Source organism: Buteo buteo, chromosome 12, assembly GCF_964188355.1.
Source record: "Buteo buteo chromosome 12, bButBut1.hap1.1, whole genome shotgun sequence".
Lineage (NCBI taxonomy): Eukaryota > Metazoa > Chordata > Aves > Accipitriformes > Accipitridae > Buteo > Buteo buteo.
In genome coordinates this window covers 34,982,205-35,263,360 of record NC_134182.1, presented here as the reverse complement: position 1 = coordinate 35,263,360, position 281,156 = coordinate 34,982,205, and the positions used below count along the sequence as shown (strand labels likewise).

The 281,156-nt window shown below is 41.9% G+C and overlaps 8 protein-coding genes across 26 annotated transcripts; 4 read left to right on the top strand and 4 right to left on the bottom strand.

Moving 5' to 3' along the window:
• Positions 1–11,667: 11,667 nt before the first annotated feature.
• TRIM67 (tripartite motif containing 67) lies at positions 11,668–44,823 on the bottom strand. Of its 11 annotated transcripts, none has more exons than XM_075042074.1 (12): positions 44,695–44,823; positions 44,088–44,595; positions 43,858–44,018; positions 37,755–37,850; positions 33,667–33,789; positions 32,259–32,369; positions 29,814–29,967; positions 23,081–23,238; positions 20,021–20,159; positions 18,654–18,957; positions 13,261–13,423; positions 11,668–11,765 (listed from the first exon to the last, which is right to left on the bottom strand). In XM_075042074.1, the coding sequence occupies exons 1-12, from the start codon at positions 44,821–44,823 to the stop codon at positions 11,700–11,702; spliced, it is 2,112 nt and encodes a 703-aa protein (XP_074898175.1). In that variant the 3' UTR covers positions 11,668–11,699. The 11 variants fall into 11 exon arrangements, with proteins under 11 accessions (XP_074898175.1, XP_074898178.1, XP_074898177.1 ...); XM_075042077.1 differs by having other exon boundaries at positions 18,708–18,957; XM_075042076.1 differs by having other exon boundaries at positions 23,081–23,226.
• A 25,693-nt stretch (positions 44,824–70,516) lies between these two features.
• Positions 70,517–76,795, top strand: FAM89A (family with sequence similarity 89 member A). Its single transcript, XM_075042069.1, has 2 exons — positions 70,517–70,833; positions 74,751–76,795. Exons 1-2 carry the CDS (start codon positions 70,582–70,584, stop codon positions 74,907–74,909), a joined length of 411 nt encoding a protein of 136 aa, XP_074898170.1. The 5' UTR covers positions 70,517–70,581; the 3' UTR covers positions 74,910–76,795.
• A 3,070-nt stretch (positions 76,796–79,865) lies between these two features.
• Positions 79,866–103,760, bottom strand: ARV1 (ARV1 fatty acid homeostasis modulator). Of its 4 annotated transcripts, XM_075043318.1 has the most exons (7): positions 103,612–103,760; positions 93,921–94,040; positions 92,060–92,213; positions 90,589–90,813; positions 88,890–90,103; positions 88,718–88,790; positions 79,866–82,944 (listed from the first exon to the last, which is right to left on the bottom strand). In XM_075043318.1, the coding sequence occupies exons 1-5, from the start codon at positions 103,708–103,710 to the stop codon at positions 89,997–89,999; spliced, it is 705 nt and encodes a 234-aa protein (XP_074899419.1). In that variant the 5' UTR covers positions 103,711–103,760; the 3' UTR covers positions 79,866–82,944; positions 88,718–88,790; positions 88,890–89,996. The 4 variants fall into 4 exon arrangements, with proteins under 4 accessions (XP_074899419.1, XP_074899417.1, XP_074899418.1 ...); XM_075043316.1 differs by having other exon boundaries at positions 79,866–82,018; positions 82,977–90,103; XM_075043317.1 differs by having other exon boundaries at positions 88,718–90,103.
• Positions 103,761–103,944: 184 nt separating this feature from the next.
• On the top strand, positions 103,945–146,673 carry TTC13 (tetratricopeptide repeat domain 13). Of its 2 annotated transcripts, none has more exons than XM_075043314.1 (23): positions 103,945–104,172; positions 107,618–107,712; positions 110,663–110,738; positions 113,594–113,664; positions 115,954–116,019; positions 117,534–117,626; positions 118,750–118,866; positions 119,728–119,838; positions 121,892–121,974; positions 125,275–125,416; positions 126,745–126,919; positions 127,330–127,486; positions 128,609–128,739; positions 129,082–129,214; positions 129,695–129,787; positions 134,005–134,088; positions 135,554–135,638; positions 137,973–138,079; positions 139,491–139,626; positions 140,349–140,428; positions 141,584–141,662; positions 143,674–143,753; positions 146,523–146,673. In XM_075043314.1, the coding sequence occupies exons 1-23, from the start codon at positions 103,953–103,955 to the stop codon at positions 146,644–146,646; spliced, it is 2,538 nt and encodes an 845-aa protein (XP_074899415.1). In that variant the 5' UTR covers positions 103,945–103,952; the 3' UTR covers positions 146,647–146,673. The 2 variants fall into 2 exon arrangements, with proteins under 2 accessions (XP_074899415.1, XP_074899414.1); XM_075043313.1 differs by having other exon boundaries at positions 137,970–138,079.
• Positions 146,674–151,772: 5,099 nt separating this feature from the next.
• On the top strand, positions 151,773–175,214 carry C12H1orf198 (chromosome 12 C1orf198 homolog). The gene is made up of 4 exons (XM_075043312.1): positions 151,773–152,215; positions 160,851–160,901; positions 170,242–170,793; positions 172,736–175,214. The coding sequence occupies exons 1-4, from the start codon at positions 151,868–151,870 to the stop codon at positions 172,790–172,792; spliced, it is 1,008 nt and encodes a 335-aa protein (XP_074899413.1). The 5' UTR covers positions 151,773–151,867; the 3' UTR covers positions 172,793–175,214.
• A 17,350-nt stretch (positions 175,215–192,564) lies between these two features.
• On the bottom strand, positions 192,565–220,926 carry CAPN9 (calpain 9). 4 transcript variants are annotated; one of them, XM_075042068.1, is made up of 21 exons: positions 220,913–220,926; positions 219,834–220,059; positions 214,985–215,054; positions 214,405–214,523; positions 213,662–213,795; positions 212,886–213,054; positions 211,317–211,400; positions 210,979–211,064; positions 209,101–209,178; positions 204,593–204,753; positions 203,747–203,904; positions 202,871–203,079; positions 202,210–202,246; positions 200,721–200,801; positions 200,166–200,223; positions 199,516–199,580; positions 197,081–197,149; positions 195,610–195,688; positions 194,815–194,931; positions 193,723–193,781; positions 192,565–192,896 (listed from the first exon to the last, which is right to left on the bottom strand). In XM_075042068.1, exons 2-21 carry the CDS (start codon positions 220,044–220,046, stop codon positions 192,870–192,872), a joined length of 2,073 nt encoding a protein of 690 aa, XP_074898169.1. In that variant the 5' UTR covers positions 220,047–220,059; positions 220,913–220,926; the 3' UTR covers positions 192,565–192,869. The 4 variants fall into 4 exon arrangements, with proteins under 4 accessions (XP_074898169.1, XP_074898166.1, XP_074898167.1 ...); XM_075042065.1 differs by lacking the exon at positions 220,913–220,926 and having other exon boundaries at positions 219,834–220,046; XM_075042066.1 differs by lacking the exons at positions 209,101–209,178; positions 220,913–220,926 and having other exon boundaries at positions 219,834–220,046.
• Positions 220,927–233,948: 13,022 nt separating this feature from the next.
• Positions 233,949–241,792, top strand: AGT (angiotensinogen). Its single transcript, XM_075042064.1, has 5 exons — positions 233,949–234,049; positions 236,400–237,219; positions 238,352–238,616; positions 239,100–239,244; positions 240,091–241,792. The coding sequence occupies exons 2-5, from the start codon at positions 236,427–236,429 to the stop codon at positions 240,280–240,282; spliced, it is 1,395 nt and encodes a 464-aa protein (XP_074898165.1). The 5' UTR covers positions 233,949–234,049; positions 236,400–236,426; the 3' UTR covers positions 240,283–241,792.
• Positions 241,793–245,513: 3,721 nt separating this feature from the next.
• On the bottom strand, positions 245,514–277,424 carry COG2 (component of oligomeric golgi complex 2). Of its 2 annotated transcripts, none has more exons than XM_075043310.1 (18): positions 277,258–277,424; positions 276,312–276,473; positions 275,450–275,515; positions 274,443–274,523; positions 273,713–273,816; positions 272,296–272,404; positions 270,569–270,748; positions 267,379–267,503; positions 265,951–266,077; positions 261,974–262,113; positions 258,657–258,718; positions 257,224–257,375; positions 255,585–255,785; positions 254,692–254,764; positions 253,311–253,453; positions 250,889–251,028; positions 247,540–247,720; positions 245,514–245,954 (listed from the first exon to the last, which is right to left on the bottom strand). In XM_075043310.1, exons 1-18 carry the CDS (start codon positions 277,312–277,314, stop codon positions 245,853–245,855), a joined length of 2,205 nt encoding a protein of 734 aa, XP_074899411.1. In that variant the 5' UTR covers positions 277,315–277,424; the 3' UTR covers positions 245,514–245,852. The 2 variants fall into 2 exon arrangements, with proteins under 2 accessions (XP_074899411.1, XP_074899412.1); XM_075043311.1 differs by having other exon boundaries at positions 276,312–276,442; positions 277,258–277,324.
• Between the last annotated feature and the right edge of the window lie 3,732 nt (positions 277,425–281,156).

The following is a 281,156-nucleotide window of genomic DNA, read 5'->3' as shown; positions in this document are numbered from 1 at the left end:
ATGTGGAAACCTTGTAGGACTGATACAGAGCATAAACCTCTTTCTCTACTGTCTCCACCAAGAAAGATACGGTTTCTATGTGTGTACCTTACATCCCTTAAGTCCCTTCCTCTCACCAAAAAGGAAATAAATGATTTCTAATGTTTCACCACCACCACCTGAAAAATATTGTCCATGCAAGTGTGTGAATATTTTTTGAACCTATTTGAAAATTTCATCAGTGATATCCCTCCCAATCTTTATTGCAGCCCCCCAAAAAGGAACACGTGAACTACAAGACTTACCAAGAGAAAATGAAGGAGAAAAAAAGGGCAAAGGATGATGATAAGGGAAAGGTTTGTGTGAAATTTTCTGTATAAAAAGGCCTCATGTAAGAGCTAGCCTGAGAGCCTGACAGATAATGCCTTGGGCGCAGGAGGAGTGCCTGAGCTTGACACATGCTGCTCCCCATGGAGTGGGTTCCTGGCTCCAGCAGCACTGATCTCATTGCAAAAGCTGGTTGTGTGCAGTACAAAAGGCACAGGGTTAGGCTTGTGTTGTAGGTTTCCCTGCCTCATCCCTTGAGGTTGATAGATTGATGACGCAAAAACAACAGGTTTGTTGGTTTGTGGTTTTTTTTTTTTCCTGGCCTCTTCAGGGAAAAAAAATGGCCTTCAATTAAAGTTTGTTGCATGTGGTCTAACCACAGAGAGCCGGATCTTCAGCTGGTTTCATATCAGCGCAATTCCATCTAGGATCTGCCTCGTTATTTAACGCAAGGGTGAGGTTTCTGTTGCATCCATCCTCTAGCACAGCCCGTCCTGTCTGGCTCTGAGCCTGCTCCCTGTCTCCCCATGGAGTCTTCTCACGTAGGTGGGAGCAGGCTGCAGGGCAGGTAATCGCTCTATCAGCCTCTTTCCCACCACCCTCTTTCCCAAGGGACCTACTTCTGCTCTCTCGTGTGGCTCAAAGTGCATGACCAGACACAGCTGAACCCTGTTATTTTGCCACTTAAGCTCAGTCAGGCGATGAGGCACGCCTGCCTGGTAGCAAGTCCATCTTTTGACCCAAGGATCTGTCCCACGCCCAAGAAGCTAAGCCTCTCTCCTCGTGCTGCTGGATTTGTGCCTTTTCATGTGGCAGGGGCAGCATGTTGGTCGTGAGAGGGCTGTACGTTCCGTAAGGTGACAGGAAGGGCTCTGGGCACTCCTAGCAGCGCCTCTGTAACGCTTTGTATCACTTGGACTCTGCAAAGGTCTCCCAACCTGCTTGAAATGCCTGCTGCTCTGTGAAGCAAAGGCTACCGCGTGTTTTGTGTGCAGATGGTTGTTCAGCCAAGATGCTCTGTTCCTTTTCTGTTAAAATACGTATCTTTAAAAACAGGAACATAAAGGCGATTCTCTTAAGAAGAAGAAGAAGAAAGAACAGGAGAGGTGAGCCGGTTTTAACGTGGTTAAAATTAACTTGCTTTTGTATAGCCTCCCCAGTGTATTTCCCCTATCTAACTATGCACAGTCTTGTATCAGAAGTCATGCAGATCACAGTGGAAGGAACTTCCCCAGCTGGAGAAGAACTGTCACAAAATGGTGATGTTGCTCTGTGTCTAGCAGTTTCAGAGGCTTTAGTTGCTCAGGTTAACTGAAAATATGTCAGTTCTGCCCCAACATGTCTAACACTGCAGCTGGAGGTGAGATGGATGGAAGTCCCTGTGTGCGGACCTAAGATATGCCACTTACTCAGAGCATTGGCCCTGACACATAATTTCTGCAAAACATAAGCTGCAGTATACAGAGGCTTGAAAGGTGAAGTGGCATTCTTAATCATAGTGTAGCTGGTTCACTGAAATGTACTCTTTATCTTTTTTCCCTATCCAGAAGTCTTTGTGTTTCTGAACTTTTTAAAATTTAAATCATTCTCTAATGTGCTGCAAATTTTGAATGGCTATGCAGGTAATAAATGTTCCTGGGTCATTACCTGCTATGATTTGATATTCCATAATACCAAACACTGATTGCATAAATAGGTGACATTTTTCACCATATTAAGCATTTTCTTGACTTTCTGTTGCTTCTTAATTCTTTTTTTCTCTCTTCCTATTTCAGGAAGGCCAAAAGGAAGAAATCAGTGCCTAGCATTTGGCATGCAGGACAAGTTGGAAAATTCAGAGACGGGACCTTGATTCTGCAAAGCTATGACATAAAGAAAATTAAATCATCTAAAGTTATCAAATGATCTTATGATACAGAGTGAAATGGACAATGCACATAAGATAGAATTCACGTTGCTACCAACGCAGACTTACGGAACCTCTTGCCTTCTAGCCGTATCCTAATTTTTTTTACCCTATTTGTTGTTGCAGGATTTCCTATATTCCATTCTGCCTTGGGAAGAATCTGAGAATTTACCATTTCATAAATAAAAATAAGACTTTTTGTTAAGAATGTTACACAGGCTATTTTTATTAGTCAATACGTGCTAAAGGAAGCATTGCACTTTCCAGAATCAGCTTATTGGCTGTAAGTGAAATATTCAGTTAATCCATTAATTAATGGATTAAAATATATAGCTCTTCACTTTCATCTGGAAGGAATATGGAAAAAGCAATAACTTACTTGCTCTGAACCTGAAGTAGGTATTATTCTCAGTACATCTGTTTCTGTGTCCTTATGAATTGTTAGTGGATAGTGGAACTGCACAACAGTTTTGCTGTCCAGCAAAACCTTTTAAGGTTTCAAAATTACCTGCTTTGTAATGAAAATAAGATTTTCTGAAGTTTTGTCCCAGGTAAGAGTTACAGATTCAGCTTGTATATATATCTCTGCAGAGACCTCCAAATAAGCGCTGTTTCAAATGGTGGCTTGGTTGGTTTGTTTTTAAAAACATGAGAAATAGACACTCAATAGCTACTGGTTGTTCATGGTTAACTCGGTGTGGCCATGCCTTATAAGGCTTTTCTATGAAATCTTTGTCAAAACTGAAGTTTTAGTGCTATTTGGATTTCAGCAATTTGATGTTTCTGAAAGAACAGTTTGGTCCTCTGTAGCTAAATATTTTTTTGGTTTTAAGGTTGTGTTTCCATTAGAAATGGTAGTGGTTAGTAATATTCCAAAATGTCCTCTCCATTCTACCTTAAGCTTAAGACACTTGAATATTTTAGGGGCAGGCAAAAAAAAAAAATTAACTGTTAAGTGACAGAGGAAAAAGTTCATGTTGTGCTGCTTATGTGTAAGGTTATCTTTATCTGGAGCTTGTTTGAACAGCTCTGGCAGTGAAGCAGCTATATACGAGAAGGAAGACAGCCCTTGCTGGAGAAACTTCTTCCAGGTGTATTGGTGAAATTCAGTGTACCCCTGCGGGCTGGGGAAGCGAAGCACGCTTCTCGGCTGCCACCTGGGAGCCTGAGTAAGGCGATCTCTAACCCTGAGCTTGCAGCTAGCAAGGAGAACAGCAGCACAGTCCTGTCTGCAAACAGCAGCGTCGGAGGCTGTCCCCTTCCCAGGACAGGGAAATATTCCAGGGCAGGGAGAGCTGTGCTACAGAAAGGGATGCTTTCTGATGCGCTCCTTCCCCCACGCCTGCTACCTTACTTTCAGGTCCTGGAGAAGTGCCCTGCCAGCACGGAGGGGTCTAAGAGGAGGGAGAGAGCCCGGAGGGAACAAGAGCCAGCTAAAAAGTGGAAGGGATTGTTTCTGGAACCATGTGGGAAGAGGAGGGGTGTGCAGGGTTGGTTTGCTCAATACCATTATCGCATTTCGTAATTGCGTAATTCGATTTCTTCTTATTCAGTATTGGTTGCAGATTGAAACCGGAATTAATTAATAATCCTATCTGGTTGCAGGCTTAGAGAAATGTCGAATCATGATTGCGTGTGAAGGTGTGCTTGCTAAGCAGAATTGAGTACAGAGCATCAAGACTTGTTGAGGCAGGAGATGGCCTTTGGATGTTATGGGATAACCTGTGTTTTTTAATTCCTGGTTAATCCTTGAGCTTGGTTTTTCACTGCTCACTTCTAGATAAGGTTTTGTTCAGCTGGCTTTGGATATAGCATGTGGTGGGAGTTTACATCCTCAGTCAACTTTGGCAATTTAAATGGCTCACTTTCCAGCTCCACAGGTCCCAAAAGTTATGTACGAGTGAAACTTGGTCAGAACGGAGTGTCTAATTTTTGCAGTCCTGGTCTCAAGTTTGCAAGCTCTGTTAAAGAAGAGCTGAAAAACTCGGTTCTTAAAATAAAAAGTTGAAAACTGAAATGCCAAGCTGACAGTGGAACATGAAAGCTTTGGGGGGGGGGGGGACGACAAGAATAAAATCTTATTCAAAATTTTGCATTTTCTCACTCATTTAACACTGTTGTGTGTGCATTATGAAGGATTTCTGTTATACGGTGATAGGTTGCTTTTTTATATCAAATCCCCAAGCTGATTTGAGCTGGCCATGCTACATCCTTGTAGGATACTGTTCTCAGGTAAATATGGTGCCTTCAGCCCTATTTTGTTACTAGATGCATTAACAAAAATGGTAACAACTGACATTTGGCAAACAAAACTGTTGAGAACCTGTTATGCAGCGAGTGTTTCTCTGGGCTGGCATGTGTTATTAATTAAGAGACTAATTAACAGAGTATGTAAGTGTATGTTCAGGCAGCAAGCTGTGTTTGTTGCTTTTGGAGCATGTACTGAGACATGAAAGCCAGTGCTGACTGAATAACTGATTGATTATGGGCAAGGGAGAGCATGGACCATCTCATTTTGCCCTCTATCTGCAGTCAAGTAGGGGAATGAGGGATAAAGGAAGAATGCAAGGATTTCTCCTTATCTGCTCTCTTTCGCATGCCTTTTCCTGTGACAGTTAGCTTTATTCCCATTTTCCCGTATGCTTATCTTTCCTCCCAGTCAAACCCTTTGCCACCAAGGAGTTGACACCAAGTTGTTGTCTCTTGCAGGAGAAAAACCAAGGCGATGATGGATGGTGTCTCCACACTCTTGTCTGTATTTACTCCTGATTGTTTTGGCCAGATTTCTCTTTCTTACCTTGGCACTGCTGTTCGTGTGTCAGTATGCTTTATTCTGCTTAATAACAGACGTTTATGAAGGTTGCATGGCTTCAATGAGTGCCTTTGTGCAGGTGCTGAGTGTGCTGCCTCCGTAGCATTGCTCAGTCCCTCACAAGGCATCTGCTTGATAGAGGTGTGCAGCTCCAAGATGATAATGTCATTTTAAACCATCTCACAAAGTTTTGTCTTTCCTGCCCTGACAAGCTTTCTGCCCAGTCTGACTCGCATGCTTACCCAAAGGCCTTTCCAATCGGATCCTACTGGTGTCACAGTTATTTCCAGGCTCTGCTTACTCCAGCGTCAGAAATTTCTGGAGACTGGGAAGTCACCCAAAGTGTCTAAGGTGGGTTGGAGCTAAATAAGACATCCACGGGTACCCTATAACCAATGTGAGCCAGAGCTGACAGAGTGCTGCAGAGAAAGAGAGCTGTTCCATGCCACCGAATCTGGGCTATGTCTGAAGTTGAGGCACGGATGGTTGCTCTGAGGGAAGACTCTTGGCTTTCTCCAGCTACCAGATTATTCTTGACTGTGGTAACAAAGCAGGTATCAACAGCTGGAGTTAGGCATGCATCCTGCATGAGTGCCTCATCTGCATTATGTCATAATATTTTTTTTAATAATAATTTGTAATAATAAATAGGGTATTGATGCTGAATTTGTTGGCAATGTTTTAAGAATTTATTTAGAAACTGTAAACCAGCATAAACTCATATGTCAGGTTTTCCAAAAGGGTAATAATAATAATATTACACAAAGTTTTAGTCAGACCAAAAGACAAAAAGCAGTTTGTTTCCAATTCAAAAAATACAAACGTTTGCTACAGGTACAAAATTATAAAAAGTTTGTATTTTCCTCTTGATCTGGTGACAGACACATACAGCAGAGATGTATATTTCACCAGCTCCAAATTCATATAAGCTATGGGAAATGACCATAAAGAAAAAAAATGTTGTGATTAAGAAGAAAACAGAGAAACAACTTCTCATCTTTCGTTTAACCAGAAGTGAACACCATTATCTTATTCCTTTGCACTTTTTTGGTTGCCAACATTTAAATTAGTGTTATTCATGCTTCATATAACAATCAAATAACAGCAGGTTTACCTCATGCATTTATTTTTAATATTCATCACGTAATGTCTTCTCACCATGCTACCTAGAAAGGTTAGTGTTTTTATTGACAACATTTAAGGGAGGTGGAGGATGAAGGAATGCAGTCGGGATCCAGGAATATTTCTATCTACTGCTTCACAAGAAAATGTTAGAAATCCTCCAATTAGCATAAAAAATAATTTTATAATTAATTCTGCTTGGATGTTTGCAATAACAAACGTAACAAAAACGTCACTTAACAAGGGGAAAATGCTGCCGAGTGCCTCTGTCAGTAAAACGCACGTCTGTCTCCTGTATTGTGCAAAAATGCAGGAGCCCCACACATCTAGTCTCTGTGACTTGCATATGGGCTTCTGCGTGTAAGAAGACCAGGTGCGTCTTACTTGGGATGGATTTGTGCTTCAGGCTGCCGCTCCAGCCGGTTGTGTATGTGCAGCGTTCAGTAGTGCTGGGCAGAGGAATCGCCAGAAATGTTGTCAGTAAAAACTAGAAGCAGCTCACTTTTTTTTTAAAAAAAAAAAAAAAAAAAAAAAAAAAAAAAAGACTCTCCATCTTTGTTTGGTAATTTTCAGTGGCAAGTGCCCTTTACATTTGCAATGTGGTTGATTTGTTACCGTAACCTGTTGAAGGGCTTGAAACTGTAATCTCCCTTCCAAAGTTGATCTAGCCAAGATGCTTGGGGTTTTCATCTTACCTTGCCTGGTTCAAAGTTGAATTCTTGACTTTGCTATTTAAGCAGAATGCTGCAAAGCTGGTAGGGCCTGAGATTAGGTCTAACAACTCTCTTTCCTCGTCTTTTTGTTTGTGAGCAAAGGATGTACGAGATGGCACCAGAAAGCTGCCATTACCAGGTTGTTGGTACTTTGCATCCCTTCTCACAGGAACAGGTAATCTGAATTGTGGTCCAAAAATGCACCACCTCTTGCTGGCAGTCGTAAGCACAGTGGTTTTCATACGGTGGTAGTGGCAGCTTAGCCTTGGATCTCATCTCTCTCTTTCCTCATTTAAGAAATATTATGTAAGAAAGAAGGAAAAAAAAAAGCTGCATCTCACATTTCTTCTTGCTCTAGAACAACTTGGAAACCAGAGTATTGGGTGCTCTCTGCCATCTTTACTAACTACGCTTTGGAAAAAAACCCCAACAAAATAAAAAGAAAAGCTTACGCAGCACTACGACAGAACTCTTATCACCAGCCAAGAACAAACTACGGCAATACACTATCATGGCATTATTTACAACACGATGGAACGTTATGAATATAATAAATTACATTTAATACTTTTCCTCTTAAACTCTGATATAGGTAAGCTCATGCTTTTTAGATTTTATTTAATTTATTCAGTCCAATATATTTTCCTCTATGTATCTTAACTGAATAGGCAAGGATAGGAGATGGCAATGGTGTTTGCCTATCTTTTCTATGTTTTTAGAAGCCAGATTGCTTTCCAAATTCACGATACATCACAGTATGCTCCTGTCCTCACTGACGTTTATTTTATAGTGCATACCTTTCCACAGCAGTAGTAGTAAGGGATTGTCAGCTAGGCCTGTGCTCATATTGACGTTAACTCTTAGTAAGAGATCTTCTTGTGAGCTCTTTTTGAGTTGATGAGGGAAAAGAAGGGTGTGGAAATTGTGTAGCATTGCACACCTTGGGAAGTCTGACAGTGCTCCTGATGGCACACTTCTTCTGTTTGTTCCCACTAAACTTAACAGGGAAGTTTGCAGAGGAAAGAGCCAGGAAGAAGGTTCACAAAGGCTAAGGTTGGGGTTCACAGGGGGAGATGAAAACTAGGAGTCCCTTGGTGCTCTGCGGGACAGAAAGTTTGCCTGCTGTGTTTATTTAGCAGCTGTGCAGAGGTTCCAAATTGGTATATATTCAGAAGTCAAGCTTTGTCATGTTTATTAGAGGAGGGCTTGCTTGGTTGGTTTTTTTTTTTTAAACATTAAGTTTAAATGTACAGCTATCTTGTAGGGGCCTCTGTACCATAGCAGATGGGATGCAAAAGGCTCTGCTCTCCTCCTTGTAAGGAGCAGCCTGGCCTCTACGAGCAGAAGAGTCCCAGGAAAGGCAGCTCTGTGCGGGTCCAAGTGCCGGAGGAGCTTGGAGTCCCAGGGAGCTGCGCAAATACCCCAAGAAATCAAAAGGAAGCAAGAGCATCCAAAGTGGTCCCCCTGGGTACCTGTGCTACCCTTCAGCCCCCCGCATTCTCCCCGGACAGTCAGCAATGCAGTTTCTGCAGGGACCGTAGTACTAAAGCCTGACTCCCTCCTAAAGAAAGGATTTGGAGGAAACAAAAACTGGCATAAGAGATGCTGTAGATGAAGAACCTGCGGACTGCTGGGTTATAACGAGACAGCCCTCGGGGGAGTTACCTGCAGAGAAGCAAGCTACTTCCAGCCTAAGCAGAGAGGTGGAAGTGCCCCACTTCTCCCCACCCAATGCTTTTCTGCAAAGGCAAAATTCTGCTCCTCCTATGTTCAGATGGCCACTGCCATCTGGATGCTCTGCATAAATATTCAAATGTGGAGTAATTAGTTTCCTAGCATAATTCTAACTACTTAAGCGTTATTTCTGTTAATCAAACTACCAAAATGTATCCAGCTGAAGTCATGAGACTACATGCTATTGGGGTAATTGGTTTATTGCTATGAGCCGTGCCAAACCCAAGTCCTTGAATGTGTGCACAATCAACACATACAACCACTTTGTTTAGGTTTTGACCCAGGCAAAATTAGTCTTACTAATGCAGGTTACCTACTTGTAACTGTATTCTTTTTATTTTATTTGTGTTTCCGCTAGGTTAAAAGGAGACTGTAATGGTAGCTAATCTGTACCCTACTTAAGTGAATGTTAGAATGTGTAGAGGATAACAAACGAGCTCCTCTACAGCTCTGAAGCATGTCCCTACCTACTGTCCATATTTCCATTAGAAATTAGTAACCTGTATCACTCACTGTGTTCTCCCCAAGGTATAACACACCAGGAACCGATACCAAAGCAACTATGAAAACCAAAACCGAGTACTGCAAACACTTCTAAAACCCATTCAGAATTAATTTTAAACATCTGGCAATGGTTGAAGATTGGAAAGATGTAAATTCATTTGAGTTCCCTTCACAGAAGTTGGGAGTAAAGACAAAGGTTCAGTCCCAAAACAAACAATGCTCTTTTGTTTTTAATACAAGGGAAAGTGGAGTGCCTTCTGTATTAAAATTATGACGGGATGTTTCCCAATATAAAAAACTATGTGCAACTTATGTACAGTATTCCCATACACTGCTCTGACTGGCAACACTCAAAGCCAATGCTATGCAACTGTTAGGTTCATAGAAGAGCACACTGAAGAGGAAATTTGGGGTCCGGTAGCATTCTAGCTGAGGTAGGTTAAAACAGACCCACTAATTAGAAAATCCTGCACGAGTTCATATGGTATTAAACGAAACTGAAAATTGTAACACAGTTGGTCTCGGCTATTCTTTAAGAAACCAAGATGAGCATAGCACAGTTATTCCAATGTCTACAACTCTACTAACACAATCCATTCCAGACTTTGAAGAAAGTACCGTTGCTTTCCTACTTAAAAGCTTATGTCATTTTTTCCCGTTGTTGCTTTTCTTTCCTATTTCAGTCTTGACATCACTGAAGGTGCACTGCTGTTCTGCAGGAGAGGTGGGCGACAGGACGCTTGGTTAGTTACAGGCAGACTGCTTTTTGTCTGTGCAATAGCCTGGGTCTGTTTCGTTCCCCACAACGGCTGCAAGGTGGGACGAACCCCGGGAAGATGCTGGCCGCCCTGCTGCCGGGAAGCCTTGCCATCACTCAGCATGACCTGCGTGATGTGCTGCAGCCAGAGAGCAGAAGCGGACCCGCAGCAGGATGCTTGGGGGCTGGCAGGCTGCCCAAAAGCAGGCCTGGGCTGTTTGTCCTGTGGCTGTGGTGTAATGCAAGGCGGTAAGCTGGATTTCAGTTAGAATATTTCTTTTCAGGTTTAGTAATTACATGTCTGATAACAATATGCGTGTGCGTATACGTATGCTTGGAGAGAAAAATTTGTATAAGCGGCAGGATTTAAAAAAAGGAAGTAGTGCATCGATGGGATTTAAGAGTTTCTGCTTTTCTTGTTTGATAGCACCACACTTAACGTAGGATCAGAGTGACAAAGTCCGAGGTGTCATGGGCTCACGCAGTCTGCTGCATCTTGTCCCGACACAGTGCCGCTATACACACATACGGTTGCATATGTTAACTGGGTTCAAAGGAAAAGCAGCACACGCACAAATCAATGTGTTTTCTGACAACAGCAAGCCGGTGACAGTGCCATGGCTGTGGGAGAAGTTCCCTGTCAGTCAGACTCCTGCTGTCATGGGCAGCTCCTGAAACGGCTGCTTGTTTTCATGGGAGATGCTAGAAACAGGTAAGCCTTGCAAAAGATTTGTGTCCCAACCCAGAAAAATTCTTAGGGACGAATTTCACACAAATGCTATGAAATCTCTCTCGCTCAAGTGCTTCGTTAGGATCAAGACATTAATTGGCTCAAACTAGTCTCATAGAAAATTAAGGCTTCTGATCTCAAAGCTACATTGGAACTACAGTGGCCCCGGGCTTATCAGGATGAAGGCTAGAAAGCAGCATTTCTCTACAGGGGATACTTTGCATGTGCCATATTTAAATAAATCTCTTATCAATTCAGTTCAAAGGGATCTCCCCTGCACTATTTTTCAAGAGTTGTGCTGATAACCACAATCAGATCTGTATGTGATAGTCTCCACAATCACACCTACATAACAAACACTAAAATGTATCAAGGATATTTTTCTCTCTACTTTTCAAATCTGAATTCTGCGTATATCATGGTGTTAGGTAAAATGAGTGCAACTACTACATGGCAGTGTTTGGAAACCAATCTTATTCTCGTTGAAGACAACGAGGTAAGTTCTGCCACTGAATTCTAGGGGAACGTTATCCCATAGCTTACTGCAGTCTAAAGCCAGAAAGAATAATTAATGGTCATTTGAGCCCCTGCATGTAATGGACAACCAGGAATTCTTAAGCACACAGCCTCCACTTCAGCTGTCAAAACATATGCTTTCTTGATATAAGGACTTCACGGGAATCCAGTTCACCTACTGGTAAATTACTCCAACAGCCGTTGTCCCTCAGTCTTAGTCTTACCCATTTTTTCCAGCATCCCTAATATCTTATAAGTGCAAATCCAGCCATCCAGCCAAAATACGCTCATTTAACCTTTTGCTTTATAAATGTACGTGTATGTGCACGTGCGCATATGTGTACATATGTATGCAAAGCAGTGTAGATATGTTCAGGTACCCATCTGTAATTGAGTGCCAGTTCAGTGGGTATGCTTGCTATGGCTGTTAAATTAAAAATGGAGTGTGCTAGCTGTAACCAGCAGATTATTCGGTGAGCAACATGCTGTACCATGTTTTAAGTCAGGGAAGAGAATGCTTTTTTACTGACTTACTGAAAAGTGCCAAATCACACTGAGAAAGCTTACAGAATCCAGCACAGGGTCGGGCAGGGGCTTCCTTAGTTGTTGGGCAACTTGGGCTGTTTTACACATTGTGGCACCTCCAGTCCCGTGTGCAAGGTCACCTGCACAAAGAAGAAATAACACGTAGATTCAAAACCGAGATGTCCTCAGCAGAAAGCAGTTGTGAAGGCCAAGAACAAGTGAATTACAGGGGAAGGGCTGTGGGACTTCGGGTCCAGGTTTAAGTCATCAACAATGTTAATGGAGATGATATTGAGCCCCTGCAATACACAAGTCTCCTTCCCCCTTCCCTCCTGAACACCTCGGGGTCTAGAAGCCAAGTGTCCATACCTCTTCCGTAATCCAGCCACCAGCTGTAGGTCTCCAGCAGCGCTGCTTGCTAGACACAAGATGGATGGCATCTTTGTGTGAGGGACCCCAAGTACTTCAGGACTGGGATCACACAGTGGTGCCCGTATACCAAATATAAGAAAATCCTTTTATCTTTGCTGTCCTGGCAGGACAGAGCACAGGACATTTTGGTGCTCCTTCTATATCCTGACATCTCTACAAGGTCAGGGTTCCCACACAGATGTACCAGAGCACCATTCCACAGCAAACACAAGCTTAGTCTCAGAGTTTTCCCTTGTCGGCCATGCTCTGCCTTAACTCAGCTGCCCTAAGAAATGTAAGCCAGGTACTTAAAGGATGTAGGTAGCTAAAACTGAAGGTAGGTTGCGAGTAAAAATCCGAGTTGAATAGAGCAGTGAGGTGCCTAGAGAAGTGCTTATGTCTTCCACTTTGGTGCATCAAATACAATCAAGCTATGAAACCTCCTTGAAAGACTTGGATGCCACAAATGCTAAATGTTCATGCACTAATAAGGCCATGCGAGGTTTCTGGTTTAAAATGATGAGAGTTCCACCCTGGCTGCATTGGTCCTGTCTGACCTAAGCTGACCTCCTTCAGCCCTCAGGCTCCTGGATGTTTCCATAGGTTCTCCCCTACACTACACCCTCTTTCTAGCCATATGCAGTGGTCTTGAAGTAAAAATGCATTATATTTAAAGAAGGTTCCTCCAACAGGAGATCCTCTTGAGAACAGAGAGCAACCTCCAAAATTCAGAAAGAGCACGAACCAACGTGCTGCCTGGCTCTTCTCTGTTGCACTAATTCTCTAACCTACATTGATTTTGCTCTCCTTAACACTGTGCTGCTCACATTTCTGGCTCTTGCCAATGTTAATAACCTCCAAATGTAAGATCTAAGAGGAATTAGGATACTCATGTTTTTTTAGTCAAACTGGCAGAGGAAGCAAACCTCAGCAGCACTGCTTTCCAAGTGGAGCATTGCAGCAAAATAAGCATAGGAATTAGTGCATGCAGGTACTTTTACTTGATTTTACAGCATTAGTCCTCACATCTGCGAGGCAAGGCAGAAGGTCAAATGCAGTTTTCCAAAAAGTGTTAGTAGCCTAGGTGTCAGTCTGAGAAGGAAAGAGCCCCTGTCCATACCGACTACCTACAGATGTCGTTAGCAGCCCCAGCAGCAATGGCCAGTAGCATACAATTGCCTTCAGGTGAGAAGGGTAAGCTGGACCGAACTGCAGCAGACTTACCTGGACGTTTCGATTGAGGCTCAACGCAGGCATGAAGACACCCTCGACGTTTTCAAACGCTGGAGGCCCTTGCTGCTGCCCATTTATGTAAAAGGTCAGGTTGTGCTTGTTCAGATCCAGGAGAACACCAACAGTGGCACCTTTGGAAACTCCTCCTTCAGTCCTAAGGTACAAAGAGACCACACTGGTGGTGAAGGTAGCATGCTACACCATGGCTGCTCTTTCAGGGACAAGGGCAATGGGAGAGCAGAGCAGCACGGTGAAATGATTATCCCTGCGGCACTTGGCAGTGACTGATCCACACCTTTATCTGAAGCATATGTACCACGTGTGGGAGCTTAGTGGGGGGATCCTAAAGAGAAATCAGGTCCATCTCTCCTCTGACTGCGATCTAAGAGCTGAAAACAGGGTCCAGAGCTAACAGGTCCCCTCAGCTGCTGAGAGACGGGCAGGTGAGCAAGTCAGGTCAGTACGGAGCGTGCGGGACAGGAGTCCTGGAGACACGGCTCCTCAGAGCATCCCTGCTATAGTGAAGTGATGCACAGCAGGGAATGAAAAAGCAGGAAGCTGGTTTCCTAGGTGTTCATTTCTAATCATTATGCCTGCTACAGCTTGAGACTCAGAATTCCAGTTCGAGTACTCACCTTAGCATTCCCCTAAGGGGACCCAGCTTTCCAGAGACATGGGAGCCAGCACAGGTACAGCAGACAGTGGTTTTGGGGGAGGAAGGGGAGTTGGGGCTGGTTAGGGATAAGCGTAGCTCTCTGACAGACAAGGTGCTCAGCTATAGGACTGGGAGCTGTTTCAAGTGTGCAGGCACGGTTATTAATATCAGTGATAATTGGTTGTGTCAGGAGCAGCTGCTGAGAGCTACCATGGTATCAGAGCTTGCCAGGACAGACTCAGCCAGCCATTACACGCTTGAGCAGTTTGACATTAATGCACTTTGATTTGGGGGTTAGTCAAACCCAGTATTACTTTAAAGAGCACCCAGCAAAAAAATCTACTAGATATGCAGATTGGCCACAGGCACTGCTACTCTGCTAATATTATGGGGGCTCTGTGATGGATTTACAGCCTGACACAATTTATTCAGGGTAAATCAGATTTCAAATAATTTGCAATAGGAAAGGAAGCAGCTGTCTTTTGTCCCACGTGCTCCCCTCAGGCACACAACATTCACAGGATTAATGCGATTCTAACATAAAATTTATCGCAATAGGTAGGCAAAATATAAAAAAAAAAGGCGCAGCGGGATGGTCAAAATATGATTAGGAAGAATATAGTGCAGAGTGAGAAATTTTCGTCTTGTCCACTAGGTGTCATAAACAGGTTTCCTTTAGATTAAATGTGGCACACGGCATTTCCTCTGAAGGTAAAGGGAGTTTCATCTGTGGCATAATTATAGAATACTATTCTGTCTTCTTCATTTAAAGATCTTCAAACAATAATAGTATAGCTGAGAATCACGAATTGACTCTGAGATGTGTTAGATTTCAAACTTTACCATTGTCAGGTTCCTTTTATTTGCTTTCTGGTCCTATGAGTATTAATAGGTTTCTCTTTGAGCTCTTCTCCAAAACCATAAAGTAAATTATTTTCCCACAAAACTTAAGATGCTTACCTCTCCTCAGTATCTCAGTATCTAGACTGTTTTTATTAAGAGCACTCAATCATAAAACCTGTGATGAGATTGTGGGAAGCACCAGTACTATGATCTAGAGCTATTTACAAACAGATTAGACTTTTTTTTTTCCTTCTCTCTTTAGGAACAGCTTTGATTGTAGGGCACCATGTTTTATATCCTGCAGTGTTTTAAAATAGATTTTATGACATCCTTTTAAAGGACATTGATTCTCTTATGGCAACAGAAACTGCAACTTTGCCTTTTTGAGATTATTATGCTCTTTCCTATATGATAAGCTAATTTGCTTCTTGTGGGCTAATTAGCTGTGTGCTGCACAGTGACATTGAGTGACTCCTCTGCAGCCCCCGGGGACAGCCCTGCTGAAGAGGAGATAGATGCTGCCTGCGAGACGAGTGCTAGACCCAGCTGATACCCCTCCAGGGGTATGGGGCCAGAGCAGAGGGATGGGGACCCTCTCCCTTCCTTGCTGCCACAAGGCTGGCAGGACTTCAGCAGGTAGATTGTTCCGTTCCTCGGCCACCACCTCCCCACAGGGAGCATCCAGCTCTGGCAGGACGAAGGCAGGGCAAAGGCACTTTGCCGTGCTGCTTCTTCTGAGACTGAACAGCTGCTCTTCCCCAGCATCCCATGATTTCTTTGGGAACAGTACTTTGAGGACTCCAGTGCTTTTTGGACTATTGTCACGGTCTCTTCCTTTAGGAGGAGACGTGGGAGAGTCAAAGTTTCATGAGCAAACTTATGCAAGGCATTTTTTCACTCTTCTGTACATCATTTTGACAGTATTACAGGATAATTTTTCTAATAAATGCCTTAGCTGCAATAAAAGAAGCTGGCTAGCTCAAGAGACTCCAACTGATGTTGATGTCTTTCCTGGTACACTTCTGTCACAGCATGTAAAAAAGCTGCTACTTTACTGTAATGCATTTTTTTAAACTACTTAATGACAGTTACACCATAGGCCCCTAGTAATCTGCAGGCCATGTAAAAGGAAAATACAACTGTTTGTTACAATACTTCTTCAATAAATACTTAGCATTCACTAAATGGTAATTTAGTTTTGAAGTTATGCACCACTCTTTCATTATTTCAAGTAAATCCCACTTCTCACACCTCTTTTCTCACAGTCATGCACATTTTTATTTCTGTGTGCAATGATTAAGTCCTGAGTGTGGAAGTGCTGGGTGGAAGCCTGGAAGGTCAGAGTACAGATGGGGGAATTTGGCTACCGTGACAAATGCCTTTGCCTGTGGTGGTGGAGGCTGTTATTCTAAGATGCTTTCAGCAGCAGCTTGGACAATGTGCAGAATAGGACTGCATGGATTGGCTTGAGCAATTAAAGATATTATTATTATTGAAAAATAAAGTTTAACAATTTATGAAGTCTTTAATAAACTGAAGAATTAGTTTAACTCTCTGTTAACAGTATTTTAATCATGAGCTTTACAGTAACTTTAGAACTTCATCACACCTATTGTCGAGAACAGTATTTTTCAGTCAATTATAACATTTTTTGTGTGATGAAAAACTTGTCTTGAGGTCTCTGAAATCAGTGAAGAGACTCTCCTGATCACAGGGGGCTTTAAGACTGCACTCCAAATTCTCTACATTTTGACTTCCCATTGTCTTTCAGTATCAAACATCTCAGTGCAATTTCAGTCTCTTTCTTTACATAACCATGTAGTGGCTAGAGTATCGCCTATAGCACCAGGTACTCCTGCTCTTGGGAACTTTGCCAAGGAATGGATCTATTGCAATGAATGCCAGTGCCTCTTAGCAACAGGCATGCATCATCTCTGGTGTGAACTGATTATTTCCAGGAACAACAAGGCTGAAAGGCACCTCATAAAGCTATATGCCTGCCCTAAAATGTTTTCTTAAACAGTTTGCTCAACCTATTCTCAAAGGTTCCCTCTGGTTTTGATAGCATTAGAGTCTTCTGTTCATGCCTCTTCTTCCAGCATTACAGAAGGCATGCTAGTTTTTAAGGATGTAGACAGGTCCAATTTTGTATGCTGTGAGTGAAAGGAACAAGAAAGTACTCTAAACGTGACAGGTCCCATGAATAGGTCTTTCAAGCTCCACCTCAGCTTATCCTCAAAGCTAGTCCTTTATTTATTGCCCTAATTTATTCTCATCAAGATTAGGAAACATGAAATGATTACTAAGATGTAACTTCCATCACAATAACATCCGAGAGGCCAAAAGCTGACAATAATTTTCCTTTGGACTGTGTTACTGTGCTGTCGTGCACTTGTGTCCAATGGGGAAAAACAACTAGGCAGCAATAACTGTTTCCACAAGACTGTTACAGCTAATGAGTTAAAAAACTGACCTACTTGACTGTCATGGTTAAAAATATAATGCCTAGACCTAATTTCATTGAAGCGCATGTGATTTCATAAGACTACATGCCCTTTACAAGTGTACTTCACTTGAACAGATATTCCACGGGTCTATCTATGCCTTGGATGTGCCTGCAAAGCCTTTGTGTTTTATCTAGTAAAAACCGGGAGACTACCATCAACAGAAAGCACTTAGTTCTCCTGTTTAAGCAGGATGATTGGAAATCCAAAGTGTTTCCACCGTTTGAGCTTCCCAGAAAAAAAGTGCTTGCTTAGCTCGTGTGGAGCATGCTGAGGACCAAATCCATAAAATAGGTTTCTGGGACAGTAGTACACAGAATCATTGCCAGCTTTTTTCCAGAAAACATAAGCTGTTTCACAGAGCGTTAAAATTAATACAGCTTAACATTACTGCCACACTAAATCGAATCAAGATGTTAAAGGGAGAGAGACCCTTTTGATGATACATTTATTACACTGATGTCATTTTACTCTACATTGTCTTAGGACATGATCTAAGGTCTTTGGAGCCATGGAAAATTTTCCAATTGACTTCAGATAGCTTTTGATCCAGCTGTAAGGTTCTTCCACCTGTCTGTAAGGAACTGCAAAATCAAACTATGCTTCAAACAAAAATTCCCAGCAATTGCAGTATACTTACTTAAAATACAAGTATGCTTTAGAGTATAAATGACTATTCAACAGGAGACATTACAACCAGCTTTAGGATCCAGGGCATGTTGGCATGAACTTATCTCTTTAAGGAGATAATACCTGCACTTGAGCATTTTAAAAATCACTGCAAGCCTTTCTTTTAATCATCTGGTATAACAGAAACTCTTCAGTGCAATGGCTCAGTTGGATGGAAGCTGTCACTTAGCCCTTACTGCCAAACAGTCCCCTGTGTCCTGATCACCCTAGGTGTGACCTAAGGCATTACCTTTAATCAGCTTTCAGGACTGGCAATAAACACCTGTATTTTGGACAGGTGCCCACCAGTGCTTTGCCTAATTATTGTGCAACCCTGCAGCCAAGAATCCTCCGAAGGAAGAGACTCAACCACCTTTCCCCGCCATGCTCCTCCAGCAATGAGAGAGAAATCCTGCATCGCAGTGCGCTGCGCTCCTGTCTGCTGATACCATGGGTGGGATGTGCAATAATGGGCTTAAATCACTCCAGGGGAGATTTAGGCTAGATCTTAGGAAAAAAACTGCTAACAATGAGGATAAAAAATACCAGCACAGATTGCTGAGATGCAATCGCTATCACTAGTGATTTTTAAGAAGGAATAAAATAACTACATTTAGCAGGGAGATGGACTAGATGGCTTGCTGAGACCCCTTCCTCTGATGCAAAGCAGAAAAAACTATCAGTAATCAGAAAAGCATGCAAGTGTCACTTACCGATTGGTGTGAGAATTGCAATGCATGAACCAGCTGCGGTTGTTGTCAACGTACATGGCCCATGCCTTGTCATCCTTGCCTAGCATCATGTCCTTGACGACATTAATCCTGGCAATACCAAAGGCTGGATCCGGATGGTTGTCATACCGGTCCACATGCAGTTCCCAGTAATGCACGCCCTTGGAGAAGGCTGCTGTGCCAAGAACAACCCGGTCATCGTAGCTGTTGCAGGTAGCAGTCTGGTTGTCATTTGACAGCACTATGTCTCTGTGAGCTGAGGAGGGGTCGAAGGTGAACCACGCCACTGTGGAAGGGGAAAAGGAAAGGCAGGATTATGGCAGAACGGGCTGTGTTCAAGTGTCGTCTGCTTTACTTCCATCAGGAGAATGAGATTCTGCCTTCCTAAAGACCCCGCTGCACTTCCAGGTAATAAAGACACCCTTTCCTTGTTACTGTAAGCAGCTACACAACATCATTGCTTTGAGCTGGTACCCTGCTCTTTTCCAGCTCAGAAGTGCCTTATATTATCTGTGCTTGTTCCTCTGAACGTAAGCTGCCAAGGGCACTGACTTTCTGTTCTCACACAGTAACAAGAAAGTCACTGAAGAGACAAAGGTTTCTCCGTGATATGGAAACTGCTCACATGGGTGAATTAGTTCAGGACCACCTTTAATGGAAATGGAGTTCCACTGTGTCCATGCTGACTTCAGTGTTTAGGACTGACTTCACTAGTTTATCAAAGGAAGAAAAAAAGGAAAAAAAACCCCACCAAACAGGAAAAGCTCTTAAAGTATAAATATTTTACACTGGCCTATTTTGGCAACACAGCATAAAAGTGGAAGTGATAATAGCATGCACTTCTTGATTCATTACAATATCATTAATGAAGATGAACTTCTTGTAAGGCCCGTATGGATGTCAAATATAATTACAGAGGAACGAGCATGAATTCCCATCTCTGTATTATCAAACCTTGCTGTGAAATTGAAACAGTAGTGAAGAAAAAGGCAAATTCCAAAGATATATGGAGAAGTGGAGACAGAATGGCACAAAAATATCCTGTGTGTTGCATAACTGCTTCTGTACACCAAAGCAAATAAGAATCTTAGCTAGACCCTAAACTTCTACAGCCAAATAAAATTGCATGATGTGAAACCTGAAGTGTCACTGATAATGGAAAATCCCCAAGAGTGCTAGGAGGAAAGCTCAGTCCCTGTGCACACGCACTTCCCGGCTTCACCACCGAGATGATCCAAAATCTCCATGCCGGTAGCTGCCAAAGGTATTAGTGGGTATAAAGGGATGCAAGTGTCCTGCCACTGAGACCTGCAGCTTTTCACTTAGAAACTAGCAAAAACCCAACTCACCATCTGATGTCTGTAAAATAACTGTCTTGCTGTAAGGACCAACTCCCGATGAGTTGAAAGCTTTGACTCTTGCGTTATAGGTACTGTTGAAATGAAGGCCATCGATGGTGCAGAGAGTCTCCTTGCCAACATATACTTCCTAAAGATTCCGGAAAAAAAAAGGAGAGAGAGAAAGAGGGACATAGTTTACCTGTTTCTCTGTGCCTTGTGCTCATATGTTAAAGACTTCTAAATATAAGCCACAAGTGAACAGCTTCTCACTGCTTCCCAGGATGTCGAAGTTATGCTGTTATAACACGGTCAGCCGCAGCAGTGGAGACATCAAGAATGGTTAGCAGTGGAGACACTAAGGTGAAGATGAAGCTGGAAGGCTACAGCAATAAAGGGCAACACAGAAAGACCTTAATTTTTATCCTCTTTTCCTAAACATCTCCTCCAAAACACTATTTTGGATAGTAGTCCCAGTGCCTGACCCACTGTGGCCATTCTTATATTTACGTAGGACCAAAAAAGGGGGGCATGGAAAAATAAAAAAATCAAGTAAGCTCAGTTTTATTCTGTTGGAAAGGTTGCTTTGTGCCTGTGTTAAAATACAATTTTGAAACCTGCAAACACAGAGCCAGAAGAAACTGATCTCCTAAAGATTAGGCTCACATGATGAAACAGCAACTACACAACAGAGACATCATAAAAGTCTGCAAAGATTTGTTGACCAGCAAGCACTTGTGTAATGTGAAATATTTCAGGAGGAGAAACATCTAGGCAGGCTAATGAAGAGGATCAGTCAGATTATACAGTCTATGATGAACTGAAAGAAGCCTGGAAACTTCGTGTTTGTTGGAAAACTGAACAGAAAATGACAGAAAAGGAAAAAATCCTTTCTTGGCAGTGGGTTGAAAGCCACAATTCCTTTCCACCTCCGATTTCTCCAATTCTGTGAAATCCATAGGTTTATGGTAGCAAAGGCCCTAAAGAGCTTAAGGCTGTGACTAAGCAGACCACTCAGGCCCCAGTTCAGTTAAGACACTTACATATATGCCTAAGAGCAGTCCTGTTGATTAAGGCTCTTTGATATGAACCTAAAGTGAATTAAGTATGTGATGAATAAGAAAGGGATTACCTAAGTTTACAGCAGGTCATGTGTTTGTCCGCTTTGCTACCATGGTGGCTGCTACAAATAACGAAATCTCTTGGGTTCTGAGTTAGCTGACGATCTTCCATGGAGAGAAAGAAGAGTTTTAATAGAATAGCTTAATTTATCTCCATGTCATAACATACGCTGTCTGTGCAAAAAGTTGTATTTGTAAGACAGCTCTCACATTTTCTAATCCACTTCATATTTTTATCACTGTTCACTGCTTGTGCTTATTCAGATTGATGTTCTCTGCTATGATGGGAGACAAAACCTGTTCTTTAAATCCACCCATTGAATACTGGTAAAGTGCAGTCAGTGTCATTGCTTTCAGATACATAATCCTTCATGAAAAGGGTCAGCAAACTCTTACTGAAATGGCATTGCTGAGAAGCCTGCAGTTTATCTTTCAACGGGTAAAACTGAGGGTGTTACTACCACAGCAAGAAAAGCATTCCCCTGAGAAGCTGTCAACCTAGATTTTTAAGGATTGAGATGGTTTTGTATCTTTTTCAGTCCAAAATCTTGACATGGCAGCACTGGCAGCCCTAAAACCTTTGCCAGTTACAAAACCCCACCCCCAAATGGGCTTGGATCCGCACCAGCCTGAAATCTTGTTTATTCACAAGTATTTATTTAGATCTGAATAGCACCTGAAAAGTGCTTATGCAAGACACTGGAATTCATTACACCTTGTTCCTAACTCTTCATTCATCATGCACTGATAACACTCTTACCTACTAACAGTAATCCTACCGGCAGTTCCCAGCAGCCGTTCACAAAGGTACATTTTCCCCCATTCAGTACTGGAGACCAGCCTCTTCAAACCCATGTGAAACAAGGCTTGGACCAAGGAACTGAGGAGAAACACAGTGCCCTCTTCAAAATACCCTGTCAGTATTGCTGTCTCTTCTAATGAGGGGCATCCAAATCAGGTGCCTTCGCTGGCTATGGGGGCAGCCCTTTGGCACAGGGAGGCAGTTCCTTAGATGGACCCATGCCAGGCCATTTTCAGTTTGAGAAATCTTTAGGTTTCCAGTGAGAAGGCAGTTTGCAGCTCCTGATGAAATGCCATCACATGTTTTTGGCAAAATTTCCCATTTGTGAAGAGAGCAGCTGTACTCCACAATGACCTCCAGAAGCTTTCAAGGCACTAGTCCCTAAGGAATGCACGGGGCCAGCCTGGTTCTGCAGCAACAGGAGCATGAAGCCTGCCTGAGAAAGAAGGGTCACAGCTTCCAGCAGGACTGTGGCTGGCAGAAAGCTGATTTAATTATTTCCATAGTTTGTTTATTGGGATGTGGTGAGAAAGGACAGGAGCCTTTAAGTACCCTGTACCTGCAGCGAGGAGCAAGCAGTTGTGGCATCCCCCGAGGGTCTGGAAGGACAGCACTCGGGATGCCTTCCCATACTTACCAACCCCATCACAGTGTGTCTGTGGAAAGCTTTCACCAGCCTTGTCTCATCCACTCCCAGAGAAAAGATTTAGAAATCCCGTATTTTTGTGCAGGAGCCCATTTTTACTCAGAAAAACAGGAAAAACTGAGTTGCATTTCTGGACCAAGAATCTCAGCTGTTGAAATGGGGTGCTATGGACAGGTGAGAGTAGGGCCTTCAAAGAGACCTCTGTTTTGTGGAATGAACTACCTTCAGCTCCTGTAGGCTAGTAGGGGATTTTCTGCTCAGGGACCTCAAGGCCCTCTTTGTCAGAGCCCTGAGAATAACCTCAACCGAACTTCCTACTCAAGGGGGTCCTTTTAATAAGCAGCATCTGCACTGCTTTCCACATCCACTCAAGGGAAGCAGGGATGTTTTGACAACCTGTATCTTCCCCACTCCCTCTCCCCACCCTCAGACAAACCCAAATCCATATCCTGAGGAAAGTCACATACAAAAAACCACAAATAAATGCTGAATGAAATTCTTACTCGGAATTGGCCACCGTCTCCATCATCAAGTTCCAAGATATAACCCTCCACCGGGTTGTGGCTCAAAGGCGGCATCCTCCAGGCCAACGTCACACTGTTGTTTCTGGTGCAGCACTTCTCCAGCTGCAGTAATGGGACAGGTGGCACTGTAAAAGGAACTGGGTACAGATTAGTGTCACTCTGCCCTACCCCATCGGTCTGTGCCACGAGCAGCACGGTGACCGCTCACCTCCCTCCCCTCGCAGGGGGGTCAAGATGCCTTAGGAAGAGGATCTGTTCCCTTCCTTGAAATGAAAGGCAGCAAAAATGATATAATAAAATGTCATTACTCGGTTAGACAAATCATTCAGCTGAAATACGTGAACAGCAACATATCTGGACATGCTTCTGGTGCCTCATAAGAACTACGGTCTGGGGACTTCACATCTGGTTTCTTTCCCAGGGGTCAATGGCTGGAAGAGTTTTTTCTCATGCTAGAGCACTTGGCCCCCGCTGTCCCCAAAAGGAGAGAGGGAGCAGGGGTGGCAGGGGGTGTCTTGGACCACGGGGTGGCACAGGAGATGATGCAGTGCTGCCAGGAAACCCAGCTCATGAATGAAGAATTGGGTTATTAACCGGCAGAGCAGCCACTCATCTCAGCACGGTGGCGAGATAGAGCCTGAGCTCCATCGACAGCAGAAAAATAATTCTTTACAATAGTTGGTTGTTTTTTTTTTTAAATCTAATGTAACACCCCATCCCAGTTTTTCATCAAAACCACCTTAGATATGTTATCTTTATGGCAGCCATACTTAAAAGAAACTGTTGAAGAAAATTGTTCCATTTGCAAGTTTTATCTAAATCCTTTGGTTCAGGTAACAAAAGGAACTTCTGCACCACAGGAGACTGCTTGTGGCTCTCTCCTCTTGGAAATTAAGGGTGCAAAGTTATCTACCAACATGCCTTTTTAGTGACTCACTCAGGAGAAACATCAAGAGACTGTTGACCAGACCAGCATCTTAAAAATAAAAATAAACAGAGTAAAACATTCAGCCATGCCTCTGTGGGAAAGAGGCCTCCACCACACCTTCTCTGCTAAACAAAACTAAACTCTCACTGTTCACTCTTTGCTGGAAATTATAAAGTGAAAATTCAGTCTTCTGGAGAGATCTGGCATGTATCTTAGGCACTGTTGAAATCGCACAGGTTAAGTGGGGTGTAAGTGATGCATATACCCTGCCTGGTCCTCTGCCCCAGGCTGAATTTCACCGTTCAGGATAATTTCTGCAGAGGTCGACTGTGTCTTACAAGGAGCTGAGTTCTCTGAGCGTTCATTGACTTAGCTCTTAACAATGTCAGTTTGCTCTTCTTTTATCTACTCTGCTTTGAGCCTCTAGTTTATTTTCCTCCGTCTGCATGAAAGCTAAGCCCTTGAGCTGTTCCTTTCGTCCTATTTTACCTCACCAGATAAAAGAGGACTGTTTGCGTTTTGTGTGCCAAGCAGTCTGTGGGAAAATGGATGCTACCGTGTGATGCGGCTAAGGCTTCACCCCCACTTTGGAAGTGACACAAAAGTCAACATCACACTTGTGATAAACAGTGCAGAAGGTACTGCGGCTTTCCGCTGGCATTATCCATCACTGCAGTGAACGCAGATGGTTGGTAGCCCGGAAGAATGACTGTGGTCTGAAACAAAAGAGCTTTATAAATTAGCTCTTGAAGGTTTTTCTGCAAAAAGAGCCTTGTTCCTTTTCCCTGATATTTAAGGATGATTCAGAGGGTGTCATAAATAAAAACCTACTTGTTTTTTCACATGGAAAGTTCAGACTTTTCACTAGGAGAAACTGTGTCTAGAGAAGTAACAGAAATGTGACATTACAAGAGTAAAAAACCTGAAAATGAGGAATTCAGAGGTAATGGGATTTTTTAAGTGAACCATTTTAAGTTCAGGGTTTTGTCTGCGTTTGTTAGCCTGTGTATTTCCAGTGATTGATGAGCCCAGGAGAAGACAGGGCTGTATCAGCCATCCACACTCCTATCACTTTAGCAAACTGGTTAACCATCTCAGGAGGCATTTGCTGGGACCTCCCCACTTCTGAGACTCCTCCTGGCAAAACTGGATGAAAACCCAATTCCTGAAGTTTACCAAGTGGAAAATAGACAACACCCCCTCACCTCTGAATAAACTGCTAATGTCTCCAACCCCCCGCAAAAATCTCCTAAGAACACTGACAGGAGGCTTTCAGGGACGGTTCAAGTAATGCACAATGCTATTAAAAAAAGAGCAGAATTTTGGGGCGAGAGTAAGTGTTTTATGAGTCCCTTTTAATTATGGAAACAGGAATGCCATCTAGGATTAGAATATGTTTTCATACGGTAAAGTTCTGTTGTTCCCACTTCCTGTGTGAATTTTGGTCCTACATGTGAGAGTCACACATACTATGGGGAACTGTCTGGGCTTCTTTACTGTGTCACTGGAAAAAAACTGAAGTTTTTCTGAGTAACCCTTATCAGCCTCCCTACTCCCTTTGAGCCAGCCTGTGTCCTGAACTGCACAACCTTCAGTAGCTGAAGGAGAGGTAAGAAGCTCCCACCAAGCAGCTGAGCAGCTTTGCTGGAGGATGCTCGCTGCGCCTGCCCTCCTACCTCCTGCCCTGGACGCGGATGGGCAGAGATTTGCCTTGATCTCAGATTCCCTCTGGGAGGAGAAAAGGTGAATGCTTGTTTAAAAGTCATAGGAAAGTGCGAAGCGAGTTGAATAATCCGGACGCTGGGATATACTTCATTATGAAGAGCAATGAGCCAGGACCAAGAAAAGAAAAATATAGACTAAGTGTCAGAAAGAAGACTCAGATGTTAAATTACAGTGCTGTCCCACTTCTTGTTCAGCTTGAAGTCCTCTAGAGAGTTTTTGAAGGAAAAGATTAAAAATATAAAGGGAGAAATGATACTGCATTGGCACAGCAAGACCTATTAATGAGTCTGAACGATGTCCTGCTATTTTAAAAGCACTTCACGCAGGTCACACTTAGCTAAAAAATGTGATACTGATGCCTCATGTCAACTCAGCAGTTTCAAAACCACATTGCTCAACATATCTCACAGCTGATCTCCTCTCAGGGTAGAGTAGGGCTGCTCTAAGATGTTGTCTGTCATTTGTCCTCTTGACAAGCAAGTTGTGCAGTGATGCCCTCCACCTTCCTGGATTAATTTTTAAAGGACTAAATGCAGTGAAGGAATGGGACCCTCAGAAACATGAAACTTTGACCTCTTCCAAAACTGCAGCACGGCCCAATAATAGCCTGAGTCGCTGCTGTAGCAAGTGTCCTACAAACAGTGTTATCGAGAGAGAAGGAAAGAGCCCAGGCAAAGACGCGGGCCCATGATGCAGAGCAGAGAGAACCAGGGATAAAGCCTACGATGAAATGGTTACTCTTTCATTATCAGGGCCGTGCAGCTCACAGCTGGAGAAGCAGAGAAGACTTGTGGCAGGAGATGTGTCTGGGGAATCTTCACGGACTGGTTTGCAGAAGAAGGAAGGAGTCATTCCTGACAAGAAGGGGCATATGCATGAGTATTCAGAGGTGGTACAGAAAAGTAAAGAGTAGCTGTATTTTTTCCTATTTTGTACCTAATCTCCGTTTTACAACAAATGAAGATTACATGACAGTTCCAGCTGTTTGAATAAAACAAGCCTGGAACACATATTTGCCTGTGCCCGTGGCATTTGAACTGAGGAAATGTGATGTACACATTAAGCCAGTCATCAAAAAGGACAGGAATTTTGTGCCAAGGCACTCAGAAAAAGCAATAGAGAGAAGAAAACATGGACAGAGGAAAGGGATCTGGGAAAGCTCAAAATGCCAGCAATTACTAGAGCTGTGCACGTGTCTCAGCAGGTCAGCTAGCCTGGAGAGTGTAGGACTCTTGCCAAAGGGCTATCAATGAGACCCTTTGGTCAACATGACTGCTTAGCATTACTTCTGCACCTATCACATTTCTGCACATGTAATTTGTTACCAAATTGCTTTTTCTTTCTGTAAAAAGAAAAAGCACCCCATGATCTTTATTTATTGAGACGAGCTTTAGATATGGGCTTATAGAAAGTCCACCAGTAAGGTATATGAACAAGTCATCTAAGCAAATGTAATGTGATTTGTTCTCGTTTTCATTCTTCTTTGTCTAACAGAGTGAATCAATGTTTACTTACAAGCATGCTTTCACTCTAAATGACCCATGCAAGCTCACTGAGGTTGAATGAGGCCAGAGTTTGAAAAAAAAAAATAGAAATTCAGTCATGCACTAAGCATCGATAACAACAGTACAGGCCTTAAATTGCAAAGCTTTTGGAACAAAAAACCTGGCAGTTGGAAAAGCCACATTGGTCCTATTCTTCTAGGTTTCCCCAAAACTCCCTTTACAGATCGTCTCTGATGTCTTTAACGCATCTACTCTTGTCAGATCAAGCAGTATAATGACTTAGCAACACTCCCCTCAACACCAACATTTGGCAAAGATTGATTACTTGCTGGTGCGCTGGGGCAGGTAGGATTGGAGAAAGAGGAGCAGATGTGAAGAGACACATAGATTTTTCTTTGTGAAATTGGAGGCTTAGAAATACACAAGTCCTGATGGTGATAAAGAGCAAAACATCACCCTGCAACACCAGCTTCTCCTCACAGTCAGCAAAGTGATGTTCCCAGTAAATCTGGGTGCTCGCTGCTGAAATGCCGAGTTGCTTACTCTGTGGTACCTGTATTTCTAGATGCAAGACCACTATGCATGAAAAGATAATGCAGAACTGGTTGAAGTCATAGAAGTAAAATTTCAGAAAAAAAAGCCAAAGTGTCAGACTGAGCAGTTTAAATGCAAATAGATTCGCTGTCATAAACTGAAAAACATAAATACACCTCTGTGTACTAAACAATCCTCAATACCTATGAATGTTAGCTTGGGAGCAGTTGGTAGCTTGTTCTGCTTGGGCACACAGGGGTGCGAGGGGGAATAATGCCATCCCTTATGCACCTTCAGGAATGCTGGCCAGGTTAATGCCATTTCCACGACTCCTTGCATGGTGTGTACATGGTCATGCCAGTTGTGCTGACCAACCTGATGGGACGTGCAACAGGTAGTCCCTGGTCAACGCCGAGGCAGCTGAAGGAAAAGCCCCTCCTGAGGACTGACTGTTGAGGTGCCTCTGGGGAGCAAAGCCCCAGGGTGTTTGTAAGCTCTATGCAGGTTTGTGCAGAAGCAGTCCTGTCTTCTCTGCTCCTCAGACTGTGTCTAGCTCAGTACCAGAGCTTCACTGTGATCGTATGATAAATGAGAGCGTAGCAGACAGCACTATCTTTCGTAAAGCTCCAGTGAATCTGGCTCAATTAAAGTCTCCTAAGTCTTCAAGCTTAAAGCCAGATGAATGTCCAAAAGCCAAATACCTAAGCTGCTCTCACCTCAAGTGACCTGTGGTTAATTAGCAGTCTAAGTGGATAGTTTAACTAAAATTTTGGAAATGGTTTGGGAAGGAGAGTGGTGGAACATTAGTATTAAATATATTTAACAACAAATATGGCCAGCATCAAACATAAACTGATTTAAAAAGACAAGTGCAGACAGTATTTGGAGAAGTTTTATCAGTGATACTCTTTCTCCTTGACTCTGCTTTTCTGGCTGTCAATATTTCAAAGGAGCAGTTCACAGGTGGTTTTTGAGTAACTTTAACACAGTCCCAAGATGCAAACCACTCTTGGTGAGCAGACTTTGGCCTTTAACTGTTTATCCATTGTTTGTCCACATATTTACCCGCCAAATTATCCACCCTAATTACTTCATCTTGGGTCTCTTAGGTTCAGAATTAGGCCCAGAGAGAACCAATAAACTGAACAGAAATCTTTATGCTTGCTTGGAGTCAAAAAAAAGCACATCTGACATTACAACACAATTATCCTTAACTTGTTCATTGACTTCTGGCAGCCTCTACCCTGTCACCTACATGTATAATTAAGGATTGAATCACCACTGAGGGAAGCTGATAGCATCCATCATTCCCAGGGACCACAGTGGCCTTCAGATCTAGCCCGTCTATGGAACTATCTAATTCTGATGCAGTTCTCATCCTGCTCCATATAAACCAAGCGCATGATGTTAATAATTTTTTTGCCAATGGCATCCACTGTTCATCAGCTTCTGCTTTTAAATACTTTTTTAACCCCCTTTCCCTTTAGTGTGTCCCTTGGAATCATTCAGATACCTGGAATCAAGGAAGGGTATAGCCATGGAGCTCCTTTCCCCTTGTGAATCTCTGCCTCGCAATTTTTTTTTTAAGCTGGGCACTGTTCACAGCACAGTGCAGATATAAGTCAGAGGGTTTGGGGTTTTTTTCCCTATTCAAGCATGTGTGTGTGTGTGTGTGTGTGTGTGTGTGTGAATATTTATTTACTACTTCAGCAGATCCTGACAAGACAGGGGTAATTGGTATTTTTAGTTGATAGATAGCCCTACTCTGAAGAATTTATCTTTTCAAATCTTTAACTGTACCGGGTATCTCTGTCTGAGCTTGTTCAGGTCACTGCATGTGAAGTGAGCACACCTTTCTAGGAAACACCCAGTAATCTGAATTTGCTTGAAAATCTTTTAAAACTATCCAGCAATTTCAAGTCATTTCTCTTTCGTCCTTCCATGCCCCTGTCCCTCCCAGCACTGTTTCAACACATGCATGAAAAACAGAAAAAAGAAAATCATAAAAGCTCACCCCTACATTTCATCTGAATAAAATCCAGCTGGTGAATCGACTGCAGTAAAGGTTCGCTATCCAGAGTCAAGTCAAACTCAGCAGACACTTTTGGCTCCAAGGCTCCTTTGACCCACTGTTCCTGAGATACCTGAACACGCTTGATTAAAGCATCCGAAATCTGAAAGAGAGTATCAGGCTTATAACAAAATGGCAGATGCAGACATTAAAAGTGACAGAACGCCTGTGAGATACAGTACAAAGAAAGCAGGAATATGACAGCACAACAGCTGAGATGGGGTCTGGTCATTTTGGGGTGAGGTCCATTTATGTTGCATCCTTTCATCTGTCTTTTCAAAACAAATCTCATCCTAGGGTAGGAAAGTAAAAATCTCGTTCATAAAGCCTGTTAATATGATGTTACATATCATGCCTCTGAACGCCACCTATACTTCTGCACTCTGTTCTCTGACCTGCACAGTTTTGCTCTCCTGTTTAAAAAGCAGTTGCACAAAGAGAAGTTTAAAAGTTAGAGCATCTCTCCATTCAGCAGAGATGATTCAGTGGATGAAAGCTGAAAGGAATAAAAAAATCAAATGGGAAGAAAGGTGTGTATTTCTCACAGTGAGGGTGCTAAGTTGTCAGATTTTTGAAGAATATGATGGATTATATCAGAACTGAATTTCATTTTTAATGTGTTACTCTAGCTCAGCCCACAGACAATTAGGCCAAAAGTCAGACTAAGATGATTGCAATGGACTCTTCTAAAAGTGAAATCCTGGCTCTGTGGATGGAAATCAATGAACTCAGCTGTCCCTGAGTTCAGTGAAGCTGCCATTTGGATATCTGGAGTCCCTCCCAGTGAGCTTCCTGGAAGTCACAGGAAGCAGAATTTTCTTCTGGATAGGTCAGAGAGAATTTTTCTTTACTGCAGGAGTTCAGATAGCTTTTCTCATTACTGTTACTGGAAGACACTCCTGTCTAAGTGCCTGCATCAACAGCTCCTAATCAGTCTGTGCAGTAAGTGGAGGAGCATCTCATAGCCTTCCTACAACCTTGGAGTCACTTACTGGGATACTGGATCCCTTGGCTGTGTTTCAGTGTCCTGGCTGCAGGAGTAGCTGCACTAAGTAATGCAGTGCCTCAGTGTTTGCTGGTTGCCTTGAAAGCATCATTAGATAAACCAGGGAAGGGTAAAAACAGAAGTATTTTTTTAATAAAAGGTGACTGCAAAGAATGAAGCCACAAAGGTTACAGGAACTAGATGATCTAGTTGGGGGCTGGAACTAGATGATCTTTAAGGTCCATTCCAACCCAAACCATTCTGTGATTGTACAAAAAGCAAGCTGAAATGAAAGTGAAGGATGTATCTAGCTAGCATGTAGATAAGACCTAAAGGTTTCATTTGTCCTGCAGTATCCAACCGACAGCCTGCTAAAACCTGTGTAGTCTTGAGATTAATATACACCACACATTCCCCACTCTCGCTTGAGACCAGACGTGACATTAACAATCAATCTGGAGTGCTAATAGATTTAAGTTGGCTAATTCTTATCCTGTTTTTTAGGGATGCTGTGACAGCCCCCTGATACTCATGCATTCATGTGCGCAGCGTGCCCTGTTCAGCTGACAGCCACATGCAGATCATTTTGTTTGATGTGCCTTTCTTCTTAATTAATAAGGCAACAAAACTAACAGGGCAACATAAAATAATTAATAAAAATAATAGAATTAATTAGGCAAAAGAATTAATTGGATAATAAAACTGTTATGTTTTACCTCATCAATAGACACTTTCACTGCTTGTACCTAAGAAACAATATACTGCAAATTAAGGCAATTGTTGGCTAGGCCATATTTTGCAAAGACAGGGTACCTGGATCCTCCAGCTACAAGTCTTGTAGCCCTGTAAGGTGCAACAACCCCAGTGATGCAAAGCTACACGCAAGCTCTTAAGGCTGGATTTCCTCACAGTGGAGATGCGGAAAGGACTCTTTCACATGGGAAAGAGTAATGCAAAGGGGAGAATCGAAGAGGGGCAGGAGTACTACTCTGTAGTACTCTGTGAGTCATAGACCTTTCCACATTGACCAGAGAGCTCTGTGAAGCCCTGTGTTGGTTTTCTCAGAGGAGAATAAAATAATATTCTGCAGAAAGTTATCATTAACTGTATAGCACCTCTCTTGCAGCCCAGAAGGAAGGGCTGGCAAGAGGAAAGATGTCAGCAGTCAGAGAAGTGGTGTGACTGCTAACTCCACACCTTGGTCAGAGTGCGGCTGTTCAAAGCCGTCCCTTCGCTGGGACATTCATGCAGTCACCGGACTATCATCTGAGCTTTTAGACAGTACTAACAGGAGGTAAGGTGAAACCTGCCTCGGAGGTGGGAGAGGCTAATTAGCAAAGCTACCCGTTTTTAGATTTAACTTTGACATCTTGTCTTTTTTTCCCCCAGAACATTGGAAGGAAAAATACCTGTAAAAACCCAGAGGGATCATTTTCTTTGATAACTTCTAGGCAGTACTCCATAAGCCCTGTTGACTGGCGTAGCTTCAGTGTACAGTGATTTATCTGGTCCCAAACAACCTGGAAAACAAGCATCAGTACAGTTCTGATGACTGCCTCAGCTTACAGTGAATTGTGTAAGATTATTTCAGAAGAGACAACAAATGGAAAAGTGTGTTAAAGCTATGCTTAATTTAGCTGCCATATGGCCATTGCCATATCTCCATCAGCTACACTCACTTGCTCTGTATTGTAAATACCGATAATTAGCTTGGCAAAATGTTGTGCACAGGGAATCTCAATTTTCAGAGCAGATTAATTGCTCAAAGATCAGACTTGCTTGGGGCAGAAAGAGCACAGAACATGTTTCTGCATTTGCCGTATTCACATTTACAATCACACTTTCACTAAAATCTGAGCTTTTAAAAAATCCTTCACTTCAAAAGGCAAATATTATAGAGGATAACTGCAGGAGTGGTTTCTTGCAGATTATACTCTACCATGCTCTTCACAACTCACCACTGATCCTGCTCTGCTTAAGAACGCATTGCTGGGATTAAGAAATAAAAAAGCTGCATCTCGTTTTTCCACATTTTGGACTTGATTCTGCTGCCACAAGGCTGTAGACTAGGCTGAATAGCACTGTGTTTGATAGCACAACTCCTGAGGTACAACAGCCTAACAGGAATAAACTGCAGGATTAGCTGTGCTGTTAGCAGTTATGTCCTATGTATTGGTTCTTGTTAAGCATGGAGGGGGGGTTAAATGCTGATCTCAGGTAGATTTTATTCATTGTTTGTCATAGGTATTTCACTTCAATTTTTCCTTCTGTCTTAGGTACTATTAATGTTACTGGCACTATAATATCTCAAAATCACATATGCAGTTCAACATTTCAAGAAATGTGTCTATTTAAATATTTCTTGACTGCCACTTTGTTGAACCATTTATAACTTTCTTCTCCCCACCTCCCTTTACTGCATTTCTTTAGTATCTTTTGAGTGGCACATGGATTTCTGGAGGTGGTTTGCCTGAATTTCAAAGGTTTGAAGAGACACCAAAATCCCAGCCTTTTACCTGGGCAGAAGGTCCCAGAATCGAAACCACACACAGGTTTCACTGATAAGCACCTCTCAAAAGACAGCCCAAAACCATCAGATAAAGGCTGGTGGCCTTATTCAACAAACTGCTGAAGTATATGCCTCATTTTAAGTGTATAAGCACAGTTCCACTAAACTGCTGAACTGGAAGCTGCGAAAGGACTTCAGGATTTGGTTACGAGGAATCTTCATGGTGTAAAGGGCTGGGGACTTGACAAAATGCACAGTAACACAGGTAGAAGCAGCAGCCATGCTCAGCTGATGAGAGCTGTGCTCACCTTCAGCTTGTGCTCACGTTCTTTGGTCACCTTTGTGAGCAGTTTTGCCTTCTGTCGTGTTAATGCATCAACCAAGGCATCACACTGAGCGACAAGGCAGGCTTCATAATCCAACCCATTCTCCTAGAAGAAGGTGAGAGTCATACTCATCAAAGAAAGCATACTTTACAGCTTAAGCTATTGCTCATTCTTACCTGTTTTTCTATTCAGAAAAGATTTCCTTTCAAGACCTCGGCATTTCTGTGCCTTTCTGATTTCATTATAGCTGTGCCAGTAATAGCTGCATGCTATAAAATGAAACAAAGATGCTGTGCCACAAATGGGCTTATTTAAAACCTTGATTTACTGGCACTTTCCGGACAACAGATGTAGTACAACATAATATAAAAGCTAAACCTAACATATGCAGTGCATACATATACATAAGAGCATTCAGCCCCATTCTGGTTTAATTATCCCACTGTAGCAACTTTGAAATCACTGGCTCTACACCATGGCAATTAGAACAGAATTATGGACCAGAATCTAGTCTACAGGTTTATTACAAGGAAATTAATCAGGTACAAAGCCCTGAGATTTGTGTATTGCGTCAAGTACTTTTTAAAAAATAGCTAGCACTTGGCAGTGGAGACATGTATTTGATTAGCTTTAAAAAAAAACAAAAAACATGGCAGTTTTTTATTTGCATTGTGGTAAAACTCTCTGCTAGGCAAAGGCCAGCATCTGAGGTATACAACACTGAGCCTTGCGTAGGGCCTGGCTATCACTTCGCATTACCTATGGGGTAGGACAAACCATGCTATCACAGAATCCCATGCAGCTGTAGAAACTTGGGCAGACGGTACTACAAGATCCTGGGGATGGCTTGCTCTGGCCATAGAACTGATGCTGTAGCACCCATTCAGAGGGAGGCTCTCCCTCACTTCCTCTTCTCGTGAGGCTAGAAGAAGAGGAAAGCCTTCAAGCTCCTCTTTCTAGGAGATGTTCAGTTGTCCTGTCAGCTTTCCTCCCAAATACCCCAATGAAAAAAAAAAAAGCACAGCATTAAATGTGAGAAGATTTTAAACAAGTGCTGAAGAAGAAGCATCTTTGTGGTAAGCCATCACAGGCCCCTAACTCATTCCTATCTCTTAGCTCTTTTGTTTATGTTTTTCTCTTCTTTTCTGTTCATTTGCTTTGTCTTCATTCTTTTGAGAGTAAAATTTTCAGCACTGTATCCCCTTCCCTCACTGCAATCCACCCATCCCTTTCTCCAGCTGAGGGATGCAGGGTCACCCTTCCCCGAAAGGCCCCCACCGCAGCCCTAGACCTGTCAGCAAGATGTGGGGAGGAGAGACATCAAATAGCCCAGTTATTCTTCACAAGTTTGTCTTAGACTCTTCCTGTTTGCATCTCTCCCTCCTCGGCTTATATCACACCCGACTCCCCCTTAAGCTGGTTTCCATCCAGCTACTCTTGAAGGGCTGGTTTGTATATAGAGCCTGAATCAGTCGATGGCTATAGCGCATCATTTCTCTCCTAATTTTCTGTTCACGTGTCAAACAGGGTGTTTGGCTATATGCCTCTTGCAAGTGAGAAAGGATGAAATTGTTACAGCAGATGGGAAAATGTGAAAATCAGATAGTGACAGCAACAAGAAGTAGTCAGGAAGCAACAGGGGCAATGAGGAACAGGCAGTTTCCAAAAAGAAGAGACCAAGAGATTTAAAAGTGACCTCAGAAAGGAGAAGGGAAGGAAAAAAAGAGGGGGAAACAACAGATCTGCAAAGCAGGGAAAAGAAATGTAGATTATAAATTTGCAAAGTGCCCCAGGCTAGAGAAAAGCACAGCTCCTGGTAGCTGTGGCAAACTCAGCGAGGAGACAAAGAGTGCAGATGGCTGTCTGGTCTGCTGTGCATTGAGACAGGATAATAAAATGTACATATTGTTCACTCTTTTGTATAAACATACATTTTAAAGACATTTTTGCTGAGGGGTAAATGTCTGTACGTGTGTGTGGCAACCACCATAAGACTTCTATTAGAAATAACCTGCTCTGAGATACATGGTTCTGGGTACGAATCTACGCACAAAGGCTACATCTATTCCCCCCCAAATAACAGTCCAAGAACTGTTTTTTCGGTCCAGATGCCAAAAGGCACAGACCAGCTCACGGCACATCTAAACTCTTCTCCCTCAAATAGCGTGGCTGTACCAAACCTGCCTACCAGGAGTATTCCTTGCTATGTGCTATCATCAAATCCTGCTTGAGCATCACCTGGGAAGAGTGCAATTTGTCATGGGAGAAAACCATGCCAGGGAGCTCATTAAGGGTTAAAGTGTGGGGGTGATTACCTCAGAGCTGTGCCCCAGCCTTCTACTTTTACTTAGGAATACATATGCAGCGGATTAGTCCTGCTGTTTTGGTTTGCTGAGATTTGATGACCTCACTCAGACTCACGACAGAGACTGGCTCAACGTGTGAGGGTCAGATTCAGCTTTGTGCCCAGACAGGCCTAAATGTTAGAGGGTGGCTGCTGGATACAATTTCCTCTTCTGAGTTCTCCTCTAGCATTTTAAGCAATGAGCAGCATCAAATAAATGGCTTGGTCTTTTGATCTAATTGTAGCAGCTCCCTTATGCAGAGCAATTTGGCAGTGATTTTGTTGAAACACATTAAAGGATTTGACAGCATAGTCATAAATAGTTGTAATAGGCCACCTTTAGGTTTCAGGAGGGAAAACTACATTTTTAATGGAGCTAGGTGACTCAAGAAAAGATTGGTGATGATAGACTACTGTTTTGGATGAGTTATCCCATCCTAAAATAGCGGTTCATACCCATAGGAAGAATTGCTCTCTAGAGGTGTCTCTTGTCCTTGGACAAGGAAAGAAGCCTAAATGACTGGGTTAGATGAGCTACATAACTCTTAAATAGGTGAAGTCAGCTGAGAGAAACCTTACACTGTGTCCAAAACACGGCACGTGACAGGTGCCGGCCGGTGGCTTCGCACTCATTTTTTTCAGTTAGATGTGCTTTTTTTTACCAGTTTCTCAGTCTTGGCTTGTTCCCTTCCCCACGTGGCCACAGAAGACTGTGAGGGTGGGTAGCTGCGCTGCCCTGGGGCAACCTGAGAGCTTGGGCACCATTTGTGATACGAGTTCATCACCTGGAGTGTTAAGTGGAGTGTTTTAATGATTTTATGCTAAACTTAATACAGATTTTTGAACTCCTGCTTTGGCTTTCTGTTACTAACAGGCACAGGACTTGCTTGTTGATGGAAGATGAGCAAGCAGCAGAGCGGGCATATCGTAGAGCAGATGATGCATATCCCACAGAAAACCCACCGCCGCAGAGCATCGCTGCTGCGGATAACGAGTGTCCCCTCCCAGGCACCATGTGGCTCAAACCACTGCAGCACATTTCCAGCCACACTCTGCAGGATGAGAAGGACATTGAGGATCATCTGACCTCCAGCACTGACGAGTCTAAATTTGGTTGAAAATGGGACTTGGTTTGTTTTGGGGTTGTGCCCTCAATTATGGCACTCACCGTGAGCTCCTTTTCTGACTATTAAAGCTGGGCAATTACAGGCATGAAAATATCTTCTGCTTCCATAAACGACCACACTGATTTAGCAGCATTTGTTTCTTCTTCCTTTTTTTTTACTTCCTACAAATACTCTAATAAGCAGGTCGACTGGATTTTGTCCAGAAACGAGTACATTTTTAGAAAATGTAAGATGAAAAACAAGTAGTAAATTCTGAATATGTTAAAATGAGAACTTATCCTAAATGCCCAATTCAAGCAATTGCAGTCAGGAAGGAGCCCAGAAGCATGACCGAAGAATTCAATCAAATACTAATCAACACAGCTCAGATGTCCAGTATTGAGTATCAGCTTCTCGCAACAAACAGCAAACAATCTAGAAGCTCAGAGGGGCTTGCAGGCATTATTTGATGAATAATTTTGCCTAGCAAATCCATTCAAGAAAGGTTAGATGATTCCAGGAAAGATGAGAATAGCAGAGGAGACAAAGTCATCAAATAAATTATTCACTCAGTTCTATTGATTACTGTATTATCAAAACAGCTAATATTCTACAGTTACCTGGATCTGCTGCAATAAATTTTTCAGCTGAACCAAAAATTCTTTAGCTTCCTTTGCTTTATCTGAAACACCATTTAAAGCCTGAGACAGCTGTGCCTGCAAGGAAAAAAAGAAGGAAAAAAGGAAAAATTAGAGATAAAATGCAAATGTGTTTCTTACTAATCCCTGGGTTTGATGATTAATAGTGTGCTAAAAGGCTTACTTGCTGTCGCATGTGTTCTTACACGCACAGTGTTTGTGCTAGAACAGAATAGTTAAGATTTTAACGGTAATAAGATTTAATAAAGGTGAAATATGCATGTGGGGGCAGTCAAGTATTGTGTCTGCACATTCCACTTTATTGCAGTGACTTGGTAAGTCAAAATACCTTTTTATAAGACAGCTACCCCCGTATATAAGGAGATAACAGTCTCACACTTACACAGTAGCATCTGTCATGCTGAAAAATCCCCCAGTGCTTTCCAAAATGGTACTTTTTTTTTTTTCACCAAAGCCTGAATTCTTTATAAATGTGATAGATCCTACCAAACCTGAGATACACTAGGACTTCAAAGACAAATCTGCATTTTCAGACTTCATAGTAATATCCCTTTGGGGCTCCAGTTTCCCATGCTCTAACCCAACAAAAGGGTGAATATTTCCGGAAAAGCTGGAAAAAACCCTTCCTCTAACTCTTGACTGGTGAGACATATGGAATATGTCTTTTCTAAGTCCACACTGAACACCTAACCTCCCCTTTCCTCAGCTGGCACCTGAGATCTCTAAACCGAACCAGAAGCTTCTCGATGGGCTTCCAGGATGGGAAGGAAATGGCTGTTCTGCCCCCAGCAGACCGAGAACCTCCATGGTCTGACCGGAGCAGCCCCGGCACAACTTCCCTGGAAGTCTGACTGGAATTACAGAAACCATACTACCCTGATTGTCAGCCCATGGCAAGCTTGGATCTAGCATTACTTCTCCATGCAGACATAATGCAGAGCAACCGTGTAAGACCCATTGTTGAGCGTCCTGCAGGTTTGACACTCTCTTTGTGGGTCTACCCCTCAAGTGGACTTGGCAACTACCGATTGCTGACGTCCAGTTAATTATCCTCACCAAACGGATATGACAGCGGACATCAGGAAATGGAAGATTAAGTATCTTTGCTCACGTCAGGCTTTCAGAAGGTTGCCATCTCTTGTTTCCTTAGGACTAGTGTGTGCCTTGAGACAGAGCCTTGTATGTAGGAAGGCACAAAGGTTATGAGCCTCTAAGAGGAGAACTAATTGAAATACAGTAAGCCACCACTCATTCTCTGCTTCCCTCTTGCTCCTGGAAGGACATAAATTACTGCATCCCTGAAAAGGGCACATCTTGCTTCTTCAGGCTGCCCAAGTTTTGAGCTTACCTCCTGCCTGAACATCTCCGACTTGTGCTCACCCGTTCATGCAGGACAGCAAAGAGCGGACCCTGGCAGCTCCTCGTGGGCACTTCACAGCGCAGCTTGTAGCCAGGCTGCCTTACACAGGCAGAGGCACTGCTTAAACCCCACACGGCTCTGCGGGAAGTGGGTACAAACCCTGACCAAGAGCTCAGACTGAATTATAGAGAAAGAAGCCACCCGAGGTTTTTTTCCTCATATTCACACAAACTTTTTCCTTTCAGCCCGGTAGGTATTGTAGGTATTACATTAATGCTAAATTCGGAAATAAAGTATGCTTTACTACAAGTCATTTGTAACAAATGTAATGGTATGACACATTACTGTGTAAGTTTCTCAGTATTTGAATATTTAGTATTGTCTTACACAAACTCTTGTCACTGATTCTGCCAGATCAGACAATCAGGGTTTCAGATCAGCTCTCCATGGGCCGATCATGGTTGCTGGAGTTTAAAGACCACCCTTTTTGATTGCTCTTTCTGCTCCATCCACAAGGCACATGTGAGCCTTTGGTTTGTCAAGCTGACGCAGGACAATGTGGAAGCAGCATATGACTCAGTGGCTGGGAAGGAAGCGAGAAAGAAATAGGTGGCAAAAAGCATGGTATGCTCTGCCATTGACTGGCCCGACCGAATTGTCCCAGGGAGGCAAGGGCTCCTTTCTTTCAAATCAAAACCAATGGTTGGCCCCCCCAGAAGTAAAACTTGCGCTTTTCCAACATCTGCCCTGGCTCTCAAATCATCTCAAAGTGCATTTCACCAGATAAGAGGAGCCAAAAGCTGTATGTGGGCATCACAGCAGCCATAGAAAACTGAATCACCGCAGACGAATTGTAACCCACATATGTACCGATGGCAATTAGCACAGTCACTCCTGGCTCTCGGCACGCTCCCATCGCAAAGGGCTGCAATAGAAACTCAACGATGTCATTGTTCAAAGGGCTCGTGAGCGAATTGCCAGGTTCATTAAAACCTGTGGTTGCATTAACGCGACTGCAGCGTGAAGCCGAGAAGACCCCATCTCCATTTGTGAAAGCCACTTAGAGATAATAGCCTTGTTTTTCCAAGCATTTGTAAAAGATACCTTACAAAGACGTGGAATTTAGTCATGCACTTCCCATTAAAATCAAATGGAGCTACATGACTAAGCCCTCAGTAAACCAACCAAGCCATAAAAAATGCCCTGTACACTCAGAGCAATCTTTCGTGGTGTAGAAACATTTACTGGAAGCCAAGCTGAAATGTTATAAGCTCCGTTGACTGCGACAATTAATAACTCCTGACAAACAGTATTCTACCTGGTGTTATCCTTAATACCTGGTCTTGCAACCAATAATGTGGATGCGGGAGATGGATACCAAGTTTCTACTTCTATCAAATACAGGAACAGGGAGATAACAAGGGTGAGTAATTAAACCCAGATGGCATGGAAGACCGATGCTTCCTTTGATTTTAGAAAATGAACCAGATAATGCCCACGTCCTTTTTCAACCGAACAGTTCATGCTCATTTAACTTGTTTTTCCTCTATCTCTCTTTAGCAGCAGATTAACTATTGATTAGATAATCTTGCCCTGGCGCTGAATTCTGAAATAGGCCACATGTTTTTGGGAACACAACTCTTTAGGCCAGCAAATAAAAGCAGGCATTTGGACTCCAACACTTGCCTTCAACCGCCTGCCCTTCTGTCCTTCAAAGACCCATCCCGCTGTGGGTTTTTTCAGAGTTTCGGTATATATATGTATGTATATATGTATGTATGTGTATGTATATATATATATAACCATTCAGAATGGGCAGAGCTGAAATGTGTCCACCATCATTCCTGGTATTGGTAGGTCAAAAGGCCTACCAACTTCAATCTGACAACAGTGTTTCTGTTCTTGCTACAAAGACATAAAAGGACTTAACTTTGGCAGAAGACTTACACAGTTTTACTTAATAACCTTAAACTGCTGGTCCAGATGCACTTTGCATGTAAGTGAATATAATAAAGTCCAGCTAAGTCAGTGGATTTTCACAGATTTATGCCATTGGGGCCCTGTTGTTATTTTACGCCAGTTTTAATTTCTCTGTAGGAGAAGTTACATAGAGCAGCATAATGGGAAACGAGCAGCCTTAACAGGGGCCAACCAGTCTAGTACAGCTTTCATGACAGCAGCACAGCTGAGGGGAAATGCACATTCCACGGCACGGTCTGCAGCACTGTATGGACAAGGTTATACACTCTAATTTGCCACTAGATCACTACATAAGGCCCTGACAAAGGCGAAGTCAAACAGTTCAAACAAAAGGCTAATACAGAAGTGGAATGGAAACGGATCCTGAAGCTGAAGGTAGGCAGGGCCTCTGGAAAAGCAGGTCTACAGTCAGTAGGAAAAATGTTTGAAGTTTGCTGTTGTGGGATGAAACTGTGTCCTGAGCGGTGGGGAAATGGCTCCAGCAGCCCTTTTTAGGTGAAGAATACCAGCCACCGGCCTTAGAAGGAGATAAGCAGGTGCTTATCAGCTGATGGCGAACAACTGTCAGTCTGTCAGGCTAAGAACACTTACAGACAAGCCCTTCCAGCTGCCTCTACCAGCTACTCCTGGAGCATCTGGAGAGAACGCATAAACCTTGCACTACGTTTGGCATGCCACTCAATGAAGTAATCTATGGATTGGCCAAAGTAACTACAGGTACTAGACTTGTAGAAATTACTGTATATGAGAACTATTTCTACGCAGAAGTATCTAATTCCAAAACAATTTATCTGAACGAATGTGAGCTGATGATTTAGGCTGTCTAGCTATTTGGTTCCGTTATATTTCTTCTCTGCCAAGCGCATTGTTCTGGGAAAATAATATTCATGAGAGCAGAATTTTAGAGTACCCAAATTAGTTAATTTTGAGTATTTTTTTCTTTCGTTAGAATTTTTGCATTGATTGAGTGTGTAAATCAAGAGAAAAATAACATTCTGTGATACCTTATTCCCAGAAAAAAATGCAGTAAAAATACAAACCACTTGGGTATTGTTCATCTTTTGACAATACTTGACAGTAGGAAAGAGAGAAACTGACTGACTCTGAACTTTGATTACAGCAGAGTTTATCACATTGTTCAAAAAGGCATCAGTTTTAACTCAAAGCAGACCGTAATACAGCACAAGCTGGTGTCTCACACTCTCCAAAACATCAGCCACACTTGAACAGTGAACCCAGTCCCAGCTGATTAAAATAATTCTGCTCCCAAGTGGATTCTTCCATTGGCATAAGCAGCAATAGCTGCAAATTTGGAATCTGCTCCTTCTGGGCCAAGAGAACTTCTCCTCTGCACAAATACGTTAGGGAGGAGATGGCTGAGCCCTTGGCAGAGCATTCAAACCAAAACGCGGACTGAAGAAGTTTGTCTTTCTCAGGTGGATGCCCCCAAGGGGCATCTTTTTTGAATCTTAAAATCAAAAGTCAATTTTTTGCCTTGCCAAATGTCTTGGCCTAGCTTGTGCTCACTCACTCCATGGCTGAGGGATGATGAGACCAGTTTTGATTTTGTCCTCTCCCACAGTGTCTGAAAGGCTCTCTCTGTGCTTCCCTTGCTGCTAACTGCAGCAGAGAGCGGGAAGAAGGGAACCCTGCGGCCAGTGCTCTTTGCTCAGCTGGGGGGGAAGTCCTTTCCCCCAGTACAGTGGGAAGCTCCAGAGGACTGCTCTCACCACTCAGGCATTAAAGTCCCCTCCGTACATTCATATGTATTAACAAATCATTTTTCCAGGGTCCACTGTTCTTAGCAAGAAAGAGCTAACTTCACACACTCTTTCAACTTCCAAGGTCATGTCTTGCTCTTTATTCAAATGGTTGCAAAGTCTTATTTTTAACAAGGAGAGCATGGCCAAGTGAGCCAGCAGCTCTACCAGACCTCGGTGACCCCCCCTTGCAGCTATGCGGCTGGCTCCAATGTCCCCCGGGGGCTCCAGGGAGGGCTACGGAGCATCGCTTGCAGGGAAGCCTGAATCGGACTGTGACATTATGTGAATCAGAAAAAGCTTTACTTATCCCCAGACCCCATCCATCCTACAATTCCTTACTCATCGTTGTGTCGTGAAGGTCCCTTCAGCCATCGCTCCTGGCCTCTTTGGGAACTGAGTGGGAGGGGAGACCTTTTTGAGGGCCAGGAGACAACACAAGGTCCCAGGATCCTCCTTATCACGCTCGCCTGCCTAAAACCCTCGGGTGGCTCTGAGCCACTCTCCCTCACTGACACGTGGGGGACACGTGGGGGTGGGAAATGGTTGTGGCAGCTCGCACTGGGCGAAAGGGAGGTGGCGAAGGGACGGAATGACCACCCCGTCTCCTCGCAGGCACCCACGCGAGGACGGGATGGCCAAGGGCCCTGTGGAAGGCGAACGAGTTAGCGAGACGGACTCACTAATTCCAGGTGTCTGCCTGAGGCCTGGCAGAGCCTGAGATTTGCTGGCTAAGGTGGGGCCAAGGCAGGAGGGAGACGGAGGGTCTTCTAACCCCGAGCAGAGGCTGCGGGGGTCGCCGGGCACTCGGGAAGGGCCAGCGAGCAAAGCGCCAAGGAGAAAAAAGCCTGGGAGGATGACGGACGTGAAGTAGCCCCCCATCCCGTGGCCTCCGGCGCTGGGCCCAAGAAATCCCCGGTGGGCCGAGCGTCGCCTCAGCTCCTGAGGGGACTGACTGACTCACCTTGTGCTGCTTCCACATGGCGCCCAGGGCCTTCACCTCATGCTTGCCGTGCTTGCCCTCCTCCAGGCACTGGTAGCAGACGGGGCTGCGGCAGCTCACGCAGTACATGCTGTAGTTCTCCAGGTCGTGCTCGGCGCACGTCGGGACCTTCCGGCCTCCTCCTCCTCCTCCTCCGCCGCCGCCGCCGCCGCCGCCGCCGCCTCCCGCCCCTTTCCCGCCATCGCCGCCGCCGGGGGCGCCCGGCTGTCCGGGCGGCGGGACCAGGCGGTGCTTGGCGAAGGGCCCGCGGGCCGGGTGGCAGCGGAGCTGGCAGGAGGCGCAGTACAGCACCTCGCACTGCTCGCAAAGCACGGCGGCCGGCTCGGCCGGGTTGCGGTCGCAGAGCTGGCACTTGGCGGCGGCGGCGGCGGCGGCTCGGCCCTGCTGGTAGCGTTGCACGATGGCCTCCAGCAAGCGGTTGCGCTGGAAGCCGCGGAGGCCGCGCTGGTCCAGGGAAGCGCTCCGGTGGCACTGCGGGCAGGTGAGGGAAGAGCTGGCGGGGCCGGCGCCCCTCGGAGCCGCCGCCGCCGCCGCCGCTCCCGGGGGTGCCGGCACCAGCGGCAGCACCCGCACGCCGTTGGGGGACTTGAGGCTGGGGGTGTAGGAGCCGTAGCCGCTGTCGGTCTCGCTGTGCAGGCTCAGCTTGTCGGCGTGGTCCCCGCCGCCGCCGCCGCCGCCCGCCGCGCACTCCGAGTCCGGGCAGGCGGCGGAGCCCGCGGCGGTTCCCGGCCCCGGTGAGGCGGCGGCGGCCGAGGCGGGCGGCGGGGGTCCCCGCGGGTGGAGCAGGGGCGGCAGGTGCTGCTCGCTTTCCGGGGTCTGCACGGCGATGGTGCGGGCGCAGGGCAGGCAGACATTGTGCGAGCAGGGCAGGATGATGGGTTCCCGAAAGAGCGAACCGCACACCGGGCACTTCAGCTCCTCTTCCATGGCCGCGGCGCGGGGCTTTGTGTGAGGGGAGCGGGCGGGCTCAGGCGGGAGCTGAGGGGTGGCCGCCGGCTCCCCCCATCCCCCGCGCCGCCCGCCGCCGCCGGCTTCGCCTCAGGGAGCCGGGGAGAGGCCGGAGGGCCCCGCTCCCGCCCGTTCAGCACCGGCCGGGGCTAGACAGCTCCGACCGCGGCCGGGACCGGGACCGGGGCCGGGACCGGAGGGGGCCGGGGCCGGAGGGGGCCGGGGCCGGAGGGGGCCGGGGCCGGAGGAGCCGCCCGGAGGCCGTTCGGGGCTCGGGAAGGGCTCCCTCAGGCCGGTGGCTCGGTCAGGGAGCGCGGTGGGGCTGTTTTAACGTTGGTGGCATAGAGTAATAATATATGGGGAAGGGAGGCGGGGGGAGGAGGGAGGGCAGGAGTGGGAAGGGGCGGGAGGAGCCCTCGCCAGCAAATAAGTGGTCGCTCTCTCTACGGCTGGGGACGGTGAAAACATTTTTTTAAAGGCTCTCTCCGTACAGCGATGTCTTTATAGGTTTAAATAAAGCCATTGTTTGGGTAGCGGATTGAAGGCGGGCGGGGTTTCATCATCCCTTGTAGCCCTCTCCTCCCTCCCCGAGGAAAGGAGGACGCTTCCCAAAAAAACCTGAGAGCCCGCTTCTCCTTCGTACGGGTCTCATCGTGCCGGAGCAGAACCGAGACGCACAAAATGTCAGGCGCTGTTAGAGGGAGGAATGGAAAAGGGGTTGAGAGAGAAGCGCCAAGGCCGGTTGCAAATGGGGCGGCTGGAAGGGAGGGAAGGGAGCAGCGGGCGGCGAGACGTGCCGCATCGCCCCAGCTCGGAGCCGTGTAACCCCATCAGAAATTTACTGCCAAGATAAATCAGGGATGACAGCTGAGAGTTTATGAACTGAAAATAACCATCCTTAGAAGAAAGAAACCAGCAGTGGGAAGTCCCCCCGTCTGTTTTGTTTACTCTACATATGCTTAGTGTGGATGTAACAGCGGTTTATTTTCATAGTGAAGAGATGATGCGTAAGAGTGATTTCACTGCTTCTTTCCTTTTGTTTTTAAAATTCATCTATCTTGTTTAAAAGCCACTTCTGTATTAACTTCAGTTCCATAAGCAGATCCTAATTTTTTGTTTGTTTTAAGATGCAAGCCAGTTGTTTCAGAGCAGCTCTTTCAAAAATATAGAACTAACTGGTGTCAAATGAAAAAAAAAGAAAAGCGAGAACATCTTAAAGGCATCCCCTCTCATCATAATGTTTCTGAGGACATGATGAGCATTTGGTGACACTGGGTAGGAAAGGATTTTCTAGTTTCAGGCTTTGCTCTTGCCAGATTATTAAAACTGTCGATGCATAGAAAAGGAGGAATGGAGACAGAGAGCAGGAATATATTAAAGGTTCCAGTTTTTTCAGTCTTTCCTCTGCCCTTTTCCTTCTTGTATCTTGCCTAGCCATTCTCATGTCAAGCTGAGGGGGAAGAAAGCCCCGAGGGGTTTAAAGCTTTGGAGTTCCCCAGTTCAAGGTGGAAAGGGGAAGGTTTGTCCTCTGTCACAGAAAAGAAACAGCCCTGACTCACATAAACCCTCCGGTCTTCTGGCTAGGTATCTTCTTCTTTGGTGTGACCTCTGTGCCGAGGTTGAGAGTTTATAGACTGACTGTGTGTTTGGGCTACCTCCAGCCAGAAACATCAGCTGTGCAAGGAAACACCGCTGATTTCACAGCTACCTTATGCTACTATATCGCAAGAAAAAAGCTGTGGGTGAAACGCTGTTATGTTCATAGTCTCTGTTCTGTGCTCTACCATCTGTCAGCAGCAGGAGTGGATGCGTGCTAAAGATTTCTTGCAGATCCATAGGTGAGTCCAAGGTGCAAATTTCAAGTCTGTGTTGGGAGCCATAAACCTAAAGGTAATTAGGAAGGCACAGTAGCTTTTTTTGTGGACTTTAGCTTTCTTTCTTTACCTGCGTTGGGTGTAAGGTGACAGTGATCATAATGTGTGTAATGATAGCACTAGGTCTGAGACATCTAAGCAAAACTGGACATATCAGACAAGAAGTGGTGGAAATGAAAAGGTTTGAACACCAAACCCGACCAGCTCCCCTTTGTAGCTGCCTTTTAGCTGGGGCTTACGACTTCCACAGTTCCAATACAGTGAATATTACATTTCCATTTTGACCATTACTCTAGAGTTTATATGAAATCCTAGGACTGTTTGCACTTGACTACAGAGGGAAATGGCAAGAAAGAAACCATCTCTGAAGTACAGCCCCTCTCTTTCAAACCAAACTTTTCTTCTCCTGATCTGGCCTCAGAGCATATTTCCATAACAGATGACATTTGAAATGGAGATGAAAAACTGATCTGGTCTTCTCTGTACTGTGGTGTGACTTGTACTTCATTCAACATCTTTTTCCACCTACTTTAGAAGTTTGTCTGAAGTGTTTATGCCCAGGAAAGCTATGGCTTTGAGAGAAGGGAGAGCTGCGTGGTCCAGTACACCCATTTCCCTATCCTACTGATCCCAGAATGACTCTTGCTTCCAAGGAATTGTAGAGTTTGAGTGCAGAAACCTTCATCCCCATGGCACCAGAGACTGCTGATGGCACTAGCATCCACTGTAACGATACTCAATGCTCTGATGGGTTTAGGTTGCAGAGCACGGATTTTCCTCCCTATGACAAATATTTATCTATAGAACTGTAAGTGTGCTACCGATGATGACCAGTCAAAACACACCGCTGTCATCCGTACTGCTCCAGAGACTGATCTAAGCATTGAAAAATGCCACTGAGCTTGAGCAGACTGACTTTGGACACCCTTACTCTTGGTGAGGAACAGATCACATTGAGTCGTTCCCACTAATTTTAATGGAGGTATTCATAAAGCACTGTTTGGTCTGAGCCTGATAGAATTAGGCCTTTACTATGTTTTGTAATTGAGCCATTTTTATAATGGCGATGATCCCTATGATTTTTCGTCTTTTTATGTTCAAATGAGTCTTTAATCTGTTAGAGCTGTAATGGTGTATGGATAACCTAGAAACCCTATTCTAGCAGTCCTGGCTTTGATCTTTATTTTAATACTTCAGTATCACTAGTATCATCCCCTTAAACTATTTACCCTCTGTAAGAACTTATTAGCATCTTTTATATTGCCCCTGACAGGAAAAAAGCTAATGAAGAAGTTTATTTATAAATTTATATAAAAAAAAGATAAGGCAGGTTGTGGTACAGCCCCTCAGTAAGGAGAGAGATTTGATTCATCTTTTTGCCTCTCTTGTTTTATTGCTTATGCCTTCTCCTTCTGTTTGCTGGTTTTAGGGGGGGTTGGGTTGTTTTCCCATTCCTTTTTTTGTACTTTTTTATATTTTATATTGCTCTCACACATTAACCCCTTTCCAATTAGTTTTCCCTCTTTCTTTTCTCATTTTTTTCCTTCAATAGCTGTCCACCAAGGTCACTTCACTTTCTTCAGTTTTCTTCTTTTACCACTGCTGTTTCCCCATAGGGAACTTTTTGATTCCAGTATTCCAGCATCACTCCCACTAACGGGCATCACTCCAAGCACACATCCTCTTGTTTGAAGGGTAACAGAGAAAAAAAAGGATCTTATCTCCGCAGGTGCTTATTCCATTGCAAAAAGGAGGACAGAGAGAGAGTTCACAAGAGAAAAAAACACACCTGGGCTGATGCCAGCAGCTTGTGGGGCGGCATAAGGTGAAGAGTCTTGCTGCCTCGTTATAAATGCTTGGTGCTCAATTATTGGCAGAGGATGCCCTCAGCAACCACTGTGGTTGATGCAGCTGCAGGTCATCTCTGAATTTTAGGCCGGAGTACTAACCGGTGGCTGTGTGTTTTGATACACACCCCACCACCACCTTGGCATTGCTCTTATGCATAACAAACAACACACCGCACTGTAATCTCTCCTCTCTGCTTGTTCTTCATATTCTTTACCCAGACTCTTCTCCCCAACATTACCAGCTCCAGCTGATGCTGCACTTTCTGTTTGAGGGGTGATGTGGCAAAGAGGCATGGGAGGGCAGGCTTCTGCCGTGGCTTGGAGGAAAAGCTGATGTATATGGTCTGTGGGGCAGGCCAGCTTTGGAAATGGTAGCTATGCGTTACCCCTTTCCGTTCTTGGTTTTGTAGATTTTTATTAGGTACACTAGGTAGGTGTAACAGTTTTGAAATCGGTTTGGTTCGGGGGGAGGGGAGTTTTGAGCATGCATTCAAGTAGCTATTATGTTATTTAGGGTTTTCAAATGTTTGCACATTGATCTGTTCATGAAAGGAATGAAGGCAGAGCTTGGCAGGAGCCCAGAATAGTGCCACAGAAGCATGGCTGCTGATAAAAGCTTATCTGTTGGCTAGCAGAAGACTGTATCTCTAATAGAAATGCAGCTACGTATTGAGTTTTCTCTGTCAGAGGAGTAAATCTGCCATAAAAAATATAATTCACAACAGAGGACAATTCTATACAATGGAATTTGATTCAGACTGTCTGCTGAGTATATGCTTGCTGTGATGGTTAAATGGCAAAAAATGATGCTTGATCCTAAACATTGCTTGACAAATACTCACACTTCTAAATCTATTTCAGCAATCTATGAATGAAATTCAATACAGAGGAAAATACTGCTTTAAACATACATGCCAACAAAAAGTGGGAGGTTGGCACAGACAAATTTCAGTAAGAGGTCAGTTTCAATACTTCTTCACAAATCTGTGCTGAAAAGAAAGCACAAAAGGCACTAACCTACAGTCAGGACTCTTGAAAAATAAGATCTCATGTTTCTGTGATGTAAAAATACCTCAGCCTGCAAGGCTCTGGAATTACTCCAGGGACGTCTTGGCTTTTCTGCTGCGTGAGGAGCCCTCTCTGTTTTTGCTGTTCCTGCAGTGGAGTGAGATCCTTTCCTTCGCTGCTACAGTGGGACCTGCAGGCAGCATCCTCAGTGGGGTGCTCGCTCTTTTGAGAGGGGAGAGGACGAGAGCGCTGGACCCTGAGCAGCTGCGTGGGAAGGAGAGCAGGAAATTGTGCCCTGCTTTGGACCCATTCCAGAACACCATTGACAACGGGATCATGGTCAGCATCTTCACAGAACGATTATTGTAGGGAGCTCTTGTGGCATTTGCTGCCCTTTTTTTAAGTAAGCATGTAAATTTGCACAGAGCTGATTCGGTTTCAGCGGTATTATGGCAGAGGTTGGGTTACGGCTCCACATTTTGTTTCCCATGCCCACCTGAGGAGAGGGTCGTAGGAAGCTGTCCTGAGCATGGACTTGCAGTCTGTCTCAACCCTCTGCATCCATCCTCCTGTGGTTCCCTGCTCTCCCCAGCTGTCCCCACGGTCATCTTATTCATGCCTGTAAGGAAAAGAAGTTTGTCTGACTTTTTTTAATATAAAATCCAAACCTGTCCCAATATTCTCTTATGGTAGGAAGACTGGAAGGATGTAGGAAAAAGTAATGGCATCCTAAGCGTTGGGGGGTGGGAGGGAAGAGCAAAGAGGGACAAACATCCCCCCCAAAAACAAAGGAAGAGCAAGTAATCTTAACGTTGAAGTGCCAGCATTTCCTAAGAGCACAGGACGCGCCGAAAGAAAACAGACATTTGGAAAAGAAGCTGGGCTGGGTTACATACTTGTATATACAGTTGTAAAGTGAAGGTAATTGCCACCATGTGGCAATCTCTGCACATGTAAAGAAAATCCTTACATAAACGGAGTAGTGAATTTTTGTCCCTGAGCTGGGCTAGGGAGCTGATCCATTTATGACTCACTGAGAAAGGTCTTTGATCAAGCAGGGAGGCCCAAGCAGCTTTTGAACAGCTTTACCATACAGAATAAAAGATAAAAAAGTGCTGTCGTTGTTTAGCAAAAGACAACTAGTGAGGAAATTTCCCTGAGTCATGAAGGATCTATAAATACCCTAAGAGATGGGCTTTGCTTTTCTATTCTGCAAGTAGCTCGAGATCAGCCCCTCCCACAAGGTCTCCAGAAACCGTGTCCTGAACGCATATTTGAAAGACCAGGACACCTGTGAACCCTGCCTTGGCTGTAACTACTGGGACAAAATTTACGTGGAGTTCTAGTGGGTTTGACCAAAGCCTCCTCTATTTATTACAATGTCACCCAGGAGCATTGAAAATCAAGAGACTTGGAAGCTGCATGGAGAAGCAAGGGGTAGGAGCCAAGAAAACAGGATCAATGGGGAGAAATGTTGGAGGTGATAATTGCGAGTGAGACCAGATTGACAGGTTGCAGAAACAGGGGCTGCCTAGGGCTTCCCCTTCTCTTTTCAGCTTTGTTTCTGTTAAGTAAACAAGAACTCCTACATTGTTACGCACCAGAGAATCAAGACAGGAGAGGCCTCTTACGAGCTTGGGGACTCGTGTCCTGCCAGTTGATGATGAGACAAGCACTGTAATCCGGCATAAATCTGTGTCATCGCTCTAAAGGGAGGTCCTTTCTGCCACCGCCCTTAGCTGTCCAGTCTCATCGCCTCTCCTGCGCTCACGGTAGCTTTCACACAGCCACAAGAATTAAACCAGCCCAGGACAGTTAGTTTTCAGCATCAGCTTCTTGATTCAGAGATGCCTGTGCCTGCACAAGGACGGGAGTGGGCAGCACCACTGAGAATTTGTACTGGATCCAAAGAGAAATGTCCATGGCCTGAGACATCAGCATCAATCAGGTGGGGAGCCATGTCCACAAGATGCCAAGCTTTATATACCTTTTTTTCATCAACGCAGCACCTCACCCACCTGAGATTTATGCGCCCCTCTCTTCAGCAGCTCGTTGAGCTGCCTAGTAGGAGGGAGAAAATAGATGTCAGCCAAATCAATTGCACTCACACCAGCAATATATTTTATTGCTTCGTTTAGCATTACATTTTCTGATTTGAAAAACAATTTATTTCTGCCTTCGCTCTCTCTTTCCCTTTGCTATGTTTTCCTTTCTTCTATGATGGTATCTTTTAATATTCTTAAATAAGTACAGAAATTCTGCTTCCCTTTTCCTTATGTTACTTTCCCTTGCTACTCTTCACTCTCCCCTTGTTGCAGAGAAACTCCCTTGGTCCTTTACCCTCCCCTCCTGATACCCATCGCAGCCTTTCAGCCCTTCCCCCACCTTTGTCTCCCCCATGGACAAGAGGGAAGCGAGCTGGAGAACATGATTCCTATACAAAGCGGTGGGGTTTATCCCGTCAGTCCCCTGTACTGGCTATGGTGAGAAACCCTCATTCAAGAGATGGAAGATTTGCCTGCCTGTCCCTCAGGTGCTAAAGATGCTGACCACGAGGTTTTCATTTTCACATCGCTGTGATGCAAGAGGCAGAGGATCCTCCCTGGGGAGAACCCCTCCCATAAGAGGTTTTATTTGTCAGTGTGCATTGCCCGATGCCAACCCCTGACAGAAGCAGAGCAGAGGGATGTGCATGAAGAAAGCAGCATCATCAGACTCCTGTGCACCTCTAGCAATGTAGGTCATCAAGGGACGTGGGAAGCTGCCACCATTTAGCCTCCTGGGAAGTACTAACCTAGAAGAAATGCCAGGCCCTCTCTGGTCCAAAGTCAGAAGGTATAAAGACAACTGTGAGTCCCACAAAGCACACCGACAGTCTGGTCCATCAGCTTCAAATTCTTATTTACGTCAATTTTGCACCATTATAACCACTGATTTCAATAGCACGAGCTGCTTTTCACCATAGTGTGTACATAATATGAAGTATGCATGGAATCAAGTACATTCGCTGACTAGTTCCTCTTTATGCTTCTGCTCTCATCCTGTAGGAATGGCTAATCCACTTTCAGGCCTCCTACTCATTCCTCGAGCTTCATTATTTCCCAGTATCCACCACGTGGGAACCCAGAATTCCATAAATCCCACTTCTCAGAAAAACCCCCAACCATTACCAATCTGATTTCAGTTTTCTTCTTATACTTGCTTTGATACCCACAAAGATAAATGAAACGGCAAGATTTGTGAAATACCCAATCTACTGCATGCATATTTAAAACCGAATTCATCAGCACATTACCCCAGCTGCAGAGAGATTAGTCAGAATCTCCCCCCTCAACTTTTCCCTCCTAAGTCTCTTGCTGGGCTCTTGCCTCTGAGTTGATTCCACTTTTAATTTTATGTTTCCGTCAATAGCAGAGAAGTAAAACAGCTGAAAGGGACAGATAAGGGACTTAGCCCACTACAACCACCATCCAACTCCAAATTGGATTGACTGGCTGAGTGCCCCCAAATCCTCCATGGATATGCAATTTAATAGAAAGAAAAGCTCCACACACAAAGAAAAATATGCAGAAAATAATAAGGCCACTGTATGAAACATAACAGTTTCAGCAATGTGTATAAGATTATAGTCTTAATTCAAATGAAATGAAACATACATGCTCTTATGTTACCTGAGGAAAAAAGAACCCCAGCTGATTATTTAATTTGTCCTTTTACTAAATGATTTAATTTTTAGCAAGCCATTACCCAAGGAAGAACATAAAAAAGGCCATATCGCAACAGCCTAACGATGAACCTGGTCCACCTTGTCTTTGACAGCAGCCAGTAATGGATACCGAGGGAAGACTCTAAAATAGGAGTGCAACAAAACAGATGGGAAAAAAAAATGCTAAGGATCACTTGAGGAAGAGGAAAAATAGGTTAAGGCAGGCAGAGGAACTAAAGTAATTCCCTCAGTTTTGTAGACAGCTGTATATGCATCGTATCAGTGCACGCGAGGCTTTACTCCCATGGATGGGCGCACATGGATTTCTTAAGCGGCAGCTCCAAGCAGAGGCGGTGCTCGCAGGGAGCAGGGCTCTTGGCTGTGCATGAGTGCTCCCTTACCTGACAGCAGTGATGGAGATCGGCTCTCCTGCCTGCAGAGGCAGAGCAGCGGGGATTTGGCCAACCATTCATTTCTCTTTTTTTTTATTTCTTTTAACTTGAGCTATTGCCCCTAAGGTTCAGCCAGTTTTAACGGCAAGCAGAAATTGTCTGTCTTCAAAATATGCATTGGCATCTTCTCTCATTGCTTAGTTAATGGGAAGATTAAGATTCTAACAGTCCTCCCAAACTTCTTTGTCCCAAACCAGGCAGATCTCTGCCTTAGTAGCATGCTGTGCTGTCCTCATCTCTCCTTCTCACTAGTCTTCTTTTAAATTATTTCATTTGGCTTTACAACTTGCCTTCCCTTAATCTCCTAATAGGGTGGTGACACCCTGATCCCTTTCCAGGAGCTCTGCCTGCAACCTAACCTTTCCCGAATGCCAAACTTCCGTCTGCTCCTCATTTCCCTCCCACTGTGCCACCAATGTCATCAGTCATTTTCTACATCTTGAGCTTTCCATTTTCTTTCACTATTTTCTGCTAGGAAAACTCAGGTTAGCCTATTCACTGCTGAACCACCACAGTAGTTGCTGAGTAACAAAAAAATCAGTGGAACATTACAACATTTGCAGCGGCTCATTTAGCAGCAGCACAAATGTTTTGCACAAGGAGAGCGCAGTGATTTCTGTTTGCTCCTAATAATTGGAATAGCTCCAGTATGAATGCTGCTGGGTTTTTTGGGTTTTTTTTTATTCTGATTTGGTAAAACAGAGTCTCCATTCATGATCTGTGCACAGCGCAGGTCCGCAAGCAAAAGGTGGAGGGTGGGATTCGTTTCACCCCGAGAGCGGGGCTCATCCCGCCACGGAACAGGCACCTCTGGCCGCGGGGACCCGCTGCTCATTGCCCTGCTTGTGCTGCTCCTGACACTCGGTGAGATTAGACCTGTCACCCACCCTTCACCTGGGTCAGGCTGGATGAGGGAAATGCCGTCTCCGGGGTCTTTTCCTGCTAAAGTGGCAGCAGCATCCCTGGTGAGGGGCTGGAGAGGTACGGCAGATGCGGGCACCAGAGGAGATGGGGGGGCATCGTTCTTTTGGCAAAACACCAGTTTGTACAACAGATCCCCACTCTGCTCACCGTCCTGCCTGCTTCAGGGAGTCAGGTTATTTCTGGCCTTGCTGACAGCCCTTTCTGTTCATACAATGAGTGTGGGTAGCAATGCTAGCTCTGACATTCAGGCTTAATTGACCCTCATCCCTCAAGGACACAGAGCAGAACAAAGAAAGGCTACGCTATAAATACACTGAACTAGGCCACGCACCCTTGTCTGGAAAGCCCTTCATCTCTCCTGTCATCGTCTTGCCCAAGGAGCCTGCAGGTTCTCCGTGGTGTCTGTCCCGGGCACACATGGCTGCCCAGCCTTCCTCCGGCCCCGGCCCCGCTGAGGGCACTCATCCCCTCTACTACCTTTTGCGTGCGGAAGGACGTTCCCCTGGTCCTCCTTGTCTTCTCAGAAATTGTCACTAATCCCGGATGGCTCGCTTCGCATATTGTTGGGTAGGACAACACGTTCAACCATTTCTTCAGTGGAAGCCGTAATTGTATTTCAATTGAAGGTGCAACTGCCACCGACAAACATCTGCTCAGGCAAAAGACATTCTAAGCTAAAACTGGGGTGATACACAGGTTGGACCCACATGTAGTGGCATCATCAGTGAAGTCATTATTTGAGACAGCAGAGGTCTCAAAATAATACTAGAATTTTTTTTCATGCATGTTCTATGGGAGTATATGTACATCAGACGTTCCTGTTGATCAGCTCTGAGAAATTTCAGCCTGCTTTTCTGTAGCTCCACCACAGGAGAAGGTGAATGGGAATCAGGGGTGGATGGGGTCTGCAGGAATTCTGGAAGAGGCTGCTGAGGTGACCCCCAATGAGACCAGAAGGGCACCCACCTTCCACTTGCTTCTTCCTCTTTCATATTTAAAACTTCAAGTACTTTCACTGAGCCATTTGTCAGTCCACTACTAATAATTACAATGATAATCACAAGATCACTGGAAGTATTGAAGTGGGGTTTTGTGATGTTCTAGGACACTCAGTTGAATGGTATTATATAATAAGAAATTCAAACTATTTTTCCTGTGCATGTTTTTTTATTTTACATCTCTACTTAAAAAGTAAAGATAGTATGCTTTGAGTCTGGAATATAAAAAAGCAGCTGCCTTCACATTCCAGCAATAGAAATGCAGCATGACAAACTATATACATATACACGTACACACAGCCCCCCCCTCAGCCTGCACAGCTGTTAATAAATATGTATTTTACATTTAGCCAGTAACTGCTGTTCAAGGTTTCTTTCCAGATGCTAAGGGATGAGTTAAACATCACTTTGATTCCAGGGTAATGCATTCCCCATATCAAAAGCTAGCAAAAGGAGCTCCTTTGATAGCAAAAGAGACAGCCAGTGGTGATTAAAACAAGCAAGCGTCCTGGGGAAGTGTTTGAAGCGAACTGCAGCCCCTGATCAAAGCACAGGTAATGTAAGCAACACAAGGCTAGTAGGAAGAAATCCTGTCTTTTATTAGACCAGCACACACTATTGGAGAAAATGGGCAACTTTTGATACACAGGCCTTTCTTCAGGTCTATCATTTGGTCTAATAAGAAGTGCTGTGTCTCCCTACCTATGTTGCTTCTCTTGTGTTCGCAGACCACTGCTGAGCCGATACTCCTGCTGCTCCGGCAGAGGTAAGTCTTGCTGACAGACGTGATTGATGCCACACTGTCTAACAGTTTAGGGGAATAAGCTCCGATCTTAATTATTCCAGTACAGAAATGCAGCTCCCAAGGAGAATTTATGTGAATTATTGAAAGAGAGCTCTGTCAGAGGAAGAAGAAACAAGCAGTTGAAAGACGTGTTTGTCAAAGCCCAACAATTCTGTTACAACAATGGCAAAAACCTATTTTCCAACATGATGAAGGTTACTGTAGAGCGAAGCTGTCTGAAGTCTCTTGTCTCTCACAGTCACTCTCTGGCTTTGTGCAACTTTATTTTTAATTTCTTTTATTCCAGTGACTTCAGCTATTTATTTATTTCTTCATCTGTAGCTACGCACCCCTCTGCCCTACCTGACTGTCTGGTTACCAGCCAATTGAGCCAAAAAAAAGGCCCTTCTGCCTGTTTCTCCCACGAGCTGCCAGACTGAAAAGAAGCACATCCGAGAACAAGCAGAGAGCTGAAAAGAGCCCTCTCCAGCTCACATTTGCAAGGGCTTCACTGCTTCTCGGCTTTTCCTCCTCTCTCAGCAGCAGCTTCCTCCACTCCGAGGCCTTGTGACCTCCACAGGGAATGAGGCTGAGCTGATGGTAAGAGCCTCAACCACGTGTGGTACTGCAGGGAGAAAACAGTGGGACAGGGAGGGAGAAGGGAAACGTGATTAATTGGGATGAGAATTTCTGCAAAGGTAGCATTTGACATAGAGGTGAGCAACAATGTGGAGAAGAAAGAGCCTCGAGTTCGTGTTTGGGCTCTATAAGGACATAAAACAGATTTGGGGATTGGAATTGATTTATCCTGAAAATCAGTTGGGAGCCTTGGAGAACTATGGGATGGGACTGAACTGGGGGGAGGCAGGTACAAGTCCTGGGAGGGGAGTGTGGCTCTTTTGTGAGAAGCTTGTTTGAAATTGCATCCTCTTCACTGGGCTGTGTGTGAGGTTCCTCCGGGGGAAGGACGAGAGGGACAAAACGTTAAGGCAACCCTTTATTTTTTGTGCTGCTAAAGTGAATCCTTTAGTGAAGGCTTTTGATTGAAGGTAATGGTGACACATGCTCCAGCTGTAGATCTACCACTTTGCCTCCAAACCGTCTGTGATCAGAGGAACATTTTCGCCAGCCTGCTCTGCTGCCAAACAGGCAGGCAAGCAGGAGTGAGACAGAGCGGCTGACTAATTTCCAAATGTCAAGGCTCGCCTTGAACTGTCTCTCTGCCCCCAGTTTTAGAGAGGCAGGCTGCCTATTTGTGACGGCAGTGCCTTGGGCAAGAGGACTGTTACTGCTCTTGGGACGCTGGCTGCCGATGCTGCACACTGCTCCTGAAGTCTCGGCACACAGTAATCCCTGAGGAACGCGTCTTCATCCATTTCTTCAGGGACTGTTTTTTCTCAGCCTGTGTAATATTGTGTGAGAAGCTGCCGCAAAGTCCTGCGCAAAGGCCACTTGCACTTTCCTTGTCAATGGAGAGCTGAGCTTGTGTTACAGATCCCGGCTTTGTACCAGCATGTACCTGTTTATTCCTCTTACAGACAGATCTGGTACATTGTGTACGAGGCTCTCCAGGGAGCACATACATAGTTTAACAATAACACATCACCAAATGTATTCCCTCTCAGAGACAGAAGAAGACACAGTTATTTCCTGAAATAAACACATCCCCCATCTATCCAATCCTTTCACATTCCTTCAGACAAAGACCTGGGGAAAGAGATGAAATTGTAACCTTTCCCTGAAAACCACTCCACAGTCCTTGCCCGAGGAGGACACAGCACAGAGGAGGTCTTGGCTGGGAATGTTCCATAGCCATGGCACATTAGACCTAGGCACATGGCTTGTAAACCCCCAACAGCTCTTAATGAAAGAACTGACTTTTTAGCAGTCAAAAATCAAATCTTGAGGTATATTCAGAAGTAAACAAGAAACTCCCGCAATTGTTGAGAAATGGGGTGTCGGAAATGTCCATCAGTTACTGCCCACCAGATTGCTCATACTGCAAACAAACAGATGGTTTTGACAGCTGCATTCTGCTGAGGCTGTAACTTCTCCGAAAACTCTCAGGGGTGATGCAAAACGGGGTGTACCCATCTGTAAGTAAGTCGCATATATATGAGTAAACATATGAAAGCTACGTGCAAAGGTGCAAACAGATGTGAATGGAAAAATTAGAGCTCTTTGCTATGTACATTAACAGAAATTTGAGAAGAAATGGGGGAATCAGAGCCCCGTCTCCCCTGCAGGCATTTCAGCATAGCCGTTCTTGTTTTTCTCCTTTTCCCCTTCTTTTGGCTTCTCCTTTCTGTCTTACTGACCATTTTAATAACCATTTTAAGGGTGCTATTTTTCTAAGCACTGTTTCCAGCAAACTTTTCTTCCCTTTGCCACATGTCTCTCTTTCTTTATTGTGTCCCTGGTTACACACCTCACTCTACTGCTGGGGTGATACCCCCAAATGTACACTTCAAATTTGCTTATTCCTCCCCATTATCTTTGCTCCAGCCAAAGCCCCAGTGATCTTTGAACTCTGGTCCTTATTCCCTGCAGAGGTCTTAACCTCACAAGTGGCTCTTCTTCTCTCTTTACCTTCTTCTTATTTCACTGCTTCTTTTTCAATGTCATTATCTCTCTTTTCCACCACCAACACAACCCCCTCAAAGCTGCCCCTATCTTTCTTGTCTTCCAATCTCTCCTGAGACTCTCCTCATTGAATTTCCCATAAGGATCCCTGCAAAGATCACAAGACCTGTAGAAACCCCTGCCAAAGTGCTGAAATATGCATTGGCTGTACCTGCACTGATAGCGATAGCCCTTGCGAGCCTCCCGTGTCAATCATGAACTCTGCTGTTCACATGGTATCCTGCAAAGACGATAAACTAAGCACGGACTCCTGCAGAGAAAACAGAAGCTGGAAGGCCTCCCCTGGTGCTTCACATTACACTGAAACTTGAAAAAAGTAAGGATAAATATATTCAACCTTTGCAAGGCAAGGAAGCACAGCAAAATGTTGCGGAATGACTCATTTAAGGAAGTTTTAGAAATGTGAAGGAAATACACAGTGCTGGGTTAAGATGCAAGGGTGATACAGAGCAGAGTGGTATTAAATTTTGGAAACTTCACAGGAAAAAAAGGAGATCGGGAGGAATTAGAGGCTGGAAATTCAAAGTTAAGTTAACCCAACTGTTGCATATATAGGCAATCAGGACCAAGTTGGCTTAGAATGGCTTAAATCTGGCCCAGGCTCTCTAATAGTTAGTGTTTGTCCCTAGACTATAAAGTATTTGACACCCTAAACCCTCTGTAGCTTCATCAGTTCTTTGGCCCATATTGCCATCATCCTAAACTAGGTCTAGCACACTTTAAGTTGCAGAGGACACACATAAGGGAATATCTGTGCACACAGGGCTGTAGTCTTTTTGAAAATCATAAAAGCTTAAAGTAGTTAGCAATTTGCCAACCACTGACATCAATAAATTATATGAGGAAAGAGGGTTGGAAATGAACTGAATCTTTGGAAGAAGTACGAGAAGAAAAAGAGGGCAGGCACTGCTACTCTTTTACCAGAACAAGGACAGGAGAAAAGTCTGTGATCTTCTCACAGCCCTTCGGACAGGTTCTTAGATACAGCCACAGCTCGCTCTGGAGCAAGGGTGCTAAAACAGTCTTGCGCTCTTCCCCCTTTTAGCACAAGGCAGCCTGAACAAGCAGCACCTCCAGCCAGATCATGGATGTGTCCCTCCTTCACTGACTAGCTGACCCAGGACTTTAAAACCCATGACTTCGCCACTGATGTTCATGTATGCAATTCATTTTGCATTAACAAATTCTGCAGGTAAAGCTTTTGCTCAAAACTAACGGAGTCTGTTTCAACCATCTTAAAATGTAGCTTGTTTTCTCTAAAGGTCCACTGCAACAGTCAGCTTTGATTTTTCCACCGTTTTTACATAACCATTTGCTTCCATACCAGAGAACAGATGATGCCAGATAAACACAAATTTATGCCAGTATGACTTTAATGACTTCAGTGGAGTTGAATTAAGTGATGTGTTTAGCCTCGTTTGGTAGTGTTCCCTTCCGTTTTTGATAAATTAACGAGTTGTGATCATAGGTTTTTATATAAACTGACAAGGTCTAATTTCTTCTTACAGCTGTGGGTTCCCTACCTGATGAGTATAAAACAAGGCTTACTAATACCACTATTTTTAGTAATCTTTTAACCTATGTTCTTGTTTATATTTTACTTGAGTGTTTATTTTTTTATTTATGCATTATTTTATTTTTTGCCTAACTACCAGTAGAAATGAAGCAATGCATGATGATTGAGGAAAAATCACCATACAAGAAATGTTTAAAGGTATGTAGTTGAACAGTTCTGTAAACTGGGAGGAGAGGAATAGCCAGACGGGAATAATCCTTTGTTCAGGCAAGGCTGCCTCTGTCATCCGAGAGGACAAAACTAAGACAGTAGGGCATTGCCGGCTGCACTTCCACTGCCATCTGAAAAGTGCCCAAGGGCTGTTGTGCTTTGCTAGCTGAAGCTATTTTCCTTCCCATCTGCTGAAATTGATTTAGAGAAGTGCATTATGCAACCTAACTGCTCTGCTGTAGTCCTGCTATGCTGAGGTTCAAATGGATGTGGCAGCACACTTAACAATTCTAGGAGAAGTTTTGAGGAAAAGGAGTGATTATATCAAACCAGACTTTTCAGTCTGCAATGGTAAAGGTATTGCTATATGGCTATCAAAAAAAAAAAAAAAAAAAAAAGACCTGAGGAAAAGTGAAGATTAAAACTGAGAAAGGCTGAAGTACACTCAGTTATATCAGCAAGAAGGAGTAATAGCGTGAAAACCAATCAGGACAAGACTAAAGACACATTACCTGCACAGCTTGGGCGTTTGGCAGCGAGACGGGGATGTTACCGTACACCACCAATCCAGGGCACAGCCACCTGCAGTCCTTCAGGTCATCTCATATCACTGCCAGTATGGGAAGTGGCATTTGTAAATCACACATGTTAAGTGCTTGCCCTCAGCTAAAAAAAAAAATAAAATTTCCATGGCTACTTGTGAAATGTGATAAAATATCCCTATTAATATTTAGTTTCATTAAATCCTTCTTCAAATTCCCTACATTTTCTGTGATAAAACTATCTGATGGTGTCCTTTACGCAGGCCAGTATTACAAATGACACCGTCTTTCTTGATCCTTGTTTATGTGACTATTACACACCTCCCAGCTCTATTTATTTAGTAAATCAGCATTGCTCTAAGGACCTAGCTCCCCTAGGGAAGAGGGTGACGGCAAGTTTGTTCATCAGCTCTTTTCTGAACCATGCAACATTCAGACACCACAGACATCCAGTTGCTTTTTAAGAGCAGGGAGAAGTGGCTGGTCACAATGATCTGTGTGACCAACCGTTTCCAGCTCAACCTACCCTTCTTTCTTCCAGAGATGAACAAGAAAGCCCAAACACCATGGCTGCACTGATAGATGAACCCATCTCCGGCTGTTACGTCACAAGCTCGCACTAGTCCCAAGCAGCCCATTTTCTCCAAGAACAGTCCAAGCTGTAGTTCAGGAAGGTGTGGATGTACAGTTTGAAAAGCTAAAGGGGCCATACCTCCCTTGACAACTGGTGCTGGCTTCAGAACCCCCCCATAGGTATTGATTTGGCTCTATGCTGTGCTGTGTTGGGTATTATGAATGGCTGTAAGAGTCATCGCTGCTGCTGGGATGCATTTGACAACCAGGCTGCCGCCTCCACTAAAAACTGACATAAGCTTGTCTTTGAGGATGAGTATCACTCAATGAGCAGGACATGCACAAGCCTTCGATATGGAGCTTATTTCAGTCCTAGGCCCTAACCCAATTCCCTCTACAGCTCAAGTCGGTGGACAGACTGTCACTGACTTCCCTGAGATTTGGATCACGCTTTGTGGGGCTTCTCTTAGGAATGCCAGAGGTCTCCAGAACATATTAGGCAGACCTTCCTACAAAAATCTTGGAAACGATCTTAAATTGCATGCTTCTTGCAGTTTTAACTAGGGCTTTGCTGGTATTTCATTATATGAATGAGAATTCAAAGTAATTAATTTTCAGAATCAAGTTTAAAGCAGAGACAGCAAAGTATTTCAGTTCTGAAATGATTAAAAAATCACAGTATTTATAAGATAGTACTTGTTTACCTTCTGATCTGTGACAATTCACCAAAGTGATATAAAATTATCATCTCTCTCTCTCTCCCTCTCTCTCTCTTTCTCCCTGCCTCAAAGCAACACCAAGACAGAGAATGACTCAGCAAGAGTAAAGTTGGTAAATATAACTGGCTTCATCAAAAGAGTGACTGCCACAGGATGCAAGTAACTGCTTTCAGAGCACTGACGGAATTATGTCGATTCCATTCTAAAAACTTTCATAATCTTTGAAACATAAAAGAGCTGGTTCTTGTTATGTTTTGCTTACAGTAGAAAATTGACAAGAATTGCAAGATACTTTAAAGTTATTTCAGGTCACTGATATTCCAAAAGTTCTGAAAGCTCATAATTAATTAAAAAGCAATTGTACTGCAAAAAGTGACCACGCAAAAACGCGAAGTTGAACTCAAAGCCTGTATACTTTGCACTCCAAATCTTATTTCTCACAGGGGAGGGGCTTTGTGGCCTTGCATGTTTGTACATCATGAAACAATGAACTTGTACAATGTCATGTTATCCAAAATCCATTTTCACGGTTAAGTGTTGGACTTGTTAGCAATTGTATTTCTGATGGTTCCTCTTCAGGCAGTCTCTGTAGGCTTCCCTCTTCCTTGGCCAATTTAGCAAAGAAAGACAAAAAATCCTTTTGCATTTGCCCAGGCAGAATGATTCTTATTTTTCCAGACTTGCCAAAACCACTTCAGAAATCCCCGTTCTTTCCTTCTAACTCATTTGTATACCTGTTTGTTCCTGTTGGTGACTGATTACAGCTGCAGTGATCGGCTTGATCTGATCTCCTTTACAGTACAGATGTTTGGTTTTCACAGCTTCCTCTCTTTGCGGATATTTGTTATCGCATTTCCCCCTGGAGTTCTACCAGTTCTTGGGAAGGAGTCAGAGAAGCAACCACTCAGTTTGCAGGACCTGAGAGGGACATTTCTAATAGAAAAGGAAGGAAAGAAGATGGGTAAATCATTTTTGCACTATTTGAAATGTGAACTGCTTTGATAGTATTTCTCCAACAGGTTCACGTCAGCTAAAAATCTGGTATCCTAAGTATTTACACCAAGAAGTTCTTTTCAAGCGTTACATTTGCTACATGGAATATATTTTATTTTAAAATGCTAACAGTATTTTAAAGTTATTCCTTTGCCTATACATTATAAAAGTTGATTGCCCATTCTAAATAAGGCTCAGTCTTGTTGCTGTTTGGGTGCCACACACTAAAATGCTGCAAGAAACAACGATCGTAGTACAGCTAGCAGCACATCTGCCTCTGAGTCAGTAATTAGCGAGTGCCCCCGCATTAAATTTAGGGGTCACTGGGCTGCTGAATGTGCTGTTCTTGTATGAAATATGAAACAAAAATTCTAATCACTTGTTGGCCACTAAATAACTGATGACAGCTTTCATCAGAGACTCACAATAGCTTTGCTCCTCTAACTGTGCCAGGTAATTACATTCTCTCTACCTAAATGAACTTTCAATTACAGAGAGTACTTTTCTCCTCTAAACTGTTTAGAAATAATGTTATGCACTGTTAAATTATTGCCCTTGCCCCACCTCAGAGGCGGCTCAGTTTCAGCACAAGACAAAGCGATCCAGGTCCATCCCAGGACGCTCCGCACAAGCTTTGGCCCAGCCTCGATTCGGCTCTCAGGTGCTGTGCTCTCAGGCATCGCTGTAGCCTCATCCATCCCGTGCAACCCCAGCTGCTGGAAGGAAAAGGTCCTGCTGAAATCTGCTCATCATTCTCCCCTTCCGAGAGCTCACACAGGAGCACAGGCTGTTTACAGCACCAGGTAGTACTCCAGCGCAGGTGGAAGGCAGTGTGGGATAATGGCATTTGGCCCAGCTGAACTGAAGGGTATGAATTGTTTTCTTTTATGGCCTCAATTTTGCATTTGATTATTCAGCAATTCAGTTGAGGCACAAACCTGTCTACTTGCATCGTGGGAGAGGAAGGTCATTTTTCAAGAACACTGGTACGTCTGAATATAAAATTATGCCCCCCCTTCCCCAGCAAGCATTATAGCCATTCACTGCTGAAGAGAAGTGTTTATCTCCTGAGCGGTGTAACCTACATCTATCTTGTGGAAATATGTTATCTAACAGATTTACCTATTCAGCCTGGGAAAAAAAATCTCATATATACATTTACTAAGGGAGAACGCCAAAGAAAGAACCAAGAAATATGATCTCTTTATTAACATTAGCTGAACATAATAGTATATAGGAACTTCCATGTTTGCTTACAACTGACCATTTTACAGAAAAATAAGTAATTCTTTTTAAAAAAATGATTGACGACTCCTCCTCACTCATAAATGCTTCAAGGCAGATATCAAATTGATGGAGAATCTGCAATATTCTGCATTCCACAAGCACAAATCCTTCTTGCCTCTTCTGCACACCCGCAGCCATACCTGTTCAGCAGAGCTTTCTCTCTGCCATGCAGTGTTGCCTGCAGATTTAGAACTCCTGTCATTTTTACCTCAAACGACCTTGACCCAGCTTAGACAGCATCCTCCAGATTTGACCCCGATGCAGATCTCACTAAAAGAAAGGGTCTGTTCAGTGTCACTAGGATAATAAGACAAATACCCTTAAAGCCTGTAGCTCTGATCCCTCGGCTATCTGCTTTCGGTAATCAGATTCTGGAAAGCCGTCCCTGTAAGTCGGTACTGTTAAGAGTAAGAAGTGTGGTGTTGTGAGGCTAACAAACTGAACTAACAGCAGAGCAGCGGTAATAAATGTCCCCTCAAGCCTTCTTTTTGAAGAGGCAAATGCTTATCAGAACTAGATTGAACTTATAGGAAAGGGGGAAAAAAAACCAACATCAAAAGACACTTTGAAGTCCTTCTTTTCTTTTGTATTTTTGACACAGTAAAAGGAGATGAAGGGAAGATGTTCAGAGCCATTAAGAGCTGTGGGCACGAGGCTAGTTTATTACATAATTATCTCACAAAACTCTGCTGGGTTCTGTCATGCCTATGAATTTTCATGTAATACCGAAATGATTAACTCCTACAACCTACTATTGTTTCTCATTTAATTTTGGTGGATTTGCTTTTACCAGCTGATGTGAAGTACTAAAATGGCTTGCTTTGTTAATTACAACAGAAATCCTGAAGACAAGGACATTGCAGGAATATGAATTTGGTGTGGTCTAAACAGCAACTCTTTTTTCTGCTAGACTTCACATAATGGGGAAGAACCTATGAGACTGGAGAGGTAGGAAAAAAAGACTGATACTGCCACATCTAATTTAATAAAGTGAGCGGACAGAGTGAGGAGATTTTAAAACCAGTGTTGCAGGGCACCGAGTGATGTACTATGGAGAAAATTTATAGTTTGATCGAAGGTTAAACAGACATGTGAACAAGCCATATTTTGGCATCATCAGGAAAATAAATGGTTGGTTACCTTAACTGTAAGTCCCATCAACTTTACTATCAGATCAAGTCCTTATTTCTCCTTAGCATGATCCTTCCTATAATCCTGAACCAGGATTCTGATATGAAAGTACAGACTTTCATTCTTTTTTTTCCCCTTCACAACACAAACCAGCAGCACTTGGTAACTGACTGCAATGTGAAAAAAAAGAGCCAAAAAGAGGAATGAGACCCCTCATCATTGCAGAAATGTAACTGCCTATTTGCCACATTCACATGCTCTTCGGATTTCCATACTGCTTCTCACTGCTTTAAGCTGGGCATAAATTAGTTCAAAAATCCATACCATCCTCATTGTGAAAACGGGAGAGGGAACAGAGCTCTGCTTTGAGTAGCTGCAAACAAAAAGGGGAAAAAAATAACCCTACGTGCTCTTTATAGCTGGCTGGAAGATGCCTTCAGCGGTGTAACTGTTACTCACACACACTTGCAGATCTCTACAGACCAGTCCCTCTGTGTCACCTCTGATTCCTGATTCCTTCAGAATCTATTGCCCTCACTCTGCCCAGTCCTAATCACCTTTCTGCACCTAAGCACCTACCCCCCATGCCCTAGGGACATTCCTTCTCTCCTGTTGTCAAAATTTTGCTTTTTTGGGTTCTCCATGAAAAAGCAAGAATTAGCAGTCTGACTTCACTACAGAGGGCTAAGGGCAGCACTAGGTATCAAAGAGAAGCCGAAGAAGGCAGCCGCCAGAGTGCACGTGTGGCAGCTGAAGCAAGAGGGACAAAAGCAAAAGGCAAGGATAGGAACTAAGGCATCAGAGACCATAGCTAAGGGACATTGCTTGGGAAGAGGGTCCATAAGAGGACAAGGACAGGAACTGGTGAAAAACCAGCAACAACGGCAAGAGGAGCAGGCTGGGAGAGCAAGTGGCATGCACAAGGGTTTATAACCACAAGAATAGATTTCAGCAGGAACTTTAAACTGAAGCTTGGATCCCTAAATCTCCATATTTCTGTGTTTCTAGCAGTTAGTTCTGAACCCTGCAGAAAAATGTGGAGGTGTCCTTCTTGTGTATCTGTGTGGTAGCAGACCTATAAAAAAGATAACAGCCCACTATCGCTCCTGTTTAGTCAGGCAGCTTAAATAGGAGGGTATCTGCTCTAGATCGAAGGGTACCGCTTTGCCAGGGACCTACCTGGAGGCCACTGTGATATTCTGTGTTAGTACATACTTGGGCTTTCACTTTTTAGGCATAGGTATGGAAATATACTTGGGAAAAAAGCGTCAAAATTAGGACTCTTGACCATTTTATTTCAAACCACCTTTCTGATGAAAAATGATGCCTAAGAATTGAATGATCTTTGGCTGAAAATCTAATTTCTGTTTGGATATGCCACTACATGGCGTCATATATCAGGTGCCAATTTTACCCAGCATCTTCTAAATTCTCCTTGGCCAAAGGACCGAATTTCACATCATTTCCAGAGCACCATAGAACAGCATGATATCTGTTCCTCCGCGCCAGTGAGAAAAACCATAGGCCTCATGAGAAACAAGAGTACGTTCAGGCACTCTGATTACAGGAGCAAATGGAAGAGTAAAGCATGTGTCACTAATTATTAATTTATCTTGCATACACCCAGTTTGTGGTATCTGGATCATGACCTGTCCTTGACAAGCAATCCTGACTGCAAGTTAACCCCATGGGAGACATCTTGCAAACACAAAAAGGACTTAAAAAGGCCGATGGCACTGACAGATGAGCTCTGGTGCATCTTGTTTGGCAGGCTTTAAGAGATCCCTGCTGCACAGCGGACAAAATGTGACATTAGCCACATCACTGCAAAATCTGGAGTCTTACTTTAAATCTCTAATGAAGGTGGCTTTAAGCAAAGGTGCTGCTCTGCGCAGGGTAGCCTGAAGCAGAGGCACGTGTCCTTCTGTCAGTTCCGTCTGGTGGGAAATCATCCCTAGGAATCACAAACCAGGCACTTAAAATTAGTAGACAGTTTTTTACCATGACCTACCTTTAGCTCCCCGTGACCTGGTTCCAGTGTGGATAACAATACCACCTTCTATCACAGGGTTGTCATAAAGAATGTCATTAACATTTGTAGCTAAGTCAGTTATTAGAGGGGAAAGCATCATAGAAAAGGCTGTAGGAAACAGTCCTAATATATCAATTCAAGATATGCTATAATGCATATAGATCACCGCATTGGGAAAGAGGAGTGTTAGGAAATGAGGTACTAATGATATACGGGCATTGTGTATCCTCTTAATGAACGAGGAAAGGAAAAAACATCACATATTTCTATGTAAATTAAAAATATAGCATAATGTATTTGCATAAAGAAATGGTATGGGACACCTCTCTTCTGGCACTTCCTAATTCTTTATGACATAAACTACATGTATTTTTAATGTGGGGTTTTTTAGGTTAACATCCTTAGCAAAGGACAGTTTAGATGAGTAACATGTTTCTGTAGTTCAATTCTAGGAACCAACAAAGACTGAGAGGTTTGTACAGCTAACGAAAGCTTACTCCATAACCAAAAGTCATAACTGCAAAAGACTCCAGCTTCCATTATCACCGCGTTATAACTAGGTCAGACTAAATAAAGCAGCAGATTTAGATTTTAAAGGATAGTTACAAATTTAATATGAATGAAGGCTAGAAAAGGTTGCCAACTGAGAAAAGGGTCACTGAGAACAGAAAAAGTTTTTTTTTATTTTTCAGATTACAAAGTTGAGCGGTAAGCCAGCATAAAGATTTTTGCAACAGTAGATATGGCAACAAGGTGCCTAAAGGACCTGAGTGTAAGGAAAATGCACTTAGAATCTAATGGGATCAGGCAAGCCGAAAAAATAATTAAGATAAGCTGGTCTAGATAAAATAAGAATATTCACAAGCTTTTCCAAATAGCTGTCATCTGGGAAAAAAAAGGGCAGGGGGGGCTGGAAGGAGAACAAATGAATGTATTCGCTAATAAGCAGTAAGATAATACAGTGCCTACATCCTTAGCAAACTGAATATTTTTGCTGTCAGGCACCCTTGGCCTGGAAGGACAAGGGGTTTGTTGATGCTTTTAATCTACAGTAGGGATGGTTTTAAATGCCTTTAGTTTCCTAAAAGCTGTCACCACTATTTTATTTTTCACAATCAACCTGGGCAGAAGTGGCATCATGACAAACAGGGGAAAAAAAATATCTTCTTGATTCCAACGTACAAAGCACTAAAAAGCGCACCAGGTCATCTGAAAAATCAATCCCTAAAGTAGCGTGTAAACATGAATAAAGATTGGCAAAAGCTTCCTCCACTGGAAGCGGTTTTAAAACAATTGTCATAGTCTGACGACATTTAAACTGTGAAAAAGCCATGTGAGTCTAGGAACAAAACTGAAAATACGGTAGAGGCTTAACTCAAAATCGCTGTATCTGGTTGTTTCTTGAAGAGAAAACCCCACAAACAAAGCAGGGCTGTGGCAACAGGACTGCACCTTTAAACCACCTGGCTTTGCAACAGCAGCGCATTCCCAGAACTCCCAATTTTATACCCTGCTTCGTTTTGGACTTTGGATGACCCAAAATTGCTGTAACTTTTTCAAGGGACTCTAGAGATACAAACAGGTCAAGGGAAAAGGGGGAGGGGGGGAATAAAAGGCGCAGAAACGCACCTAAGAGTTGGCCCACTGAGGTAAGAGGACTGTGCCTACACTGGCAGTTCCAGGGACCCCCGTACCGCATCCCCCCTGCCCAGAACCACCCTTCTTGCGAAAAGCCCCGGGTATTTCTGTAAACCAGAGCAATAAACCGCCCTGTGAATAAACCTGGACTAAAAGGAGCGAGCCGCCTCTCAGACGGCGAGATTTGATTCACAGAGCAGGTACACCGAAGCGTAGGCGCAACACCTGGAGATAAGGCCTCCTGACACAACGCCCGGCTGTGAGGGTGTGAAGGGAAGCACCTCGACGGGAAGGAGAGAGCACCTTCGTGTCACCAGGTGACTGCCGCAACACCATCGCCTCCGAAGAGCTGCCTACGCTCCGCCTGTAGCATTTAATCCGCTTTCCCGCTTGCTTTCACTGCGTTTCATCCCTGCACCCCCGGCCCCAAGCCCGGGGCCTCAGCCCCGTCCCCGCCGCCGGCCTTCCCTCTCTCCCAGCCCCAGGGCAAGCGGCCTGTTTTGGGACGGCGGGGGGGAACAGGCCCGCCGGCCCCCAGGCCGAGGCGGGAGGCAGGGCCGGCAGCCAGGCCTTGCCCGGGGGGCCGCCGTGGCGCACCTCGCCTCACACAAAGCCGCCGTGGCGCACCTCGCCTCACACAAAGCCGCCGTGGCGCGGTGAGGCGGCCGGGTGCCGTCACCCGCCCCCGGGGCACCTGCGGCCCGGCTTCCCCGCCGCCGAGGGCCTCCGCCCCGCCCGCCGGGCCTCTTCCCCCACCCCCGGCCCGGCCCGGCCCGTAGGCGGGGCGGGCTCCGGGCGGCGCCTCCCGCAGCGGGGCCCGGGCGGCTCCTTCCGTCGGTCGCCGCCGCCGCCGCAGCATGAGCGGGCCGGGGTTGCTGGGGCCCGGTGGCGGCGCGGGGTTGCCGCCGCTGCCCAAGAGCCTGAGCGGGTTGTTGAACTCCTCCTCCTCCGGCGGCGGCGGTCAGGGCGGGCGCTGGCGGGACCTGGAGCGGCTTTACGCGCAGAAGTCCCGCATCCAGGACGAGCTGAGCGGAGGGGGCCGGGGTTCGCCGCGGCCGCCCAAACCTCCCAACCTGGACGCGGCGTTGGCCTTGCTCCGCAAGGAGATGGTGAGCGGGGAGGGAGGGCACCGGCACCGGGGCCTCGGCGGGGGCGGCAGACGTGGCGAGCGGCGGCCGCGGCCCGTGGAGCCCGCTGGGGAGAGAGCGGGGGGGGGGATGCGGGCCCACGTTAAGCCGGGCCGGCTGCCGCGGGGTGCGGGTACCGAGAAAGGCGACGGTAAGGGACACCCCCCCCCCTCGGTTCTACCGGCCTGCCTCTGTAATGGTGGGGCTCCTCCGTCTGCGGATTGGGAGCCGTTTAACGAGCATCCATTTGAACCTGACACCCATTTTAAAAGGCTGTCTGTCGGTTAAGTATAAAAAAAAAAAAAAGGGTGTCAGCGTTGATTCATTCAGTTCGGGTGAAGTGCAATTAAACATAGTTTTCTTCAGGACTTTGTTTTGATTCTGTAGCGCGGCGTTATTAGTGGAATTCCTCCGGGCGCACCTTTTGATGAAACAGTGCTTTGGGTGTTGGTGCTTTGCTGGTGCCGGCTGCGGTTGTAATGACTAATAATAACCTAAGCATTGTGCACTTAAGTCTTCTGAAACACAGCAAATATGATATTGCTGAAAATCCGCCTGTTTTAAGGCCCTTTTTCTCCTGGTCAAACGGTGTTTGAGTACAAGAAACCCTGTTGAAGGAGCTTTCTGTGCTCAGGAGAATGTAGTGTGCTGAAATCTTAAGTCTGCCACCAGTGTTTCAACAAGTAGCTCAAACGCGGTTTCAGATGTTCTTAAAACTGTATGTTAGGATTGCTAGTTTGCTCTGAAGCACAGGAGGCGCAAGTGGCTATCGGCCGCTGGGGCTTTTTTCTACAGCGCTCTAAGGGGAAACAAGGGTATGATCTTAGTCATCTTAATCCTTTCCAAAAAAGCAAAGATAACTCATTACAAAAGTCTAATCTATTTTTTCTGAATGAAAAATCAAATGACATGCTTGACAACTAGACTTGCCCTTTGATACTCTGTTATCCTTGATGATAATTTGATAAAATGCTTCTGAAGAAAGAAATACTTTACCTCTGAACACATCAAAGGGTTTGAAGCAACAGTCTCCTCGGTTCCAGGTGTACTTTTTGTGGCCAGTACAAATTAGAGAGACTCTCGCGTACTAATAGGCTGCCTTTCATCAAGTAGATAATAGCACTTTATTATTTATATTGAACACTCTTCCTTGCAGCAGTCAAAGATAGCATTTCTATTGAGTAACAAGCTTGCTTTGAGTTTTCAATAGTGAATGAGGAAGAAATGCATGGCAGCATCTTCCCCTGCATGATGAAGCAAGGTACTATGTATGTAAGTTTTGAAGATGAGAAGGTGATGGATTTAGATGCTTTGGAGGGGGAGGAAGGAAAGGAGAGGTCACTTCAGAACTGTGATCCTTATGAACAGAGTCGATTGCATGGGACTGTGCATTATAGGTTGCCTTGTAGGTGCTATGATAAAAGTCTAGAGTCAAATGCAGATTGGCTGGGATTAAAAACTTTATGCTTGTGCATAAAGGCTCAGGCATTTATTCAGGCTTTTGCTACCTCGGGGATCATACTTGAAAGTCACGAAGAGCTAGAGGCTGCATTTTTCTCAATAGACTTACTGTTCTTGTTTGATTGTTGACACTAGTGGCTGCTACAAAAAAATAAGATATTAAGTGTAACTATTTGGTGTTAAGGCCTGCTAAGTTAATTCTGCTGAGCAATTTCTATCTTGGAGGTTGCACTTTGCATAGAACTGATCTTCATAGAAAGCACTGAAGTGTTTTATGGAGTTGAAACGGGAGAGCTGCTGGTGCAAATGGGCCTGCTTTCCTCAGGAGATGAGGAACCGGTCATCTGTCTCCAGGTTGAGTTTTCTGGCTTGACTCACTCCTAATGGCTCTTTGAACTGTTCTTCACTGCAATCTTGTCCTTCAAACGTTTTTTGCTAATGCAAGTCTGCCTGGTGGGCCTCATGTTCGCATATCACAGCGTTAAGTCCAGCTTCACAACATCCTTTCTTACCTGAGGCGAGCCGTTTGTTTAGGTGGGGCAAGCCAGACTTCATTGCCTGCCATCTCCAAAGGTTGATGTTCAGACTTTATTCTTGGGCAGGTAAACAGTCATTAGCTTAACGAGTCTGAAGAAATTACTTCAGCAGGGCTAGATGGAGGGGTCTGGATATGGTACAAATACCTCCATTTTATTTTCCCTCCTGCAGTCCTGGTTGGTTGGTTGGGTTTTGTTTTACAAATTTTTTCAGAAGGAGATTTGCAGAAGTGCTGGTTTCCTCTTACAGAATAGAGAGCAAGGAAGAGTAGCATATGCTTCCTGCGGAGTGCATGCTTAAACAACAAGGGGAGAGAAACTTGTTGTGTTGGTGACAGAGGAAAACGGTAAGAAAAGCAGTATAGATCCGAGGTGGTGGAAGGGCTTGTCTGTCACCTCCTGGCAGCTAGTGCAGCATTCTACCTCTTGTTCCATGTCTTGTCCTAAGGTCCTCATGTTTGGTCTGTACGGGACATCATGTCTCAGCTTCGTGACCTCACCAAGTAATTTGTGTTGGTCCTGAAAGATGCCATATCCTGTTTTTCTGAGTTGGAACTGTGTTGTGGTGTATGATACTTTGTCTTACTTCTCCTCCTTCCATCTTCAGAAGGAGCTAGTAGGATAGTTCAGCAATGCCAAAGGAAGATCTTCATGCTAGCTTCTTGTGGTTTTCTTGTGTGCTGAGTGTATCTGTCCTTAGAATTAGACACGTAAGGAGAGGTTTTTGAGGTAAGAGTTCTCATTCTGGGTAAAATACAGCCTGGCATTCAGGCTGCAGTAAAGGCTACTAACATTATTATTTGGCTTTTTCCTCTGAACATGAGTTGTAGCAAAAACTTTAATTTGATGAAACTGAGGCTCACTAGGAACAGCCTGTCAGCTTAACGCTTAGTTGAAAACTTAGGCAGAAATGGCTGCTTCTTGAAAATGTTAAATTGGGTAGTGGTTTTAATTTACTGCAAGACAAAACCTAGATTTAATTTGATCTGACTTGGATAGGTGACAGTATCAAACAAACTCTCCGTTTTGTTGCCGGAGAGGGAAACTGCTTGGAGTTAAATGACTAGCTTTATTTTGCTTTGCGGTGCAACCTACTGGTTTTGTACGTGACATAAAGATGCAGGCTACACGGTAACCTTTTTTTTTAATGTTGCTCCAAATCTGTAATTAGGTCTGGAACTAATATTTTAGAAGTTTGGGGACCAAACCATTAGGCACTTAATTATAAATCAAGCCTATGCTTGAGTAGCACGTGAAAATATTCTGAAGGTTTGCAGGCTACAACGTGTGTCCTCATCTCACTTCTGCTTTAGTTTTGCTGCCTTCAAGTAGCACGCTGCATTGTGCTAGACATACCTAGCCTTGTCAGATGCCTATGTGAGTTGATACAGAAAAGAAAGGGTAGTAGAAATGCTTAGCTGGGAAGCAGAAAACCAGGCAGAGCTCCATTTGCAACTTTTAATCCAGGCCGTTTTAAAAAAAAAACCAAAACAGAGAGCCTATGACACTGTGTGAGAAAGATGTGTGAAAGAGTTACTGGAAAAGTATGTCTCTTGCATAATAAGGAATATAGAGTTTATGAATTTATCTGTAATGCTTCAGATAGGAGTGAACTGCTTGTTGGAAGTTAAGCAGGGCGTTGTAATACGACAAAATCTTGAAGAACACTTTGCTCATGTTCTTCTGTATCGTGTCGCTTTGTTCTTTTGCCCAGTTTATCCCGTGGGGAGTCTGTCACCTTAGAAAATGAATTATACTTCCATATTTCGTAACTGTTCAAGTTGGAAAGAAGCTTGATCCTCTTGTTTAGCAGCAAAAGATACATAGCATTATACTGCCAGTAAAATCACAATTGTAATACTGTTGTTTGTTTGTTTGTTTGAATTCTTCCCCCCCCCTCAGGTTGGCCTTCGACAGCTAGATATGTCATTACTGTGTCAGCTGTACTCCCTGTATGAATCGATTCAAGAATACAAAGGTGCCTGCCAAGCTGACTCTAACGCAGACTGCACGTACGCTCTGGAAAATGGCTTTTTTGATGAAGAGGAAGAATACTTCTAGAAGCAGGAAGATTCACCTCCAGGCTGACCGAGGTTCTTTTGTCCTTCTCTCCCTGTAACACACCTCAGCAAGAACGACTGGAATCTGTACGGATCCCCCTTCCTGAGGAGGAACGCCCAGCTACCCCAAGTTGTGTTAAATTCACTTATTTTAACAGGCTGTCAGTACAAGTTATTCATGCAAATACCACTTGAGGAAAGTGCTGTACTCTAACTTTTGAAGAGTCCTCAGACATGCTTGACAAGAGTTTTCAATTTAATTTGCAAGGTGGGTGTTTTCAACTTGCAAACGTTGGTAGCTTATAACTGGAATTTTTATCGTAGAAGACAGCAGTGACTTCCTGAGTTGTAATAACTTTGTAAGGGGGGAGGGAAGCCTCCGCTGCGGTGTAAATAGCTATAGGTGATTTTTTTTTATTTTTTTTTTTTGGTCAACGGTATTGATAAATGCAGTTTGAACAGGCATCTGGATGCACGCACATCCTCAGCTCTACTAAGCTAGATCTGCTCTTACCAGCTGCATCCAGTTTTGTACCGGGTGGATTGTTTACACAGTTTAAATTTTTTTTTCTCAAGCTAATTTTGACTTTTCCTTATTCCTAGCTTACAAAGCTGTACATGTGATAGTGAATGTTATCAGCAGTTTTTTTCTGTTGATCTAATTCACTTTCTTGGTACTGCCACTTGGCATTAACTTTTATACTGTTGTCTGGATTTCTCGCATCAACATAGCTCTTTGACCTGCTAAACTCTGTTCTGAAATGGTTTGCTTAGCTTTTACTGTCCTGCATAGTAAAAGCACAGATTCAAACATAGTCTGTCTGCCACTATGTGGCTTGGAATAACATGAACTCTTGTGCAAGTGTTCTCGATCATATGAAGAATAAGGAAACCTCTCATATGACACAATGGGACAAACTGCAATATTTTATACTGGGTGAACTTTGTTTCTGTGAGGTAGACTACAGCTCTTTTTAAAAATGCAGAATAAGTATTTTGAGCACATACTTTGCATATGTTAAAACTTTTTATACTAACTTGTTCTTTGAAGTATAACTTATTTTTGTTTTCAGAACTTACTACAGCACTCGGTTAAGTTTTTATTATTTCATAGTGTGTACATGTAATGCTTAATTAGCTTGGAAAATGAGAGTTGCCAACTATCTGAGTCTTCACCCTTCTCTGTTTTAAGTAAAATCAGCTCCCAACGCGATTTTCATTTCTTAACTTTAATTCTAAAGATTGCTGTAAAACACGGTGCCTGAACCTTGACACAAGCTAATAATTAAGGGCTTAAATCTCAAAGGGTTTTTGCATGGTTCATGTCTGGCATGCATACAGTTTACAGAAAGAATTGGAGATCACGTTCCGGGGTAGCTCCTCTCTTAGTTTTTTAGCAAAGGCTAGGATGTTGCAGTGATAAAAGCCAAGAGACTTCCAGGGTGGTGGTTTTGTGCATTCCCTTTAAAACCGGCTTATTTTAGTGAAATTTAAAGGCCACAAGAGTAAAGACTGTGCTGTAATTGTGTATGTGTGTAAGTTCTTAATCTAGTCTGTGGCAATGGTTGGATTTTTTTTTTTAAATGTTAGTTCTGGTCTAATTACTTCACTCACCCAAAACTAAAATGAATGATAAGGCAAACACAGGTAATCCAAATGGCTACATCTATATTTAAAAAGTTGTATATGTATGTGTGTATATATGTATGAGTATATATACACACACATCTGTACATACAACTTCATGCTTTGACTTAAGAATGTGTCAGCTTTGAATATAATTTGCTGTGCTCTTGGTATTTAGATGAGGCTTTTTCTAGACTGCTGAATTACTGCTATTTTCTTGCTCTTTCCCAAAAAATAAAAAGCATGATGTTTAGCATAACATTTTAATGTTGTGTGTATTTTAATTTACCGTTTCCTTCAATGAATCCAAACCATCCCCCCCTTCCCAACCTCCCCCTAAATACCTGGATTGAAGGGAGCAATTTTTAAATTACAGTGGAAAAGGTTCTACCTGCCTATATGTGGAATGGGAATTTCCTACTTCTCTCTTAATTGGATTTTACTTGTTTTTTAATTCAACAGAGAAAATCCTGTCTCTACTAGAATTAAAGATTCTGTTTCACAAATACTTACACAGTGCCATTCATTAATAGTGCCGCTGGTGAGAATGGACTTAAGCAAAATTCACAGTACTTTCTCTTATATAAATGAAACTTAAAAAGCAAAATTATTTATGTTTCTAATTTCAATATAGCACGCTTGTGAGTTGGGGAACATGGAATGTTTGGCTGGTATTTGTAGTACCAAGAGAAGCATAAAAGTTTCAAGGCATCGCTCCACAACATCTGCACTAGAAAAAAGGATAGATTATTAGGACTTGCTAAGTTTTCAGCACCTTGTCCCTTTTAATAACACTGTCTTGCCTGGGAGAGTTTATAGTCTATATTCCGAAGGCAAATTCAGAAGCTGTGAAGGCTGGCTAGCTAGACAAAGGTTTTAAAAAAGAGTAAATTTGTTATAAAATCAATAAGCAGTTGTTCCAGAGGCAGATTTCTGTGCCAGGTGTTTTAGTTGTGAGCTGTATCTCTTTTTACTACATTATAACAGCATTAAGTAGGGAAATGGCTTTGAAAGAGAGGTGCTTGGTGAGAAAGTAGAGCTTCAACACTGAGTAATTGTTACATGCAGCTTCAAGTAAGTTTGGTTGTGTGCATGGCAGAACAAGCTGTGTTACTACAAAAGCTTGGTACCCTTGGTCCAAACCACATACTGACAACAATCCCTTTCCCATTTGTACTCTGTAACCCCAATTTGAATTGCACATAACCTTTTAAGGATACCTTTTAAGGGTATAACGAAAGAAACTCTTGAAAACTTCCCTACCCAGTGAATACCACACAACTCTCTCAGACCCCCACAGCGCGGCCAGCTTAGCCAGTATGGAGCAGGCGCAGGAAAAGACAGGTTTACAAGGAAACAAGGACAGCCAGGCTCCTGCGGCTCAGAGGTGGAAAACTGTGAGTACAGCGGTTCAGAAGGCAGTCTGCCATGGGTAACTCTTCACTGGCCTTTCTCCAAAGGGCCTACAAATATGGTAAAACAATTGGAAATGAGGAAGTATTAGGTCTGTGCTATCTATATTTGAAGATTTTTTTTCTTTTAACAACATACCACCCTCATTTTATTGCTATGACAACTGCAAGAGTCATACGATCATAATTCTATTACAGTCTAGTCCCTTGGAAATGTTCTTAGTCTACAAAAAGAGAGGAGTCTGGAAGAGGTGCTGCACTCTGGAGAAAGTGGGTGTCATAAAAAAAATGGGTGGCTGATGCCCTGGCACCTACAACAGATGAGCATTTACGTTCAGCTTCAGCTCCTGGTGAATTCACTGTCAGCCCTATTGATTTTAGTGTGGAGGGACATGGAAGCAGGGATCTTTTTCCTGAAATCAGAACTGCTGCTTGGTCTCTTGTATTTCCAAGACTGTGGAAGAGCTGCATGGTGTCTATACTAAGATATAAGAGGCATTCAAATACACACTACAAATGTTTTCAAAGGTAATACTTTGTAACGCAGTGAAAGGCAGTAGGCAGTCATTTGAATAACATGTAAAAAAGATCAGTGTTGCTTCAAAGAAAGAGTCTTCCAGTAAAGGTAGGGCAAAATCGCACTGTTTATGGGTAGCTTGGACTTGGATGCTCACTAAAGTTGAGTTTTTAATACAAAATTCAGTGTAGTCATGTGAAACTGGAAGACTAAGGGAAGGATTAGGCAAAAATTACTATTATTACAGTATTTGTAATTGATTTAGTTCCTAATCATAAGTAACCAAATAATTTTGCATGACCCTCTAAAATAATTTTTTTTAAATTATATTTACATTTTCTTGTAAATAATACAGTCTGCAAAATCTTAAATGCAACGAAGACAGTAGCAAAGCCCCCAGCATCTCTATATGAAAGTTGATCCACTTAGTACCTCTTTACAAATCTAAGGTTTTGCCTCATATTTAGTCAAGTTCCTAAGGAAACAAAGCTTATGCAATGACTCTGTCCATGCATGTTCTGTCAGTCTGTTTGCTATAAACCATGTCTGATAGGATAGAAGTTGGAAAGTTGCTCTGTGTTTACAAACCTTGTGAAAATTAGCAGCTGGAGGAGGGGAGAGACTTTCTGCTGCTTCCACAGACAGGATGACAGGTAAAACTCAGATTTTAATTTCTGTTTGGGCACCCAGCATCCAGACAGCAAAAGCCGGGGGGTGACCCGGCTGCTGGCAGCTCTGCAGCAGCCAGGGCATGTGCTGTATTTTCCATGGTGCTGGGTGCCAGTGGGTGGTGTGGGAAGGAGGTGGAGGGTCTTCAGCACATCTTCTAGTGAGTGAGGATGAAAACTGGGGATACAGCGAGGGTCCCAGGGAAGACCCCAGGTGTTGCCTTTGAGACTAAATGGGATGCTGGAAGGGGTGAGTGTTGCGGTGAGGGATGTCACAGTTTCTGAGGATGGAGCTTCATGCAGTTTGGAAGGAGATGCTGAGGTCCTAGGACAGAAGTTGTTTAAGATCCCATGTTTCATTAGTTCTGCTGCTGACAGCTTGGGGGATTTTTAATGTCCTTTTCCAACCTGTTTTAGAGTCTGGGTATATGCTACTTGTCATGTATTTTTAATGTTACAGTCATTTGTTGCAGGTACACAGTTTTGCTTAACTGGAAAGAACACTTTTTTTGTTGTTGTTTGCCTTGCTGCCTAGCTAAAGCCATTCATCTTGCTTGAGGAATTAGGTTGCTCTGAGGGCAAGGGGAACTAATTCCCCCACTCTGTCGCTCAGCTGACCACTGCGGAGGAATGTGAAATGGGAGGATTAATCGGGTACATGCCAAAGGGAACCCTATCAACAGGTCTTTTCTTCTCCAACATGCAGTTTTGTGTCCTTCAGCCACTTCGAAAGAATTTACTCCTGTTTTTATGATATCTGCCTGTAGAGGATACATTACCACAGCAGTTTGAGCTTCGTATTCCTTTTCATATGCTACATGCATTTTCTCAGAAAACAACTCCTCAGAAGTACATTTTTCCATCCATTGTTATCTTTGCTTTATTTGAAGCTCCTAAATTTAACTCTAGACAATGCTGCATGACCCAAGGAAATAGCTTGTTTGTTTTCTTAGCAAACTACTTAAAAGCTCTGTTGTATTTGCAGAGTCATCTTATATTGATTTTAACATTTTCTGGCAGTTTCAAAGCTCCTAAACTACATGCTAAAGCTTCCTAACTGGCTGTTCTATGATCCTGGCAACTCCAACTCCACAGCTAGCTTTGCGAATGTCCAGGGTCTGCTGCGAGGACTAGCTTCTGCCCCGGCTCAAAGAACCTGGGGGAACTGTGCGGACACGGGGACAAACTCTCCTGAGCTGAGGTTGTCTGAGGAAGAGCAGCGGAGGCCCCACAGAACCCAGATGTGCTCCAGGACAGATGTGATGGATTAAACCTTAGGTGAGGCTCGATGTGGGCTGGACTGGTGCCTGCAGCTTGCGCGGCAATTATGCCTTGTAAGGAAGCAGTAGGATTCGGAGGGAGTTCTTATTCCAGATGACCAGCAGTGAGTTTGGCCATTTGTTTTTAAATGACAGAGGAACTTTGGAGGGGATGAATATTCACTACAGAAGTCTGTTTGCCTTGCTTTTTTGGCTCCCTTTCAGACTTTCTGTTCAGGAAAAGTCATTAGATGAATGTGGAAACAACCAGCCCTGAGTAATGAACCCCACATCTGATTTCAGAGGAATGTGCTTTTTAGCAGTAGAATTTACATTTTTCAGATAAGGTTGGTATGCAATTTAAAGAGACAAACCCATTTGCTATTGAAATACTCATGCTTGTGACTATTCCAACTCTGCACTGAACTTTTGCCATGGGTTTTAAATGCATTCATTCTAAGACATTATTAAGATAATGTCTTCAAGAGAATGTAATCTTTGAGAATTCCTCAATTTCAAATGAGAGGAGAAATCCCATGCAAATCGTGGATTATTAGAATTTAAAAAAAATGTGACTGAACCAGGCTGTTTAGAATTGTTAGTGCATAGAGGGTTGAAACCTGTGTCAAACCACTGCCTTAAATTCATGTTAGCAGAAGTAGTCCAATCCTTCCTGTAGTGCTATTCTCTTTCAGAAATCACAAGCATTTCTTCCACGGGTCAGAAACGTCCCTGTGATTATCTGGCCAGATGCACGAGTAAGAGTTTGAGAGCTCATTTTGGCTCAGGATACCAGGCACTGTCACAAACAATAAAGCTGCCTGTCTGAGCCCTACCAGCTCTTGCTTAAACCCTTCTGACTGGTCAAACAGCAGAACCTTTTAAATCACTTACAAAAAGGCAACATCATAAGGTCATTACTTCAGTTATAAAAGCACCTGGATGATAGGGACAGTACATTTAGTTATTTTTCCTCCCAACTCAACCCTTTACAATGTCTTCAGTTTAACTGAATCTGGAATTTAACAAAAACCTGTAGCACTAATTATTTGTATTGAAAGCTGTCACAGCCTACAATTTTGTTAGGGTTGCTTAAGATATTGGAAAGTTCAAGCAGGGCATGCAGAGGTGAATTAACAAGGAGCGATGCAAAGTTTTGAACAGGTAAAGTACAAGCTTGAACAGGACCACATTTCTAACTTTTTCCATTACTACTAAGTAACATCATAGGCAGTTCCTATCATGGAATAAAATTATTTTTTATATGCTACATTACACAAAAGGTAAACTACTGAAATATTAAAATAGTTGTTTGGTATAAGGATGAACATTTTATCAGAATCAGCTGAAAGAAAAATAATACATCAAATCAGAGTGAGAATTAATTTCTCATAGCACTAGAATATCAAAGTCCTGTTACCGTTTTGTTTTTATCCTGTATGAACACAGCATGTCTATATTCTCTCTAAGAGTCTCAATATTCCTTTTTCTTCTGTTTACTATTGTACAAATAATAACAATCTTGGCTTGTATCTTTGAATTATCCTTGTTCTTTCTGACTGATACTTAGTCATGTTGCTCACATTGGAGAAGCATTTCCTTAAATACCTTGCATCATAGAATATAACCTGTAGAGAGAAATTGAGTATTTAGCACCTATTCCTATATAACTTATACCTTTCTCTGTGTGCATTTTTAGAAGAGGAAAGACATTTATGAACAAAGGTCTAGTGTATTTTGGGGACTGTCACAGCACAGTCGTTGCGCTTGCATAAAGGATTAAAATTTAATGATGAGAGAGGTAGAAATTTGCGGTGGGGAAGAAGGAATTCTGTTTTATGTATTTATCCTGTCTCATGTCCTTTTCCGTAGGATTTGCTTGAGGTCCGAGTTTTCATATGTAAATAGATTTGTCTTGTCTCCAGTGCTTTATGTGGTTACACAATGGGACTTTTTTCCTCTATGCCACTTATCACTAGCCAGTCATTCAGAAAGTCCTTTCTGTTTCTGTTGCAAATGTAGCACTGTTCTCTGCTTTCAATGTCACTTCTTCTCACAGAGAATAAAAATCTTTTCTATGCTTTCAAATGCAGGTGTGTACGGACAGAATACGTCAATCAGTATTAGAGAAGCCAAGCATATCTCACTATTACTGCAGACATTAATTTGTAAGAGCGTCTGCTTAAAAGTGTGCCGACTATGGAAATTTACACTACAATTTCTTTTGCAAATTAGCAGGGAGTTTGTACAGATGCGTTTATCCTCCAGGAAGAGGGATCTCAATTCACCATGCCTATTCTCCCATTCTCTGAATTAAATGCTTTCACTTGTAGGCAATGATCATATTTTTGTTTCAACTTAACTGTGTGTAACCCTGTGTGTAAGTCCTTACGCGGAGCTTGTAGTAGATCTGAAGAGGTACAGGCTGCCTTATTTATTTATAAGTCTTAAATGCTTTACAGTCTGACAGCAAAAGAATCCGTCTGATGGATTTTCATGTTGCTGGCTTAGCAAGGCTGTTGCAGGGGGTAGCAGGGAATTGGAAGCGTGCAACCTGGAGAATAAAAGTAGAGAACACAAACTTACTAAAAGATCAAGCCACCATCTTCACAACGGGTTCCTCAGATAAAATCTTGTATTTTCACAAAATTGTATTGCTTGAATAAATGGTCACAGTTGAAAAGCAGCTGGGCATCGAACAGCCACTGCAAGCAGTAAGAGCTGACAGGTCTCCTAATTTAGGAAAGGAGGCTTAGCTTTAGTGTCTCAGAGCCTGGATCTCACTCTGCCAGTGAGAACATCTGTCAAGAGTACCCATCCACCCTGAGGGCCGAAGGACCAGATGACTTCTGAGTTCACTTCTAGCCCCATCTGATTCTGTGAAAAAAAAAATAATAAAATTCTTCCCATCAGCAGTGGCAGGGGCAGCTGTCAGCTCAGGCAGGACAAAGAGCTGAGCCCTCGGGAGCAGCTGCTGGGAGTTTAGAGGAGCCAGCACTTTCCCATATAATGCCATGAAATGGCAGATGGCACCTTCCGCCCCACCGTTACAGCGAGGAAGGATCTGCACGTGAGGGGTTCCTCTTCTGCCGTCCTCTAGCAGAAGGTGTTGTAGAGGATTAAAAACACCTTGCTGAACTTTCTGTCAAAGCGCTCCCGCAGCTGAATTAGATTAGCATCACCAGGCTGGCGGTTTTTTTAATGAAAGCAGATGAGTAACAGTGAGGGAAGGGAGACATGATCTGTACATGTTCTGATGCTGTTTTATCAGGTACGTGACTTTTTTTTTTTTGGAAACTGATACAATCTGTCCTGTTGCACAATAGTCAAAACTATTGTGGGGATAAGGTGCCTTTCTCCCAGGTGGCCTTTTCTTTCAGCGCAGGGCCTTTATATGGTCAGAAGCCACACAATCTCATACATAGATAAGGCACAAAATGCAGGGGCTGTAAGAATAGGACTGACCTTCCCTCTCTCCCCATCTACACACACACACATCATTTAGATAAATTGAACAATTCAATTGAGCAGGAAAGTTTTTAAGGAAAAATCCACTTAAAATGAAAGAAGGATAAAATAAAGTTGGAAAAGACGTGAGTTTTAATACAAACTAAGTCTTGTCATGTGGTTATGTAAAGAAACAAATAGCTACCATTGTGTTCATGGACAGCAAAGTTAATTTGCTTTTCCAAAGGAAAGGTTTTGAATAATCTGTCCACCCTTGCTGAAAAAATTCTTCACTAATCAGCACTGTCTTATTTTCATTTTGCTCTCTCCCAGGATGGAATGAGTAAGAGATGGATTGTGTTTTCCTTGCTGTGCAACCCACTTGCCATTTCCACACTATTAAGTAGGAGAAATGTCCTCACAGGGAAACAGAGATTCCTGTTGTTTAAAAAATTGATAAGCAGTATGCTCAAAGTGATGCATTCACTTTTGCTCCCTGTCCTGCAAAGTTCAAGCCATTTTTTCTGGTGCTGGTATGTGGCACTTTATTATGCAGTGGATGCTCTCGATGGAGAATGTTTTCTTCCTAGTTATTATTGCACTTTTCTTAGCTTTTGATTTCTGGTGATCAAAAGAACGCTGTAGTCCTACTGCGAGAAAGAGATGCTATCTCTGCTGTAGCCAACCCATGATACATCAGTGGCTTTGAAGGTTAGAACCAAAGCTTTATACTGGAAGTGAAGTGAGACCAAAGAAGGGATCAAAGTTTAGGAGTGATGCATGTATGACAGCATCGGATGGGTTACAACATGTGTGGCAGGGAATCACTATAAAGGTAACATCCACAGACGCTTACAGAGTGAATTAGCAGTTCTGAGAAGAGAGTGCAAGGTGAGTAGAAGCACTTCCGTGTTGTTGAGACTTTGTTTTCTTGTTTAAATTTGTGCAGTGTTAGTGGATTCATTTACTGAAAAGATATCAATGGTTTGTAATGTTTTTTAAAAAACCAATTTTTATGCAAGACTTTTTACCTCAAAGCCTCAAACTGTCAAATAAGATACCTTAATTTTCCTTTCAGATAGCTGAAAGTAAGATCAGTTAATATGTGCCAACTCCCTCCCCTCCAAGTTTTTTAACTAATTTCAGATTTATTCTGGTACACAGCAACTGGAGTAACTTAAAATTCACAATAAGGGATTCACAATTTGCTGTATATACTCCTAAAAGTCTTCAGATATGTTTGTTATAGAACTGTATGCCAGCAAGGGCCAGAATTAAAGCTTCCCATAACATAATGAAGACTTTAAACGTGTCACCTTCTATATTCACACTCTCTGGGTCCTGGCATGTGTTTCAACATCTGACATTCATGGTGTTGACCAACTCCCAACAACCTGCAGCTGAGAGGACTTAATACTTTTCAACTTTTTAAGCAGACATGAACAAATTAATCCTCCCCCAAATCCTGTAATGGTGGAGGTACAACCATTTTCTAGAGCCACATATATGACTTGCTCAAGGTCACAGCACTAGTCAGCCTTACAGCCAGGATTAGGATTCAGGTCTTAATTCAGGTCCCCACTCCTCTGCTCAAGTAGCTATGGCAGGCAGTTCTGTGCAGCTTATGGACAACAGTTCTTTTGCCTAAAAATGTACTCAGAATTATGGTTAGAGAGTATAAGAAATTATGGGGGTCATCTGGATTTATTTCTGCGGCAGCCAGCACATGTACAAACTGTATGAGTTCACACTCTTATGCTACTATGTAAAAGAATTTAAACCACATTTTTACCCAGGAAAAAAACCCCACAGTATCTATTATCCTAACGAACAGCAATTAAAACATCATTGCCAGTATTTTCTAAATGCTTTGCAGACCTGCCGTTTATCTAGACAAGGCTCAAAAGAGCTTTATAAATTCAGGGAAAAGATTTTACAAAGCTCCTCAGTTCAGATCTTCTTTCTAGCCACCTCAGTAATATAGTAAGCATTATTGGAAAGACTAAGAAGGTCAGAACAGCATTATAAGAGGCAGGAGAGAAAACAGGGAGTCCTGTTATGTGCAGCTTCCTGCAAATTCTAACTGCAGTAAACTGGGTTTCAAATCAATTCAGCAACAAAATTCCTATTGAATTTTAGCAGTGGAGGAATGCATTCACTATGTCTTTTGCCACAAGAATTTTCTCTGATCTCAGCGAGGCTACTCAGAATAATCCGTTTGCAGGACTGTTTACATCTTGAAGAGATGCCATGCTAAAATAATTTGCATTTTATAGCTTTCATGGTGCATATATTGATGAATTGGCCTTGATATCAAGTCACCAAAACAAGTATTTTGTGACCTGTTTTTCACTAACTTCATGCTAACATTTCTCCAAACTGAAAATGAATGTTAATTTTCAAAGCTTGAATTTGTGACTTTACAAAACAAAAATTAATCAAAGAATATGTCTTTCTAGTGCTTTTAGATCCTTCCAGTTTTGGAAACAATAGTGCTTTGCTTTTCAACTCCAGATGGCACTGTGGTGCTTAACACGACCCAGCTGGGGGAGAGCTGATGGATTGCAAAAGCATGCAAGCTCCTGAAAAACAATGGCTTTCTTGTTTTATGAGAAATCAGCTGCTAATAGTTTTCCAGTGCAGATGTCCTATTTTACTTTCAGTTCGGTGAAGACTGGGCTAACAAATGGCAGTTTATATGCCTGAGATATGACTTGTCGTGGAAGAAAGGACTCGCTTGTCTGTACTTGCACGAGGTCACAAGGGTAGTAGCCCTTGCCTCCACCAGCAAAACCTAATGCAACACACACTATTGCAGAATGAAGGGAGAAGCTCTGCTGTTGCACAGCTCTTCCTATGCACAGTGACTAATTCTATCTCTGTACAACTGGTAATTCTGCTTATAAAAGTGTATTTTCAAGGATGAAGTGCAAACCACTTAAGTAATGAGGTTATCAGTAACTTTTCCAGGGAAACCCACAGACTTTACTGTTCGGAAGACATCCTTTGCCATTTCATGTTATCACTTAGACTATTAGAAAAATGTCTACAATAAATAATATTCTTCATATTCATCCTTTGAAAACCTAGGAGTAGGACGTTCATATATTTGCTTAATCATACACTCATACTCATCTATACTGCATCTTTTCTTACATACTAATTTTTTTTGAGATTTTACCCCTAGTTTTTATAGTCTTCTCAACTCTTATTTTTGTAGAAGTCTGCCTGACACCTACATTCTCTTTTAACCCTTCCTAGCTTATACTCTAATTCTCCAATTTTGTACAGAATAATTTCTAAATACTTGTTACCTGACCTATGGACCCAGTTAAAGTTCCCAGCTCCCACTAGGCAATCACTAAACCATTGCTCAACCCAAGTCTGAATAACATCAGTGGTTCTTCTGTGCATTTCATCTGACAGAATTCTGGAATTTGCTCCATATGCCATGATATCTCTTTTGATTCCAAGCAAAACTCGAAGAGTTTACGTGACTTCATTTGCAGGCTGTTATATTTTTAACCTAAGTAAATCCTTTCCCATAAGTTAATGAAGGAACTGAAGATATACAGAAAGGGCAGGCTATTTGTCATACATCTTCCAGCACAGATGACTATTTCATTACAAATAGTTTATGAAGGAAGAGTTGCTCAAAAGACAAAAAGGAATATAAGTGAGAGAGAGACGACTGTTTTAAACAGTCAGGACCTTAAAATAGTCTCAGTTCTCTCTGAAGCACCATAGGGAACCCTTTTCCAAAGGCATAAAAAATGCACATACACCTGCCCCGGCCCCCGGCCCTGGGCATCCTTAAGCTCCCCCTACATTACAAAATATTGGTGTATTTGTCATGTTAGTTCTGGTAAATGAATAGCCATAAAACCACACAAGGCAGAATGTCCTACACTACTAGACAATAACAATGCTTCTGAAGACTGAAAACCTGTACAACACCTGTTTTCATTCCACAGCTCTGTAGCTCTTGATTTTCTCCTCCATCCTCAAAGTTGCATAAGGACAGTGGTGGCTCCTTGTAGCATTACAGAGTGCATAACTGATATGTTATTGGCATATATGACACAATAGATAAACATTTCTTCTTTTAGAATGTGTTCATGTCCGTTCTAGATCTTCTGAATAAAACTCACACAATGTCCTGAGATCAATTATTTTAAATTCAAATTAAACTTTAAGAAAACTGTCCCAAAGCAAAATTTATATACATTATATTCATGGTTTTCCTGCTGACTAGGTAATATTTACATTACATGTAATGCAAAATCTTCCCCTTGCGATAGTCACATTTAAATGTACTCCACTCAGCCTTTAGACTGAAATCAGTGACAGTGGTGACAGGAAGAAAATAAAAGCAGGCCAGACCAGCTTCCCTGAAGCTTTTCTAAAAGATCTACTGCTCTTTCCCTTTGCACCTTCTCAACCTGCAGTCTCTGTTGCAACGCTGTGTGCTGGTCTTGTAGGAGGAAGATGAGCACTACTCAAAGCACCTTTGGCAACATACTGTTTTTAAAAAAGCTTTTGGGGGCGGAGTATCTCCCCAAATCTAATTATGTAAAGCAAAGCATGTTCTAGGTACTGTGTTGCCAAGGCTGCTGCTCAGCCCGTGAGCAACTACACACCTACACTCAATTGTCTGGTCACTGATTCACACCAGTAGCAAGGTGGATCCCTCATATACCTTCACAACTATGTGCTTGCTGGAGCAGTTGCAGTGTTAAACTGTCTCATGTACTTAAAGAGGTTGCAATTTGGTTTTTTTCGCCTTTGCTACATGCTCGTGTAAAGTGTAACACAAATGGCACATGAGTGGTGTCAGCCAGAATCAGCAACCATTTGCTTTTCTGACCCAAGTAACTTACCGTGGCATGGGCAGTTGCATCAGACAAACATGTCTGATGTCTTCTGTGGTCATAAGCTAGACTTACTCTAAGCCTGTTTGGAATTGAAGATGTTACAAAATGTTATTTGATGCATTTTGCAAAACATGGATAGGAGATGGCATCTGAGGAAAATGAAGAATGGCAGTAGTACCTATAGATAGTAGAGCCTTCCAGAACTGAAGCAGGAGAATTAAACGTTGGATGGAACGTAAAGGAAACTGGTCTGCACAAAAGAAGTAGGTTCGTGTCCCAATTACTGTCTGCAGAAACCAATTCTGCAAGTTTCTTTGTGGCCCATCTAGCCCTCTCTTTGCCTGCTGGGGAAAAAGGTACAGAACTTCTATAAATGTTCCATCACTAATTTAGGCCTAAACATGTGGTTGTGGGTTGTTTGGTTTTGTTTTTTTTTTTTTAACAAGTACTACTGTATTGCTGAGCAGCCTCATACTTCACTTTTTGCTTCCACTAAACCTGCTGCCAGATGAGGGCTGGGTGTGGGGGATGTGGCTTAACATTAAATGCAGAAGAAGCGGTATCCCAAACAACTGTGTATGCTGGGGATCAGAGTCCTCCCACTCTCTTTTCAGCTTTCAGAATAAAGCAGTAGGATTTATGAGATCACATAAAATTTCAAGCTAGTTAAAACTATAGTTCCTAGAGATTACTCTAGAACTAGATATTTTATTGTTTTGGATTGTTACATAAACATTCCAGAGCATGCAACTTAGTTTTCCCATTGTAGTTTTACTCTGCAATACTTATCTTTTCTCTAATAAACTGTTTGCACATGTTCACTTCTCTCTTTGAAAATCTGTTTTTGCAGAAATATCAATTTTGGCTTTTACATTTTTTTTTTATATCTTCCTCTTAAGGGAACAATTCATCCTCCTCTTCCTGCCAAAATGCAGTGATTGGTAGCACTGCTGAATTTTTTTAGTGTACCTTTTTTGTTACAGCCATAGCTATGCAGCCAGATTTATAAAGCTTATTAGGATAGTGACACATTCATATTTTTAATGGGAAAATAAACAAGCTAAGGCTGAAGTTTTATGGCTCACCACATTAAATAGCCAAATTTCTGAAGTTTCTCATTTTAACTCTTCCTAGAGCTGTCTACGCTCACCACTAATGCAAGTTTTTGTTAGCTATCACCTTCTTTATCACTATGAAAATAGTGTCTTTGGAGCCTGCTGGCAGAGATCATTCTCAGAAAATGATCGTCATGTTGTTGGTATTTCTTCAGATCTGGGCTGACGTTTCAAATATCCCATCCCATTTTCTGGAACGAGCACACCACACCATTTTCCAAAATTAATCCAAAGAAGATGGCCAACCAAGGGAGCAGTCGGTTCAAGTTCAATGTAACTGCACAAGAAAACAGAACAAAATTATCACTTACCATTTAAGAAGATCATAGAAACCATGTGAGAATTCATATTAGTTTGTATGTATAAGAAATCACACAAATCTGTTAAAAGTCTGCATTCCAAAGCCATGCATAAAATTACCATGAAATTTTCATTTTCCAGAGACACAAAGAATTCTATTTTATGTTTCAATGACCCATGATGAGTTGTCTAAAATTCTAACTGATGGATCTGATGGATATAATACAGCATATACAGAGATGATGGTGAGATAAGAGGTGCTGCTTCTTTTTTTAATGAAGTGTTTTGTTTCATTCACTTTCTATTAAAGTCTAAATAACACAGTTTCAAGCTAGAGCTATTTCATATCTGATACCGATTAAAAAATGTAACAACAACAATAATAATAACTTCTGTAACAGCTGCATTCTCTCACACACACTCTGTACAAATAAAGTAGTAATAAAAAAAGCAAAAACATACCTCTAATTGCCTGAGAGTTTGATATCAAGACAAACACTTTTATAAATGCAAGGCACACAGGTGTGTAGTCATGTTCCCAAATAACAGCTGGAATTAGCAAAAGCTTTCCATAGCTGGACAACAGCAGTGCTTTGAGAAGTAAAATGAAGTCAGACTTTGTTTTCAGCATTTTAGGTCTCATCCACCATAAGGTAATAAAAATGCCAACCAAAAATGAAGTTTGTTCTAAGAGGAAATAAGAGGAGTTGGAAAGAGAGAATGAAGCGCCAAAATCAAGTCCTTTTTTGGATGAATTTCAGTGAAATGACATGTCCCAAATGCAACTGAGTCACTGCTATTTAAAAGACAGACACAAATATGAACATGTCCTCCGTCTCCTGTGTTCATTTTAATAGGCAAATATTACTATTACTTACTTAAACTAATTCAGTATCATGACATTCAGAATAATTCTATCACAGAATTCTATCTGTAGGATTGTCATACTTGTAATTTCTGACACCATACAGCACAGGAAGTTTAGCATAAGAACCTCTTTACCTTTCCTTTTTAACAAAAGGAGAGGTTTTTTCCAGCTGTCTGTTAGCCTGTAAAACAGAATCAATACTTGTCTTCTTTGAAAAGGTCACCAGCAAGGAACCCTTTCCATCCAGCATGAGAAAGAACACTACAGTGAAAATATCATTGAGATATTAGACTTTTTTTGACACCTTATTCCTGGAATTAATGCAGATGTCAAAGCAACTCTCATGACAACTGTAATAGATGAATTACTACTGAAGAATGAGTTCCAATATTTTTGCTGACATGTTATGAAAACCTACTTCGAGCAACATTAGACAACAAATGACTTAAGTTAAACTCAGAATGTCTAAGGGAAATGCTAGTTTTAGTCTGCAGGCTTGATTTAAACACTATCAACAGAAAATGTATGAGAATAAAAGTATTAACCAAAATAAAACAAAAACCCTCCCTTGCCTTCAAATGTATTTACTCGTTACCAGTAATGACACTGCTCTGTATTTTTGTGTATTCATTAAAAAAAATACAAACCAACAGATACAGCTTTTCCCAATTATTGTTTACTTCTGTAAGGATCATCCTTAATGTTGTATCACCTTAATGAATAATAAACCTTGAAATCAACATAAAATATGGAATAAGGCTGAGCTCCACATTGGTCTTCAAACTATGTAAATGGATTCAGACAAAGATTTCTGAATACTGCCACTTTTCAATATTTTGATATCTAATGCTGATCATATTGGTCTGAACTGTAATCAGGATCAAAATATGCATTTGCATTAAATGAAGGCAAATTAGAGAGTATGTGTATAATCGTTTAACCATACTGGGTTGGACATGACATCCATTCTGTATTAATTTTTGGAATATGGGGTTGCTGAAAGACTCATAAAGTTATTCAATGCTTAAAGAGTAGATAGTGACATGAACTAATCATCTATCTTACCTAAAGAAGCTATACCAAACATTCTATAAAAATCCCATTCCTTGGCATATCTGATTAAGTCATCAGGATCTATATTTTGGCTTGAATCCTGTAGTTGCAACCACCTGAGATAAGCTTCACAGAGCAAACAAAATATGCAGAGCTTCCCATGAATCTGGTAAATGAAAGAATAATAAAAGCATTAGTATTAAATCAGCATAAATTAAAGCGTTAGTATGAAATTGGTATTTAAAATACATTTCAACATCTCTACACAAACAAACTCTGTAGGTTTATTATTTTTGTTTAGAAATATAAGAAAATTGCTTCTGTTGAGCCACTAGATTAGCACATCATGCTTTTAACATCAATCAACATGATAGGCAAATTAGAGGGTATAGGAAACTAAACTGCATGAACAGTTCCATACAGAAGAAGGTATATAAATGTGGTTTCTAAAGCCTGCTCTGTACTTTTTTAAAATTGGGAATGCTGTTTCAGTTAGGAATATCAAAACAAAATTGTGCCGTAGCTAGTAGAATTATACTATCAAAAATGTCAGTTTAAGAGCAACTACTCCATTCAATGAACTAGTTTAAATACCCTTGTTTCTCTTTTTCCCTGGGACAATCTCCATTAGAAGAAACTGGTAGTGTAGTTATACCAAAAATAGTTCAGATAAGGGTGAGGCACCAAAAATAAATGGAGCAATACAGCCAAACAAAACTTAAAAATATCCTTTGAAGTGACTGCAAAAATGATGTCGTGAGGGCCCATAGTTAGCATATTTCCACATTAAACAGTCTATAAGCCAGTGTGTATGTGGGGTGAATTCTGATTTTATACAGATTTAAATGAACTAATGCAATTTCTGTGTGTGGATTCTACTTTTGCCATTAGTAACTAGTTATGCCAACTGCACGTACATGCACAGGCTAAGCCAGTTTAAAATTCAACTCAATTTATTTGAATAGATGAAATTTCCACAGATGGAATAGTTCTTCCTGAAGCTTCACGGAAAACATCATTACCAGTCTCCAGAAGCATTGAATTAATTAAAAATCCTTTAGTCAGATTTATGCTTGAAAGATGAGGTGAGTATGTTTACCTACATTGCTTAACACTGGACTGGCCAAGAAGTATCAACATCAACACAGCATATGCTTATGCTTGCCTAGTTTGCTCTAGATTAGCTTCCCTCTCCTGGGAAATCAATTCATAAAGTAAAAAGATGGAATTCTGTCAGAAAAGCTACAACTCTACACTCCAGCCTGGCCAGCACAACTAAATTGACCACGTTACTCTGCATCAACAACGCTTCATGTGAAAGCCATTATCTTTTGCTATAGTTTTGAGGGCATGGTTAATTACTCAGGAAGAAACTCATGAGAAATTAGTACAGTTTTAATTGGCATAGTGTTGTCAATATGGTATGTTATACTACCACAGCTCATTTCAGAAAGAATTGTTTCCAACAGAAACTTAATTTGGAAATTAATTTGAAATTAGATCTTTCTCTTCCAATGTAGTTTAGCACATCTTCCTTTTAACATCAATTAACATGACAGGCAAATTAGAAGGTGTAGAAAACTGCATGAACAGTTCCACACAGTTCCTTCTCTCCTCTTTAACGTGTAAGATGACTGCTGTATTTGCTGATATTGTGGCATCACTACTGTGGAGACAGTAACTTTCTTAGTAACAGCTGTAGTTTGAGATTTCATGTGTTCTGTTCATGATATAACTAGTTCAGCTTGCTGGAACCTGTGGAAGAGCAGGAGAAGAACAGTCTCCAAAATTTTACAACTGTTATAATCAACTTGCCAAATCTAAACATATCTTTAACCAAAAAAAGTCACAGGGTGGAGGCATAGCAACTTACATTTATCTTTGTATTGAAAAGAATGTGCCTGTATGCTTGTGCTTTACATAAAATAGCATTAATCAAGATGATAACAGGATCATACTCAATGTATTTGTCCACAGGTTTCTGGCAGGATTTCTGAAAGTCACAAAATAACAAAAATTAGGGGAAAAAAAAGCAAGAGTTTATGAAAAGTTCCTCTAATCTTAGCACAACTGCATAAATCCAAACCAGCTATTCAATTCTTACTAGTCTTTCCTTAATGTAATCTTCATTTTCAATAGGTTTTCAATCCATCCAGAAAAACTGCTTCCCCTCCCTTGACACTACAGTTGACACACAGACTTCCCTTGTAAAGCATAAAGATACATTATTGATTTTTACAGGCTTCAGATTAACACAGATAATAAACTATGCAAGGATGTAGTTATCATTTTGTGCCCTGCAGATGCAAAAAAGCAAACTACCTTTGCAAGACTCAAGACATGCACCAGTATCTTGTTAAAGGTTAACTGATCATGGCTCATCTACTGGGTATTTTAGGCTTTTTCTGGTATTTTTTGGAAAGAAAATTAATTTGTTCTATCACTTCCTTCTTTTCAGAGATGCTTTATCCTCATATTCTACCTTTTTCTTCCTTTCAAGAAGACAGTAAATATTTTTTGCTCTTGCATTGTTCTTCTGTACTGGTAAACTGTCCGGATGTTTGAACTGATTTTCCATTATTGACCAAACACCAATATATTCAGGATACTGGTAATGTAGTTTTCACACACAGATATAGCCAAAGAGTCAGAATTTACTACTAAACAGTTGTAAGACACTAGACCGTTACTTCTCCAATACATCTACTGGTTCCTGCTGTGCCTACTAGAGAGGTTATTTCTCCCTGACCACTGGGAACTGCGTGTCACCAACCCCCTTCAGATTTATTGACTTACCTGCATGGGTGACCACTCCTTGACTGGAGAAATGAGAAGGGCTAAAAAAAGGCTATTATACTAGCTGTGAACAGGATGGTTAAATAACAGTCTTACAAAAGGCTCACCTAGCAGACCTGAGGGGGAAATAACTTCTAGCAGAGAGCTGAGGAGCAGCAGCAGCAGATGACAGCAACCACTTCAGCTCAAACGAACGCGCTTACAGGAGGGTGCTCGCTTGCAGGTCAGCTTTCTCCTCCTGCCGATCCTCCAGTTCAGCTACTTGTTTCCTCCAACCTGTCCTCAGCTAATCCCGCTCCCCTGGGCCTTCACATGAGCTGCCATGCTCAGAGTAGAACAGTCATAGAAACGATCTCTATTTCCATTTTAATGAGTGCACGGCTGTGCACTGCCAGAAGAGAAGTCTATGCACACAGCTTTCTGAAATGCTGCAACAGTCAAAAATGCAGCATTAGACACCACACACCTACAGACAAACTCCCAAGAAAGAACAAAAATTTTTTTTTCAATTTTATAGGGATTCCTTGTGTCCAAAGTTAAAAGGCCTTGCTATTTACCAGAATTATTATTGGAGAATTTGAGAATGCAAAATTTAACTAGCAAATTGTCTCAAAAGTCCAACATCCATATCAAGAAAAACATCCAAACAAATGCATAAATTGAACAGAGTGTCTATGGACTGTCACTGGCACTAATCAGTGTTTCTTGGTCCAGCTCAAGAAAAAGCCCAACAAACTCATTTGGATTAGAAAAGAAAATACTGTGTATGACAGTACACAAGTTAGAGGTAATGAATGCAAAAATTGACTCAATTAACCAACAGTTTGATAGGTCTAAAATTAAAGTAAGCGAGATGGAAGAAAGGACATAATTAAAAGAAGACCACAGCTACAGGATTTAATAGCGTGAAAAAGAAATTGCAACTATAATTAAAGGCAGTGTCTTGCTTCATTTCTTTCTACAGTGAAATCATGAACAGATATTCTTATAGGTGGTAATTTACAAATGTCAAATCTCTGGGTTGATGTAGCACAGGAAAACTTTTTTTTTTTTTAATAGGCTTATTCACACAAGCACTGGACAAGCACATACAAAAGATTACTCTTGAAAACAATGGGCGTCATAAAGGTTTGATGAAGGATATCCTACATACCCCAGGATTTATTATGCTCTCAAATTTCCCTACAACAGAACATTTTTTGAGCAGGGTCAAAAATCTTTATAAGAAGAGTAAAGAATGATCTTTTCAAGTGGAAGGTCCCAATCAAACACCGATCAAAAAACTTGCAGTTAAGAGGTACTGAAAAATTTTCACTGACAGCTGACATGAATTTTAGACAATTAAAATATATCAGACCAACCCTCCAGGCAAAACCAATGATACAGAAATTCTACTGCAGGAATGTAAGGGGACTGCTACCAATGAATACATATATAGTGGTGTTACCCGTAAGAATGGGTCTTCTGCTCCATAGCTTCTGGCAGCTACAACCAAATCTTCTGCAGATGTTTTTACATACGCACACCCCCACACCCCTGCCTGTCTTCTAGAGCTAGACAAGAGCCCTAATTCTTAATATATTTTATTTCTATTTGAGTCTTAACTGTGTGAAGGAAAAGTCTTCTGTGCTTACCCAGCCAGTGACCTAGCCAGCGTGAGTTAACTCAGTGACTTGTGACACCTGCAAACCACCTAACTGCAAAAGACTTGCATGTGCACTGCCTATACAGACTAACTGGACAAAATGAAGATGACACTTGCTATACCATGAGAACATTACAGAATTAATAGACCCTCTAAGATGAAATTTTCTCCGTATCTGGCTTTTTTGTTATTTTTTCCAGCTGTACTGCTAAAACATCTGACACTAGCCTTAAATGCCTAAGAAGGAAACCTGTGACTAGAGCCTGACTTCAGCAAAATCAATGCAAGCAAGGGTTAATGCAGTTTAATCACACCTAGGGTTAACTTGATGGCTTTATCTAGTTGAAGTGATGTAACTGTACGGACATCAATAATCACTAACACATTCAGAGAAGATCAGTATGAGCAGCTCAGCTATTACAGAGAACTGCTTACACGCTTCCTTTTAAGATTTTAGTCAGGCAGTTTAGAGTGAGCTACAAAACTGGTGCTCAGGTCTCATTCCCAATTGCAGTTCTGCACAGCAGTAGTCAATGGCCTGTTCAGCGTGACTGAAGGCGGCACATCTTTAACAAAACCAAGCTTTTTCAATCTTCTTTGGGCTTTCTTGAAGAAATGCCTCAGTTACCATAACCAGTTCTAAAATGATAGAAAGAAGTAACTGGATTTCTCTCTGTTTTTAACCAGCTTTTAATTTCTTCCTTAAATACGTAATTGACATCAGAAACAGGAAATAACTGGTATCTTTCCATGAAAAAACAGACATTACTTTGATTAAAAGGTACTTTCAGATTATGTTGCAGAAGAGAAAGGTCAAGCTTGACACCATAAATTCTATTTACATATCTTCTTCCAAATTGGTAAATTTAAGGAAAATTATGAATGTTTGATACTGACACACAGAATTCCAATAGATACTGTGCTCCCCTAAAAAAGGGTGTTCAATCTATTTCAATATTCTAATGAATTTAAATGGTGTTAGTTTAGGAATTGTTTGACTAATCAAATATTTAGGAACATTTGACTATGCTTGTCTGTTGTTTCAAAAAAAAAACAAACCCAAAACTTCCACTTTCATAACTTTGAAATTTGCTTAGTTATTTTAAAAAAATATATTTTCAAAAAATGAGCAAAGGCAGCTCTAAGAAAAAAAAGAAATCTTCAAAAGCTACTACAACCATGTTCTTTGTAGTGTAGTGTATCAGATTCTTTCTGATCAAAGCAATCCAAAACAGTTAAGGAAAGTAACATCTGTTTTAACATCTCGGTTGTGTTAAATAAGACAAAAGAAATACTGAAATGTTAATTCAGACTGCATGTTTATCAGCCTTTTATAAACACTACTCAAAAGACATACATCTTCTTTGTTCATGCAGTTCACAAACATATGCCAAATAAAATACAGTGTATAAATATTTGAGGAAATACCTACTGTCACTGAAGGGCAAAGTTCCTAAAGTATATGAACATGACTTTTTTTAGAGTGCTCTCTCCAACATTAAAACATAACTGAATTTTTAAGTAAAAGTATTTTGGGATGTGGGTGGTGGAAGGGGGAAATGTTCTTGAAGAGGAAGCCATAGGACACAGCAGAAAATGAAAATACAAAGTGAATTACCAAGCTTCATCCTGAACTAAAAATACCATGAAAACCACACCAGGAATATGTTTGCAAATCTCTGGTCATTAGAAACACCAGTAAAACAGCCTCATTTTAGTATTCCTTTCCCCAGGGTTTGGAGTTTAGCAAAATTAAGCTACAATCTTTTGCTGGACTACATGTACAGCAAATTTTAACAACATTTACATAGCTTCAACATGCACATAGGTCCACTTACATAGGTTCATAGGGCAAACTAACACAGACCCATCATTTTCTGAGAATGCCCTTAATCCCAGTTGCACCCTTAAGCAATAAAACGTAATTAGCTGTGCTGCTTTCAGGAATGGGTTCTTTATTAGGGATGTGGCTAAGTGTCATAATAAGCTGAAAAACAAAACAGCCCAGTTTCAGATGCATTCCATTTCAGAAAACTGAAATTAAAAATATTGTATAATTTTTCCTGTATGATACATTTTCCAGTAGTGAGTTGGTCTGCAGATTTGAGTTATGTAAATAAGAACAATAACATACTTTGTTTTCCAGGATGATCTTTGTACTCTTGACAGATTCTTTACCTTGCCACATAAATGCTTCGCATTCAAAGCATTTACACTCTCTCTGCCTTGCTGCAATAAAAGAGCTTTTCAATTATTTTTTAATTGCAGAAAAGAGAAATGAAGTGTGCACTGCTCAGGCAATTTGGCTTTCTTATTACAAAACACAAGGGGGATCCTGACTGAGCTCTACATATTGTAATGAATAATTTCTTTCCCTTTGTTAGGGTTTGGAATGATTAACATCTTTAAAACTTTACTTTTAAACACAAAACCATATATGTAATTTAAAACCAAATAAAAAAAAATTACATGTTTTTTCTTCTATTTTTTAATAAGTCAAGTTTGCTAATATCCTTTTATATTCATTGCAGTTTGACTGCAGAATTTATTCCAGGTTAGCCAAATGTGGTTTTTTTCCCCCTATAGCATTAATGCTATAGTGGCAATGCTATCTGAACAGTATTTTTTATTACTGTTGTCAATGGTTGGTTCGTAATATATTCAGTGAAGATTTGCTGTATTATTTACAGATCATTTATGTTTTAAGGATCTCAAAATAATTAACAAAAATCACTATAAAGAACCACCTAGGCTTACTTTCACCATCGCTTCTGGTTCGGAATTGGGAAAACATCAGTATGTTCACAGCATAGGACTAGAACCAGCCCCATGAGTTGCAAAGCGACCACCAGAAGTCACCTTCATTGGAGGCAATCCTAACATGCCTGCACACCCCCACACACCTCCCGCCACCCCCCAGTTATCGTGCTGAAGAAAAAGCACACTGAACAGGTCTCCCTGAGGAGGTGAGTTTCCTCAGAATTTTATTATCCATTTTTAAGTACCTTTAAGTTCTTTTTAAGGAGCAATAGTCCACCTGTCTCTCATAACGGCACTTCCACAGCAGAATATATGCAGGATGAGAAAAAGGTTCATTCACTAAACGCAAATCTCAAGCAAGAAGGAATGCGCAATACCAGAGGTCTGGGCTAGGCTTCTGCTGAAAGTGGCCTTGATTAAACAAAGCAGATGAAAAAAAAGTTACAGAACTTGAAGAATTTGTGGCAGTTAGCCACCTTGCAGAGCTCTTAACAAAAGACATGACCTTTCCATCCTGAGTTTTATGGTACTGTGTGGACTTCTATGTTTGACAGAAGAAGCTATCTTTAGGTTCTGCAGTATCCTTTGCAAATTTATTTCCAGAGTGGATAGTAACGCTTGTGAGGTCTTTAATGCTTGCCCACATTAAAATTACAATATGGAGCTCAAAGACACTTTTAATTATCTTAAGAGCAGTAACAAATGCTGCAGGAACTAAACTGAAGCAGCACCATGAATATTAGGCTGAATTTCCAAAATTGTACTCTAACATTGTGGGCTGGAAACAGATGTTCCCTAATGGAACCTTTTAGTATTTGCCTCTGGAAAAAATCCATTCTTCTCATCAACAGATTAATAAGAGAATACAGACACATGGTATTTTGCTTAGGCATTCAAATTTAAATCTTCAACCTGAAAATCATGCCCAGATCAGGTTAAACACATCCTAAAAATAAATGTACAACTAGACAGACTGTTGGGAGAACTTAGATTCTTCAACCTCAAGATGATGTTCTGAAAGGTGTTGAATGACAGTAAAATCCCAAGAATGGCAAAGACCTTTTAGATGCAGATTTATTAATTTATCAAGGATAAGTTTAAACTAGGATTAGGGCAGGTCTGTAGGTCAGTATAGAACAGTGACGATCTTGGCAATGTTCTGCTTGTTCCTAACTTTCTGGGGCCCTTTATATTACACATCACGTAGAACAAATGTTGGGTTGTTGGTTTTTTTTTCTTAATGTGTCAGTATTTTCATGTACTACTTGAAAATGGGAATGAAACACAATCATCCCAAAGCTTTTTAACAAAAGAATTATCTAGACAATGTCCATTGGCCTCACTTCGAGTATCACTATACAATCTTTCTATGTACTTTTCACTTTTTCTCTCTTAAGCTACAATGGAGTAGCAGTACTCAATGCTCTAATTCCACAAAGATAGATGAAAACTGTTCTCAGGCTGGGTGATCACACTTTCTAATCTTACCTCAGACTTCCAATTTTTCTTAAATAACTTCAGCTTTTCCTAAGTTTTTAGAGGCCTACACTGTTAAGTTTTATAAATACCTGGTATAAATGATGTTTCACACTGGTAAGTGGGACCTTTGTATTTTCTGAAGTGGAGAAGACTTTTAAGCTATCATTATTTTCAGGTCAAGATGATTCATAACACTGACAAACTCATTGTAACACTGCTCGTGAGAGTTTGTGAAGGGTAGCAAATGACATTCTGTACTTAACTGTTTTTTGTTGCCAGTAGCATGATGCTGACCAACTTTTCAGGTCTCTGGCAGGAACACAGCATTGCCTGCATGGAGTAGAATGCCTGCACAGGTTTAGTGCAGTCACAAAACTATCCTTGCAAATGAAAAGGAAAAAGTAAAACAAGAATTGCCCTATTAGAAACCATGAGGTCTTGGTAGCTGGAGACAACATCAGTGCTTTCCTGCATATGCACATAAAGCTGAATTCAGATCAGTTCAATTGAAGGAATCTTTTGATTTGGCAATCTTCTAACATTCTCATCTCCACTTTATAAACCATTAGCTAACATGTTTTTTACGGATGTGCTTCGTATTGCCTGTTCCTCCTGTGGACCGCTCCTACTCTCAGAACTTCCTGGGTGGCCAGAAATGGAGAGAAAGGCTTAGAGATGATATGACATGCACCACATAAGAGCAACTAGGACTAAGACTGAAACTGAACCCTGGTAACCCACAACACAGACAGAGGAAACAGCCTGGTAGGAGTAAGTGCAAAATGGTACCGATCTGGACCTGCATGAAGAAAGGTGGACAGAATTCCAATTTGCTAGGAACATGTGATTCTTCGCTCTTTCTTTTACTCTGTTCTTTATTGTTTTGGTAAGAGTTTGGCGTTTGTGATGAACACAGCAACTGGGACTTAAGTCTTTGATTCTATGTGGGATGGCACAGCTCTGGAAGACCAGGATCTTCGGTCCTCAAATGGTTAAATGCTAAGAGGCCTTAATGCCATCTACTGGCTCCCAGTTTGCCTTAGAGATTATCATAGCCAAATTAGTAACCATAATTGATGACCTGGGTTTACAACATGTGCTAAATCTTATGTGATATGGCTGCAGGCATAAGCTTTATACTTGTCCTTTTGTATCCAACTTGTCCTTGACTTCAAAGACGAGTTCGAAGCTCCACGTGAAAGAGCTCCAGAGAAAACCATTTACATTTTTATGATGTACCAATGATGAATTTTGACTACACTATTTGACTACCAATGATTTGATGTAGTCCATAACCACTACTAAACATGACACATTATACTAACACAATACGCAACTAAAAATCAATTTCTCCTTGCAGTGTGCATGTCTAAAGCCAGCAGAAATCAATCTCTATTACTTTGTCTTTTACCTAAGAAAACTGCTGATCTCTCCAGTTTTCGGAATGTCTGCAGAGATGTTTGTGTACATTTTCAGCTGGTTTATGCTCTACAGCAACAAGCCATTTTAACTGACTGCTGGGCTGGGAAAAGAGAAAGATGTGAATCAGCTTTTTCTACTATGATCAGTAATTTGTACATATCTTGTTTTCACAGCCTGTTGTTGATAACAGAAGCTGAGATCTAACACATACATCTTTCAGCCTGAGCTAACTGCTGTTTCCCCAGATATAAACCAGCCACAGACCACTACGATCTGGTTGCCTATGATCTCTATTTTTGATCTAAGGAATGCTTGAATGACTCAAAATTATAAACCCATAAAGGAATTCATCACAGGTTTCATCCAAAGCTTTCTGGTCACCTGTTATGTTTATAGCTTCCTGGTTAGTAAATCAACCCACCTTCTATCAGCATTCTCAAAATGCTAAGGGCTACAAAACTAGGGGAAACAACCACAGAGGAAGTTTGAATGATACACAACTAATTCCTTACAAAATATTCAACAATTGCTTCAAGCACAAGGTTTCCCAAATTTATAAGGAGCAGACAGGATGTTGTGAAACAATCATGTATAAAATCAAAGGCTTAGTCAAGATGTATTTGCAGATCCCTCCATTCCAAAGGTTTTTTTTTCCCCACCCTGAAATACAGGGTGCCAAGTGATCCATTTTTTGACACGCTACAAAAAAAAAAAAAAGTCAAAACTAACCACTGGTGACAAGGCTACATAAACTGTATCAAAACCTGAAAACAGTGATTTAGAAATAGTTGAAAACAGTGCTTTAAAAGATAAATGTTTTTTTGCTGCAGCTGCAAAATCTCCAAGAAAACGCAGGAGACACTAATAAAGTTATTTTAACATTATGAAAACACCATGGAAAAAGAATGAACTCTGTGAGAGGCAGAGTGGGAGGGGAGAGCAGTAAACAGCATAGAACATGCTGGTACCATTTTGGAAAGTACAACCACTGCAGCTGGGTAAGTAATACAGCAGTCCTCGCACGTACATTGAATAATCATCAATCAAAACCTGACATTTAGATCCAGCACTTTCCCAGCCGTGCTGAAGTTGTCTACCCACGCAGCCGCCCTTGGATCTGCCTTTCAGGGAGTAAAAGCCAGGGAGCACAGCGACAGGCCCGCCACAGGCCCACCGGGACAGCGCTACCACACAGGTACCCTCAAAGAACCGGAGGAAATGGCGGCCGGAAGTGCGGCGAAGGCAACACCCAGGGCCACGCGCGCCGCGGGCCAAGGCGCGAGGCCGGCAGCGGGCGGAGCTTCCGCCGCGCGGGGCGTGCCGAGGGGGCGGGGCCAGGCGGGACGCCACCACGTTGCCGCCGCCTGCTGACGTCGCAACCTCTCATTTACACCCCTTCCCTCCCTTCCGGCCTCCCTCGCCCACCGCCTGGCTTTTCCCCGTTCCCGCCGCCCCGACTCACGCAGATGGAGATGCGGAGCACGCCGCGCTGGTAGTCCCTGTACAGCTCGGCCGCCTCTCTGTTGCATTCGATGCAGCGGTAGGCGCCAAGGGCCGCCATGGCACGCCGGAGCACGCCCCAGCCTGTCAGCGCTTCAAACCGCCTCGCTTCCGCGTTCGGGAGGGGGCGGAGCCGCGTCGCGATGCATTCCGGGAGTTGTAGTTTTCTGCCGCCAGCGCCGCAGGCCAGGGGGCGCCGGCGCGGAACTCCATATCCCAGGGGGCAGCGCGGCGGCGGCCTCCTCCCCGCCGGTCTCGTGGGTTGGGCCCCCGCTGTCCCTGGCCGAGGCGGAAGCGGTGCGCATGCGCCCTGGGAAGATGGCACCTGCCGGCGGCGCCGGGGACGTGAGGGGTCTGTGGGTGCCGCTGGCCGTCCTGGCCCTGGCCCGGGCCGCGCTGGCCTTGACCGAGCAGTACCCGGCCTTGTCCCTGCTCCAGCAGGAGCTGCACCGGCAGCGCCAGGGCCCGGCGGGGGGCTGCGCCTCGGCGGGGGAGTGGGCAGAGCCGTACTCGGCCGAGTGTGGTGAGTCGGGGCGGCGGGGGGGGGATGAGGAGGCCGTTAAACGAGGGGCTTCTCGGCACCGGGGAGCTCTGAGGCCCCGGGCGTGGTGGTGGTGGTGGGGAGTGCCGGGGCGGGCTCGGCCCCCTCCCTTTCCCTCCCCTCGCCCCGCCGGAGGGCGGCGGGGGCAGAAGAGGAAAGCGCGGCCGGGCCTCGCCTCCCTCTGAGGCGCCGAGGGGAGGGGAGGCGAGGCCGGCCCGGCCCGGGGTCCCAGCAGCGGGAGGGCGGGCGGCTGGGGCTGTACGCGTTGCTGCTGTTAAGCTGACTCATCCCGAGGCATCTTCTGCGAAAGCTGCACCCCCGAGCAGCGTCGTGCCGCCGGGTAGCGCCGAGCAGAGGCTGTCGCTGTGGCAGGGAGCGGAGGCGAAGCGCTCGCCCCTCGAACGGGTCAACCAGAGGGCCTGCAGCGTCACCCGGGAGGATTCCTGTTGTCCCACTCGCCAACAGGCCAAGTCTAGCTGCTGGACTCTGCCTGCTTTTTAATCCCTGCACTTAGTAGTACGCAGGCATGCCAACGGCTTGTGCTTGTATTATTGAGTTGAATATGGCTTCGTTAATTTTCAGCTACGGTTATGCGTGTTTTGCTGGTGAACTGGATGCTTTTGTTTACGAGCACCAAGTTCAGGTAGCAGGCCTTCTGGTCTTTTTCAAGTTAATTGATGGCTTTTAATATGGGCACTGTTAAAACTATTCTTATGTACTTAAATACCTGTTGCATCAGGATCATGTGGCTTAAGTCATCTGTTATGATCTTTGGTCATGAGCACAGTGTGAATGTGCCATACAAAAATGCCAGTCTGAATTATAATGTACATGTAATACAGACGAAGAAAAAGGTTCTATCGATTCAATGCAATATAGGCACCCAGTTAGTTATATGAGAACAACCAATGATGTGTCAGGAGTGCTTAGCAGTCTGCAGGATTCCCCCCCACCCTCCTCTATAAATTCTGTGCTCATATCAACAATTGCTGTGGTCCCTAAGGATATAGCTAGGATATGTAAAAATAGCTAAGATATATATATAGGATATATAAGGATATAGCTAGTGTAATCCACTCAAAATTACAAACTTTCTAGAAATACCTTGTTATGAGTTTACTACATCTGCTTTTTTCTCCCCTCTGTATGTGTGCTTTTGTCATCACAGCTTAAAGGTCTTTGGTTAGTTTTTATCTATATCAGATGTGTTAAGTAGGTATTTTACATCAGCTGCTTTTTTTGTGTGTGTGGTGGCTACAGTAGCTGAGAACCATAGTATGTAAACACTAAATCAGATCGTGAAAGTTATCTCAGCTGACCATTGCTCCAAGTGGTTCAAGCTTAAGCACGAAACCAAAAAGACCTTCACCCAGTGTTGAGATAAAATCTGTATACCATACAAGTTAATAAATGGCAAAACATTTGATTACATCTCTTCTGTTACTAGGACATGAATGATTGACTTGAGAGACTCCTTCAGAGGTGTATTTGGAAGACTAAATTTTGATTTAATGGTGAATTTTGTTTTAAAGAGACCAGTGTAACTGGGATTGATATAAGGAATTCTGCTTTAATCATCAGGTACCTCAGGTGCTTTGCATGCATTGACAATAAGGTAGTCCTTAATTACAGAACAGCATACTTAGCCTGAAATAGCTGTGTACTAGTTCACTCCTTGCTGTTTAAATCCTGTGGCTAAATAAATTGCCAGTTGAAAAATTCCCTTAAGCTCTCAGTCTCTGTTTTAGTACAACTTTCCTAGAAACTGAGAATCTTTTTATCTCGTATAGTTTCTCTTGTAGCCTACTATAAGGTCCAGGTTAATTTCTCTGGTTGGTGTTTCTGCTTTTTCATAAAGTTGTTAATGAGGCAGTGTGGTACAGGTTTGACTATATCTAACTTGCAGACAAAGGCAGATCCATTCTTCCCTATGAGTAAAGCAGTTTGTTGCCCTAAGAACTGCAAGATTGGAAGGGTCTCTTCCCCCCTATAGCTTGTAACAGATAAGCTGTTCGTATTCCTGCCACCTTATTAAAAAAATTCCTTCACTAAATTCTTGCTGTTATGCAGAAAATTATTCTGGAGGTAGGCTGTGCCTGCACCTCTTTGTTTTGGTTTGTGAAGCAAAAATTGCTCAGTGAGTCCACAGTGATGGCTCTGACCTGTCACTGTGTGACAGTGACTATGAACACCAGCACAAAACAAGTAATGTGTTAATAATGCTGCCATAGCACAGGAGGGTTTGGCCAATGTAATAACAAAGGGCAGTGCTGAAACCTCTTACTGGTAACACTTTTCCTAGAAACTATGGGTGGTGAGGACTTTCTGACTTTAAACTTTGACCTTCTGCTTTTCACCACTCTTGCTTCTGTTGTAAAACTTCTTCCACCAGTTATCGTTTATAGCTCAACTTAGTTCCAAGTTTCTTTTTACAGGGAATTATTTTAGATGCTGTTTTGACTTCTCTTTATAAGAAAATGGATTCTTTTTCTCTTTTAGCACTGTACTTGTGGGAAATGGGGAGTTAACTAACTACAACCCTTACGTAATCAGTATATAAGAATAGCACTGCCTATAAAAGTGAATTAGAAACACACGCTGCCCACCTACCTTTCAAACTTGGCATCAAGCTACCTTGAAATATTTCAAGTTAATAGAAGCTTTAAGAACTGAAGATTTAAAAGCTAACAGTTCTGTTGGGATAGCAATTAAAGCACCATATAGGTGAAGTAGTGACTTCTATAGTCTATCAATCTGGGGGGTGTTGTTGATTATTGTTGTTACTTGTTTATTTCTTTCCTTTGTTAAACGTTTTCTCTGATATGCCAACAAGCTGGTTTTGTCTTTTCATAGATTTGAATCAATTTTATACTTTTTGTAATGGCCTTCTTAGTAATATACCTGTGAGGATCTTTATATATGTTCAGTTAATTACAGTTTACTGTTCGGTCTGCTTTTTACATTCTTTATACCTCTGTTTCCTGGACTTCCAGCAGCACCTCTTTCCCTACCTCTGTATGGTCCATTCCATTTAATTTCCTGTCTGGGTCTGGAATGATAACTTTGTCTTTAATTTCTTGGGCCAGAGAATGGAATCATAATGCCAGATGGGGACATGTCTACCCCAGACTTCTCTTATTTGCTTCCAGCTTCCTCCCTTTTTACCCTCCCCTGCTTTTTTTTAGCACCTTTTTTTTTTTCATGTATTTTTAGCCAAAAGCATAAGCAGAAGTAGTGATTAATTGTATAAAAGCAGTTGTGTCAACTATTGCTTCCCTGGCTGTGTGGATATAGTGCTTCGGGCAGAGAGCACTTCTGAAAGTTCTGCCCTGTGGAGTGCCCAATGAGGAAGCTGTTCAGATGAATGTGAGGAAATGCAAGATGTAACTCTTTGAGTTCCTAAAGGTATTTTCTCTCTTTCCCCCAGATTCATCATTTTTGCACTTCCATGAATCGGATTGTGACATAGGAGGGTCTTCATCTTGTGAATCTGTGCTTTCTCTCAACACAGAAAAAATTCTGGTATGCTATCAAGAATATAATGTACAAAACAATTTTTAATAGATTGTTGAAGTTGCAGATCACTTCAGCTGCATAACCAGTTAGAATGAAGTTCAGGCAAATAACTACAAATAGAATCTATTAATCAGTAGGCATAGGTCCCCAAAAGGTTTAAGTATGAATGAGCTCAAGTTGCTCATGAAAGTATGATTTCATAGTACTCCATCATGAGTCTCTAGGGCTATCAGCAGTTTCAACTAATTGAAGCTGATTTTTCCACTGAAGACTAACCTTCACCTGGATTAGTCTACCAATTAATTTTTTTATTTTTAAGGGTGCAGGGGCTATGGCTGAAAAAGGAAAGGTGTGTTAGTTTTTACCCAGATTAACTACCTGAGGATGTTTACCACAAAATGCCTGTAAGAGGAGTGATAACTTGCAATTGCTACAGAAATAACTTTGTGCACAGATGGTAAAGTTAGAGGCTTCAGACCATATGTTGCTAAATGTAATACAGACATGGTATGCGTAGAGTATCCTAACAGAGGAAGAGTATCTCTTGGTAGAGAAACTTAGAGGATTATTTTTGAATTTGGGTTTTCTTGCAACACTATTGTTAACTTACTGATCTTGAACAAATATAATCTTCAGTCTACATCAGAACACAGGTTTGATGTTACTACTTCAGTCCAGTAGTGTCACAGATACTGAAAATTTTCAAGTAATTCCCATGTAAATATACAAAGAAGCCTTGGCAAATTCGTAGGAATTATGGGCTATGGGGGAGCATGGAAACAATATTCTAATTTGAAGCAGCTTCTCCAAAGGTAGCATTTGGAAATAAAACTACTCTACTGCAAATCCACCAAGCCAATTATTTAACTTGAATATTCTCATTAGACATTACTTCATCAGATATTGGTCAGACCTTCTGTCTAGTCTAGTCTAGTGGTACCAGCAATTCTTTCTAATGTATAGTAGTTTGTAAGAAATTTCCCTGTTTAAAAAAAAAAATTTAAAAAAATGTTTTGAAGAGAGCAACAATTCAACCTATTGAGAGCTGCTGCTATGATGAAAATTCTTCTCTCATTTCTTGAAGGCAGAATGACTTGCAATTTTTGCATGTAGAGCTGCAGGATGTCTAACCTATAACTGGATTGAGAATTTGTTGAAGAAGTTATGAATCCCCTTCATCCCCCACCCCAAGAACAAAACACTATTCTGTTATTCTATGATAACAAAACAGATGAGGTAGATGAGGGCGGGGGAAACTGTGTGGTACTTCTCTTGCTGAGTGTCACATGCAGCTCTGTAATTTGTAGGCTATTAATGTAATGCCAGATTGTTTTGGTTGTAGCTTGTTTTCCAATACCCAACATGGAATCTTGCTGTATCTTATCTTTTGTCCACAAAGAAGTGTAGGCCTTTTTTGTAAATCCACCGAGGAAGAGGTTGTACTTTAGTAAAAATGATATTTTTCTAATGTTAAGACAATTATAGAAGAATAATATTTTGCAGAGTTAAATATTGAAGATCCCTTTCTGAAGTAGGTTTTCTGGAAATTACCTGAAAGCCATTGATGATATAAAAAGGTTGTGTTTGCAGATGTGTGATTTGTAAATATATACGGTCTGCAAGGTAGATTTAGTTTTCTAATTGGTATACCTGTTGAACCTTGCTCATTCTTGTGCTTTTTTAATGACTTTTTTCTATGAGGAAAAGAACTTTTCCATTCTGTTACTGTAGGTGCAGCAGTAGGTAGAGTAATAATTCTCAGAACATTATAGTGTCATGCAGAGCTCATACATGATCTCCAATTTCAGCAAAAACAAGGTTTGTAAAATCTGATTTGCTAATAGTTCATACCCTCCAAAATACTCAAGTTTTTAGAGCAGACCAAACTTTCTTCTGATCTCTAAGATTATTAGATGAATAGGGCAGAAACTGTGCAATGGGATTTGGCCAGTTACTTTTGCGCTTTGTAGATTGTTGAAATGTCTGTGTTATGAAAACGAATAATGAGGCTTCTTTTGATTGAACAAGCCAAAAATAGTAGAAGGGAGGAGGATAAAGTGCAGTCCTCTCAGTAGAGAAAATGGAGTTAAATATGATCCTTGACATTTAAGGTGTTTAACTCTCTTCTCTGAAGTTAAAGGTGTACATATGTGCTGTTTAGTTGAAGCAAAAGAGAACTAAGCACCGAGAGAAGTTATTTTTCCCACTTCTTGCTTCCTAAAACAGTTTGGAAGGCCTATTAATTAAATGAGCTTTTTATGTTTTTCTAACAGACTGCTCTGGTAGGCTTACAGCTGTTTATGGAAAATACTTGTGAAAATGAGCTGAGTAGAGTATTTCTGTATTTCTGAGGAGTTGTCTTTGGCAGTTTTGGTTTCTGTAGGCGCATTATTTGGGGAACAGAAATCTTAGATGAGGCTACAATTGGCTGAACAAAGTCTATAACTGTTAGAAAGTTATTGTTAAAAGGACAGCCTTTTTACTTCAGTATGGCACGGTTAAGTTAAACTTGTCTTTATTGCTGGAGGGATACTCTTTTCAGTGTTTTACTCTTCTGTAGTACCCTTTCCTTTGCAGGAGACAAAGGATTAATTAATGGGGGAAAGAGTATAAACTTTCCTATAAAGTTGCATGTGTCTTAGAAAGACTTCCAAAATTTCACGTTGAGCAGGTGTAATATAGAAACATGAGCCACTGGTAAAATGCTGACAATGTCCTTTCATCTGAAAGGTTTGGTTAGCCTTATGTTAGAGAGGGTAACAGCAGCACCTGACTGAAGAGTAATTTTTCTCCCCGTGGAAGACTAGAAATGAATTTGGTTTCAGTTACCTTAGAGCAATCACATTAGCCTTAACTTTTTGATTTAAGGCATTCTCTTAAGGATTTAAGACACAGGTTTTCTATTAAATTCTTTGCTGTTGTTTGCTGAACACTTAAAAAACATGATGTTTTACAGAGTCAAGCGAAGTTGCTTGCAGAGCAAAAACGATTTCCATTTGCTACTGATAATGACAACACAAATGAAGAATTGGGTAAGATGCCTTATATAAGGTTTGTGCAGGTGAATTATGTGCTAATTATTAGCACTGAATGTTTTGAAACTAAACTGATGATTCCTTAGTGATGCATTAATTTTAAAGTGATCCTAATAAGCCTAGAAATACAGTGAGTTTTCTCTGGTCTTACAAAGAAAATATGTATCTCTTTTCCTAAAAATCTTTTCCGCTTTGCTCACTAGAATTCTTTACCACATCTGCTTAAGGAGGTGTTCAAAAAGCATTTTGGTTAAATTCTGTTAAACAGTCTCAGCTACTTCTTGCTTCCCTTTTTCTGTCATTATTGATGACTAAAACTATTCAAACTTTCTGAAAATTTTACCAATGGAGTATGCTTTCTATCAAGCACAGATCTTGGATCTGTCTTCCCCTCTCCACACACTCTTCCCATCAACGCTTATAGGCAGCAGGAAGGCTTTCTGAATTATGTCCTTATACAGGCTGCTACTTGATGTTTTTCCAAAGCCCGCTCAGTGCAGAAAATGGAGGCATTTCAAATAAAGCAACAGGAAATATGTTTCTCAAAGGACCTGAGGCAGGAGTTACTTGCACTGCTTCTCCAAACTGGTATCCTCTGTAGGAAGCAGAGGTATTATGCAAAGAGATTGTTGAGGATGTTTGTCAAGGAAGGCAGCAGACTCTTATATAAGAGCAGAGGGCAACTTTACTCATAAGTTGTCTAATGAAATTAAAACAGTTGAGTAGTTTTTTGTTGACATAATTTCTGCCTCCACAGATTTATCCAGAAAAATTCGGGGGCTTAATCTTTTTTCATATTCCTAGCATACCAAACTATATTTGTAGAATCACTCAGGGAATACTGAACTTCCATCCAGCAGAAAATATTTGGTGCTTTTAGTGTCTGCTCTATAGACTTGGAAGATTATGCTAGAAGGTCCCTATCCTCATGTTTGGCCTGTAGGCTGGCACCTACCCACTTTATTTCAAGTATGTCATGGTGTGAGGAGCCTGGGCCCTTCTTGTTTGTGCGTTACTTTTAACTGTTCTGAGGAAAAGCAGTATGAAATGTATGGGGCATTCTGAAGCAATGTTGGTACCCAAATACTTGGGCTAATGGACCATTGTTAATCTTTAGATTTTTTCATAATAAAGTACTTACTTGTAGTTTTGTAGTGTTTAATTGAAAATGAAAAGATTAATTGAAGAGATAAAATTTAAAAAGAAGCTGATACTGTATCAGCTACTAGCTGCCAATCACTTGCCATAGTTTTACAGACATAGACTATGACCTCCTGTGTTTTGCCAAGAGTTTTGGATAGACAAAATAAACTCATTATCAGCAAGACCATGAGTCTTTATTATCTTGCTTCCTCCACTTTTTTTCCTTAATACTGGCATGGTTGAGTTGATTTTATTTCATGTGCCAACTGTTTTGTGTTCTGGGATTGGAACTGTAAAGATGCTATTAAGAACTGTATAGTCTTGGAGGAGAATGAAACAAGGAAAATTCAAGAGCTCTTCAACCAGTCCTTCACTCTGCCAATTTTCTTTCCTTTTGTGGCAATGCTATGTAACTGTACCAAGTAAAGCTTTTTATGTATTGAGGAAAAAGCTTATATTGCACACAAATACTTCCTTCTGCATAATAGAAATGCTCCAAGAATGAGGCAAGCTCTGGATTAAATACAGTTCTTATTTCTCTTCCATTTAACTTTTTTCCTCCTTTAATGAACAATGCTTAGCAACATTGCCAAAACAATGTGGCTCTGCTGGCATGAAAGATAAGTGTCTGTGTCCTATTAAAAATACCTTTGTTCTAACTGGCTTATTTGTCAGTTCTCATGTTTGAGTAAATAATTAAGCCGATAGGCGCCTCTTCCTTTCTGTTTGGATGATTGCTAAAACCCATTAGAAGTATGGGGAAAGTGAATTCCCACTCTTAGTTCCACTGTCAGCTGTTCATGCAAACTGCCTGGGGAAAAGTGGTACTTTAACTTCCATGGCTCTGGTCTGCAAGATATTTGGGGTTTGTGGGCAGAGTATACAGAGCTTAGTCCAGAGTTAAGAACTGTGGGAGATTAAAACATGCAAAAATGAAACAATCTTGAGATAGTCAGCTGTTAGAACTGAACTTCAGTCATGCAAGCACAACCACAGCTTTTCAGTCTTGTGACTTGACTGTATTTTTATATCCTGTGGAGATTACAGGAACATGTTTCTAAAACAGTCGTCTGTTTCTTTTTCAAACACCTGGCTTCTACTCCAAAGTGAGGGGGTATGCAAGAACTTTAAAGCTTTTCATAATTTTAACATGGGTAAAGATTCTGTAGTTTTTCAATCGCATTTTTTTAAATAATGGAATTGCTTTTAGTTGCGGTTTTTCTAGATACTTCAAATGAAGGAAAACTTACTATGAGCTGGTAAAGTTTAGCAAGATGTGCACAAACAAGTACCATCGGATGTTCTCTAATGGAATTATCAAAGAAAGTTAGCCAGTGTTAGCCAGGCTCACTTACAATGGAGAAAGCATCTAGGGCTACTAAATGGAATCATGATACCTTTCCTGGTCCAAAGTACTTTAGAAGCCAACATGGACCCTTTCCTGAACAGCTTGTAAAAAGGACAGAAAAAACCCCCCAAACAAACCACAAAACTCCAAAGCAATTCTAACGAGCACACTATAAATTGAATAATTAACGAGTGCTAGGTAATGGTTGAGGGAAGTTATTTCAGTGGCAGTTCCGAAATCCTTTGACTAACTAAATCTTCAGTGCAATGTAGGAACTTATTTTACAAGTTAGCTATGTTTAATATGTATTAAGAAAACCAGAATTTTTTCTGTTTTATTTACATTTGTAATGTTTTGTTAGCAATTGCTTACGTGTTGATTGGCAACGGCTTGTATGATGAAGCCATACGACATTTTTCAACAATGCTGCAGGTAAGTTTTCTGTTTGGACCCCTAAAATACCACTTTATGAAATTATCCATTACAACATACGGCTTTAGTAAAACAAAGATTCAGTTAAGGATTTTAAAATGAGAGTATTTTATGAGAGTAATTATTCTATTATTTGTTCATTTGTTTCCATCCAAACATAAGCATACTCAGTATCTTGATTATTTGCTGAGTATTTTTCTCATCTGTAGGAATAAACTTTTTATGGCACTTTGACAAAAAAAAAGGCATCTTCAGAAACCTGACCTGTGCAAAATTGGAGTTTCTTTAATTGCCCTCTTAATGTGTAGGCTGAAGTATTTTAATGTGGATTTTTTGGGCAACAGTTAGCATGTTGCCAGTAACATCAGAAAAAAACCCAACAGAGATCACTTATTGCTAGTGGCAAGTACTGCGTTGCTTTCATGATGATAAATGGTTTTTGTATGTTGGGTTTATTCTTCTTCTTCAGTGGTAAGCATCTGATGAGTTTAATATACAAGTAAAACATAACTAATACTTCAACATATTTTTTTTTTTCTCACCAAAGTAAAGAATTCAGAATCTTCTTCTATGAAGTAGAAGGTAGCCACTTTTAAAATAAACCCAACCCTAACAGTTTAAAAAGCTTCGACTAAAGCTCATTTCCAAATACTGTATTTTTATGGCTAAGAATCTGGGACTACCAGAAGCATGGACCCGCTTTTTAATCTAAATTGGTTGTCATAGACAAATGCAAGCTGAAAGTAATACTGCAAATACTATCATGTATTTTTTTTAACTCAAATGTCATACAGCTTGTACTTAAATTGAGTGAAAGTGTGGCAATTTAATGGAATTATTCCAGGGAATTTATCAGAGGACCAGAATTTTTTTTTGTTGGGGTGGGTTTGTTTGTTTGTATTAGGTGTTTAGTGATCTCTCTTTTATTTGTTTTTAATAGGAGGAATGATTTTTTTTTCTTACCCTAATGAGAGATACATCCAGTAGTTTTTGAAGCAGTATATAATGTTTCCTGCTTTCTCTTTATTAAGAAGGAAACTTAATATAAGTGAAGATAAGCAAGATACAGCAACTGTAGAAAGATAATGTGAGAAGTGTGTATATAATAGAGTACCTTTGCAATGCACACATCTTGGTTGAAATGAATATCATGCTTATTGTATGCCTGAAAGGCTGTAAAGTGGCTATGATTGTTGACTCTGTCTTCTATAAGGCAATTTTAAATACACATAAAGTGAATATTAAAACATTTAACAGAACAAAACAGCCTTGCTTAGCCACTGTATTAAAATTAGGGAAGTTACCTGAAGTTGATGTTGGCAAGTGTACACTTGGAATCAGCTCAAGTCTGGCAAGCTGCCAGCATTGGTGTGCCAGGTATCTGTTTTGTCAAAGAAAGAGTTTGGGTTTTGGCAGTTGTCTCAATTAAATGAGACCAGGCCTATGCTACAAACTTTTGTAGCACAGCTGTGTTGGTTGCAGGTGTGAAGATGGCGTAATTCCTGACTGGTTTTCAGGGAAACTGACTGTATAGGCATTGTTGTGCCAAGGAAACCAGTTTTGCTGTTGTAGTTCTTCAAATTTGGATGGGAAACCATGGCTGGAGTAAATAACATTGAACAAGAAGTAGATTCTCTATGTAAGTTGCATCCTCTTAAGTGCCTGAGTTGGAAAGCCATGGACTTAAATCTAACCCAGGGAAGGTTTGTTTGAATTTTGCAGAACTATTTTGGCAGAATATCTCTAGTTTTAGTTCCTGCCTGAATACAAATTTCATCAGGATGTCACAGTTGCCTGCTTCCTAATTTTAAATTTTCAAATTTAAATTATAAACAAAACAAGCTTGGAATGGCTGAATTGTATTTGTTTATTATCACTTCAGTGACATTAGATAAAAGAAGTCATATAATTACTGATAACGTTACAAGTAATGAAGTTTGGACAATAGACTATACTAATGTGTACATAGCTTCTGATAGGTGGTCACTGACACTATAACTGCACTGTTTAGATAATTTTCCAGACAAATACTTCAGAACAATTCCAGTGAATTGAATTGGAAGTTGTGAGCATATGAAAGCATGGGCTGTAACACAATTTCTTTGCCTGACAATGTGATTGTTCATTGCTTATTACTTAAGATCAGCAAGAAATAAATACATATTGAAGAAAGATACCTTTAAAAAAAACCAACAACAAAACAAAAAACAAAACAAACAAAAAACAAACAAACAAAAAACCCAAAACAAAACCACAGCTGATTATTGTATTTATTTTTAATCTTAACAGGAAGAACCAGAGCTGGTTAGTGCAATTTATGGACGAGGAATAGCATATGGAAAAAAAGGACTGCATGTGAGTAGATAATTATTTAAATTGCTATCTGACCAAATTGTTTGAATCCAAACTGTAATATGGCCTGTAACAGGAGGAGCTAGACTGATTAGCACTTGAGAGGTACATCCCAAAGTCTTTGTGCTGTCCTACTATAATGGTGTGTCCAACCTTTGGTAGGTACTCCATAACATAGAGGGATCTAGTGGATCATACCACTCAAGCCATGGGTACATTTGCTTTGTGGGACTGTGAAAGTAAAGCAGCACGAAGCAAGGGTGCCAAAGGAGAATATAGGCACGGTTATGAGTGGTGGATAGTAACGCTGAGAGCCACGGCCACTTGAAAAAGTGATCTAATAAGATAACAAGGAGTATCTTGCCTCTCAGAGACAGCTTTATGAAGTCCCACTGAATTTTTCTCCACATCTAGTCTGTATTTGGAAATGAAAAGGTCTTTTAATGCAGCTTAGAAACATCATCAACTCTTGCAATCCAGTAGGCTTTATATTGCTTCTTGATTGCCTATGCCTCTCTATGTATACCACCTTGAATTTGTTTGAAAAAATTCAAAGTTAAGTTACTTACAGTTAAGCTGACTGCTCAGACGACTTCCTGAGCAAAAGTAAGTTTAAAAGTAGACTATGGATCCTTGTAGTTTGAGTTTGTGGCCTGTTGAATCGTGATTGAATGGTTGCTGGAATTCTAGAAGCAAGAATAGTTGAATAACTCTCTGAAAATTCTTTTTGTGCAGAATATTTAATTCTTTAGTGGTGCTGACAGGAGCTTGAAGTCCCTCATATTTGCATGGTTTTAACACCAGCATAAGTTTGTTTTCTTAGTTTGGCTAGATGTTGAGACAGCTTACTTCGTAAAAGTTTCTGTGAGCGACACTTTCAAGACACAAAGATGATGTTAAGCACATGCAAAATTTCTTTGCCTTGAAAAAGAAGAAAAAGATCAATGAAATCTAATACAGAACTTGTTATATAACCAGTTTGGATTTTTTTTTTTTTTCCAGTTAAGTAACTGTTTCTATCCTACAATTTATTGAGGACAATATAAAAACTTCGATAGGCAAGATGCTGATGGCATCAACCTATCCACCAGTAGTACTTGGATTAAGTTACAGACAGTACTGATGAAAACACTGGTGGGCAAGAGTATGCATGTGTTAGAGTTCACATAAGAGCTTAAGCCAGCTTTGTTGCCAAGAAAGGTACCTATGGAGCCATAAACCTCATGTTTATTCACAGAGTTATATTAATAAATTATTAAAGGTACAGCACAAAGATGATGTGTACAATCAAAGTTTATTTTTCTTATTTATAGCGGACAGGTGGTTTAGGTTTTTTCAGCTATTTGTAGAATACTGCATTTTAATGTTATTAGCGAAGGTGTGAAGGGCTTTTAATTTAAACTGATACACTTTCAGAAATTTAGCCAATCTAATTGTCCGTCACTCTTCAGAGTATATTATTCTAAGTATGCACAGTTGTTTACTTTCTTTATTTTTCTCATTTTTCTCCTTTTCAGGATATGAAAAATGCTGAACTTGCTCTGTTCGAGCTCAGTAGGGTGATTAGTCTAGAACCAGATCATCCTGAAGTATTTGAACAGCGAGCAGAAGTGAGCATTTTTTGTCTCTTCAGATTTTTGGAGAAGTTGAAATTATACAGTGTTTTCAAGTATTTCTTCACTGATTTAGTGACTAAAGCTCTTATCTGTGGTTTTTCTGTGAACATTCCTACTTTCTTTTAAAATGCACATATTTGCGCTCAAACAGTGTAATTTGTGGAATGTTTGTTTTTAAAATGAAACATACACCATATGGAGTTACTATAGCCAATAGAATAGTATATATTATGTCTAAGTGTTTAGTTTTTGACATACTAGATAGCAAGATCATGTGTGGGGTTTTGTGGGTGGGTTTGTTTGTTTCTTTGATTTTAATGAATCAAAATATCACTTGAACCTTACTGTTTGCACTTAGTGTCACCTTAGTAAATTTATTGTTAGGACTAGCTGGTAAAATGCCAAACTTGTAAAGAATAAGTTTTTAATCAAATGTTTTGGTTTTTATATTCATGCATATAAGTTAAATATCATTCAGATACATGGATACTTTTCATTTTGAAAATCATGTTTTGTTTTGCCAATTAAATTACAGAAAATGGATTTCAAGAAGCAGCTTTGTAGACAAATGAAAAGCATAAATATTTATTAAAGTCAGCATACTGTATAACTGCCACAATATGAAATTCTAATTCACAATTTTAATGTTTTTAATGATTTGTTAATACATTTGTTAATAATCTTGATCTAAAAATGTGAAAGGCATTCAAATAACTGGAAAATAGCCCACTTTCCATTGGGGGGAATATTTTGTCAGGATAAAAAGGTTTATGAGAGTACTTTACTACATTTTCAGTTGAATGCGTTGAAATAACTTGAAATAGAGTATTTTGCTTTGGCTGACTTTTTATTTGGAATACTAGGTTTCTGCAAATGTTATTGGTGATGTTCACGTACACTGATATTTTTGGGGGGGAGAAAAATGCTTTCAGATTTTCCCTTCGATAGGTGTTTAAAAGCAATAAGTACTGAAATTTATAGCAGAACTTTCCAGCCTGTTCTAGCAAATACAGTTACTCTGTTACAGCTGAACATGGAAAAGAATAATCTTTGTATTTCTAAAACAAATCTATTCAGCGTGTTTGCTCTAAACTGTGTCTTTGGTTTATACTCTTAGATATTGTCCCCCCTAGGACGAATCAGTGAAGCATTATCTGATCTCACCAAAGCTATTCAGCTACAACCATCAGCACGTCTCTACAGGCACAGAGGTACCCTTTACTTCATATCTGAGGTCAGTGGATTTGGAGGATTCTGTTTGGTTTGTTTGCGTGGATGTTCTTGATTATTTTGTTGCTGCTGTTTGTGCCAGTTGTTACTTTTGTTCAAGAGCTTCTTTCCTATTTAAATTGAAAAACAAAATAACAAAAAAAGCCCTGATTTTCCTGTAGTTGACTTTCTGACAGTTCAGAGGTATTCAAGTATTTCATCTGCATATCTATTTAATGCAGAGAATCAGAGAGCAAGTACCTTGCATGCACATCTCAGGTTGTTTTGTGTGTTTGAGGAGTAGGATATGGATAAAGAATTTGACTTGATTTATAACCTAAAGCTGCATTTAAGTAGTATTGTTAAATGCCAGTCTAAAAAGGGAAACAGTTATGGCCAAGACAGTAACTGTCCTGTATACTGACCCCCCCCCCACACACACACCACGCAACAAACAAACCAACCAACCCCTACAAAAATGCTAACATCCTGTTTTGCTATGTAATCTGTGTGTGTTTTGCTATGTAATCTGTGTGTGTTATTCTTATGCCTTAATGTAAAACAAGTAACTTTATCTTCAAATATTGTGTGAATACTAAATAGCTGATTTCCCACTTTATTCTTCTGATTTCACTCTGTTTTCAGCTATTTTCCCCCTTGCTTTACTATGTTTTATATAGCACTTGCTGTAAAAGTTGGAAGTGTATTGTGCATTGCTTATTCTTTGATATTCTGACCGGCACGTGACAATTTTTGCTGCTTAGCCCTGAGACTGACTTCATATATTAGGCAAAATTCTGTTGTTTACTTTTATTTTCATGAAAGTATGTATTCCTCTTTATTTGTATGGTGTTTCCTCTGTTGTCTAAAATCTTCTTTATCACAGGATTATGCAACAGCCCATGAAGATTTTCAGCATTCATTGGAAATGAACAAGAATCAGCCTATAGCTATGCTTTATAAAGGCTTAACCTTTTTTCACAGAGGACTTTTGAAGGTAAAGTTATGTTAAATAATAGTTCATGTCGTCTATTTGAAGTTACTTCTATAAAATAGTAGAAATATCGTAGGTGTTGATACACATATTTTCTCTCGCATAAGGGAGACTTTTTAAGGCAAAAGAGTGCAAGCAAAATGAAAAGGTGCTATCGCTGACTGTAATACTTCATGGTATGACATGTAAATACTGCCAGTCTTGGTAGGTATTGATAAATCAATGATAACTGACATGTTTATAGAGTGCTTTGAAAAGTGTTTGTATTTGGCACCTCTGCTACTAATGGCTGTATGGTTATATTCAAAATGTAATTTTAAACTCTTCCTCGAATGAGCTAGAAGGTAATCAAGGAGACTGCTGGTAGAGAGCCCTGCATGTGTGCATGTGTATTTTGGTTATATGTTGATTCTGAAATGCTTGTATCTAAATTGAGGGAACATAGTTGCTCCCTCAGATTCTAAAATCAGCAGGGAAGTAAGTTCTTCCCATACTTTTTTTTAATGTTTCACCATTTTCTGACTTAAAACTAGGCTTTATGTTTTAGGTGTAGTAATATTGCACCTGTTTCTTGTGAAGTATTTGGAGATACTGCTGCCTATCAGTAATGATAGGTGATTATGTTTTTATTTTTGTTCAATAGATATTTTTGTGCATGTTGTAGTGCTCAGAATATATTTGATAGTTTTTCTGAATAAGAATCTCTAAATTGACTGAAGATACTGCTTCTTTTCTTACAGCATTTAATTTCTTGCACTATAGAAATCAAGATACTTTTCAGGCATTCCTTCATAATATAAAGTAGTTGATAATTCCACCCTTAATTCTAAGTCTAAGTACTGCATTTGCCAATTTATCCAGCCAATCCAGTTTAAAAACCTGAGTTCTTAATCAAATCCTTTGAAGAAGATCTGTTTGAACATATGCATATAATTATTTTTAGCGATTTTATTTTTATTACATTGTATTCCTCACAGTACATGCTATTATGTGAAGATAATCACACATCCTCAGGAGTGTTTGCTAACTGCAGTAATCCCTCAGGAGTGTTTGCTAACTGCAGCTAACGCAGAGCGCAATAAAACAATGAAAGGCAGAATACAGAATTGAAGGAGTCTTATGGACTGCAAAAATCAAGATGTGTATTATGAATGAAGAAGGAAGACTGTAAGGAGAGACTGCTTTGCCTTAGGAACCAGGCTGAGCTTTGAAAGCAAGCTCTGAAGGGATTTCATCTCTGAATTCTGTTAAAATGCTAAAAGAATCACTCATTCTCATAGCATGTTAGACAAAGAACTCCAGCTAAATTTGTCATTACCGTAAAGAATGTTGCAATATTTCATTTGTTATATGATGATTATTACTCTATAGATTTTATAATAAATTGTCGTGGTTTAACCCCAGCCAGCAACTAAGCACCACGCAGCCGCTCACTCACTCCCCCCCCATCCAGTGGGATGGGGGAGAAAATCAGGAAAAGAAGTAAAACTCCTGGGTTGAGATAAGAACGGTTTAATAGAACAGAAGAGGAGAAACTAATAATGATAATGATAACACTAATAAAATGACAGCAGTAGTAATAAAAGGATTGAAATGTACAAATGATGCGCAGGGCAATTGCTCACCACCCACTGACCGACACCCAGCCAGTCCCCGAGCGGTGAATCCCTGCCCCCCCCCTTCCCAGTTCCTAAACTAGATGTGATGTCCCATGGTATGGAATACCCTGTTGGCCAGTTTGGGTCAGGTGCCCTGGCTGGGCATGAGAAGCTGAAAAATCCTTGACTATAGTCTAAACGCTACTGAGCAACAACTGAAAACATCAGTGTGTTATCGACATTCTTCATATACTGAACTCAAAACATAGCACTGCACCAGCTACTAGGAAGACAGTTAACTCTATCCCAGCTGAAACCAGGACATAAATTAATGCCTTGTTTGTTCCTTCCAAAGGTTTTGACAAATAACTGTAAATCCATGGCTAGTAACTACTGAGGATGCTAAAATTAAATGAATGCAGTCAGTGACAAATATTTCTCTTGGTGTCCTTCTGTAGGAAGCCATTGAGTCATTCAAAGAAGCTCTAAAGCAGAAAGCGGATTTCATAGATGCGTATAAAAGTTTGGGACAAGCCTACAGGTAATTGCATTCAGAAATAGTTTTAAAGTCTGTTTTCTGTCTGATTGTGTTCTTTAAAATGCACTCTTTTTAAGTTTTACAGGTTTGTTACAAAAGTGTGCAGAATCATATGTGTATTTGTTAGCTCCTACAGCCAGTATGGCTATGTCAGGATATGGTCAATATAAATAATTTCTAGGTTTGCTTTGTATTTTTAATTCATTCTCCGGTAGCTCTTTCAGTCTCCCAGACTCAATGGTTAGGTAAATGGCGGTTTCCAATAACGTGTGTTTTAGGTATGCTAAATGATTTTTAAATGATGGAAATGTTTAATATGAACTGTTGATTAATATGCTCATTAGTTGCCATCTGAGATTATTGTGCTACTTACATTTATGAAAAACTCATTGCATAGTGCGTATCATTTTATAGAACTGCTAGTTCTTGTATCGGTTTATCTCTCACCAAAGAGATTTACAATTCTGAGAATTTAGCTAATTTCCTGTTTAGGGTATTTTTAATAGTCATGTAGTTTCTTAGCTATTAATCAAATAATTAAAAAAAAAGCAATCTCTAGTAAGGCGACTAGTCACTTCTTTTCTTTTTTTAAATTTACATTAAAGATAAAATAATTTATAGTTGAATAAAATGTATTACTTTAAAGGTGATCTGCAGATAATTACTAAGGAGACAAGTACGTATAGCTTGTATACAACAAGACAAGAACATAAAACAGTCAGCGACTGAATATCTCTGCCCATTGTAGTTCTTTCCTAACCTGCTGTGTCTTGTCAGCTTTTTATTTCCACTTTTACATTTTTATTTTTGGAAAGCACTGATCTACAGCATAGATGCTGCTGCAACATAAATGGCTTTTGTGTAGCAAGGATTAAGTTGGGTAGGGTTGGTGTGCAAGCATTACATGATCATGTACTTTTTTTTTCTTCAGGCTTTATGTTTCCGTCAGCATACAGAACATAGAATATTCACTGAAAGCGTTGTCAATTTTTCTTTTTGTTATTTTTTGCTTTGTGGACTTGTGCCTTATTTACCACAGTGTCTAAATTCTGAACTCAAATGTCGAATCACTAATTTCCTCATGAGTTTTTCTGTGGTACTTGTTATTGTGGTGTGTAAGTGCTTTCAAGGTGCTAAATAATAGTAATTTAGCCTGGAAGACGGGCAGTTGTCGTCTTACATTTCCAATAAATGCTTTAACTTTTTTGTTTTGTATTCTGATGTGGGACTGCCTCTCTAGTTGATCAGCTGTTCTACCCTGTGCCCAAGAAACCTTAATCTGAAGGAGTTTTATTTTGAAGGAGAGAAAAAAGCAAGCTTTAAAATAGCTAATTTTGCATTGCATTGTTGTTTTACAAAGCAAAAGTCATTTAACCAGAGCATTCCTAATCGGCTTCAATTTGTTGCTTTTATTCCCTCTCACTGTCCCCTGCCTCCAAAAGTTCTCTGATCCTCAAGAAATTATAGGGGAAGGAATGTACAGAAATCTACCTCTTCTTTTTTTTTTTTTTTTTAAGAACTTAATGTACAAAGCAGAATTACTATTGACTTTTCTAAATGCTCAGCAGTTAGAGAAGGTGAGAAGCTGAATAGAATATTGTTTAATAACTGAGAACAGTGTAATTAGTGACAATTATGAAAAGTCTAAATTACTTTCCCATGAACACTCAGGTCTTAAAACAGGCAGAAATAATCTCATTTCTCTAGGGCACTGTTAACTTTAGCTGTTAAATTCTTTCTTTCTAAAACCTTGTATTTTAAGTTCACTCTTGCTTTCTTCTGCATCAAATAAGTTTGAAATACAGTGCTTAAAAAAACCTCTTAAAGAATTATTTTTCTAGTGGAAGCAGACAATTCTGAGTCTGATTAGTCCTTCTGTACAACATGAGTTATAGCATTTTACCTATTAATTCCTGCTTCAAATCTAGTGACTTTGGTGTTTGTGCATTTATTTGAAACTAAAGAGCTGTGGTTAATCACTGTTCTGTCTAAAAATTATTTTTGGCAATTGTATTTAAAACTAGTAAATCTTGTTTGTTTTTTTCTAGGATTGCTCTTGTTTGGATTAATTTCATCTAGTATAATTTGATGTGTGTCACGGTTTAACCCCAGCCAGCAACTAAGCACCACGCACCCACTCACTCACTCCCCCTCCGCCCCCCTCAGTGGGATGGGGGAGAGAATTGGGGGGGAAAAAAAAGTAAAACTTGTGGGTTGAGATAAAAACAGTTTAATAGAACAGAAAGGAAGAAACTAATAATGATAACAGTAATAGAATGGCAATACTAATAAAAGGATGGGAATATACAAAACAAGTGATGCACAATGCAATTGCTCACCAACCAATGCCCAGTTAGTTCCCGAGCAGGGATCCCCCCCTCTAGGGCCCCCCCCCCAGTTTATATACTGGACATGACATCCCATGGTATGGAATACCCCTTTGGCCAGTTTGGGTCAGCTGTCCTGGCTGTGTCCCCTCCCAACTCCTTGTGCCCCTCCAGCCTTCTTGCTGGCTGGGCAGGAGAAGCTGAAAAATCCTTGACTTAGTCTAAACACTACTTAGCAACAACTGAAAACATCAGTGTGTTATCAACATTATCCTGGTACTGAATCCAAAACATAGCACTGTACCAGCTACTAGAAAGAAAATTAACTCTATCCCAGCCAAAACCAGGACAATGTGGAAAGAATTTTATGATCTTAAACTTACGGAATAAAAAAATCTGAAGAAAAATTGTGTACTATTTCTTTTTTAATTTTTTTCATTATAGTTTCTGTGGCTATTTTTACTAAAAGCTGTCCTGCACATGGAGTAATTCCAGTCAATACATTTTTAGTTAGTTTCAGCTTTCAAACACCATATGCTTTCCTCTTAATCAGCATTTAAGTACTTAGTATATTTTTAAAAATGTGTTTATATTTAGAAGTTTAAAAGACCTGTCATAGATAGTGTTTTCCAAGAATGCTTTCTATGGAAGTTTTGTTTCTTTTAGTTTCTGAAGAAATACTGTAGGTATGTATTTTTATGCTTTATGTCCACTGGGGATTGTGAAGATTTGTGGTTGTCTTGGGTTGTATTTCGGAGTACACGTTTCTGGGAGTGAAAAACTGTGCAGCTGTTCTGTTATTACCACTGAAGAACAGTTGCAGAATTACTGCTTTTGTTAAAGACATTTTCCATTAATACTGTGTTCCTCTTTAATGATACCCACTTCGGAAGTGTTAAAACAACTTCTAACAAGTAATTTCGTTGTCACTGTTGCCTTCTCTATTCTTCACTTTCCACTTTATGGAATCGCTTAGAGAACTTGGCAACTTCGATGCTGCTACAGAGAGCTTCCAGAAGGCTTTGCTCCTAAATCAAAATCATGTTCAGACGTTGCAGCTCAAAGGAATGATGCTTTATCATCATGGTAGCTTAGATGAAGCGCTGAAGAATTTTAAGGTAAGCAGGCCCTAAGTAAATACAAAATTAAAATGTTTTAACAAGGACTAGTATTCAACAAGTGTAATAAAATGGACAAATGTCAAAGGTTTTCATTCTGAGTGTGCATTTGGACTAAAATTATTTTTTTGTGAAGTCTGTGTTAAAATATATATAAAACCTTACAGTTTTTAATTAAAAATGGAATTTTGCTAAAACTGAGATACTTCCTCTAACTGTTTTATGAATTTGTACAACCAGGCTCTGGTCAAAATGTTTTATCTGTTTTTTAAACTGGTAATTGTGTTCTTGCTAGTATTTATTCTGGGTTGAAACCTAAAGTTTTTTTCATATCTGATGGAAGAAGGAATGTAGTTGTCTTTGTAATTTTAAGCTTAAAATAAGCATGCAAAGTTCCAATATTTATCTATTTTTTCTAAGGTATTGTCTTTATTTTGAAAAGCTCAGAGTATGTTGTAATTCATTGAGCTTGTAAAAATGTGCATGTTTCCATAGGTAAACAAAAACTTGTGCCTCTCCACTGGTATTAAATAATGGCCTCATTTTGTAGACAGAACAATAAAGGCATATGTTAATCATATGTCCACATCCTTAAAAGAAGGAATGAAATAAGATGTGGAAACAATTACATCCCTTTGTGAATGACTGTGTGCTTATCCCAAGGAGAACACTTCATATGCATTATTACGTATTCACCTTCTATAACACAATTTGTAGATACTTGTGTAATTGAAAAGATATTTCAACTTTTAAGATGGAGATGCTCTTCTGATGACATGTAACTACTAGAAGAACCAGAGCATTGAATTTGAATGATAAATATGAATTTGCTATGTATTTAACCTATAGTAAATAATTGACTAACATAATGAAGTGTACTAGTGCATGAACTAGCAAAGGTATGGGTGGAAGAAATGGCACAATACATATGTTGAACTAGCCAAAAATGATTTGTTACTAATATTGTCAGCAGTGTGTTTTGTCTAATTTCATTCAACTAATGTTGAAACTTCTGTAGTGCCAATATCATTAGAGCAAACATTATCGATTTTCATAACAGTTAAAGTGTGATCAAAAGCATATTTGCACTGGCAGTTCCTTTTTTTTTTTCCCTTTCTCTCCTTTTAATGAAGGTGAAAATATTTTTTTTCTTACATTTGCTAGCAATTTAAGTGCTCTGCATCATTTGAAAGAAAATTGTGATGGAAGTGGATCTTAATAATCAGTAAATCTTTTCATGCAGGTGTTCTGACCGAACAAGTTAGTTTATTTGAAGATACTCATTCTCTCTCTTGATTTCTGGGTGCTTTGTTTCTTTAATCTCCTAGAGATGTCTACAGCTAGAACCATACAATGAAGTATGCCAGTACATGAAAGGTCTCAGCCATGTTGCAATGGGACAGTTTTATGAAGGTATAAAAGCTCAGACTAAAGTTATGTTAAATGATCCACTACCAGGTCAGAAGGCCAGCCCAGAATATCTGAAAGTGAAATACCTTCGAGGTAAGTTGGAATTGTTTTTCTTTTTTTTTTTAATTTACTTAAATCCTTCGAGAACCCTGAAAGTGCAAGCATGCTTGTAGCTATAGCCATTTTAAAGAAACCATTGTACATTCTCATGAACACTCTTGAGTATGTCTGTTTAAAAAAATGTATGGTGATTCTTATTTGTTCATATAGTTAAAATCTAGGACCACAAATGAAATATACATTTCTGTATAATGGTAAAAAGTTGAAATAGACTTACTTCTGTCTTGAAATTAGCTAATAGCAAAATTAAATTACCTCAGCGTAATGGCTTATTAAAGTCATGATGGATAACTGACAAACATATAATCTGGCTTTTGTTTTTATGTAATTACATAAGTAGACTGATTATGCAGATGGTATTTAATTTTATCTCTTTCCTCCAGAGTATTCTAGATACTTGCATGCACATTTGGATACCCCTCTTACAGAGTATAATATTGATATAGATCTTCCTGGAAATTTCAAGGACCACTGGGCCAAAAATCTTCCTTTTCTTATAGAAAATTATGAAGAACAGCCAGGGTTACAGCCGCATATAAAGTGAGTAATTTTTTTTTTTAAAGCCTACTCCAAATGTTTTTTTCAATTTGACTTTTTTAAAGTGCTATTCCGAGGCATTATAACATCATAAATGTTTAATGCTATATGAAAGTGGAATTCCTCTAAGTGTGTAAATGCTTTTCAAAATCCTAGGGTTTGGAGTTGGTTTAGCCCATAAAAGAGGAAGAATGAAACTTAGGATGACTTTCTTCACTTCTGTCTTCACATAATAATATCCACATAATGTTGTTTCATATTCTGTGGCCTTACTGATTAACTATTCTATTTCTTTTTTTCGTGCAATTAATGTTAAGGAGTTAAGCTTGAGGCGCTCAGTGTAGCGTTACGTAGCACCCTTTTTACAGTTTCTTGTTGTGTGTTAAGGTTTTTTTATAGGTGTAATTTCCTAGATAATTGATTTTTTTTTTTAATGGCAGCTGGGTTTCACTGGGAAAAAAATCTTCTCTGGAGTAATTTAGATAACCAGTAGTTTAAGAGGCAGGTGATTTTAATCAACAAAGCAGGGTGTTTATTGGAATAGGCTTCAAAAATGTATAGCTAAAGGAAAGAGCAATTTCTCCTGCTGTATACTACTTTCTAGATGTATTTTCATGTATTCACTTTGCCTATGTGAAAAAATGCTAAATTAAAAACTGGTGGCTTTTGTGTATATGGAACAGAATCCGCCTCTTTAGCACAAGAAGCTTTTACAGAATTAAGGGAGAAGTTACAGAATAAGGCTTCAGGTTTCTATACATATTCTTTTCTTACTTAGTGTTAAAGTTCCTCAGGGTTGAGTGTAACATTGAAGAATAAAGTATTATCTGTGAACTTCATTTGGTATCATTACGAGCAAGTCTGAAGGTGAAATACTGCTTGTGACAGTAATAAGATCAGCCACTGAATTCCGTAAGACCAGGATTTCATTTTAGATATTGGGTGTAACTGCCATGTACTGTGTATGTTCAGTGGGGTGGGAGGAGGAATGAGTGTTGTTTATACTACTTTTAAGTATTTCTCACACAAATGGTATTGATTATCAGACAAACAAATCTGTGTTTTACAACTTTCAGGACTTTTGTTGCTAAGTTATGTCTGATGCATGTTTTTCTCCTCTGTAAGAGATGTGTTATTTCAGAATTTTGAAACCTATAAGCCTGATGTCCAAGAACTCATATGTGTAGCTGATCATCTGGGTTCCATGATGCAGTATGAGACGCCAGGATTTCTTCCAAATAAAAGAATACATAGAGGTATAGTGAAAATACTCTGTAAATTTGAGTGGAAAAAAAAATCAAGGTGATGATAATTTAATGCTATACCTTTGCTATCTGCAAGTTAGTTTTATGCTCTGTTCCTCTGAAATCAGATAAAAAGTTTAAAATGAAAATAATCATTATGTCAGCAGTTTCTGACCTAATTGGGGACTGGAAATCATGTTCTCCCATATTTTATTGATGTTGGCAATTCTTTTTCTGTAAATACATCCCTTTCCTGCTTCAATTTTCCTGTCTGTACAAAAACGAGTGTTTGGCTCTAATTGGCTTTCTGGTTTTGTTGTTGTTTGTCCCTCTCTCCTCCTCTCCCACCCCCAGCAATGGGACTGGCCACTCTAGAAGTAATGCAAGCTGTGCAGCGGACTTGGGCAAACTCAAAAGTTCGGATGAATGGGAAAACCAGACTGATGCAGTGGAGAGATATGTTCGATATTGCTGTGAAGTGGCGAAGGTAATGGTAAAAGAAGAGAGAGAAAAAGCCTTATCTTGGTTATTATAATGGTGCATGCTTCAGTTAACCAAAGGGCTGAAGTCACAGAGGAGAAAATGAACAGTTGCTACCGCACTGTAACTATAAAGTGTTCTGATAAGAGAAGGATGGTTTAGGTACAAGGAGTGCGCTTCTGAAAATACTCCATTCTTCTTCTTTTTTAGAAGAGGTGAAGAGTTGGGAATAGCATTTTCTGGTTGAGGCAAAGCTGTGAAAGACCATAGGATGCATTGCAGCTTAGGCTAACAAAAACTAAGAAACTCCAGTAACATAAAATGCTTATGTTTTTTTTCTTATGAAAACCGTACATGCATTTCAATAAAAAGTTCTTTTTGTGAATTCTAGCTTTTGCCTAAAATTATTCTGTGTGTGAACAAAGCTTATTTAAAATATTACCTGGAGTGAAATGTGTGCCAATATTAATGTCCTTTGTCTTTGTAGGATAGCTGACCCTGACCAGCCTGTGCTTTGGTTGGACCAAATGCCTGCCCGAAGCCTTAGCAGAGGCTTCAATAATCACATTAACTTAATCAGGTATGAGAGTTTTACCCAACAGCCTTCCCCCACATACTAAAGGATTGTACCAAAACTTACCAGCTGTTCATGAAACAGCATATTACAGTATTGAATGTATATGTGCTTATTGTTTTGTATTTCATATTTTCTAATGGAACATTTGGGTTTTGTTTACCTCAAATTTTCCCTCATGACATTTCTTCTTTTTACTGAATTTTAGTTGTAGAACTGAGTTATAGCAAGATCTAACTAGGATCCAGAAGATGCATATTTTTACATGCTGTTTTTAATTCCTGAATAATCTAATTTTTACATTTAAGGTAAAGCTCATCACAGTTATGATTTTTGCAAACACTGCTTCTCAAAGATAGTGGCAGCAGTAATGAAACAATGCTGTTCTATTGGCTATAATACCAATTTACAATAGAGAGGAAAAACATAGTTCTTTTAGTTGTTTTCAGAGCAGGCCAAAGTAAGGCAAAAATGACAAAATAAGTAACCTGTGAAAGGTAACAGTTGCACTTTCAAACAAAAGTAAAATTTAAGATATTCAACCACTGTTGTACGTTCCATCTTCTCCCATGCTGCAAGACTTAGTATTGTAGTCATGTCAGTGCTACCTTCCATGAAGTGGTAGAAGTGTGAGACTCAATGTGGCAACATCACTGTCAATCACAGGAGCAGAGTGTGTTTGTGTAAGTAAATATCTAGCCAGGTTTCATCTTATTTCCATCCCCCACCCCCACCATGGGAAGTATTGAATCTTTGATCTATCATTCTGCTTTTGTATCTACTTCTTTCTTTTTTGAGAAGCCGTGTGGAAAAAGGAGGGTAAGGGAGGCAAAGCCTTCTCAAGAATTATTTCAGGCAGAGAAAAACAGTGATATTCCAATGTACACATACAGAGGCTAACAAGAATTTGTTGACGTTCTTCCTTCCACTAGATGGAATGGACCCTAGCAGCCTCCCCTTTACTTTAGGGAGCAGTTACAATGTAGAGTTAAACTCCACTGCAGATCAGTAGTTGCCTTGCAGGATGTGCTGCTTCTTGAACAGTCTTGTGCTCAGGCTTCTTTCTTCCCTCAAGCCAAGTGTCACATTTGGGCTTCAGGCTCTGTCCATCTTTGCCGCTGCTGCATTTCTCTCTTCTCACACATACAATGCAGCAGAAACCACAACCATCTGTACTTTGAGACAAGGATCCGTTCCATACTTCATCTGTTTCTTCCTGGTTTTATTTTAAATGGGAGAGTCAAAGTTTAATTTCTAGGTGATCTGTGCTCGCAGAAGGGGATTCATGTAACAACACTTGATTACCGTGCTGAAAATAACATTGAACATTTAATCTGGGGAAATGTGTCCCTGCACTGGATGCCTGTGTCAGCAACTCTTTTTCACTGGCCAAAGTACTTTACTTGTCTTACTCTCATTAGAGAATGCTAGCAAAACTCATGATTTACTGTTCCAGCTGTTTTGGTGATTTCATAGTAATCTAAAATAAGCTTCATGAACATTCAGAATGGTAGGCCCACAATGAATCTAATTCTAACCTTTTGGTTTTGGCTCAGCCTTGGCTTTTGGGGATCTCATCAGCATTTTGGTCATGCTTTTTTGATAGCTAGGTAGTGGTTCTCTGAAAATTACTGATTTGGTGCTTGTTTGGAAGGAACAATAGATTCGAAGCGGCCTAAACACCCCCTGCCTTAGGAGTTGATCATACTTTAGTACTGGATGCTGATTGCATCCTTTTTGATTCTGGAAACCTGTCCTTGTTTGATCATTCTGCATCCCAAGTCATAGCTGTTTCATAGGTCAGCTTTCCGTAGTGATTTGTTTCTGCTTTTGGATTCCCTCCTGATGATTGCACGTGAGGTGAGGGATAAAAGAAATAATATATTAAGCGGTAATAGGGTTTTTTAAAAATATATTTTATTTTACTTTTGAAGCATGTTCTAGTCCATTATGATTTCTGAGTGACAGTTACTCTTAATGGATTATACAGATCTATATAATCTCTTTTTTGCATTACTCAACTGTAAAATGGCTGCTTATTGAAGATATTAATAGGCTACAGAGCTAACACCTTTTTGTTGATAATTGAGATCAATTGATGGTTTTTTGACTTTTTCAGGAAGACATACATTGCTTTATATTTGATTTATGATTTGAAAGTTATTGTCATAACTGTATGACAAGGCTGAATTCTTCCAATAGCATGGCTACCTGAAAACCAAGTGTAAAAGTAGATTTAGGCTGACAAATGGCAGCCTTCATGGTTATTAAATATACAAAGATACAAGCTGTTCAGTCAAATAAGAAGTGTAACAATAGCAGTTGGGTGTTCTTTTAGTATTCATAACAGATCTAGTCATGATGAGCTCAAGATATCTCTAGATTTTGTTTGGTCTAAATTGTACACCAGTAATTTCTGTGTGCAAAAATACTTGTATTAGATATCTGTTAACATAACCTTTTTCTTTACTTAGAATTCTTTGCATTTAAAGTCCATTATTTTTCAGTGATTCCTGCCAAATGAGTCTTGGCATAGAGGCACTAGCATTCAGTGACTGCTGAATTAAAGATTGATTTCCAGAGTGGCAAAATGTTTGGAGAGTGTCAGAAAACAAAAACTTTTTGTTTTAAATCAATTTGGGGACCTTTTGTTAAAGGTGTGTAAGAAACATCTTGCCCTTCACAATGTTTGATAGGCTTCCAGATCTTAGCATTCTCCAGATGAAAGTATATTGGCTGTCACTACTACTTCATGGGTCTATAGACAAGTGTGACTTCAGCTTTTCTCCTTTCTGCCTTAAATGATCAAAGCTACCAAGTTTCATTTAAAGTAGAGAAAATGTTTTTGAAAGCTTAAGTTATTTTCATAGGCAAAACAATGATTTGGGATCAGCTAAACATTAATTATATACTCAATATTCTTATAAAAACAAATGAAGGCACTGTCTGGAACACTACTAGTTTTGAATTCTTGGTGTGTTTATTAAACAAGGTGAAAGAGTGGGAATAAACACAAAGCACTTCTGACCACCCACCAAAAGTCTTTTCTTGGTACTACTGCTTCTAGATTGCCTTACGGAATGATAGGTCTGGTTTGGATGTATTTTCCAAGATACCACTAAGGGAAAATCCAGTTCCTTATACTGACATGCTTCTGCCTGTTGTACAGATATTTTTTTTAATACAGATGGAAAATGATGGGACGTACAACAAGGGCAAATTATGTATGTAGATTGTCTTCATCCTTCTGCTTTCCCTACCTCCCTTTCCTATGTGCAGATATGTATATGTGTTCTAATTCAGTTTTTAAAGACTGATTCTGCCATTATTCTGAGACTAGGCCTACTAAAGTGTGAGACCATTGAATGAGACATTAGACAGGGACTTAAGCTGCCAAAAATCATTTAGAGTGGGGAAAAAAAGTTAGGTGTACACACCTTCCTGTGATTGACAGTGGTTTTGCTTCCACAGAGAGCGATAACGTTTGCTTTATAAAATCTTGTTTTGTAGACTGGGAGAAGAGGAAGGACTCCTACAAATGCAATAATGGTATGTAATTTTTCTTCTCAGAGTGGTTATAATCCTAGCAGATTTCTACCAAGTTTTTAATGTACATTTTTTCCTTAGTAGTCCAAGGGGAAAAAACAACACCTTTTTGATGTTTTTGTTTAACAGTTACTACTTGTAACTGTTAGGAGTCAAAGCAAAATTACTTCAATATAGAGGGGCATAGGTGAATAAAGAAAAATGTATATGGACTGTCGGAGCAGATCAGCATATACATTGGCAACTATGTAAACTGGAGAGTGTTGGTTCTCAAAGTAAATCAATGTGCAGATTGAACTCTCCTAGTTCTGCAATATCTATGAGTGTAAATAACTGTCTAAGAGAGATTATATCCTTGTACAAATTGATAATTATCATATAGATAAGATTTACTGGACATGGGCACGCTGAAAATGGGGAAATCGCATGAAATGCAGTTTTATCAAAGAACACCACCACTAATGATGTGTGAGCTTTTGCAAGTTCACTATGGAATCTATATTCAAAATGGGGGATGGGCAAATGACCTTTACAGACAAACCTCTAGTTCATCCTTTAATTTACAAAGCATTTGTGGATAAAATTCTGTCAAATATTAATGAGTAATATTTGTGTCTTAGCCCTGAAATGTTGGATTGAAAAACAAGACTTTAAAAACCCTTTTCTTTTCTTTGTAGGGGACAGGTCATTAACATGCGGTACCTGGAATATTTTGAGAAAATTCTTCATTTTATCAAAGACAGGATCCTTGTTTATCATGGGTAAACTACTGATATGTTTTTTTTCCCCTGCCTTACTCCCCTGGTAATACTGATTTGAAATCTACATAATATTCATTTGAGAAAGTCTGAGGGATATTTTCTTAATTTCAGTAAGTTCTAGTTTTCTTGGTATCTACAATTGTCTTATTTTCTATTGGAAATGCAAAATCCTATTCATTGCCATGTAAAGAAACTTAAACTAATAGGAAGAAACATTGTGAGTTACAGATTACAGTATACCTAGAAAGTAATAACAGTGTTGAATTTGTACCCACAGTTTTGGCATGAGTGCATCTCAATTCTTTCTAAAAATATGATTTAGTAAAGATGTTGGGTTTCTTCCTGGTAGAATAGTGTACAGTTTCTCTGAATATTGAGATTAATTTATGAAATAGTAGAAGTGAGAAAAAAAGAGAAAAGAAGATATGGAAGGTAATTTTAATTGAAACTGGTGTTTGAGAAGTAGTTGTAAAGGAGCAGAGAATCTTTACTACCTGTTACATAGATAGGTTGGTAGACTTTGTCCTGGAACAGAAGACAGTTGTAGAATCTTGAATGAAAGAATGTGACTAAAAGTAATCTGAAAATTAATGTTGGCATCTATTTAAAACTTTGATCAGTTCTTTGAGTAAAATGTCTTCCCCACCTGTGGCTCATTTGTAGCAACAGTGTTCTGGTAACGTTAAAAATTAAGAAACTCTTTTAGCTTTAAACACTCTAATTTTTTGTTGGCCTGGTAACATTTATTAAATATGGAGTTCTGTTTTTCAATCTCATTATGCTACTTAAATATCAAAAAATGAAAGTGCAGAAAATATGACAGTTGAAAACATTTAAGTTTTAGAAAATTTATGATAGTTGCTGAAGATACGCAAGTTCTGTAGTAACTGGGAAGTCTGGCTCTACTGGGAGCAAGTTTTAGAGTGAGCCAGCAGCATTTGAACTTACACCAGAACAATTTGTGCTGTGATTTTTAAAATAATTCTGTTCTTAAAATCTGGGTGTACAGTAATTAATAAATACTAAAGCAGTAGTTCAATAGGTTTCTTCAAGGTCCAGCTGTGACTGCATCTGTAGTATTTACATACTTTTGAGGCTACGCAGATGCATATATTTTGAGAAGAGTATTTCTACCATTAACTCTGTTCTTCCATCTTTCCTCATCAACAACCCCCTGCCCACGCGCACTCATGCAAACACTGTTCAGTGCTTTAGAGTGGCCAACAGCAAAGTTTGAAGTTGAGGTTTGAAACTGAAAAAAATAAGCTGAGCTGATGTAGGAGGAAATTGCTTTTTGAAGAATAGGAGAGCATATATGAAGGAACTGATTTTCAGCAAAGAAATAATTAAATAACTTTCAATAACTTATTCCACTATGGCTAATTAGGTTAAAGCTAGATGGATTTCCAGAAATGCTACATGTGTTCAACCACTGCGATTCCATATTTAATTTTTCTTTTTCCAGTGCTAATAATCCAAAAGGACTATTAGAGGTTCGAGAAGCTTTGGAAAAGGTACATAAAGTAGAAGATCTTCTTCCCATAATGAAGGTAAATTAAATAAAAACTTCAAAAGATTATAAAAATAATAGAATGTGTTCTGGGAGATATCCAGTTCCTCAGAATATAACCATTATGTATAAGCTTAAAATGAATAACCTGAGTTAGTGTTTCCAGTTATTTCAAACCTGCATATGTAGGGTATGACCTTCCCTTTGATATATGCAGATGTGTGATGTGTATTTGAAAGGCTTGGCCTAACTGTGAATTGGTAAAGAAATGATGGGAAGACAAAATGTTTGCAATTCTTCGAAGCCAGCTTTATCAACCAGGAGGGTCTGTGGTCAGATCCACCATAATGGGCTCACAGTATGCCTGTACAGTATGAAGGAAAAAAATCGAAGATGTGAGTCTGAAAGATGGGGAACATGGAAGCTCTTTTTACCTTAGGTGCATTGGTGCAGGTCAGTACCTGGTGGGGCTGGCAGGGGGAATAGTTGCCTTTAGTGACTGATAGCTAATCTGAAAGGAAATCTTGGTTTACATTCTTGTGTATTGGAAGACTGTCAGAAAAGGAGTGGGGAAACCTGCAGGTTTTCTTCTTGCTGGTGGTGGTCTTCATAGAAGGGCTTTGGATATATGATGTGCAAAATTATTTATACTCTTAACTCTTATCTCCACTTGAGTAATAAGGCTTGAGCTGGGTTTAAGTAAAAGGTCTTCCCTCTCTCCCCCCACTCCCCCAAATTAATCTAGGATGAGCAGTGTGCAAGTATTTGAGTTTGGGGAAACGCTGTTACAAAGTATTTCATTTTAAAGGATTGGACAGGATTTTATTTAGAATAGAATAAAATTCGGGAAGAAACAGTCATTCTTAAGTAGAGACAAACTCATCGCTTTCTTATCAGGTGTGTCCATACTGCAGATTCATATCTAAGCAAAGTTGACAGATTGCCATAGAACAGAGCTCTCTGAAGAGACATTGCTGCTACTGCTGGTAGACTGTCTGGGTTTGGATTTGTTCATGGTAGTAGTGCTCACTCACTTGTGCTCTACAGATATCTTTACAGAAGCTACATGGCTCAAGCACTAAATTTTTATATGGCTTTTTTTAGTATGTATTACTAATATAAGTGTCTTCAAAGAACATACCATAGTTTTGGCGGTCCTTTTTATATTACTGGCTTGTTCTTGGCCTTGAAAGATGAAGCCAAGTAGATACTAAGTGAACCTAAACAAAAACTTCTGATGAAGTGCTAGTAGATGTTGGGGTGGATAGACAATTAAATGTTCCCTACTGACACACAAATGTGCAAATAGGGCCCTGTAGAGCACCTAATATGGCTGCTATTCAATTGTAAGCCAGAAAAAATGCTATTAGTGGAGTTAAAAATATAGGTTACTCCAAGGGGATGATTAAAATACATAAACATAGTGGACTATACATGACTTATTTCAAAATAAATGTCTCAACTGGCAGCAAATACTCTTTCTGGTTTTCATAACCTGTACATTTTGGTCTGGCTTGAATCTCCTGTATCCCATTCCAAATTGTATCGAAGTGGAATGCTGTCTGTCATGAGAGGCTTTTAGAGTTGTTTCTTTAAAATAAATGCAGATGCTCTTTAAACAAAACATCCTGGATCACAAGTTCTATCTTAAAATAAATAATTGCTTGAGTAATTCATTCAGCACTATTGCATAATAGTCATTAATAGTGCCTGTATAAAATGAATGTCTGCTAATATTGATGTAGTTCAGTTATTTGGGTAGCTAGGAATGTTGTATGTCAAATGCTGGGCTTTTGCCTTTACTTAAATACAGTTTTGTCTGGTTTATACAACTCTTTGGCTACAGTATTACACTTAGATAATGCAGCTTTGTAAAATCCTTAAACTTTGATATTTTTCCTTCTGATGAGGATAAACATTAATTGAAACTGTATCACGGTTAAGAAATTGTTGCTGTGAGTTGTATTCTGGAATCCACACTTGGACTAATGCAGCTACTTCTTAGTGTAAACATAAAACAGGCTCTCAAATTCCTGCTTTTGCATTTACATAGTAAGACCAAAAGGTTACTATCAACATGCAATTTGGGGACAAATCTGTACAACTCAGACTGCTTTGTACAGTTGCTTTTCATAAACATTGCTGCTTTATATTTGCTATATGTAAAGCTGAATGTCAGTGTGCCTCATTCAATATTTCTGATTGCCATTCAATACGAAATAAAGGATAAAGGAAATAGTGTAGTTGTCCTGTTCCCTCAGTTTGTCCGTTTTAGTTTCTGGTCCATGTATTTTAGGTGTTTCAAAACAATAGCTAGGCAGTCTGTCTCTGTTCGTTCTGATGTTACTCTTTTTTTTTTTTCTTTTGAAAGCAGTTTAACAGTAAAACAAGAGATGGGTTTACTGTGAACACAAAAGTCCCCAGCCTCAAGGATCAAGGGAAAGAATATGATGGATTCACAATTACCATAACAGGAGATAAGTACGTTTGCTATTTTTAGGGGTTCAGGTACATTAAGTAATGCTGAAGTATTAGCAACTAATCTTCTCAAATGCCATTTCTACTTGCATAAAGTAGGTTTTGTTTTTCACTAGTGACATTTTTGTGAATAACTAAAAATTCTTTCATTTGAGGAATTCTGCTTCCTGTTGTGTTCCCTAACAAAGAGGGAATAGGGATAACACTGATGGAGTAGGCCCAGTTGAGATGATTCTCTAACATGTAGCACGAAAGTGAAGAGAGACCTTGTTGTTCATCTTAGATTATAAAATGCCTAAAGGGGAAAAAATCTCAAATATCTTGGACTTTATCCATATCAAAATACATTTCTTGTTGTGAGACCTAGTGTGTTGTGGTGACTGAAAAGTCCTGAATGGAATGGAAATGTCTATGATCAAAGAATGGAAGAGACTTTCTTCTATTTGGATTGTTGGCCTTTTTTTATGTTTATTTTTGAGATGTTTGCAGACCTTCTTATCTGCAAATGTCAATTTAGCTAGTACCTGAATGTATGAGGATACAATCAGGAGGCTTTGGGCCACTCTTTGGGTGAAATAGTAAATTTCTCACTTTATGGATACTGGCTGCTTGTCTTCCTGAAGAATGAGCATTAATCTGAAGCTCAGAAGCTCAGTCCTACTACTAACTAAGAACTTTGGCTTATTTAAAATTTAAAATTCTATGCATTGGAATTTTTCCCAAAACTTGTGTGCTTCCAATGAGTGGCATGGAAGCCAAAATTCTCCTCTAAAATGTTAATATATCTCTTGGTTTTTAATTTTACATTCTAAACCATATGCCTATATGCAGTGAATTGGCATTAAATATATGGCCTCACTGTTGGGGGTAAAATATTTTGGTTTCAGTAGAATGGTCTAACTGTTCTGCACAAACTGTTCTGTATCAGTCAGTCTGTTTTGATCCATAGTTTGTAACTGCTTTTATACCAAAACAATTCCATTTTGGTAGTGTAAAAGTTAACAAAACTACACTTTACATTCTATACAAAAATCTCAAGCCCATGAAGATATTGTAAAATTTCATATTTCTTATTTTCTACCTACACTTTAAGTGAAACAAGAATGTTTGTCAGGTATTCCTCAGTGGAAATACTTAATCTGTGATCAGACAGCAATCTTTATGTATTCTGTCAGACAAACTTACAATGTGACAAAAAGTTTTTAATTCAGTGTTGTGTGGTTTGTTTTGGTTTTTTTTAAACTAAAAGGGGGGCAATGCGTGTAATCTCCTGCTTAAGGAAAAATTATAGGAGAAAGGTTGTGATGTGGTATTTAACTGTAGTATATTTGTAACTTGCCCTGGATATTAGATTATTCATCAAGTTCCGTTCAAAAAATTTCTTACTTCCTTTTTTGTTTCATCTACTCGATAGAGTGGGGAACATATTATTTTCGGTAGAAACTCAGACAACAGAAGAGAGAACACAGCTGTATCATGCGGAAATAGATGCGCTATATAAGGATCTAACAGCTAAAGGAAAAATTCTAATTCTGTCTGCAGATCTGGGGGTAAGGCAGGTTTAATGGAAATTATTAATTCCTTGATAAAATTCTATTATGTCTTTATACATTCTGTTTAACAGCCACTGTTCTAATAATTTTTGACGGAGATTTTAAGTAATAAAATTGACTACTTGCTTAAACCCAATTATGAAAAATACCATAAGAAGTTGCCATAATTCTATCTGTTACTTTAAAATTTGCTATGCTTTGCTGCAGTAACAGAGAGAGTCCAGACAAGTTCTCAGTATCACATTGTGTTCCTCCCCCACCTCCCCTTATTTTCTTTATTTTTCTCATGGGTCTGTGTTCACTGTTTCATCATCCTTATAAGCACTACTCAGGATTTGGCTCATGATAGCTACATATAAGATGACAAGTAACACAAATTCATGAGAAGCACTAGAATTTTGTTTGTGTTGATTTGTGTTGCAGTGAGAATCTGACTACACTTGAGCTTGTGACATTTGAGTTTGTGCTTTCCATTTTTCATCCTTTAACACAGCGTAGATGAACTGTTTCACCTGAATTTTAAAGATATAACAAAACAATTTTCTTAAACATCTCTTAATCAGACTTCAACTTCTTAGCTTGACGTTTTTCACATTTGAAATTGTTCTTTAAAAAAAAAAATCATAGTACTGTAAGACTTTCCAGTATGTGTTCCTTTATATGGTATTACCTCTCTATTAAATTACCTTTAATTGATTTTTTTTTTTCCTCTTGCTTAGGAAGTAGATGCTGTTTGCAACTTGATCCTGTCATTAGTTTATTACTTCTATAATTTAATGCCACTTTCAAGAGGATCTAGGTAAGTGATGGTCTTCATCATGTCTGTTGTCTTGGATACACACTGTAAAATGTCCATGTGTTGCAGTATCTTAATATATTTTCTAACATAAAAAAAGCTAAAAAGCTCTGGGTTGAGCTGTGTGTCCTGCACAGTCTCTTATTTTGTGCTGCCATGACGATGGATACTGACTTAGTACTGGTTTAAAAGCTAGTTTCTAATGCCGGTGGTAACTATTCATAGCTGCATGTATATTTAAAATGATGAGTAGTCTGTATTTATAGACTTCAGCTCACAGATTTAAAAGTGTCATTTTTAAATTGTAATGCTTGGGTTCCTAATCCATGTTATGTTACACCACTGTAATTTCACTCAAAAAGCTTTACCAAAATGTGTATTTAAGATGAAATATACTTTGAGATAACTTAATAAAATACACTAAAATATTGTTTTAGTAATTTATTGCAACTGTTAGCATCATCACATGAAACCCTAGAATAAAGTCCCACATCGCAGATCCCTTCAGCTGAAATTCTAGATTAATTCAAACTTGGCTACATCTAAGACTATTATGAATCTCTGTTCCACAAAGCACTTAAGATCTTTAAGCTTATTATTAAACACAGTTTAGAAGAAAATAAAATTTAAAAAATCCTGAGACATCATTTTTATAATCAGACTTTATCTTTATCTTACAGAATGTAAAAATTGACAGAAATTCTGAGTTTCCCAATTTAAAAAAAAAAAAAAAGTTTAAAAAACCTAAAGTGACTGAACAGCTTTACAGTGCCTCTAGCTCTGTTGCAGTAGAGTTCATAAACTCTTCTGGGCTACAGCTAAGCTTCTTGGGAACAGGCGTTTGCTTTGTTTTCAGCACTGTGGAGTCTTAAGAACTCATGTCTGAAATTATGATTCTGACTACTGTAGAAACACTGCTCTTCAGTAGTTAAATTCCATAGGATCATAACTTCATTCCAGTGGTGTTGGAAAGTAACAGTGATTTCACTTTTTAAGTGTTTCATGGGTATTTTTACTTCTAAAATAAAGTAACTAGCACAGTAATTTTTACTAGCCTTCTATGAAAGAGTACTATATTCTATTTGTTTTGTAGTCTAAAAAGAGCATTATGGAAAGACTTACTGTACTTTCTTGGTCTTGATTTTTTTTTTTTTTAAGTGTGATAGCTTATTCAGTGATCATGGGAGCACTAATGGCAAGTGGAAAAGAAGTATCAGGAAAAATCCCTAAAGGAAAGGCAAGTATCAAAATACACTGGTTCAGCCTTAACAGAGGAAGTCATAGTTGTAAATGTGAGGAAGGAGCTGTAAGAATGAACAGAAGTTGCACGCTTCTTTACTGGTGCTGAGTTAGCTGCATACTATGGTGTTTTGCAGCCTGAGAGAGTTTTGAAAATGTCATTGCTGTTCTGTCAGCAGGTGAGATTTAGAGATAGTATGTGCAATTCTGGTTAGTCAAATTGTAGCAGTTTGTGTCCCACAGTAATTACAAATAGGTAACTGAAGCATTTCTAGTGTTCTGAGCTGCTCTTTCCAGCTTGCTTTGAGAAGGGTTCTGAGAATACTTGGGCAGAATTAGTGACTCATCTGGCACACAACAAAAATTTTCTGCCTTTGCTCTCAATGTATTCCAGAGCATTTAGGGCTTGGTAAGTAGAAATGTATTAGCAACTTCTCTTGATTTCTCCTTCCCTTCTATATTCTGCTTAATTTAAAATAAGTCCTAGTTTTTAAGTGACTACATTTGAATATTATACCACCTTGCTCAGTAAAGGGTTTCCCTTTCTTTATTCAACTATCGGTCTGTTAGCTGTGTTACCTTTTCAGCATGAAAGGAGTGAGAGCACTTCTGTCTCTTTAATGTGTTGTCAAGAGAATCAGTGAAATTCCAGCGAGAATCAAAGTTGTTGAAGAAAGTATCCTGCGTGGATAACTGAAGAAAGAGCGACTTTCCCTTTTGTTCTAGAAAGCCCTGAAAACAATGAAGTTTGTCCTTTCAGTCCAATGAACTCCTAGTAGCTTTTAAGAGCAAACTGCACTTGCTTAGTAGCAAGAAAGCTTCCTTTTCAGTACGCCACTAAGCTGATATCTGCACCGTTCTGTGGGAGTTCAAGCTAAGGTAAAAGGCTTATGTGGGTTTTCTTATGCATCTTCTTAGGACTTAATAGGGTAGTGCATTTTACTGACTGATTTAATGCAGGCAAGCAGAGTTGCAGGATTACTAAAAAGCAGGATTTCTGACTTACAGGAAGTTTTTGGGACATTTTTACATTTGAGGTTTTTTCCTGAAACAGAGTGCCTGAATTGGAACAAAGCCATTTTTTAGAAAAGTTTTCACCAGCTGGAAGAAATTGTTTTCCCCAGTTGAATGAAATGGGGAAATTTTTTTTATTTTTTTTTAATTTTTTTTTTTATTTGCCAGATTCCTTAGAAGGGTATTTCTGGTCCCAGGCTTATGACAGCATGCCTTATCAGACCACTCTGAAGACAAAGATACCCAGTAGTCGAGAGTCCTGTTATTGCCTGACAGGTCAGTCAGTAGCCACAGCCAGTGTAACTTCCAGTATTGGTTGTGGTGGGGTGTGGAAACCCACAGAGAGTTTTAGTGCCTAGCATGCGTGCTGACTTCCAAACTGGTGATGAGGAACAAAGTAGTCTGGGCACAGACTAGTTAGTAAGCTTACTGCTGTCTTACCAAGAATAGAGGTAGCATGCTCTCAGAACCCTTCCTTGAATTCAGCCAAAGTTCACCGAACCACAAATGTGTCACCTTAAATGTTTCAGTACTAGTGAACCAATATTTTTGAGTGAACATTGTTTTGCTGAAAACTTATTTTCAGCTGTAGATACGAAGTTGCACAGAGTTCTTGGCTATATGTAATCAAACTTGTCTGAAAACCCACCGTGGAAAGAAGTAATACAGAATGCCTGGAAAGTCCAATATAAATCTACCAATCATGTGATACAATACTTTGCAGAATACAGTATGTAGAAATGAGAGATATCCCCATTTTATTGGGACATTGTAATAAAGGGCTGCAGACAGTCAATATTTTCTGGCACTGACTCATTAGTACAAACATCTTGTTAAGAGATTAAAAAAAACTGGATTTTTGTCACAGAAGGAAGGATATGTTTTTAAAGTTGAATTTATATGTTAAGAATATTTGAGGATTAAGTTCTTGAAATTAGAGAACTTAAAACTTCTCTAATTTCTTAAGATCTTGTTTTATTTTATTGCATTTTCAGCTGGTTGATTTTGAAGCAATGACAGCACCAGGGTCTGAAGCTTTTAGCAAAATAGCAAGGAGCTGGATGAATCTGAAAAGGTAAATCTTTTTCTTCAGATGGAGGGGTGGGGAAATAAAATACAAAAGACTTAATATGTAAAATTTAAACCTATACTAAAAAATGTTACTTAGAAATTATGAGCTTAGTAAATGATTCAGTGTATTTTTTAACACTGTTTAGGAATTGATAAGACAAGATTTGAATTTACACACACAGTAGTTTATTTCTAGTCTAACAGAGTAGTTAGCAGTCTAGACATTCAGTTATGTGAGTGTTATCCTCTGAGAAAATTATTTAGGTTAATATTTTCTTCATTTTGTCCAGAGGTCAAATTTGCCTTTTTATTATTGTTTTTTTTATCATTAGTAAATCTGGTGATTTAATTTGGTTTTTTTTTTCCCCCATTCTTATGGATCTCTTCAAACTGTATATCAAAAGTCATTTGCTTATCCTTTAGTGCTATTTTAATTTGGAGAGTAAGTATTTTCAAAGTAAATGGAAGTTTTGAGCATACAGAATTATGTTACTTAGTATAGCTGCAAGACTTTTGTATAATGCTTTAAAATTTTTATTTTCATATGAATTGATTTTTGAATACTGAACACATTAATTCCTTGTCAGTATTATGAACCTGGTGTGTTTGATTTGTCCCTTAGTGGTTATTCCCCATACAAAATCTGAAAATCAGGCCAGAGACAAAACCAGTTTTAGTATCCTTCACGTCAGGGTCAAGACACTTAAAGGGTGCTGAGAGAACTGGCCAATGATCTTACAAGGCCATCTATAATCTCTGAAAGGTTGTGCACATCAGGGGACATTCTTGGTGACTTCAGGAAAGGAAATCTTGAATCTGTCTTCAAGAAGGCCAGAAACGACAACCCAGGGAAATTATAGGCTGGTTGGCCTCACTCTAGACCCTGGGAAAGTCATGAAGTTGGGTCCTCTAGGAAAGCATTTCAGGGTATATGAAGGAGAAGGTGGCTGGGGACAGTCAACATGGGTTTACTAAACATTGTGTGACCCAATAGGATTGCTTTCTGTGATAAAACGACTACATTTGGGGATGAGAAGAGAGCAATTGATGTTGTTTATTTTTACTTCAGCAAGGACTCCCACAATACTCTCATACCAAGATAGCACATTATGGTCTGGACAAATGGACAGCTAGATTGGTAAAAAGCTGTTTGGAGAATCAGATTTAGGGGGGTACTCAGCACCTCAGACCATACCTAGAATACTGCATCCAGTTTGGGGGCAGCTGCAGTAAAGACTATGATAAACCGGAGCAAATCCAGTAGAGAGCCACTGAGATGGTCAGGGGGCTGGAGCACATGCCTTAACAGGAGTGAGAGGGGCTTGTTCAGCCTGGAGAAGAGAAGGCCCTGACCTAACAGCAGCTTTGCAGTACCTGTAAGTGTTGAGAAAATGGAGCCAGGCAGTGCTTGGTGGCAGGACAAAAGGCAACGTGCATGAGTTGAAATGAGGTTCAGACTGAGCATAATCTTTTCACCCTGAGGGTAGTCAAGCAGCGGAGCAGGGTGCCCAGAGAGGCTGTGCAGTCTGCATCCCTGGAGATGTTCAAGACCTGACAGGATAAAGCCCTGACACCCAGGTCTGACTTCGCAGTTGACCTTGCTTTGAGCAGGATGTTAGATTACAGACCTCCCGAGGTCTGGTCTAACCTGAGTTATTCTGAGAGCCTGAGGAACTTTGCAGCTGCTGTTAGCGCCGAATATCTCACTGATTAGTGTTGTTTAACTTAATTACCAGTGGTTCTCAGCCTGGTGAATTTCACTAAACTATAAAATCTCTTCCTAAATGAAGAGGGCTATTAAGAAGACTCAAGGACATCTTTGTCAGACTCCGGCTATAAAATCTACTTGTAAATGCAGCCAAACTCGGCATTTATTAAGGAGTGACATTTTTAAACTACAGTGTAGCAAGTTGTGGTTTTTATTGCAAGTAGTCTGCATAAATATTGTGACCTGGTTGTCTTGGAAATACAAAATATTTATGGTTCCCACAATTTGTTACTGTAAATCTCCCAATTTATATACTCAACTTCTTTCCTAATCCTCTGTTCATGTCTTTTTTTTTTTTTTTTTCCCCCCCTCCCCCAAGACATATCTTTACCAAAGGGGAACTTCTGTCTTGGGAGCAAAGTCAGCTTAAGTCATTTCAACCCTACCTATGTGTTTCTGACCCTCTTAGTTGTACTGCTGAAATTTGTGTGAATCCATAGCAAACCAGATCAGGTAACTGATTTATGTTAAAAGTAACCTTGCCAAAACCAAAATTTATTTTTAACTGAGACCGTTTTGTAGCATAGTCCCACTGATAGTATTGCTGGCTCAAATGAGAGATGTATAATGGGTGAGGAATGAGCTAGAGTGGAGAAAATGCTAAAGTTGGCTTTGCCTGATGCTGGGAAAAATATCCATAGAACCACAGCCCAAAGGACTTGAAGTAATAATATGAAGGTAATTAACCTGAGCAGCTAATTTATCTGTGGTAGAAGAATAATAGTGGGTAAGGTAAGTAAGGCTTGAAGACTTAAAGCAATAAAATTTTGCTTTAACTTCTGCCATTTCTGAAGGCTCTTCTGTGCAGTCATTGTTTTTTGTTCTGTATAGTGAGTGAAGAGTCATGAGAAGCAAGAGCTGGCTGTGGGCAACAGATTCTTGACTTCAGGTCCCAAATTTGTTGGAGAAGGGGATGATGAGAAGTATAAGCTAATGTGTTAACTTCCAGGTAAATCATAAAACTCAGCAAAAGATAAATAATTTTCTTTTTTTCTCCTCTTCCAGTATTTCACCTTCTTACAAGAACCTACCATCAGTATCAGAGACTTTTCCAACCCTGAGAACGATGATTGAAGTACTAAATACAGACTCATCTCATTGTCTAAAAAAAACTATAGTTGTTGTATAATTTATACAAATAAAAGGCTAAGAAGTACTGCTTCATAAATTATTTTGAAGTGGAAATTATAGTCAAAATGGTTTGGTTTTATTTTAATAGAGAAAACTTACTTGACTAGTTATCACTAGAATAAAAGGAATCTTTCTGTGATGAATAATACTAAAAAGGAAAAAAGAAGTAGAACAGCTGATTTCTTGTATTGAGACGTACTCTAACAGGAAGTAGTTGTTCAAGGGCCAAACCAAAGAGCAATAAGAAACTTGATCACAGTTGTGATCTGAACATACTGCAGGTGAAAATTTATTTAAAAAAAAAAAAACAAGTGGTCTGTGTTGGAAATACCGCTATGCTACTTCCCATTTGTTAGTTTGTTTTGTGTGTGTGTTTTGTTTTTTTTTCCCAAAGCTTCTGTCTTCTGCATGGAAAACTTCGTGAACCATACATGTGTGAGTAATTGGTTAATGCACACGCATTTCATGTAATGCAATCCAGTGAAGGAACAGATGTCAGCTTAAAAGAATGGGTTTCAGGAAGACATCATTGGGAAACAAAACCAAACAAATTACATATTTGGAGTTAGGCTCTTGGTGAGTAAGTGTCAGAAACACAGCAACTGTACATCAGTCTCCCTTTCCAAGTACCCAATGGTGGTGGTTGGCAAAAGATATCAACGGATTGACAGTATATTGGGAGAGCTAGCTAGGGCTTCTTGGGTTGTTTTTGTTGGACGGGTCTGGCAGCATTCTGAAAAGGCAGGCTTCCAGTAATGCCGGGCTAATTCAGTTCAAACAACATGGACAGTACCATGAACCAATTTCTGATTGTAACAGTGATGATATTTCTGGTGAGTCCTAACTGAACTGTACTCATTTTAGCTTGAGCTTTGTGACTTTGGAGCTCTTTACCATGTGAAGTGATTTCAGAAACAGTGAGCAACGGTGGGAAGAATGTCTGGTTTCCTCAGTGGCTTTGATCAACTTTTTTTCTTGCCTGAATATTCAGCATTTCAGAAAGTGTACAAATTGTTCTGGTTTAGATACAGCTTTCAACTTGTTTAACATTGATGGTCTAAACCGTGATTCTGTTGCTGTCATCTTTTACACAAATACTCTATTCTTTACTTTGCTTGCTTCCAGTTTTCCAGAGGTTAGGGCTTTGTTGGGCAGGTGCAAATATCTGTCCTAACCATGTAATATGAGATGCTAAAGAGTAAGTTACTTACTAAGGAAGAGGGGAAAACATCCTGCGTATCCCAAGCATACCAATAGCAGTGTTGTGGTTACTTTTCTCTGGCTACAGCACAGGGCAATCTCAAGCCCCTCTTTAATGAAGAAAGAAATGCAGCAAAGCATCAAGAATGTTGATATAGGTGACCTACTTTAATAGTGGGACTGAAAACAGGGTGGATCTATTGAATGGAGGGTCTTTTCTTGATTATTTCACACAAGTATTTATCGGATTCAAAGTGGACTCTGTGAGTGTGTGTGCGAGTTCGGGGGGTGTGGGGGGAAGTGCCACAAGGTAAGCTAGAAGCTGCTGTGAATTCAAATTAAACCAGCAGTGCATATATACCCGTGGGAACTTTTTTCATGAACTCTTGTATTCTAAGATTGTATGTTGAAAATACAAGGGTAGGGAAAGAATGTGCTTTTCTTCCACTTACCGCCTTTTTACCATCTATTGCTGAAACAAATGCTGCTGTCTGTGTAGTAATTCTTCCTCCCTAAGAGCTGTTACAGTATTAACTTCTTGCAAGCTAACCTGTGGTACTGTTACCAGAGTCATAAGCACAGCGGAAGTAATGTTGCATGAAGGCAGGGGAAGGAATAGGAAGCAGATTTTTTTTTTTTATTAGATGTATTTAATCCTGATTCTGGTATGTCTGCAAGTAGGTCTAGAATCTATTTCAAAATTTGCATGGACTGTACTGGAGCTACAGTGATAACATGGTTAGATTTGATGAAAAAATCATGACCCAACTCCCAGCCAAGGGAATAATTATCTAATGTGCAATATCTTGAACTGTTAAAATCAACATTTATTTTCAAATATCAGAAAGCAAATGGTGTACCCATGTCTGGGCCCATTTTTCCTAAAGCCTATTTTTCTCTTCTGCTTGTTTGCAGGGGAAATAACTAAGTAAGTTCAGGTACATGTGTCCGATCAGGAGGATCCATAACAGATGAGTGTCCAAAATGGAAAAGGAAATCTAGAAAATTGGGGTAACACCTGTTTGGAATCAAAGTTGTTAGCCATTAGTGAGCACTAATGCACTTTGTAATGTTGCTAAGCTTTTGGGAGGATAGGTATCATTTTGAGTAAGTAAGTAAAACTCATCAGACAGAAAAAAAGAATAGAAGCAGAATTTCATACGCAGACCTAAGGTTCATTAACCAAACCATAATAAAGGCAAAATTCACCACCTGTCTGGCTGGTACTAATGAACATGCATTTTAAACTTTCTTGATCAGAATTTATGTAAAGGTCAAAAGTAGGTATTTCTTTCCAAGTAAGGATAAAGGAGGCTTGTGAGTTTTCATGGAAGGAATAGGGTTGCTGTCCAATTGTGACAAAGGTATTTTCCCACCATTCTCTTGCTTGAGTACCTTCCCTTACCCCACTAGAAATAAGCACTATTTGTTTCTATGGTGTCTTCTATGTAAAGGTCTAGAAGTTTCAGAAACCTCTATTAGATTCCATTATGGAGGAAAGGAATTGTTATTTTCTGCCTACCTAATGGAGAAACGGGTACAGTAGCCTGAAAGAGATGCCTAACTTTATGCCTTGATTGTATTCTAATAGTATGATCTTTCCTTTAAGCCTGTAAATTTTCTTATACCTTGTATTATTAATTGAGAAAGGGGAAATCTACGTTGGTACTGACTAGACAGTTCTTGGAACTATAAAATAAGAGGCTTCTTGTTTCAGGGATTAGACCAGAGGGAGTTAGGAAGGGGTGACAGGGAAGAAGAAAATTCTCTGGATGAAAAAGCCCAGGTACAGCTATCTGGGTTTTATTCTCATTTCTTTTACTCCTGTGACTGACTTCATACCCACCCCCCTGCTGACAGACAAAAAGATGATATTAATGGGAGATCAAGGGAGGGCAGGTGTAACATGTATTATACCTCTATGAGTGTGTGTGTGTATGTGTTTCAAAGGCTTGTTTCTCTGGGCGTGATACAGATGACTAAGAAAGCAAGTGAGCTTGTCAAATGCTCTCAAACAAGTTTAACAAACAAAACAGGATTATATAACTGGGCTGGTATGTGATGACTTAGAGTACTGTAATTACCTCCTAAGAACCAGATATGTGCAGAAATCTAATTATCATTTTCCATCCTCTTCTGTGTCATCTTAGACAGCTGGTCTAGCGATATCATTTGAACTCTTAAATGGAAACATTAATGCATTGCAGCCCCAACCATTTATCTATTAAGAATAATATTAAAGAAAGCAGAATGAGGAAAAAAAATAGGCTAAGCAATGAAACCCCATTAATCTGAACCTCAGTATTTGTGTGACTTCATAATATAATTTGAAGATAAAAAAATATTCCCATGCAACTGCCTAGAATAAAAGTCAAAGTAGATTTAGTCTCAAATAAATCTTCTGACATATTTATCTGTCTTTGGTAGGCTTGCTTTGGTTTTGTGAAAAGGAACTATGCTTCCCCCCTAGGAGAGTTTGGGGGTCTTTTGGGAGTTTGGCAAAGTGTTTGCTGAGGTACCACACACAAAGTTAGGACTTTATACAGGAAAAGAGCGTGTGTGTACAGTGACTGAGGAGCTATCTGAAAGGGAGAAACAATGTGGTGGGCTGCCAGGCATGCTGAGGTTAGTAGTTTAGTTTGCCAATGAAATTTGCAGGTTATGGAGGTTTGGGTGTGTTAATAAAATGAGGCACAGAATAGCAAGTAGGGAGAACTCAACATCTGAAAGTACCTGAAAGGATTTTATTGAATACAGTTTCATCCTGAGTATTTTGTAATTTCCAAATACCGAGTTCCAAGTCTGGGTGATACAAGTTGTAACTAATGAAATTTGTTACGATCAGGTGGTTGTGGAAGAGGCATATGGAAACCCTTGCGTGTGCCAGGAAAGATGCTCTTAGTTAAGAATTTTGTAAAGATGTTACACATCAGTGATGGGCTGTCCTCTGCAATAGTGGTGTATGGGGGAGTTCTGGTGGACAACTTCAGCCACCTGTGGTCAATAAAGATGAGTTCAGACAGCAGCAGGCATGGAGAAGGGCTGCTAGAACCAGCAGGGTGCTGGAGTATGTTAGGAAAATAAGACTCTTAAGAGTTAAGGCTAAACAGAACCCTGCTCTTGACAGATAGCTGGTCATAATGCTGGCAACTTGATTTCAGAGAGTTGAACAGTTTGGCAACAAAACGTTCTTTTAAGATATTGGTGTTTGTGCTGCAATTATTCTTCACCAACTGCTTTCTACCCCCATTCTCGTAATTCATTGAACGTTTTGGAAGAAAGCATTCTTCCTCCTGTAGCACACCTAAGACTAAAAAACCCTGGTTATTTCAGCCTATAGGAAATCTCTTTTACCGATCTAACTAATGCCTGGTGCACTGCCTTGCTACGCCTGGGCTGCAACTTTTTTTATTTTGCCAAAATAACACAGAGGCTTTGGACCGACTTGCTGCTGAACCTGTCGCGTGGGACGGAATAGCCCATCCCAGGCCTGACGGCTCTTCTGCCAGGAGCTGCTGGACCTTCTGTCGAACGAGTAAGACTTATTTCGGAGTTGGGAAAGGCAGGTTCTTGGCTCCGGCGCTGCTCTCCTAGTGCTCCCGGCTGCGGCAGCGTGGGAATACTACTACTGCTCGCCGCCTCTGGAACGGAGAAGGGCGGGCGGGGGGCGAGCGCCTGGGACTCGGCTCCGGCTCGGCACGCCTGGGGCTGGCTCCGACCCGGTCAGCTCCACGTTACCGAAGCAAGGCTCGGGAGGCGGCCTCCCTCCCTCCCTCCCTCCCTCCTTCCCTGCGGCCGGCGCCGCGGGGGAGGCCGGCCGGGTCTGCCGCGGGCGTTGGGCGTGCGGGAGGCGGGGTGTGCGGGGCGGCGGCCGGCCTTTATAGGGAGCGAGGGGAGGCGGCGTTTGCCGGAGGGGAGCGGAGCAGGGAAAGGGAAGGGAGGGCGGAGGAGGCGGTTCCCGTTCCCGTTCCCATTCCCGCCGTGCGAGCGGGGCTGGCGGCGGCGGCGGCGGGGTGGCCATGGCCTCCATGGCGGCGGCGATCGCCGCCTCCCGCACGGCGGTGATGAACGGCAACCGGCCGCTGGACGAGCGGGAGCGCAAGCGGTTCAGCTACTTCTCCTCGCTGAGCCCCATGGCGCGTAAAATCATGGCGGAGAAGGAACGGATCCGCGAACGCTACGGGCCCGAGTGGGAGCGGCTGCCGCCCCGCCAGCAGGACGAGATCATCGACAAGTGCCTGGTGGAGCCGCACGTCCAGGCCCGCTACGCCGCGCACCGCGGGGCCGCCCGCCCCGCCGCGCCGCCCGCCTCCTACCCCAGCCTCCGCCTCAACACGGGCCAGAAGGTGGTGCGCTTCGGCGACGAGGTACCGTACCGCCGCCCCGGACGGGGGGACGGGGGGAAAAGGCGGCCGGGGGGCGAGCCGGCGGGGCCCGCCCCTCTCGCCTCAGCCGCCGCCGGGGCGCGGCGGTTGGGCTCGGCCGTGTGAGGGGGTGGGCGTCCGCCATGACGGGATCCGGGAGCCAGGGGAGCGCCGCGGGCCCGCCGCCGCCGCGGGTGGGGTGGCCGTAGCCCCGGTGTCACGGGTGGGTTCTTTGCCGCCGAGACCGGCGCTCGGCTGTGGAGAGGAGCGGGCCGTTCTGGTCACTAACAACGGGGAGGGTGCCGGGGGGTGGGTGTGTGGTGAGGTTTCCTTCTTTTCCCCCCTCCGTGACTCTGTGGGAGGGCGGGATGTTACACCGTAAGCGAGGGGACTTGGTCAGACGGTAAGAGCACCAAACCGGGAGTTGGCCTGAGAGAAGCAGAAGTAACTCTGAGGTGCATTTTGCAAAACGGAGACTTACAGAAGAGGCCGGTACCAGCTGCCCCCCCCCGAAAGCGGGGCATGGCCGTGGCTAGCTCTGGAAACAGCCCCTTGCTGAAAACGGGCCGTGGGGAATGTTTACACCCGGTTAAATCTCTTCCTTTTTGTTTCTAATTTTAGACACGGTTAAAAATACGACACTGAAAACATTCCAGCTCTTGGTATTTTTAACACCTAGGAAAAAAAAAAAATGCAGCCTGTTCCATGTCACATGCCAGGAAAAACACGGGTGTGGAAAGATAGATGGCAAAAAGTATGGATTTTGAAGCTTCCGAGAGCCATCTGTCTAATGGCAAAGAGTGGCAGCCTTTCTAGAAATCCACAGGTATAAGGGTACCCGGTCCGGAGCAGTGGGTCATGTTACCGAGCGTGATCCCTTGAAGAGGAAGGTCTAACAATGCTTGCAAAGACCTGGCGGTGCTCTTCAGATCCTGTATCTCTCTTATTCTGCATATGAGATTTCCTTTGTTTTGTTTTCTTTTACATCTTGGTATGATTACAGAGCCGCTATCTTTCGCTATGTTCATATAACATCTTAAAGTGACCTATTGTTGATTAACTTTAGTGGCTTCTACCAGAAAAAAATAATCTGCTTCTGCATTTGTAGTCATCAATCCGATTTAAAGAGAACAGGGCTGCTTTTAGTCTCTTCGCCAATATCCCTTGCAATGGGGTTTCTAAGAAGCGTTTGCAGCACATAGATGCTTGGCATCGTGGTTCCTGACCAGCTTTGTGCTGGAAGACTGCTGCCTGTGTTTCACCTGTCAGGAGGGTGTGATGATGTGTCCCGCACACATCGTATCTACAGTTAGAGAACATGCAGTCAAGCTCAGTTTTGTTTAGTCCGTGATACCAGAAATTCTAGGTAAATATTTGCTAGTAGTAGACCATAACTCCTGGTGAAAAAGAGGTATAGAAGGATGCAAGACAGCAAATTTGGTTGTGCAAGCAGTCTTTGAAAGGAAACCTAAACCTAAAGTTAGTTGTGAAAGGGTTTAAGTTAATGACTGTGGAAAGTAAGTATATTCAGCTTTCCTAGTCTCAGACAGCTCTGCAGTGCTTTCTGCTTTGAATTATGTGGATCTGGAAGGAAAGCAAGCAAGTTGTAGGTTTTTGTGCTACACTGTATGGAAGTAATCATTTCCTGCTTGACAAAACAGCTAGAGAGTCCATCTGAAATTTGGCAAGTTGTTTTTTTTTCCCTCTTTTTCCCCCAAAGTACAGCTATGATACAAATAGTGGTAGTGTTAGCGTTTGTGAAGCCATTAACCAAAGAAAGCATGGTTCATCAAACTACTTGATGCAAAATTTGTAATTTTGGAAGCATCTGTCTCAACTGACTTCCTCCTTGACTTCCAAGCTGGAGTTAATATATATTGTATTTCTGAAGAAAAGAGTTTCCACTCATTTTGGCATCCTCCGCTTCCATTTTAGTTCTTCTAACTGCACTATTGAGCCTTGGAGCCTTTCCTGGCTCCTCATCTGATAGCTTCCTCTCCCCCTGCTCCCTTGCTGGCATTCGACCTGATTCTTGGACATTTGCCCTGGCTCACTAATTGTTCCTCCTTGTCCTGCTGTTACAGAGCCACGGCATCTGGTCTCTTGCCATTTCGGTTCAACTTTCCAGGCTTGCAAATGCTTTGCCTATAGAGCTTTATTATCTTGCCCTCTTCTGGTGTGACAGCTTACTGAGCTGTACTACTGCCATCTTTCTAAGATGTAACTGCTGCACATACCGTGGTCACCCAGCCCTTGCTCAGGGCAATTAGATCGGTCCTGGCCGCTGTCCTTGTCTTGTGGTGGATGGTATCCTGAGGCAAGGAAATGGAGAGTAGTCTACATACCTCAGAATCACTTGTTGATGGTGTTGCAGCGCTTTCAGCGTGAGTGTGTTTGGGTCTGATGATGTTCTTGCTGACACCTGCTCCAAAAGCTTCATGTTTCCAGGCACAGCTCATCTTCCCTGTTAACTGATGTTGAAATCTGTAGTGATCTACCTGTGCTTGCTTAAGCATGGAAAGTTGATCTCTTTCACCTCATGTTCTTTGGAGGACTTGGGAGAAAGCAATACAAGGATGAATGCTGAAGATACTGATTTACCTATCCAGGACTCTCACCATTTCAGTCCCACTTTCATGCATGTGACCACTTCAATAAGGTGGTCCAGAGGATATATCTAGTGGTCTTGTACCTCTGAACAGTTGGTTCCCTCTTTCTCGCCCCCCACTATTTCCCATATATCTTTTTGTCCCGGTTTTGGCTGGGATAGAGTTAATTTTCTTTTTAGTAGCTGGTATAGTGTTATGTTTTGGGTTCGGTACCAGAAGAATGTTGATAACACACTGATGTTTTCAGTTGTTGCTAAGTAGCGTTTAGACTAAGTCAAGGATTTTTCAGCTTCTCCTGCCCAGCCAGCGATAAGGCTGGAGGGGCACAAGGAGTTGGGAGGGGACACAGCCAGGACAGCTGGCCCCAACTGGCCAAAGGGGTATTCCATACCATGGGATGTCATGTCCAGTATATAAACTGGGGGGAGTTGGCCTAGGGGAGGGATCGCTGCTCAGGAACTAACTGGTCATCAGTCAGTGAGTGGTAAGCAATTGCATTGTGCATCACTTGTTTTGTATATTCCAATCCTTTTATTAGTATTGTTGTTGTTATTATTATCATTATTATTCTCTTCCTCTCTGTTCTATTAAACTGTTCTTATCTCAACCCATGAGTTTTACCTTTTTCCTTCTGGTTCTCTCCCCCATCCCACTGGTGGGTGGTGGGGGAGTAAGTGAGCGGCTGAGTAGTGCTTAGTTGCTGGCTGGGGTTAAACCACAGCACTTACCTAACACCAAACTCATCTCCTGAACTTGTAGCCCAGGACTGTAAGTTCTCAAAGTATAAGCATCTCTTACATTTTAAAAAACAGCTTTCAGTATGTTGTCTGTGTGGGAAGGCTATGACAGAAAATAGATGTGCAGTAACAGAACCGTGGCATCCTGTAGCCATGATCCACTCATTTCGTAGTGCTAGAGCACTGCAGCACCACGTGTGACTCTTAGCAAAAGGCTAGAGTCAGCTGAGTGCCGCTGCTCCTTCTCTTCCATGATATTATCCTCATTGCGGCATTGCCCGTCTTTGAGTTAATAACTGAAGCTGGACGTCCACTGTGAATGCAGTTCCTAAAGAGGATTGGTGCCAGGACACCACAGCTGCTTTTTTAATCTCCCATCTTACTGTCAAAGAACCAAAGGTATTTTTAAAAGTCTCAAAAAGCTTGATGAAAGAAGTGGAAGTACAGAAATGCTAGACAGCATTTCACTCTCAAGCACAGAGTTGGGTTGGGTGGCACCCAGTTGACTTGGCATTTACCTGTGTGCACAGTGCTGTCATGGTGAGGATGCATGCAAATGCTAACACCAGCCCTTACGTGTTCACTGGTCTCACGTTAAGGCTTCCTAGTTGAATTGGACCCCAGGATACACCAGCTCAATAACCTTGATGGAGTTGCAGGCCTTGGTATTTTCTAACACCACCTCTTAGAGAGACCCAACATCTCTTGCTTCTCTATCTTGTTCTGTTTTATAGAGTCACATGCTCTAGGTCATGCGTATATTTTTCATCTCTTCCAGACTAATAGGGTCATTTAACACCTCATGAAAGAAGTTTTGTCCTGTTTGCTGAAGATTGACTTGCTATCATCGCCCATGGGCCCAGCACCAGACTATTTGCTTCACCATCATTTTCTGTGTCTAGACAGCCTAGGCCTTCTGGCTGGGGGCTTTTGGAGGCTGCAACCTCCAAGCAGAGCTTCCTCTTTCCCAACAAGCCTCCAATTGCTGGCATTTCTCCATTTATGTCTAGGGCTTGTAGTGGTAGAAATTAAGGTTAACTGAGCAGAGGAAAATCTGGAAATAAAATCTGGGATTGAATACAAATGTAATATAAATGGGCTATTTTAGAAATATGCCATAAATTATGATCCATCATGAGAGGAATAGGTGGAAAAACAGTAGTGTGTGGGAGGTATCACCCTTTGACCACTGTAGAGGTCAACTTGGTTAAGCTTCTGGTTTGATGTTAGTTGCTGCCACTGGATGCTCCCGGTATAGTTCAGTGAAAGATAGTTTAGATATTCAGTTTACAACAAGTTCTCACTCTTCTCTTAGTACTGTTCCTCTTTATCTACAAGTGTGTGACATACACATGGGTTTAAGGTCTGATTTTTCTTTTTTTTAAAGAGAGATTGAGTATTTGAGTGGTAGTCAGCAGCTCAAAGAATTGAACTTGAAATAACTAAACTTTTCATGGAAGAAAATGCCATGTGCTTTAGGAAGTGGTAAACATTTCATGTGGAGGGAAGACAGGTGAGAGAGTTCGGTTAGCTTCATTCATCATCTTTTAATAGGGAAGCTTGACTTACCTACCTGAAGGCAGATAGAGTATTTGTTTTGCTTAGCCTTAAGAACTTTGACACCAAGCCAAAGGATTGACCCTTTTATCTCCTACTTAAAAATGCTTTAAAGCAACAAATATTCAGTATAGCAGTGACTTTTATGTTGGGCCTGTTATAGACTTGTGCTTTTTAAAAAATAAAAAACGCAGTGCAGCTTTTGAGTGCAGTTAAACCCCAATAACCAGCAAGTCCTGTTCTGATAATGCTTCTAAGATGCATTTGTTGGTGGGTTTGTGACTGCCTGGTTATTGTCAGCTTCTCTGAGCAATGCTCGTGTCAGATATGCTGGCATGTTTCTACCAGTGTCTTCCATTTTGAAATTCAGATGCTGTTTTGCAACAAGCTGCCTACATATAGCAAATGTAGTTTGTGATTCTTTTTTATGTATTCTGCAGCTGGTTGTTGAAGTCAAGTGTATGACTGGATTTTTGCCTCTCTTTCTCTTGTCTTTTTTCAGCTATGAAATATGTTGCATGAGGCCCTGTTTCTTACAAATAGGTTCTTTAATGCTGGTGAACAAAAGTGTATTTATTTGCCTTCTTTCTGGAAGAAGGCTTTGTTGTGTGCTGAAAACAAAAGCTGATCAGATATGGATCTCTTCTAATCTGTGTTGATGACAGATAGCCTTGAAGCCTTTTTCTCTAGAATTTCCAATCATAATTTACTTTTGTGAATATTGAAATAGTTGATGCTTTTGCTCCCATTTTCTTAAAGCGTGTGAGAACTTGTTAATCCTACAGAAAGCAAACTTACTTCCCAGATTTTGTTGGTGATAAACATGAATCAGGCACATCAGACAGGAAACTGTTGAACCGTGTTGTTCTCCTGCTTCTCACTTTTTCTTCTGCATGTCCTCTGTGTGAGGACACAAGAGGTGGAGGCCGGAAACTTCCTTCCCTTCCCTGACAATGGACAGAACCTGACAACTGTCTCCTTCACCCTAGCTTCAAGTACATTCCAAATAACTACAGACACCGACTCCTTGAAGCTTTGTATCCTCAAACCATGTCTTATCCTATTTTATCCTTTGCTAGATCCTATGGATGATCTCTTGAATGTGGGCAAAGCTCCTCAGACTTAGTGGCTCTGAGGTGTGTTGGGCTGTGCAGCCTGAGATACAATGAGCCATCCTTTTAAGAAGAAAAATCGATGGTTGTTTTGTTTCAGGGAACTGTTCCAGCCTAACAAGTATCTACTACTTCCATCTTTTGAAATAATCTATGAAAGGCTTAGATTTTGTCTCTCACAAGAACTTCTTTAACAACCAGTACCAAAATACCATTAATTCATTTCAGGAGATTTTTGTCTGTCTAAGCTGGAGGTTGAGGCTACAAGTTGAGGTGCCAACAAGTGCAGTGGCAGTGGAGAAGATACTGGATTCTATGAAGGGGGAAGCTGACTTGCTCCGTCCTATAGGGAATGATGTATCCTGGTCCACGACAACCTCATACCTTCCCTCTGCCTTCCCTGTGCTGCTTTTCTATCCCTGCCTTTTGTCAGCAGGGCTTGTTTGCAGCTGCGGTGTCATCGCAGAGTTGAGGATGTGCAGCGAGTGTTGGGTAAAGAGGTGTCCCTCCCAGTGCTGTCTACACTTGCCTCAAATAACAGGAAAATAAAGAACTGGCTGTCTCAGATCCAGGACGAGGATGGTCTTGGCTTGCTCCCAAAATTAAAACTGGTCCACGGCTGGTTTGCATGTCCCGTAAATGGCAAGAAGTCAGAGTTTACTTTAAACTCCTTAGGTAAAACCCACTGACAGCTATGGCTATGTGTCTGGAGCTTTACGGTGCTGTGACAGCGTGTAGGAGTGTTACACTGTTTGCTGACCTTCATTTCTGTCCTTTACTGCTGTGGTTGAAGTCGAGTACTGATTTGTCCAGACCCCATGTGAACAGAAGGGTTACGGTCTTACCTTGTGTGTGAGACTCAGTCCCGTAGCTGGGGCTCTTCCGTCTCTCTTCCCTCCTGGACTGTGATTCCTGTCATGCGTGCTTCAGAAATGAAATGCCAACTCCACCAGTTTCAGAGGCAAAGGATACGGTCTTAAAATGATTTTGAAATAATTTGACACTTGTCTGCTGCAAGGCATCCCACCTAAGTGGTGTGGCATTCCCATGGGGTCAGCAGCACTCTGCAGTGCAAATACTGATAGAAGTTAGAACAGATACTAAAAAGCAGACTTGTACTCCTTTTGTTTTCCTTAAACATTAATAAATATGAATATCCATTTCCTGGAATGAGAGAACCCAGTATTACACTTGTGTTCTCGGCAAAAATTTCCTGTACCAAGTTTCCTTTTTGGCCAGAATGTGTGGTCCAGCAGAGCCCAGGCCTTTTCTTTCAGATGGTCTCTATCAGCCCAGTTCTTTTTAAGAGCATTGGGATTACCCTCATATATACACCACAAATACTTTGCTGCTAGAAACCCTGTGTTTCAGAGGTGAGTAATAGTTGGAGAATGACACATTTTCATGTTTAGGAGATGGTTTCAGATGCTTCTAATTGAGATTTCATAGCCCTTGGCCAGCAAAATCTGCCTAGGGAGAAATAAGAGATCAGGAGAAAGCTATCAGATGTCTGAGAAACTTATTTCTATAAAGGCAGAGGTCAGAAATAAGAAGAAAAAGGCAGTCATGGTAAGATGCGGAGTTCCTACATTAGCTTAAAGCATGGTCTAGTTCTGTTACCCTTTGAACAGCAGGAGTGTGAAACAAGCCTTGTCCTGTCCTCTCCTTCCCTGGCCTTTCTCCTCCCATCCGCCATTCCGACTCCTGTTCCTCCCCTGATGTACTGGGGTGTCCAAGCAGTGGTATACTCAGTGTGGAGGGTGCAACTCATTACCTCTACCAGCGTGAACATCCAATGTACAAATGAGACTCATCCACAACTAGGAATAGAAGTGTGATAATTTTGTTGCAAGTCTGGAACAAATGTGAGCAATGATTATTTATTTATTTATTTATTTATTTTCCACCCCTTCTTTTTTCGATGTGGGTCACGTGTATTTCTGGAGGGCATGCTGTGTATGAAAACGTTATTTAGACTTCCCAAATCAGGATTATTTTCAGAAAAATAGCTTCTTAAAAGAAGCTATTTCAGATTGGGATTTTATTCCAGACTTCGTGTGGTTCTTTCAACAGCATCGAATACTTATTTCAGACTGATCGTCATTGAAGTGGCATAATGATGTGTCTTGTCAGGGCTGGATCCAGCTGTGGCTTGGCCTGATGGATGCACAGCTGTTTCGCTGCCATGTGACTGCCTGGTTGCACATGTGCTCTTCGGTCCGTGGAGGGGAGGAAATGGGACTTTATTTCCCTAAGGCCCCTGCTCCTCTTGTTATTTCTGTCCCTGTGTGTTGCTCGTGGCTACCGAAGAAAATGCCTAGTAGAAAACTGGAAATACATTATTTAAACAAACAAACAAACAAAAGCTATTTTTAAAAGCTATTTTTAGAGAAACCATATCAAGAGGTTTAGACCAGGTTAAACCTTCATTTATATTGTAGGTTAAATTGGTATACTAGTTGATAATCTTGCCCCATCTCCAAGTAGTGCTCTCGCTTTTTAGCAAGTTCTGTGGTAGTGGTTGTTATGCTCCTAGCAGTGCAATGTAATGTCGTCTGTATGATGCTCCTGAGCAGGTAAAGCTGCTCATCTGATTTTTAGTCATTCTTGAATTTTATTTCAGGACATAACTTGGCAAGATGAACACTCGGCTCCGTTCTCCTGGGAAACGAAGGTAAATATGCAGCAATTTTATTTTTAATGTTGATTTGTCATTTTATACTGTTCCTTGTGCATTTATATTGTCTTCATTTTGAGACTTGATAGACTAATGTCACCTTTATTCTGTGAGAGCTGTGTAAAGTGACCATCCTGCAAATGAAGCGGGACTGGTGTGCTTCGATTTACGTCAACAGAAACACAACATGTACTTCATGAATGTTTTGCCTTCAAGTGCAGGCGTAAAACTGATTCATTATCAATTATTTGATTTTTCATTGTAAACTTTTTAAACAAATTTCCATGTTTAGCAAGACCGGTGTCTCAGATATTGTATAAACATAACTGCATTTCACTTTTCAAGTCAGGTGTAAAGTAGCTAGGAAATGGGGTGAGAGAGGTACAGATATCTAGGAACTTCACTGGATTCTTTCTTAAAGCCTGTCTTACCCTTCATCTTTTTGTTATGTACTAGAATGTAATGAAACTTATTAACCTGGGGCTATGCTAGAAGCATTGTGTTATTTCCTCTCCAAAAGGGAGCTCCTTCAAAAAATAATGTAGTTTTCTGTGGTGGGTTGGGGGTTTTTTGGTTGTTTTGTTTTGTTTTCTCCTTGCTTTATCTCTGGTATTTTGTTAAAGCATTATTTATGATGGGATTCTTATAAGGCTAACACAGAGCCAGAGTTCTCCATCTTTCTGAATGGAAATATAGTTGCACCATATTTGTGATGGGAAATCAGGTTTGGTGGTTCTTGTTGAAGAAAGTCTGGGAGCAAAAACACAGCTTGTTGCCTTTCTCAACTGGGTATGGTGGGCATGTTAGTTTAATCCCACATTTCAGACTTTGTGTTTTCTGGCTTTATCTGCCAGAGAAAGCTGCTTCTTCCCCGTTTCCTCCAATTTTTGCCCTTGAACTGTGTAGATAATCATGTATGAGCTTATGAATATAATCTTAGCCTAATGCAGAGTAATTATTTGGAAATGCCAGTGAACACAAAATTAATCCGGTTGACCCTAGGCTTGTTGTCAGCCTTCTCTGCTCAAGGTCACTGCCTGTAGCTAGCACCCCATCTGTGCTTTGCAGATGCTGATTAACCTATAACTTGATGTGACTCCTGGGTCCCTGCAGCATACAGTGCTGCAGTTTAAGAGAAACCATTGCCAGTCTTCACTGGCCTTAGAACTCCATTGTAAGCTGTGGTGGTTCAGGAGCCAGTGGAGGATTTCCTGCAGTGGAAGCCTGGTAGCTCAGACAATCCCTCCTGTCTTTCAGGGCCCTTAGAAGAAGCAGCCACTGGCTTTTAGTACAATACTAAAGAGGCTTTTAGAATGGGTGTACTTGGGTGAAGCTGTCAAAAAGAAAAATAGTGAGAAGAGTGTGGGCCTCGTTAACAATAAGGTGAAATAAATCATATGTTGGAGACAGTGGTGTTGTCTCTCCCCTACTTTCTGGTGCAAACCCTAAAACTCAGTTTTGGGAACGTGGCACCTCTAACTGTATTTCTAAGCTCTGTCTTGATAGGATTTTGTAAGTTTTAAATACTTGAACTTCCTGGAGATAGTGGTTTGTGTAATGTACCGACTAGTGATCCATGATGAGATGCATCTGCACTCAAATGGATTTTCTCTTTAACTGATAGTTGTCTTTTCTTTTAAATGCTTGTATGTCTAGTGAAGTGTTTTTTCAACCCAGCCTGTGGTTTATCCCTTGCTGATGAAGATTATTTTTAATGATCCTCCTGGTGTCTCAAAATGAGGGACTGCAATGGATAGATGCTCTAGTTTAATGCTTTTCTGTAATGAATGGAGGCTAACAGAATGATATGGGAACACTCTTGTAACTGCTGAAGAAAAGTGAGGTGGGGAGGAGGTTGCTTTAGAAATAATTGTCTCAGCTAATCAAGCTGTGCTTCCCTCTTTCTCCCACTCCCTCCTTGTTGACCAGAGAGAAAAGCTGTGCCTCAGCTGTAGGTTGAAAAGTTGCATGACCTTTTCCTTTAGCAAACGTCTAGAGAATCCATTTTGTCTGGCTTTACAGGGTGTGGGTTGGTTGATCTGTGTGGGTTCCTCCTTTTGTTTTTTCCTTGGTGCCTCATATTGTGTCAGTCTTTCAGCTAAATCCTTCAACTGCTGAGTCTTCGATTTCTAAAGGTGGAGATTTTGCTTTGTGCCTACTCTTTGATCTCTTCCCTAACCAGTACTTTAATAAGATAATATTGGAAGGCAATTTCTCCATGAGGTACTGGCTGAGGAACAAGTATCCTTGCCCAATTGGTCCAGCATGGGGAAACAGTGAAGAAACCGGAATGAGCTGTTTAATAAGGTTGACATGTTGTAATGCACGTTCGGTGTCTTGTGAGCCAGATCTGTTCCCACTGTTATTTCAAGCTGTCAGGCTCTTTCCATTCTATGAGCTCTACCCCACGATGGGTTATTCTTTCCATAATATTCTTTTCCCTGATGTCTCTTTAATGCAGAGGGTTTGGTTTGGGGTTTTTTGCATGTTATTGCCATGATGATGAAATTCCTTCATTCTTTTGCAGCTTTGCATGAATGTGCTCTGGCTTATCCAAGGAAGGGGATGTGGTGTTCACTTTCTGCTTTTGCAGAGAAGGAGAAAACAGAGATGTACATCAGTAAAACCAATAGGGTCTTTTTTTTCTTTGTTTTTTTCTCCTTTTTTTTTGACTTGGAGGTTAAGAAAAATAAAGCAGCAAAATCAGTATTTGTCTGTAACTAACCTCAGGAAAACTGAGAGAGTAGTGAGAAGAGGGGAGGGCATGTCTTCTGCAAGTTGGAGCCTCTCTCAGCTGTTAAAGTGATGCCAGTGGTGATTCCAGTTGATTAGGTATGGACAAATTTTTCTCATGATAGCTAGTGGAATGGATTCCCTAATTCCATGGCTGTCAAACTTACCCAGAGAATGGTGTACTAAATTGCTGTCATTTTGGGCAGAACATTGTTGAAGGGCTTGATAACTTCACTTCTGTCAAAAGTAAACTTTCTGCATTCTTATTTTAAACACAAATGTGAGATATGGCTCAAGTAGTTTATATCACAGCAAACACTTGCATGAATATCTCCACCATTTTTAGCTGTTTGTCTTACCTCTTTATTTTTAAACCCTCAAACAAGGCTAAGAAAGCAGAAATGCAATGTAAATTGCTGAGTTAGCTGTTAGGCAGCATTTAAAATACTAATTTTTTAGTAGAAAGCTGTAGCACTTCTCAGAAGGAAGACTACTCAGGAAGCAATGAGTTCTCATGGCACTGTGAATAAACTGACATTTTAAAACTAGAGATTGAATTGGAGGGAGTGATTTAGTTCATGGGTGGAGCCCCTCATGAACATAACACGTCTTGAAATGTGGGTTACATTTTTAACTGGGTCTAAAGCCAGGTTTATGAATTTAGGGCATTCTATTTATGGCTTCAGGTTTAAGTGAGATGAAAGCTGACGTTTTGGCTGAGTTTAGCCTTTGAGGTTTCTTGGTTTGTTTGAAGTAGAAATTCAGTGAAACTCAGCACGGACCCCAAGATATAAATGGAAAACAAGAATCATGCCTGGGTTTGGAAACAAAATTTCTCTGCAACTCTTCCTGAACTCAGAACTTTCTGGGTTTGGTGTGTTTTTTTAAAAGAAAATTAATTTAATAGTGGGCAGAAAATGTAATTTCAGTCTGCCACCTCAGGTGATACATTGAGTGCACAGAGCAGCATGGGAATAAGTTGGGATCTATTTCTAATTCATACTATTAACTAAAATAGGTTTTATTCCAAAGGCTTAAAGTTGACACATGCACATATAAAAATTTGTTGGTCTTGATACGGGTAGAATAGTTGCGAAGGCAGCTTTAGAGAGTCCTTTTTGTACTTATTTCTTTTTAACTCCTGGCTTTTTCCTCATTCAGCTCGCTTCTACTTTCAGCAGGCCCTCAGACATTGTTGAAAAGAGAAGCCTTCAAAGTGTGTTTAAAAATAAACAAACAAAAAAAAAGCAAAAAGAGAAAGTGTCGGTCTTCAGTCCTTTCCATGATCTGGTTGCTGCCTTTCTGTCTGAACTCTGTAATTATATTGCTACAGAAGTGATCTAATCCCAGCAATGATTTTGAAAGAAAAATTTGTTGCACTTAAAAAAAGTGGTTTGCAAACTGTTTCCTTTATCTAAAACTAGAAGACAGTCTTCAATATCCTTCTTTGTACAAGTCCTAGTTGGTTTTGTGTTGTGTTTTTTTTAAATAGGAAGAAAGTAGCAGAAAATAAATTTTTTTCCCTCCTTCTTTAGCAGCCTTATATTAGCGTTGTTTGTTACAAACTATACTTCAGTGTGATTATTTTTATCAAGCTGGCATAAATGGCAATGCTTCCTTGGAAGGAGAGAAGAGTGATGCCTGAGGTTTTGGGTTTTCACTTCCTTTTTTGATCTAGTCTACAGATGTTTAAAACACAGTGCTGCAAGACTACTGTTGACTATTAGTTCTTGAGGAAAAAAAACCAACAAACAACAACTTGTGGTCATGTTTTATGTTCTTTCATATGGGTCCAAATATCAAGCTGTGTTCAAGGTTTATTTTAATCTGCATGGCCAGATGTTCTCGGCTAAGGATTCAATTACCTACATCAATCTTTAGATAGTTGGTTTTGAGCATAAAACCGTGCACATACCAGATACTGTCAGTATGAGTTTGCTCAGGCTAACCAGTAACAGTGGCAAACTAAAATGCTGTTCTTATCACCAAAGAGTAGATCATGAAATTTCCTCCAAAGCTCCACGCTATGTATCTTTGGGGTTGTCTTTCTATATGGACTAAAATTACTTAGATTGTTTTTGAGTGCTTTGCTCTATTTTTGCCCTTGCAATTGGTCTCTGCTGACTAGGGATTTCTTCCTGACTCTGAAAAGATCCTGAAAACACCCACAGTGTGCACAGGAAACAAAGCAAAAACTGCAACTGCTTTGGGTCCCATATTTATTTTGGGTTTGTCCACGCAGCAAAGCAAAATCATCTTCTAAATCATTTTAAACTTGGCTTTCTTACCTCTGCATATATCAGGCTGTGTTTAAAACAAGTTGCTTTTGACAGTGTTTCTGCAGTCTTTGTCTCAACAATTTGGATTTTTCAGGCTGCCAAGCAAAACAATTTGTTTTGGCTGTGTTTGCTTGACTGTTTAGTAAAATACTACACATTCCTGATGAGTGAATAAGATGCTTAAAAAAAAGGGTCCTGGGTTCTTTGTGGTCATCTTGTTTTTAATATAGACTTACGAACTGAGACCTGATTTTATACAGTATTATTAAATCATTACATTCTTAGTGTGTGGTGCCTCTCTTTTAGAATACATTGTTTCCCTTGAGTATATACAGCCAGTATGACAATTTGGTGGATTATCCCTCCCTTGAGACTGAAGTTAGGTCTAAATTTTTTAATCCAATAAATAAAATTCCTGAATACCTTAATATGGTCTTTTTAAGGAAAGATGGACATGCAGCTTGCTAAAAACGGCAATTTTTAATATTACTTATATTTATTAGACAGAAAGATGATCCAAGACCTAGGCATCCTTTATTTTAACCCTTGCAGGGGTTTGGGACCAGAGGGATAAGACTGAAAAGAACACAGACTTCTAGGTTTGCTCTGCCTCAAAATAACTACTTGTGCGTGCTTTCACATGAACTCTCTCTCCCTGTCTCTCTATCAATGTATTGAGAATGACTTGCTCTTGCAGTATCTTTAAAATACTACTGCTGTTAATAGCTTTTATTTGAATTCTGATAACTTCTAGAAATTGCAGTTGAGACTGTACTAGCCTGTCTGCAAACTCTCGAGATTTTCTGGGCTGAACAGTTCCCAGAAATACAATTTGGACAAATGGTAGGAAAAAGAAAGTATTTTTATTTTATTCCATAGATGGGGAATTAAAGAACAGAAACTGCAGCTCATTCAAAGTCATACAAAATCTGTGAAAGCAGCTGGGGACTGAAACCCTATCTCTAGAATCCAAAACTGTGCCTAAATGACAATTCACTTTTGAGCATGAAATCTTACGCAGCGTTCAGTGTTTGCTTCCCCAAAGTGGCAGCTGGTAGAGTGCCACAAGTGCAGTTCTGCTGCTAAATTGTGAAGTGTGCAACTGCAGATCACAGCAGCTCTGCTTCAGCCCGAGGAAAGCGAACACACGGTATGGTCCTTTACGGAATAGCTGCTACTCTAAGTTTGATTGGGGCCAGGAGAGACGTGCATCAAGATATTCTCATGGCTGGCAAACCTAAAGGAAAAGGAAATGTTTTTGGGGGTAACTGTCTTACAAATGTCATTTCCTTCCCTCTCCTGCTGACCCAATCAATTGCCAGTTTGCAATCTGATGTAAAAAATGGAGAGCAGAACACTAATTAAACTCGCACTTCTAGTGTCTAGTGACTCATTAGAACATACAGTACTGCTCATGACTGAGATGTCAGCATGGTGTCTTTCACGCATGGGTCTTCTCCATCTCTACGTGAAATTGTCTCCCTACTTATACTGCTGCTCTGTTGTGGTGGGTTATTTTGGGGGGGAGGGTGTTTATAGTATTTTATTGCCAATTTTGTGACTTAAAATATTGCATATTAATAATTTTCTTTCATCAGCTACATTTCTTAGGGGTTCAGATGTCTTAAGTAGCCTTGAAAGTCAAATAGAAGCATTATGTATTTCAAGGAAAATAGAATAATTTGTGAGTGGTGTACAGAAGTTCTTGGCTTCTCAAGTTAAATGCTAGAAGCAGAATTATACATCTGACCTCTCGGGGCTGTATTTACATCATGCTGAGACGCAGTGCTTTCAAAACCTGTCAGGTTAGTCTTGTCATCTTTGCTTTCCTTGGGGGAGAAAGTAAAGTCCTGAAGAACTGTTTTTATTCAGATTATTCCGTGTCAGGTTATGAACTGTTTGATCTCCAAAGCATACCATGACACAAATATGCAATCTTAAATATCAGGTGGTCCTGTCTTCCAAAAGGGGAAGATACACCCCACGGTCTCTGCTTTAAAATGACAAAGAGGGCATCCTCTCCAGAACATGCATCTGTGAGCGGGTTGGAAAGGGTACAACTGCCTGGAGTTGTGCTGCAGTACCACACTCTTCTCTATACTAGAAGGGGTCTGCCACTTCCAAACCAGACCTCTGAGTTGATATTTAGACCCATATGAAAGAACATAAAACATGACCGTAGTTCCAACCAGTTCCAACCATCCAGTTCCAACCCCCCTGCCATGGGCAGGGACACCTTCCACTAGACCAGGTTGCTCCAAGCCCCATCCAGCCTGGCCTTGAACACTGCCAGGGATGGGGCAGCCACAGCCTCTCTGGGCAACCTGTTCCAGTGTCCCACCACACTCAGAGTAAAGAGTTTCTCCCTAATAATCTAATTTAAATCTGCCCTCTTTCAGTTTAAAACTGTTACCCTTGATCCCATCACTACACTCCCTGATAAAGAGTCCCTCCCCATCTTTCTTATAAGCCCCTTTTAAGTACTGGCAGGCTGCTCTAATCTCTCCTCAGTGCCTTCTCTTCTCCAGGCTGAACAACCCCAACTCTCAGCCTGTCCTCATAGGGGAGGTGCTCCATGCATAAACAAACTATAGATGCAAACTATGCATCCATAGTTTGTTTATGCAGAATTTATGTAAGGAAAAATCTCCTGCTCTTAACATCATTACTTTTGTTTTAAAAAATAAAAAAATGGAGCACTAAGGTTTTTCCTCTTAGTTTTTTGCAGACAGGGTGGGGTGTCGAGCTGTTTGGTAAGAGTTGCATGTATCCTTGCACTTGCCTTATTCCGGCTGAGCTATAATCACAGCTTGTTTATGTTCTGCATCTTTTGGTAACACAGTATATTCTTAATGAAAGCATGGAACTTGGTGCTTCCTTGCCTATAACCTTGGAAAAATATCTAATGTATCTAATTCTTTAGAAAGGTCAGATGTTAGTCCATGAATCAAATTATGTGTAGTCAGCTGCTGACTGTTTAAAAAAAATTGTTTTATAAATAATCAGTTGCTGAGTTAACATTTGTACTTTGATGAGAAGTTTCTGAATATTAACTACTAGGCGTGTGAGACCTGCTAGATCTAGAGTCCCTTTGAACTTAACACGCACAATAATGTAGGACTCGAGATCAAACACTTGTAGTGAAAATGATATGCAACTAGGACTTGTTTTAGACTCAAGCCCATAGATGCTATTGCAGTTTTATTCAGGAAAGGCCAGGTAGTGAAGTAGAATGGGGAAAATATCACAAATCTGTAATGAACTTCAAAAGTATCTATTAACTGTTTGTAGCAAAAGCTAGTATTTGAAATGTCCTCTGAATTTTTTCAAAACTAGTTAGGCCCATAATGACAATGGTGTCACTCTAACAGTAAATGCTATTTTAAATATTTTTTTTCATTGTTTGTTCCATTTTACAAGTGGAAGTCTAGACATTAGGTTGTTCTTTTCCAGTACATGCTATGGTGCTGTGCTCCTAAATACAGTAAAGCTTACGTGTTCCTCAGTGAAATAAGGCTTAACTTTAATGTCCAGCTAGTTGACAATCAAGATTGCTGAAGTGGTGGTAAGTAAAATGAACATTTTGAAGTACTCTTCACTTTTGGGTGGCTTTTGCAAGATCTGTATCATGCTTTAACTGTGGTCACTTGCTTCCTTGACCCAGTGTTACCTCTCAGAAATGAGTATGGCTATCTGCACTGCAAGGAAAAACAAAACAAGGCTCTGGAATAAGTGAAGAACTGGTCCTGCTGGAGTTGTTTCTCTTCCTTCAGAGGGGCATTAGAATTGTAAAAAACACTTGTCTACACATACCCATTACATCTAATCCTTTGTCTTGGAAGTAATGGAGTTGTAACATGTTGCCAACTATTTCAAAGACTATAATGGAAGATTACCTTTTAAACTGTGCTGTAAAGCTTTTTTGCTTTATATTTTCATGTAAAACATCTGGGTTTCAAAATGCATCCACAACTGGTCCAATGTTTTAGTGCCACTATGCTAATATTTTAGCACTGTGCATGCTATGCACTGCTATCTTGGATAGCACTGAGTAACTCGAATACGATTGCTTTCTCTGACTCCTCTGCAGCAGGTCTAGGACTCTTATGTTTGCTTAGAGTTCAGACTTTTAAAAATTATTATTTTTATGTGGCTACAAAGATAGACATTTATGGAGAAAATAAGTTAGCTTTGCTGTGGTGTTTACTGTCTGGGAGTTGCCTAGCTGTGGGCAAAGGTGTTATCTATATGCGTCAGGAACAGAAGTTCAAAACTGTGTCTTTGTGAAGGGCTTTGAAATACTGTTTTTCTTTAACCCTGAACAGAGTCAAATGGAGTTCAGCGTTGCATCTCTGTCCATACAAGAGCAAGGTGGTGCCCAGTTGCAAAATGAACAGAGGCAGCCTGTTAAAGCAGCACCTGGTGTCCAAGTCCCTAAATCTTCTCAGGCCAGTAAGACCCCTGGCTCTGATGGGTTGATAGCATCCAGAAAGGAAGAAGAGTCCTCCTTCTGGAAGATAAATGCAGAGCGCTCAAAGTTTGAAGGAGACAAGTCTGAGTTCCAGTCCCTGACCCCCAGCCAGATCAAGTCCATGGAGAAAGGAGAGAAAGCCCTTCCCTCTTTTTACAGACAAGAGTCTACTCCAAAGGAGGTGGCAAAAGCTGAGAAGCCCAGTGTAACTAAATCAGAGAAGTCTGTCGCCCCCAGCCTACCTTCTGTATCCCTTGAATGGGAGAAACCTCGACCCACTCAACTCCCTGTTAGTTCTCTAGATGACTTCTTTCTTCCTGACCCACCACAGGACCTGGCATCTTCTAGGACAAACAAGGAAGATACTGATGGTACTATACTTACAGATCCACAAATGCCTGGACAGGTAAGGACTGCTGTATTCGCTGTTCTTAGATTTAAAAACTGTATAGCACATTAAAATCTGACAAGGCTGCTCTGGAAGATTAGGGACTCCATAAAGCCTTAAGCCATAGCAAAGCTTGCTGGCTTTTTATCCTGCAAATTTAAAGTAGTCTATCTAACCAACATGTTAACTGAAATTGTTTGTTTCAGTCAAGTGTTTTTTAATGTAGTAAAGTGCATAGGATAAAGGCATCATTTAAATATAATACCAGAAACACTGACACCGTATCCAGTGGCTAACTGACAGCAAGCCACCTAACAGTTTGGGGTAATGAGCTTGTATAGCAAGTAAAAGAGTTGTTTTGGTTGGTTTTTTTTTTTCTTGAAACAGCAAAACACTCAATGGAAAAAAAGTTTTTTAACTTGGAAAGTAGATAAACTAGAGTCTAGGATACTTTTGTTGGTACACACAGCATAGCAGCGAATGGCGAACTAGTTTCTCAGCTGTTTTAAGTGGTAGCCAAAGGGCCACTTCCCAGTGCTTCGTCCCAGGCAGCTGGGCTGCTTTCAAATGTGTTTTCTCTTGAAGTCCAAAATGGAAATGGAATGAGCTTCCAGAATTAGCCTTCTCAATGTTGGTTGTTTGTTTTTTTTTAATAAAAAAACCCCAAACAACCCAACAACAAAAAATAACCTTAAGCAGCTCAATAGCCAATTGAAGCTATTTAGAAAGCTGATGCTGATCTGTGAGAAAAGAAAGAGAACAACAGGACATGACATGGTGAGCGAAAGAAAAGGAAGAGGTCTGAAGCCTGAAAACTGTGAAGTAGAAGAGTGATTCTTCAAACAGAGCTGTGCAGTTCTGTTTGGAATCTGTAGCATCACTCTGGCATAAGCCTAACATATTACTGTACACCTTAAGCATGTCACATAGCTTTTTCTCTACCATATTTTCCCAACAGTGATGGTTTAAATTCCAAACAAGATGATGTAAGGTCAGAAAAATGCAGGATGAGGTAAATAGTTGCAAAAGAAGGAAGTGGCAGCACTTAGGACAGAACACTACTTAAGCCACTTCAGTATTTGGAGCCCTATGTTTAGTTATTTTTTTTCTGAAGCTAAGATATAATGCTTTTTGAGCTGTTTTGCTACTATAAAGGACCATGGTAGTCCTTTATATTTAATTAAAGGCTTTATCATGTTTTCCTACAAATGGTTTATTACAGTTTTAATTCCTTTGTGAATGTTTTCTAGCGAACTGAAATAGTTTGAAAGGCCTGATTTTTTTCTGTGGAGAAACAATCCTCCCATGTCAAATTGTGAACAGAGTAGCAGAGAAGATAGTATGACAGAATTTTGTTTCCTCTTTTCTGGATTATCTTCCCTATTGTGAGGAAGAGAGCCATGCTCTAGAAAGAGAATCCAGAAACTCAGCTGTGTCCCTTGAATAGTCTTCCCGAACACTAAAATCACCATAAATGTCATGGCTAAAAGTGCAACACTGCAGGAGTGAGCATGTTCTTGATAGCCCAGTAAATAGCTTGTCAACAAAGTTTAAACTGTGTAGTTTTCTGGAAAAAACTGGCTGTCATTGCAATAGGGAATCCATTGAATTAGTGATGCTTACATTCTGTTTGTTTCATTCTCTGCAGTACCCACTCTAGTCTAAAAATTGATCTTCATGAATTTTTCCATGGTGAAAAAAAAATAACATGTTGCCTGCAGATCACTACAAGAGTTTCATTTTTTTTTTATCTGGAATTGCTTTTTTGGTCGTTGTGAGTATTTTCCCATTCTAGCATTTTCTGGTGTAGGTTCTTGGGTATCATAGAGCAAGGTGAAGAACTTGAAATATTGGCAGACAACATTTTAAACTTTCTTTTGTAGGCAGGCAGTCAAGTACTGAGTTTGTAATACCATAATTAGCAACCACATCTTACTACTTTTTTTTTTTTCCCTTGCAGACTAGTACAAGCAATGTTATCTTGAAGACTGGCTTTGATTTTCTAGACAACTGGTAAAAGATACTTAAAAATAGATCAAATCAATTTTGGGGAAGGAGTGGAATATCTTTCTCCTTGTATGTTAATTTACTAGCATTTGTGTCTTTTTCTAGAAGTAACTTTCAAACTCTTAAATGTTGCCTTTGTATAAACTTTTGTAATACCATATGCGTTTTTGGTTTTTAAACAGTGATAGAAGTGTGGTTTCATTTGGATATTTTTTTAATATCTGTTAAAATTTTTAGTAGCTACTGTATTGAGAGGATGGGAGAAGTTACCATACACATGTTAAAGAAAAAGAAATCAGAGTCTCCATATCCTGGAAATGGAACCTACAGGACCAGATTTCTGTTTTCAGTCAAAACCTTGCTAGCATGGCTTGTAAGAAATAGCATTGCACAATGGTTCCAAATGAGCAAATAATTCCATACTTCAGATAACTAGCAAAAACAGTATGAAAAATAAGCATACAGAAGAACTGCATTGATTTCTATATTTCATTTAGTTTGAAAGTAACTTTTTTACCACTTATTTGAAAATACTTTTCTTTTGAAGAGGGCAAAGGCATTGCCAAAATGATGGATCCAAAGAAGCACTGTGTGTGTACCCTACAGATCTGCTAAAATAACATAAGAGTGTTAGAAAAATGACTCGGGGAAATGACAGGTGTTTCTGATCTTTGGATTAAAGGCTTGGGGGTGGGTGGAGGGGAATGGGACACCACCTAATAAACGGGAGAAACTGTCTTCAGGGAACACAAGCCTGATGATTTACTTCACTGCCTCCTTACTAGAGCATAACTCTTCATAATAGTAGTGCTGGAAGTACAGCACTGGGAATTGCTGGAGTGTAGATTACCTTTGTGTCAGGAAACCACTATGTTTATGGGAGGTCATAGCAGTATAAGGCTTCTTTGTTTTTTAAGCAGCTTATCGTCTCAAGGACTCATCAACTTTGGTGCTTTTTCCTCCTTGTGGGTACATTCTCTTCAGCATTCAACATCTGGGTTACAGTTGTTCCCGAGGTGCAGAGAGGCATCTCAAGGTGGCCCTCAGCAGACTTGCCTCCAGTTCTGCTTTCGAATTACCTTTGTTTGGTGTTTAAAATGTAGAGAACAAGACTAGCTGTCATTTGAATCTGTCGTCTCTGAAATGCAGCATGATTTACACACTGACTCTCACTGTGTTTACCTCACCTTGAAGCCTTAATTCCCCCTACGCACAGCCAGTGACTGGTCTGCTCCAATGCCAAAGGTTTGACCTTTCCCTTTACCTCAGCAATAGTCCCATAGCATTTGTTTGGGGTAGAAGGCAAAACGCAGGGCTCTAATGGGTCTAATGGGTCCCAGCCAAGGCTATAAGAAGGTCACCATCTCCTAGACCATAATTGTGCTAGGCTTCTCATGGATTAGCACTTGACATTTGGTTCAGTGCCAGGGGCAGTTAAATGTGCAGAATTGGATGCTTCAGGATTTTCTTCTGCCTGTTACAGGAAGAGTTTGAGATGTCCTGGAAGAATCCTTGCCTCTAATTGGTGTGCTGCTTGCTCTGAACAAGCAGAGGATGCTGATGGAGCATTAAAACTTACTTGCTGATCAAGGAAAGTGCTTTAAGCTACACCCCCCCACCCCCACCCCCCAAAAATAGAGCCACCAAGCCCAAAAACTCCAGTTTTTCTAGTGTTTTCTTATAAGGTTTCTTAGCTAAAGGGGAAGATTGCCACAGAGTATAAGGCATTGCATAGCCTTATTTATAGACTTCTGAAAGCTTCTTTACATGCTTCCTGAGAGGTACAAACTCCTGTAATTCGTGGATATTATCTCTGCATTCAGCAGTTCGGAAAACACTTGTTTCTACCAGCATGGACTTTACTGCTGGTTTTTTCTTAGCTGACCCTTTTTAGCATTTGCTACAAGCATCCAGCATTAATATAGCTTAGAACAACTTTAGCACAAATTCTTTAGGTGTATAGTTAGTATTGACTTGCACCTTCTTTTCAAAGCTGACAAATGTTAACCCTGGGGTTTATGGTTACCAGTAAATCTAATTTTCTGTACATTCAGCTGCTGAAAAGTTATAAATCCAACGTGAAGATGCGCATTCTAATGTTACTTTGATATGGGGAGATCTGAAAGCCAAGTCTCCTGCTGTTGAGGAGTGTAATTTTAAACCTCTGCTAAATACCTTAAAGCTTCTTAGGGAAGAACCTGGGCTGCCTATCTCTTCCATCGGCTAACTTGACCCTAATACACATTGGGACCAGCTGGTAGAACATGCTGCAGAACTTTTTACTTATCCTGGTAGGTTTTTCCTGTGCTTTGACAAGAGTTGATGCTCCTTCTTTTCTTTAATATGTTTTTATTAAACATTCTTACAAAAAAATTGTACTTGGTCACATTTTATATTAACAATGTTTTAATAAAGTCACTTTAAATAGAACATTCAAGGCATTTGTGCTGCTTTGTGTATTGTCCTTTATACTCTGCTTTTCTCAGTGCCACTGGAGTTGTTTGGGGCATCTTGAATTTGCCTGAGAGGCAGCCAAAAGTGATCTGGTCTAGAATTTAGAAACTGAATTTTTCAGATAAAAAAAAAAATCAATACACTGCAGCTGGTTTTCAAGCTTTTAAGTGAGGCTGTTTGGGGAAGTGTCTTTGCTTTATCGTTTTATCTGACAGCCGGAGACAGGATGAGATTTGGGACTTTTTTTAAAGACTAAAATCTATTTGTACTTCACTCTGACTTACACCTAAGGCGCACGCTGCGCGCGCACACACACACACACAACCCCAATATCTTCAGGTAATCCAAAGCAGTATCTGGATCAATATTGCAGGAGCAATTTGAAAACTGTATGTTGTGGATTAACCCCAGCTGGCAGCTAAACACCATGCAGCCGCTCGCTGGCTTCCCCCAAGCAGGCTGGAGGAGAGAATTGGAAGAGTAAAAATGCAAAAACTCATGGGTTGAGATAAAGACAGTTTAATAGGTAAAGCAAAAACCACACGCGCAAGCAAAGCAAAATAATGAATTCTTTCACCACTTCCCATCAGCAGGCTCACTGTACTTAGTGCAGATGACCAGATCTGGCAATGACAAACTTTCAGGCAGTTTTCCTGTCAGTTGACAGTTGCATATGAGTTTTAAAAGCATGTCACAGAAAGGAAGGTGCTGGCAGAGGCCGCTGGGGAATCTCTCTTTCTGCCTTTTGTCTTATGCAGCAAGTTCTCAAAGTGTGAGAGAATCAAACGTGCAGCTACGAGGGTAGTTTTTCTTCTGCGTGCCCACATCCACTTCTTCCAGAAGTGTATTTTGAAAAACAACTCAATTCGGTTTATACTTCAGCTGAATTTCTACCAACAACTAAAAAGGCATTTGAAGAAGAATTTGGGTTGGAGAGATGCAGCAGCCAGTTAAGGGGTGGTATTCCAACTATATTTAGGATCTGGCCTACACATAGTTTGTTTCAGTCTTGTTAAAGCTCCATCTTAACCTTTAAAGGTCCTCTCTAATAAAGGCAAATCCACAGCGTCTGGGCGCTGTCTCGGCATGTGGAGTCCGCAGGTCTCATGACCGACTGAAGATTCGTAAAGGCAGAGTCAAAAACACGCTGCAGCTGCCTGCCAAAGGATAGCGATCAATTTATTTATTGGTGACTTCAGTCATAGTTGCTGAGGTTCAGACAGCACGGAGCTGTCTTCGAGGTCATGGCTGTGGGTGCTGGAGCAGCACCCAGCAGGCAGCGTCCTGGTGATTGCTCAGCACCAGCATCCCCCAAAGAGCTTGCAAGTCACGTACCCTGAGATACAAACCTGACTTTGTAGGCGTTATTCACAAAAAAGCCCCCGGGCTTTGCTGTCTAAGTTTGCCCATGACCCACTTGAATCAGTATGTTCTTGTTACTGTGAGGACAAACCTGGAATCTGGCTGTCCTATGTTTGTGAGTTAATATTGAGTTAATACAGGGAAAGCCTTTACAGAACAGGTAATTCTCTGATTCTTCTTAGCAGGACACTTTCTACATTTCCATTGAAAATCTCTGTTATTGTCCGCTTTTCACAAGTGGGCTTTACACTTCAACGTGTAATATAACCAAGTAGTTCATAATGAGGATCTACACCTTCATCTGACCTCCCACCCTCTGGGAATCTCTGACAGCACCTTCTAGAGTCAGTGAATGTGAGGTGGGAGATGATCACAAGATTTGTTTGCATCCCTAACCGGCCGTTCCCCAGTGGTACTGAACAGCACCCAAAGGATACTGATCTGAGACCAAGTTTCTTCCATCCTAGTGGAGCAGAGAAGGAAATCTCACAATTAGCTCATCCCTCTCCTTCAACAGACCCTCTGTCCCCTAAGATCCTCTTCCCAAGGACATTGCTCCTTCCTGTTCTCCTCCCCGCTGTTCAAGGTGAAGATGCCAAGGGACAGGCCACAGCTCATCCTGCTCCTCGCCAGCAGCCTGATTTCTTGCCAGGACAAGTTCACGTGTTCAGCACAGTAAAGGTACCTTCTCTTAGGGCAGCTGCTGGGGTGGACAACCGCCCATTACCCCTGAGCCAGGCTTGGCCAAAGCCTGGCAGCCGTGTCTCAACTCACCTTCAGCCCAACACGTTACTGTTAAAGCTTACCATTTTTCTGTAAGCGTCACTGTGGGTTTTACTCTGAATGTCTTCTGGGGCAAAAGATTCCATTAAGCGACCTCTAAATCACGGCATTTACCAGCTCGGCTGCCTAATGGCTGTGAAACTTGGACCTTGTACAGGACCAAGGTACAGGGCTGAATGCCCTTGGCAGGTCAGGATTTTACTGGGATGCCAACAAGTCAAAAAACACGTAGCTGCCCTGAAAAGAGCTTACTGCAGTTTTCCTATAATGCTGGTCTCCAAAACGAATGAGGGAATGAAAAAAAAAAAAAAAAAGGTGGGGGAGGGAAAGAGTCGTTTGTGTTTTTTGGATGCTTCAACAATTTCAGTGACCAACCAGAGGTTTACACAAGGGCCTGACCTCAGCCTTAGCTTCCCTTCTTACCAAAAGTGGCAAGAGTGCTGGTGACCCTGACATTCAGCTGGCCATTTGTCTCCTGGGCTTGGTCTCTGAAGTCCAATAACCAGAGTGAAGGCAGCCTTTGAAAATTTCCCACTTGTGGCTAAATACAAAGTATGTTACAAGGATTGTTTTTGTTGCTGTAAAATGCCAGCTGCTATGAAAAGATGCCATGGTGTGCAGCATTGCAATGGAGAGGGGAGAAGAAAGAAAGGTGACAGAAGAAAACAAAATTCAAATGGGAGGAGAAAATTCACCACATGCATCCTCTCCACCCTGACATTTCCCAGCTACGTGATCTGAAGCACTAGCTCCAGTTAGCTTGGTGGCAAAATTTATTTTGACTTGTAGGAAGCCGGGACTTTATTACAGCTGTGTGTTATTAAAGGGTTGACCGAACATCCTGCTCTCCTTGCCACGTTTTTCAGAGCTTACATCTGCCAAGAAGGAAACTTCTGGTGTGTGCCTATAAGCTTATGTTTAAGAAACCCTGCTCTGGCCCAGGCGTTGTGTCGAACCCTTTGGCTTCCACCCCTGTTTGGCTGCAGCTCAGTTCCTCCAGAGCACAGAATACTGCACATGCTTGTGGCCAGTAATTACAGCTTTTTTTCACTTCTCCATCCCGGAGAAACCGAGCTGCTGCCGGTGATTCGGGGCACCGAGGAGCTCCCAGCAGGCTGGCAGCAGCGCAGGCTGCCGCTGCCTCTAAGCCCTTCAGCAAATCCCATGACCTGCAGTCTGAGACACACTGAGCTGGCTCCAGAAACTGAGTCTGCCCAAAGTCACAGCAAAAGTACCAACAGATGAGAGCTTCTTGGCCCGCTGCCCTGCCAACACAGGAGTACTGCTTATTGCTTGTCCTCTCTTTTGTCCTCTCTCGCTCTCATCTCACCAAGAGAATGGGCTCGCTGTCGCTGAAGTCATGCAGTGCCATCTTAGCAAGAAGATGTGAAGCTGCAAGACATTTTAATAACATAGCTAGGTGTCAGGCACTTACTTTCACTGAGGCACACCTGACATATTAAATTTCACGCAGACCTGGGCTGCATTTCCTCCAGAAACGACTAAAAGGAGTTGAGGAAGGGGAAAAAACTCCCAGATCAAACCATTTTGAGTGCCCAATCCTTCGTCAACTTGTACCATATGTCTACCACCAGCCTTGACCCAAACTTTAGATTCACCCATTAATTGTGGCATCAACTCAACTGACCGTGTGGAAATCCCGCCACAGCCCCAGGGAAGCTGGACGGATTTCACCAGTCATGTTACAGGAGCACAGATGACTAAGGGCAAGCTTAGCTAAGAGCGACGTACGGTCCTATACGGTGTTTCCACCAGCTGGTTCAAAACCAGTGCTGACTGGGAGCAAGCAAACCTCGCTTATGACTTCTTAGATGAATCAACTTCTGCCCCGCAGCCCCATGCGGTCCCTCATCACTGACGTGTCCAGCACCTCTCTGCCAGGAACGACATTTTCTCCCTCCATTCGCAGCATGGCAGGAACTTGCCCAAGCCCCAGGCCAGGTCCCTCAGGTCTCCATCCGTGCTCCAGGGACCGAGACCTCTCCCTGCCCAGACAGTCACTGGTCTAGGTCACTTCTAGCAGACGGCTGTCCGTTTGGGGTTATGCGGGCTCTCCAGGGCTTTAGGGGAGATTCGGTGTTGACAGATGGAGAAGGAACTGGGAGCTGGCAAGGTGGGCACTAGCTTGCCTGCCTCCAGCTCCAGCGCTGGGCTTGCCCTTTTAAAGGAAGTTTTCCCCTCTCCGGCTGCCGGCTCGCTCCGCAGCAGCATGGTTTATTATTGCAGAAGCAGTTTAGCATAAGGCCCTGTGCCAGGACGGGCTGCTTTCCCTTCGAGGCATTTAGCTGTCAGTAGCATGTAAGGCAGGCACCCGAGCCCGTCTGCAGCCCACCAGTGCAACCCTCATGACCCTCAGTGCAGAAGAGCATTTCATCGGGAACTGTTAGCCGCTCCCCAATTTTCTGCCTTTTTGCCAAAGCCCCCACCCCTGCAGCAAGCACCTCGGTGGCCAGGCCACAGGAAAGCTTCCCCAGTTACAGCAAAGTCTCCTAAAACACTCACTTTAAAACTCCCTGTGCAAACTTCTCACGCATGCCTGGAAAATCAAGCACAGAAGTATTTGCAAAGCACGGCCATTACGAGACCGCTGGATTTTTGTGGGCATTCTTTAAATATGTTATTTTTGTCCCTCTCAACATCCTTTTTTTTTTTTTTTCCACACTAAAGGGTGCAGAGCCCTGAGATGTGCAGAGCCAGCCCTCCGTCCCTTTGCTGGCATCAGCCTGGAGGTGGGCATCGGGGAGGGACCGCAAGGTCACCAGCCTCCCACTGCCCTTTCCTCACACCAGAGCCCAGCTCCTTTCTCACTCCAGCACCGCTCCCTGAAGTCAAATGACTTTGACCAGTGTAGAGCCAGAAGAGTAAATGGCAAAACTGGGTCATGATGGTAAGGCAAGTTAGATGAGGATAAGCAGCAGAGTCAGGGGTGGCTTCTGAATCTGGCGTCCCAGGTTTTACCCAACAGTTGGGGACCGCAGTTACAGAGAACTTCAACTGACATGAAAAAAAATCCAAATCCTGACTCCTTTCAACTGTACAATCAGTTGAAATCCATAAAAGCAGCAGCGCTGAGTCCTCCTTAGTTCATTTGCAATGAGTCCCCCAGGGCACTACTTTTGCTAGAAATGCCATTAGCATTTACTGTTAAGTTCACTGGGAGGCACTTCTGGTTTTAATTATGTAGCCCTTATAATGCTTCCTCTGGCATTCTCTTAGTATGGAAAAAATGAGCATAGGATATAGACAGATAAAAAAGCTATTAATTCCAGGACTAACAATACCAGATCAGTATAGTTACAAACAAACAGATTTGTCTCCCTAACCCAGCCCGAACAGCTGGCTTTCAGTGTTCGGATAGGAATGTACCAAATATGACAAAAATGTCTTTATCTGGGGAAGCTAATTTTAGACACCAGTTTTGGCCAAGCAGTAGAAATACTTAGGGAAGAAATTACTAAACTTCCAATTAAAATAAATGCTTTTGTAGGACACATTTGCACCCAGCGTTTCGGAAGCGGTCTCCCCGCTACGTCCGTCACGGGGAGACTCTGGAGCGGCGGCTCGGCCGTGCCGCCGTACGCAGCCAGCAGCATCCATCCACCCCGTCCCCTCTGCAGCTTCTCCCTGTCTCTGTAACCCCACCACCAGCCCGCAGACCGCGAGGGACCGGAGCTCTGGCTCTGCGCTTACTCCTCAGACACACAGCCCAGCCTGACCAGCACCCAAGAGAAACAATTTGCCAGTGGCTCCCACGAGGCTGGGAGAGGTGATTGCCGGCACCCACGGTGTACCCACCCCACATCCTCACCCACCCTGGAGAGACGAGGGTCGGGCGTTGTGACTGATGGGGGAGCAAACCAGATTCCTGCCACACGAAAGGGGAAAAACCAGCATTTCAGAGCTTCCCACTGCCTCAAGATGAGGCCGAGGTGCTTCGCAGTTTAAATTAAAAAAAAAAAAGGCAGCAAAAGCAAGGTAAAAAGCAAAACCCAACAGCTCCAGCATCCTCCCAGCACATGGGTGATGCGGCTCAGTTCCCTGCTCTGCTCAGGCAACCTGTGCAGGGCTGAGCGGCCGCAAACCAGCTCCCCAGGTGACTTCTCTGAGGTGGGGGAGAACCAGACCCGAGCTGCCAGATTGACTCAAGAAAAGGGGGCAAGATGTGCAAGTGCATTCACCACACATAGCATTGTAAACAGAGTAATTATAACCCAACTAAAGAGAGAGGAAAAGCACGTGGCACATAAACAAGTTGTTACTGGAGAGGTGCACTGAAAGATTTTTAATTGATCCAGAGCTCTGCTGTTTAAAGATTCATAGGCTTCAAGTTACTTCTGTCATGTTTAAAATCACTTTTGAGTTCAACAGCCTCAGCGCTTGCAACCAGCTACCTCCAAAAGGTGCTCAGTTCAAAAGCCCTTACCTACGGCTGATCCATTTTTGTGTGAAGTGTTTTCTTCCCATGCCCAGCAGGACCCAGAATCGATGGTGGTTGTAGGGAAGGGGCGTTCACGGTCCTGAAGGACACCAAGTGTCGATAGGACGCAAGCAAATACATACGTATATTTTTAACTTCAAGAAATCGGGGCTTAGAAATGCTCACTCTTGATAACAGCAGTCGAAACACTGAAAATCTGCCAACGTCTCCCCTTTCAGCAGCACTCTGGGAGCCGGGCCCAGCTCCATCTGTCACGGTCACAGATTGCGGCACAGCCCGGCTCTTTGCTGTCCCTTTTGGTGGCCGGGCTGGGCTTCCACCCCAAAGCACACCCTCCTGCTCCGGTGCCGAAGGAGTGAGCCGGGATGGGAGCCGTGGACTGCCGAGAGCCGCAGCGATCGGGGTATTCCCGCGGGATACCTCCGCTCAGGTCTTTGCCTGCAAACTTGGCGTGAGGTCAGGTCACTCGCTTCAATTCCAGATGCCCTTTCAGGTTGTCCTGCGGGGATGCTGGTCGTGTGTAGAGCACATACAAGCCTAAGGACAGTAACGTTGACATTTGTTGTCTTTTGAGGACCAGCTAGATAAAGACCATGGGGGCCTGTGAATTAGTTTTTTTACATATGAAATAGAAAATGAAAAGAGAAATCGAACATGAACATTTCCTGGCAAAAGCGGTTGCTAATATTCATGGTAAAGACCATGTGCTCATGCCCCTCACGGACTGTCTCAGCCTCAGGGACACTAGTGACGGCAGCGTTTCCCTTCCCAAATTACTCACAGCCCGCAGTTCTTCGCTGTGAAGAGCCAAAGAGGACACCCCTTTCTCAGTTGACTATGAGCTGCAGCCCAACAAATGAACTTGCAGATTTTGTTACTACAGGACATCATTTTGTTCCAGCACTGAAGTTATTCCAAAGAGCTTTTCTGCACTGAAATCCTTCGGATATTCTCTTGGTAACAGAACGTACATCGAGACTCCTGTTCCGAGACTTCCAGTGAGAGCAGGAGGCTCCGATCCTGCTATCAAATGGCAACGCTAACCTCAGGCTGAATGCCGGCACGCAGCTCAAAGCATCATTTTAACCTCCCGAAAAGCTGCAAAAAGCATCAGCTGAAGTCACTTGGAAGCAGCCTCATGGTGGGGAGCGCAAGAAATAGACCTTTGTAAGTCACTTGAGATGGTGGCAAAGACGTCTTCGGGGACACTAGCCAAAAGCACGGGCTAGCAGTGGAGTAAATGTCCCCACGCTTTGATAGACTTCATGCCAGGGCCTGCACAGGGACACTCCGTGGTACGAAATGGCAGCTGGCCAGTACCACCAGCAACCCAAAAGCATTTCCCACACCGAGGTGTCCTGCAGAGGTGGCACCTGCCGGTACGCAATAAAAGCAAGTGCTTGCTGGAGCAAGTCATTCTGACTAGAGTTTATGGAGAAACTTGTATTCCAAATACACTAACGAACAGAAAAGGCTTTTTCTCACTTGCCAAACATGCCTGGCAAGGAGCTTTCTGTAGCCCACGGGTGTTTCGGGACACTCACACATAGTGGGAACAGGATCGATGGGGGACAGGACACATCCCGGCTGTGTGAATGCGGTGGCCCTTTCTGGGGAGGGCTTCCCAGCCTTCCCGGGACAAGGGATCCTCTCTCCCTGATATTTCTGTGTGCCGTGTTTCTGGCAGGTGGCTGCAGCCCCAAAATCCTGAGTTTGGAAAGCAGCGGCTTATTGTGCCTCCAAGGAAAGGCAGACCCGGCGTTTCACCCGTGCTCCTGCTGACGGCTGGCAGAAAGAGAGGCAGCACCTCCGAAACGGGGCCAGCGTGGAGCTGCTTTGGGATGCACTTTCTACTCATGGATCTATAGCTTTTAGTTTATTTTATTTTTAACCTCCTTTGCAAACACAGTCAAATACTCTGCCCTGTGCCCGGAGATGGCACGAGGTCTCTCCACTGACGATGTCCCACTGAAGGTCGGTTTTGTGGCTTTCCAGGTGATCTGCAGGGGAGCACTGAAAGCCCTCTTGAGTTGCAGCATACCTTGATAAATCATCTCAATCGATGCTGCTTGACCTAAAAGGTGGGAAAGGCTGAGTGCTGAATTTTAAACATAATTTTGATGGAACGTGAAGGCGTCTGCCTTCAGCATAGAGTTACCCAATCCGAGGCTTGCAGGGGCTGGAAATTGAGAGAGACACCAAGGAGAGGCAAAAATGCCTGGGATATTTTTGTTTTGCTGTCTAATGCGAATTTGAGAATGAATCTACACGTGCAATATGCAGGATGCAAGCTAGAAGCACGGAAATAAGCAGCAAATACCTGCAGGGTGCAGAGCATTCTTCAGGACTATGGATGGACATCAGGGACAGCCGGTTCCTTGTTTCAAGATGACCAAACACGTTGTAGAGGCTTCACCAACCTACACAGCAAAGGGCCTGACTGGAAAAAAAGGGCATTTTGCTGCGAGTTCTGCATTCGCTATTGCCTGCTTGGCCGAGCCACTCGGCCAATATTCAGAGTTTTGAAGGCTGGCTCCCGTTTAGAGACAAAACAAGTGATGCAAGCTTGATAGAGCCTTTGGCATGATGGGTTTTGTTGATGGAGAGCACCCACAGTGGTTGGTCCCCCACTTGCTGTGGGCACTGGCCACAGTGGGCTCTTCCTTACAGCCACCACATCCAGGTTCCCCACGTGGGCACACACGCACGGCTCTACATCTTTCCCTTCATGAAAAAAAGATTTATATTACATATTTTATATAAAGTATATACACCTAACTTAATAAATATCTTAACATGCCTCTGAAGCAGTGGTTTTCTGTGTCTCCCTCCCTTGTTTGTGCATCTGAGCACAAGAGCAGAAAGACTACGGGGAGAAAAGGAATACCACTCAGTTAAAGAATGCAGCATTAGAAAACTAATGTTAGGTCTTCAAAGGTCTTTAAACCACTAATTCCCACTCTTGTGGTAGTTTGGTGTTAATGTTTTTCAAGAGCTGGTTGTTAGTGATCAGGGAAACTACTAAATTAACAACTCTGGAGACTTAATTGTCTGAACACTTTCAATCATTTATTAGGGAAGGAAATCCCTGCCTGTAAACAAAGCCAGTGTAGGCTTATTTCACGTCAGGACCAGTAACGACACGTCAAAGCATTCACAAGCCATGAGTTCGGGCCACTAAAATTATCAGCAGGGTTTAGACTTCAAAAACTAATAAACTGGGGTTGATCTTTATTTGTATTCTGGTTTCTGAACCTTTAAGGCCTGCTCAAATGCCATTTCCCAGTTGTTCTCTGTAATCATAAAAGCTGAAACTTCCAATATAAAAGCTGGCAAGTCTCACTTTTTCAAAGGTTTCTGGAGAAGATGAAATTCTGTGGCACTGACAGCGCAACTGTAAAGGCTGCCAGCAAGGAAGGCGTCTTTCTAATGCAGATTGAAGTTCTGAGCAGCAAGTGGAGCAATTTCCACCTCACACGAGGCACAGAGCAGCTTTTCAGCGAGCCCAAATCCTGGGCCGTGTCTTTCTGCCATAACCAGGGCAGAAGCACTTTGTCTGGTGCCTCCTGGGCCGTCTTAGGTCCCAAGTGTTACGTGGTAATGGCATCTTGCTGGAGAAATTTGCTGTGGTCTGCGAAGGAAAATAAGGACAGGGTCATGTTTGCCTTACGTGGGCATTTTGTCCCTGTGCCTTGGGTGTTGTGGGTACATCCCTGCATCCACCCACAACAGAGGGGTCCAGCCGCTGCCTACCCAGCCCCTCAGGCCATCCTTATTGAGGTCTTTGGGGTGCAACGTGGCTGCATCCCAGCAGCAAAGCCGCTCTGTGGGCGCAGCTCTTCAGGTGGGCTTTGACACCATGAGTGGTTTTTTTACTCCCAAATAGGCAGCTGGTTTTAGGCAATGCAGAAGTTAGATGGCTGCCCTCTAGGATGTGCCTGGAAGTGCATGAGATCAGCTTGAATGCAAAATTTATATGCAGTTGGGGAAGTTTCTTTCCAATGCCGACCATGGGGGTTTGACTACTAAGGTTAAATGATTTTACTGAAGGTCTTTATAGGCTGAAATAACGACGACCACTGTCCCATCCCCAGAAGCTGCACACAGATGGCCTCCTTTTCCCAGAGGGACTTGTCCCATCCATCGTCTCTCGACATCGGTGGGCTCCTCAGTCCCCCTGACAAACAGGTCTCTTCTCCTCAGACCCTTTGGGGTGGGGATGGAGCCTTTGCTTCTGTTCCCAAGGCTTAAACCCGCGACTATCATGGCTGTTTATGGCTGGCGTGCTTTCATCGCGCTGGCAGAAGGGAGCAGCACATTTGCTCCCTCGTGGGCTAGGCAAACTGGATCGCCACCCAGTTAAGCCAGAATTGCAATGAAATGTTTGTGGACAGCAGTGCAAGCTGCTGAGGGATCCATCGCTCCCAGCTACTTGCATGGAGCAAGAAGATGGAGCTCCTCACCATGTCGCACTCAGCCCAGCGCTCATTTTCTTTTCCTCACACTGAGTACACGTCTTTCCCCCCGGGGTTAAGTAAACTGCGCTGTGACGCTTTTTCAGCCAGGCAGCCAGCTGTCCACCTGTTTTTGATTAAAATTTTTCTACTGTAGCTCTTGTTGGCTCAGAAAAGTGCTTTGACAAGCTTGAAATTTCCTGCCTCGGGAAGGAATAACATCTCTCTAAGAGCACCATGGGTTGCGTTGGGGAGGCATTACCCATGAGCTGCAGAGAAAGTCGGACTTCTTAAAAAGATCAGAAACTGAAACAGCCCTTGTGGTGGCAGTACTGAAGATGTCCCAGAGCTCCTGGCTCCAGCGTAGGACACGGTTTGGGTCACTGCCATTGAGGCACCTTCATAAAGACACTTCTCAACCTCTGTTTCTTGTACTCAAATGTTTGCCTACCTCAGTTCAAGAAAATGTAGCATATATGATGTCCTTGTGAGGAATAAAGTCAGACACTCTCCAGCTGAGCCGGGCAGGACAGAAAGCTGAGCTGAGGCTGCAGCTGATCGCGACTCACCCTCTCCCCTTTCCCCAGTGACATGAAGAAACCCTCCCTGAAAAGGGAGAAATATTCACGCACGCTTTCACGCTGGAGAAGAAATCTGTGAGGGTGGCAGTTTCTGTACAACGGCCCCTCGAGTTTTGTCTTCACTCTCCTTGACCTGTGCTCTGCTAAAACTTTCGCTAAGCTATTTATCAGGTAAATATGTAAACCGGCCATCATCGTATCACCATATGGTGACAGCGACTGAGAGCTACCCTATTAATTGCTGACCCCATTTCTATTTCAATCATTTGGCGTGTCCTCTAGGAAATGAATGGGATCAGTCATGATAAATCCGTTCTCTCTGGCACCAGATAATCTGTTTTCAAGCTGGAGCAGATGCTGAGGTGCCCGTCCCAGCAGCCTGCTGCTGGATGACCAAGGGGGTTGTAGTGCAATGTGGCTGCATCCCTGCAGACTCGTGTTGGTGCTCCCTTGTACAATAAATGGTTTTGCTACACAGTATTGTGTTCTAAAATGCCCTGCTGAGGTATGGCACATCCCACTCTTGCATGCTGTGTGGAAGGGATGCGTCTTTCTAAAGGTCCCACAGATTAATTCCTGGATGGCTGACAGCCTTTCATTTGAGTATTAAACTGATGCAGAAAGGCCGAGTGTCTTACAGCTAGAGGATACTAGAGAAGGGTAAATGTTATTTGAATTGCTCAGGGTTTTGAGCCCGTATCTCCTGTTTCTGCTCCAACCACTGGGATATGAGACACCGTGGTGTGGTGGTAAGGGTCTCAGCTCCTTGAGCTGGAGCTACTCCGCTTTGCACTGAACCAAAGTAGTCCTTTGAGAGGTGAGGCATGGTGGAGGGAGCATATAAGCATTTAAATGCATGATTTGCTGGTCCTGCTGGTCAGACAATGGGAACATATGCCGTAGAACACTTAACCATCGAGGAGAGCAGAAACTGCATCCCAGCAGCGGGTGCCCTGAGTGCTGGGCTGGAGAGCTGGACACGGCGTTGCTCCCTGGCCCTAGCGGTGCTTAATGCTGTCCTGCACAGACAGGGCTGCAGCTGGGGGGGGCTGGAAGAGGTCTGTGCCCTCGTCATTCCACAGGCTGCCACCCCCTCGAGCAGAGAAGACAGTTCAGCCTGGACCCTGGCTGCCAGAGCCCCTTCCCAAAGCCTTGCCCGTGCAATCGCCCTCGCTCAGGTCCTGGCACAGACCCCCGAAACCGTGCGTGCCTGAGCGAGGAAGGGAGAGGAAGACGCTGGGTCCGAAGCGGAGAGTGCCCTCCCAGAGCAGCGTTTTCCCTCGGGACAGTTTGTTTTTGCTGTATTTTTGTCCCTGGGACCCAGCTGCTTAGCAACTGGATAAAATTGTCACAAAATGCTGGCAGTGCCCTCCTTACCCAGGGCAGGGACGGGGCTGTCTGCCAGGCGAGGTGGCCACGTGGTGCTCATGGGGGACCCCCTATCCCTGTTCCATCTGGTGGGCTGTCCCAAAGATGCGAGGGAATTTGGCCCTCACGCATGGCAAACGCTGCATCGCAGGCAAGGCACGCAGACAGCATCCCCTCTGTCCCCGGCAGATGGGACATGGACACTCTTGATCATGACGCCTTGTTGGGTCTGAGTGGATAAATGATTTTTCCTGCCTGAAGGACCAGGAATAAAAAGTACATTTGGATTATTCTCATGAAGTACCTGAAAATGAAAATATTCACCATTCCTGACTCTGTATTTGGGGGAGATGGAGAAGAATACACCATCTTACTTTGGTTCAGGGCATTTTAAATAAAAACAAAGAAAAAAATGGTGATGAAGACTTAGGGCTATATATTCTTTGGGCCAGAAGAAAAACAGGCATGTGACTAGTGCCTGCTGCTGGCCTTGCCCTGTTTGATTCCTCTGCCTCTGCGGATAATACTCAAAGAGATATCCAGGCTACCCAGGAGGCCAAACCCTGCTCAGCAGAGCTGAGTGCCCCTGAAGGACCATACATAGGGCAAGGGATGAAAATTAATTAGAGTTTTTAGGAGAGCAGTTTATAACACACTTGCCCTTATAAGTGGCTGACGTGCCAAAGATAGTTGTTGGCAATTGGTGACAGCTTGTGTGTTTACCTCAATCAGCAAGTATTTGTAATTAATTTTAAGAATGTTGATGTTCCAGCCTTACTGGGAACATTATAAACTGCCCTCAGCACTCTGATGTGCTTCCAAAACATACACTGCCACAAGTGAAAAAGCACAAAGACTCAAATATTTTAGGGGAGAGGCAGGGAAGAAGTGGGGAGATGATGCAGTTGAAATGAAAATGATTTAGATAACTCAGTATCTATTCACAAATATTTAATTTTCATGACTGGAAGCAACCACAACTGTTATAAATGGGGTGAACTGCCACATCACTTCTAGCATGTCTCCCGCCTGATGCTACCACACCACAATATGGAGGCTTTGTCAGGAGCGGGATGGCTAGATTTCACTTTTTTTCTTTCCCCCTCTCCACCCCTACAATGCCTTGTGCACCCCCCATGCTGACACATGTGTTTGCAGGCCCCCCCAAAAAAAACCTAGGGGGGATTAAAATAGGCCTGTGAAAAAAAATATGATTTTCTGAAGCAAGTATTGCTGCCAAAGACTCAGCATTGCTGAGCCACTCCCTGCAAGTTTTTTGAAGAAGCATGGGATGCTTCTGCCCACTCTTGTGCCCAAAATGTTTATTGACAGTTTCTATCTCTGCACAGAGAAATGGCAGCATGCAATTTCACTATTTTTTGGTTTCTTTACATTTTTACGGCAGTTCTTCATGGTGGTTTTCACTAACTATACCCCTTCTGGCCTCAGCAACAGGTTTGGCAGGAAACCTTGGAGACAGGAAAACGCCGTTGCCAAATCTACCAGCAGGGTGGTTAGGGCGGTGGAGGTGGCTGAGCTCAGGACAAACTCCAAATGAATCCCCTCTCAAAAGGCTTATGCCTTGAGTTGATGTTGTTCTTTTAAACTCAGAAACGTGCCGTGTCTCGGAGCACTGCCCAACATCTTGGGGAGCTGAGACTGCTGAGGGGGCACAGGGGAGCAGAGGAGAGACAACCAGCACCAGGGCAGCAGCCAGCTGCTGCTAACATCTGGCCTGAGGCTTTAGCAGCAGGTTTTGGAGAGAGCTTTTTGGTTCTGCGAGAGAGCGGGAGAGCATGCTCAGATTAAAATCACTTACCTACAGGGTTGCTAATTTTTTCCAGTAGTAGAATTATGAAAAATGCCTCTCGTGTTCCCCGTTAATGTTGCTATTAGCAGACAGGCAGGGCTCCCAGAATGAGCCGGTTCTTGCTGACAAGGTCTGTGTGTACCACATTAGGGAATGTGCCACTCACACAGCTTTCAGAGCATCGTACGTGGTTTGCCGTAGCTCCTGTAATGGTACAGAGCCGAACATATCTACGTCTCACGTCAGAGAAGGCAGCAAGGTCTAGCTTTAAGTCCAAGATCCTTGATTAAAAGAAAAGAAGACCAGCAAGCCCAAAGGCCTGCTTCTGGGTGCTGAGTTGTCCTCCTGCTCAAACACCGGGCGGGTGCAGTGCTCAGAAGGACTATCTTACTCAGATGGGGCTGTGAAGTCAAACGTCTCTCGCTCGCCCACTCAGTTACTCATACGAGCAGTATAATAGCAAATAAAAAAAACCCCCACCTTACCAGGGGTTATATAACCCTCTGTCTTCACATGCACTTACTTCTAAGGCTAATTTTCTCTTTTTAAGGTGGGCCTTAGTCCAATGCAGAAAGTAAACGGTCTAGTGCATAGACCAAGGGGGAGCGCTTGCTGTTCTTCACCTTGATTTTAGCAAGGCTTTCAGCACAAGTACCCATAATCTCCTTACAGCCAAAGTGGTGAGATGGGGACTGTGCTACAACAGACTCTGGGTGGCCCTGGGCCAGCCCAGTCGTACGTAGAGGTTTTCTTGTGCTGAACTCTCCTTACGTGCACCTCTGCTGTGGCTACTGGTTTTGCGTAAACCCCAAGGTAGGATGGGGACTTGGCTCTCTGCAGCGAGCTGGCTGGCCAGGAAAGAGGCTCGATTTGTAAAGGACTCAGACGTTAGCTCTCAAACTCCTTGTGATACAGTCAGCAGGCAACTGCTCCGAGTGGGCAGAAAACACCTCAGGGTGGTTTTTTCTTAAATGCATGAATTTTCTTTTAAATGCAGAGGAGATTTTTACCTGTGCCCCATTGCTCCCACCTCAATATGTATCACTTTCTCATCTCAATCCTGATTCCGTCAAGACATTCCCAGCTCTGTGTAGAGGAACAGAAGGCTACACTGGCTATGCCAGGCATTGGGACACCTTTTTTCTTCTGCATAGCTTGTGACCAATGCTATATTACCACAAATTTGTATCTACAACTAAGCTCACACAATGAACCAATTAAGGATCTGTGATTTTTTTGTTTCAAGTATGTGGCCAAATGTTTATAGGACAGTCTAGATTTTAATCCAAACTTTCACAAATTTAGACAGCTGCCTCCAGTGCTGTCAAAAGGGTATACAATCAGCACATCTGAAAATCAATATACCTCATGGGGCCGAGTACCTCGGTTAATCAAATACTGCAACCATTAGCTTTTGCTCAGCTTCCAGTTAGCTCCAGAGCATTTTCTGCGTAGTTACAAGATTATAATTGTTAGAAGAAAAGAAAGTGGGTATTTTAAACATCATGGTCCCTATGTTTTTTCATTCTTTGAACTCCACCCTTACTGCAGCTTGATTTTCCTTCCAGAATTGCTCATTAGGTCTAAATCTAGAGAAAACAAACCCCTGGCTGTCTCAGTGATCCTGGATGGTAGGGAATGCAAGGCTATTCTAGGGCCATCTGTTTCACTGCAAGAAAGGTTTTAGAAAACAAATCCAGACAGTTGGTTCATTATAAAGTAGACACAAGTTATGAAGATAATCAGGGAAACAAATCCTATGAAGACCTCTTAAGTCCCTGGCTGCTATTACTGTTATTTTTTAAGTCAGCACTGGCTACCCACGTCACATGAATAATACTATGTAAGTCACAGATGCAAAATAGCAATAGCTGCAGAGATCGGGGCCTTACCAATGGGTACATTTAATTAATCTAAAATTATTGTAGTTGCTCTTCTGGAGCATGGTTGGTGTGGGACACAATCTCAGACAGCCTGGAGGAAAATGGCTCCACACAAGAGCTAACTGTCTCAGTGGCCACATGTTTCTCTGAAGATGAAGGCAAGCTGTGTGCAACTCTGCAGCGACTGGCTTGTGAGACATGCTCTGGCAACAGAGCAAAGTGTGTAGCAGAGGAACTTTGGTGGTAGCAGAGGAAGGACTAAGGGAAGGTAAGATGCAACAGTTTTTCCCTAAATTAAATCTGCGATGAATGTCAAACCTTAGCTTAAGCATCCTTCTAAGGAAGCCTGGACCAGGGACCTCTGTCATAAATATTCAGGGATGAATTTTCATCCATACATTCCCTAGTCTTCCTTTGTTTGCACTCCACCAGACTGCAATTCATGTGGCTACAACAGGGGGCTTGTTATGTAGCCACATAGCATGCCTGGAAATAAATTCCAAACTGAACAAAGTTTTACGCAACCTTATATTTTCAAAAGCACCTTACAGTAATCTGTAGCCAAGCAGCAATAAAGACTTTTAATCACTGTAGTCTGTGCTGTGCTGAAACTAAATACAATCCTATTTCATAAAAACCTGTGGTCACTCAGGGACATCAGTTTCAGTCTTCTTGAAAGGCGTGCGTGCCCCATCCAAATGCCTCTCACAGTAACAAATCCAGTATCAGGCTTTACCAAAAATAAAAAAACAAATGTGATCCGACTGTTGAACTTATCAACAAGGCTGGAGACCAGAAAGGGTGGGCAGCATGCATGTTCCTCTGCACGAAATCTCCTGGTAAAGTTTGCATGTGAAGGGGACCTCAGCTGTTGGTGGCAGAATTCTCGGCAGCAATGTCGCAAGAAGCTCTCGGCATCCAAGTCAGACTTCTTCAGATGTTCATTGCCAGGTTGATAAACTAATATCAGAAGAAAGATCAACTTTACAATAAATCAATTCAGGCCCTTCTCCCTCCCCCTCCCTTTCCCCAAATGAAGGTAAGATGTTCAAAAGCAGTGCCTTGCCCTGAATTGACCCCATGCAGAGAAGAGGATCTTTGCTCACTAGGCTTTTATGTCCTGTCACTAAGGAGACACCTCAGCCAGCGTTTACTTCTGTGTTTGGAGGGAAGAAGGCAGAGCTCTCCAAGCACTAGGTGCCAATAATGGCAGTGATTTTGTTTGCATCCCAGCCGTCCACACGGGCTCCCACATTTGTTGTACCAGGGAATTCATTGTGCCTTGCCCCAGGAAGCTTTGGGTTAGTGTAAAATGAGCGATGACCCACATGTGCAACAGGGAGACAAATAGAGCACAAGAAAATAAGAAGCCTGTGCTGAGCAGTGTGAGAAGCAGATGATGGACATGCACAGGAGAGGCTAATCTGAACTCCTGGGGGATTCAGGGAGAGTGAAAGACCCCCCCATCCCTGTCTGCTGCTTCCCCTTTACCCCATCAAGAGCTGGCACGCAAGGAAGGAAAAACCAGAGAATCCAGAAAGGGAGATGGGAAGCTGTCGATATGCCACAGGGCAAGGAAGGAAGGAAATAGCACAGAGGATATGTAATCAGTGCTTGCGCTGTAAAACCCCAGCCCTGCTGAAACCTATGGCAGATCCCCCCCTGCACTCTCATGGACATAGATGTCACCTGAAGTGTCATGCAGAAATACTCAGCTTCTTACAAGAGGACAAAGCTCTAGAGAAGCCCCATCATTTTGTCAGTGTTTATGAAGCTGTGCTCATACCTCGCCTATATTCAGGTTAATGAAGTCCTTGTTTTTCACACTCAGTGCTTGGAATACTCCTGAAATGAAAAACAGGACATCATTGCTATAAATACACCTCATTCATATTCATACATGAGCTCCCCATCCCACAACGATGGGTGGCCGTGCCAAGGAGAGGGAGGGCCTGGCGCAAAGGCTTAGGATTGCTCGGTGGTGGTAGCTGCTCTGACAAAATGAAGTCCTTGCAAGAGGAAAAGTCTTGCTGACTTAAAGCCTTTGTGCAAGTCTCGCTTCAGGACTTGAGTGGAAGAGGGTGTCCTGGATATGCTAAACAGCTGGATTAGGATGATACCCCAAAATGAAGCCAAGCGGTTTGCATTTCTTTATATATCTTATCTGACTTTTCTCTCTCAGTAGTTTCATACTTGTATTGCCACAAATTCAACCAGAAAGTAAAGAGAAGAACAAAACAAAACAAAAAAAACAGGCAAGAAAGTTGATTTTGCTTTTCATAGAGTGAGTTGTGTTTGATTTGAATTTGGAGCCACGCTAATGATCACTTCAGCATTTATCCAGGCATTTTACCCATCTCTACTACTGCTGCTCTGGAACAAGAGTGACGCTGTGCACAAATGAACTGAGACCTGGGGTGCCTCGATGTACAGGGAACCATATCTTCGGGCAAAAGTGGATAAGTTATGTAAAAGTTACAGGAGATATCTGCCCAAGCACATGCCAGTTATCTCTCTGCATGAGGCACAAGCAATATTTGAACCTTGAACTTCCGTGATCCCAAATTAAGCTCATGAGTGAGCCACAAGAAAGGCTATAAGACGGACTTTGCCAGCATTCTTCACATGCCTTCTATGTTGCTGCAGAGTCTATGAAGCAGGCTCTATTCACATGGGGAAATTTTCCATTAGCAGCAGAGCATTTTTCACTTTACAGGAGAAAAACCATCCTAAAAGCAAATGCTAAACACAACTCCTTTCTGTTAGCCTTGTACACACTTGATCTCAGATATTGTGCAACATGCTCAACGACAGCTGAAAGTGGAACATTTTTTTTTTTTTCAAAGGGCAAGAAATTCCAGAGGAAGAAGATACTCACGACTTGCATTCTCTAAGCGAATTAAGCAGTTCAGAAAATCATCAAATTCAATCTGGAACTGTTCGTCAGAGTATCGGAGGACAATCAGTTGCAGCAGGTAGTTGTTGAGTTGGTATCCTTCCCAAAGACACATGCACAAAGGAAAAGTGAGCAACCTCGTAGGCCAGGGAGGAATCTGCAGATCTCTACTAACTAATCTTGAAAACCAGTTAATGAGAGGATACTTTGTGGCACACGTCCATCCAGAAAGCAATCTGACCACAAAGTTCTTTAAGCTTGCAATGAATAACAAACTCTGAACAAGAAATTTTGCAGTCACTGCAGTTTCTAGTCCATGCACTTTTTGACATATGACAGACCATTCTGTCTCCTTGAAATTTGGAGGGCTTTCTGCAAAACTAGCTGCTTTAATAAGAATAATTTGTGATGAAATACAAATGCACTGACTGTTCTTCATAACAAACAGCTCGCTCAGTGTTCCTCCAACCCTTGAGTCAAGATGGACTCTGAAGTGGTTTGTTTCAGGATCTAACCCTGCACGTGTGTGGCCCTGTTGAGTTTAACAGAGCTCAAGAAAAATGTAAAGACTGCTCTGACTGACCACCCTGCAGGTTTGGGGATAGCTGGGGCAAAATTAGTCCACTCAATGTCCTCTCTAGGTGCCCAGGTCCTCGCTGGGGTTTAGACCTCCTCTCTGTTCAGGGGCACCTGGCGTGCATAATTGGTCACAGCCCTCTTCACCCTCACCTGATCTGCCCAACAGGTTTCCCAGAAAAAATGCAGTGCTTGTCTTACCTGCAGCTTTAAGAGCACTGCGAAGCTCATAGGAGGACATGGAGCCAGATTTATCAAAGTCAAATTGAAGAAAGATATTCTGTTATGAAAGGAGCACATGGAAAGTTCAGTATTTGCATATGAAAGGGAGCACAGATATGGCATAGGAAGGCAAGGTGTTTATCTCTGTGTAGCATAAGCATTAAGAAAGCTGACAAGACTTTGGTCTAGATCCAGTCTGATTTTGTAACTGAGGAGCAAATCTAGGTCCCAGTTCTCTTTGTCATATGAATAGGTTGTTGTGAAACTTAAACAAGTACTGCCAAACCCAAGCGTTCAAAAATAATGGCTTGCTCTTCTTAAAAAACTCCATGATTTTTTAAAAAGTGATTTTATCTGGGAAGGACATATTGTTCTTTGTCTTTTAACTCTTGACTGATGCATTCTCTTAACCTCTTTTTATGTTTTTCTCTATAATTCTGAAGGCTAGAGACAAATTGTTTAACATGAAGTTAAGATTGTCACTTACTCATTTGCTTTTAGGTATAAAAGATCTAAACAGCCACATTCATGGTACAACCAAGAGAACTGGAACAAACGGTTTGAATTTTGACCTAAATATTAAATAATTATTAAGCTGGAGCTAAATTCCATCCTTTTAATGAGATGACAAACATGACTCTCCCCTGGAATAAGAGTTATTTAAAGCTGTCGTCAATTCAGCTTAAAATTTTCCAGCAAATATATGCGCAAATCTTCCTACAGGATATGAGGATTTCTCAAGCCTCCTTGTTAAAAAACAATGTGTCCTTTGTTAAAAGACATGTGCCATTCGTACCCAGAAAAAGTGTTTCCATTTCTGATGGGTTAGATAAGAAGCAGAGAACTGCATATTTTGAATGCTTGAGTAAAGCATGAATTCAGAAGAAACTATTAACGACCATGAGGAAACAATTATGATGTGTTTATTTGAATATTCAGTCTGTGGCCTGATTCTGCTTACTCTTACTGCCATATAGAGTGGCAGGGAAATGTATTTAAAATTAGAACCAACACTTTCCCAGACTTCAGTGCGGTTGAATCCTGAGAGATCAATAATGGAAATGCAGTGACTTAGGAATTGATTGCTTCCTACTAGTCATGAATCATCACTTTCTTCTTCTGTACAATAGCAGTAATGGAAAATCCTTAAGTTTCATTTTGATTGGCTTGCTTATTAGTGCCCGTTGCATTCTTTATCCCAAACATAGTTGACTTGCTTGCAAAAATCTCTGTTATTTCCAGAAAACCATTATGGTTTAGCATCATGGAAAGCTAAGAATGTCTTTGGCTATCCAAAACAAGCCTCCATACTTTTAAAACATTTGTTTTGAGTTAAAATTCGTGGCTTGTAAACACTCCTGTCTCCATTTTTGTCTGCACATACATAATAAACTATGCAGGAAATAGCTAATGAAATGGAGAAACAAATACAATGAATAATGTCACCTACTATCCATTTCTTCATTTTTTCCCAGAAAACTTTGAACTCACTAAATTCCAGTTTCCCATTGCCGCTGGTCTGGTAATCTGAATTAAGGAAAAGGATTTGTTACATAAGGTCCAAATTCTACCTGAATTTATCAGCGCTGTTCCTTTAAGCAGAAAATGTTAAGTTGCCTGGAAAGCCTATGGTGCTGCTGAAACCGATATTGGGATTTCTCATGAGGTGCAGCTTGAGCAGTTACAGTCATGGCTGTGGCTGGGATACTTGGGGAACATTCTGTGATATAAAAACACAGCTGAGCAATGCAGGCTCCACGGGAGAAAGAAAGACAGATTGTTCTAAGGCAGGAACAGCTTTGGATGTAAATGGGATATAAATGATTCAGGGAATTTAATTTCCTGATTAAAACAAATTGCTACTGTACTCAAAGGAGTTAGTCAATCAGTGTGCTAGTCTGTATTTTTAACTAGAGACCAGGCTCTGTTGCAATGGTTCAGTCAAAAATTAATGGGAGTTGTGGGATGAGGCTGGCAATATCTGGTCCTTCTGGTCTGAAAAAAGTACCTGTACAGCAGTTCTGAGGGGCAGTGATTAGATCTGCCTGGCCTTCCCTCTGCCTGAAACGTGAGGGTCTTAATACTTATTTTACTGAGTCACTGATGTCGTCCAAGCACAGCTCAGCTGCAGGATGGGGCACTTGCTCTGAAATGCTAAATCAGGAATGGACCCATTCCCCTTCTCCCTTCCACCTTACTTGCCAGGACAAAGCCCTTGCTCAGAGGGACACTAGCTCAGCAAGCATTCACAAAGCTCAAAACGTGCCAAGTGGTGTCTAGCTAATGCCTGCCATTATTTAAGCACCTATACGGGTGACATTATTGAGGGTACCCACAGATCCCAAGGATGTTATCACTCCTGCAAAAAGTCTGTCTTTCTACCCAGCCAGGTTCTTCTTCTGGGGTCATGTAGAACTTCGCCCCCACTCCACGCCACCGCACAGTGACTGTAGCCAGGGAATTTGGTGGCATATGACATAGAGGGGACTCAGTGTTGACTCGGGTTTTCATTTGTGTCATTTTGCTCCTCCATTGTGCTCCAAATACGATGCCCAGAGTGGGATGGCTGCGTCTGCGTTCCTTGTGCTTCCAAAGCAGAGGAAGAGATGTATCCCCATTTATTCAAAACTATGCAGAGATTTGCTTGGAAGCATTGCAAATCATGGAAACTATTTAGTTACATCCTAAATAGTAAACCTAGGACTGCTGCCATGCTCCTGGGTTAAATGCAGCCCCTGGCTCTGTCCCAATACCATGTAAGGATGAGATGTGAACATGGACCAGCTCCCTGCTGAAGCTTGGTTTTTAAGGGAGGAAATTTAGGACTGGTCCCCTGTTTCTCATTGCATATGCATGGTGACTGATCTGCACTGAATTTTAATATTATGGACATAACTTTAACAGGATAAAGTTTTGTCTGTTTTGGTTTTATGTTAGAAAGGTTTGAGAGGGTGTTACCTCTGTCATGGACTGGAGCAGCAAAAGCAAAAGATAAGAACTTCTCAGCTGAACAAGCAAGACACAAACAAAATGCTAGATACTTGCCTTGTTAAGACTGTATCTGTTTTGTTTCACATGTAACAAAATTGTCTATCAGGAAAGTATACTGCAAAAACCAGCTCTACCTGAGGAGAAGCCATGCTAAGCAAACTCAACAGGCACGAGAACATTGCAAAATATGAATCTGGTGGGGAAGTACCAGGGCTGTGATTCATCTCACCTAATGTCTGAGCAGTCATTTAGCGTCCCTCACAGTTAGGCGCATCCAGAACAAGCATAATTACACCGTCCCTTTCGCTGTCTACAAAGGAAGTCTAGAAAGCTAGCTTAGATGTAGACACCTACACCACAAATGCCTAAATTTGGACAGACAACTCTCACCCACATGTCTGCTTCCTGGAGTTCCAGGATCTAGCTGAAAGACCAGATTTTCCAGCTTTTAGTCTGGTTGTCAAAAAACTCCCGGCTTTGATACCAGTAATCTTTAACACTCTGCTGATTCTTGATTTCTGACCCGTAACTTGCATGTACAACTCTGCCTGGTGAATTTAACCCTCCAGACAATAGACTTTTCTTGAGTTATCTCTTCTAGGCCTTTTTCAAATAAGCCACGCTTGAAAAATGCACTGTTCTGTACAGAAGTAATTTGAGATTTACTTTTAAAAGTTCTCGGCATTAAAGCATCTGCCTCTAAGTCTGCAGTAGAAAATGGTCTGTCTAAATTTCTAAAATAAAAATCAGGATACAACTTTCACATAATTTTTTTCTTTGGGTAGTATTCCACCATGACATTACCACATTCATCTCTCATATCCATGACAGGTAATGCTATGAACATATATTCAGTATTCATTTAGCCTCACAAGCACTTATTCAAAAGGATACATCCATAAGAGAAATGATATTTCTGCACGAAATGAGAGTTAAGTTCTTGAATTTGATGTTCTTTGCTGAAAAGGGATAATAATAAGAAGTCATTGGGCAAATCTGTCTTTTATAAACTGAAAGTAGAAAATAGGATTTCATAAGCAGAGACAGCTGCCTGCTAGTCCTTGCTGTGGGAGGACCTGTGCACTGGAAGATGCAGACAGCCCTCACTGTAGAGAAGTCACAGTCCAGACAGAAGAGGTATTTACTGAAGACATGACAGAACATACTGTCCTTGTTTCGTAAGTCAGAAGCTGAGGTTCAGAGACCGACAGGTTTCCTGTGGTACAAAGGGCCTGTAGCAAGGCCACGAACTATGTCCAGGTCTTACAAGTCCCAGGCCAGTGGCTGTCTCTCCACAGCAGAGCAGCAGTGCAACGGAGAGCTGGCCTCACTGGCCTCACTGAGCTGACATGGATCATGCTGGAGGCAGGGCAAGCTCGTGGTTAGATCATGGACCAGATGTTTTCCTGACTCTGCCCCGGCTGGCTGGAGGACACCAGGCAGCAGCCATAACACAGCCTCTATTTTTCTATCTGAAAGTGAATTTAATGACAGCTTTTGTAAAGCTTTTCACAGCCCTTAACGTAGAGGTTATCAGCACTTACTTTTTTTTAATACAGCATTCAGAACATATTGGAGTTCTTCTGCAGCTATTTCCATGTCCTAAAGTAAAAAAAAAAGTGCAGCATCTGTTACTTGGATGTTTCTGTAATCAGACATACCAAAGACCTCAGAAAACACAAACATCGCCCATCTGTACTTTATTGCAACTCAGGAAAAGAGAACCATACAAAACCCAGAAAAGGCTAAAAACTAAAGGGCTGGCAAAATACAGGAGTGCTGCTGTGCATAAGGCTGTCTGAAGGAGATCTCAAGTGGGAACCATTGATTCAAAGAATAAACTGCGGCTGGACACTGAACCAGGTAGGCTCCCTCAGAGCTTGAGTTCTAGCTGTGGTCCTCCTGTGTGCTCACCAGGGACTGTCCCCTTCTCCATCTAGCCATAAGGCATGGTGACATCTGGTGCCCAAACAACACACTACAACTCAGCATACTTCTCCCAAAACACGTCATTTTCGTTTCACCTGGCCCTGAGTGGGTGCAGAGGTGTCTCCCATCTTTCTACACCTTGCTAGGACCCACAAGGGTTTTGCACTCACCTTTCCTGAAATCTGCTCAAACAGTGCCCGGAATTGCTTCTCTTCTTCATTTTCTTGTGGGCTTGGGGTTGGGTTTAGAGGCTGCAACATCAACCACACAAGTCATTATAAGAATTGTAAAACATGACATTTCTCCTGCATGTAGCCTCTCTGTGCACCAGGGGACCACAGTACATCTTAAAATAAGGGCACACATGCTCCTGAACATTACTAGACCTAAGGCATCCCAACCATCTAGCTGCCAGCGGGGAGTCTCACCCCCGCCATTTCCTTCGCCTGGGCGACTGCATAGTGTGCCATTGCCTTGGCTATGTCAAAACCAATAGCACCCATCCTGGAAAACACCTCTCTCATCCCACCCCTGCAACAGTCTGCTTCCCCGGGTCCTTGAACAACCACAGCTCTAGTGAGCTGGCTGCCAGCTGAGTGCATCAGTGCAGTCGCAGGGGTGTAGACCCCAGCCTGCAGTCTACACTGATGAGCAGAGAGATCCAGTAGTGGAGAGCCACTGCTATAGCTGGGGTGACCATGTGAACAGAGAGGAGTTCTTGAGCCAAAAAAATGGGGAAAAAGAAGGCAACAGCACAGTACAGGAAGCAAAGAATCGGGCTTTGTTTTCTCTATCCACAAAAGATACGACATAGATGCTACTTAGTGTACTGTCACCAGAGTGGCCCTGGTGACACTGCTTGACTGCTTACACTTTTTTTGACTGTATGCATGTTCCTCACTTCCTTCTGCTCAAGTTTGGATGAAGTCACTTAATGACAGGTGAACAGATTTACTTTACTACTGAACATGGCCCTGAGATCCCAGAAATGGAGGTGCGCTTATTAGCTGGTCCCTGGAGGAGAACTGTACTGAAAAGGGACACAGGAGATCTTAGCTTAGCTTGTTTCCATGGGAAGGCACACCACAATTAAGGGCTTATTTGCAAGGATACACTTAAACAGGAGCTGACTCAGACTCAGCTGCAATTAGTGCTCAGCAGGCAGACCAGGCCATTCAGAAACAAAAAGAATTTAATCATTTCAGTAGGCACGCACATGTATCAAGCATTGCCTCCCAAGCCCTGTGGATATTGATAAGTAAAATAAATGTATATGTATGCAAAATGAATGTAGGTCTGTGGACATTCTCTTGCCTCTTATTTTTTCATAATACATAAAATTTTAAAAGATGTGAATGGCCATGTGCCTCCCTGGTGCGAACGGGTGTGCTTTCAGCGCACCCATGGTGGCTGATACATGCCTCTGGTGCTGGCTGACGCCAACTGCCTTGAAGCGGATGCAGAAGCATAATGATTATGATTTTGATTGTTACAGCTCTTTTACCATATTCAGCAGAACTGTCTGTTTCAGTCACATACACAAAGCTGGCAATTGTGTAACATTCCTGTGAAATGAACGGTTTTAGCCAAAGACAGTAAAAGCAGTGTGTGCCAGCTTCTGCTGAGCTATTCTCTTGCTATTTTAACTTGTAGACTTACCTCAGGGAGATCAATGGCAACGTTTTCATCTAGATCCCTGGAGAAAACAAAACCTTATTTAGTATCTGAAGATATTCAACATCTGCTTGGGGTGGAAGCTTGCTTATTACTTCTTCCAGAGGTGAATGATAAAACTTTACTGAACAGGTTAAGTTTAGATAAAATTCAGCAGACAATCAGATTTTTGCACTGTTTAAATTTTGGTATAAGCCCTTAAAACAGACTTTAAGCAGGACTCAGGTAGGGCACAGCTGTGCATGCTGTCCGCTAAAGAATTCATCTCATTATTCACTGTGCACACACTTTTTCCTCAATATCCCTTTTTCATATAAAATCATCATTTGGACAAACCTTGAGAGGAAACAAACACTGCTGCATTCACAGATTCCCAAACAGTATCAGGCAGCTAGCAACCCGTCCTTGTCAAGCTTCCAGCAGATTCACCATGGCAAGCCCTATTTCCCCACCTCCTCAACTCGTCTCCAAAAAAAAGTCAGGTTTAGCAAAAATGGGCAAATGCAAAAAAAACCCCCACGTCAGGAGCTTTCCATGCCAGGGCTCTGCTGTAGGGCTGGATGCCCAGCAGCCAGACTCCCCCCAGCAGTCACCAGCCCCACACGCAGGCAAGCACTGGAGGGCCCGCGGCTCGCTGCTGACTTACTCAGTGATGGCCTTCTTCTCAGAGAAAATCCTCAGGCAGAAATCTGCCTCCTGGTGCGGCTCAAACGTGGTGGGAACAAGAATGTAATCGCCCGGCGGCAGCTTGAATCTGTTAGATACTTCCCTTAAATTAATGTAGGTTTTGCTCCTGGCCTTGGAGGGGTGGTACCTGAAGAAGTCTTTGCCCAAGTGTCCGTCTCTGCCGGGGCTCTAGGAGGGGAAATGAAGGCAGCGCTGCACTGGCCGGGGTGTGCTGGTGGCCATCCTTGCCCCTTTCCCAATCACAGAGCCAAACTCTGCCTGGCACTAGCCTCTCCCCTGGCTCTGGCCCTGACTCTCATCCCTTCACCCATGTGCTCACAGCTCCCACCTAGCTCCACCTTATGGCAAGGATGTGTTACCAGTGGTCCTTTCCCACCCAGAAGGCAGTCTAAGAGAGCTCTGGAACATTGTCTTCCTGCTTAAACAATTCTTGCCATTAAGTATCACCATCCCAGGCGGGGTGCCACAGAGCAGTGACAACAGATTTGCCAATCCCAACCTCACTGAGGGGAGGGCACCCCTGTGTGTGATGCATCCCAAGAGGCTCATAAGCAGCAATGTCCCCTCTCCAAGAGCCAGGCAGGGGATAACAGAATCATGGGGCCAAAGAGTCTATCCTGGGAACCCATGGCCCCCCCCCAGGGACTCCTAAATCCTCCTCTGAGAGGGCTCCATCCCAACCACATCAAAATTCTCCGTGGGGCTTGATGTAACCAAGAAGATTATTTTAAGAGCAAGGGCCCTAAAAATACACGATGACTGGCAGGGGTACAAACCCAGAGAAAGATGTTAATACTGATAGTGTGGCTACTGCGCTGTAAAAGCAATAGAGTACCTCATAAATAGAGTAGCCGATGGTTAGCATTTCAGCGCCAACCTTCTTGAGTTTACGGCGGTCCTTTTGCATCAGCGCCGCTATGAATGTGCAGTCATCTTGTCCATCATCTTTCTCTGTCAAATGTAGCTTGATTTGTGGATTTGTCCAGAAAGTCTCTGCCAATGTAAAGAACACCAGAGAGTTTCTTGCCTCAGAATAATACCACCACTACTACTACCAAAAAAAAAGAAGACAAAAAGGACAATGAAGCTGAGGTTTTGCTCAAATTTAGTTTTTCCATTAGCTGTCGTGCTTCTTTCCACTAAGCTCTGCAGAAAATAAGCCAAATGCCAAAATCCTTCATGGAACTAGGTATAGAAAAGATTTTAGGCCTGATATTTTATTAAGTTACCATGGATTAAATAAAGTTGTCAGATGGAATTTTGTTAAAAGTACATAGCTACAATGATCCCATAGTGCTGGTGCCAGTCTGGAGTAACACAGTTCAGATCCATGATGCTACTTCAGAGCCACATAAACGTGCTGGCTGAGCTGGATTTTTGTCTCATTTTACACTTACTGCTGCAGTTTAAGTGACTTATTTGGAGCTAGTCCTGCTCATGCAAATGTAAATGAGAGGCAAATCAGATCCAACAAATTTGGGAGCAAAGAAAGCAGCTCTTTTACCACAAAGTCTCAAGTGGGACCATATGAACATTTGTCACTTTGGCTGGTTCCTGTTAGCTGAGATGCAGCTGGCCTGGCCTGTACCCGAAATTCTGGCTACGGGCAACAGGAGAGGCAGCTGAGGGTGGATAAAGACTTCAGTGCCTGCTTCTCATTTTCAAAGCAGTATCTATTTACCTAGAAAATTTCTACATCCCCCTGCAGTGGATCCCCGGACCCAGCTCCCTTGGTGGATGGTCACCTCCCACTTGTGGGCAGTGCTGTCTTCCAGGGCATCTGGAGTCAGGTTGCAGATCTCAACTTTATCAAAATGCACTTGAAAGTCTTCAAATTTCATCCTGAGTGAAAGACATGGGAAGGAACAGAGGGTCATTCACTTCAGTGAAGCATGTCCAGCAGAAGTACTTACTTCCCAGAGTCCCAGGGCCAGATCACCAGCTCGTGTGGATTTGAATAGTTTCAGTGACCATGGAGATATGCTGATGTACACCAGGGGAGAAGCTAGCTCTCCCTCACTGTGGTGTAAAACACAAGCAACCTTATTGTCTGGGTCTCATTCTGACATTTCTTACACTTTTCTTTTTGCACTGTAACTGTTGATTTTATTCAATTACATTTGGGTATAAGATGAAAAGAAGCGACACTGGCACAAAACCTATGGTGGAAAGAGTTATTTCACTGATGCCATCCTGTCCTTAATAGCTGCATCTATGCTGCCAAAAAGCCAACCAAAGGATGGCAGGCATCGCGCAGGAGCTAAGTCTGCCTACAAATCAGCCGTGTGTTCAGTGTCAGATGCATGACAGCACTACAAGGGACACATGGTGATGGATTAGCCAAGCCATGGTACGGTTAGCCTGTCTGCACTGCAGTTAAACTCACATTTGGGCCTCTGCTAAGGTGCCTAGGCTCAAGGTGCCCACCCTCCCCTCCTTTATGGGTGCCTGGGACCCTGTCCTAGCAAAAACATACACCAAACATGAGACAAAAATTGTGTTTGGAGTTGAGTAGTGTCTCCACTCTGCCCTTGAAAGCAGTATAGACACTGCTGCCTGCTACTGTGTCATGTAGATTGCACTACATATATTTTATACCCAAGGTGGACACATACACATGGTCATGGGAAGGAGGAAGCAAATGCCACAATATGGACGTTTCTGAGCTGCTAGGCTGGACTGGTTGAAAGTAGCCTGCTCAGCATGCTGAGGAGCAGATAAGCCATGTGATTTTTATCTAGCAAGTAAGAGGGCAAAAAGATACCAACAGTCCTGCCGGCCAAGGAGCCTGGTGTTCAGGACTGAGCAAACAGCACCACTGGGCATGGTGTGCAGCCCTGGGCAAAAGGAACAGAGCAGGGAAGATGTCTAAGAGACAGCAGCTTGCATGGTGGGCACTGCAAAGACAGGAGGCCCATATGCTCTAAGACTGAGGGTAGCCTTGGTAGGCTGAACTTCCCTCTGCAAAAGGGGAGAGGTATTAGGCCTTCCTGAGGGTAATTTAGCATACAGATGTGTCCTCTGCTCTGAATTGCTATCTCTAACAGCCCCTCTCTCTCCATGGACCATAGAAATAACACAGAAATTGATCTCCTCCCTAACATGAATTTCTGTAACTATCCTTTTCCTCCAGTAGCTGATGCCTAACAACAAAATGGAGTAGCAGGAAAGCAAAAGCTGTCCAAAACTGCATGTTTATCTGCAGAAGTGGCAAATAGGACCCAGTTAGCCCTCAGCACAACTCACCAAACACAGCTAGCTCCATTTTTCTGCTGCATAAGAAATAGGTGTCTGTGGTGTTATTAATTTACACTTGCTATGGGCCATTTTACAACTTGTTTTTAGTGTGGGAAGGAGCAGCAGGGTTTGCTTTCCTGAGCTCTGTCCTCTTTCTTGTCGGCTATTCCCATGTATTGCTCGTCCTAGGCACTGCTAATTCTCACTTTGATGCTCAGTACACTAGAGCAGGGGCAACACAGCAAAATCTGTCTCTGAGTCACTCGGATTCCTGGCCACACTATGCAATTTTGAGCTCTTTGGAAACGTGCTGCAAAGCAGATGAAGGAGTTGCACTTTATAGATCAGATTTGGCTCCTAAGAGGTAAAACACCTGTTCTGACTTCCCTAGGCCCATTGTAGATTTGTACCGGTGAAGGGAAGAGAAGACTCTGATCCTCTGAGTTTAGGAGGAAAGGGACCAGGGTGAATAAGAAGGATTTCTTAGCCAACAGCAGGATGCCTTCTTCATATCTAGTAGAAGCATCTGGACAAGACCAATCTGAGCTGCTAATATGCAGCCAAAATATCTTTGGGGTAGTTAATGAGGTCAGCAGGCCCTCAGCATTTTACCATGAAGATTTTCTTCAGTCCTCACAAATCCAAAGAACAAAAGGGACAAAAGGTCTTATCAGACCAGATTTCCCACCTTGGCTGCCTTATCCCATGTAGACCTCTACAGCTGTGCTGCCTTTTTGCATTGGCTGAAGACACTCTCATGATATGACACTTATTTTGCTCTAAATGTTCCATAGCTTTTGATCTAATTTCCCTGGCTGCTCTACCCTTCCTCCTAGCCTTCCTGTGCCACCTAGGATGAATACATGAGAATAAACTTCTTTCATTTAACAGAAATGAGCCTGTGTAGGAGAAATGGCCATTGCTTTTGTGTGCAGTCAGCACATGGAATAAGCTGGGTCCAAAACCTGCAGCACAGTTACAAAAGTTGTTCATGAGTGCATAGGAGGTTACCTGGGCTCCCTTTTAGCTTCTAGACACGTTAAGAAATGACATACAAAGAGCTTGCTGACTGTAACATTTACTATTAAGTCTACTTCAGTAGAAGCCAATTGTGGTGAACAAGAAGAGCCCCATTGCACCTTACATTATTTTCTAAGCCCAAAGATAATGCATGTCATGGAGAACATGTTTTGAACTCTTGAGGACATAAGTACTTTGCTACTCACTATTTCTAGCAGCAGGTTTCAAAGCACCTCATAAAGATTACCCCAGCTTTCCAGGGAGGCAAGCCAAGTCACCACCAGTAGTGATGAACAGACTGGCTGAAGGTCCTCAGCTGCAGAAGCAGGAATATGGTTCATTTGCCATCTCCTCAGCTAAACCGCATCAGCAGAAACCACAGTAGGAGCAAACTGAAAGCTGGAGAGAAGCAGCTATGTTCATCTCTTTCCTCATCTGACCATTTTAATGTCTTCAGGGATACATCACTTTATTGCTCATGCAAAGTCTGTATGTGAAGCCTGATGGGGAAACCATACAGGTGTGGCTTAGAGGGGGCAAAGAGGCAAACACTCCTTAGAGAAACACACAGAAGTCAAAAGACATTAGGAAAAATAAGTCTGATGGACTGGGTGGAGGGAATAGCTGGTAACAAACTTGCCTGACTGGTTTTGGAAGCATTTCTTATCTTCGGCATGTGGTTTTTGTCCACTTAACCCCTTCAGTGGAAATTGCAGTCCCAATGGCTTTTGTTTCTGCTCTGAGTGGCTGAGATGCTGGATGAGGAAGGCCAACATTTGTTTGGGTATGCTCAACCTCATTAATTTTTATTGGCCTTCCGAGTACTTACTTAACTATCAGCTTAGCTCTGTTGGACAGACAACTTTTTCATTAATTTCGTCGCTCATTTGACTCCTTCTTGCACACTTGCACCTCCATTACACAGGCTTTAAGTCATGCCCTGTATTGAGAGACTTGCTGGAATTACTTGGGTTCCAGGTAAAGTCTTTGCCTCCTTTCCATTCACCCCATAAGCTCCAGCTGTAGCCAGGTCAAAAACAGACAAAAAAAACCCACAAAAGCTTTTTGGGAAAATTGGAAACACCCTACTGCATTTGCAATATCAATAGCAAAATAACTCAAAATATCCTATGTAAAAATACTTAAGTAATGGATAAGCTAACAGACCTACTTCCCTCCAGAGCTATCAAAGTTTGGGATAAATCATTTTATGTGATTTAATGTTTTGCCTTGTCTATCTCAAATCCCTTTTCAGGCCTAAAGTTGAACTTTGGTTTAACTTGCAGGAAAAGTCTGGAATAGCCCCACTGCATATCTCTCTATATTTACCTCTGTGTAAAAGAGATGAACATCTGGCCCTAGAAAATGTGACCAGACACATTGTCAGTAGTGCACAGCATGGTTGATATAGGGGGGATCATGTGCAAGTCAGCCATCTGCTCTGTCTGAGATTGTGAATTTGGCATGAAGAACACTTCACACTTCTAAAGCAATTTCTACCACATTTTTTTTTTTCCATTTCATTTCATCTTTTCTTAAAAATGTCCATCATTTCACACATATCTTGGTGTTCTTTTCCTTTCTGTAACAAGTAGTATCGCTTCTCAGGACTCCCTTTCCTTCCAGTACCGTATCTACCCTGAAGGCATTTCATCGGTGATACAGCGCAATACAACGCTCCCTTCCATAGAGCCTGCCTTTGTTCATGGGAAGGATTTAAAGGGTGTTACATTCATGGGAGACACACAGTATTTGAAATAAGCTAATGCCATTGACTAAGGTGACTTTTAAAGTGCTTTTTGTTATTGGAATAGACACGGGCACACACGAAACACAGAGAAAACCAAGTGAGCATTCTACTTGCCCTCTCCTAGGCAGAAACTGAGCATTTATTTCCTCACATAGAGACTCCTTTAAAAACCTGTGGCTTACCAGAACTCTCCATCATCCAGTGCTGTCTGAGTTAGGCGTCTCTGCTCCGACAGGCTGACTGAACGCCACTCTGGAGAGCTGCAAGAAAACAAAACCAAGCTTTACTATAGGTATGTGGCAATTAATTTTGCCTGCCTCAGAATGACTGGCTGGATACAGCAGTAGGCTGTTATTCTTCCAGATGGGTTTTATGCAAGTGACTCACAAGAACACAGATGCATTTAAGAGGTTTCCCAATTCCTGCTGTCACTCATGGTCGCAGAGACCCAACTAATGTAGCTGGAAGCAGGACCAGGTCAAAGATCCTAAAGCTGCTCCAGGATGATCCTGCATGAGTTATTGCCTGCACTCAGAGTTGGGACTGCTGTCAGGTGCTAGGGTTGGGTATAATGGGGCTATTGGTAAAGCTTTTGGTAAGTCACACCCCTCCTTAAATCTGTTTTCCATCCATAGCACCATCTGCTTTTTTATGTTTGTCAGTAATTTAGGGCCAGATGTCTCTTCAAAATTGAGTCAATGGGAATTGAATAGCCTCCTTCCCCCATGCAGAGAAATTTGCTGGAGTAACTGGGGTTCCAGGTTGCCTCCTTTTCATTCACCCCTACAACTCCAGCTGCAGCAGGTCAAAACCAAACAAAAACCTGTTAATGCTTTTTGGAAAAACTGGAAATGCCCTACTACATTTCCAATCTGACATAATAAACAGGGATTGACAGGCACCTTGTGTTGAGGTTTTTAATTTCAACAACCACTGCAAAGTGTTAATACAGATTCCTGCGTTGACCTGCAAGCCCCTCTGCATCTTGAATTCCAGGAAACGTCCCAAGAGCAGAATCAGACCTCTGCTTTGCAGATACAGCCTTTTCAATAAACAGCACAAATTGTCAGATGCCTGTCCTGATCTTAACCTCTCTGAGATTTAATCACTCATTATATATGCCAACTATCCACATCTTTCTTTTTCAAGATAACAAGGGATCAGAGCTGATGTGGAAATATTTCATTTATTTCTGAGTCATGTTAACGACAGGGACATTCAAAGTAGTCCTAAGGATGACTACATGTCACAGCAACTCTAAAGGGCAAGGCAGGTTATGGCTCCTGTCCTCTACATTTGTGTGAATAAAAAAAAAATTTAGCAGAAGAAAGTGAAACAAAAAATGAAGCCATGCATATGTGCAAAAATATATTGGACAGTGTATGTTGGGGAGGAATGTAGTGTTGTTTTTTACTATATATTTTTTTTGTTTTGTATTATTTGCACTTTGTTTACCTTTGGTAGTAAAAAGAGACCGGCTTTCAGACCAGTCCTGTTGTACTTTTGGGTCCTTCCACAACTTTGGTGGGTACCGCATGGAGAGGGTCTCATTTAATGGTCATATACAACCTGTAAGGCTCCTGCCTATTCCTGAGGCTTTTAGAAACCCAGAACAGTAAATGCAACTAGACACTCATAAGCTGCTTAGAGGGGGTAATACAATATCAGTTTCCAGCTTATCTGCAGTAGGACAAAGTATGGATGTTGTGTTACAAGTACTACAGCAACAGGCTTGCAAAAAAATAAACAAAAAGTCACTCCAAACATATAATTTTTCCAATCTGGAGTGTCTTAAAATTAACTTATCCCATTAATATTAATGCATGATTTTTGCTAACATTAGATTTTGGGGGCTAAACAACTTTGACAGAGTCCCCATAATTGAGCAGCTTTGAAAATACTGAGGGTGACATGTTAGTATGGCACTAATACTGTTAACGCATGTGCAAACTCTTGATTTAATTTTCTGTGGAATAGCTGGGGCTGCAGAAAGCCAGCTGTGGAGCAGCAGCTGGGATCCGGCCTTTGCGAGGCAAGTGTCTATGGGACAGTGCACGTACTTGTCACTCCAAGGGCCGTTCCACTCGACCTGTCCCCAGGGGTTCCTTATCCTTATGAGCTGCACTTGCCGGCCCCGGTAGCTCACCTGGGGAAGAAGGAAATAGAGATAATACCAAGCATCAGTAGCTAGGGAGCAGGACTTCTCCAGTGTGCAGAGGCTGGGCAAGCTGGTGTAACAGCTCGGCAAAAGGTGCAGACTGCTACAGGAGATGTGAGAGGGAAAGATGGATGGGAATTTGGATATCTCCTCCAGGATAACTCCCCTGTCACCTGAGGTTGGGGGACACTCCCTTATTTTTTACCCAGGTCTGTCCTTGCCCTGCACTGCTGAACATACCTCATCGATGCCAGTCACGGAGTAAGCATGGCCCTTTATAAGGCCAAAGCGGGTTTTGGCTTCTGACTCTGCAGCACTGCTGGTCTGAAATATGGGAAAAAAAAAAGATGTGAATCTCTCTCTTCAGAGTGAGATCGCGAGTGATGCTACCTGGTCCCTTCCAACCATCAGGTGGGAGGTCAGTGGCTAACCAGTACTGAGAACAGGGAACTGGTCTGTCTGCTGGATCCAGACAGTGATGGTGCAGTGGTGTCCTTTGAGGAAAGAAAGGATTTTTTTTTTAGCATTGTTCACTCAGAGGGAAAATAAGGTGGTTCCAGGCTGAAATACCTTCTCTGCCCCTGTGATTTTGTATCAACATCATCTACTTTCCAGGATCTCAGTCTTAACTCCCATTCAAATGTAGTTTGTGTCAGCTAAGGGGTGGGAAAAGGTGCTCTCAGACTGAGATCAGGTGTTGGTACGGCCTCATTTCTTGTAAAAAGACATTGATGGAGCAGTGATAGCAGTGAAGGGTCCCATCAGCCAGATGGGGGTGGAGTGAGTGAGCGGCTGCGTGGTGCTTAGTTGCTGGCTGGGGTTAAACCACGACAGTCAATAAACATTTAATCAGTCTTTGCAAGCAGCAAAGCTTCATCAGGAGAGAAAGGGAAACACACATCGGAAAACACTGAACCCCAAAGTTGAGCGCAGAATCTTGAGTAAAAGAGAGAGCTTGTGGCAAAGCCCTGCTTTCAGTCAGGCAGGTAATGGGTTTGAGACAACAGGTCTCCCTCAGCACAGCCAAATGTTCAAGAGTGAGGCTTTTGGGCAGAGGGCAAAGGAAAGCCTCTCTCCTTCTCCCCCAGCCTGGGCACTTCCTTTGTCTTTGTTACAAATGCCCAAAAGGGAAATGAAACATTTTGTGCTTGGTGGGATTTTTCGTTTGAGCAGCTTGGGCATTTTTCACAGAAAGCCAAGGACACTCCTCCTTTTACCCTGCGTCAGACACAGTGCCAGAGCAGTGTAAGTAAGTAACCTATTCAGGTGCTACCCACCAGCAACCTTTCCTCTAGGAAAGCTGGAGGTTTTAGACTCTGGAGGGATAAACCTGACATACCCTAAGCCCCAGCCCCTCTTTACAAACAAACACACCTATCCTGAAAATTGTCTTGAGTCCCCCAAGTTCCCATAGGTGTTGGTACAGGATTCAGGGCTGAAATAAACCAATTTTGTAGTCTCTGGAACCAGTAAATCCTCAAAAAGCTATGGCCAATTTTAATGCTAAGTGACCAAATAAGTCAGGAAATAAAATTAACTCTCACCAGGTGCTCATACTCATGCTGTTATTGCCTTAAACACAGTGGCCATCATGTGCTGAAAAGTGATGAATCTTTTTCTTTTCTTTTAAACAACTGTGCTAAGGAATACATTAATATTACATATCTATCAGTTCATAGCTGTTATTTGCAGAGTTAAGTGCATATCCGCCTACTTGCCATTAATTTAACCAGTCTTTAAAAATCAGGGGTTTTTAAAGCAGAAACCACAAAAATAAACTGAGAAATTCAGACCCCATTTCTTACTTACATCAATAGAGCAGCCCACCATTGAGCATCTTTTCAGAGCTTTCTCCAGGATTTCGTAGAAATTGTCAGGAGCCTTTTTAACCTCATACATTTCCCCTATGCCCCCAGTGAAATCCTCCATGGCTTCTATTGTACTGCCTCCTTTCAGAGCCTCATAGCTGCCATTCAGCCTGGAAAACACATGCTGACCGTGAGACATGCTTTCAAAAGTTTGAAGATACCCGTGTTCAAGAGCTCTCTCACACAGGCGTACAATTGCAACAACAGCACTGAAGTCAAAAGAAGTACCCCAGAATCTACCCAGGATATATGGGAGGCGTACTGGGATCGTTCTGCTTTCCTCGTTAATGGCATTTTTAATTAATTAATTTCTCCATATCATTAAAGCCTGGGGCTTTTCTTTCTTTAGTGCCAGTTGTCAGGTTGGCAAGGACTGAATATCACTGTGTGTCAGTGCCTTGCTACCTGCCAAATAATTTAAAAATATAGAGTTTTCCAGAACCATCAGCTGAGGTCTCAGCAGAGACACAAATGGCAGGATTGACGCTTTGATCCAACTCTGTTGCTATCAGCTAGGGTTGTATCTATTGATGTGCTGGAAGCTGGACCAGGTCACAAAAGACAGACATAACATCTTCATATCAGGGCAGTAGCAAATGCAACCCCCCCCCCCCCAAGACTGGATAGAAGCTGTTCACTTGAGTTGTGAATAATCTATGTACAAATTGTGAATAATGGATGTACAATAACCAATTTTGTATGCACAGTGTTACTTACTTGGCATAGGCTTTCTCTAGTAAGGCACTCCAAAATTCATTGTGTTCAGCTGAGTGCAGGAAAACCAACCGGTCTTTGAAGGTGGGTAATCGGTCATCAATCACGACATCCAGCCACTCGTTGTGCTGCCAAAACTATTTAGAAAGGATGGGGCATGAGTTTGCTGACAGCATGTCATTTCCTGAGCATAGGACTCTGGTGTCCCAGCACTTCCAATTGTAAGTTAGAAACAATCATAGGCTTGATTAGAAGTCATATGCAAATCATCCGTTCCCACTATACCATGCCAGGCTGCTCTGAAGGAAGGGTAATCTATGTTAAGAAAAGACTAAGACTAAGAGCGTAGAGCTGTACTGTAGCTCCTTGTCTGGATGACATCATTCATGTAGCTACACAAGTGGTCACCACGTGATTGAAGACACTTTTGAGACACACATGTATTACAGATCCCAGTGCAACTCCTCTAAGGCCTTATACCCTAAGTGGGCTTTGTGTGCCCAGGAAGATATGAAATGATTTCTAAAGTCATATATCTCTTCACAGAGCAGAAGTGGCTAAGTGCATGCCTGTGGGAGGCTGACATAGCCCTCTAGGTTGTGTCTCAACACATGAACAACAGTGTAAGCTCAGCAATCCCCGTGTTTTCAATGTCTCCTCTGCAATAACCAGGAACCCCACTGCAAAATAGACCATGACACGTAATGACGGAAATGTGTTCATGCTGTGCCAGATGTTCAGCTTACCTGGAAGTGAAATATTCCAGCGTAATCTGGCCCAAAATTTTGATCACGTGGCACCACTCTTGCTAGTGTTTTTTCATTCAGTGTGAGAGAAGCTATGGCTGCTAGTAGCCAGCAGTCACCTGCGAATTGAGAAGGGGGGAAAAAACCCCTCATTTTCCTCCCTTCAGGAGGAAAAGAAGGTGGTGTAGGGGCCAGAGGAGATGTTATAGCAGTTAGCTGCCACCCCTCTTGAAATCCAAAAAGTCAGCCCGTGTGTCCCCAGGAAGCACGTCCCTGCATAGCCAGGGTAGATAGTGCTACAGTTTGGAGGTGCCGGTAGACAAAAGGCTCCCTCAGGCTCACAGTACACTCATGTGAAGATCCTTCCCTGATCTTGAATCCCACTGCACCAGGATGGTCCCTGGCACCAACGGGAGGGTGTTACCGAAGAGGTGGCTGCGGGCAAGGTGAGCACGGGTGGTACCTCCAGCTTCATGGCTTCCACCAGTTCAGGTGGGACAACATCCCCTGTGCGAGGATATTCCTGCTGCTCCTCACAGGGTGTAGGCATGAACAAGTCCACGCAGGAGGAATCACTCACCAAGATCCCCTTGGCAAATGTCAGTTCTTGTGGCTCCTCCGAGGATAAACTTGGGGTCTTTGACAATGTCCTGCAAGAGTGGGAGAGAGACACAGAAATGACTTAGAATGCTCCAGGAGAATACCACCCTCACTCTGAGCCCAGATGTGCAGCATGGTGTGTGTGCCACATGAACTATATTATCCTGCAGCAGTGTAGCCACCACAAAAAACCTAGGTGGGGAATCCTTGCTAATTAACTACAGTGTAGAGCAATTAAAGAATCAACTATCCCCATTTTTTCCTAATTATTTGGCTGCTAATGAAAGGCTGGCAGTCTTTATTCATCTGTAGGCAATTGTTAAAACATCATAGAATAACCTGGTCCAGAATCTTGATGTTAGGCTACAATCCTGATTAATGGGGTGGGGCAGTGTTTGTTTGTTTTCCCCCAACGGCTGGAAACCCTAAAATTGCCAATTTACCTTTAAATGCACTAATAAGCCTTTTATTTACCTGCACATAAAACCTGGAACATACGGTATCTGACAACTATCAGACCGTTTCCTCCTCAAATAAGCAAACAACAAAGATAGACTCCAGCCTTGTTTGTTTTATAGAGTTAATTTTTAGGAGGAGCTAACACTACCCACCTTTGTGTGCTCAGAGGGACTCGTGGTCATGGTGACATTAAAGCAATTCTCAAGCATTCATTTGACTGTTTTAGTTCAGTTACTAGCACCACAGCTGAATAGAAAAAATACAGTGGTAAACCAATAAATGTGGCAGGAATTCCTCTCTCTTCTCCTCTTTCCCATGAACTGTAAATTGAATTTAATTGATTGAACTGAATAGAAAAGGGAGGAGGAACGTATCTAATATTTTACTAGAGGAGTATACCAGTAGTTAATCAGTCTGTCCTGATATGTTGTTGCAGACACCCTATGGCATGAAGCAAACTCTTCTGCCTAAGTGGCAGAAGCTTGCCAAAAAAGGAAAAAATTAAAGGGAGGGGGGAATAGAACACATTCAGTCATTTAACCCCTGCATTTGCCTAGAAGGAAACAGTTGCTTTTAGTTCATATCACTGCATTTTGTGAGGCCATCAGAGCAGGATATTGATAGTTCTGTTCAGCTTCCCACACTTATTGCTGGGGCATTTGCTGCCAGCCACCACTGGAGCCAGGGCATTCTCCCCGATGAACCAGCACTGCTCCCATGAAGCTCACCCTGCAGAAGCAATATTCAGGAGGAAGCTGGTTTGCATATTTTTTGTTTGCCTTTGCTGGGGAGGAGGTGGCAGCCAGGTTGTGCTTCAGCCACAGGTGCCCTGGGGAGGAGGCACCACAGCACGGCATGTCCCCAATGCGTAGAGCAAAGGGAATTCAAACAGCAGCTCCTCCTTACCTGGCCCGCCTGCTTGTTAAATACACGCAGTCTTGCTGGGACTGGATGTGAACAATAAAAAACATGGCTCATTGCCTTTAGACATTAATATAGCAACAGCTGATAAAGTGGCTGATCTTCAATGACATGCCTTGTTTTAGCACCATTGCTCCGGGGGAACTTAGTTCTCGTGGCAAGAACTAAATTTAGCTGTTACCAAGAAACTCTGTGTGTTAGCAGGGGACAAGATAAAAAACCCTTTCCACTGACATAGGGCTGAACATTAGATTTCTGGCTCATTGCTTACTCCCCAGCTCTACAACTGACATATGGAAAACCATTTTCCATCATCTCCTATGTCTAAAGCAAACAAAAATAATAATAATAATAAAAAATCAATAAAAATGAATTGAAAGGATTTTGACTGCACCTGTGCCACATTCTCTGCTGCACAAAAGAAAACCACACTACAGTTTTTGAGTGGATGTTGCAAAAATAATATTAATTTTAAAGTGATTTTCAGACCGGGTGGTATAATAATATGTATCAGGGTTTTCAGCATGTTAAAGGACAAAACCCAGAGCTGGATCTTGCATTCACCCACAGCACACAGTAATTCAAGGATTCACTGGCACAACCGCATTGCCTAGAAGTAGGGAGGTGCAGTTCTCAGAGAGATGAAACAAAGTGATCAGTGATTCTCCTGATGCTACATCAAAGCTGTGGTTCTTTAGACTCAAAAGAAAACTAATTGCATCCCCTGTGCCTCTGTCTCACATTGGTAGAGGGAGTACATGGAGATCTAAGACAGGCTGAACATGAGGCTGTTTACGTGGTCTTATTTCTGTGATTACATTTCTCTGCCTGGTTCCAGCATGCAGTACCTGTCATACCAGATGCCAGTGGCTGTTCATATTAGAAGTGCCTTCTTGCTTCCTCCTGTAGACCATAGACTCATTTGGCATTGGTAAAACACATTTGTCTTTCCTTTTTGGTTTTGGGTTTTTTTCATTCTTCAACTTATACGTCTAACTTTCCCAGACACTGAGCTGTTGAATTTATCCCAGAAGTTGAATTTAGATATAAATTAAGAAGGAAAAAAAGAAAGGAAGGGAAGGGGAGAGGGAAAGGGAAAGGGGAAGGGAAGGGAAAAGGGTAAGGGAAAGGGAAAGGGAAAGAAAAAAGGAAAGGGGAAGGGAAGGGAAGGGAAAAGGGGAAATACAATGAGAAAAGGGTCTTCCGTTCTTCAGATTATTCTAAAATTTTGATAAGGTACAGTTTCAAAAGTCTAATTTGTAATGAAAAGGGATTGCTAAACAAAATTGCTAAATATCTTTCTGAATCTTAGAGCACTTAAGATTTATGTAGAAGGCGAGATATTCATCTGGTGCAGACCCATGTAGCTCACTGATTGCAGTGAGAGATTTATGGATTAGGGCTAGCTGAAGGTCTTGTTCACACTGCTTACAAACGTGTATACATGCAGGTATATGCATGACAAAATAATGAGAAAGCCTTCTCTACTCTCATTACCAAAGCTTAAACTCTAACAAAGTGTAAATCTGAAGACTAACATTATATGGCCCTGCAATTACCTGCTTGTATTGTGCTACACTTCATCCAAGCTACTGTAAAATACTGGTAGGAGAGGCAGTAAAAACCAGTCACCATGAAAAGCAGTTTGAACACAGATACTCTATACAGTGGCCATGCTCTTGTGCTCACGGTCTCCGGCACCACAGCTTCACCAGCTGAGCTGTGGCGACTAACCTGGCACATGCTCCAGTCCTATATCCCACTTGCAAAGTAAAACGTATTAACTTGAAATGGTGTTACGCTGCCTCTATTTTGCTGCTGTTCCTGATGGATAATAGAGATGAAACTGATTTAGCTTAAATGCTGAGGAGCCAGAGAAGTCCATAACTAACACCCTGTCCTTACACATCCTCTCAGCCCTCCCTGAGCTTTATTTCTTGTTGTGCAGCTCACAAAAGTTCACCTTTTTGCATGGTGGGAATTGGAGTGCGAAGGCAGATCCCATTTCAGGTAACTTAGTCATCCTGGAAATGTTTCCAGTTCAGCGTACAAAGATCCTGAAGAAGATTGTGACAACTACAACACACAGACCCTAGGCACCACGCACAAGGACACACAAGCTCTCAGCTGCTCTTGGTCACATTTTACAGCAAAGTTTAACTATTGTGAAGCCCCAAATGGAAAAAAAGACAAACTAGCACCTAATGGCTGGCCAAAGGAAAACCGTTCTTTCTGATCTAGTGTCACAGGCACTTGCATTTTTGATACCCCACAGCACTCCAGAGTCACCCCACCAAAAGCATCTCAACCCCCCAGCCCCGTCCTGTGCTGGGGGGCAGCCCCACAGCCCACCTGGCTTTTGGGGCACAGGTAGGCAACGCAGGCAGCAGTGCCTGCAGGGGCTGCACTTCCCATGGGTAGGAATCTCCTCTTTTTTCATAGCTGAAACTTGTCCAGAAGTAATAGCTTTAATTCTGCTCTGTAGTGGCACTATGTTAACTCTCAGATGCTGAGGCATTTGAATACCTATTATTGTGGATTAAGTTAAGCCAAAATTTAAACCCTTCTTTAAGCTTATTTTGTTTCCTTGGGATCAGTGTCGCCAAAGGAAAGTTTTCTACTAAGTAAGAAGCTTTCAGACTATGAAGAAAAAGAGCATAAACATCAGTCATTAGTGAATGAATGAAATGTAGCCACAAATTTTCTGTGGCTATTAGTTACAGAGTTAAGCAGGGAGAAGGAACCTGGAGTGATGTCGGGTTTGTGATCTGAGAGCATGTGACTAGTGAAGCTTCAGGCTTTCGCTGTGTTATTAATGATTGTTATGCAAGATGCATTAACAGATACTCATCAAGCCCTTGGCTACTGCTGAATGGCTCAGTAACCATGGCATGTATTCGTAATCTCTCAGTGTTTCATGATGGAAGCGAGCAAGTAAGTATAAGAGTCTCATACTCTAAAAGTTAGAAGGTTTGAATTTTTTAAGTTTAACCTGAATTATGAATTTCCTACGTTAACAACACTTGATTTTACATAGTTAGAACATCATCATAATGTATTTTACCCTGAATTCCTTGCATGTCCTCTTATTTTCACATTAACATTGCTTTTGTTTGGCAGTTAACATAAGAGAGAAGGCTGATTACGAGTTGTTTATGCATGCACATAAATACACATGCGTAAAGTGTGGCTATACAACAAGCTACATCTTAAAAACCAGGTGAAGCCTTCCAGCCCTCTTGTCCCACAGCCTGAGCTCTTTGTGGGTGACATGCCGACCCTGCACCGCTGCCCCCGAGGTGGGAAGGGTTTCCCGCCCCGCACTTCGCCTCCACATCTCCCCGAACACGCCACGCGTTCGGCGCGATCCCAAAGAACGGCGGCGGCCGACTTTTGTCAGGGTGACAGGACCGAAAGGCTCACCCTCCTCCGCGCGACGCTGTACTCACCCCGGGCCTCTTCCAGATGAAGGGAACGGGTGGCTTTTCACTGAAGAAGAGAGAGGAGTTGCAGGCGGGGAAGTCGGGGTCCTCGAAGAGGACCCCCCTGCTCAGGCACTCCTGCTTCAGCTCCTCGAAGGCCTTCCCCGAGCTGTGGGTGGCACGCGCGGCCCCGGGCAGTGCGGACGGCCTTGGCTTCGAGTCCTGGTACAGGTACGGCATGGCTCCCTCCCGCCTGCCAGAGAGAGATCCCGGGGAGCCGAGGCTTAGCGGGCAGTTTGGGGCAGAAGCGAGGGGGAGCTGGCGGAAAAAGGAGAGGGAGCAAAAATACCTCTCGCCCCTCGTGAAGGAAAAGAGAGAGGCCGGGGAAGAGCGCGCTGTGGGGAAGCCGGTGGTGGCCTCCTCCGCGGCGCCTCCTCGAACCGCAGCGCTGCTCCGACCTCCCGGCTGCTCCGAACCGCGGCGGCAGAGACGAACACCCTGAAAGCAAACAGGGAAGGAAAGCGGCCAGCCCTGGCCACGCTGGAAGCGGGAGCGGCCGGGTGGTGTGCCCTGTCCTCCCCCCCGGGGCAGAGCCGCGGCGCCTGCCCGGCGGGCAAGGGCGTGCACGGGGCCTGGCACCGCTCCCTGTCAGGGACGGGACGGGACGGGAGGTTGTCGCCGGGACGGGGATGGCTTCGAGGGACACAACACCCAGCCAGAGCCCTCGGCGTCGTGCGGCGGAGGTGAGCCCCGGGGAGAGAAACCAGAGCCGTGCGGCGGGGTGTTAGCCGCTGTTTCTCACAGGTGGGAGAGCAGCTTGGTGTTCCCGGTGGCAGGGCCGTCTTGGCGGGCAGGTGTTGTCCCCGTCGGATGAGATGAAGGAGGGACAGCAGGGCCGAGAGGTGGCCACGGCCAGGGCTGCTCTGCCGGCGGGGGTCCGAGGGCTGGGGGTGCGCAGGAGGGGTGGTGGTAGCTGGTGGGGAGGGCTCGGGGCAGGACGTGTACCGAGCAGCAGGGCAAATCCCAGAGGAAGTGTCAGGAAATGCTACCCTGAGGAGGGATTTTAATGGGCCGCGCACTGAAGGAGGTTTTAAAAACATGTGTACTTGCTACTGATTTCCAGGTTTCATGACCTTGTTCGTCTGTCACTGTACTTCTGCTACGCGGCTTTTACCTGCGGCATCGTATCTCACGTTGGACAGTAAAACACTGCGCTGGAGAGGACGCTGGTCAATGCACCGTGGATGCTCTGAAGGAATAACGGCAAGGCTTGGAGCCAGACGGGCATGGATATTCCTCTCTGCTTGGAAAGGGAAGAGATGCCACCCTCTTGGAACAAATTACAGTTCCTGTAATACAAAACACAGCCCTGAGTACGAACAGCACTCAGCCTCCCTTTGCTTTAATTGGCCCTTTGGTGGACCAGTCGAGCTTGCTGCCAAGAGATGATTTATGGAGAGCAATTGGGTGAAACAGAATTAGTTCCTTTCTGTTCTGCTATTTTTCACAGCAGTGCTGTGAGGAAAGCGTTCTTTTTCAGAGCATATATTCCCTTGTTTATTCCCCATAATTGCATCCATTGTTGATGTCTGCAGGCTCCCTGCTGAGACCGAGTTCCCATTGTCCAAATGTATGGATGCTGTCCAAATGTGTGAGAAGAGGCAGGCCTCGTGCTCCAAACGTGGCCGTCATTTGACCGAACTTTAGGTCTGCAGAATAGAGTCCAAGCTACTCACCTCAGCTTTTTCTACAGTCAGTGCAGAAGATCGGCACCTTCAGAAAGTGATTCACTGTGTACTCATCCATAAGATCCTACGGGAGATGATTGCATCTTTCATTTGGCTGTAGACCATGGACTAGCTCAGGGTAGGTGCCCAGCTATTAAATGCGTATAGTGAAGTGAGAGGGATCCCAGCCATGGGGCTAAGGCAGGCAAAAGGCATTTAAGTGCCAATGCAAGCCCAGGAACGCGATGTATCCAACATCCCACGTTCAGCCAGTGGCAAAACCAGGAGCGAACTTTATCCACAACACCTCTGTGTGGTCCAAGGCATGTTCCCAATCACCAGACTAACGTGCTGACTGGGGAAGGAGATGTTCAGCGTCCCAGACATGCAGCCTCCACACCTGCTACGGCTCAAGGAGAGTAACCGTATATCACTTCACGCAGTTTCTGATTTTCAGAGTTCAGCTGCATTCAAAGATGTGTGAGCTGAGCTCTACGGGGGCTCATCCTGCTGCAGGGGACTTGGAGTTTCTCTCCTGTGTGAACGTTCTGGTGTGTAGAAAGGGATGTTTTCATGCTGCAGCCTTTCTCCCAGAGGGCAGGGATAGCCTTTCCCTCTCCTCACCCTGCTGTTTCATGTCATGCAGGGTAAGTTCACATCTCTGAGATCTCAACCTTGATGTCAAGGCACTGAAAGTGCCCAGGAAAGATGGTTCCTGGGGAGGGCAGGTGGAAAAAAAGAGAAATGAGCAGAAAATGCTAATAAAATGGCTCAGTTCTGATTAAAATACAACACTTCGCTAGTCACATGTTAAGAATCATGGGCTCATCCCTGAGGTTCTCTGGTCTGGAGGGGCAGAAAGATACAAACATATGTATCACTTACATACTTACCCCAGTCAAATATTTTACAAGGAAAGGGACTTCAAGCAGTTTTGCTCTTTTGCCATCAAATCCCCTTTTGAAAGCAGTGAGAAATGCATATCTCCCCTAAGATGACTCTTGTAATTGCTGCCACTTGGTGCTCTTTGCAGATACTCAGGGACCATTACAGGCGGGAGGAAAGTGAAACATAGGTCCTGTGGTACTCTGTTATGGGCAGACAACAGTTATATGTTGTTACTAGCTGAGGAGAGTGGCCAGCAGGATTTGAACAACTGACCTACAACAGCTTTGCTCCTTAGATGTGCTGGTCTGCTGAGTAAAAGCAGGGTAGCTTTTAATGCTCCCTGGAACAGTGGGTGAACACAGACAGTAAGAGGCTGCAACACCAGGCTGCGTACATTTTAATTTAGCACACCCTTGCAACAGACATATTGTGATATTAAAGCAATACAGGAGAGCCCTGAGTAATAAAGTCCTTCATCCATGATGACACTGTCTTGGAGACAGTAGGTTTCCAGCCCACCGGCCCTCTCCCAGCAGGGGCCATAAGGTAGGTCTGTCCTCGGTCTGCGAAGTGAGTGCCTGCCAGCATGTGAAGGCACTGCCAACTGAGAGATAGATGCCAGATCGAATGCAATTAATTCCCAACAGGCCACCTCTGGACACCATTAGGCTCCTGCGGTCTGCAGAGATCTCTCTACAAGCCGCATCACCAGGCAAGATTTCAAGGTGACAGCGTAGCAGCATGAGTGATGCACAAGCTGGCAACGTATGTTAAAGCTGGACGCTGTTTTCTTCCAGACACAATCATTAAATGCCTGTCCCTGAAACACCAGGAGTTTTATCTGCTACCTTCAGCCATGGCTCCAAAGCGCACAGAGTGTGAACACCAGTGATTTGCAGCTGCCCACAAGCATCACCCTCCTGCCTAGCCACACTGCTCATCCCATGACATCCACAGAGGGGACTGCGTGGGCATTGCACTGAAGAAGCAGTGGCTCTTGGTGAGCATCCTCTGCCAAGAGCAGAGCCTCAGGCACACTTATTGCTGATAGGAACAAGAGCAGAGTCACTTCTGTCATTTCTTTTCCTATCACCATGCCATTGGGTCATACTTTCTTGGATCTTGTTTTCATCAAGAAGGCAGAAAGTCTCATTTGGTTTTCTGTGGTTTTAACTGCTTTTTATCTGGGAGAGACTCTTTTTCTCTCTCTCTCTGCAGCTGTAATTCATGGAGTAGAAGGTGATGTAAAGGGAACTCAAAAGGCCTGATGTAGGAAACTATGATTTCCACTTCTCCTTGGCCTCCTCGCTTAGCATCATGCTACAGCTCTAACTTTCAGCCCCCACTGTTCAGCATCTGGCGTGTGCTTTTCTGAGTCGCACTTATGTAATTCCTTCCCCATTAATATCAGGTGGACCCTGGTCATTCAGGATTTAAAGTTGGCTATTCAAATGACAGCAACCTGATTAAGTCTTTCATAACCCTATTGTCGTTAAACCTCATGCCCTGTCATCAGTTTAACATTGGAGGGTTTATCCATAGCCTTTGACCTGACTGATCCCACATTCTCCAGTGCTTGTTGCCTGCTGGCTAAGAGCCTTCAGTGTCATCTGACCTTCTCTGAGGGACTGGTTTAGGCAAGATTATTTCATTTTGTGCTCTTTCTCCAGGGGTTTGAGATACATGACTGCTTTTGTCTTGGTCCCTTTATAGCTCTCCTTATATTTGCAAAGATTTAAGGTAGGTAGATGTTATTATGTGGACCGAGGTACCATCTGTGAAGCTCAGCGACTCTCTGTCCTTCCTTCCTTCTTTTCTTCCTTCCTTCCTTCTTTCCTTCTTTTCTTCCTTTCTCCTCCGAATTTGTATGAAGTTATATAAAACATCTTTGTTCTGTCTCTGAGATTAGTCTCGTTTCATACTGCTTGGCGCCCTCTGAACCTTGCATTGGTTTGAATCCAAATGCCACAGTCATGGTCACATGAAACCATGCTGTTTCTTAGACTTTCCATTACTTTGGCTCAACGCAGAGCATGGACTTTTGCCCGGTGGCTTGCAGCTTGGCAGGCTTTGCACATGCTCCTGCACACATCTTTGCTAACTGAGGAGATGTTATATTGCTCTAACAACAGTGGAGACCACATAAAATTGAGCCCAGCTTGGGGCTGGTTTTTTAAGGACTTTTCCTTTGGCTTCCAGCAATAAGGTAATATATGCTTTCTCTGGCGCTTCCAGGATTCGCTACAAGGGGCTAGAGCATCCTTCTCTCCCTCATTTCCAGAAGCAGAAGTGAGGTGGAGGGAGGGGAGGTGAAAAAGGTCATGCAGGGCTTTAGGGGTTGTGCAGGGACTGCAAGCCAGGCCTGAGGACTAGACGGCCCTACAAAATGTCATGGACTGCCTAGTGAAAAATGCTGGAGAGCAATGAGAAAAAGGGTGCTGGAGAGCAATGAGGTAAAGGGTACTGGAAATCAAGGGGAGGGGTTTTAAGAAGTGCCCTTTGAAAATCTTGCCCGGAGCTGATTAAGGAAAAAAAAGTCTTGGAGGAATTGCAGGATATCAAAATCTCATTCAAAGGAGGATCCTAAAATTACAGTGAATGTTCATTATCATTCTGCATAGTGGTGAGCGGCCACAGCCTGGCTGCTTTCACTGGGCTGTGTGCTTTGGTAAGTAACAACGACATTATCCATGCTGGCAGCTGAAATATTATGGTTAGACAGCCATCTAAGTGCTTTACCCAGCCAAACAGGCACGGCTTTCTGAGCTGTTGTTCCAGGCTTTTGTCAGAGCTAAGCATACACCACTGCATTAATTCATTACTTTGGAGGAGGGGCCGTTTTACAAACAAAAGAGAGCTTTTAAGCTTATTTTTATTCTTTTTCTTTAGACTGTGAAACACCAAGTGGCAGTATGGGAGAGGAGCCAAGTTGCAGCATGTCTTCAGCCCCCTGAGTCAGAGGCAATCCCTACGGGAGCTCAACTTTTCCTGGGAGAATAGCTGTAAGAGCACCCACCGATCTTTTTTGGGGGGGAAGCTTATGGGTTTCAGAGGCTTTCATTGAGGTGTGTTTCAGCATCCTGACCACGAGGCAATCGTAATTCTTTTCTCACTAGGAATATCCTGGGCTGAATTTTCTGTTCCTCAGCTTTATCCCTTAAACAGTAAGCTAAAATGTTATTTAATGTTTTTACAGTTAACATTGAAAGGGTGGAAAAAAATAAAGCAAAGTCAAAATAAAATTAAGCCAAAACTGAAGCAAACATTTAAGCTTTTGCTTAAAAATCATCCAGTAAAAACAGAACAGCAGGAAATTCTGATCTGCAAGAAGACTGATTTTTGCCACTTACTGAAACCCCAGAAACTTCAATTACAAGCTCTTTCATTATTTCCTGTAAAAAACTACCACGGGGATAAATTTAACTTTTCCCTCCTCTTGCTTTCAGAATTATTGGTTTAACAAAGTCCAGTAAGGTAATAACTTTTCCAAATGTTACTGGTGCTGCAGCCGTGACGGCAGGCGCTCAGCACAGCCCCGGCCCAGCTGGGAGCAGCGATGCGGAGGCACTCCGCACGGAGGCAGCTTCGGCTAAGGAGAGAGGGATCTGGCATGATCCCTGCAGTTCTGCAACTGGCTGGATGAACGCCTGTCTTCACCCTCTTCGCCTTTTTTTTGCAAACTTTAGACCTGCGAATAGTTCCACGTCGGCGCTGGTGTGGGAAGTTGGTTCCCACTTGTGCGTGGCATGGCTGGAGCTGGTCCTGAAGGAGGTGATGGGTCTGCAGAGCGGCCCCGAGGAGACAGATCCTGCGAGGCTTTAGCAACCTGGACAGCCTTAACATAATGCTGCCTGGCTCAGTCTCTCTCTGCTTTCTACCTTTCCATCTTTCTACCGGGATCTGAAAGCGGGAGGGAGTCCAATGTGGCCAACAATTTTGCTATCATCAGTAGTACACCCCTCAAATTAAAGCGGATCTGAAAGCCACACCCTTACCTCAGGTTGCAAATGGGTCTGTCCTTTTTTATACTGTAGATTATATTTGGAGCAGTGAAAATTGCTGCTGCTGGCCCAAGAGTGTTGCAGTTTTGCCCCCATAGCTGGCTGGCTCTGTGGGAGCTGCCTTTCAGTGGCTATGACTCCACAAAATGGAAGAGTCCCGTAACCCCCGCAGTGGGGAAGGAGTCAGTCTGTTTCTCACTAATAAACTGCACAAACTGTAGAGAATTAAAACCACTCCTCAAGGGAGGCAGGAGACCACCACAGATAGTCTTCTCAGAGGAACACTGACTAGCAGCCAAAATAGCAGAGTCCTGCTGCTTGCAACTATTTGCCCACCCAGGGCAAGAAGCTGTGGGCAGAGGAGCGGGAGGAGGGGTGGAGGTGGCTTGAGGAAGACTGGGGAGAAGATGAAGGGGAACCTGAATTTGCCCAGGGAATAGGGGTATCCCAGCTTCCAAATGTCTTTCTATGGCTATGCTTTGAATTTCCAGGCTAGGAGACAACAACTATCGTGCATGGACCCCTGGGGACAATTTGGCTCGGGACCAAAAAGTGCAATGAGAGTTTCAAAATCCCAGTAGTGACAGTAATAATTAGCCTCGCAAGGTCTCACTTACTCCCCAGGGAGTAAATCTTCACTGAGCTTTATGCAGCAACCTCACGATACTGAGGGGAGCAGGATGTTTGGTGGTGGAGCCTTTTGGAGCTGAGTATTGTGGCATCTCCTAGACAGAGGTCACCTGGCTGCTTCTCTCACTCATCTTGGGGAACAGCTTGAAGACTTCAGTGTCTGGGCCAGCTGGGAAATGTTGGGACAGTGCAAAATCCCTCCCCGACACAAAGTCATCCATCAGGAGAGTATCATGGGGAGTGTATTAGTTCTGGTAACAAAGCTGGCCCCAGCTCTTTGAGGCAGACATCTTGCTGTGCAGGCACTGCCATCCCTGCTCCTCTGCCTTGCAGCTCTCATCCCAGGGATGAAGATACAGCGTGATCAAATAGGTAACACACTGGGCTGGGAGTGAAGAAACCTGGCTGCTTGTCCTTGAGATGTTGCCAACCTGCTGCATGACGGAAGGTGAGTCACGTCACCTCTTCATGTCCACTTCCCTCTTAGGACAGGCTCACTCTGTCCTGGCTGCTTTGTTCTGGGATTGTCTCTCGCTCCTCATAGGCACAGCAACTTCCACAGGGAAGGACCCCAAATCAATTCTAGATCACTGATATAAATGTTAGACTGCAAAGTATTTTGAGATCCCTAGGGTAGGAGGTTCCCTTTGCTCACACACACAGTGGGCACATGGTCATGCCTCTGTGTGCATGTGCAGGCTGTGCATAGACCATTCTTAAAATGCTAATAAAAACTGCATCTTCCACTGGGAGAGGAAAAAAATAGGGTTACAGAATTCAAAGCGATCTCTACTCTCAGGGCCTGCAAACAGAAGCCGTAACAAACCAAAAGTAATTATAAGCTGGAATAACATGTGTTAGTGTTAATATAAGCTCATTTAGGTATTAGATCATTAGAAGAGCTCCACAGATAGGGGAACATCAGCACACAGACCTCCCCCAAAAGGACTGTTCCTTGAGAAGCAGAAAGAGATGCAGAGATGCTGATGCTCGCTCCTCCATCACGGAGGCTCTGCAGCACCACCAGGACGTTGGGTGGCGGGGCAGCCAGCACAGCCAAGGCACCTCTGCTCCTGTGAGGTGGGAGAGCCGTGCCACTTGTGCCCTTTTGGAAATCCCCAGCTACCTGAGTCAGCTCTCCAGCTGCCCACTCACTATGTGCATTTTGGCATCATCCAGGTTCACAAGCTGCGTCCCTCCGCCCCAGCACAGGGATGGCACGTGCCGTCCTTGGGATTTGTGGCAGCCACGTTACCAATTTCTCCGTTGCTCTTGCTGTGACATCCCATGGCAGAAGCAGGATAATCTCTCTCTTTCATCATCTGTACTTTGAATGCTATTATTGAAAAGCATTTTTGCAATCTTCTTTACACAAAAAATTGGGCAAGCTGAGTACATCCCCCACACTCACCAGCTGCTTTCACAGAAAAGTGGTTCCAGCCAGCAAGGGCAGAGGTCAGGTGTACAGAGAAAACATGGGGAAAATCACATGCAAACCTATTCCTTATCAAAGTTTTATTAAAACAGTTAAAAAAAATTACTTTGCACAGCCTTTCCCCACCAGAGGTAGCAAAAATAAACAAATAAAATCAGGCCCATGGCGGCTTGCCACAATTCTCTCAGAATGGGGGAAAAATTGGTTTACTAACATATAGAAACCTGCCTGACCCATTGCCAGAGCTGTACCCCTTCTTCCCTACTTATTTACTCTGGAAAAAAGTCACAGAGTACTTTGTGTGCAGCTAAAGTGAGAACAGAGCCCAACAGTCCGGCAGGAGACAGAGACACATTTCAGGCCCCAGTGCAGTAACTCTGCCACTGGCAGTACACGCACCCTGATTAAGAGAGAAAAAACCTGAAAAGTGGCTACCTAATACTAAGAGCCTACCTGCAGCTTTTGAAAATTGTTCATATTTTCCAGGGCTTATGTTGATTTTGAAGAGATAGCAGCGGGTTCCTAAACGTGCTGTGCAGAGGAGCACAGCTCAGCAGTGCTGAGGCTGAGGGTCAAGTTCGCTGGGTGTAATGCTTCACTGGCATGGCTCTACTGAAAGAGTGTCTCCAGTCTGTGCTGCAAAATGAGCCAGCATAAGCTGGCCTCAGCTCAGACATCTCTTTTTCTATCGCCAGTTGAAGACAAGCCCTTAGAGAGGAGTGCGAGAGCTGTTATATGGATCAAGCTAAAATTCATGACAGCCAGCTGTCTGGGGATTTCCCCAGTTAGCAATCGCACCTGGGCCATCACGTTCTGCAGCCTCCACTGGCCGTGCCCTCTGTGATTTCATTTAATCTCTTCTTGTACCAGTTAAGACTTTCGGCCTCTGCAGCACCCTACAGCAGTGCCTGCTGCGGTTTATATATGTGAAAGGGTCCTTCCTTTCATTTACATTTGCTGCCTGATAATTTTACTGGGATGCCGCTGCTTCTGGCATCATTACAAAACGGTGATTCAGGACTTCATCTTCATCATTTTACATTTATACTCCCTATACCAGTGGTTTCTCTTCCAAACTGAAGCATTGTGGTCTCCATAGGCCCTGGGCTGCTCTACAAAGTTTTTTCCTGGATGTCTCACAACCAGTGGTCCTTCCACCATCACAACTGCCTGCCACACACGGGGCAACCACTGCACCAGCTGATGAAGCGATATTCCCCGTCTTCCTTTTGTCGGATCCTCCCACAAGGACATCCTCTTTTTCCTTTCCTTCCTGTCCTTTTCCCAGCACCTGTTTGCCCTCTCTGATGGGTGCCTTGCCCAGACTGTCTTCCCTTACCAAAGCAGAAGAGAGAGGCAACGTTGTGAATGTTGATGGGGTGTAGAGGTTGACGATTACCAATGTCAACCCACAGGCTGTATAAACCAACTGTTTGTGGCCTACTTCTTACACAAGGTACTTTTAGTCTTAAAAAAAGAAACCCTCAAATTTAGTAATGAATGATATATGATCAGGTACATGCTATTATGTCTGAGTTAGTCATATATTAATTCATAATCTATGTAGGTCAGACTTGCCAACCTAACCTAGCAAGAACCCACGTGAAGGTCTGTGGTCCAAGGCTGTGAGCAGAGTAATTTATTACCCCTCCTCCATGACTCCCACCATAACCTTGCAGGAGACAAGAATACCATCACATATGTGGCCCCTCTGAGTTCAGATCTTGGAGCAAAATTTGGGAAAGCTGGAAAACAAACTGAACAAAACAGAATATTTTATTCTGACGTCTCCACAGAAAGTGCTGAATTTTATACAGCTTTTCCCAGAACAATCTGGATCAATGAAAACACTTTTCGACAGAGTGGAGACATGATATTCTTCAGTGAAAGAATAGCCGCCTGGGTAATCAATCGAAATTCTAGCTCAGACAAAATCATTTTCCCATTCAAGACCGAATTACATGCTGCTGGCTGTAGGGTTAGTGTTATTCTGCCAGGTTTAAAATTTCTAAATCCTATTTGATGTTATTTACATGAAGAAGTTCTAGCAGCACCATCACCGAGAACTTTTCGTGGGGCAGGGGAGTGCTTCCCCATTAGCACTGCAGAAGAGTGAGGCTGACCAGGAGATTTGTGCACGGCTGCGAGGAAACCCGTAAGGGCAGCACCAGTGTTTTTCCACCCTTCTTTGCTCCCTCTCAGCAGCAACCATGAATAACAAGCAGGAAAAACAGAGGCAGGTTTTGAAGAGAAATGAGGGCAGTGGGGGGAGGAGGAGGGAGGGCTCGGCTTATGCAAGAGCGGGTATAAAAGGGGGAGCCGACTGCCCCTCCAAAATCGGGAAGAGTGGGGCAAAAGGAGAGCGTGAACCTCTTCGCTGAAGAGCAGGTTTGAGAGGTCTGTGTTTCTTTGTACCTTTACTGTGGCTGTGGCAGGGAGAGATCCGTTAGGAAACGTGCATGGGCCCTGGGCTTGCTTTGCACAGGGGATGCCTGTAGGAACAGCCTTGTTTTCACCTTCTTCGGTTCCTAGTTGCTGGAAAACTTTTTGCCCAAGTTTGGCCCAATGCAGTTTTTCTAGCACAGCTCTCTTCAGGAAGCCAAATCCTTGGACACTGGAGCAGAAGGGCAGGATAGAGACTCTCTTCTTTCTGAAGTCGAAGCTCTAGCTTTAAGCACACGCTTGTTCCTAAAACCGTGGCAACCCAACAAAAAAGCGCCTGACAACAGGGCCCACACATAGTAATTGGGATAATGCTCGTGCACTGCTCAGAAGTAAAGTGAAAGACTAACTGTAAGTAAGTCTTACTAGGATAAAGTGTGTTCCAGGTGTAGCAGTCTATGTTCTTCATAGTCTGAAAGCTTCTCCTCTAGTAGGAACTGTGGGAAGACAAAGATCTAAGAAGTGCACTAGTGTGTGATGCATCCTAATAGGGGAATATTAATTGAGTGAGCATAAGTGACCAGAAAATTAGCGGGGAGCTGTCTCTGAGCTTTGTAGCAGGGCACAAATGTAAGCTGAAATCAAAGGTTCTCCCTCATTACTGAAGCCAGCTGAATTCCCGGTGGTCTGAAACAGGAGGAGCACTGTGGTGAAAGTGGGTCATTGAACATTTTCTGGTGAAACTTTTTTTTCTGGAGAAAGTTGGGTATTTTAATTTGATGACTTTATTGATTGCGGGGGGGGCGGGGGACAGAAGAAAGACTCCTGCGCTCCTCAAATACATTGACAATTTTTTGTCAACGGAAAACAATAGAACTGAGTGCACAAACACCAAAAGAGCCCCAAAAGTCATCTTGGCTGAAAACTCTGAGAACTTGCAACTAAAAACTGAACTTTCTTTATGTGACAGAGCCACCAAAGCACCACATTGGAACTATTGTTCAGGTGCCTCCTGCTCCCCCTGTTCTGCGGGGCAGCATCCCCTGCAGCCAGGGATGCCTGACTTGGGGCTGGTACCTATAGCAAAAGGAGATCACCAGCTGCAACCTGACTTGGTCACGGTCTGCAGGGGAGCTGGAAGCAGGAGATACCCAAACAGCAATGCTCTCCGGGTTCTACAGCACAGAGGTATAATGATTTAAGGAAAAAAAATACAGTGGCTGCGGGTTATGTGATTTCCTTTTCCAGTGTTTATTGTCCACAGCAAACACATAAGTCTGGCAGGTGTAGTATATGTTATTAGCATCACTTGTAGCTTATTAGCCAAAGTCAATAGTTCTTGTTAATAAGGATACTTTTCAGAGTTTTACAGAACACAAAGGTGCCCTTCACTGAAACAGCCTTCGTTTCTGTGTCCTCGATGCTGAGAGTATCAGGCTGGGTTTGCTTTTTCCCCGTCTTCAAGCCTCTCCCAGGAGGACACAGCAGCCCAGCTGTAGCTCACAGGCACAGCATGGTCCGGCCACTCGTGCACACCACGGGTGCCTAGTGCCACACACGGACCTGCGTGGCTGGCGGTGCAGGAGACACGGATTTGGGCTGTGCTGTCACACGTCCCACCCGCACCTCCGCTGGCCTCGAAGGGACCGGCTTTCTCCCCCAGCCTGCCTGCGGGAAGGACTCTCCGGGGGAAAGGGGAAAGAAGGGGGATTGCCATCCGAAACCTAGGTCATTCTCTTAGCATTTAGCTGAACGAAATGCAGTTTTAACGGAGGAACTACTTCTCCCATTGCCTGGATCTGTGGCTGGGCTGCACGCATTTTATAGCTGTCTGGAGATGGTACAAATGGTCAGGGACTATTCTGTTGCCAGATGATGCCTTGACTGAGATGCTCAGGCAGCAAAAGGACAAAACACCTTGAATATTTCAAGCTGTTTAAGCTTTGTGTGCTGACAGCATGTCATACGGGCCTGTGCTCAGAACCGCTTTCAGACCTCGTTAGAGCTAAGGTAATCGGATTGTTTCAGTGAAGGGCAGGGCTGCAGAGATGGAAATTTCCCATCCCTTTGGCATTAGGCACCTGGCACACTGTGCTCAGGCTGGCAGGATTCGGCTGTCCCTGTCTCCACCTTCAGGTCCACCAGCTGTGACTGCCCAGGTACACTGAGAACATTCCTCTCTCTTGGCTCTCTCCTTGAACCCAACACATAACTGGGCACCACAGTATGAACCACGCCTGCCTGGCCCTCTAAAATCAGGGCATGGATGTTAAATCAGCCCTACTGCCATTAGAGCCATGGGATTTTAATTACTAACTGTAACAGGGGTACTGAAAGAGACCCAGTCTAACCCAACTGCATCATTCCCAGTTTGACTCACTGTTTATTTGCTTAAAGAGGAAGAAGCGGCACTCCAAATCCCACCCCTTTTGCCAAAGAGGACTTGGGAAGCTGAGCCTGGCAGGGATGAAGTCTCTGTGCTCTGGCTCTGGCAACCTAATCCATCTATATTTCATCCTCTCCTTTTCAACACATTTTGTTTTGAACGGGAAAAAGAACAACCTTTTGATCTTCTGGATAGATCAAGAAGGAATGAAAAGGTAAAAACTGAGAGCTTAATCATTTACTCTGCAGTAGTGTACACGTCCCACTCACTGATGGGTACCCAGGCTGCAAGGTAGAGATTAAAGGCAATTTATCTGAGAAGAAAAAAATCTAGTCCGACTGTACAACAAATACAGGTACAAAGAAATCTGCGTTCCCTTCAGTCTGGCACAAAACAAGCTGAGTTATTTTCAGGTCCTATAATCAATTCTTCTGCATAGTAAAACACCTGTGTCTGTCTTAGTAAATGTGTAACTGCAGGCTATGCAGACGTGCTGGGTCCGGTTAAAGGTTGTGTATCCCCCCTGGAACTTTCTACGCAGCTGGTGTTAAGCCGTGCCCAGGTTTCATCGGGTCCTGTCTGGTCCGAGCTAACTTTTTTCGGCCCCCCCCAGCCTGTGATGTAAAGTAGCTTTGCGCAATGCCACTGCAGGCAGGTAGAAAGGGCCCTCCCGTGGAAAGGGCATAAATCCATCCGCAATCACATCACCCTGCTCCAGGGAGAAGAGGTGTCGTGAGGAGCCTGCCCGAGGGGGGACAGCGTCAGAGGGGCCGCACACACCAGGACGGAGGCGAGTAAGCGTGCTCACTGGATTTGCTCTGAATGCCAGTTTTTCAGCTCGGGTTTTCATGCTTTTTCTGAAACCCTCGGGGCTGAGTTCTTTAGGGAAAAGCTTTCCACAGATGGGGCTTAGTGTAAGTGCTGGTAGAGAGAACTGCTCCTCTCGCTTCTGCTCATGAGAGAAGAGCTGGCATGGCGGCTCTGGCAGCTGTAGAGAAGTAACCAGCGGGCACCAGCGGTGCCTAATGGCACAGCCTGACTGGGTGGCACAGAGTCATCCTCCCTGCTGCTACAGGACAGATTAAGAAATCCTTCAACAGAATTGTACAATGGAGACGACAGGGTGGGAAGGGCAGTGCCTCTAATTTGTGGCTTTTTGGTTTGTTTTCCTGAGCTGTCCCAATCTGGAAAATGCAGCGAGTAGTCTAGAAATGCACTAGCGCTGTGCTTGGGCTAACTGTGAGGATGAAGTTGGGAAGGCAGCTCCCCAGATAATTTTTTAACCAGTCATAAGCAATGAAGAAGCTCTGTGATGCATGTCAGCTGCTGCCAGCAGGGCCGGGGAGGCGAAGACAGAGCAGGGAGCAGAGGGACCGCTGCCTACACACTAATTTAGAGGATGCAGTGGGAGTTAATGGGGAAGAGCAATCCCTGGATGAAGGCAGAAGGCTGGAGACCTACAGCAGGGCCTCCCCTGCGTGCCTCTGGGGAGCAAATAGTTTCAGGCCTGATGTGCAGGTACTCACTAGGAAGATGCTCAGACATCCCGAGGGACCATCACAACAACAGAAACTCCATTTGCAAACCAAGCTGTCAGATAGGAGCCTACAGCCTGGGAACGTAGATGTGCACATTAGCAGGCGTATGTACTTAGCAAGGTATGGCTAATTACCAAGCATCTGCGCATCTCAGTTTTTGTATTTGCAAGAGAGTGGTGATACTGCAAACTGGGGTATTATTAGGCATGAAACACTTGGGGATCCCTCAGTGAAATGAATATGGTTGTACATCATAAATCAGGCTGGGAAGGTGCCAGGTCTTAAACGGCTGGATTTAAACGCAGACACCTCCACCCTGTGTAAATTAAAGTGTCGGTGAGACAGACATTGCACTGTGTCCTCTCAAAAGGCTCAGGCTACCAGAATTACAATACCTGACAGGCTGGCGCGACTCAAAGAACCTTGCAGAAAGAAGGCAGAGAGCAGAGCTTGATTACTGGCAAGGCTGTTAGCATTTTGCCCATCCAATGAGCTCTGCAGAGCTTGGAAAGGGCCAAAGAGGGTGAACAGAGCTACAATAAACAAGAAATGAGTAGTAGAATAAAAATACAGCTCTGAATAACAGCGGTTTGGCCAATGATAAGTGTTATAGATGCATAATTTCCAGCACATTTGGATTTCAAATACAGAAATTCAAAGTTGTATACTAGAAATCCAGGGAAGGTACAGCTGAGCTATTAGTTATAAAAAAATTGAATATAGGAAAAGTGAGAATTATACAAATGCAAAATTTGTCAGCACTTTTGCATGTGTATGTGTGTGTTTGTGTGCCCATGACTTCCTCACTCCCAACACATATCAGAGCCTTTGTGCTAAACACCAGTGACATCCACATCCAGTAAAATTCTCTACTCATCAGGAAAAACAAGAGCAGCAGGTGGTCTTTCTTTTAGCACAGGAGAAGATTGCCTGTACAGTAGAGCAAAACTCAGCTTACCCCTTCCAACTCTGTATTCAGCTAAAGAAGGTGGTTTCACCGTTAGCACATTTGTATAAGGAAGCCTTGAGTGTGTTTGCCTAGAACGAATGTTTGCACCGGGCTATGAAAACTCTGCTAGTGCCAAGTATTATGCTGACTAGACATACAAAGCAGGATCGTTCAGTGGTTGGACCTTAAGAGACCTGGTTTCCAAACCCACTTCCTGCTTAACAGCAGGCAAATCGCTTAGCCCGTCCGTGTGTCAGCAAGATTTAGTGCAGCAGTTCGCAGAGACAGCTCTGGCCAGGTCCCAGAAGCAATACAGTTGCATTATTATAATGTTTTGCCAGAACTAGCACACTTCAGTTTGCAAGCCTAACCGGTTGGCATGCCCAACTGTAATGCTTCCCGTGCTAAATAGTTAGGGTACTGCAGCGGGTAATGGAGGCAAATCTGTGCTTGGTCTTTCCCCACCTGCTGCCATTGAAACTGGTGGCCATCTCACCGTGGGCTTTTCAGGGGGCAGAGTCAGACCAGCCAGCACTAAATACTGAAATTCCTGCCTTTGTAACTCCAACGCAATACTAGCACCTCACCTTGCGAGTAAGAGAAACTGTATTTATAACAGGCTGATCAGTCTTCCTTCCTCCCCACTTTTTCTTTCAGCAGACACCTTGGAAGCAATTTTTCAACATGAACCCGGCAGCAGGTCTTCTCTGTTTGTTGGCGTGCCTCACCACAGTGACTTGTGACCGGGTCTACGTCCACCCTTTCAATTTGTTTTCTTTCAACAAGAGTACCTGTGAGGAACTAGAAAGCCTGGTCCAGGAGGGAAAGAAAACTTTTGTCCCCATCTCCATCGAGTCCCAAGCCACACCTGCCTATGAAGACCATCTGAATGACGAGGATAAGCTGGAAGCCCCGAGCCTGAGTGGCCAGGGGAGGCAGAAACTGAGTTACGTGAAGGACCTTGTGGATACCCTGGCTGCACGGTTTTACAGCGTGCTGCGGAAAGCACAGCGGGGCCAAAACGTGCTCCTGTCCCCAACCAGCCTTTACAGCTCCTTGGTGTCTTTCTACCTGGGCGCCTCAAACCAGACGGCAGCTGATTTGCAGGGTTTGCTGGGATTTGTTCCCCCCTCCGGGGACCCTGACTGCACCTCCAGGGTGGACGGACACAAGGTCCTTTCGAGCCTGAGGACGATCGAAAGCCTTGTCAAGAGCAGGGACAAGGAGCTGCTCTTTTCCAAGACGCTCTGCCTGTTCTCTGCCCCCGGCGTACCTCTGTCCCAACCCTTCGTGCAGGACTTGCTCCCCTCCGCCGATGCTCTCTACGCCCGAGCTGTTGACTTTACAAACCCAAGCGAGGCAGCAAAGCAAATAAACGCCTTCGTGGAGGCCAAAAGCGAGGGCCGAAGCAAGTGCTTACTGACAGACATCGACCCATCCGCCAACCTGCTGTTTGTGGTGGACGTCCGCTTGGCAGGTACGAGGCAGCGCTGCTCGTTTCGGGGGCGGGCTGGGTGGAGGACGGGGAACGGCCCTGCTCCGGGAAGGAAGGAAGGAAACAGTCATACCTGGCCAGCGGTGAGAGGGAAGGGCTCAGATGAAAGGCTGGACCGCTGCTCCACGGACAGTGCCCTGCTCCCCACCGCTGTGCTGGGGGTCCTGCCTGCACCCTGCCGCGGGCCGGCAAGGGCAATGGGGAAGAGGTGGAGGGAGATGGCTTCCAAGAAATTTTCCTTGTCCAGGAAGCTAAGGATTAGGAAAAGTGTGGGAAGGTGAATCAGAGAGGATTGCACAGCATTTCTCGCTGATGGCAGTAGTTTCTTTAATGCCAACAAGGTTATTTGTCTAACTGGGCAGCAGCACTGATCTATGGCAGTGAGCAGATAACATGTTGAAATGCAAAGCTGCGCAGAAGCAGCGGGCGGTGAGAGCAAGGCTTCCCATACTTGTGAACCGGGTAAGAAATTTATATTAAGGTTTAGCAAGCGTTCAGGTATGTCCTTTTTAACCTCCTTGGCTCAATCAACACTTTGGTGTTATGCTTACTACCTTTCCCATTGCTTTGGTTCGTAAGATCGCCAAGGGTGAGACCTCAGCCAGAACTCGTGCTGCCTTCCCTTCCCTCTCCCGAGCCCACCCGGCTGCCTGAGAGTGCTCCTGCAACACAGGCTGGCCCTGATGGATGTGTTCCCAAAAGTGCCATCGCTGCCACTCAAGGGATGGAGAGAAAATCCAAGCAGACCCTCAGTGTTAGCTGCAAGCCAACTGGGAGCCACGGGGCAGCTTGCGAGGAAGCAGGCAACCAAGCAAGCAGAAATGTTGTGCCCAGGAAAGGGCACAAAGCCAGTGGCAATATAGCAGAATTGGCCGCAGTCACGATGGTCGTGGTCCCTGTGCTGTGAGCCTGCACCAGCCTCTGTCTGATGCTACCAGAAGGCATGTTAAAGGCAGGATACTTAAGTTTACGGTAGCTAAACATAATTTTATACACACAGCCCTTGTCTAATGCACAGCGTGTTGTTTTTAAACAAACATACATACCAGCTAAGGGGCAGAGGGGAGGAGTGAAGAAAGAGAAGAATCAATTTCTTTCTCAATCTGTTTTTCAGCGAACATTAAGCAAGCCTCACGGCTCAAAGAGCCTCAGGAGTTCTGGGTGGATTCAAACACGAAGGTCTTGGTCCCTATGTTGTCAATCCCAGGGACGTTCAAGTACAAAACTGATGCCAGCGGGACTTTTTCTGTGGTGGAAGTCCCCATCAGCAAGACCGCGCTGCTGGTGCTGCTGCAGCCCGTCAATAGCAGCAACCTGGAGCACGTGGAGTCGGAGCTGCTGTCGCAGTCGTCGGCCTGGCTTCAGCAGCTGTCCCCAAGGTAGGGCACGGGCACGGGCACCCTCCTGTAGGGATGAACGGGACAGGGTGTACCATGCAGGCCTGCCTGCTCACTGACCGGGGTCGGATCCTGCCAGGGAGGGTTTAACACCCAGCACAAAGAGAAACACCTGCAAACGCAGCGGACCTCATGCCGAGGGAGCTCGACTTTGGTGCCGTCGGCTTTTTCTCTGGGGGTAGTTCAAGGAAACAAGCAAGTGCCTTTCCGCAGCTGACAACGCAGGACCCATGAAGTGGGATGATCTGGGGTTTAACAGCGTACCCAGGGCAGATCTAGGGTGACTTCCCACTTGGAAACAGTAACATGATGCCCACTGGCCCTTTGTAGTTGTCTGTCCCCACATACCAAACATTTCTTGTGGCTGTTTTCACATGCCTGTGCCCCAGGACTGCCCAAACACCATGAATTCAAAGTGGAGAGCACACACTCACTTGTCTCCCTCTCTCTCTCTCTTTTCTGCAGAGAAATTAAATTAACACTGCCTGAGTTAACAATAGAAGGCAGCTCTGATCTACAGGAGCTTCTTGCAGCTATAGAACTGCCTGCACTGCTGGGAAAAGGGGCAGATCTCAGTAAAATAAGCGATGCCAATCTAACAGTTGGAAAGGTACAGTATATGTCACTGGTATTTAAAAAATAAGCCTCCTGCTCAGTTTCAGCCCCTTTAACTGTATAAATTTACCTAGAACAAACCAGTCAGAGCCTCGTGGGACACACGCTTGGTAGGGGACTTTCAAGATGACTGAACGATCAAATATTCCTTAAATTAACCTCTTAGCAGCAACAGGTTTGCATTAAACTATTCAAATTTCGTCATTGCAGCAAACACAACATGCAACACAGAGATGAACTTCGAGATCCGAGGCACTGTATGTACAAATTAGGCTACATTCATTACCACCTCCAGCCCAAACACCTCCAGGCACCACAGCTGGAGTGTGTAGTAGAGGCTGCAGCTACTGGACTGTCGAGGATAATCCTCCATCACGTAGGGACTACTACTCCCAGAAACTGCAAACACAGAGGTGCATGCGGCACACAATCTCACCTGAAAACAGGCTTCAGCATTAAAATCCCACAGGGAAGACGGGAGAGGGCTGTCTTTCATAACAAGGTTGAAAATTATGTTCCAGAAGTATAATTTGAGTGCCTTTACTTTTATTTAATTTTATTATGAGAAGGTGCCCTACCTTGGAAGTTCTGTCAGGGGCTTCAAGGGTACCAGGATTTCACACAGCCCAAGTGTACAAACAGTTGTAGAGCTTTTTCACATGTTATGGAACAAGTACTCCAGCGTCTTTTTTAAACATCCATGGTATCTATCCTGTGCTGCTTACAGCTGATCAAAGTTATTGATTTCTTCATGTGCTTTATAATTTATTCAAACTCTCATTTGTCTCTTCACTATCATGCTTTGATAACTCCAGAGTTACTCATGTGTTTTGCTTTACAGGTAATAAATAAAGCCTTTTTCAAACTGACCAGTGATGGAACAGATCAGCCAGAAGACCCTGCAGCACAGAAGGAAGATGCGGTGTTCCTGGATGTAACACTGAACAAGCCATTTCTTTTAGCTGTTTTTGAAGAGAAGTCAAGGGCCATGCTTTTCCTTGGCAGAGTAACAAACCCTCTACCTGGGGTTTAAATGCAAGCACGGGGGATGGGGAGGGAGGGGAATGATGCACATTTCCCATCACCTTTTTCTTATTCATCAGCTATTTTTATGATCTTGAGTGCTCTACTCAGCTTTGAGACGAAGCAGGTAGTGTTTGAAATACAGCTTTTTGAAAGCTAAAACATTGCAACATTTTATCCTTGTTCATCTATTTCACCTGAGGTGACTCCAACTCTTCCTCCAGCTTCTCTTCTTTCCTTATTCCCACTTTGTCTCCCTTCTGCCCTCAGCTCCCTTTTTCGATCCAGTGGGGACAAAGCAGTAGCCAGCAGGGCATTGACTTGAAAAATATAGTTTTATAAGTGCAAGCGGCATTTACTATAGAAAGGTACAGAAAAGGACCTCTTCATTCTTTAAGAGGTCACTTTTTAATCTTTAGTTTGGTCAGTTTTGCAAGAGAGACCCCCTTCTATGTTACCACGAAAGTTTTACAGTTATCCACAGAGATTTCTAGCTTCATCAGCAACATTTTCCTTTAAAACGCTGCCAACAGCACGGGCAGGCTTCACTTGTCCCACTGAGACAAGATTTTTTGCCTTGGAAGCATAAACGCATTCAAAGGAAGTTTCTTCTTTCTGCAGCCCAGATGGATACGTTCATTTCTTAACTCTATGGAAAAGCTAAAAATAGGGTTTGGTAGCATTAATGAACTGTGCTGGATAAATTCTCATAGCCTGACAGAATTGTCTCTGGGTTGTTTTTTTTAGAAAAAAGTAAGGTCTACTATTCCAATACAATTCCATTCCTTGGTTTACTTTCTAACCTGAGAGGCATTTATTACAGCCTTATAGCAAAAAAGAACATTACTGGTTAAAGCCCAGATCTGTCAACTTTAACATATCCAAACCATATGTTCTTGAAAATTAGTATTAATGGCAATAATCTATACTAGTATAAATGGTGGATGTGCTGCTATACATGAATAAAAAGGTTTCAGTGGTCCAATCCAACTCTTAGCAGAGTCATAAAGGTTTGAAACATTAAACTGGAACAACAGATTATTAGACGACTCTTGAATTAGGAAGTGAGGAACTGGGAGTGAAATCTTGGTACTACGGAAAGCCTCTCAGCAGAACAAGGATTTTCACCTCTCATCTCTAGATTTGTCTTTAGCACTGATGGCATTTAGAAAAGAACCGCAAACCTCTTTGCTATATGATGCCAGATGTACCCTACAGAGCACGGTAGCTCATTGTTGTCTACAGTGGCTCAAATGTCTGTCTAATCCAAACCCACTAATGGCAGTGGCTTGCTATCAGTGATGTAGATACGTGACAGATCCTTCTAGCTTAATGGAAAAGACTAATAAAAACCACAACTCACTCTCGAGAATACTAAGATTTTAAGTGCTATGGTATAGCATCCGCATATTTATCCAATTACAGTGTATGTATTCCAGATGCTCCAACATCTAAATACTGTACTTGTATTATATACAGAAGCAATTAACTATAAATATGCAGAGATGGAAAGATGCAAATAAAACCACTTCTAAGTTGCATTGCCACAGTTTGGTTGGGTTTATGTCCATAACTACATCCCTTGTTCTGGCTTCTGAAATTTGCTCCAAGTCAGATTTATGTTTTTTAAGACAGTAAATTGCAAATTATCATGCAACACAGCCAAAGATACAGTTGTAAGCATGAAAGAGGCAGCTTCCAAGTGTCCACGCTAATTTAAAAGTTATCCCGTTTACTCGTTGGAAGTCAGATGGTAGCATCAGCCACAAATAAAACTTCAGACCACAAAATGTTCCACTTCCATGATGAAGATGGAGGATAAAGGAAGGGAGCCCCTGGCCACGCTGCCAGTAAGTTCTGGGACAAAATGCCATTATTCACAGGCAGGGGCTGCATGCTGTTGGAGGACTCCATACCCTATTCAGTAGTTACAGGCAGAAAAACAAACAAAACCTACCACCCACAAAACTAAACACTTTTCAGAAAAGAAACTCTGTGGTGGTGAGCACCTCTCCACTGACACCATGGAGAAGAAAAGGAAGGAAGGATGGACAGAGGCAGGGAACTATACTACTAAAGTATACTGGCCAGAGCAAGGACTAGGAAGAGAGAGGTGCTGGAACAAGTGCTACAGTACCAAAAAGATAAGCTATGTGTACATGTACCCATTCTCCCAGATATTCAAATGGTTAAAAAAAACAACCCCAAACAAACAAACCACCCCCCAAAAACCCAACTAATTCTCTCTGCTTCCCCAACAATGTACGCTTTCCTGCGACATGTTTCTGAGATCAGTCTTACACCTAAAAGTTTTATGGCATTTTATACTTTTCACTCTCCTCCAGCGGTCTCCTCCCATCCCACCAAATTCCTCTGCCAGGCACACCACGAGGCACGTTCCAAGCATCCTAAGCATCATTCACACACTGAGCTGTCAGCTGCAGTCTACAGCTCAACAGTCTACTGAGTGAAGCACCTAAAATCATGCTCTAACAGGTGGGAGATTTCAAGAAAGAAAAACACAAGGACAGGCTTTTTAAGTTTTGATAAAACAACAGAGTTTATACCTGAGCATAGCTGACAATTATGCTGATAAGCTTAAACAAAAACAACCTAGGCAATTTGCTTCCTCATCCGTCCAGCTCAAGCGTGAAAATACAACTGCTGATAGAAAAAGGAGAGTAAATATTCCTGAATATTGAGTGGTCCAGCCAAATATACATATTGCTTGTTATCTTTAGGTGATGAGGTTAAAACAGTCTGGTCCACTTCTGATATAACCCACACACTTGAGAATCCAATTACCATTTTAGAGGAAAACATGCCACCACTCTTTCCCTCCTCAATGCTATTAAGAAAACCTCTTGCAGCTAAATTCCTTCCAGACTTAAAAAGGCACAGCAAGTTTTCTAGAGGTCCTAGAAGGGAAGAAAAAAAAGGCACAAAATCTGCATTGCTGTCATGAAGTGAAGTGCACTTAAAAAAATCCCATAAAAATCTGAGGAATAGAAGAAAGAGGATTAGTAGCAGAAGACATCTCTATCAGAACACACTTACTTACACCATAGATCCTCTCTTCCTGACTGCCTCCTGACTGATCCACAGTATTTGAAAATGCTGAAATTCATTTTACCAAAGACAAAGTCGATTCACACCTCTTCTTTCTTTCAAGAGGGGGATCACACAAATTTTTAACTGATGTCGTATACCACTGAAAGAAAATTAAATGCTATTCAAGTGAACAAAAATAAAAGATGGGGAACTGACATAAAACCAGCAATGTAGACATTTACAGCAATCACAGGACCATTCAATAATTTTGATTTGCTATACAATGTTATTTCCTGCCCTGAAATTCAAGCTGGTCTTCAAAGGAAAGAGCAGAATTCAGCCTGTATACTCAGCAAGCTGATGATGACAAGTAGGGAGTTGTGCTATTGCAGGAAGATGCAGGAAATCACATGCAACAAAAGGGCAAGTGACCTTTTCATGCCTTTTTGGTTTGGTACACAGATTGCATCCTTATCCCTGATTTTGGGGGATACAAACAAAGCTGTTCTATCTTCAATCACTAGTATGCACAGATCTCAGAATCTGCTAGTTTTGTGACAGCTGTTACAGAAGTTTAAACTTATAGGGATACATACCTTCCAATATAAGAAGTTGCACAATGCATTTACAATACTGCAATCTCAGTCTCAGACTATAACTTACACCTTCATTTTATAATAAGAAAAACTGTTGAAAACAACAATAGCTAGTGGTAGCAAGACACCTCTACTCCTGACTCTTAATAAAAGCAAACGAAGAGATACAGGGAGACCAAGCCTTCTAGATTCATCAGTTAGAAGCCTGGAAAAATACAATACATTCAACAAACTTCTTGTCCATAAGCAGTAAGAGTTACGTTCATTCAGCAGTGTATACCTAAGCGCTTGGCTGGCTGAGGATCTCCACATCCCTGAATGAGACAAACAGACCTGACACCCAGCAAGTTGGTTCACTTTGCTGTGTGCAGAAATAATTTTGGATGCTCTCTCAATTGTATGTGTTGCCATGAACAGAGAGATGCTAAGCAAATTAGAAGAGCCAAATCCTGCTCTCCATTACTCAGATTAAATCCAAGAAGAACCAACATAATTTTAAGCAGTAGTACTTTCCCCACTGCCCCCCTTCATAAAATTAATTTTAGAGAAGTCATAATAATCACCTATCCTAATCGCTTCAAAAGCAGCAATCACATAATTGTGTCTGCTCAACTAAAATATGGTCAATTCTCCAACAGTGAGGAATAAAAGCCTCAATGCTGTGAAAGGTTTGCTCACTACAACTTCAATGCTACGTAACAGCTGTGCCCTACGAACTCTGAATCTCTAAGTACTTGGAAGATTTGCATCATCTTTGGCTCCCCCATTAAGATCCAAGCTCTCTAAATACTTTAGGAAGAAATGGGTATTTTTAATTAATAAACATGAACTAGAATTCCAGTGTTAAATTTTCACAGGGTAAAAACCAACCAAACAAAAGACACACAAACAAAACCTTCCTTCACTCACAGCATTCTCTCATTTCAAAGCCTCAAATTCACCTCCTACTGTGCCCAGACTGTTACCTGTCCCTCACATACAAAAGAGAAATGTCAACAGGCAAATCACTCTAGGTTCAAGAGAGCTCTTTGTTAATCCTCCTACCATTTAGAACCCTAATAACACTTTCAAATTCCCTGCTATATAAAGATGCAGCTTGTACTGAAGTAAGTAGGTTTGAAGTTACAAGAATTCTACACATATTCAGGCAAAATATTCCCCTGAATTCTAACAGACATTATAATACAAATCAGAAATACGCCAACTCTGAGTCAATTCTAGCTTAGTGAGTTAAGTTTTAGTTTGAAGGAAAACAGGTAGCCTGAACGTAACAGCCAGTAGAAGTTAGATACTGATACTAGAAATTATTTTTTAAATTTAAAGTATTTTAAGAGCTTTTCTAATGCTTTTTTTTCCCACGAACAAGGTCCACAAAAAAAAAAAAATATCAGTAAAATGAAAACATTCAAAACCCAAAAAAGAGCTAACTATATCCCATGATGAGGTTAAGTGCAAAGCAGTAACAAGAAATAGCAGATTCCTATCCCTGTAAGCACTTTCTTTATTCCAGAAGAGCTGGAATAAAGTCCCTTTGAAAACTTTTGACAGCCATCAATGAATACATTTGATTTAAAAAACATATGGGACATCAAAAGTTAGGAAGACAATTTATTACATGTTATTTTCATCATATAAGTTCATTCTTCTACATTTTAAGATGTACAACAAAAATAAAAAACCATTTTCTTCCACTTTTATTCTATAGTAGAAAGTTTAGAACTTTTGATTGCTTTCCATATAATGGAAAACGATGGTAAATTCTCAGTCTTTTGGTGAAACAAGCCTATCTTGACAGAAGATGCACTGATTTGTTGCTCGAGATACATTAGGAAGCACTTCATTGCTACTTATTTGGTAAAATAAAGAAGAGTTAAATTCTCTCTCTTTCTTTTAGGGACATTGTTTATCTTCAATCACATGCTTTCAAAAACGTCTAGGATTGTTCTGCTGTAGCCTGATCCTTGGCAGTTAGAACCAGCTCTGTAAGGGCTGAAAAGCTTTTTATGCTGCTTGTTTCCAGTCCCATCTTTCGTATCTAAAAAGACACATAAGAAACATCAGTTTTCTTTAAAACATCAAAAACTCACTAATTATTCTACTTTAAACATTTAGCAAAGCATTTGTGTTGTCCTGCATCAACATGCGGCAAAAAAACACAACTGCATATAGTACACACTATAAAAAAATTTGTATCCAACTTCGCTCAGTTAAGTCTTTCCAGTTAATGTAGTGTCTTGCAGGGAAATATTGAACCATCTTCTAGGCAACTTCTAACTAAAGCCAGTTGGAAGTTTTCCAATGAAACAGAGAGAGAAACTTGGCTGTAACTTTGTTTTCATATGCATTGATTTCAACTGAAATTTTTTCAACCCCCAAATGAGGTTTCTGGGCAAAACTTTAAAGATAAACATGAATACATCCAATAACAGCCAACAGCATGATGATGAAAGCATTTCAATAGGCTGCAAGGGCCTATGGTTCTAGCTTCGAACTTCCTGGGGGATGAAAACAACTCTACAAACAGAGAGGTTGCTACGAGTCATTTCTTACCCAGGAAATCTATTGCTCTGACAATCAGAAAAATATAAACATGAGAAAAGTAAGAGTGCACTGAAGAAGAAAAATCTGGATCTAAATAAAACCATAATGAAATGACTCTGAAAAGGTGTTTGCTGCTGGAACTCTTTGTAATGTTCACATGTACCAAAACAGCTCCTGAACTATTATGAATAATCTATCCCAGTTCAGCTTAAATTCACATCGGAGTGATGTTAGTGCACATAATAGGAATAAAAGAACAAAAGCCCAACCTCAGTCAAAAACTGCCAAATAACAGTTCTTGTTAGTAAGAGTTCTGTACTTCCACCCAAATCTTCTTACTTTGTGGTAGGTCTCAGATATGAGAAAAGCATTTGCTCACATACAGGCTTTATCTATCTGTTATAATGCATCAACAGTTTATAAACAAGACTGATGATAACTGTTTGCAACTAATGATATGGACCTGCACTTGAACATTTGTTTAATTCTATATATAATTTTCAGAAAAAAATGAGTACAAACAGTATGCCTATACAATTTATGTAGCTACTGCACACAGTTCCTGGAATATTTTCTTCTTTTATTTGTTTTGTTATTTAAGGTTTCATATTTGGCACTGAAAGGAACTTACAGTTACGCAGCACAACAAATAAGGCTAACATCTTCAAAGCTCTTGGGAATAGACCCTTGACTATGCAGTAACTCAAGGCTGGAAATACCCAGAGAGAAGGCACACAAAAGCAGGGCCATAAAGACGTTTCCATCAGAGCTAAGGAAGGTCCCTGCCCTCTGATCTGTCCACACAGTGTTTCTTCTTTGTGCTTCTAAGCACCTAAGCAGTACTTGAATTTTGAAACACAAGCTGTGCATGTGTATAAGAAAGGACAGGAAAGCATGCATTGCTCAAGTGGTATCTACAATCACCAAGGCCTCAAGTCATCTCCATTATACAGATGCGAAAAAACAATGCAAACCCCCCCCCAAACCAAAAAAGTAAGTGAAGCTTCCCTTTCCTCCTATATCTCACTCCCTTCCAAAACCAGTAGTAACAGTAAACAAACTTGTTCCTCATAACTTACTTGTTCTCCAAAATACTCAACATCTAGGGCCAGCTGTAGTCGGATTTTGTTATCATCACTCATGCCCCCATTTGTACCAACAGGGTTTGAAGTTGTAGTTCTTCTGGCTTGCTTCAACCTTTTTAGGCTCTCTTCCATTTTCTTAACAGAACTTAGCACATCAGATACAGTTTCATAATACCTAAATTAAGGAAGATTAATGAGAAAGAAAAAAATTACATTGTTACAGAAAAGCCTACTTTGATACACATTAGTACATCACTGGCCCTGAGAAAAATGCTGAACAATGCTGGTAGGAATGGTTTTCCTTGTGAGGAAGCTACTTATGTTTCCATCATTATCAATTAATCAGTATTTCTATCATTAGTTCTAGAGGTCAATCTAAAGATTACTATTCAGTGTTGAAGCCTCCTTCTTATCACAACATTTTTGACCTGCTCAAGATGTTGGAACTCAATAGAGACCAAGGAATGCAATTGCTCAATTTCAAAAAGTCTGAATCAGCCTCTATTTACAACCAATAGAGCGCTAAGCAAAATTTCTTTTACAAGCAGGACAAGAATAACAGCCTGACAGACCAAAAAATACATAGTTTTAGACAAGTTATAGAAGTGTGCATGTATATGAGAGTGTGCAAGTGCACACCAGTCAGAAGTGCCTATTTCTAAAATGAAGAAACTGATCTAAACAGGACTCACAGGAAGCTGGCAGGAAAAGTCAGAAAAACAGTAATGCCAAGTTAGAAATAGTATAGACGGAATAAAACACCACTTCCCACATACTGGGATCCACAATAAAGAAAGCATAGAATCAAACAAGGTAAACAAATCAACTCATCAGCAAAAGTTCCAAAAGCCTTATGGACTGAAATCTCATGCCTAAATGGAAAGGCATAATATCATATAATTAACTAACAGATGCCCAGGACAGCAAGTTGTTAAGAATAGCTAAGAGGAGAAAATAGAGCAACAGTGGGAAATTAGAGGATCCATAATCAAACAATTACTGTAAGAATTAAGGAAGTTGAAAGAATCTTCCCAGTGCTTACTTTTAAAAAGGGAGGCAACAGAAAGCAGGCAAGCTTTTTAAGGGATAATTAGACAGGAATGGCTAAAGAAAAAGTGCTTGCCAGTGCCATGGAAGCCGTTTCAAGATACCATTCTACAAAAAGTAAAAGTGTACCAATAGAAGTCAACCGTGCTCTCTTTTCATATGTTGTGGTACTTCCTAGTACCACTCACTTGTGAAGACTTCCTACTTCTGCTGTACTTTGAAGTTCTTCTGCCATATAAGCAAGTTTAGTCCTCAGAGGTTTTTAAGCAGTTTATGCTCTTTTCTGTTTTTTCCTCATTTGGATGCCAGAAGATATTGTCACAGAAGGCAATTAAATTCATTACTTGCATCTACATTCTCAACAAAGAAACTACAATATTCCTCCATTTAAGAAATTCAGTTTCTTTGCCTCTTTTCTTGTTTAGCAAGGATAAGACATTTTAAAACAAACTGATAAGAATAGTAGCAACAAATTATGAAAACAGAATTCAACAGAAAATTCTAAGAAATTAACAAGTGACCCTGCCGATCTTACCCATGTTTAACCATTACCATTGTGTTTAAGCTAGCACTTCAGTTGGTTTTGGCAATGCTGACATGGAAGGTGAGAAACCACTTTTTTGGGGGAAAAAAAGCTCTGGCTGGATCCAAGGAAATACAGAACAGCTACTTAATTTGCGTGGTATCACCAGATTTACTGAAGCTTTCTTTAAAAGCAAGACTTACTAGACACAGAGAGGTACATAGACTGACAGACAGACAAGAATTCTCTCTAAGATATTTTAGCTCTACAAGCATGCAACTTGACATTCCAGAAATCTTTGGAGTCCTTCAGCAACATTACTTAAACATAACTGCTGTGGGTTAAGAACAAGCTTCTTTTTATGGACTACTAACTGGTTAAGAAAAGAGACACCAAGCTTGAAAAAGCAGGTTTTGTGCAAAACGGAAGTGACCAGTGGAATCCGGACGAGTCTATGCTCAGCCCTGTCCAAAATACTTAAGAATAATTTTAAGGATAGTTGGTGAATATTTGAGTGTCAAAATTGTCTTATAATTTTAAATCTATTCTGAATAACCAAAAAAGTGAGTGCAAAGCGCTGCATATGCATTGGGCATTAGTAAGTACCTGAGAGGTGCCAGAAGTGGAGCAGCAGGGAGGGATAAGGAGGCAAAGGGCAGGCAAGAACTCATGTTCTGACTAGCATTTGAAGCCTCAGTATTATGTGGCTAATTCTCAGAAAACATCAATCCAATGCTCAGCAGCAGCCAACAGACAAGACAATATGCTAAGAATTATCAGGAAAACCATGTAAGGACAGACAGAAATCACAGCATCACACTTTAACCTGCAAGGACTCTTCTGACCATACCATCTATGACCAGAAAGGACAAAGAAAATGAGCAAACAACAACTATAGAGAAGGGAAGAGGAAAGAAACATCAAAATCAGCAAGGGGACTCTTTAGTCTGAAGCAAGATTACAGAGATATAAAAAATTATAGCTGGTGCAAGGAATAAATTGCCCACAATGCAAGAAGTAGGTGGTATCCAGTGAAATCATCTGGAAAAACTTCCAAAAAGTATTGCCTTCTCATGTTACTCAGTTTAACTGTCTGAACTCACAGAACGCAACATCCCACAGCAGTATGAACTTAAAATACAGCTAGACAAACAGACAGAAACAAAATCCAATAACAAACTTAATTCAGATGGATATTCATGCTCAAGAAGTCTTCAAGATGCTAACTAGGAAGCAGAAGATCTTCTAAAGAAGGTATTGCTTTATGACTCCTTATTAAACCATGAAGTTATCTCTTCAGCAGTTAAAAAAAATCCAAAGCTTTTATTTTAAAACCACTAAAAAGTTGGACAATCATTACATACATTAAAAAAGTCAAAGAAAAGCATAACTCAAGTTTCTTGAAAATTCAACCATTGTTCACTGAAAATAACATGAGGTTAAGGTTTTATGTTGATTCTGAAACAAAATGCAAATTTTTAGTTCACTGCTGCATTACTACAGCCAAACAATTTTTCAAATGCCCTATCCACAATGTCACATTTGCAGAGATCTGAGCAGAAGCCAGGTCTCTGGATTCCCTGCCCTGCTTTTCATCTGCTGAATACCTAACACCAGAGTAAATCTGAAGAAATACACCCTGCCAAAAGAGGGGTATATTCTTGGATTTTTACACTTATGCTAATTTATAGTGTTCTGGTTTTTTCCTGTGCCCATTCAACAGGCACTGGAGTTTTTAATTAATGCAAAGAACGTTCTGTATGGTTGTCTTACTTTTGTGTGCTTTCAGAGAGGGCACCTTCCAACCATTGATGAACCATGGGCTGCTTCAATGTATCTTTGTATTCATTCTGTAGTCGGTAGAAGGGCTTAAGAGCGCTATCAACATAAGGTGAAGCTTTAGTTGGCACCTCCTGGTAGATGACAGGGAAACAAGATGGGGAAAAAGAACCATTTACTTACTGAAAGCATCAACACCAAATTCTAGTACATATATAAAATGCCAAGCCTACACCTAAGCAAAGAGATACATACTCCATTCATGACAAATCCACGTAGAGGTCATTGTACATAGGAAAGACACCATCACAAAATCATTCGGTAGTGTTATACAATGTGATATAACATAAAACAAGGTTCAAAATGACCAAAGCTTTTTGAGATGCATGTGCGAGCCAGCCACTCCTATTATCAGAGCATGATACTGAATGCCCTTTCTGCTCATGCTGATTTCAGAGAAAGCTGAGCAGACTCAGCGTCCACAACAGACTATTAGACCTTTTTAAAAATGCCTTCTGTTTTGTACTATACTTCACTAAGCTGAAGACATTGTTCCTTCTGTTCTTATACCATCCTGCTCCCTCAGTATATTTTCCAGGAGAATGCTTTTGGGATAACTAATATCGCCTCAATATCTTCTTCTCAGCTAGTTTTGGTTGCAGAGTGCTTCATCTCTCCAGGGATGACCCATACATAGCTTGGGTGAATCTCGTGCATTGCAAAGCAACGGAACATATCCAGGGTACACACAAAATCTGACACCTGAAATACCTCATTAACCTCTTAGAGTTTCAAATCTTAGAACTTGGCCAAGGAAAAGAGCCTTTGCACATCCAATTCTTGCAAAGACTATCCTCATGCCAAATTCTGAATTCTGGTGAAAAATCAAAGTAATAGAACATAGTAAAAATAAAGTTGCCAGCACTTAACATGACTGTAATGAAGTACCTTCTCTACCCAAGTCGTCTGTCTCCTGTTTATCAGTTCAGGCTTTGCACCACACAAAGCCAGTTAGACTGATGGCCAAGAGAGCAATGCAGTCACACTCATTGAGTACAGAGCTCAAGCTAGCAACTCAACTGACTTGAAGGTGGCCAAGTCCTGCGTCTTTGTTTTGGCACAGTTAGCCCACCATCTGCTTAAACATCCCATGGACAACTGAGAGATTATGGCAGTCCACTGAATCACTATGCAGAGTTTGCTTTCAGGTAACTGAGCTAAGCAGTGTAGGGTTGTTGGGTTTTTCACCCTCCTTGGACTTAGATACTTTGTTCTACTCTTTCCTTAAGTAAAAATATTCTTTGTTAAAGACAGAACAATCTAGTCACTACATAGATGAATTTTATTAGCCTTGAGGTTGTTTCTGCTTTTTAAATACAATTTCTGATTAAGTATGTCCTTAAAACTAAGACAGTGAGAAACCTTAGTAATAAACTGAAGTAATAAACTACTCCCTTAGGAACAACTTCTCTTTCAGCTTACCCTAAATATTTAGCACACAAAGTAAATTTAATACCTTTGAAAGAAGTAGACTTAACAGCTCTATTTTTTTCCATGTAGTTACTGCATTGCTGGTGGCAGCACAGTTTCTTCGTGATAGCCAGGAAAGTGTTTTTGATTTTGGTGAGCCAAGGCAACCCTCACCCCACCCCCAACCAAAACAACCCCACAAACAAGCAGGAAGAGAGAGAGCAAGGGGAGAGGGGTGAATGGGAAAGAACAGCCAAGAACAGTGTTCAAATTAGGCAAGGATGTAGCAGTCTGTGGTTCCTGTTACTCAAATCTTTCTCTGTTGCCTGAATGATACCAAGCTAACTACCAACACAACTCTGCAGACAGACTGGTAAAGGCATGTCACAGTAGTAGAACAAGCCAAGATCAGACAATTGGGTTTGATACTGTATTTCACCATTACTTTTTATTAGTTTCTCAACAAATTACTCTTTTTAGCCATTCTCATCTTGTTCCTTCTGTGCAAGATACTTCTTGAATCAAATCCAAGCTGCTTGCTCACTGGGAAGAAGTTTCTTGACATAGCAGGCAGAAGAGTCATCCTTCCAAAAGAAGCCTGCCACTCAGCAGCACTGCCTCTTATGGTATATGTTATGACACGAGGGCAACACATTTATTCCCATTAACCCTTTTTCTTTTGCACATTAACCGTTCTACTCCTTGCTCTTCCTTCTATCTCAGGCCTGTGCTCTCATCTTTGTTAGCCTACCTAAAATTTTGAAAATATCATTATTTTTTTTCCTTTGCAATGAGGTAATTACCTCATTATCTCATGGTATTTAACAGGGTTCTTGACTGTCAAGCAGATATGGACAGGCATGAAGAACTCATAAATGTACTACCCCGTTAGCATTCTTAGCATAGGCCTTACTGATTTATTTTTTCAGCTGCAACCAGCACTGACCTTGTTGGTTCTCCTATATAGTCTTGGAACTTCCAGTGCACTCTTCAGGTAAGCAAAGGAGGACTCACTGAGATCCTGGATAATCCTGTTATTCAAGGTAGGCACGCAGGCTGATAAAGAAGTCTTTGAGTCTTCCAAGGCTCCTATTGAAGTAAAAATGCTAAAGTTTAAACTGAGCTACCCTGCCCAATCACAACATAAATTATGTGAACTCCACCATCATCGCAATCTCACTCACTATCCTAGATGGCTGCGGGTGTCAAATACAGGATGCTTACTAAATAAATACACACCAGCCATTTATAAAACATCACCAGTAACATTAACCATTCCTTAGCCGGAAAAACTGATGGAGGGACAGAAAGAAAAATAGGGGTCAGGTAACATTCTCCAGGTTCACAGTTTTTTCAGTATTACCAATGTAGCAAGGGGCTCAAATCAAAAGGCTCTGACCTACCAAGGAAACTGTGGTAGTGAAATTCTTTCTCACAGTACCTAAATTCCCTGTAGGAGTGTCTGGAACATGCTCAACTCAAAGCTCTGATTGACAGCAGACTATCTACTGAGCGGGGGATGTGCACAAGCTCCTACCTCTCTTAGGGACTTGGACATCTACCAATAACCCTGATTTAGAGATTTAAGTGGAATTCACAGCACAGAACTTCTGGCTGTACTTGAAGACAGGGACTAGTTCACTCACCCAGCTACATGCCTGGCTTTAGTTACTAAATTAAAATCAGACTCCATGTTTCACATAAAGAATGATCAGACTACAAAAAAAACCCACAAAACAAACCAAAACCAAACAACCAGAAAAAGAGAGGCTAAAATACTTAATTGCTTCTGTCCTCTGAAGTTAAGGTATTTAACTATGAAACTTTGATAACTCTTCTTCTTACATGATTCACCAGGCCAGAGAGAGAAAAACCTTTTTAGAAAAATATTTTAGTTTCAACTGGATAATGGAAAGCCTCTCCTTACTTTTTCCCCATTTCTTTTACAAGTAGGATTTTAAAGGTATGATATGAAACTCCTTGTCTTAGGTCCCCCATTTCCTGGAGAAGCATCCTAATTACTGGACAATGACAAGTTACTTCCAAAAAATCCCACCAAACAAACCCAACCCCTCCCCTAAAAACCCAAAGCACTTCAGACTCACTCAATTGTAATCAAACGTTTTCCAGACTCAACATCTGTTCAAAAGTTTCTATTTAACAATTTAAACCTAAGCAAGCTTCATTAAATAATAAAAACATTAGTATTTTCAAATTTTTCATTGTAAATAATGAAACTGTGTGTAAAAGCTGTTTTTGTTTGGTTAGCAGGCAGAAGGGTTTTGGGAGAAAGGGGAAAGAGACTGAATTCAGCCTCTCAGCTTTACCTGCAATACAAGATACATTCTTGAAGCCAATCATTTCAAGTTTTGGTTTAATCATTTCTAAGATATCAGGAATCTGAACAAAAAAACCCAAGAGATACAGTCATGTTATAAACATATTTTAATTACTTTTCCTACATTCTTTAAGTTTCCAGTGCATCAAAAGACACCTTCAATCTTTTCTACATTTTTACTGCATTTATGGGAAATCAGTACTAGAAGAATATAATATTCACAGGAATTAAGGCCTATGCAATAAATCCCCTATCTTACTATTGCCCTCAGAGGAAATAATTAGAATTAACAAAATATTATCAACCCAGATGCAACTTACAACTTCACAAATTACAGAAATATCATCCTTATTGACCAAAAATACACAGAATTCACCCCTATTGGAAGAAAATTTGGTATCATACATCTCTTTTCCAAGGTTCTGGATCATTAGTAAAGTATAATCATAATGAGAAAACCTTTTTCAACCTCAAAGACTAAAACCAGTAAACATTTAAAAGAGAACATAATATTAAAGCTGAATATTGCACTACACTCCAGAGTTTTTACTAGCAAAGATAAGATTCTGACACAGTGACGCTCTGCAGCAAAAATGAGCAGAAACATTATTTTAGGGGTTAAGTCCAGCAGCTACTGATAAAAACAGTTTAAATACCTGAAGTGGTTTCTCTGTAATCTGCCATTCCAAATAAGCACAGAGTAGACCATTTATTTCAGGTGATATTTTCTATATCAGACTACTCCAGTTTTAGCATTTAAGATAAAAAAATTGCTTTATGGTACATTATTTTAAACAATTTAATGTCCTTAACAAGATGCCAAACAATACTGGCACAAAGATCAACAAAGATTCTTTTGTAAGTAAAGTCACAAGCACAAACCTGATCCTGGAGTTTGTCCAGATCCGCAGCAACATATACCAACTGAGTACTAGATATAGAAGGCAATGGCTGACTTTCTGGAGAAGCCCCATTCCCTTGGTCCTCACTAGGGTTGAGGCTAACAGAAGATTCCTTTCTACCAACTGGCACTGATTTTTTGCTTTCCTTCATATTCTCACTGGAAATGGGCCTTAAAGAAACCTGAAACATGAAATTGAGATGTGAGTGAGCCCTAGCAACAGTGAAGGCAGCTAAAGTTGGACAAACGGCACATAGGACTTGTAAGTTCTCAGCATTAGAATGCCACACTTACAAGGGATATTAGCGTTCCTAAATTACGTTAAAAAAAGATATTTTTAAAACAGTTCTTGGTGCACTAAGGAGTTGGATGATTTGGAGCAAATCTGTCACTATAGTAGAGGGCAGTCCAGTCCTACAGCAATTTTCACCTGTGTGGTATTCAAATGAACTTCTGCACTGGAGGGATGTGCAGGGCCAAAAATTTGATCACTATCTGCTTCACAGAAACGGTTTATTTTCATATGCTGGAATACAAAAACCACAACCGCTCACTGCTGTCAAAAAACCCCTTTCTCCCACCTCCCCTAGCCCTCTGCTGTCAGGCACATGCTTCACTCAACTACTCTGTTTTAACTCCAGTACTTACCAGTACTTTTCATGAGCCAATTTAGCTGACAACTGAGTCTTTGAGTCTTAAGAAAAGGATAAAGACAGATCTTACTGCTGTCTTCAATTACCTAAGGGGCATGTATAGAGAAGAGGGAATCGGACTTTTCCTTGAGGTACAGTGACAGAGTAAGATGCAAGGGACATCGACTGTAGCAAGGGAAATTCTGATCAAATATGAGGTAAAAGTGGTCAGTCATTGAACCAGGGTTCCCAGAGAGGTGTGAAATTGCCATCTTTGGATATACTAAAAATTCAACTTGAAAAGGCTCTGCACAACCTTATCTAAGCTGGCACTCTTTTGAGCAGGAATTGGGACCAGGTGACCTCCAGAAGTCCCTTTAAAACCAAATTATTCTATCATGCTGTCTTCTTATGACACAAGAAACAGGGGGAAACTTGTATGGCTGGCAGCAGGGAGTAGAAGAGCAAAGCACACAACCTCTCCTGCTCAGAAGCAGGGAATCCTTGATGTTGAGTCAGTTGCCCATCAAACTTCCAGTGTTACAGTCTCAACACTGAGCAACTGATCTGGATTAATTTACCCCCTCCCCCCCCTTTTTTTTTTTTTCAGGGTTAGTTTTTACCTGGCTCAGTTTCACAACCTTGTTCACTGTATCAACAAGTAAACACTTACATGAACAGAAAAAAACCCAAAGATTATGGCTACTTCTCTCAGTGGCAGAGGCAGCCTTAAGCCTACATGGAAGTACAGCCTTGGCAACCATCAGACAGTAATACTGCAGCAGCACTGAAATCTGTGGTTAATAACATATTTTGCAGTGATACTTTTTACAAAACACACTCATGAACTGATTGAAAGTGTTCTTGTTAAAGAATGCTAAATTCAGGAAAAAAGCACTTAAAAAGAGGTCACATACTTTTTTTTCAAAAGGTCTCTTATTGATGGACATACCCAATCACCAAAACCATGAGCATGCTGTTCTCTTACCTCACCAACGAACACAGAGTAGCGTGCCAAAATTTGCAGACTAAGTTTCCACAGACGGTGTGCTAATAACGGTAAAAACATTTGATCTGACCAGCACTTCAGAAGACTCGTCCAGACCATGTGAGTGGCCAAAAGACAGTATGAGCTGCCAGCTAGAAACAATCAGACAACAAAGGTCAAGTTCCTAACCACATTTTGAAAAGCTGTAACATCAGTGTAATTGTGTTACCTGAGATTTTTTTTGTAAAAAAAAAAAAAAAAAGTAAAAAAAGAGTATTCCAAAAGACACAATCACAAAGATGGAAAAGAGGATTTATTAAGCATTGTTGGAAACAAACTCTTAAAGTATTAGCTCCTCATTGATTTAGATTTAAAATTCCACTAAGTCTTGCTGTAGCTGTGCAGGCAAAAGCAACAAATGAGAATTTGCCTGCAACAAAGGCAGGAACAGCTTGGCCAAATAATCCACTTCAGGAGATAAAGTTTCTAGCATAATTTTTGGCTGTCTTATGAAGAAGTTGTATTAGACATGCTTGCCAGCCTTAATAGTAATACTGTCTTAGCACTAAACTACTGCTCCTGTCACAGTTATATCTGAGATATCTGCTAGAAATATTTATTTAAAAAACAGTAGGAATACCCATATTTAAACCAAATACTTTTAAAGCAGTTCATGCACTAACATTTTATAGTATACAATCAGAGAGCTAAGAAATGTGTCTGCAAGTTCCAGGCAAACGCCTCGAAGTGGTAGGATTTATGCATTTTGTCTCCATTAGGATTTTTTTCTTCTTGCTCTCTTCAGAGAAAGCACATACCCCGAGACACATATTTATGTGGCTCTTAGCTGCCGCATTCGTAAGTATTTACTCTGTTAACTGAAGTAAGTTTTTCTGATTACAATATACTTCTAATGAATATACCACGTTTTCCCTTCCACTCTAATCCTTCCTGTGCATGCCTCCTCATCTTCTCATAATCAATGTATGTTTTTGGAGGAGACAGCAACACTATAAACCACAGCAAGCCTAAATGCTGCCAACAGAGTGCCATTTTTGCCTCTACATAGCCCTACAACAATTAAGAAAAATATGCCCCAATAACACAGCATAGCCTTTTGCTTGTCACTTATAGGATGCCAAATGCAAGTTTAGTTCCTTCTTGCACTGAGGGGATACTTCCACAAATATGTTAATGGCTGCTGCCAAAAGGGGTGTTTTTAGTAAGTAAAGTGATCACTGAACAGTACTCTCATATTGCCTTCTCTATAAAAATGTATTACACTGTTTAATCAGCTCATCAGAAAACAGAAAGTTCATGTGAACCTATGGGATACATGTTACTAAATACTCAATAGACAGACAGTAACCACTGCTACTTACACCACTGATTCCTTCACAATAGAGAAATTATTTTTTGCAATAGAAGTTTACCTGGTGCTTCCTCTAATGTATCTGAAAGTGCTTCTTCTAAGGCCCCTGCTATTTCTCTGAATCTGAGAGATAGAAAAGTTTTGAATATTACAATTCAACAACTGCTTAAATTGATGCCTAAACACTTTTTCAATCTTTATTTCAATATTATTTCAATGTGCTATCAATGCACATACACAAATTTTAAACATGGGGTTATTTTTGCCCAACATAAATTGGGATATAAACCAGATCAACACTTGGAAGAGAACCTTTGACATTTTACAGGCAGATATGAAGCTTGTAGTTTGGGAAATTATTAGTCACAGTTGCAAACATTATCAAAATGATAGCTCACAGAGTGTCAAGTCTTCAGCTTTTTTGAGGAGTGAAGCTTTTTATTTTGTTACTGGTTTTAAAGTAAAAGTGAACACATTGTCTCATACTTGCTTTAGCTGACCTTCAGATTTGTCATGTGACATGGGAGGCTTCAGCTTTCTACATGTTTGTTAACTTACAGTGGCATAAGGTTCTGCAAACAATTCTGTACCTGATAAAAATCAATAGTTCCTCACAGGATACCTTGACCCCCTTTATAAAAAATTCACCCTTCAAAAAAGTAAAAAAAAAATCCTGTCTCCCCAATTTTTTTGGTATAGCAGCAAAGTTAATATTAAAACCTCTGATACTTTTCCATATTTAAACCATATTGGATAAACAACATAGCATTTCCCTCATCTAAAAATTGTCAAGCATAAGCTGCAAAAAATTCTTCTTTAACCAGGTTTTCCCTCTAAATGGTGAAACAAAGCTATTGTTTTAAGCTCCCCTATAGAAAGTTCTATTGTCATTGGTTTCCCCTTTCTTGTTTTTATGTGCATCATAGTAATTCTGTAACCTTTTCTATTAAACTTACTAATTACAAACCTGTAGGGCTGCTCTTAAAGCCTCTTAATTGTCATTTCCAGATCAGAACAGGGGCACACCTAGCTTTTCTTGTTCACACTCCTAATGGAGTGGATGCACGTTTAGCACCTAAACATATTTTAGAAATATTTGTGAAATGGCTTCAAAGCCTCACTCCTGCATATGCACCACTTTCACTGACAGAGCACTGTCTTTAAGTCTTATGGTGAAAAAGATTAGAGAATGGAATCAGATTTTTAACAATGACATAATTTTTTGCTGAATGTTTCTTACACAGGAAAAAAATTTCCCCAATGTGGGGTTCACTACAGTTCCACTATTAGTTGTACTGACATAACTGAAGGAATGGCAAGGGAAAGAGTTACTGGGGCTGTTTGTGCTAGCACTTCTACAGAAGAAATGCCTGTACATCGATCTGTTCCTCAAAAGATTGTTTGTAAAGGCTTTAGTGAGGGCTGATTGTTCTGGGTAATTTCTGTAATTGAAAAAAGAAAAAACTCTATAGTCTTAACTATAAATGCCATAGTGTAAGATAATATTTCAATAAAAATCCCGTATGACTTAAGGATATTAACATACACCAAAGAAAAAGCTTCCCTGACATATATAATGAATATGTTGCATTATTTTCACAGCTGTGCACTAAAGAATTCATGGGCACTTCCAAAAGTTATCACATTATTCCAACAGATAGGAATAACACGGTGAAAGATGAACCAGCTCCTGTTATCCAACCATTTATTGAAATAGTGCACTATTTAGATTTACAGTAATCTTGGATTAAAGGAAAATTATATTTTTAAAAGTTTTTTTAATCAGTCAGAGTTCAAAATATCTAATGGAAAAGAACATTTTTGAACAGAAAGAATATGGTGAAGCCCCATTTCAATTTTATGAGCATGAGTATCAAGGCTTGATCAAGTGGTCACTTTTCTAAAAGTTGTACTTTCAAACAAAAGGGGCAGACTCACAAATCTATTAACGATACACATCTGTTAAAAGGTTTATAATGGCTGCAGTTTCACGGACACATTTAGTCTATGCACTCAGCTCTGCTACTGTAGCGAGTACTCCCGCCCTTTCCCTTGGGCCAGCACGTGTATTTGTACAGTTAAGTGGTTTGGAGAAATTGATTGGAGTTGAACATCAGCCTTTTTTTGCCCAAGGTAACAGATCCTCATATCAGTTCACTACACAGCTGCAGGACCTGATGTGCAAGCAAGGATGTCAGAGGCTGGGGCTATCATTTTACAAAATGCAGTGAACCACCAAAACACTAAGACCCTGTTCCCAGCTCCGTGCTCCTGTCACTTATCTTATATTAGCTCCAGCACTCATAAGATTCCTGGATAGAACTTTTCAGCAGCAATGTACATTTATCCTGGATTAAAGAAACTGTATAAATGTGGCTATGGTTGTACTGTTATTGCCAGTTCTAGAATTATGCAATAAAAAAGGCCACTAAAGTGATCCAGGTTAAAAATAAACACCAATTTCTCTCCCCTCTCTTTTGGAAATCTAGCTTTTTTTTTTTTTTTTTTTTTTTTTTTTTTGAGAGAGACACGCTCAGAAGGCTGTGGATGACGAGAGATCACACACAGCACACTTAGGACTGTTGATTAAGTCTGCTATGACCTCTTTCTTGCCTTCAGGCTTGCTATCCAGCCCTAAAATCAGATGTGTAGACTACATTTTCTAAAAACATGGGTTTATATTCTATTTTATTCATTAAAATTCTAGCACTACTAGAATTAAAATGGAGCTTTCTTGTGTCTCTCTGCTCTCTTCTAGCTGCAAGATCTGTAAAAGGTAATACTACAGGTACATAAGACCTGCTGGAAAAGTAAGCTAAAACTTATTACTTAGTTCCTCAAGAAAAGGGCAATCTTTGGGAAGGCAATGCTCCAAGACCCAGCACTTTACAGAGTACATCCTGTGAGACAAAAAGGATGTCAGAAACATGGCTAGATCTGGAAAAGTTACATGTTGTCATGTCCTTTAATTCTGTGTTTCCAGGAAGAAAGAGTTCTTCCCTCATAGTAAGTATTCCTCTGGATTTGCACAAGTGGCATTCTTCAACATACAGTTTAGTTCCAGGGACACTGGAGAAAAAGAATTTGAAACAAGACTTCAAGACTTGCCTAGATCTGTTCCTGAAAGTCTTATGAGTAGCATATCAAATTCAGTGTAACTACAACACAGTACATATTGAAGAGCTGTGATTTTTCTAAATTGTTGAGAGATATACAAAACAGTTACTTGACTTCATAATTAAATTCTTAGTTTGACTTCTACTATGATTTGTTGACAAGTGAAACTGAACAACGAGGAGATCCGACCCTAAGCCAGATCATCTCGCTGTGACTGAATTCTACTTTTGAAAGAGTGAACAAAAAAAAATGCATACTAACCTTATTTGAAAATATACAGGCAAATTCCATTTGTTGTTAAAGCTATGGTAAGAAGGATGAGATCTTAACCGTTTCACACTGGCTTGGGAGCCACACTGTCGTTCAAATTTCCGTACAAAATCCATACTAGTAGTGTACTTCTGCAGAAAGAGAATGAGCATTCCGATCATGCACAGGGTCCCAGCAAACAAGGAAGGCCACCACCCATTCAGCAGAACTCTTGTATCATGCTACAGTTAAGCTTGAGGTTCAGAATGGGCTGACTCTGCCCCCATCATCTAATCATACAAGGCTAAAATCCTGGATTGCAGTGAAACCAAAACCAATTAACTAGTAGGTGTTACTCTGATAAGAAAAGCTAGTGCAAGACACTTCTAAAAAGCATAAAATTGTCCAAGTACTCTGAACAAGCAGAACTGATCAGAGACATGCATCAGTATTTCTGAGCTGAATCACTGTGGTGGAACAACAGTGCTGCACAGCACTAAGAACAGTCAGTCGCAGGAGATACAGGTATTCAACAAACAGAAGTAATCAGGAACAAAACCCAGAAATACACATAGCCAAACACACACAAGAATGAAAGCATGGTATTTTTTTCTGTTATAGAGGGCCTGTATTACAGGAATTTTTAGAACTCTTTCTCTAAAAATATGTTTTGCAAATACAAAATATTTGCAGAAGAACTTTAAACAGTTTCAGATAAACTAACTTTACCCAGTGTATACTTCTAATAAGATGTTTACAAATAGCATTAAGTCAGTTGCAAGCAAAGAGAAATTACATTAATCCTCAAATACACAGAAGGCTTACTCTCAACAGTAACTTATCAACACCCTGAAAATAATGAAATAATAAATTAAATCATACACAAAGCAGAAAGCCAAACACTTGAGTGAAAACCAGAAGCAAAATAGTGCATTAAAATGTTATTTTACACAAAACAGACCTTGCTAACAGAACACAAAAGTTACGTAAATCAATTTAAAATCAAAATACAGCTACAGTTAAAATCTACCTCTGTGCAATGAAAAACGGTTTGGCTTACGTGCAAGTTTCTTCTATTAAAAAAAAAAAAAAAACAGCCATAAAACCTATCATACATGCTCATTAAGACACTGCTGAAATAATGAAATAAGCCTGACTGAATCTCTCAGTGCTTCTGACTTCACTGAGGCAAGAGCAGCAGCTAGGCTGTAGCAACAAGGCTTTTACCATGATCCAGAGCACTACGCGAGTGATGTGATTTTGCCTCTTAAGAAGCAGTAAAACATTCTCAGGAGAAGCCCCTGAGTTGCTGCTTACAGGTTCTGCTCTCAGAAACTCTGACATGGGCATACTTTTGTGTTGTGTATCTCAGTAAGTTCAAGACTTTCTGTTAAATGTATAATTACAGCATATTTTTCTTGTGACATGGCAGTTCCAGTGTGTCAAGGCAGTATTCTGGAAATTGCACGCAAAAGCTTTTAGGTAACTACTTTTCTCCCGACTTGGCTGTATTTATAACACAATGGAACCGTAAAAGGTATGGGAGTTAAATCCAGAATGAATGACAGATTAGTGCTCTTTCAGGCCTCCTTTCTTAGATAATACACCCAGCACTGTGCAAAGGCAAACAAGCTGTTAATGCTCTGCTACCTGAAGTATTAGTCAGAGATATAAACCAAACACTCTGAGAGGACCTACCACTCTCAGAATAGAAGACAACTCAAGAGATGTTTATCTAGTTATCAATAACATTATATCTAAGAGAGGGAACTAACTGCAAGATTGGTTGCCATTGGATTGACTGCACAAAGTTATTGAAGAGAAGCTAAAAAATGGGAAACAAAATGGAGCTATTTTCAGAGGAATCTAAACTTAAAAAATCTCAAATGAATGTTTAGGAATAAAAGAAGTACTTTTTTCAAATACCTGTAAATCTACAAATCTGACTCAGAAATAAGGGCATGACAACCTGAAACAATTTAAAAAAAACTCTGTACAAGTAGTTATTTTAACATACATGCTTAACACTGCCAGTCTGATTTTCACAGGACTTAAAAAAATATTTTTCCATTCCCCTGCTCTACATCTAAAAACCTCCTAACAGATAATACTGCATATCCAAACTTTTCAGCATTAAACCTCTACATATATACATATGCAAACAAACCTGGCGAAAAAGACTTTTCTGCATTTCTATGAACCTAGAAAACAGAGATAGAAGATTAGTGTCTAAAATCTGTGGTCTGTTACTTGGGTTATCAGCAGTGCAGAAACAATTTTAAAGGGTTTTTTTTACCCCCTCTTAATTCAGAGCTATTTGTCTTTAGATAGACATAACAGCATTTTTACACTTGGCATTTCAACTTCTTATTGATTTTTAGATAAAGTATTTTAATGACTTAGACTCTGAGTCACTTAGGCAGTCAAAAGCAGTCTGGAAAGTACTTTAGACTTACTACATGATTTACTTGAAAGTCATGGGGGGTGTTGGGTTTTTATGTTGATTTTGTTGTGTTTTGTTTTTTTTTTTAAATAAACACAATGTCACTGTTGGTCAATATCAGCTTAATATAAGATGACAGCCTTTTAAAAATAATTCATTTAAAACAGCAAACCCAGCTCTTCTGAAGATAAAATACATTCTTGTGTAAACCAAGCAGCACAGGCGACAAAAGCCCAGCACAGCTCACAATTTGCAGTATGCAGGGCATTAGGTGAAAACTTCAAGAGTGACTGAAACTTTATGGGAAACTAAGTATTCTCACCAGGGTGGGCAAACACCTTATAGTGTCATTTGCACGGCATTACCATAACTTTCTTCAACATCCATTTCATTTGCTTCTTATTCAGAGCCAGCCCTGCAAACGTTCACTGTAATGCCTGCCTGCCTTCAATTATTCAATGTATCTGTATGAGGGAGATCTTAAATTCCAAGAAAAATGTAAGTATTTAGTAAAAGCAGTTTTGCATGAACACCAGAAGAATCGTTTGCCTTATAAACCTCCACCACCAATCTAATATTTCCCTAAGTCATCTGTCCTGATCTGCCTACTATGCCTTCCTTCAGACAATTTATCACTGCCTGCCATCTCCATCTTGAAAATAAAAGGTTTCACATGAATCATAAGTCAAGCTGCAAGGAAAAAAAAATATATCCAAATATTTCAGCAATCATGGTTAAATACAGAGACAGGACATGAAGAAAAGCAGAAAGCTTGTATTTTCTATTTGTGACATGCTAATACAGTTCTGCCAGAGCCAATCTTCATACTAGAGCAAGAAATAGGTTTCAACATTTGTAAAAGATGATCTATTAAAGGCAGAGCAGCACTGCCCATGATGAAAATACAAGAGTGACAAGTACTTTAAATTCATTTTATAATGTAAGCTTGCTTCATAATTGGTTGTGATATCAGAGAAAATGCTTCTTTTATGTTCTAAACCATACTACACTGCCTCCAAGTATTTTTATTTCTTTTAGTTGACTTGTGTTTCTAATCACAACATAATCTGCAATTCTGAAAGAGAGCAAAAGCTAAAACAAGCAAGTGAAACAAAGAATTTTTTTAACCTTCCCATAGTATAGAGCAAGTTGTAACACAGGTATTTAATTAACATGAGAGCCCTTGCTATACAGAGGTGCTAGTCTTGGGCAAACACTGGAGTAGTCCACTCCCACCTTCACTTATGTTGTAATTCTACAACTAAGAACGAACATCTACTCCTAAAACAAATACTAAGGCCAAATTCACATGACTAAATGGCTTCCAATAACTTCTGTATGAGCCTTCCTGACAAACTTGAGGGGAGAATTAATTCCTATATAAATTAAATCAAGTGGTTTGAGATAACCTCCTTTTCCAAGCCATGCAACAACATGACTTCACACAAAAGCAGCAGGGGAAAAAAAAAAGGTAGAGAACATGACTCATTCAATTCTTGTGTGTGTGTCAAAGGAATCACAAATGGAAATAATTAAAATTAATTACCTCATGAAACACATCTGGGTTTCCAGGGTTAAACAGCGATGGCAATTTCTCTTCTAAACCATGTACTATTTCTGGCCACACTGAATTCACTAAGAAATCATATCCAGGAACAATATCTGCTTTTTCACTGAAATGAAATTGCAATTATTCCATGGTTATATTTTACCACCAGGCTTCTATTTGGAGGTAGGGATAACTAAAAACACCTGCACTGTATTAGACAAAACATAATTAAGTTTTTTTTACATAGGTATGCTGATTCCCTTAAACTATTCTTCCTTCGAGGTTTGTTATCTGATCCCACAGTCTCATCAAATGCAAGGTATTTTTTATAACTCTCAGTGTTTTAAAATTTTATCAGTTATATATTTTGCAAGTGTGTTCTGGAAAATGAGTATATTTCAGCTGAGAACTTCTATTCTTACTTGTATATTTCAAGTTTTAACAGCTCCACACTTCAAAGAGGTACTAAGTAGGAGTAATGTGACTAATGCAATGAAAAGAAGCAGAACTTTTTCATAACTGTTCCAAGCTGTATTTATACATGATATTGTGGTTCGAAGCAAAAGATTAAAAGCTACCTTGATTATGAAAATTTATAAATTGAGAGTAGAAGAGATACAAGCATTTAATTCCAGTTCAGTACACCACAGTACAAAGTAGAAACATTCCATTATTAAGAAGAAAGATTAAAACTTGCTGAGGGATTAAAAGAATTGAAATGTTAGTAAAACTTAGGAGTCATAAAAAGCTCAGCAATGGATGACTAATTAGAAAAGTAATTCTGCAGTCCCTAGGGGCTACATCCACAGTTCTGCTAATTACAGCAGTCTACTACATTAACCAACCTGCAAACAGATGAATAAATGGATACAATTCAGTAGACCTGAATTATTTAAACTTCAAAACAGGCAATTTAATTGCATAAGGAATTAAGCACTTTTGGAGAAGACAGTGGAAGCACAAATCAATTAAACCTGTAGCTCCAGTACATGCAATAAATCAGTCAAACCTCTGGGGATCATCCCCACTTTTCTGATGTGCACTGACAACCCAATAACTTTTGAGCTTATATTTTTTAATAGCATTATTATGCCCTTCTCCTTACATGAAATATACAATCATATTTCATGGATTCAAAAAACCAAGGTATAAGACACATTGTATTATGAACAGTACTCAATTCTATTACTGAAATACAGGATTGTCTTTCCCTCTTCTGAAGGTCTGGACTGCAGCACCAAGGAAGTTTGTTCACTGTTGTTTTGAAAAACAGAGACATGAGAGAGAAATCAAACTTGACTATGAATCTTCAGGAAAGGCCCGATAAGTTGTTTGCGCATGGAAGCTAATTATGCAAAGCATTTCAAAAGTATACGATACTTGCTCTAACTTTAGCGCAACTGAAAGAAACCCCAAGATATTTACCTTGAAATAGCTCCCCCTGTTACTTCACGCAAGAGACGGCAATGATGAGGAACAAACTCCAATAATTTATTGTACATAGCCTGAAGACCATTAGGATGAGATTGAACGTACTGTTCCACAATCACCTGCCAGGAAGAGTTCAACATTAAATGTCAGAAAAGTGAATATAAAATACTGTAATGCAAGACTCACTCAAAACTCCTAACACTATAATCCCAAATATTGGGAGAGTCAGTATATTACTTTTTTTTTTAATATTACAGTTTCCAATTATAACTTGCCAGCTTGAATTATTACTTCCTTTAATGTAGCACTCTAACTGACAAGACTGGCCCTAAGAACGGGAATGAGCTCCTTCCTTCTAAATGTTAGCCACCATGTCTGGCTCCCCACACAGTGCACACATTGCTGTCACCTGAAGCAGTCTGTGAAGTTAAACAGGTGACTGGCAAAAGCTAATGAAACCTCAAAATAAACTAAAAAATTTCTTCTCAATGGAGAGGTTGTTGGTCCAACCCCAAATGCAGGTAAGCCAATAGCCAAGAATCTTCCATGACAATGCTAAGCCTTTAACGCAGCTAGGAAAGCAGTTTGTCCAGACAGTACCTCATATTCAGTGAAAAGGGATAATCTCTGCCATAAAGAGAAAGCAGACAGTAGTTGGACAACACAGGAAAAGAACAATAGCTTGTATTTCTTGGTATTCTTCCACTTGTCTGAACACTTTTGCCTCTTGCTACATAAACAAGCGGAATGGTGCAGAAGTGGGGAAAGAATAGATACTGAGAAAACCAAGAGGGGAATTCGACCTGTAGCAGTTGCTACAGCATTAGCAAGCACCCAAAGAAAGTTTGTCCTTAAGAGGAGAGGTCACCACCATTTGACTACCTCTCCCATGCAAAAGCTAGGAGCTGGCTTTGCCTTGTAATCTGTATGCACACAAAGTAAAACCAGAATAATTTTAAATGTTTCCTTCCCAACAGCAGAGAAGGAACATCCTACTGACAGTGACATACAGCTCAGGTCTTGTGAGACTTACTATTGCTTCACAGGGAAGGGGAAGGTAACAAGTCCATCTCTTGCTGAAGACATTACCGAGTGAAAAAAAAGTAATTTCTTTTCCCTATATTGATTCAGAAGAACAACTCCTTCTGCAAAAGTTATACAGATTAACTCTTCACTTGCTTGATTGGGAACACTGGGGCAAATAGCCCCCAAAATGAAAAAAAGAAGCAAATACCTTAAGGTCATTTTTGCATTTATGTTCAGAAAGGCACATCAGTGTAAGAAAAAGCAACTGTATTATTGTCTGCAGAAACATATTCAATACTTTTAGAAACAATGTTTACATTGCTTTTCTGGGTCTTAATAAAAATGGTTAACTCTATACTGTAAGCGGTCTCATTTTTTTTATAAAATACCAGTAGAGAACGAACTGTTTTAAATATCCTGAAAGCAGAAAGTACCACCTCACATCACAACATGCTTCTCATGGTTTACTGAGCACAGAGAACACTGTTGAATATCTCAATCTGAAGAGTAACGACAGTAAAAAAAAATCTTGACAGCAAAGGGAAAGATACATCAATAGCATAACTTGGGACTTAAAGCCACTGAAGTGTGCTATGTATTACACAGGGGATGATGAGGGGAAGAGCTATTCCGCCTTCTGTAAACATGCACAAATTCAAGCAAGTGCATATTTGCAACCACCAAGGCAGCTCTTGTACTTTACAGTTTTTCCTCCTCAGAGGAGCAGCAAAATTAATACTGCTGAAAGATTCATAAGGCTAGTTTTAGAACAACAACTTTACAGCCCTGGTGCTGGCCCAGTTTAACTTCTTTAAGGACAGTGAATTTAATGCATTTATGAAATACTCTGACAATCTAGTGAAAGCCAGGGAAACTTCCTGCAATAGGGCAGTCAGGCAGCGCTAGTAATTACATTGTAAAAGGGCACTGATTCAGATCTCAGTAGGGAACAAACATCCTCTGAAATGATATGGAATTGTTACCCAACCTAGACATAATTCACAACACACTAATGAAAAGCGTTAAAAGAAGTCTTGGTATTACAGCAACATTCATCAAAAATGTAACAAACCTTTTTCATCAAGTCATTTCAAACACAGCAGACTATCACATATCTTAAAATGAGTTTTTAGATTTTTACTTGAAGCTTGAAACTAGAGTTACCATAATATAATTGTAGGCCCTTAAAAATGTTTTTAGTGGCAACTGCAGATGTGCTGATATACAAGAAGAATTGAGCACAACTGACTTACTTGCTGTTACACTATTGTGGCAGGTTACTGTCTGTGTTTTTGTTGGGCTTTTTTGTTTGTTTTTTTAGTTTTGGTATGGGGTTTTTTGGTTTTTTTTTTAGGAATTACATTATCATCAACCACAACAAAAAGAAAAAAAGTAGTGTAGACTAGTCACCAACTGTTCAGGCCACAAGAAGTGGTAAGAACAAACGGTGCTACAAGAAAGTGAGGAACAAGTTGCACAGTCAAGAAAATTAGCAGAAAGTCCCCTAATTTCAGAAAATTCAATCAGTGCTTTGTGATTGGTCCAACTCGGTATTGTAAACTGATGGCCTACTAAAATCAGTTTCTTGTTAATTGAGATACTGGCCATCTGACACATTTTTCCTACCAGACAACAGCAAATGCTTCCCAAACAAACACTTGCTCCTGCTCTTGCTAATGTCCTGGTACAGCTGGGAACTGCAGAAACTGCTTCTTCATACAATGGGAAGAAAAGGACATTGCACTAAGAACTACTTTTAATGCGTTTGCCTGCTACTGAGCTAGCCATGGAGAAAAGCAAACCCCAGATCCGATCCAGTTCCCACAGATGCACCTTCATCCAGAATAAACTGGATTTTACTCCAGTCATATGCTTGGTTTAAGGTTTGGTTTTTGGATTCCTCACCCCAAGAAAAATGTAGGTAAGAAAAAGAATCCCAACTGGATATAACCTGAAACTGGTGACAGGCAGAGAGAATTCCTCCACCCTTTTTTCTTAAATAGCAACAACAAACAAATTGACATTGTGTTGGGGCTCAGTTCTCCTGCTCTTTCCATGAAGGCATTTTGAAGCTGCTAATGAAAGCTGGAGGTTAACAGGAGAAATAAGCATGTTTGCAAATCAGTTCATTTTCTTAGGATTCTTGATTTTATCTTACCTCATCTATGTAAGGTTTTACAAGCACTTGACCAACTAATGCCTCTGCATCTCGTGTTTTGTCAATTGTTGCATAAGTGCGAAGACAGTGACGTATTATGTCAACATTTGAAGTTTGAAGGCCTTCCAAGAGCAGCCCTTCCAGAGACTGCTGCAACATAGCTGTTATTCCAGCTATACGCTATAAAGAGAAACAAAATATAGTAATAAAAAGTAATAAAAAACCAAAAGCAAAGCCTTGCCAGCATTGCTGAAGTAAATTCTTCCAGAAATACCTAACTCAGCTTTCCATTTTCATTTGAAAGATGCACAAGTTTTGATAACTGTCAGCATTAAATGAACATTAACACAAGCTGAATGGGTTACTGATGCTATTTAACACAGTATTTATTGCAATAAGGTTTAAAGGCAATTATTTTCCTCTATATGTTGTAAGTTATGGGGTAACTTACCTAAGGTCCCCTTTAACCTGAAGAAATACATTAGTAATTGTTCCTTGTTCAACTGAACCACTATGTATGATAATACACAAAAGCTTTACAGTAAGTCACCAGGGATAACAACTGTGGCATTTATCCCTCACCATCAAAAACTAAAATGATAGTGTGTTCTCAGCACTACTTGTCAAATTACTGCAAACCAAAGACATTGAGTGACATCGGCAAAAAAAATGACACGTCTTTAGATTCCTTCTGGCTTCTGCCTAACAGCTTCTTCAGTCAACATATATCCTCCCTTTTGCTAACCATTTTTCCTGATCTCCTGCTACATCTCTTCTGCTAGATCCAACTCATTACTACACTACCTGCAGATACACTCCTGGCCCAGGATGGTCCCTTACAACTCTGTATTTGAAGCAAGTTCAGCAACACACTTTAATGTAGTCCCAGTTGAACTACCAATTTAACCAAATTTCTTCTCTGCCTTTTCACATGCTGTATTGTGTCCATCCATTGTAAAATGATTCCACAGAATTTGCTCTGTACATGTGAAGTCAGTAATCCAATTGCTGACTAGTCATGAAACCTATGGTCTGATGACTCTTAGCAACAACAGGTACAGGACAGAATTCCTGGCAAGCATCATTAAGGAAGCCACACAACACACAACGAATGACAGCTCCATGCTAATCAGCTTAAAGCATTGCTGTGTCTCCATACCCATAATATCTGTCTTTAAGCACCAGTTTTCATTTATTCCCTCTCACCAATGAATGGATAGAAGAAAAAACCCACCAAAACATCAATTCATCTTTTACAGTAGATAATTATTAAAAACAGGGAGATCAGTATACCAGCCTGAATAGCCAGAGTTAGGCAAGAAATTTCACCAAAAGATAAACCTGAGTACATTCAAGCCAGCCACTCTATAGGCACATTCCCTTTATATTCTGGTCTGTACACTACAGCTAACAAAACCAACATAAGTCTCTAGAACTAGGCCTCAGTATTAGTAAGCAGACAAACTGCAAGATACATTTGGCTGACAAAAATGTGTTGTATTTCCTACTCTTATTCTAAGTAATTTATCCTACAGAAGTTAGCAAACAAAGCACAAACCCTCAGAAGCAGCAATACTTCTAGTCAACTGATAAAAATGACCTCTTGAAACCCATTTACCCCCCTAAATTAATTCAATAAAACTCTGTGGAAACAGGCATTTGTCTTCCAATTATATGGATTTTGTTTGATCTCACAAGTGTTAAGCTGGCTATTGTGCAATACTTACTGGTCTCACTTTGTCCAAAAGGGGCATTCCTTTGCTTTGTACTGCATGAAATTGTAGTTGATTAAATTCTGTGGCAATTCTCTCTAAAACTTGTCCAGTTAAAAGTGGGCTAGAAGAGAGATGATACAAAATGAGACTACACAGTTAGATCCTTGCAAATCAACTCACTTTCACCTGCAGCAGATAGATAATGCTCTCCCCCAGTTTTTGTGGTTTACTCTAAATATTTGGAATTCTGATAAGTACTACCACAATTATTGCAATCATGCAATAATAGTCTGGAACACACTACATGATTAGAGTTGTTTTGAAGCTACTAAGATATGAAGTGGTTAAAGCAGAAGCTGAGAGGAACATAAGATCTTGCCTCAGCAGCATGAAGCACTTTCTTCTATATGGCAGTGCTGTTTACTGTTACATGAAAAGTCAGTCTTGCAGAGCTCAGAAACTGCAGTAATTGCTCTTCACCATCCAGATTTGTTTCTTATTTTCCCTTTATGTGGTAAAACTAATGACAGGTATCTCTAGAGAAACAGTCCTACCCTTCTCAGGTCTACATACTCCCAGTAATTAGCCAAATTTTCAGCCACTCGAGTACAACCTTGCTTCCAAACATAATTCTGCCAAGTGCCTCGCCCTGACTGAAAACATCTGCATATGCTTTGTCCCTCTAGGTATCAACCTATTCTTCTGTCTACCTCCCCCCACTCACTACCATGTGATCCAGTGCACTAAACTGAAGAGACAGTCTCACATTCAAAGAGGTTCATTCACAAAATTGTCTTTTTTCGTCCAGCTTAAGTTGCACTTGCATCCCAGTCAACTATTTCAAGCGTGTGGCTGGTACATCAGTTCCAAAACTGGCTGAAAGACATCTTCCATCCCTCAGCAAAGGCAGAGGGAGAGGACACTTTCCATGTAGTTGTTAAAAAACAAAACTTGGAAGTGTGACTGGAATTTGTCACAAACCTTCCTTATACCAGAAGCATTACATGTGTGGCTTGCCTGCTTCAGACTATTCTTCCAACAGTCCTTTCAGTCATACATAAGCAGAGAAAACGAGAAACGCTATATCCCATTTTACTTCCAAATGATATTGGAATGAACTATACTGTAGAGAGTATTTCAGACACAACAGGATTAGTGACTTCCAAGAAAAAAAAAATTATTGCATGCAAACTTAATGTTTACTGAAAGCACTACAAGTAATTCAGAACTTTGGAGGCTAAGTTACATGTTCTGTGAATGACCAGTTTGCAGAAGACTAAAACTGAGAAAATACTAATATAACAGTCACTTATTCCATCAGAGTTACTCTTCCAAACATATATCCTAATGCTTGTAAATTCATCTACAATACCATGAAATTACGTTAGTCCACAGTTACAAGCAAAACTGAACATGACATATTTTTTACCTGTTTCCCTCTAATGAGGACAATTCTTTAGTGCCTTGGGAATGTAGAATCTTCTCAATTTTCTCAACAGACTGAATAACATGAATAAGTCTCAGGACACACATCTGTAATTGAAGAAAGATTTTTCATGTCTGACCCCACTCCCAATTTACATTACCTAATGACCTTAAAGATAGTTTGGACTCTTTTTTAGGTTTGGGTTTTTTTTGCTGGTGTAAGTTTTCTTCCTCCATCTTAATACTTGAGTCATATCTCAGTTGAAGTATTGTTCACATAAGTCCGCAAACCCCCACAAACAAATATTTGTCACAGACGTAGAACAGCTGTTCTTATCCCTGATTTTTTTCCAAGTTAAGCACAAGGACAAGTGTTGGTGCGTGTCCCCCCGTATAAAAATTAAACTGCTGTATTTCAATTACATTCATAATAAGCAAGTTTATATACTACTACAAGCAGAAACAAGAGTAACTATAATTTAAAAACCCCAACCAAATCAAACAAATATGTTTTTGGCAAATAAAGTAAAATAAAGATTTATAATCAACTAGACACTGTAAAAAATGAAGTCTGTCAACCAAAATGTCAACAATTATTTTTACAGGTACAAAATCCTGCACAGTGTGCATCTAGACAGCCTAGAACTTTTAAAATTTCATTCTCTCTGGGTTAACGACAAAAACAAAGTCATCCTAAGGAGGATCTTTTCAAGGTAATAATTTATCTGTTGTACCTTTTTTCTTCTAATATCTTCTTGTTTAGCCATCCGGTCATCTACCGCTTGAATTCCTTCACTGACACATGACTTAAGACTCTGTGAGAGAGAAAGTCAATATGTCAAGCTGGCTTTCCAGCCAGGTTTAAAAAAAACCTTAACTCAAATATCTAAACTTAAACCAGAAGACAGATAAATAAGAATATAGGACTAATAAAAGCTACAATACATCAACTGCCCTCTAAGTGAAAAAGCCAGAAATAAGACTAAATAACTGAAAGTGTAATCTGCTCCTTAAGTACTACTATCACAAATATCACTATTTCAACCAGAAGTGTTCTTTTAGTACCTTACAGAGAACAAACCACCTTTCACCCAGAAACAGGCAATAAAACCAATATGATTTTTTGTCTTGAAACTGAAGTTATAAATCAGATTTAAGTAGCATTTTTCACATAATAAATATTTCTCTATGCTAACTGAACCTATTTGCTGTTTTAGACATCAAGGTGATATTTTGAAGGCACATTTATGCAGCAAACATCCTTTTGAACTGGCTGCCAAGATGATAAAAAATTGCCCTTTGCTAAATACCAAGTCACTGTGGAAGAGCCAGAATAAGACTCACCTTCAAGAGGGTGATCTTTTATGGTTAAACCACAGGACCGAGCAAAAAGAGTCCTTAATGGGACTGTGTTGCATCTGAGTTATTTACTACCATCTTTAAGTTATGCAAATATTAAAACAGTTTCAGTATTTCACCACAGACTTGTCCTGCAAGAGTCCATTCATTTTCATGTTTAAGGAGTCCTTTTTCTCTTGGTTGAAAGGCACTATAGAAAATGTAAATTTAGTGCTACTTCAACTGCTTGAAAACACAATGCCTCTCCTACTACCACTCTAAGTCATCAATTTCCAAAGAGTTTATTATAATAATTACTAATATGAGTAAAAGACATTCTGTACATTGTATGAAAGCAAGCTGAAGTTTACCAAGCTGTGTATAATGATCGTTTTGAGCATACCATAACTTCTTCCCTTAACTGTCCCAAGGGTACTGAAAGCTGATTAAGAGCCTTGTCCATGCCAACCTAAAGAAATTACCATAAAAACATTAATTACTTTTTTGATAACTTCATATGGGAATTACTGACAAAGCCTATCATTTTACAGATACTAAAAAAGAACCGAAAAAAGATATCCCTTCATAGTCTCCAGTTTTAAATGCAACGCAAAAATATGTTACCTCAAATACAGGCATAAAGATTTCAGACTGCTTGTCACACAAAGCCAAAAATTAAAGAAAATTTTGACCTATGGAAATTTTTCTACCCATAAAAATGTTAAATCTCAATCTTTGAACCTGTATAATTGGAACCTGGATGAATTGGGGTGAAAGAGCAGAAGACACAGTGGGCAAGACATTTTAATATGAAAATGATTACAATTTTCAGTCAAGCAGGTTGTTTGGGGTTTTTTTTAAGATATATTGACTGTATAGTAAGTTTAAAGATTCCTAAAAGAATCCTTCAGAATGGCCTTATCTGTATAATTCCTATTCTATTTTAACTATTTACTTCCTTCAGTTTTACAACTACTGGCAGTTTGAACAAAAAGCTTGCCTTGAGTCTGACTTGCTAATGAATTAGTTTTTCAAGACAAAAAGCATATGTCTAAAGCATTTATTACAGGCCAACAGCAATTCTGTACAGTAGCTAAGTTCTACAGGAATGGTCTTTCAGTTTCTCTCAGTGCAAGGGGTCACAGTTCAAGACATCCAAATTCTAACAATGCAAAATAAAAGGCCTAAAGTTTTCATGTGAAAAATAAAAAGCCCACTAAACTGCATTAAGACTGAACTACACAGTACAACTGAATAACACTTACTAGATTTGTTGAGAGATTAACAAAATCTGCATAGTCCTTATTTATGAGTTCCACCATAGCAGTTTTAAGGAGTTTGTAATAGAGCTCCAGATCCTCTCTAAGCTCTTCCAACTGCACACGTTTCCTGCAGTCTGATACAAAGTGATCAACATCAAAATCCGGCTGAAAACGAAACAGGAAAGAGAGAAGGATCTAAGTAAAAAGTTCAAGCCAGGAACACACCCCTCCCCGCCCCAAAATAAAGTATTCCATATGCCAGTGAGCCCACCAAACTAAAGCTCTGGGGGGCAAAAAGGCTACTTAAGGTAGCAGTTTCCCAAAGTCTTGGTCTTTAATCTCAAAAGCACACAATGTCGTGGGTAAGAGTACCTGAAAGACTAGCTCTCCAAAATACAGGGTTGTATATTCCCTGTATAAGCTTTAAACAAAACCAACCACAAGACGAAATACAGTATTACGAACTACTTTAACCTCTCCAAGCAACGAGGCCTAAACTCTGCTTCTCAGTCTACCTGCAACTTGGCTCCAAAGCGCGCCGAGGGCGATTCGGAGGAACTATGACTCGGACCGAGGAGGTGAGCTGCAGCACCCGGCCCCGGCCCGGGACAGAGGCACTGGGATCCCCCGGTTAAAAACCCTCCGGCTGTCTCCTCGGGCAGGCCTCTCCCTCCGCTCCAACTCCGGTTCAGCCTCGCCAGGCTCAGACGCAGCCCCTGCTTGGACACAACCCCCGAGGTGCAAACCGCCTGGCTTTGCAAACAGCCCGGATCCCCCCCCTTTCAGTGACACACTCAGCGCTTCTCCCGAGCAAAAAAAATCCCATGGTGGAGCTTAAAAGATCCCGGCCCAAGGCTCCGGGCCCCTCTCACCGCCCCAGGCAACCCGCCACTCGGCTCCTCAGGAGGCCCCCCCGGGCCCACAGCGCCCTTCCGCAGCCCCCGCTCACCTTCATGAACTCGTCCTTGTCAAAGCAGAGGTTCTCAGGGCCCCGCGGCAGGTTCATCTTCTTCGCCTCCACGTCCGGCCCCGGCCCCGGCCCCGGCCCGGCCCGGCAGGCCCAAGGCGGCGGCAGTACCCGCCGCTACCACAGCAACGCCTCCTCCGCCAGCACGGCACCGGCCGGCAGGCCAGGGAGTGCGCCAAGAGAGGCGCCGCGGCCGCACGCCCCCGCGGTAGCGCCCCCTGGAGGGCTCCCAGCGGCCCTGCAGGCGGCACCGGACCGGGGCTGGCGGGGGCGCGGCAGGGAGCTCAAAATGGCGGGGCGGGCGGGTGGTGGGAGTGGAATTCGTGCCGAGGTGTGGGGCACCGGGCCTTTAAAGTTGGCCTCCCCAGCCTCTTCGGAGGAAGTTTTCTGGTTCCTGCCACCCCGTGAAGTCAGGGGAGCTGGGCTGTGCTGCTGAAGTGGGTGCCTGGTGCCCCACGGCGGGCCCCCGGCACGTAAAACTGACCTGATCACATAAAGCTGTGGGGGCGAGTTGTCAGGGCCGCGGCACAAGCCATGGAGACCCAGGGCTGCGGAGGTGGGATGGGGCTCCAGGAAATGGTACGGTGCAGCCCCCTGGGGCCCTGAGCAGGGTCACCCAGAGCTGGAGGTCCAGGGCCCTGTCCCCTCAGGCTTTGGGTATCGCTGGGGTAGGGGCGCCACAGCATCTCTGGGCAAGCTGTGCCAGGGTCTGATGGCTCTTAACAGCAAAAAAAAAAGCTTTTCCTTATGTTTGAATTTATTGCAGTTTGTGCCCACGTGGTCCTGAGCATCAGGAATTGAGTCAGAGCATAATTTACCTCCTCTGTCCCCCAGCTTTTCAGCAGGCTCTTCTGTTAGGGTCTTGTTTCCTTCAAAATCTTTTGTTCAAGGTCACTTATGCCTTAGTGAAGACAAATTTAGCTCTAAAAAGCCTCCCTGCTGTCTGCCGCCTCAGGATGGAAGACAGCAAACGATCTTGTTCCTCGCACGTACGTTTTATGGATTTAATTCTGTCTCGGTGAGCTCAAACGAGGAGCGAGCCCAGCGCCTTACCAAACAGTTGTAAGGGCGCATCCGCTGTAGCTCTGCCGGCTGCTCCACTGCCAAGGGTGGAGAAGACTCCCCGGACCTGACGGGTGTGGGTTCAGTGGCGTTGCAGCAGTACGCTGGGCCGGAGGACCCCCAGACCTCTTTGGGCAGCTAAGATTTCAGCAGAGCTAATGTGTACATCCCCACCTAACTCCAGCAGCGCTTCCGCAGAGCCCAGCTGGCCTGTAACCAGCAACGATTTGTGCCAGTGATTCACGGCTGGCACTGAGTTCATTAGGACTTCCCTGAGTTATAAAGTAGTATGAAGAGCCGAGCAGTTCAGTGATGAACGTGGTGGGCACGTGCACCTGCTGGCTGGCTTCTTCCATGCTAATTGCCACTGCTTGCTTTCACCCTGTCCCTTTGGAAAGCTCTTCAAGGCTGACACATTTCACAATGTCCCACCCTCTTAGAGATCTCAAATGTTGGCAGGCATGGTTTATAGCTGTCACGTGTTGTCAGCTAGAGAGCAGAAAAGGTACAGCCACCACATAAATCCACACTGGCACGTTTTTGTGATAGCTATGACTATATGTATCAGATCAAAAAAGTTTTCTTATGTTGTGATATTTAAATGTCTACATTCTTGTACAGGAACAAAGCCACATTACTGCTCAGCTATCTTTTTAATCTAATGAGCTGGATGCTTGACATTAAAATTCTAACCAGCTTTTAGTGTTAACTCCTTAACAAAGGAGTTACCCCTACTTTTTTAAGGTCTTATGTATTATCCAAGACAAAGCTTGCTCTAAAAAGACCGACTGTTGCCATTTATGTTTTTGTTTACAAAGCTCTAATTACGAAGTTCCTTGAGGAAACAAAAAGTATGCTTCCACTTCAGTTTGTTTTTTGATGAGCTCTTTACAGTCTTCGTATTAATTGATATCAATGTAAATTAAATATGAAGTTTGTGGAATATAATCATTTGCCAATGGAAATTGCAATATAGCAATTTCAGTAAGTTAACAGTAAAACCAGAATTAGGACTCATGGGTTGTTTCCACACGCTGTCCCTGAACAGCCATCTTCACCTGGGCCAGTGATGCACAAAGTAAAGTTTCTGCAAGACAGAAGAGACTAGCAAAGCAGTGAGGGAATTAGCCATTCCAAAGAGTCATACGAAGCTCTCTTTACTTCCATTATTTTTGTGCTAGGACTATTTAGTTTATTTCTATTCCAAGCCCCTTCATCCCTTTCCTTTCCTCTCATCTCTGTCATTCCCAGATTTCCAGGCTTAGAAAACACAGTTTTAAACTCTTTTTCCCATCATCCTTTCCCAACCACAAAGACATGACACTTAATGATTTCTTGTGAAAACTGTAATCACTATTTAATCTGCAGGTTTTGGATAACATATCATTAATGGAACCATTAGATGAATTAAGAGAGAGCATCTGAAAGTCTGTCTCAGTATTATTGCTATTATCTGAATAGGAATGATGTAGGTGCCAGACAGTAGAAGAGCTACTTTTAGCTCTTGTGTGGGTGCTGAATTTTAAAGATTCCAGCATCCTTTCTTATTCTCAAATAAAGAACATTTCAAGGGATGCGTAATGATATGACAAATGATGTTTCATATAATTGTATCATCATTCTCCTGAAAGCTGCCAATGACTAATCCACTATCTTGGAAATACTTTCATTCCAGTATATATCAGTTAAATTGGGAAGGAAAGCAGCTAGGTTTACCTCCCACCACATTCTTAAGATTTCTCTCTGGTTTTATTGTTTTAAAAAGCTGAAGGCATTATGTACAATTTATGATAAAGGAGAAAAGCGTGACAGTCTGCTGCATGCAGGGACAGAGATACTACAATTAATTTGTGGTAAACACTCCGGGTACCAAGAACCTTCAGGAAATGTAGATAGTATTAGACAAACTAACGTACCAGTGCTGATTAATTATTTTCAATATCTTGCCTTCCTAAAATGATATCTCCATCAATGTATCGCTTGTCTCTCTGGCAAAATCGTGGAAGAAAAGTTCTGTGTTAGCTGCTTTCAGTAGATGTTAAAAACAATGAACACCAATTAATAAATAGAAGTTAAAGGCAGAAAAGGGTATTTTACTAATACTGGCATCTTACTGAGTGCCTTTATTTTGTTTTCTTTTGGGAATAGAATTGCTTACATGAATACAGGTAGAAGAGTTTATGTCCCTGGTTGCAGTCCTGAACACAGAAGTCCATGAGTGAATGCTGCTGATTTCTGTGATAACTGTCAGTCACTGCAACATGTGCCTAACTCCAAGGTGTAAATAATCCTGCTGCAGCCAGTGAGGCTGCAGTCATGCTTAAAAAAGCCTTGGTCCTAAATGAACAAGGTAAAGAAGTTTGCAAATTCCTCGAGTGGTGGGTCTTGGAAGTCAACTATAAAATGCAGTAATGCCATTGTTTTGTGACTATATTAAAATAGGATTTTATATGTATGATATAAACAAACATACATCTTGCCATAAGAAAGAATTTTTTTATAGTAAGAGCAATCATTCACTGGAACAACCTCTCCAGGGATGTGGTGGAGTTGTCATTGCTGGAGGTTTTCAAGATGGGATTGGAAAGAGCGCTAGGTAATTTCATCTGGGCTCCCTTTCCCATGAAATGTTGGACCAGATGATCTTTCAAGGTCCCTTCCAACCTGGGCTGTTCTATGATTCTAAGATTCTATGATACCTGCTATAAGATCTATAGTGAATGCATGTGGAATGTAAACTGCAGTATGAAAATGGACCAGCTTAAAACATGTTTTGAACACATATCCTGTTAAAATATTGCAGAACCGTCCCCTTTCCC

Bases quoted from the DNA above. Each gene is read 5' to 3' on its own strand.
- TRIM67 (XM_075042070.1), bottom strand. From the start codon at position 44,823: ATGGAAGAGGAGCTGAAGTGCCCGGTGTGCGGTTCGCTCTTTCGGGAA. The intron at 37,851-43,857 runs GTGAGTCAGTCA...TTTTCCTTGCAG, and splicing joins CCATGTGGAAGCAGCACAAG to GCACAGCTGTCTCAGGCTTT. The intron at 33,790-37,754 runs GTAACTGTAGAA...ACCTTCTTCTAG, and splicing joins ATTTATTGCAGCAGATCCAG to GAGAATGGGTTGGATTATGA.
- FAM89A (XM_075042069.1), top strand. From the start codon at position 70,582: ATGAGCGGGCCGGGGTTGCTGGGGCCCGGTGGCGGCGCGGGGTTGCCG. The intron at 70,834-74,750 runs GTGAGCGGGGAG...CCCCCCCCTCAG, and splicing joins CCTTGCTCCGCAAGGAGATG to GTTGGCCTTCGACAGCTAGA.
- ARV1 (XM_075043316.1), bottom strand. From the start codon at position 103,710: ATGGCGGCCCTTGGCGCCTACCGCTGCATCGAATGCAACAGAGAGGCG. The intron at 94,041-103,611 runs GTGAGTCGGGGC...TGTGACTTTCAG, and splicing joins TGCTCCGCATCTCCATCTGC to AAATCCTGCCAGAAACCTGT. The intron at 90,104-90,588 runs GTATGTTTTTGC...TTTCTTGTGCAG, and splicing joins AAACTCTCAGGCAATTAGAG to TTACATTGAACTTGAACCGA.
- TTC13 (XM_075043313.1), top strand. From the start codon at position 103,953: ATGCGCCCTGGGAAGATGGCACCTGCCGGCGGCGCCGGGGACGTGAGG. The intron at 119,839-121,891 runs GTAAAGTTATGT...GTCCTTCTGTAG, and splicing joins TTCACAGAGGACTTTTGAAG to GAAGCCATTGAGTCATTCAA. The intron at 129,215-129,694 runs GTAATGGTAAAA...TTGTCTTTGTAG, and splicing joins ATTGCTGTGAAGTGGCGAAG to GATAGCTGACCCTGACCAGC.
- C12H1orf198 (XM_075043312.1), top strand. From the start codon at position 151,868: ATGGCCTCCATGGCGGCGGCGATCGCCGCCTCCCGCACGGCGGTGATG. The intron at 152,216-160,850 runs GTACCGTACCGC...ATTTTATTTCAG, and splicing joins TGGTGCGCTTCGGCGACGAG to GACATAACTTGGCAAGATGA. The intron at 160,902-170,241 runs GTAAATATGCAG...AACCCTGAACAG, and splicing joins CGTTCTCCTGGGAAACGAAG to AGTCAAATGGAGTTCAGCGT.
- CAPN9 (XM_075042068.1), bottom strand. From the start codon at position 220,046: ATGCCGTACCTGTACCAGGACTCGAAGCCAAGGCCGTCCGCACTGCCC. The intron at 202,247-202,870 runs GTAAGTCAGCAG...TGTTTTCTCCAG, and splicing joins GAGAAGAAGGCCATCACTGA to GGATCTAGATGAAAACGTTG. The intron at 192,897-193,722 runs GTATGAGCACAG...TTCTGATATTAG, and splicing joins TTAACCTGAATATAGGCGAG to TTTATCAACCTGGCAATGAA.
- AGT (XM_075042064.1), top strand. From the start codon at position 236,427: ATGAACCCGGCAGCAGGTCTTCTCTGTTTGTTGGCGTGCCTCACCACA. The intron at 237,220-238,351 runs GTACGAGGCAGC...TCTGTTTTTCAG, and splicing joins GGTGGACGTCCGCTTGGCAG to CGAACATTAAGCAAGCCTCA. The intron at 239,245-240,090 runs GTACAGTATATG...TTTGCTTTACAG, and splicing joins CCAATCTAACAGTTGGAAAG to GTAATAAATAAAGCCTTTTT.
- COG2 (XM_075043310.1), bottom strand. From the start codon at position 277,314: ATGAACCTGCCGCGGGGCCCTGAGAACCTCTGCTTTGACAAGGACGAG. The intron at 272,405-273,712 runs GTAAAAAATATG...TCTCTCTTCTAG, and splicing joins TCCTCATTAGAGGGAAACAG to CCCACTTTTAACTGGACAAG. The intron at 267,504-270,568 runs GTAAGATAAAAT...TCTTCCTGGCAG, and splicing joins TAAAACCTTACATAGATGAG to GTGATTGTGGAACAGTACGT.